Raw genomic sequence first — 288,358 nt, forward strand, 5'->3', positions numbered from 1 at the left:
TCGGGCAGGAGCGGGATTTGCCAGGTGGGAGTCATACGGGTTATGGGGTGTGTGTAACCTATGGCGGTGGTTAGGGGGATTTGCTGACAGTGGCTGCTGGGATTCAAGGAGGGAGGGGCGCATTACCCTGGGATGGGGGAGAGGTTGGCTGGGATGCAGGGAGGAGAGGGTGCGGTTGGTGCTCTTCTAGGTGCGGGAGGGGAGGACGCTGTAGTGGGGGCTCATCCTTGGCACCGCAGGAAGGATTTGGAGGGACCAAGGCGATGCGAAGGGAACCTCATTGAACGCAGCGCGGGAAACTGAGCCGCTCACGTCCTCGCCGCGGCTGCGCAGTGTGAGCACGTGGCTGCAGGGGGTGGGGTCGGGGCTGGGCGGGGCCGGGCGAGCGCGCGGCGTGCACGTGCCGGCGCCCCGTGAGGTGTGGTGCGGCCAACTGTTGCGGGGAGCCTCTAGTCCTGTCCTTTGCGGTCCCGGCCCCGCCATGCTGCGGAATCTCACCCTCGACCAGATCAGTGACTGGTTCACTCTCGGCAAGACGGTCGCTAACGTCGAGTTACTGGGCGGTGAGCCTCAGGCCGCCGTGCCTGCCCTCCGCCGCGGCTCCAGGCCCCCCGCGTGGGAGCCGCCCGCCGCCGGGTGAGTGTAGGAGCCGCCCGGGGACGGGACGGGAGCGGTGCTGCTGTGGTTTGACCCCGCCGCCGGGCCGGGATTATTCCCCTGCCACGGATCTGGAGTGGCCCGGCCCCACTGCCGCGGCTCTTTCCTTGGGCAGAGAGGTGGTGGGGAGCGGCCTGGGGATCAGCGCCCGCCAATAGATAACTTCCTCTGCCGTGGTACAGCAGACGGGGACCTCTGGCCCGCCTGAGGCTCCTGAGCGGGGAAGGGGAAGGGGATGGCCTGGCCTCGCTGTGGGGCTTGAACTGGGTGTGGGCTAGTGGTCGGGCAAAACTATCATGAGCCAAGACAGGCACAGATTTGAGAAACGTAGCCATGGGGTGGGAGCTCATGTAGAGTGAAGTTCTTGAGAGACCATTAATTACAAGAGTGAGGTTATCTTACCACTTTTTTTTGCCAGAAGATGTTAGTTCTCCACAGGCCACACGGTGGGTAGCAGGTTTGTTAGCACTCATAGAGTTTTTCAGCCATTCAGTATGCTCCTGTTTATCCAATACCGTGTTACTTGAGGTTATCCAAACCTCCTCCCTGTTGTCTGAATCCCTTCCTTTTCCCATATGTAGTTCATGTTGAGGGTGGGGGAACACGGACTGTAGGGGGCAAAGAAGGGATTCAGATAACAGGGAGATTTGGGTAATAGAGTAGGTACCCCGGCCAGGACTGTGAGGAGGAGGAGGATGAGCCTGCCTCCCTAGCTGTGGGGGATGCCAGCTAGCCTGCAACTCTGATGTCGTGGGAGTGAGTGAGCAGGGCTGTGACAGGCTTTCTGTGCTGCCACAGTGCTGGTCACACCTGATCCTTGAAGACTCCAGGTTCAAGGAAGGCTGTGGACTTGGCAGGGCAGAGTCCTGGCTCGCGGTTGGTCTCTGCTTCTCCAGAACTGCAGCCTTACCCCCACATTGTGCCTGCAATAATCGAGAGGGCAGGAGTGGCAGCAAAGGGAGCCCTCTGCAGCCTGCTGTTACAGGAGTGAATGAGCAGGGCCATGACAGTGGAGCTGCGGAAGGCTTGCTGCCACTCCTGTACTTATCCAAACTCCCAGTTACCTGAATAAAATCTCTGTCCCCCATGCTGTTCCAATAATTGGGAGTATACTATACTCATAAATCTTTGTGTCTAACTGTGAATACTGTGCTGTTGATCTCATATTGTTTGAGGCTAGCCTTCTTTGGAAGCCCATGTTAGTTATGTACTGCAGCAGAATGATGGTTTGACCACTAAGTGATAGATTTTTCAGCCTTGATACCCTGACCTAACAAGGAAGTAATTTTGAAACTCCTTTACCATTTTTAATTAGAAAATGGCAAAATAGAAAGATACCACTATTTAAGTGGACTCCCATAGCAAAGGTCTATTGCATGTGACCAAAATTTTCATCATATTAAAAAAATTAGTTTTGTTTTTTTTGAGCTACACCAGAGAATGTCAATTCTGGAATGCTTTGTATAGCATGTCCAAGTCCTGGAATTGTAAACATTCAATTACTTTTCACTTTCTCTTGCAGAGAGAGAGCTCAAAGTATAACTTCTTGGGCATTTGACAATGGGGGAAAAAAAAGTCCATCAAAAGGCTCAACAGGTTAATCCCCTCTCTTAGATCTCAGGAATCATAGGATATGCCCCTTTTGCTTCTTCCTACCAAAGTCTCCCTGTTCTCACACAGTCATCTCTCCCTGTGGAATTCCTGAGAATTGTAGGAAAGGAACTCTGCTTCTACAGACCTGAGTGTTGCATGATGTTGAGGCTAGAATGAGTGATCAGGAGGATGTTCACTCCCTTCCTTTGGACCTACTTGATATGCTCATTAGTTTCAGGAGGTTTTTTGTAGGGCTGCTGCCACTATGAGATGTAAGCTCATTCCCCCCCCCCCCCCCCCCCCGGGATATATCCACACAGCCTGTGGCAGTGAGTCTCAGAGCCTAGGTCGACAGACTTAAGCTTGTGCTGAGGTGCTACAAACAGTTGTGTAAACCTTGCAGCTCAGTCTCTAAAGCCCAAGTGCAGCTGTTCTAGTGCTTTAGCATGAGTCTGCATGTCTGACTTGCCTCTGGTTGTAGCCTAGATATACTCTCTGCGCCTTAGGATGCTTGTGAGGGTTCACTCTCGTTTCCCAGTGTTTGTCATAGAGTCTCCAATGAGTTACTAAATATTCTAAAGCTCAGAAGGTATGGGGAGGCCTGTTCCTATGTGTGTGGAAAACTATTCCATGTCTACAGTTATAGGCAGTTATAGGAGTATAAGCTCTTAGGAAAATGAGCTCTTGGTTAACTAAACTTTCAGAAAAAAAGAAAAATTTTTTTAGACTGTCTTGCAAAGCACTAAATGAAGACAGAAGATAGTGACCTTTATTGCATGAGTCTGTTTTCCAGTTAGTTTTTCGTACTTTGAATGTTCTTTGTATTTTCAAGCTTTTCAAAGTTTGAGTGTTTTAAAAATTCTAATGTGTTCTTGTTTTGTCTACTCAACCTTAACTTCATTGTAACCTTTATTTTTTAATCTGTAAATCTGTAAATGAATATTTCTCAAAGCTTCAGTTGTCCTTTCTCTACGTGTTGAGGAATTCTATTGAAGTGTCTTACTGGTATACTGTAGAAGGAGAATAAGCAGAGGAACTGTTTCTCCATAGTGCCTTTGTGAAAAGACACTTAGAATTGGAGCCAATTTTTCTTTTTTAATGGTGTGACAGACTAACAAAAGAAAAGAACATCTGGAGGAAGAAGCTTTTTGTGTAACAAAAGTGTGCAGAAATCTTCCTTCTGTGATGGTGGGAGTCAAATCTAGCCCTGTCACAATTGCAGCAAAAGTGGGTTTTTGCATCATGTTCATTGAATTTTCTGCTCTAATTGTGCCAGTTGAGGCCACAGTTACTACGTGTCAGTTGAGTCTAATACAACTTTATTATGATCCCATATTGATGGCTTGGGGCAACAACTAAAATTGAGACTTTTATGTCTGTTTTTTTAAATTTCAAATGCTCAAGTAATGTATAACTTCTGGAACAAGTTTTCAGACTCATTCACCACTACAGAAAGCTGATTCTGTAAGATACCAAAATCACAAAGTTATTCTGCAGCCCTGATTAAGAATTAACTTTTTCCAAGAAAAGCAAGGAGATGAAGTAAAACCATTTTTATTTTGAAATAAAAAGGTATCTCTAAGTCTTTTCAACGAGCCACTAAAGCTAGTTAAATATCCAGATCGTTTCTCTTCATTTGAGGAGCTTTGCAGTATTGCAACATATGCAGAAAACAGTTCAGAAAACTAACCATAAGCAGTACAGACAATGTTATAACTTTTGATTATTTTTACAAGTTCTTGTTGGACTTGTGAAATAGTTTTCATCATCAGAACTTCTCAGTTATATTGAATAAATTGATTACTGTTTTAAAGCATACCTCACACACTGTATATTGTTTCCTAAGAAGAATTTCAAAAAACTATGTAGACTACTGAACAGAAGTCCCTGCTAACATTTTGCACAGTGATCGGATTTTGAAATATGGAAAATGGCTATTGCTTGTTACAGTAGATGTTATAGGTACAGTACAAATAGGATAGTTTCAACATTTTTGGAAAGATCTACGGTTATATTTTTCATATCTTTATATTAAAAGGTGCCCTTAAACACAACATCCTTGGAATAGTAATGGTAAAAAGGCTAATGATTTTAATTAAAGTTTGTAAAATATATAGATACTATAATTAGGGATTTAAAATTCTGAGCTTGCAACAAAGGGGAGCATGCCATATTTCTTATTCCTATATGTTTTTACGTCTCTGAATTGGGATGATAAAAGGGAACTCGGATAACTGAAGAAAAATTTTAACTTGATGGATAGTAATGTGGAAGATTCCAGATTCGGTGAGAAAAAGTGGGAAACATGCTCTGTGTATTTTTGTCAACGTAACTTGAAACTGTGGGAATTTCATCTTTGTCCGATTTGTTAGAGCTGTAACCAGGCACTGTGAAATGTTCAGAGCAATTTGTATTCCATACATCTACCAGTTGGTCTTGTTGGTTTTCCTTCTCAGTTGTAGTTAGAAAATCTTTTAAAACTTGCTTGAATATGTAGACTATTTCCCATGGTAAGACATCATTTTCTGCCAAAACTTCACGAAATCTAGAAACAAAAAAAGAATTGAAATGTAATTTGTCAGTGCTGAAAACTATTCCAGAACACTTTTCCTCCTCTTCCTTTTTTTAGGGGAAAAAACTACTTTCTGGCCTCACTTGTTTCCTTTATTCCAAAAAAAGAAGAGAAAAATAAAAAAGCTCCTACAATGCATTTGGATGCAGTACAGCTGTTAAGATCGGTGGATACTATTTTTTTTTTTTTTTGTATTAAGCTGTCTTGGTAAATTGATTTAAACTGACTTTGCCCTCAAGTATTTTTTGGGCTTTAAAGGGATCATAGGTTTGTTCTATTCTTCCCACTCAGCCCAGGAAACTATATAAAAATATATCATTTGGGGAATTTACATATAAAATATCACGTAGAAAAAGTTAATTATTGGTGTGTGTTTTAACTAAATGTTGGGACATGCTTAATTACAATCCCTTTAAAATGTGAAGAGACTGGAGGCTTGTATATAAAATATTGTGTTAATACTCTAACTCAATTCTGTGGTCATCAGGTAAATGATGGGTGTCAGATGTCTAAGCATTATATTATCTCTCTGGTGCTTTGAAGATCATGCAATAAAAATATAGAAGACCTTTAGTCAGTGTACTGTGTTATGAAATTAAAGAGTTATTTCTAGAGAAGCTATAGGAAGCTATACAAATAAGTCTTCATTTAAATTCCTAATCATTGTTACTTTGGGGAAAAAAACACAACCAAATTTTAACAACTTTGAATTGGAATGTTGAACAAGAATAAGGAGAACTTAATTGTTGCCTAGAAAGTGACAATTACAGTAACAAGAAAGAAAAATTGTTACCTGCTAAGAACAGTTCCAGTTTGGCAAGGTTGAATTTGTGAACAAAGGACTTCAAGCTGCCTTTGTTCAGTAGCTGGGATTGTGGCTTGAGGATTTTGGTAGTTCTTCAGCCAGTTGTAATCCACACCATTTTTCTGGACTCTTTGTTCATTTTCAATCTCTTGTACTAATCTTTCACGCTCTTTCAGGTGCCATTTCAATTCCCTCAGCAGGGTCTTGGTCACTACTTCTGAGCCAGGATATTTGGCAGATTTGTAGGAATCATTTTTTGACCATTTCATCCAACCAAAAAGTGGCATTTTTTAGCTATGAGAAGATTGAACATTATAGTGCTTTGTATGGTAAACTGTAGTGTTTGTTTTCCATGAAAAAGATTAATGGAAAATTCAGAATGCTTTTTGTGGTGCGTTTGATATAGATGTGCATATGCTCAATGTTAAAATAGTTCTTTAATACACTTTAAGAAGTAACTGATCAAAGCCTCCAAACTCAAATTAAATATGACATGTTACCATTTTTACAAAGATGGAAAGAGACTGTTGTAGCAGTTTATCTCTTCGGTAGTTTTATCTGCACCATTAAATCATACTAAAATTTACTAGACTTTAAAACTGAATTGTCATCCTTAGTAGAAAATATCATTTGATAAATTGTTACCCTGAAATGCTTTTAATATATGATGATCAAAATGATAAACTTTCAGTTAAAGGAATTCCTAAGCAGTTGTTGTTCAATATTTAGAGATAGGTAGTGTGATTCTGCATTTGTCACTCTTTAAAATCCCATACCTGTATTTTATTTTAAATACATTTTTCTTATTTACTCATTAGCATCTGGAAAACTGTAACAGAAATTAAATTATATATTTTTGTTATACAGGTGTAACTTTTAGTCACATTTATTACAAAACAGTACACTAACTTGGGTAAAATAACATACTGTACCTTTGATGCACTTGTTTGTGAACCAGTTGTTGCGGTTGAGTTTGCTTGAATTGAGATCTCTTCTTATTCTAGCATACTCAGTTTCTGAGCTGTAGCCACTATTGAAAGAAAAAAAGTTTTCCCAATTTACTCACTTAAACTGTGCTTGGAAGAATAACTGTCTGGACTGAGCATGAGATTTCGATTCCTTCTGCTTTTAAGTTTAATTCATCTTGTAATGTAGAGAGAAATCCTGTTGACCTAGCATTGGCAACTAAGTATTTTCCACAGAGTCCATTAAGGTCTCCTACCTTTGAATTGAGTTCTGCCTATGGCAGCAATTTAAAAAAAGATGGCAGCGATTTCAGATGCTTTTTGCTAAATACATCCAAAGGTATTGTTGGTCGTCAGACGAATAACAATATCTGAAGCAACTACAGATGCGCTTCTAGCTAAAGTTAAGACTGTCGCATGATGTGATGATTGGCTGTGCATAGCTGTAGGTCAGAATTTGGTGCTGTATTTTTATACCTTTAGAGCGCTAAAAATAACTGTTCCTTTTATTGTCTGTCTAAACATTCAGGTCACTTAGTTGCTAAAGATTTTTCGTATTCTGTTAGTGTGGGGGAAATATATATGAGGCTGTTTCTTTACAGTTGTAAATGTGTAACAGTAATCATTTTCTGGTGAGATCTTGTGAAAGGTCTCTTAACTGAGCAGTGACAGTAAAAAGCAACTTACAAGGTAGTTGCTCAGAGATTTTTAGGCTATCATAATACTCTGTTTTCTGATGAATTTCATCTCATGGCATTAAAACTGTTTTTAGTTGTAGAGTTTAGCTGTTAGCATTTTTAATTATCATTTCAGATGTAGTTAAAGAAGCAACTTCGCACCACTACAGTACCCCATGGAAAATATATTAATCTAATTATAATGAATAAAGGGTTAGAACAATGGCGTAAATTAAACTCAGACTGAAGTAAAAACAGGATTTTAAGTCTTACCATAGACTTTTTTTTCTCCCTTAACTGAATGTGAATCTCTTGTTCTTTTTTCTTGTTGATTATATTGAAAATATCCACTTCAAGTTTCATTTTCAGGGATGATATTGTGCATGCTAAAGGTCGCTGAAGCAGCCATTTTCCGTTCCAGTTATCAGGTCTGTTCCTATTAATCTAAACAGCAGGCATGATATATAAAATGCCTTCTGTTCTTCTCTCTGTATTGTTTGTTTTAGTGACTCTCTCTTCTGCTGTAAGTATTGTTCTCTCCTGCTTTTACCTCTCCACTGTTTTGTTGAATTGTTGGAAGAACAGGGATTGTGTAAAACTGTTCCAAATGTCATGCAATATAAAGGATGACGTGTATGGCTGTTATTAAAGCTGATACTACTTAAACATTGGAAAAATTCAGATGTCAGCATTAATCATCTTCAACTGGAAGGTTTTCACATTGCATTGTATATGGTACTATGAAAAAGGAAAAGAGCTGGGCTTATAATGACAGAACTGTCGTCACAAATTTTCAGTTGAAATTAAAATGTTTCCTGCCACCTCTCTTCCAGTACAGTTAGTGTGTCACCACTTTTTTTTCGAAAAGTATATCAGATTGTATTGTATCAGAAAATAAACTGTTGTACAATACCTGGACAATATAAACTTTAAAAAGCAAGAAGGTGAATACTGGAAGATACATGACTTTAAAACAACAGTGAGCAGCAGTCTTTAAAGATATTGTATCTACAATGCTTTGCTTGTTACCTTAATGTATTTTGTGGGGATGTAAATTGAAAATGTTCTTTAACATTGCATTGACATAAAACAGTGAAACTCAGCATCCATACTATATATGCCTTCATATAAACTTCAAATCCCTATTCAGTGAGGCTTTGAATTAGGGATGATTCAAAGCAGATCAATAGTTAATCTAGTCTGATATCCAGTGGCCAATCCTGAATGCTTCCTCGGGAGGCATAATTCCCCCCACTTACTACAGTACCATTAGGTGGACATTTGTGCTTGGCCTCAGCTGGTAAATTGGCTTATACCCTGAAGTATTAAGGAATTTTATCCTAATTAGTAAATTAGAGAATAAATTCTTTTTAAAAATTATTACGTTGTTTGCCTCAATGATATCTTTCACGTAGTTCCATAGTTAAATTACACATGGCACAAAGTATTTCCTTCTTAACATTAAATTTGTGGCCATTTAATTGTGAGTGCTCGCTGGTTCTTATCTTATTGGCAATAGATGCATCTAACTGGCTTTTTCGAGATCATTATGTTAGCAATCTGTACTATCTCTCCTCACTCTTGTTTTTCCTTCCTCACTTAGTAGACCTAGGGAAAAATTTTCAAAAGCACTTAAATCACACTTTCAAAAGTAATTTAGGCACTTAGGTATCATTGACTTTAAGATTTAGGAGCCTAAGTCACTTCTGGAAATGGGACTTAAGTGCTTCTGAAAATTTTACCCGTAGTCCTTTAACCCCCGTCTCTTCACCCATCCCTGAATCAGTACATTTTAACCATTTTCATTATCCTTCTCTGAATCTTTCTTGGTCATTTTTAAGATACAATGACCAAAACTGTGTATAATACTTAGGTGAAACCATACCATCAGTTGATAAAATTCTGTATATTTTTCCTATCTCTTGCTCAGTACAGCACAATTTACTTTGGTGCTGCAGATTGAGCATGTGCCTTCAGTTAGTTTTCCACAATATTTTAGCTCTTTCCTGAGAGAAACTCATCAGTGTATAGAAAAATCTCAAATTGTAGTCTTACCTTGAAGTAAGTAGTAAAGTAGTCTTACCTTTCTTTTCTCTAGCTTCATCTGCCCGTTGTGTTGCCCAGTTATCTAGTTTGCTTAGGTTCTTCAGGAATTGATCACAATCCTTCCTATAAATTTACTAATTTAAGTTCTGTAATCAAATTGTTACCACACCATTCACCCCCTTTTCTAGATCGCAGTAAATGTATGGAAAACTATTTCTAGTATTTTACTTGGGGTGCCCCACTGTTATACATGCGGTGAATTGACTATGTACTTATCCATTCCTGCTTCTCCATTTTAATTAATAATAGCCCTTTCTGAACTTCAGTAGTAGCTCCTCCTGTTACGCAGATTAGGCCAGAAGGTAGCCAGTCACCTTTTGGACTCAATAGTCTTCTCTCCCATCTCCATTTCCTAGATTTCTTCTTGACTTGTTTAGCCGGGCAACTGTGTGTTTCTTTGGTCGCTCGCTCGCAGCAAGAAGTGCAAGTGCCAGAGTGAATTACTTTTTTGAATCTCTTCAAGCAGTTTTGATAAGATCCTTCATTATGAATGTGTTGATCAGAATTGGTCCCAGTACAGACCCCGGGGGCCATCACTATTTACCTCTCTCCATTCTGAAAACTGACCATTTGTTCCTACCCTTTGTCTCCTGTCTTTTAACCACTTACTGATCCATGAGAGGACCTTCCGTCTTATCCCATGACTGCTTACTTTGCTTAAGAGCCTTTGGTGAGGGACTGTATTAAAGGCTTTTTAAAAGTCCAAGTATGCTATATCCACTGGATCACCGTTATCGACATGCTTGTTGACCCCCACAGAAAATTCTAGTAGATTGTTGAGGCATGATTTCCCTCTTCAAAATCCATGTTGCCTCTTACCCCAACAAATCATGTTCTTTTGTGTGTCTGATAATTCTGTTCTTTGCTATAGTTTCAACCAGTTCGCCTGGTACTGAAGTTAGGCTTACCGGCCTATAATTGCCAGGATTGGCTCTTGAGCCTTTTTGAAAAATTGGCATCACATTAGCTATCCTCCAGTCATCTGGTACAGAAGCTGATTTAAATTATAGGTTATATACCACAGTTAGTAGTTCTGCAATTTCACATTTGAGTTCCTTCAGAACTCTTGGGTGAATGCCATCTGGTCCTGGTGACTTATTACTATTTAATTGACCAGTTTGTTCCAAAACCTTCTCTTAATGACACCTCAATCTGGGACAGTTGCTCAGGTTTGGGAATCTCCCTCACATCCTCAGCCTTGAAGACTGATTCAAAGAATTCATTTAGTTTCTCTGCAATGGTCTTACTGTCCTTGAGTAGTCGTTTAGCATTTTAATTGTCCAGTGGCCCCACTGATTGCTTAACAGGCTTCCTGCTTCTGGTGTACTTAAATTTTTTTTTTTTTTTGCTGTTACTTTTTGAGTCTTTGGCTAGCTGTTCTTGGCCTTCTTTTGGCTTTTCTTTTTTGGCCTTCCTAATTATATTTTTACACCTCACTTGCCAGAGTTTATGCTCTTTTCTATTTTCCTCAATAGGATTTGACTTCCAATTTTTAAAGGATGCGTTTTTGCCTCTAACCACTTCTTTTACTTTGGTGGCACTTTTTTGGTCCTCTGTGTTTTTTTTAATTTGAGGTATACATTTAATTTGAGTCTCAATTATAGTGTCTGCAGTGTTGGTAATGGACGCTTCAGTATTATAATCCGAGGCCTTTAGACACTAACCTTCATGTAGCTGTTTTGGAATTTAGCACAGTCTGCCAGGCCTACAAAGTTAGCATTCCTTCCCAGGGCTTGATTTAGGCTGAGTTACACTTAACTTAGAAGTCTGCTACTTTGTTCTCTAGGATCACTTTTTGTTTTATGAAAGTTTCTTGGCCTTATGCTTGTGAAGAAGACCTTGTAAAGATGAACAGTGTGTACCCACTATATAGATGTCTGCAGAGAGTCCGAAACGATAGCTTGAGAGGGGGAAACTGCTCTGTGCATCTCTATGATGGATTAATTTGTATGGTGAGTTACAGTAATTGAAATGTAAACATTTCAATGATTTGACCTATTAAAGCATGTAAGAAAGGAGAGGGACAATTATGGTATGAAGGGTTACACAACCTGCTGTGACAGCTCATTTTAGTATCCTGAGTGAGTAGTTCATGAGCGAATACTGTTGCTCTTCCAAATTGTCCTGTGGAACCAAAAGACCAGAGGAGAAAAGATGGAGCCCAGAGATCACAAAGGGGAAGCCAATTCCACAGAGCTCAGCAGGGTATCCCAAGATTCCGCTGATCACAAAGGTCATCCTTCCCTCCCAAACCTCTTTAAGTAGCAGGGGTGTTGCCTGCTATTGTGGTGAGTGTGTGGCTTTCTCCTTGGAGTTAGTGGCTGCTACTCTTTCTTTTGCTGTAGAGTTGGCAGGATACAGAAGGTCTCAAAGAACTATTGTTATAGTAAAAAGCTGTTACTTTTCAGACACTGAAACTAAATTGTTTTGTCTGAAACCAAAAGTTTTCTTTTCCATTCTTCAAAATATAAATATTGTGGTGGGGTTTGGTTTTTGGTGCTTATACTTCAACTGAAACGTGTAGTTGTGCCAATGGACTTTTTTTTGACTTGTAATTTCCTAAGAGGAGGAAAGTTAAGTAACTAGCATGAGAAACATCTGTGCAGTCATTTAATATTTTTAAATATAAAGCTTTTTATTTTGAGAAAATGGTATGTCTTTTAAATTTTGAAAAATCCATTGTTACAGAGCCTTAGGGAGTTCAGAGCATAAAACTCATTGACTCTTTTAAAAATCCTTACCTTAGTTTAGCTTTTATATTGTGTAACTCAGTGTTTGATGGCTACACTGCCCTAATTCAGAACAGTAATATTTCCACTAGTGGCTTCCTGTTGTAGTGCTACCATTTTCAGTTTTTTTTTATTTAGAATGTAAATATAAAGCCCTGAAGCTGAATTTCTAAAATCATTCTGCATGCCTTATAGGATTGAGTATTAGGACTTTTGACTGGCTGTACATTTTCTTTTAAGTTAGCATATCTTTGTAGTTAAGATTACAAACTCAAAGTATTGAATATCAACTGCCAGTAAAAGGAAAGACACTTTTATTGTGACCTTCAGCAAACCCTAGTTGAAGGTTATTCGCTGTTATAGCAAATGTTCAGTTATGTAAAGTGTCACATTATTTTAGCTTCAGAAAAGAGGCCATGAAACAGTCTGTGTGTATTATACTAAAATTTTAAAGTAGTAGTACTGCTCCCTATACAACAATTCCTTTGCAGCTTTAGGTTTCTGTCCTTTTTTCCTGAGGTTTGTGTGAAGAGGAGAAAAGAGGAAGCTATGCTACTGGGAGAGAAGCGGGAGAGCATTCTTGTACTGAATAGCAACAACTTAGTTCAGACCATTTCTTTTTTGATCTAGAAAGTGAATCACATTAGTTTTTAAGTATAACTCTTAGTCCCATACTAACAGCAGTGTTCTGGTGAATGAAATATGGAAATTAAAGTGGGAAAAATAAGTGTATCAGAAACATGACAGTTAAGTGTTTTTTGTAAACCTCATCCAAGAACACTTTGTTTGTGATCGTTCACTAACTATTCTGATTAAGCTTATGCATGGTATCCAATTTAAGGTGCATTCACATCTTTTTTAAGGTGAAATTAATGGCAAATCCAAGACTGGAACAGTTGCAGATTGTTTGTTTGGTTTTTTTTTCCTTCTCCACAAACAGAGTTGTATTAAGTGGAAAATTACAGTCTCTTGCTTCTTCCCCAGAAAGTATCTTCCTCCTTAAAAGGACACATCCTTAACAATTTTTGCTTGCCATTATGCTTAACATTCTCTTCATAGGTCAAGCACTTGTTGGGGGAATCAGTTATTTTTCAGGGAACGTCATTATGTATACATCTTTGTATTTAACAATTTTTAAAATACTAGCACCTAAAACGCACTATATTCAGTGTATATAAATATTTTAGTATGTTTCATTAAACAAGACATTTTCCTTTAGTTGGGCCTGGCATATTAATGTAATAGTGGCTGAGCTTTGTCATTTTTTCCATTGTGAAAACTGTTCAAAAGAGTCTGTTTTGTCTGATATTTCAAAAGAGTCTTCTAATTTAAAATTTACTGAGTGATTTCCTTTTGTTATGTTTGCCTGGTTGACCTATTGGAGGTCATTTTATAGCTTCAAGTAAAGGAAGACCTTTCTCTTGCTGAATTTATTTAAAGCAAGGCACCCTCAGTGCATTGAGAGCATTTACAGCTGAATGTGCCAACAATTTCTCGTGTTAAACTGTGTTTCCCTTCTAGTAATTCTTCTGAAATGACAGTTGTATTTTGTTCATTTGACATTAATTTTTTTTATATTGTTTGGATTTATAATACTACCACAAAGGTGTCTGTTCCAAACATGTGCCAATAAGTTATTTAAAAACAGTTGAAAACAGTGAAAAAAATAAAATCAGTACCAGCCCTGCAAAAATGACAGTATTTAAATCATATAGCAAAAGGTAAATGAGGAAAAGTATCCCACCTTCCGTAAATATTTCCCCTTAAACATCACCCAGGTGCCTTCATAGAGTACATCTTGCCAGCCAGACTTCTCTTTGGTTAAGTCTGCCTGCTGTTAGACTCCTGCAGTGGGCCCCTGACGGAGGCTCATGGAGTCCAGAATAAGGGGCTGTTTAATTGTGGTGTAGATGTTTAGGCTCCGTGTGCAGCTAGAGCTCTGGGAACTACCCACCCCACAGGGTCCTAGGGCCAAGGTTTCAGCCTGAATCTGAACATCTACAATGCAGTTGAACTGCCCAAGCCAGCTGGCACGGAGCAGCTGCAGGTATCTAACTGCAGTGTAGACATATCCTTTGAGGCCAAGGAAGCTCCAGCTCAGGCTCATCCACTGATCTAAAGTATTTCTAAAAATAGGCAGGTCACAGGCTATTTAGGGCTTCATTGGTATATACTAACATGTTATGTTCCAACCACAGACAGCCATGACAGATCATAGAGCATTTGTATTATAGGTGAGGGCATTAGTATTCCCTATAATTAAGGTTGCTTAACACTTCCTATGTAAGGCACTGTTTTCAATTGCGTATAACTAAGGCTACGATTGTGTCACGGAGGTCATGGAATCCATGGCTTCCATTGACCTCCATGACATTTTTTCCCCTGGGGCTGGAACTCCCAGCCAGCAGCCCTGCAACTCCCGGCCCTGGTGGGGGAACCCCCTGCAGCTGCCCTGGGGTGAGTGGTCCCACTGTTCTGCTTGGTTGTTCGGGCCAAGGAAATGTATAGACTAGATGATCGTACAACAAAGTGTTTCTGTGAGAACGTCATTGGAATATGGTTTGAACTAACAGTGGACTGAGATTAGCAATGGACTAAACAGAAGTAGCAGCGGGTGCAGAGTGCTTGCAGTAGTATTTAATTGCCAGAACATAGTTTTGATTTATGGGTTTGTGGTGGTGGGCTGGGGTAGACAAGAAACTGAAATGGTAGACTGGGAAGGGAGCAGAATGATTGAAACTGATGACAGACTAATTATTTTGTAGTCCAAGCAAGCCAAACAGCCATTATTAGAAAGGAATTATCACTAAAACTTTTTTTGCTGTGTAGATTTTGATGTATCACTCCAACAATAAGCCAAATTGTTCACTTTTAGTTATTCAAACTTTTAAATTCTTTACTGTACATCTGCTGCTCTTGTTTCGGAGGGGATCCAGAAGGCAGCTTGTTCATGCACGGGCTGAAACTGTGGAAAAGCAACATCACTTGCCCCATAACCTCAGCCGTGCAGAACACAATGCCATCCACAGCCTCAGAAACAACTCTGACATCATAATCAAAAAGGCTGACAAAGGAGGTGCTGTTGTCATCATGAATAGGTCAGAATATGAACAAGAGGCTGCTCAGCAGCTCTCCAACACCACTTTCTACAAGCCATTACCCTTTGATCCTACTGAGGGTTACCAAAAGAAACTACAGCATTTGCTCAAGAAACTCCCTGAAAAAGCACAAGAACAAATCCGCACAGACACGCTCCTGGAGCCCCGACCTGGGGGTACTCTATCTGCTACCCAAGATCCATAAACCTGGAAATCCTGGACGCCCCATCTTCTCAGGCATTGGCACCCTGACAGCAGGATTGTCTGGCTATGTAGACTCCCTCTTCGGGCCTTATGCTACCAGCACTCCCAGCTATCTTCGAGACACCACTGACTTCCTGAGGAAACTACAATCTATCGGTGATCTTCCTGACAACACCATCCTGGCCACTATGGATGTAGAAGCCCTCTACACCAACATTCCACACAAAGATGGACTACAAGCCGTCAGGAACAGTATCCCCGATAATGTCACGGCAAACCTGGTGGCTGAACTTTGTGACTTTGTCCTCACCCATAACTATTTCACATTTGGGGACAATGTATACCTTCAACTCAGCGGCACTGCTATGGGTACCCGCATGGCCCCACAGTATGCCAACATTTTTATGGCTGACTTAGAACAACGTTTCCTCAGCTCTCGTCCCCTAATGCCCCTACTCGCGCTACATTGATGACATCTTCATCATCTGGACCCATGGAAAAGAAGCCTTTGAGGAATTCCACCATGATTTCAACAATTTCCATCCCACCATCAACCTCAGCCCGGACCAGTCCACACAAGAGATCTACTTCCTGGACACTACAGTGCTAATTAGCGATGGTAACATAAACACCACCCTATACCGGAAACCTACTGACCGCTTTTCCTACCTACATGGCTCCAGCTTTCATCCAGACCACACCACACGATCCATTGTCTACAGCCAAGCTCTACGATACAACCGCACATTTGCTCCAACCCCTCAGACAGAGACAAACACCTACAAGATCTCTATCAAGCGTTCTTAGAACTACAGTATCCACCTGCTGAAGTGAAGAAACAGATTGACAGAGCCAGAAGAGTACCCAGAAGTCACCTACTACAGGACAGGCCCAACAAAGAAAGTAACAGAACGCCACTAACCATCACCTTCAGCCCCCAACTAAAACCTCTCCAACGCATTATTAAGGATCTACAACCTATCCTGAAGGACAACCCATCACTCTCACAGATCTTGGGAGACGGGCCAGTCCTTGCTTACAGACAGCCCCCCAACCTGAAGCAAATACTCACCAGCAACCACACACCACACAACAGAACCACTAACGCAGGAACCTATCCTTGCAAGAAAACCTGTTGCCAACTGTGCCCACATATCTATTCAGGGGGCACCATCATGGGGCCTAATCACATCAGCCACACTATCAGCGGCTCGTTCACCTGCACATCTACCAATGTGATATGTGCCAGCAATGCCCCTCTGCTATGTACATTGGCCAAACTGGACAGTCTCTATGTAAAAGAATATATGGACACAAACCAGAGGGAGAACACTTCAATCTCTTTGGTCACTCAATTACAAACCTAAAAGTGGCAATACTTCAACCAAAAAAAATGTCAAAAACAGACTCCAACAAGAGACTGCTGAATTGGAATTAATTTGCAAACTGGATACAATTAACTTAGGCTTGAATAGAGACTGGGAGTGGATGGGTCATTACACAGAGTAAAACTATTTCCCCATGTTTGTTCCCCCCCACTGTTCCTCACACGTTCTTGTCAACTGCTGGAAATGGCCACCTTGATTATCACTACAAAAGGTGTGTCACCCCTCCTCCCCCGTGCTCTCCTGCTGGTAATATCTCACCTTAAGTGATCACTCTCCTTACAGTGAGTATGGTAACACCCATGGTTTCATGTTCTCTATTGTGGAAGTATAACATTGTGTAAGGGGACATGCTGGATACATTGTATATGAGAGGGCATGCCAAAACATGTTACAAAGTATCTGAGGGAGTACACGTAGGGACAGTTAGCTTTTGAATGGAGAAGCAATTAAGATAGAGCCAGCACGTCTGAGAAGCAGGCATCAGAATGGAAGGTGTGAAGGGCAATTATTTAAGTTAACTGGAAGCTGTTAAAGGAGATTGTTAAGGGTGGCAGGTAATTGAAGATACGTGACTGGTCTCAGGATCTCAAAGGGTGGTGACTAAAATCTTTTTCTTCTTTTGTCTGTAACTTCTCTGTAACTTGTTCTCCAAAAAACTGTATAAATTAAAAGACACAAGCCCCACTCGGGGGGCTCACTTCTAAATGTATTAGCAGAGCAGCTTTGCTAATAAAACAGAGTGGTCTGATACATTGTGAGTCTGAGTCAAACTTTGACACTATGTATATAAATCTCCCCACTGTATTTTCCAATGAATGCATCTGATGAATTGAGCTGTAGCTCACGAAAGCTTATGCTAAAATAAATTTGTTAGTCTCTAAGGTGCCACAAGTACTCCTTTTCTTCTTGTTCATATTGTTTGCTATGTGTTATGTAGAACAGAATACTTTATGAATTGGCAGGATGTAGAAGGTATATTCCTGATTCTTAGACATAACTAATATAACTTTTAGGATTTCAAGTGAGGCCATTGATCTAATGCTTGTTAATAGTGTTGTTCTACCTCCTCCCTGCAAAAACAAAACAAAACCCCCCCACCCTTTTTTTATCTCAAGGATAACAAACTTCGTTAAGGCTGCAAATATGATCATATTTTCTCATGTTACTATTCTACCTCCAGAAAATCATGCAAGATGGATATTAAAAAAGAATAATAGTGTTCTGTTTAATCCTTTCTTGGCAGAATTACCTGGGCTTTTTGTCCAAAAGAAATCTTAATTTCTATTTTGATGGGAAAATTAGGACTAAATGGTCAGCCCTCCTCCCCCCACCATTATTGGTCACTCGGGGGGTTAGAATTCAGAACGTAAAGATGTTCAGAAAATGTGGTGCCATAACCAGGATAGCATCTAAGTACCAGGGACAACATTGCTGCCTGGGTGGTGCATTCTGTAGGGTAGATCCTGCCATAGCATGATGTGGAGGCCCTGAAGTTATTGAGTAACCCTGTTGTCCCAGAGATTTGTTTACCCTTTTCCTTGAGGCTAGAAAGGATACATTAACTTGTTTTCATTTCTTTTTCAGGGTACATTACAAAGAGAACGCTGGAGCTGAATATATTGAAAAGTACAGAAAACTGGAGGCGCAAGAACTGGACAAATGTGACAGCGTTCACTTTGGACCAGGTGAACAGTGAATGTTTTTTTTTAACATTAGGATCAGGAGTGGGCAAAGAGCAAAGAGCTTAAACTGTGTGGTCTGTTTGTGACATATTATGTCTGCATTTGTTGTATTTTGTTTAAGGATGGACTGGTATTAACAAGTGAACAGTTGACTTACGTGTATAAGTGGGTTGTGTGCAGATGCAAGTGCACAGATACAGTGCGCTTTAATAAGGTTATATATATTTAATTTAGGATTGCAATATATGCATATATTTGTGTGAGAAGGTTTTTCCATGTATACTTAAAGAGATGGTTTGTGGTAATATTTTGGGCCTAGTAAGCCCCCAATTGTAAGTCCAACTGTTGGAAAGTGGACTAAATATAAAATATTCCAATCATCTGTAACAAATGTTGATGGAAAAAGCTACAAATGGAAGATGGACTGAATTAGTCCAAACAAAAAGGCCTACTGATATAACTCGAGCACTGTGTTGAGATGTCATGCCTGGTAAACAAAAGGCGTGTGGGACTGGAAACTAATGGCCCAAAGTTGGTGGGTTGTAAATTAAGCCTAATTGGTAGATAAAATGAGAGAATGGGCTCTTGTCCCTATCACTTTTCTTTGTGGCTTTTTTTGGGGAGAGACTCAAGTAGGCTGGCTGGGAGACTGGTGGACTGGAAAGAGTGAGCTTCACCATAATGGCTGCCACTTCCACTGTGGCCTGGGACCTTGGGATTCACCATCAGACCGTTGGGCCTTCTCTAACCTGAGCCTGAGGGATGTACAGGCCAGAGAGAGGGACCCAGATGACATTGCCACCTCCACTGGCTTTGGCTAAATCCTGAACACTGCCTGGAATGTGAGGCTTTGTCCACCCCCTGCCATGCTTCCCTCACCCACCGTATTTCTTCTTTTGTATCTTTTTGCCATCTCTTTTTAAATTAAAGAGTCTGGCATAGCGAGACAAGACTGTATCCTTTGCAACACTGGTGAAAGCCTCATGACCAAAGAAGCAGCTAAAGCAATCCCCTAAATAGCCCTGATACTGGTAAAAATTTGTGAGGTTTTGAAGTGGTTGATGAGACTGGGCTGTGTTTCTCTAGCAGTGAGGTTGCAAATAGGAATCAGCACCAGAGACAAAAGCTGCATTTTCTATCTTTGCTGTTCTTTGCTCTTCCCTTTTATGTGTTTTTTTTTTTTTTCCCCCTAGGAAGCATGGTCTGGAGCTGTTAAAGTCCAGTTCTCTCAACTGACTTTTCTTCTTCCACTCTGCCCCCCAAAAGGACAGTTATTACCCTCTTTAATACTATCGGAAAAACTGTCCAAGGATTTTTTCCTTTTGAAAACTCTATAGCTAAAGTGAAAATGAATAAGGAATATTGTTAAAATGAAAGTCTTAATTAATACTTACATTTCAAATACTAACTGTTTTTCCTTTTTCTGTATCTTTAATAAAAGTTTTTTAAAAATGTAATGGTATGCTTGCCATAGGACTAAGCATGTCGAGGTCTCTGTGCTCAAAACCTTAATCAGGACTGTTTAGAGTTGTACAATGACTGCGTCTCATTAGTACCTTTGACTTGCTTGGCTCATTTAATCAATCAAAATTAATACAATGGGGCGTCTTACAAGTTACTAATATCGAAATTAACTCTTTATTCTGTATTGTTCCAGTTACCAATCCAATTGATTGTTGTTTCTCTTGGCCTCTTTTCCTGCACTGCTGTCATCCGCTTCAATTTATTTCTATGTATGTGTGTCTCCCCCTTCAAAATGCCCTTAGTAGAGGGAAATTTGACTGCACCACTTTCCCAGCAGTTCTGATAGGAGTGTGAAACTGACTAGGATTTCAAGATAGCTCAGCTTCAAACAGTTACCATGCTACTTAACCTCAGAATAAGTTAATGCAGGACAGCCCTTTTTTTGATAAAGATACAGTGTATGCCCTAGTCTTCTCATCTCTTTCAGTGACTAGGTGAGAGGGCATCAAGTTGGCCCCAGTATGTGAAGTTTCATAAAAGAAATTAGCTAAATAGTCCTTTAATTGCAGAATGCCTAGTTATGCCATTATATATTAATAGTGATTATAGACAAATATTTGTCATTTGTACACCTTTTCCCTTGCTAACACAAGATTTCTACCTAAAGTATATTTTCTAGTGGTTTCACCAATTTATTTTTAAAAGAGATTGGTGCTTGCAATACTTTTCATGAAAGAAATAGGAAGTTTATATATTCCAGCTGAGAAATCTTTTCTGATATTCTGCCTGCTAAATTTATCTTTTCCTAATATTCTTCCATTTCTCCTATTTCTGTTTTCTTGGTCTGCCCTAAAACTTCTCCTTCATGTTTATACCCTCAATATACTATAAATAGTTACATCCCTCCTTTAACTTATCACTTACTGAAACAGCATTTATTAATTATCCCACTGAATATAAATAAAAACACAGAATAGCATATGGATGCTCTCCAGTTATTTCTCTCTTGTCTTTTCGTACTGTTCCACTTTGTCATGGTGTGGGAGCTCAGTTCATGCAGATTCCTGTGTTGCAGTCAATCTCTTCTGATCAGTGTTCTGCCCCCAGCTGTATGGTATAAATTGCGGGGAAACTAAGCAGACTGGATAGTGATGGAACTAGAAGACGGCCTGTGGCATTCTGCGACCACGTGGCAAAAACCTAGCAAGACTTTCTGTATCACAAAACATTCAAGACATTTGAAATATATGGCTGCCACCACTTCTTCCAAATAAGCAGATTCAAGATTCCTATGGCTGGATAGTGTTAAAAAGGAAAACGGCGTCTGAGTTTGAGAAATGTGAGATTAATACCTCAATCATAAATGTTTTTTTTAAAGGCCAAACAAAGCACCTATCTTAAAATAAAATTTACGGATAGTAAAATGTTAACGACTGCCGATTTTAGGAGGGCTAAGACTCAGTTATAATTAACAGTTGTTTTTGTGGCACTTGTTTTACTTGATTTAGGGATATGGGAATCATCCTAGTGAATTAGACTGGTGGAGTGGTCCATCTAGTTCAGCATAGTGATCCAGAGGGAAGGTTCATGAAACCTTGCCATAGGCATTTAAGGAATAACCTCTCCAGAGCAGAAGCTTCTTCCTAACCACAATTAGTTACTGGCTGGTGTGCACCTAAAGCATGAGGGTTTATATCCCTTTCAAAGCTTGTTTTTTGTTGTTGTAATGTGGAATGTTCTTGTTATCCATATAAGTGGCTAGTCTCTTTTTTGACTCCTGCTAAGCAGTAGGGCTCAATGATAACTTGTTGCAGTTGTAGCTAACTGCATTGCATTTGTAAAGAGAGATCACTTTCTTCTTGGTTTAAATTTGCTGCTTTTCAATTTTATTGAATGTCCCTGTACCTTCATATTGCAAGAGAGGGTAGCTAGGAATGTCCAAACTATCTTTTCTGTATGGAGAGCGAAGGCGACTGAGTAAGTCCATTTACAATCTTGACCCATGCCAGACACTATATAATAGAATACAGGTCATATGGCAAGTTCAAGCAGGTTGTGAAGTACAACAGGAGGAAAATACCTTTTTGCCAGTGATAGTGAGAGCTAATGCAGAGTCAAATAGCCACTCTCTTTTGCCTCGGAGCTATATACAGCTCCACAGTGTTAAGGAAAAGTTAGCACATGTGACTCCATTTTGGTTTGGGGCCCACCATTGTCTAAAAACAAGCACATCATGCACCAGGAGGCGTGTTCCTTAGATACTGCTTTCCTGTGAAAATCCTCCTCCTTGTCTCCAGCCTGCCTTGACTCCCAGTATCTGTTTTTTTTTTTGTCAGTCCCTAACTCCCTGTCTCCTGGCCTTTGATGTGAGGCCTCCCATCCTGATAATAAAAGTTACTGATGCATGGCTTTAGGACCATGCTGTGTAATTAACATACTGGTTTAGCACGAGGAATGCACCAAGCAGGGATAGATGATAGATAAGAAAAGGATTTGTTTATTGGCTAATGTTTCCGATGCACGAGGGCAACTGGCTAGCAGGAGGGCACCACGCTCGAGCGTAATAAACTTAGTGTTTTTTGGGAACTCTGCAGTTGTGGACTTTGTTTATGTGCCTCAGCCTAGATTCGAACTGTGCGTGTCCTGTCAGGTGTAATTCGCAGCATTTGTGTGCGTGTCCTGTCAGGTGTAATTCGCAGCATCAGTATTATCAATAAAAGATTCCACTCCAAAGCCCCCGCCCACGATAGGGGATACTGCTGTGAAGTCACATACAGAGGAGCACCCATAGGGACAATATTTGAAAAAAGAGGAGGAAGTTACTCATCTTGTGCAGTGATGATAGTTCTTTGAGATGTGTGTCCTTATGGGTGCTCCATGACCCGCCCTCCTCCCCTCTACTTCAGAGTTCTCAGTCAGACGCCAGACTCCTTGCTGCTTGGTACCAGGACTACAGTACTGAGCATGTCCTGGTTGCCAGAATCATTAGCGGCATTGGGACATTCACCTCCAGCTTTCTTATCTGCCCCACCCTATTCCAGTGAGGAGTCAGACAGTGACCAAGACGACAACCTCTCTCTGGCCTCACACCATGCCTTATCATTACAACAATCAGGATTTTCCCGACTACACTCACACGCCCATCTCCAACCCTCCTGCTATGGCCATCTGTGGGTGCTGCCACCCATGCTCTTTCCTTAGCACCAGTCGCTGTATTGGGACCCATGGGCAGCCTGTAGACACCATGCTTCTCGAGCATCTAGTGTCTCCTACACAGAGAGAGAGAGTGTCTACTAGGCAATCTCCTACAGTCACTGTGTCCAGAGCCCCAGAATTTCAGGAGGAAACTTTTGAGTAGCAGGTGGCCAGACTAGAAGAGGAGACTACACCACTGGCAAATATCTTTTCCTCCTCACTGGATGAGGTGGTGATGCTCTCACCACAATCACTGGCCGATGGTGTTAAGTTTTTTCAAGATTTCACTAAGAGGGTTGCTGAGAGACTGCAAATTGCCCTCAAAGAGGTGAAAGACATCCACCACGAATTGCTGGACACTTTTCACACCACCTCCTCCTCTTCAAGAATTGCCCATCCAGTCAATGAGGTGCTTTTAGATCCTGCCAAGTTATATGGCAGACACCAGCCTCTATTGTGCCAACAGGTAAAAGGGCATACGAGAAGTACTATGTGTCCCTGTCCCCACCCCCACCCCCCAAAAGAGGCAGACTTTCTTTTTATGCACCTTCAGCTTAACTGTATTTCATGGATGCTGTTAATTCACGAAGAAAGCAGCACTATGCTAAATCAACCCTTTATGACAGAGACTAGAAAAGGCTGGACTTATATGGGAGGAAAGCATATTTCCCGGCAACTCTGCAGTTCAGGTTTTCAAACTACCAAGCCTTAATGGCAAAGTATGACCATGATTTATAGAAAACTCAGCACCTTTATTGACCACTTGCCAGAAGCACAACAAGAACAATATCAAGCCATTACCTATGAGCCATCACCAGCTGATAGTAAGAACAGTGCTGCAGACTACACTGGACGCCTTGGATACAATAACCCTCTCAGTTTCGACGGTGGTGGTAATGAGGCTGCCTTCGTGATTACACCTCTCAGGGCTGCCGAAGGAAGTGCAGACAATGGTTGAGGACCTCCCTTTCGAGGGTTTCAGACTCTTTGCTGACAAGATTGATGCATCACTTCACACTTAAAAGGATTCCAGAACCACTCTGCACTCTCTAGGAATTTACGTACTAGGACAGAAAAGAAAATTTAGTTCACAACCATCTCACAGATCCTGACCACCCCGGTCACCCCCACCGGTGATACTGTGAGCCACAATGAAAAAGACATATGATGCAAAGCAGAAGCAGTCAGCCTGTCACTCTTGAACGTCTCAGCCCCCGATCTCAAAATACCAATTCTGATGCCTTGGTTGAGGCCCCTAGCAACCACTTGCTGCAGCATACAGACCTTCCACATCCCTTCAGATGTCACCTAGCTCTCGTTCTCTGGAATTGGGAAAACATCACTTCCAACAAATGGGTCATGGATATAATTTCTAAGGGTTACTCTGTCCACTTTACCACCCTTCCCCTTGTCCCTCTTTAGGGACTTTTCTCATAAGAGAGTGTTACATCAGGAAATAGACCACCTGCTATGCCTAGGGGCCACAGAACCAGTCCCTGTTCACCTCAGAGGCAAAGGCTTTTATTCCAGATATTTTCTGATTCCCAAGAGAAAAGGAGGTGGGAGACCCATATTAGATCAAAGAGCACTAAACACCCATGTGAAGGCGCAAAGATTCAAGATTATCACACTAGCAGCAATTATTCCATCTCCAGAGAGATTGGTTTTCAGCCCTTGACCTACAGGATGCCTACTTCGACATCTCCATCCTACTGTCTCAAAGAAAATTCCTCTGATTTACCTTTGGCTTGGACCATTACCAGTACAGAATGCTTCCATTTGGCTTTTGTTCGCACCCAGAATATTCTCCAAGGTCCTCTTGTTGTAGTGGCACATCTATGAACGTTAGGTATAGTTATTTACCCATATCTGGACGATTCCTTTGAAGACACCCAATGAGCCACCCAAAGAACTATGCACATATTTGCACAACTGAGACTGCAACTCAATGCCCAGAAATCATCTTTGACTCCAGTATAGCTTTTGGAGTTTTTAGGGACCAACTCGATGTAGTGCAAGCGAGAGCGTTCCTTCCACTGCATAGATTCAACACCCTGACCAGTCTCATAGAGACCTTTCAAGCCATCCCACAAACACCAGCCAGAAATTGCCTTCAGCTTCTTGGGCACATCGCGGTGTGGACATTTGTGATATCTCATGCCTGATTACTCATGAGGTGTCTACAGACATGGCTCAGATCTGTTTACACTCTAAACAACAACAAGCTAAATAAGCCACTGTCAATACCCTCCAGGGTCATACACATCCTGGAATGATGGAAAGACCCATCCAATGTCTGTTCAGGGATCCCCTATCAGCACTGATTCGAACAATAGATGCCTCTCTGATAGGCTGGGGAACCCACCTAAACAACTGCAAACTTCAAGACAAATGGCCCCTATGGAAACTGTTCTCCATATCGACCTTTGGGAATTAAGAGCCGTCAGAAATACCTTCGAACATTTTCTCGCATTCCTCAGGGATACTTACACAAAAATCATGATGAACAACATAGCATGCATGTTTTACATAAATCACGAAGGGGGCCCCAGATCACCCTCCCTTTGCACGGAAGCACTAAAACTCTGGAATTGGTGCATCCACCACAATGTGCTCATATCAGCCACTTTACCTGGCAGGAGTATAAAAATATAACAGCAGACAGTCTCGACCGAAATTTCTCACACGACCACGAATGGAAAATGAATCCAACAGAGCTCCACAACCTATTCTGTTGATGGGGAACTCCAGCAATAAACCTGTTTGCTACTTATCAGAACAAGAAATGTCTCTGCTACTGCTCCAGAGCTGGACTGGGGAAAACAGTCGCAAGGAGATGCTTTCCTTCTTCAATGGGGCAGAGAGCTGCTGTGTGCCTTTCCTCCATTCCCTCTGATATTGAAGGTCCTATTAAAAATAAGGCAGGAAAAAGCAAAAGTTATATTTATTTCCCCCCCCCAGCCAAGATAAGTGTGGTACCTATATCTGAGACAGCTAACAATGTATCCTATTCCTCTTCAACCCCTTCCTCAGCTACTCTCCCAAAATGACAGACAGATCCATCACCCCAACAGAGGCACTGTGGTAGGGAAGGAACTGAGAGCAGTTTGCCTGTGCAGCATTAGATAGCCTCGAGGCAGTGCATGAGAGAGGGAGGGTGTATGTTTGGCTGAATGGACACTGCTATGTAAAATCTCCAATCGGGTGCAGATACACCTACAGTGGAGCACCCATAGGCACACACATCTTGGAGAACCATCGTTAATGAAAAAGGTGAGTAACTTCTTCTGGTAAACATTTTGTACAGAGAGAAACCTGAAGCAAATTACACAATTATATAGTTCCTGGAGTATCTTGGATTCAGGACAAACAAAAACCCATGGTGCCAGGAAAGTCAGTCATAGGATTGATCATCAGCCTTGGCCTATTAGGTACAAGGTCCCACATCTGCACAACATCACAGAAGATGAAGATGACCATAATGGAAAACAAGTGGTGTCACAGAAACAAAAATCCAATTCTTATTGAAGCCTGTTGGGAATTCTGATCTCATGGACGGCTCCCACAACTGGTGAATGCAGAGAACTTTTTTTTTTTTTTTTTAGGGATCTTCCTGATTTAGTTCAATGGACATGGGCACCAGAAAGAGAGTGCAGTGTCCACCAGCTGGAACAAAATAAGTCGAGCCTCAGAGAACTGCTCCTTCCATGGATTACAGATCTATTCTGGTTGCAGTTGTTAATGTGTCTGATAGAGTTTTCATCACAACCTTGGAAGAACATGATCAGCAGAGATCCTATAAATCCGTTTGCCTTGGAAAAACGTGGAATTTGCATTTTTACAGACCATCTTTAGTTTTTATATTTTTGAAAAAACATCATATATTAACTAAATTTTATAGAAAGTACCACTATCACTTATCCAATGCACGCAACTTCCCCCTCTTTGTGGTTGATTTTTTTTGAATTTTTTAAAATGTACATAGCTAACCATATTCTAATAAACTGATTCTGGCGTATAGAAGTTACTCAACAGCATATAGGGGTTTATGTTTTAATGCATTTGAAATTACACGTTAGCCTCCAGATGTGAGTAATTAAAGTTATGAAAAGATGCTGAAACTTCAAAAAATACCCCTGAAGACCGTGTCACTGAGTTTGGCAAGGACAAATTTCACGTTGATGGTAATGTGCTGTGCTGTTCTGTACTCTATGTAGCAAGACTGTAGATTGTTAGAAGGCAGACAGTTGTAGAACACATGGAAAGCACTAAACATAAACTGAATGAAAAGAAACAAAAACAAGAGGGTGAAACAACAGGGCTATCGACAGCAATACAGGAATAATGCACTGTGACTGGATCGTTCCAGCATTTTTGTGCATTTACACCCCCCCCCATTTTCTGAAAATATAGAATACAGACATATACCAAATATTTCTAAGAAATACAAATAGCAATAATTGCAATTATATTTTATTATAATGATTGGTGGAGCTGGAAAACTAAGATCCCTGATGATCAGCACTACCTTAGAGAGAAATTCTCCTCCCATGGGCAGATCAAAGTTTCCTGTCTATGTTTACTGCCCACAGAAGTGGAGATGAACACTTATGTCATAAATATAAAGGGAAGGGTAACAACCTTCCTGTATACAGTACTATAAAATCCCTCCTGGCCAGAGGCACAATATCCTTTTACCTGTAAAGGGTTAAGAAGCTCAGGTAACCTGGCTGGCACCTGACCAAAAGGACCAATAAGGGGACAAGATACTTTCAAATCTGTGGGGGGGAAGGCTTTTGTCTGTCTGTTCTGTGTGCTTGCAGGAGAGAGATCAAGAAAGCAAGCAGTCCAACGCCATTAGAATTAGTAACTACTAGCAAGGAAATGTGTTAGTTTACTTTTGTTTTGGCTTGTGATTTTCTCTGTGCTGAGGGGAAGGTGTATTCCTGGTTTTCTTTTTTGTAACTTTAAAGTTTTTGCCCAGAGGGAAATCCTCTGTGTTTTAAATCTGATTGCCCTGTGAGATTAGCTTCCCTTCTAATTTTACAGAGGTGCTTCTTTCTTTCTAATAAAGTTCTGTTTCTTTTAAGAGCCTGACTGATTTCTCTGTTGTCCTAAGACCCAGTGGTTTGGGTCTGTGATCACTTTGTAACCAATTGGTTAGGATATTATTCCCAAGCCTCCCCAGGAAAGGGGGTGTAAGGGCTTGGGGGGATATTTTGGGGGAATAGGAACTCCAAGTGGTCCTTTCCCTGCTTCTTTGTTAAATCAGTTGGTGGTGGCAGCGTACCCTCCAAGGGCAAAGAGTTTGTGCCTTGGGGAAGTTTTACCCTAAGCTGGTAGAAATAAGCTTAGGGGGTCTTTCATGCGGGTCCCCACATCTGTACCCTAGAGTTCAGAGTGGGGAGGGAACCCTGACAACTTGTATGGCAGAAGTAAAATTAACAAAGTGGCTCCTGCACCAAGAAATATCTTGCTCATCATGAGTCAGTTTGGGCTGGTTTGTGACTGCTTTGTGACTGCTTTGTATCTGGAAACAGTAAAGTGCTCTGTAACTTCCCTGTGCTTCAGGATCCAGGATATGAGGTCGTGAATGACCTCTCGCAAAGCTGGGCAAGGCCCCTGTTATGTCTTTCCACTTTTCCACTGCTCCCCAGATCAGGAATAAGAATGGCAATAATACTGTTTTATGCCTTTCTGGCTGAAGATGGCTCTCAAGCTTGTTTGACCTCACACTGGATCTTTGGATGTGTCTATTTCACAGATGAGGTCTGCTATTGCAAGACCAACCCTCCATCTGGGACCAGACAGGTTTAAAATGAATACATGACTGAAAGAAAAGTTAACAAATAAAGTTTATTCTTGTGGCTGGAGCAAAGTCCATAGTTTAAGTACCTTGTTAAATCAGTGTAACACAGCTTTAAGTTCCCCTATGAGGACTTGATCTTTTTACTTGGACATTGTATTACATCCAAAATCAACTCCGTAATATTATTGTCTCAGCATGATCACAAAAAAAGGTTTTGTACAAATGCCATCATTAAATGCTTTTCAGGACATCAGCCTTATTCCAGCCCTTCAAGATCATAGAGCCCAAACTTGAAACCTCATTCTGCTCCTTACAGCTCTATCCGGATTGAACCCTAGCAGAAAGTGTTATACTTCCTATCAATTATAGAGGTCTTCCCAATGTAACTCAAATAAAAAACCTCATCTGATTGGAAACTCGGAATTTTCTCTAATGAGATCTGATATTGTACTTTAATTCAGACAGGTAAACCTCACAATTGTCATAGTATTCATTCCCTAAGTAAATTCAAGAAATATTTTTCCATCAGTTAAGCATCAAAGTTAAGTCCTTAGGAGCACTGAAAATGTTTAGGCAGAGCAGTCATGTCTCCTGTATTCTGAGCTGCTGCCCACTGGCTGTTAATACAGAAGATTCACCAAATTCTGCGTATTTGTTGTCCATTCTTAGCCAGTATTAACCTCTACCAAAGAAAGAAAATTTCTCCAATCGCCAGTGCCCAAGCAAAGTTGAGGAGATACTAGAGTGTACTGATAGCACCACCTTTTATTACGGTTGCCCAATACTTCACATTATAAGACTTGATTTTCAGTTGCTTATACCTTTTGCCAAACTCTAACCGTTTGAGCTGAAATTTTCAGACAGGTGTCTGCCTCAGCCTGAAGTACTTTTTATTTGTTTGTTTGTTAAATTTCAGCCAAAATATTTGTTTCCAAGAACGAGGCTCGGGAAATACAGTGTGTTGCCCAATTTTTTTTAAAAATCTGACAACCTCTTTTTATAAATGCTTAAGTACCCCCATGTTTTTGGAGGAGGGACTGTGTGTCACGGATGTGCCTTTGACCAGTCCCTTTAAAATCTGGACAAATTTGGTCAAGTTATAAGTCTTTGAAAAATTGCTGTTGACACATAGTCAGTAGAGACTTGCTAGAGCTTAATAATTAAAACCTCAGAAGATTTCATCCTCGCTGTCTCTCACTGCTCCTAGTGCTGACCAGGCTGCATGTGTTCCATCCACATAGACCAATTGAGCTAACGTGGCTAAGAAGGACTTTTCCTTCAATGGCTGCTCTGAGCTGCTTTGGATCAGGGTGGGGCCAGGCACTGGAACTGAGAGCACAGAGCGTGTCTCTCTCTCGTTGTCTGTGTGCCCTCCCCTCGCCTTCTCCTCTTTCTCCCACCCCCGCTTGCACCCATGCAGCATGGAAGTGGAAGCTATCGGATTCCAAGGCAGAAGGAACTAAGAAAGATGGAAAGAGGTAGATTGGGACAAGAAATCTGGTGAGATTCGGGCTGGAGGGCGTGGGGGAGAGAAATTGTGACTGAGAATTGGGGATGGGGTGGGGACTGGGACTAGAATCTGATGAGGGAAATGGTGGGGATGGGACTAGAAGCCAATTGGCTGGGGAGTGGAAGCATTGGGATAGGATGAGCGAGACTGTCTGGAAAGGAAAATGACTAGGAACAGATGGTGTGGGAAATGGGGATTTGGGAGAGAAGAGACTAATTTGTCATGGTAATGGGGTGCTGAGGGAGAACTGGGGAGCTCTGGAAAAAGAAACTGGGACAAGGACCTGCGGGGGCTGATATTGGATAAGGAATCAGGGACAGGACACAGGAAGCCAGTTGGAATGGGAGGAAACAGATTGGATGACGAGCTGGGACTGTCTGGGGAAGGGAAGGGGAGAGATGTGGAGATGGGGATGACTGGGAGAGTGGGTATGGAGGGTGAATATGAGATTTGTTGGAGCCGAGGGCTGTGACTAGAAGCTTGAGTAGTGAAGACTGGGTAGGCAAGAAGACTGAGACAGGAGCAGGTTGGAGGCAGTGGTGTCAAAGGGATTGAGATTGGGGGAAATGAGCAGAAGTCTGTGCCCAATAGGGCAGAGGTTCTCAACCTTTTTTCTTTCTGAGGCTCCTCCAACATGCTATAAAAACTCCATGGCCCACCTGTGCCACAATCATAGGCGCCGACTCCGTGGGTGCTCTGGGGCTGGAGCACCCATGGGGAAAAATTAGGTGGGTGCTGTGCACCCACTGGCAGCTCCCCACTCCGCCCCAGCTCAACTCTGCCTCCGCTCCGCCGCCGCCTCCCCTGAGCGCGCCACTGCGTCCTTCTCTCCGCCCCCCCCCCCAGTGCTTGCCCTGCCAAACAGCTATTTCATGTGGCAAATGCTGGGGGGGGGGGGGGAGGAGGAACACAGCGCTCTTGGGGAAGAGGCGGGGCAGGGCTTTGGGGAGGGGTCCAGTAGGGGTGGGGAGGGTCCTGTGGCCACAATAACTAGTTTTCTGCATATAAAAGCCAGGGCTGGTGTTAGGGGGTAGCAAGCATGGCAAATGCCTGGGGCCCCATGCCACAGGGCCCCCCACAAAGCTACATTGCTCAGGCTTCAGCTTCAGCCCTGGGTGGTGGGGCTCAGAGACCTGAGCTTCAGCCCAATGGGGCTTTGGCTTTCTGCCCTGGGCCCCAGTGAGTCTAATGCTGGCCCTGCTTAAAGGCCCCCCTGAAACCTGCTCGAGGCCCCTTAAGGGGCCCCAGCCCCCGGGTTGAGAACTACTGCACTAGGGCACACCCCCTTCCAGGGCAAGGAATGGAATCCAAGTTTCCTAATTCTCAACATTCCTCTTCTGTCAGCAATCTGTGAAACCCATTTCGCAAGCTGTCAGCTTCTTCTGGTGCTGATGCACATAGAGGATGACAACCTGCTATTAAAAAGAAAAGAAGTACTTGTGGCACGTTAGAGACTAACAAATTTATTAGAGCATAAGCTTTCGTGAGCTACAGCTCACTTCATCAGATGCATGCAGTGGAAAATATTGTGGGGAGATTTATATACACAAAGAACATGAAACAATGGGTGTTGCCATACACACTGTAACGAGAGTGACAGTGACTTGTTTATACTGCTCTATGTATTGTACACTAAAATGTAATCACAACATTTATATTCCAATTGATTTATTTTATAATTATATGGTAAAGACGAGAAAGTAAGCAATTTTTCAGTAATAGTGTGCTGTCTCACTTTTTTATATGTCTGATTTTGTAAGCAAGTAGTTTAAGTGAGGTGAAACTTGTGCATACGCAAGATAAATCATAATTCTGAAAGGGGTATGATAGTCTGGAAAGGTTGGGAACTACTGATTTAAAGGTTCCAGCCTGCTGATAAACCATGTGGATGTTATTGTGGTGCCACCTGATGGATTTTTCTATCCTTTTCAGTTTACTCTGTTAAAAATCTAGGAAATTAAATGTGCAAAGCTACGATGAAAGAACATTATTAAGTTTAGAAAGGCAAGCATTTTAAAAGTTAAATGCTCGAATGAGGGTTGCCTGTGCAATCTTAATTCTGCCCCCTTGAGAGTATGCGTTATAATGCAGTCTGTTAATTTTGTGGTCCCATGCTATCATAATGAATCATAAGGTTTCACAGGCAACCTTAATTCTGGAATTTTCCAACTGCTGAATTTATTGACTTTGGAACCTTTTTAAAACTTTTTTGTTCGTAATTTATATATGCTCTAACTTATTCTGGATGTCCACCTTTAAAGGATAATCCTGTTTTATACCCTGGAAATACTGCCATTAAATCCTATTGTAAGGGATGTATGGACCTTAGCACAAAGAAGAATAGAGAAATTTATCAGTTTGTACCTGAAAGTTTCCTATCTTCAAATCAGAGTCTAGAAATCTGGCCCATTCCAGAGACAGTGGATCCTACAGACTGGAGAAGGGACTTTACATCCAAGATTTGGGTTTATTATCGTTATGAGATTTCCCATATTCTGCAGTAGGAGAAATTATTGTGCTTTTAATGTGTATTAAAAGTATTAGTGTATTTAATGCTCTCTGTGATTTAGGAAAGTAGACTTGAATTGTCTTGGCTATAGAAGTTACCTCAATTGGAAGGAAATTCTTTGGGTGGGTTATTCCCTGGCTGCCAATGACTGACTGGTCTGCTTCTGCAAGTAGCTAAAGTGTGTAAATTGATCTGTGGACCTTATGACTTGAAGGGAAACTTGATACATTTTCCTGTTGTGTGTAATCATTAAGAAATTTGAAATGTTATCCCTCAAGGTTAATTTGATCTTCCTGTTGCTCAATATATATGTGTAGTCTTATGGTTATTAAAGCCATTACTAGTATTGGCTCTGGCTATATTGAAGATCTGTTTGTTGAGATTGGGGTTAGCACAGTTATCTGTCAATACTGCACCTACCACTTATAACAGGGATTCTCAAACTGGGGGTCGGGACCCCTCAGGGGGTTACAAGGTTACTACATGGGGGGGTTGCGAGCTGTCCGCCTTCACCCCAAACCCTGTTTTGCCTCCAGCATTTATAATGGTGTTAAATATATTTAAAAAGTGTTTGTAATTTATAAGGGGGGTTGCACTCAGAGGCTTGCTATGTGAAAGGGGTCACCAGTACAAAAGTTTGAGAACCACTGACTTATAAGGATTCTGCCATTGTGTCTAAATTTGCAATATATTGTGCGTTTGCTATGTTAAGCCCTAGAGTGTAGAACTCATGCCATCTTTTTCCATCCCTTCCCACTCTTAAGGAGTACCATAAAGCTTCTTTTAAAAACTTGTCCTTAAAGCTACCACCACATCTATATTTATTACCTTTTCCTTTAATTCCCTTCTTTACTTTTGGAATTGGACTTTCGTGCTTGTGTCCTTTATATTTTTAACAGGGTGCTGTTATTTTGTTTTTCAGTACTGAGTGTAATAAAATTATTACATAGAAATATCTTAAATAGCTTAAAAGCAACATTATTTTAGGAACAATGGTTTAAATACACTGATGCCATAAGCATTTCCCTAACAGCTTGAGACTTCTTCCAGTGTTGGTCAAATCATGCAGAGCTACTGACGTCTCAGTAGTGACATCTTTGAATGTGCCAGAAGGCAGCCAGTTATCCTTTGCATCATGTTGTTGTGACAGAATGCTACATGTGAGTTTTCCTGGGGAATATATTTAGAATCCTGTCCAAAAAGTCTTTTAGAAAAGGACAATGTTAATATTCTTTAAGGACTCTTGTTTTGATACTAACTTCTGTCTTGTCCATATTTTGTTGATGCCAGCTGAACGAGTACATAGCAATTATCTGGACCTATTGATCTCATGTATTATGTAGAGTCTAGGCTTCTCTGTATCCTTTCCACATTATGGGAAGGATTGTTTGTGGAGAGTTCCTATTGACAGTCAAAACTATTCTAGAAGTGCCTAACAAAAACTCTCAGTGCTGCTTCTTGTATAATTGTCTTGTTTAGCTCTGAATTCTGATATGTTCGATGTTACCAGTATAATAATAGATATGTTACAAATGCATAGAAAGAGATTTATTTATAATCTCTTCTATAATAAAACATCTATAATATCAGAGTTTATAATCTAATCTGTGTTCTGTGAAAACATTCATAGTCATTATTCCTCAGAAAAGCAACGAAACTGGGAAAGTTATTCTTTGCCTGTTCATATAAGTGAATTTTATGACTTAGAGCAGTGGTCCCCAACCTTTCTTCTGGGAATAGCATATTGCTATTCCCAGAAGACTGTGGCGGGCGCCAGACACCCCACCGCAGAAATGCCTCTGCCAAAAAGTGGCAACAGGCGGAAGCATCGCTGCCGAAATGTCGCTGAGAAACGGCAATGCTTTGGGTGCAGTGCGTTGGGAACCCCTGACTTAGAGTGAAATCCTGACCCTTCTGAAGTCAATGGGAGCTCTACCCTTGACTTCAGTAAGGCTGGGTTTTCACCCATAATATCTAATTGCACTTCCATAAAAGTATTTACCTACAGAGCAGGTGTTCTTGGGTTTTTTCCACCTGTTCTGAAGCTAGCATTTACTCTGTCTTTTACTCTACATGTGCCTTGGTGACGTGCGCATCAAAAGATTTTATGTTCTTCCATATTTCCCCATAGTAACTGTGCCCATAAGTGGATTTGGAAATTCTCTTAGCTAGGTGTTCCGGCCATGAGACTGTAGAATTTACTTAAGAGAAAAGTTAATGATCAGATGTTAGATGAAGAAGACAGTGTTTAATATCAGAGTTTCATATCCAAATATGACTTTAGCTTGTAGTTCAGGGAAAAGGATTTCATTGAGAGGATGGGTGGATGAAAGGAAACAAATGATGCAAGAGTGTAATTGAGGGTCTTTCCATTTATCCAGCTGTTGGGAAGAGCTGGATAAATTGGTAGTTGCTCTGAAGACCTGGATATGATTCCTAGGAACTGGGATGGAAGTAATAATAGTTGTGAGGACTGTGCAGGATCTTTGGTTCTCTGGGGTAAAGAGGAAAGAAAAAAAGGTTTATGCAGAGAGTAGTTTCAATAGCATGTAAGATTGGAGAGTAGTGTGTGAGCATGATACTAGTGCATAGAAACAATGAGGTAAGCAAATGCTTTCTAGAATAACTACCAAAGAACCCCAACAGTTGCATATATGGAGAAAAGATCCCTTCAGTTTGTTAGAAGAATTACCTAATACATTTCTGAGTATTAATAAGCAAGTACATGACCTAAACATTGATTTTGTACATCTGGTGGAATTCTGTGCCAAAAAATTAAAAATTCTCCACACAATATTTGAAAATTCTGCATATTTTATTTGTGAAAATAACACAATGTAATCATTCCAGTTTCAATTATTTTGGTAATTTTATTTCAAAATATGTGTCAGCAAGTATGTCTATAACAATACACACCAAAAAAAAATTCTGGTAATTTTTTTTTTTTAAACAAAGGGATTCCTTACTAGGCATATTAATGCAGAACATTGAGTAATTCATTTAAATTTAAATACAGAACTGTATTTCCTGTCAGAAGTAGTGCAAAGGCTTGGGGGAGTCGTGGTAATGGAGGAGCTGAGGGAGGGGAAGGAGTGAACCTGGAGGGTGTTGGGCGTGGGTGGGAGAAGATTGTTTTTTTGGGGGGGTAGGTGGGACTGTTTAGGGGTTGGGAAGCCTCCCCAATGCAGACCCTGGCTGACCCCAACCCCTCCTATTCAGTCAGGCACATCTGCCCCTGTCTCCGCCCTCCCCATCCCCATGGGTCTCTGCAGCCTCCCTCCCCCATACACAGGCTGAACGTTGTCACCCCATTAGTTTCTGAGCCCATGCCCCAGTCTGTCGCCCCCCACTAGCCATTCTGAGCTCCAGTCTGTGACCCACCAGCCACCCTGTGTCCTTAGCTCTGTCCAAACCTGGCTTCACAGGCAGGGTGCTGTGATGAACTTCTACTCCTGGGGGAATTCTGCAGCACTGGGCAGAGAATCCCCCCGGCCCCCTGAAAATACGTTCTGCCCCAGAACTTCAGTACTGCTTGGGCAAAATGTATGTTATGCTTGAAAATACAGAATTAGGCGGGACAGAAGAATTCTGCACATCCGCAGATGTGAAGAATTCCCCCCAGGAGTAATGTAGGGTCCTTTGAAGAGTGTGCTTTTCAGATACAGTGAATGTATTCACTAGCTCACGTTTCTGTTGTTGTAACTACAGGAACTTGACTTTGATCCTTTCTTTCTTTCCAGCTACTCCAACACCAGTTCCATGTGAATCCCATGATGTGACTTGTATACCAGTAACTAATTATAAATACCCTGATTTGCCCATAACCAGATGTAAGGAAGAGGTAAACTATAGTTATTGAATTAATTGAACTTCTGCTGTTAATGGACTAAAACTGCAAATCTACACTGATAGTATATTTCAGAAGGAAAATTTTGCTATTAAATTCATCCCAGATTAAATGTATGATTTCATTGAAAGGCTCTGTTTGTGGTACAAGGCCAATTTTTGCTATACTTTTTCATAATCGAAACATTTAAGTTACTGTTTCTAACTAGACATTATTCGCATGTATATATGTGCACATCACAGTTTGTTACTTTAAATGAGTTTTTAGAAAAATCTTGGAAGAAAATAGGGAAACTGTTAAATACTATTTGAAATTCTATACTGAAATATGTTATGGTCTTATGAGCATTCTTTAAAAAATTTAATTTCAGATAGTTTCTTTGATAGAAAGCAGTTCAGTTGTAATTGTACATGGAGCAACTGGTAGTGGTAAAAGTACGCAACTTCCACAGTATATTTTGGATTACTACACTCAGCGCTCTACCTACTGCAACATTGTTGTTACCCAGCCTCGAAAAATTGGTGCCAGCAGCATTGCAAGATGGATTAGCAGGGAGCGATCCTGGGCATTAGGTGGATTTGTAGGCTATCAGGTATGCTAATGTTTCAAACTGTATAAAGTGCATGATTTGGAAATTCGGGGGGGAGGGATTCTTTTTCTGACTTCCTTTAGCATGTTGGTTATATCATAAGTAACCCAGGAGCAGTGTAAATGGCTTTTAAAGCAGAACTATGGCAGAACTGGAGGTTCTTAGCTAGAGTTGGTTATTAAAATCAAAACAATTTTCACTTTTTTTAAAGTTGCACAATTTAAATTATCAACCAGCAAATGCAAAAGTTAGACTCCAACAGACATTTTAAATTGTCCACATTGTGTAGTTATTACATTTTATGGCATAAATTTTGCAACATAAATAGTTTGATAACTATTGTTCAGGTACTCCCTAGCTGTGATTTCTTGTCATGATCCAAATCTGATGAGTTTTTGCTATCACCTGTCACAATTTTTTGGGGCCATGGCAAGAAACTGTGGCTTGTGGATATGGATGGGGGAGGGAGGGTGCCACCTGGTACATGATGAGTTAGTGCTTCTTCCCTTCCCCATGCACTTGCTGCTCTAGTGAAGAGCTGGCAAAGCCCTGCAAACAGCAGGGCTGTGGGACCAAGATAGCGGCACCTCACCACCTTGAAGTGGTGTTTCTCTGGGGCAGAGCATGGCTCAGGAAGGAGTAAGAAGTGTGAGAGAGGCAGGAGGATGAAGCAAAGGGTTTTTTTCCCCTCCTTCTTTCCTTTCCCATTGCTTGTTCTTTCTGTGTCTCAGCAGCTGTTCTGTTTCCATGATTATTTTTTTGGTTTCGCTCGGTACCTCAAGAAAATATGGAAATCATGTGGCCTTCCTCTAAGTATTTCTTCATTTAATCCTATTTTTCTTGAGAAATAGCGTTTTCTTTCCTCTTTGTAAAATAAAGGTTCTGTCCTTGCTGTCTCCTTTTTATCTACAACTCGCTCTGCAATCCCTTTTCCTATTAATCCTCTGACCACAGTCTCGTAATCCTCTTTAAAAGGGAATATTTTAGATCAGAGGCTCTGGCCTGAAGAAGTTGGGTGCCACAGTGAAGAGCACTACTAAAAACCTGAAAGTAGATGCTGAGCACGTTGTTGATGCTTAACAAATAACAAACTAGCTTTTGTCTCCTAACCCCATCCTCCATTTTTTCTGCTTCAGCACCCTGGTTTTAGACTCACTCGGTTCTTTTGGAAACTCACCTCCTATTGCAAAGTCTTGGCTTTCATAGCTCTTTTTCTTCTGTACTTATGAATCTTTCACTGGGTGTGTCCTTTTCCTGTTGTTCTGTAACTTTATTCAGTGGGATCTATATTTGGTCTTTCTGTTCCTTTGAACTCTTTAGGTAACGTCATCCATCTGCTTGGCTTTACCCTGTTTGTGTTAATAACTTTAGACCTACCTTTTCCTGTCTGTCCAAACTTGCAACTGATTGTCTCATACATCTCTTTGTGGATGTCTTGGTACCAACAACTTCTCAACCTGTCATAAGTTTAACTTCTTTTTCCTCCTAAATCCACCCTTCCCCATACTTTCTCAATTATTGGAGCAGCTCCGTCATCCATTCTGCTCCACTTGGTTACAACCTTGGTGTCACTGTCAACTCCTTCCCCACTCAAATATTGTCACTAAATCCTATGATTTCTTACCCCCTACAATCTCCAAAATGTCCATTCTCACTTATAGAAGTTTGATGTTCTAACAGCAGTTTGAGAGCAGAAAATTCTGGGCCTGTGAGGTTGGGCATGGAAAGGCAGAGCTGACAGGAAAGAGCAGAGCTTCATTAGATTTTGCTTTGTGAAAGTTTTCAAGCATGTACTGTGCTCATTTTCAGTCTACATTTCTCTCTCCCCACCAATCATGCAAAAGTGCTGTAGTCCTCACTGAAGATTGTCCATGTAAAGTTTTGGATTTAAGCTGATTTTGCTGTAGCCTTTGTCAGAAAATGTGGGTAGATTCTCCGGTCAGAAGGGACCACGGTGATCCTCTAGTCTGACCTCATATATGCAAGCTTTATACCTTCCTCAGAATAATTCCTAGAGCATATCTTTTAGAAAAACATACATTAGGAGTCTTTACAGTGGAAAAAGAAAAGGAGTACTTGTGGCACCTTAGAGACTAACCAATTTATTTGAGCATGAGCTTTCGTGAGCTACAGCTCATGCTCAAATAAATTGGTTTGTCTCTAAGGTGCTACAAGTACTCCTTTTCTTTTTGCGAATACAGACTAACACGGCTGTTACTCTGAAACCTAAAGTGGAAAAGTTTGTTTTCACATAACTGCAAAAAAACTGAAGTAATTTTGCTCAATTTTAGAAAGAAATAAAGAGAAACACACCTTCAGGCAGGGAGCAAGTATGGGAAACTTCCACTCCCAAAAGTGGAAATTCTAAATATTTATGTAAAACTGATCTTATAATTGAAAACTGTTTTATAACTTTAAGAAAAGCGGACGCCATTTCCTCCCAGTTATAATTTGGTAGAACCAAATACAACATTCCAGTTTTTTATTTTTAGATGGGATCCTTTACCTACTGTGCTGAGTGCAGAGTAGCAGCCGTGTTAGTCTGTATCCGCAAAAAGAAAAGGAGGACTTGTGGCACCTTAGAAACTAACATTGATTTGAGCATAAGAAGTGAGCTGTAGCTCACGAAAGCTTATGCTCAAATCAATTTGTTAGTCTCTAAGGTGCCACAAGTCCTCCTTTTCTTTCTACTATGCTGAGACTCTGAACTAAAAATTATAGAATTGCTAGTTGGCTCACTATGGGAGGAAAAGGCTTAAAGGTATAAAATGGTTGCATGTGTCCTATTGTCTTCAGGATATTTTTCATGTATATTTTTTACTAAGATTTGTGTGGGCTGAGCACAACCCAAAGAAATAGAAAATAAGAAGCATGATTTTGCACTGGAAAATTGTAGTTGAGGCCTGTTAGCACCCAAAATAGTTAAGGTTACAAAACTTTTTAAATGATTAAAAACCCTCCTTTTAACCTAAATGTCCAGAACTTTCATCTCTTTGGGATTACCCAACCCCTGTTTGGTCTCTTCCTGAAGATGGTGTCCTCCTCACTCCCTGCCTGGTTCATTTTTTGTTTAGTTTTGCGCAGAACACCTTTGGCCATTTTGAACGAAGATGAGAGCAGCAAAATTTTTTTCTCCCACTTTAAATATCTCCTAAATAACAGTTTTTCAGGTTGGGGCTACAGCAAGAACAGCTGACGTTTCAAACTACCCTCAAATGGCCTTGGTTACATACATTTATGTTTGTGGTTCTGAGATTTGCCAAGGAGATTCTGTTCCATTCCACCTTCATTAATTGGTTGTGGGCTCTAAAGTTATGATGTATGGGAAAGACACGTCATTAATTGCTTTCCCAAGTTTAAATGGGCCCTCATAACTGATTTATACTGCATTTCAATCTGCGGTGCTTCAGATATACCTATTCATGGGAAGCATCTCACATCTGTGCTTTTTACTTAGAATTTTGAACTGTCCAATAGCATGTCATGTATGAAACATATTTGGAGTAATGAAATATTTTCCCCCATGTTTTAGGTTGGGCTAGAGAAAGTTGCAACAAAGGACACAAGATTAATTTACGTGACAACTGGAGTGCTCCTTCAGAAAATAGTTGGTGCCAAAAGCCTTGCAGAGTTTACACACATCTTCATAGATGAAGTAAGTTGAAGATAAAATTAACCTCAATTTGAAGGAAAAGCTCATGCTGCTTTTATCATTATTACTCTGATTTAAATAATTAAATTAAGTTGTGAAGAACCCTTTGACACATTTATGAAGAACCTTATATGATTGTTCTGGGAGTATCATGGCTAAGTTCTAGAATTTCTGACTTGATTCAGGTCCAGAGTGATCCTCTGCATAGGGAAGTTAAAGGCTTGAGGAAATGTTTTGAACTGAAATGTTTCTGAGGTGGCATCTAACTCTTCAGACTTCAGTCATTTGAAGAGATGTGGGAAATCTACTAGGAGAATTTCTGCTGAGGGGCTCTTTGCTAGCCAGGCATCTGTTTGCTGATGTGGAGGGGATTACCTTGTGATTGTCGTTGCCTTACACAAGGATCCGTGGTCTTCAAAGACCTCAGTACAGCACTAAAAGATGTATTGGAGAAAAAAATATGGCCCTCCTACGGCCAGGAGTACGAGCAAGAAAGAACCGTTAGACTTGCTTTGTAGTTCTCTGCATTTTATTAGATCTGGTAAAACAAGGTACCCTTTTTGTTCCTGGTTTATTCACTGATAAGAGTTTTCTCTATTGCTGTCCTGAAACAGTTTGAATAGATGCTTCCAGTCTACTCTCTCAAGAATGCCATTCATTATTTTGGGTCCTTTTTGTAATGTCCCTTTTTATCCTCCTCTATTCTAAGGTAAACAGACCTGAACACTTTTATACAGCCAAATGCAAGTTCCTGTGTCTAGAAACAAATAATGTAGGTCACATTTACAAGGTACAGGACTGATACTTTTGTTTGCTTTGCAGTGACACTGAAAATGACTTAGGGTCATTGTACATAATAGATTGAACAGGAACAGTCGGAGTGCGATGTTGTAGCCAAGAGGGTGAATATGATTCTTGAGTGTATAGGCAGGGGAATGTCAAGTAGGAATAGGGAGATGGTTTTAACTTATGTATACAACATAAGCAAGACTATTACTGGAATAATATCCAATGTTGATGTCCAGTTTTCAAAAAGGATGTTGTAAAAATGGAAAGCATTCAGAAAGGAATGATTTGAGGTCTGGAAAAAATGCCATTATAGTTAGAGACTTAAGGTGCATCCAGGAGAAGGTGTGATGGGGCCCTCATGCCTGGAGTGCCTCTTACTGGTCCAGTGCAGCTCTGCAATTACACATCAGCCTCAATTTCACTTAGTGAAAAGTCCAGTGAAGCTTATGTATGTTGAATAGAGCCCCTTCAGGGTTCTGGTTTTCTTAAACCAAAGGCAGAACATTATACAAATAGACCTACATTCCAGCATCTTTAGCTGGAGGGAGAAGGGACTAACTTAACCTTAGTCCATCTACTCCACCTATGTCCAAGTCCCTTACCAATAGTGCCTTCTTGACCTGGTACCCTTTTCAGGAGTCAGGGCCTGTTGTCGTTAGCTCAAGAAGGGTCTCTCCACTTGGGTCAAGGTCCCCACAGGAGTCAAATTGTGACAACCCTTCCTCAGAACGGTATATAATTCCTCTCATCGGGGGCTTGTGCTATTACTTGATGAAGTCCTTCCAGGTTTTGCTGAGATTTGGCATTCATAGTTCCTCCCTTTCTGAGCCTCTCCCACCTAGGAGTATTCTTCTTTTGTTTCCTTTCCCAGTGAGCTTCCTCATCAGCTTCCCCAAGGATCCCTCCACTTGCAGAGTTTCTCTTCCTGCATTTTGGAGACAGGACTTCTCCCCAGGAGCCTCTGTTCTCTCGCCAGACCCCTTTGGGGGTGGGGGTAGCTTTGTTTTATCATGCATGGGTGCTCCCTGCCTCCCAGTTACTCAGTGAGTTACTCAGTGACTTAACTAGTCCCAGGTGAACCTGTGTTGCCTCTTTCCCCCTTGTGGAGCCTGTCATTGGTAGGCAGAGCCCCTGACACCTTCAGAGGGCCATGTACATGACTAGATCACAGTGTGCAAGTACCTATGTGGGAAAGATTTCTGATAATAGATGGCTCTTTAATCTAGCAGAAAAAGGCATAATGAGATCCTGTGGTTGGAAGCTGAAGCTTGATAAACTGAGACGAGAAATAAGGTGCCTTTTTTTTAACAGAGTAATTAACTTTTGGAAAAGTTTGCCTAGGAATATGGTAAGTTTTTCATCAGTCAAAGTCTTTAAATCAAGACTGGATATCTTTGTAATATACATGCTGTAGTTCAAACTGAAGTTAATGAGTTTGATGCAGAAATATTTGGTTAGGTTCTATGTCCTCTGTTATGTGGGTGATCAGACTAATGTATAAACGGTCCCTTCTGACTTCAAAATTTATTAATCTCTTCAGTCTCTCTTCAGATGAGTCCTGTCTATGCCCCTCATCTTCTAGCTACTTATTTGAGTCTCCACTTTTAGTTCTACTGCATCCTTTGAGGTAGGATGACCAGAACAGAACACAGGATTCTCGGTGAGGGTGTACCACTGATTATATAATGGCAATTTTAATATCATTTTTCTATCCCATTCCTTATGCATCCTAAAATTTTGCTTGTTTTGTCTTTGCTGCTGTACTTTGAGGAACTGTCAGTAGTCTTTATTGAACTGTCAGTAGTGATGCCCAGATCTCTTTCCTCAGTTTATACAGTACTCTTTATATGTACTCTACCTCCAAGGGTAGTCTGATGCCAGCCCTTTTTGACTGTAATAATGCAGGTATTACTGTTTGACCTAGTGGCTAATGCTGATTATTAGCTATCTACGTTTATGCCTCAAAGTTAATTGTTTATAAAAATCTTTAACAGGAATTTTCAGATTGTCAAAACTGCTGTGCTGTGTTATAAGGCATGTTAACTTTGGTGATTTACAGGTGCTTAAAAAGACACACTTTCTACCACGGAAATCTTAGTCTAAATTAGAAAAATGTAGAATGTGACATTAACCAGTAAAAGAGGTTAGGAAAAGGAGGAATGGGGGTTAAAACAAATATACCTGAGTTACATTATATATTATTTCTTTTTCTAGGTACACGAACGTACTGAAGAAATGGATTTTCTGCTATTGGTAGTCCGTAAACTATTGCGTACAAATTCACGATTTGTGAAGGCAAGTTTGAATTGCTTTCCACTCTTCTTTTCTAGAATAACATTCTCAAGATCAGCTTTACTCGTTTGCATTCTGCACTGAGTATAGTTTTTGAACAGCTGATATGAAAATAGTGACTCACTTTGTTAAAATATTATAGAGTACCTCAGTCCTAGTAAATAAGTAGGCTAATGGGCATTCTTCTTTGACCAGTATAATGTATTCTGAGATTTTTTTCTTAATGTTAGGATGAATTAATTTCTAAAACGTGCTTAAGGCTACAGAAAATAGAAGATGAATATTTGACTGGAATGAAATATTGGATGTTGAGGGCAGTGCTTCCGCTTGGATAAATGTGATATTTTTAGACACACATGCATTTGTTATGCATATTTTCTTTAATGGAGCAAAATTCTTGAGGAAAATAGCAGAACTACAAATACTATATTACCGTATATGTACAAATCTGCTAATACAACATTATGGTTGAAATTTTCTGTGCACATACTAAGAAATAAATTTTAGTTTTCTCCTTTGTGCAAATGCAGTGTGTAAAGTCTTAGTGTGGAAATGTTCAACCAGGTCTCTGCTGTTTAAGTCTTACTTAAATTGCACGGTGGGCTGAGGTAATGAGACAGATCATAGGGTAATTTTGCCAGCCTAAAACATGTAAGTGCAGCTCACTGTTTGTTCTAGAAAATTTGGGTCCATGGTTGATGTATCAATGCTCCTAATGATTTTACAGCTCTGGCTCTATAGCTCCTGTGGTATGGTATGCCACTTAAGTAGTGTGGAGCTGCAGAGGCACTATAGTCGGAGAACATTTGTTACTAGTAAGTAGCAATCATATCTGTGTATGGTCTGGTCTTTATAAACGAAGAGATTTAATATCTAGAAGGGAAATAAAGATTAATTCTGAGTTATTATACTGGGAGGAGTTACAAACACCTAGTAGAACAGAGAAATATTGCGAAGGGGCCCTGGGAGATTAGAATTATAGGCTGAAAGTAACAATGAGACTCAGTTTGGAAAAATGCAAATTAAGACAGTTGGGAAAAATAATATAGGATAAGTTCAGCGAGAGTAGATGTCTCAAAAGTTCAAATGGTGAAGTAGGAATAATACAGGATGGCAAATCATGAGTTTGAAATGAGAGTTGGAAACAAAATCAGCTCAGTTTTGAGCTGCAGAGGCATCATGTCACAAAGCAGGAGATATAGTTACTCTGTATAGCTTTGGGAGACAGAAATTGCAATACTGCACTCACCATCAGCGTTATGCTAAAAGAAGGATATTGTCAAATTGAAAGGAGGTTGGGGAATTGCAGCAAACGTGTGTGTGTGAGAGAGAGAGAGAATATAGCTTGACTAAGCAACTAGTGGGGATGTGGGGAAACTAGTCTATGGCAGTGGTATACAGCCTTTGATCCAGGGTCATTTATGCCCTTCAGGGCAACTATTAAAAAGTTTGTTTGATCATGAAATAAAAATATACTCCTTGAGATGCACTCTGTGGGTTTTAAACAGAAGTGTATAAATCAACCTTGAGGCTAGAGAGCACCAGCTCCTCAACTGGCTGCCACTGCATTGCAACCCCAGAAAAATTGGTGATATGAGCTGGCAGCTCGCTGAGCAGCTGCCGTACCATTCCTGCTTCAGAGCTCCCAGGCTGGCCGCCTACTGCATCACAGTGGGAGGGGAATAGTTCTGTTACTCTGTTTCTGTTCTGGGCTACAGGAGCCCTCATAGTGAACTTGACTGATCCTGGCCAAGTGTAGGGGAGTATCTAGCAAAAGATGACTTCCATCCACTATAGTTGCTCAGGGCATCCCAGGAGAGGGAGGAAAAAGAAGCTGAGAACTAACAGCCATTTGCAGTTCCCTGATTCTCTGAGCTCACAGGTTGTTCCAACCTGAGCTAGCAAACTCATGCCATCTGTATGCCAGCTAAGGATAGCTACAGGAATGTGCATTCCAGTCACTCGTTTGGCTTACCCTCAATAAGCTTTGTCCTTCACGGGGAGGAATGTATCTCAGCTGATTATGCTGGCTGTATGCCTGTTGATGACTTCCATGCCAGGGAAATTGCCAGCAGGTGACTTGTGGGTGACTTCTGCATCTTTTGTGCTGCTAAGCAGAACAGGATAGAACATCTGACCCTAAGTATTGATTCCATGGCCCCTTGTCGTCTTGAAATACGTTCAAGCCTTAGTGTATGTCTTTACTAGCAATGTTAAAGCCCTGCTGCGGCAGCACTTTAACATGGCTGTGTAGTTGCAGTGTAAGCACTGGGAGAAAGCTCTCCCAGCACCATAAGAACAAACAAAAAAAACTCCACCCTCACGAGGGGAGTAGCTCCCAGCTAGTACCTTGTCTACCCTGCCACTTTACAGCACTGAAACTTGCACTGCTCAGGGAGGTGTTTTTGCACACCCCTGAGCAAGAAAGTTGCAGCACTTAAAGTGGCAGTGTAGACAAGGTTAGGCAGAAACAGTCCACAAATATTCTGAAGGGTGCAAAAACCAAGAGGAGAGGAATTTAGTGTGATACCAGTAAGGAGTAGAAATTGAGAGGAAACTTAGGCCTTCACTTAAAAAGTTGATCAAGCTGTGGTGCTCAGGGATGTGAAAAATCTACACCTCTGTGTGACATATTATGCCAGCATAATCCCCACCACTGTTGTTCAGGAAGGCAAAGTTTCTACAGGGACAGAAAACCCCGTGCCATCGCTGTTGTTTGCGCCTATGCTATGGAGTTACAGTGTCATAGCTATGCCAGTGTAGCACCCATAGTGTAGAACTTGGCCTTAAAATGATCTAGATATTTTAAAAAATATGTAAGGCAGATGTTAAACTAGGGTATAATTTTCCAAAGAGAGTGATAAGTCCCATCACTTGAGATGCTTAAAACTAGATATTGGTAAATGAATCATAGGGAGTAGTCTTGCCCTTCTGGGGCGGAAGTCTAGGTGACTTGTGTCCCTTGCATTTAAATTTCCCTTTGAATTCACAAAATATCTGCTATAAGCTTTTCTTCTGTTAAGAATTGTGTAGGAATCATAAGCTAAAGAAGAATTAAATATTCAGTTAGGTTTTCATTCATAGCAACAACTTTGTTTACTCTTTTGAATCTTAGTGTGACGTGATGTGGATTACTGCTAATATTTAACTAAATTATACAAATTCCTTTTAACAGGTAATCTTGATGTCTGCTACAATCAACTGTAAAGAATTTGCTGACTACTTTGTGGTTCCAATTCGTAACAAACTGAATCCAGCCTACGTGTTTGAGGTGGAAGGCAAGCCCTATGCCATTGAAGAATACTATCTTAATGATTTGAGGCACATTAGTCACATCAGGGTACAGTGAACAATATTCTGTTTCCTTTGGTGTAACAAGATACCATTTGGGATGGGCTCTTCAAAATAGGATGCCTTTACGTTCTAGATAAATTATTAAACTGGTTCTGAAAGTCTAGATACTAATTACAGTATTGCGGTGTTACAGGAATCTATACATTCTACCCAGCAACAGACTTTGCCAGTGAATTAATGCCTCCACCATTCAGGAAGCAGAATGAGAAGACCTGTGAATTAGCATGTAACCCCGTCTCCACCCACTTTTTGTTCTTTGCTTCCTGCATTCTGGGTGCATGCAATAGTGGGTACCTCAGTCCTTACGCTCCTCTAAATCTGCCGCCTTCTTCCCCTTACAGCACAAAAAAGGTGAAGGTTTTTGTTCAGCAGTGCACTTTTTCTCTAGAGGGTCTCCCTCAGTCTTATGTTATGCTCTGCCTCTGTAGTTACTATGGGTCTGAGCTTCACCACCACCCCTCCAGTCTGGTTTGCATCATAATGAAGGCACCTTTCATTTTTAGGAACATGTACCCACATTTCTCATAGCCTCAGCATCGTTGTGCTGGAGTCTTAGATGATTCTTTTGGACTTGCAGTCCCAGTAAACACTGCTATTCCACGCATCCTAGTCTGGTGTGACAACCAGACTGGGTAATTTGCATTCCCCAGTTTCCTGCCTCCCTCATCACTCCCACCTGCATCTATTTATCTTAGTTCATACTGCACCCATCAACTTAGTACCCAAACTCCTTCCACCTAAAATCAATAGCAATGGTGCAATTCCTAGTGGGGTTTCTGTAGTTTGTGTCTCCTATTTTGGGGGGTAAAAACTCTGGGCTTTTTTGGTTGGTTGATTTGTTTGTTAAAGGGTTTTTTTGGTGGGGTGGGAGAGAGAACATTTAGGTAGTTAGGGGTGTCAATTTGAGAGGGAACCTCTCTATTCCTTCCTTCCCCAGTTTGATTTCTTTAGGCAAGGAAAACTCTACAGGACTTTGGAGACTTTGGGCCTTCACTTCCATGTTTTCTAGTAAATGTGTCAGCATTTGAGATCTACAAAAGCTGACTCATTCATCTCCAGCAAGAAGGCCCAACCAACCAACCAGCTTCTGGAAGCAAGTTGATCCCAGATTTTTGAAAGAAGCTTTCAGAAACAATTTTGGCTTGTTTGGCGGGTGGCCCCATCACTCCTGGTTCTATGACCTCTGGAGCATCACCTTATACCGTGCTTTACTGCTGTCACAAAGTCTGGTTGTTTTCTGTAACCCAGAATTCTTGGGCTTGACTGCCTGATGTTCTGCAGAGATGGAATTTTAACTTAAGTTTCTTAGGAAGTTGCTAGGTGCCCAACCTGGAGTCAAACATACAATCAGTTTCAACTGAATACTCATTGATTAAGGCAACTTCACCTTCTGGGTGCTATAGAGAAGGAGATGAACAGTCATTCTCTCCTCCAGAATCACCTCAAGCTTGAAGTTGGGACTCAAGGTGAACTACCTGCAATGTATAAGAACATAGGAATTGCTGTATTTGGTCAGACCTGAGATTCATCTGGTCCAGTATCTTGTCTGACAGTGGCCAGTACCAGATGCTTTAGAGGAAAATGTAAGAACCCCACTGTAGGCAGATTTTTGGTAATTCCCCCACCTCCCCCACTTCCTTCCATATTAGTGTCTCATCCTAACCTCTGATAGGTAGAGATGGGTTTAAACCTTGAAGATTGAGGTTTAATATCCCTTACAAAATATTTGTTGTTACTACTGTGATAACTCTGGGTTTTCTTGATATCCATATAAATTTCCAATCCTCCTTTGAATGTTGCTAAATTGTTGGCCTCAGTGACTTCCTGTGGCAATGAGTTGCAGAATCCAATGGCACATTGCGTGAAAAATTATTTCGTTTTATCAGTCTTGTGCTCTCCATGACATCACCAGCCTGTTAGCCACTCAAGCACTCTCTTCTGAGGTATGCCAGCCTTACTTTGCTTTGCAGATTAACAGTAGGTGCACCCTAGTCTCCAAGTATCTCTGAAGCATTCAGCCCCTTATCCACTGAACACAATCAGTGTCCATGCCAGATTGTATGACTGAACTCATGATCAGCACCTTGCTTAATGTCTCAGCATTTAGATATATTTATAGTGAAAACAAGAATAAGTTTATCATCAGAGATTCAAGGTTCAAGTGATTAGTGAGTAAAAATATTGGAAACCAATGGTTACATATAAAATAAAGTCATAACAGTCATGCTTTCTAGAGACTAAACTTAAATAAGTTTCTCACCCCCTAAGTCCTCTGGAGTGTTTCAATCAAGGTTGGCTGAGATCCCATTTTCATGAATGTGAGCACTCTGCTCATTTATTTCTAAGTGTGGGATAAGAGGGTGTCTTCTTTGCCTTCTACTTATATGTCCAAAGCTCACTGTTTCTACTTAGAAATTATAACTACCCATCCTTGTTTTTCCTGTGTGCTGGTTCCCTGTTGACTTAACATCTTTTTGATATCTTTGTGTGTAAATGGGCGTCCGTTGTGTTAGCTTCTGACAGAAAACCTATTTTTCATCTCTGCTGATGACTCACGCCTTGATGCAAACTCTTAAGAACAAATTTTCAGTATGAGTCCATAAAGCCTCACATGCTATCCGTACATAACCTCTCACAATATCAATGGCCATTGTGACCCCAGCTTTCGTTTCAGACCTCACATGACATTCTTTGATGAACCAGAATATACCTATCGGAATGAGCGATTTCAGAAACCCCCTTGCCAGCTGGTATTAAGGGGTTCTCAAATCATAGTTCTTGAGTTTGAGAGGGGGAGAGAGAGAGAACAGACACTCTCAGTGTACCTTCTCTCCTTTTATCATGTTCTCTCTTATTAGTCTCCTTTGTAAGGTAAGAACTCTCTAGATTTTGAATCTCTCAGTGAGTTTTCCCTTGCGCTTGGTCATTCTCGTTGTTCTGTTCTGATCGCCCTTCCCCAAACCCCGCTGTAATTCTGTAATATCCTTTTTGAGGAGAGGTGCTAGTACTGTACACAGTATTTCAAATGTGGCTGAACTATTGATTCATATAAAAGGCATAATTTATCCATATTGTTCAGTATTCTGTTCCTTAGCATCTTGTGTACCTGTGGCAGGGTGGATTAATTTTAAATCAGTGATTTAAATCACCAAGTGGAAATGTCATTGATTTTAATCAACTTTTCCATTTGTACTTCAGTTATTCTCTAAAGAAAGGTATATTCTCATTGGTTGATAACCATTAAAGCATGTTGATTTACAACTAAAAAGAGTTTTTACATTAGATTGGTACATCTTTGTGCTGCCTAGGTGGGTTCACTATAACTATATACATTTATTTAAGCAATTATATAGCATAACTTTCAGATTCTTATTAATTGTAGATTTTTAGTATGTTTAGAAAATGGGGAATGATATTGCTTATTAGATAATTAGCTCATGACTTGTCAAGCTGCATTAGGATGGTAACTAAAATTTAATTAAAAACACAAAACATATAGCATTTTATTTTTATTAAACAAAACAAACCCTTAATACAGTACATGACCTACTGTGCCATATTTAGAAAGCTTGACCTCAAAAGTTAGATGTTTTTCTCCTGATTCTTTCTTTATATAGAAAAGCAGCCTTTAACTCAAAGGTTTTGAGAGATGGCCAAGGAGTCATCCTATTTATATTTATTTAAATATCAATTTTAAGAGATTATAATAAATTTTAGGACTTAACATATTTTGTATTAAATTCAGATTTAATTTCAAACAGGTTTATTTTTAAATGGAAAATTTTTTGTAATTTAAATAAAATAATTTTTCAAAAAAATCCTCAATTTTTATCCACCATTAACTGTGGCAAAAATCAGACAGTGAGCAGAGGTCTTCATTGAGCTGTTACAATGGTGCCACAGTTGATACAGGTGTACAAGTATCTTAAATTTTTCCCTGCAGTGTGCATTACTTCGCATTTATCGACACTGAATTTCATTTGCCACCATGTTGCCCATTCACCTGCCTTTGTTAGGTGTGTTTGTCGTTTCTCAATCCTTTCTGGTCCTGACTAACCCTAATAACTTTGTCAGATGGAATTTTTACTACTTCACTACTCATTCCCTCTTTCAGATAATTAACAGATTGACACAGGAACCAGTGTGGAATCTTGCAGCACCCACTGTTAATCTTTTGACAGGATGAAAATTGACTGTTTAATCCTACCCTTTTGCTTTCTGTCCCCTGTTGAGTTTTTGATTCATGACAAAACTTTGCGTCTCACCCAGTTGAATAACTAGCTTTGGGTAGTCTCTTCTGTGGAATTTTTTGAAAAGTCTTTCGGGAGTCTGAATAAGTTGTTAATCAGTTCTCCTTTATCCGCTACTTTATTGACATTGTTCAAAAAATTCTAAGATTAGTGAAATGTCATTTCCTTTGTGGAAACTGCTGGTTTGGACCATATCACTCACATCATGACCTAAAATATTTTGTTCTTTGCTTAAATTATCATTTTAACCAGTTTGCCAGGTACAGGTGTACAATTCCTCAGAATGGTCCTAGAGACCCCTTAAAATGTTGGGACTACTGTACGTTTGCTGCCATCCAGTCCTTTAGAACAGAGGCTTAATTTACATGTTATTGTAATAAGAGCATATTATTATCAGCTCGCCTCTGTTACGTATACTCCTTCAGAACCCTTAAATGTGTATACTATCTGAGCCTGGGGATGTACTGATTTGTAAATTATCAGTTTGCTGTGCCACCTCTTCTTCTGGTGCCTCCAATCTCTGATGGTATCTCTTCTTTTGTTACCAGAAAAGAGCAGGTTCAGGATAGTGTCTCCTCAGCATCCTTGGCGGTAAAGACTGTTGCAAAGAAATCCCGTAGCTTTTCAACAATGACCTTATTTTTCTTCTTCTCTCCATTTTTAAACTCTGGTTATCTAACAGACCTATTGATCCTTTCACAGACTTTCTGCTTCTGATGTACTCTTCTATTTTTACATCGTTAGCTATTTGCTGTTAAATTTTGAGTCTTTTAATTTCCTTATTGCCTGCTGTACCCCAACTCAGGGAAGGGACATTGGTTGCCAGGCAGGTGAAGAGACTATTTTACTCCCTTCTGAAAAGAAAAGGACACAGACCTTTGACTTTTCAGTTGAGTGTTGTTAGTTTTGAAAGTGCCTATAGATCTCCCTCTCAAATCCATCGAAGTATTCCTGAAATTGTTTTCTATCACAGTGACGTACTTAGTTGCCATCAACTGCTCTTCCAAGATACAGAGAATTGAGTTTCTTACCCTGCACCTCTGGTGCATTCAGCCTTTTTTTTTTTTTTTTTTTGCCTTCCTTACTGTCCTGTGCTTCATCTTTCTGTAGCTTTTGTTTGGCTAAAGTTTCAGAAATGGTAAATAGTTCATTTTGAGAGCTGTAGTGAAAGCACAGCCAACAATAAAATCACTATTATCTCATGAGAATGTTGTGTGTTCAAAATGATGGAACCTCATCCTTGCATCGTAAGCATTGCTTCCCTTTCGGCTTAAAGGATTAAGAGGTGCCTCTTGTGTTTGTGAAGTGACTTGGTGATCATCACGTATTTATATCTGCCACTAGCAGCTGGTCATGTCTCTGGCTAGTTGGTTCTGCAAGCTCCACTGTAGGTAAATCCTTCTGTAGTAATTCTGCATTCTCTATGTCCTGCCTGTAATGGTTGTTGCTGAATGGGATGGGAAAAGGAAGGAAGATTACTTACTGATCTTGTTTGTTGTAATAGTTTCTTCTTTCATCTTTCTTGTCTCCCATCAGAGATTGTTGCTTGAAATATTTTCTTCTAAGTTTTTATCTATTTTCCTGCTTTGGAAGCTGAGAAAATGGGTGGACTAGGGTTTATGTACCACCTATGATGGATTTTTTTGCTTCCTGCTTTCTAATTGGTGGAGTCGTCATGCTGTCTCCAAAGCATTTTGCTGGGCAGGATGTGAGAAGAGAAGACTAATGAAAACAAGTACCTGAGAGTAATCGCATCATTTGAAAGACAGATCGTTTTTTACAGTATGCTCGGAATAAAGATGACTTAATTGTCACACTCACCGCCATCTGGGTTTGAATGAGCATAGTTGCAATGAGACACAATTTGAAACTAATCCATATTAGATGTGCAAGAGTAACTTTTCCTTCTATGTATTGCTGCCACAGTGAACAAAACAATATATTCTAGTAAAAGCAATTATGGCAAGTTAACTAGAAGCTCAATGCTATATTATGCCATGGCTTCTGTTAGTCTGCAGAAGAGAAGAATGAGGGGGGATTTGATAGCTGCCTTCAACAACCTGAGAGGTAGTTCCAGGGAGGATGGTTCTAGACTATTCTCAGTGGTGGAAGAGGACAGGACAAGGAGTAATGGTCTCAAGTTGCAGGGGGGGAGGTTTAGGTTGGATATTAGGAAAAACTTTTTCACTAGGAGGGTGGTGAAACACTGGAATGTGTTGCCTAGGGAGGTGGTGGAATCTCCTTCCTTAGAAGTTTTTAAGGTCAGGCTTGACAAAGCCCTGGCTGGGATGATTTAATTGGGTATAGGTCCTGCTTTTGAGCAGGGGGTTGGACTAGATGACCTCCTGAGGTCCCTTCCAACCCTGATATTCTATGATTCTATGATTCCGTATCTTGTAAGAGGATATGAGACATCCACATTTACAGATAATTCCTTACTTTGGATCAGATTGTGGCCCATCCTGCATGCACGTACCATGGATAGCAGCAAAGAAGGGAGAGCAAGCCTCATGGAGCCCTGTGTCACCAACTCCAGGCATGCAGGGAAGAGGAGGGTGGTGGGCAAGAGTCTTGGCTTCCACTCCTGACATGCTGGCCCACACAGCGATGGTGGTTCACAAGGCTGGTGGAGAGTACTTTCCACCTAGAGCAGGGAGAGACTGGAAGTCTGCTGCTGAGGCTGCATAGCACTTTATTCACAGCATTTGTGACAAAACCACAACTGACCCATTTCAGAATTTTCTGTGTACTGAACACATTTGTAATTTGATCTAGAGCAGTTCTTGCTTTCAATGGGGTTTTAGAAGGAAGACTGATCTGAGGTCATTTTAGACATGTAACTATATGGAGTACCTATATGAAATGAACCTACTCACATAGAACAGCAAATTTGCTGAGAAAGGACTTAGGCTGTATAAGCTTTAATTTAGATGGAGTCCCCTTGTTGTTTGGCTGTCTCATTAAATATTCATGAAGAGTATGTGTTTAGGCATTAGCATGAATGGCCCCTAAAAATGTGCAGTAATATACTAGAGTATAAAGGTTTCAGAGTAGCAGCCGTGTTAGTCTGTATCCGCAAAAAGAAAAGGAGGACTTGTGGCACCTTAGAGACTAACCAATTTATTTGAGCATAAGAAGTGAGCTGTAGCTCATGAAACCTTTCGTGAGCTACAGCTCATTTCATCGGATGCATGCAGTGGCAAATACAGTAGGGAGATTTTATATACACAGAGAACATGAAACAATGGGTGTTACCATATACACTGTAACAAGCGTGATCAAGTAAGGTGAGCTATTACGAGCAGGAGAGCGGGGGGTGGGGATGGGTGGAAACCTTTTGTAGTGATAATCAAGGTGGGCCATTTCCAGCAGTTGACAAGAACGCGTGAGGAACAGTGGGGTGGGGGGGAAATAAACATGGGGAAATAGTTTTACTTTATGTAATGACACATCCACTCCCAGTCTTTATTCAAGCCTAAGTTAATTGTATCCAGTGTGCAAATTAATTCCAATTCAGCAGTTTCTGGTTGGAGTCTGTTTTTGAAGTTTTTTTGTTAAAGAATTGCCACTTTTAGGTCTGTAATCAAGTGACCAAAGAGATTGAAGTATTTTCCAACTAGTTTTTGAATGTTATAATGCTTGCCCTCTGATTTGTGTCCATTTATTTTTTTACGTAGAGACTGTCCAGTTTGGCCAATGTACATGGCAGAGGGGCATTGCTGGCACACAATGGCATACATTACATTGGTAGATGTGCAGGTGAATGAGCCTCTGATAGTGTGGCTGATGTGATTAGGCCCCATGATGGTGTCCCCTGAATAGATATGTGGACACAGTTGGCAACGGGCTTTGTTGCAAGGATAGGTTCCTGGGTTAGTGGTTCTGTTGGGTGGTTGCTGGTGAGTATTTGCTTCAGGTTGGGGGGCTGTCTGTAAGCAAGGACTGGCCTGTCTCCCAAGATCTGTGAGGGTGATGGGTCATCCTTTAGGATAGGTTGTAGATCCTTGATGATGCATTGGAGAGGTTTTAGTTGGGGGCTGAAGGTGATGGCTAGTGGCGTTCTGTTGTTTTGTTTGTTGGGCCTGTCCTGTAGTAGGTGACTTCTGGGTACTCTTCTGGCTTTGTCAATCTGTTTCTTCTCTTCAGCAGGTGGGTATTGTAGTGGTAAGAACACTTGATAGAGATCTTGTAGGTGTTTGCCTCTGTCTGAGGGGTTGGAGCTAATGCAGTTGTATCGAAGAGCTTGGCTGTAGACAATGGATCGTGTGGTTTGGTCTGGATGAAAGCTGGAGGCATGCAGGTAAGCATAGCTGTCAGTAGGTTTCTGGTATAGGGTGGTGTTTATGACCATTGCTTAGCACCGTAGTATCCAGGAAGTGGATCTCTTGTGTGGACTGGTCCAGGCTGAGGTTGATGGTGGGATGGAAATTGTTGAAATCATGGTGGAATTCCTCAAGGGTTTCTTTTCCATGAGTCCAGATGATGAAGATGTCATTGATGTAGCGCAAGTAGAGTAGGGGCATTCGGGGATGAGAGCTGAGTTCTAAGTCAACCATAAAAATGTTGGCATACTGTGGAGCCATGCGGGTACCCATAGCAGTGCCGCTGAGTTGAAGGTATACATTGTCCCCAAATGTGAAATAGTTATGGGTGAGGACAAAGTTACAAAGTTCAGCCACCAGGTTTGCTGTGACATTATTGGGGATACTATTCCTGACGGCTTGTAGTCCATCTTTTTGTGGAATGTTGGTGTAGAGGGCTTCTACAGCCATAGTGGTTAGGATGGTGTTTTCAGGAAGATCACCGATGGACATTGATAGTACATGAGTGAATTATATACAGATAACTGAACCTCCTTTCTAAAATGTGGGCTCAGATACTAGAACAGCCATAAATGTATCTATTCAGGAAATAGAGGCTTTTTATTTCAAATTTATAACTCCTTAAAGAGGTATTGAAGCCACGAAGATTCAACTGGCAGCTTAATAAAAAGTAACATTCATTTGACACTCCCCTCCCCCTCCCCCAGCAATATTAATTTATGGCAAGATCTGTTGATTTGTAACAGATTTTTATTCTGGGGAAGGTGGTTTTTTGCTGCTTTATGGTCTTGCACAGATCCCATAATGTAACTTGGGAAATGACAGGTTAATTATTCGTACAGATCTTATCCAAGCAGATCTGTGGTGTGTGGTGTTTTTTTTTTTTTTTTTAAAAAGAAGGGATTGTAGTGCAAGAGGAAAAATCTGAATAGAATTTACCAAAATTTTTGCCTCCTGATTATTTAAAGGAGTTTCAATAGTTCTCAAGTGATGCAAATTGGGTTGTGTCAAGCAAAGGGTGAGGGCTTTATTATGTTGTTGTGACATCAGAGTTTAAGGCCAGATTATTTAGTCTGACCTCATGTACATCAGAGGCCACCAATACCACCCAGCACCCAAATGCTAAACCAACAACTGAAATTAGACCAAAGCATTACAGCCCTCAGGAGATTAAAGTATAATGTACTACATGCAGAGAATAGAAGGGAAGGTAGTACACCAGTGCCTCAGGCTCCTGAATTAATAAGAAATTGATTGAGATGTACCCAGATGAGCTAAGCAAGTGACTGTGCTTCATTCAGCAGAAGGTGGAGAAACCCCAAGGTCATTGCTAATCTGCCCTGGGGGAAATATGCCTTTCTGACTTCACCATGGTGGTCAGACCCTGAGCATCTGAGCAAGAAGCAGGCAGCCAGCCAGCCAAACACCTGAGAGAGAGAATGCTCTGTACCACCTCAGAATCCTGGCCCACCACATCCAGTGTCCCCCTTATAGCTGTGGACATCTCTGATGCTTCAGAGGAAGGAGATAAATAAACCCCAACCCAGAATGCATTGGGGAAGGGGGGAATTCCTTTCCTGATCCCTGCAGGTAACTTGGTGAAACTCTGAAGCATGAGCTTTTAGGAACATAAGACATGAACTGGAAGAGACCCCCAGGTGCTGAGCCCTGCCCCCACTACCAGAAGCAACTTCATTATACAGTCCCACTCATTCTCAAGCTCCGTTAAAAAGGGATTAAGTTGTTTGTCCCCACAATGCCTATTGGGAGTCTGTTTCAGAACTTCACTACTCTGATGGTTAGAAACCTTATTCTGATTTCCAGCCTAAATTTACTCATGACCAGTTTATACCCATTTGTTCATGTGCCAGCATTGTCCTTGAGCTTAAATTACTCTTCACCCATGCCCGGTATTTATCCCTGATGTATTTAGAGAGAGCAATCCTATCGCTTCTTAGCCTTTGTTTTGCTAGGCTAAATAAGCCAAGATTTTAGTCTCCTCTCATGAGATAGGCTCTCTATTCCTCTGGTCATCCTAGTAGATCTTCTGTGTCCTAGTTCCAGTTTGATTTCATCTTTTTTGAACATGGGTGACCACAATTGTACACAGTATTCCGGATGAGGTCTAACCAGTGCCTTGTACCATGGAATTAATACTCTATCTCTACTGGAAATGTCTTATTTAATACATCTTAGAATTGCATTTGCCTTTTTCGCAGCCACCTCACATTGGTGGCTCATAGTCATCTTGTGATCAACCAACAAATCAGGTCTCTTTCTTCCTCTGTCACTTTAAACTGATGAACCCTCCAGCTTATAGCAGAAAAGGTGTTGATATGGGAGGAGGATAATTAACCATACAAATTTATTAAACATTTCTGATAAGCAGAATCAAGTGCCACAAACCTTAGTAGTCACTTGTCCTTCCATATCCATCTGCAGCCCAGTGTGTGTTTTTTCTAACCTGTTGCATCATTCATAATTAGATTTTAAGTTCCTACAGGCATGGTACATCTCATTTGCTTTGGAATGGTGTTAGCACACATCGTCGCCATCATCACAAATCCCGAAGGGATGTAGTCGCCTTGCAGATCAAGTGCCAGCCAGATCAATCTGTAGCAAGGTCCTTAAGGTGGTCTGGCTGGTGGTTCCGTTTATGTCCATCTTTGGCAATCTTATTACGCCACTGAAGTTTTTGGTGGCAATGCGATCACCAGCCATGTAGTGGCATTCCTTGAGAAACACTTTATATTGTATTCACCTTCCTATTAATGTCCATTCCCACAAAGCCTATGAAACTGAACCAGTTCTGATGGAGGCAGTTGCTGGGTTCAGCTGTGAACATTCTCCATTACTGATTTTGTCCTGCTACTTAATATAGAGCAATTGAGTCGAAAACATCCACTTGGTGTTCTTCTGCTTTCCTCATCACCTGTTTCACTAGTATACCAAGTTGGTATAATTCTTATTTTGTAGATCCACAGGTTCATAGCAAGCTAGATGTCATTACACCTCCGTGGAGGCCACTGAAGGGCCTGAAACATGGCAGCATCCACTGCTGTACAAGTGCCCACACCTTTTGAGCATCCTTAAGCCTTGCCTATGGCACCTAAAAGGTATTTGGCAGTTGCCACTTGCTCAGTATCCTGTTCAAAGAAGTGCAACCAGCTCGGTATTAAATCTGAAGTTGAAGGTTGCTTGATGGTAATGGCTTGGGACTTAGTTTTATCTTGATTACTAAACAGACCATTGCACTGTGCTTCTTGCCTGTCCAGATCAGCCATCAATATCAGTGATTCACCAAACCGAGCCAACAAGACAATGTTATTGGCATATGCAAGATCTTAAAGCAGAGTGTGGTCAGCTCAGCGCCACCAACAACTGCATCCTCAAACTTACCCATCAGCTACAGTGCTCATATTGAACAACTATGGTGACAAAACACAGCCTTCTTGAGCTCATTTGGAAATAGGAAACCATGCTATGGATCAGCTATTGAATGGAACACAGCTGACCTCTTTTGTCAATGATACTGTCTTCTCAGGGACACTGTGTCACCTCATCAGACCCTGGAACTTGCTCAATGCACTGAATCAAAGGCCTGATGGAACTCTCTAAAAGTGCTTTGTGAGGTTTATTTAATTAATCCATCTTCTCAAAAAGCTGTCTTAAGGTAAAGATCTGTGAAATGAGATCTAAAGCTGCAGTGAATATCCCAGTCTTTGCCATGAAGTGCATCATTGATTTGAGACATTAACACAAAAGCCAAGAGCTTCTCTGGGACTGACAAAAGCTTAGTACCTCTGTAGTTGCTACATTTGGGCTTATCAGCCTTTTCAAACAGAGGCAGAATAACAAATTCCTTCCAGTCGTTGAGGATTATATTTGTGGCCCAGATGGCTTGGAAGAATCGATGTAGCAATGGTAGAACAATACTGTCACCTTTGTTAATCAGCTTAGGGGTAAAGTTACAAACCCCTGGTGCCTTCACAGACTTCAGTTTATGGAGTGCGATCCACTTGGTTGAAGGAAGGTATCTGCTGGAACTTCCTGCCCCATTTCAAATGGAAGAGGGACTGCAAGTAACAGACAATTGAGGAGTGTTTTTTGAAATGATCTTCCCATCTGTGCAACTGATCTTGTAGACTCTGGCTGATGCTGCCATCCCAATTCTTTACTGGACAAGCTGGTGCTGTCTCTGCTCGCAAACACGTCAGCATTGAATAAGGGCTGCAGAGATTGTGCCTGGTGGCAGCATATTCTAAACTGGCTTCTTGAGTCGACCCCCAGGATTCCATATCTTTTCTTACACAATGACTTGATGACATTCCAAAGTCTAATCCATTTGGCCTTTGCTTTTTGCTCTTGACAAACGTGTCTTTAAACACTTGAATTGTAGCCTTGCTTCTTTTCTTATCCCAAACTGCAATGGGTGTCTCTGTCCTCCTTGATCCATATATATTTGAAGAGCTGTGGCTCAGGACTGAGCTGGCAGCAGTCAGCACTTATGACTTCAATTACAGTAATGCTGTTCCTCATCAGATGACAGAGGAAGTGAGGCTTAAGTCTCTAATGCTTCGGCAGTTTTAAGCCGTTCAAATGGAAAGCTGTCTGAGAGCTCAGCTCTAATAAGAGCTTTTGATTGAATTGGACTAATTAGCTGGCTGTCATAGAAGTGGAAGGCGCACTTTTGTCAGCAGAAGCTGATGTTTGGTGTCAAGTTCAGCACCTCTGCAAACTCAGACATCCATGACTATTGACTGCCAGTAATTTGTTAACAAGGACATGATCAATAACAATCCTAGTGAAGCCCTCTGGGCTGTACCAGGTCTGCCTGTGAATCTTTGAGTGACAGAAAAGCGATGATATTGGACACACATTGAGATTATTCTGAGTGCTGCATTGTGATACAAGGCTTTGTTGAAACATTTGTAAGGAAACTTATACTTGAGTGTCCTGTTTAATGTGATTGCATTAATTTATAGTGGCATGGTGTGAGATGAGAATAGAAAACATAAGTTAACAAGCTATTTGGGATAAAATGGAAAACCTGTTTCTGGACCTCAGTACAGTGATGGCCTAGACCGGGGTGGCCAAACTTACTGACCCTCTGAGCCACATATGGCAGTCTTCAGAAGTTCGAGAGCTGGGGTGTGCATGCTGGAGTTTGGGGTTTCTGCCCTGGGGGAGGCACCTGCCAGGGCTCAGGGCTGAAGCCCCACTCCTACAGAAGCCCCTACCCCCGACCCTGCTGCAAGGCAGGGGTCCCAAGCCCCTCCCCCCACCCCCAAGTCTGGTAGGTAGAGAATGGAGGGGGTACGTGGAGAGCTCTGCGAGCTGCACTTTAACTGTACAAGAGCCACATGCGGCTCGCGAGCCATAGTTTGGCCACCCCTGGGTTGGACCTTACTACAGGCATAGCCATTCTAAAAATAACTAGGATGTGGAAACTGTCAACCAGACTTGATTAACTGAAGCTATTCATATAATGCCCATCGAGTGACACACACTGCAGAAAATTGACGAATTAATAAAACTATAATATATCTGTTTCGTTACAGTTTCTACCATATCAAAGGATAAAGCCTATAGAAAAAAGAAAGGACCAGACAGTTTGTAAGAGAGTTAAAAGAAAGATTTAATTGACTAAATTAGTCAGATGTTTTTCTCCTGAGCATAGTGACTACCAAAGAAACTAATAGATTCCTGCAGCCATCAAAGTTCCAATGCATCAGAAAAAGCCTGCAAGAAATGTATTATAACAATGTCCTGTCAGCATTCATATATTTAGCAGTGACATGTTGGCTCAGATGGACAGCATGGAAGAGATTATGTAATTTCTGATGTCTTTGAAAGATTCTTGATGATAGGTGGCAACAAAAAGATAACTGGGAAGTTCACAGAGAAGTCTGTCTATCAAGTTGCATTTATCAAAATTGTGGCAATTTATAGGTCAGTTACTACACATTTCAATCCAAAGATCGTGAACAGGGGGCAGCTACTTAAGATAGATAATTTTTTTTAAAGCATTTTGATTACTCCCCATATCGCACATGGCCTTTCATCTTTAATTCTCCCGACTTTGTTTATTTCTTACTGTTCTGCTCTTTTTTCCTCTTGGCTACAGCCATTCTTTGCTTAGTAGGGAGGAACAAACATAATGGTACAGGCAGTTGTATTTGTACCTTAGGGCTACTCAAAAGCACACACAAAACCTCTTGGTTTTTATACGAGCAAGATTAAAATAGGAAAGGAATTGTGAAGTTGTAGTTAACTGGCCTCATTGCACAGCTTTTTGAGAAATACAGGCTTGGAAATTACCTTTAGGTTATAGGTGGCAATGTTTATTAAGAGGGTGGGCAAAGGAAAGGCTTATGGAGAGAAGAGAACTGGAAGCTTTGATAGACAAATAAAAATGCAAGTGTATGTTTTGAGACATCAACATGATGTACTGTAACATTAGTACTGCCATACCACAACAGAAGTCCATCTATTACATTATTGTACTTCTGACAGTGACAAGTACCAGATACTAAAGAGAAGTTGCCAGTTGCTCTTGAAAATCCCATCCATAGGTGCCTAAATTTGGAGTTAGGAGCCTTAGGCTCCTGTTTTTGCAAATTTTGGTCTGAGTGTATAAAATGTGCAGTAATTTTCTTAATGGATTGAAAGCCTAAATAACATTAAAGCAATTCTCTTTTGAAGTTACACAATTTATGATTTTAATAAATACAACTTTAGCTCCTGATGCTACACTTCACGTTAGTCCTATGAGTAACTTCATTTATCAGCACAGCACTTATAATTTAATTCATTATAAGTTTTAATCTGAAATTGCAGTAACATAAATCTTCAAATTAATTTTACAAAGCCTCAACTTGATTTAAAATCAATAATTTAAAAAAATAGGATGACTTAAATCACATCCTTGATTTAAATCAGTCCACATTGGTTTCCTAAAACCCCCATCTGTTACTTGTTTGCGTATGCCCTGAAATATGAGGCTTTATATTTCTTTGTTTTAAAAAAAAAAAACCAACCTCTAATGTAACAGTGGCTGTTCCTATTATCTGGATAAATGTCTAATCCTTTTTTGAATCCAGTTAAGCTCATTGTTTGAATGATACTTTGACAATGAGTTCCACAGATTGGTGTGTGTGTGTGTGTGTGTGTGTGTGTGTTTTAAAAAATGATATATACATATACTTATTTCCTTTAATCAAATTCTGTGTAAACATCTTTTCAAATTCATTAAATGTTCCCTTGTTCTTGTATCCTGGGAGGGTGAATAAGCGGGCCCAGTTGACCATCTTTATATTGTTCAGTATTTTGAGTACCTCTATCCTGTCCCTGCTTATAATAGCTCTTATGCTTTGGATAGGTGTATGCTCTTGGATCTGATGTATACATCATCTTCTTCTATCACTTTTCTTCTGGAGGAGAAAGGGAAGTCACTTCTTCATAATATGTGCTTGTGTTTCCCAGTTGTGAGAGGTCATACAGAGGTGATGCTGGTCATTCATGACTGTAGGAAAGCATAAGTCATGATTTAGTTTAATTTCCTGAGGGAAGTATTTTTCCATTCTGTTGGCATGTTCAAGTATTTTATAAATTTGTTAGCTGTTTACTGTGTATTTAACTGGACTGTTATTTTATTGATCATATGTGCTTGCATATCAGCTTCAGGAGATTGATAAACTGCAGGGTGTGATGGGGAAAAAGAAGAAAGGAATTGATGTAAGCACAAACTTCTAAAGGTTAACTTACAGCCCTCCTGGAACATTTGGAATATTAATATATTCAAGATGCTGAATTACAGTTCCATTCTTATGTATAGTAACAGTCTCTCCAAAGTTTGACTCTGCAAGGACTTTTGTTCCTGGGTATTAGGTCATTGGTACTAGGCCAGTGGAACTCCTTCTGCTCGCAAAGATTTTTTTACCTTAGATGGCAGTGGGCAATAAATAAGCCAGTGCCTGTGCAGAGCATAAACACTACTGCGACATTCTGTACCTCATGGGAACACCCGACACCCCCATATTCATCCTTATAATATGATTGTGTGGTATCTAATGCAAAGTTTGTCATGTTGGGTATCTTTGGAAGGCTCATGATGTACTGAGCATTGTTGTTATGGTAAAGTTATAGGCTGTAATTTCATGTCTACAGTTATGAGGCTGAAAATGTGTCCTCATGGCTTAAAGCAAGCCCAGGCAAAAACTTTTCAAGAGCAGAGGGGCAGTTCACACCTCATCAGGGCATGTATGGAACAAACCCAGCCAAGCCTCGCAGGAACAAAGGACACTCGCTTAGGCAACAACGAAGGATCTGTTGGACTCTCGAATGAGTCACCCCCCTTCCTTTGGTCAGTTTGGGACTGTGATGAGGTAATGCTCACCTGACTCTGAAGGGGGGAGGCAAAGCCAAGAGGGAAGAAAGAACATGATAAAAGGGAGGGACACTTGCCATGCTCTTCTTCTCTTCCACCTCCATTTACAGAGGTCACCACGCAGTGACTGAAGTGCTGATCAAAGGGGAGAGCCTGGCTGAAGGGCAACCAGCCAGCCTGTGGTGAGAAACATCTAAGTTTTGTAAGGGTACTGAAAGTGTTAAGATCAGCTTAGAATGCGTTTTGCTTTTATTTCATTTGACTATATCCAACTTATCGTGCTTTGACTTATAATCACTTAAAATCTATCTTTGTAGTTCATAAATCTGTTTGTTTATTGTACCTTAGCAGTGTGTTTGATTTGAAGCATGTCGGAGACTCCCCTTGGGATAACAAGCCTGGTGCATATCAATTTCTTTGTTAAACTGATTAATTCATATAAGCTTGCAGTGTCCAACGGGCATAACTGGATACTGCAAGACGGAGGTTCCTAGGGTTGTGTCTGGGACAGGAAATATTGGCTAGTGTAATTTGGTTGCACTATCTAGGGAGCAGCTTACAAGCCAGAGGCTGTGTGTGAACAGCCCGGGGTGGGGGTTCTCACAGCAGAGCAGGGTAAGGCTGGCTCCCAGAGTCCAGGATGGGAGTGACCTAGCAGATCACCGGTCCGGATAACACCAGAGGGGAACGTCACAGTCCAAAGATTGACTCTGCGAGGACTTTTGTTCCTGGGTGTTAGGTCATTGGTACTAGGCCAGTGGAACTCCTCGCAAAGATTTTTTTACCTTAGATGGCAGTGGGCAATAAATAAGCCAGGGCCCATGCAGAGCATAAACACTATCCTCTAAATGTTCCAGGCAGTTCCTTTTTAAACAGGGCAAGCGTTCCCTATCAGTTCACTTCTGTGTTTCCCAGATCCCTCCTCATGATCTAAGGCTACTTCTACATTTGGAACTAGGGTTGTGATTCCTGGCTCATGTAGTCATGCTTACTCTAGCTCTTGTTGAACTAGTGTAGCCATGATAACACAGGCAGTGGTAAGTGGTGGCATGGGCTAGCTGGCCTGAATACAAACCCACCTGGACCCCATGGACACATACTTGATTAAACTAGCCTGTGCAGATGCTCTCTCCTCCCTGTGCTGCTCCAGCTTTACTACCACCTTTAGCATGCTATGTCTACAAGAGCTGGAAATCTCACCCCTTACTTGAAGTGTAGACATGTAGTCTTCATGCCACATCAGTGGCACATAGTGGCTTCTTTCAATCTTGTACTGTTAAGATTTTTCGTTTGTTTGTTTTTTACTGTTTTGAGATGTTAGCGGGAGTGTTGCAGTGCATTTTGTAAGCAGCTGGACACTACAAAGCGTGCACTGCCACCCGCCTTTGTTCTTCCTTGTTTCTAATGAGTAACTTTTAAGAATTAGCATGTTTCCTTTGAAAAATGTTGTGTACATTATTTGCAATGGAAGTTTTGTCACTTGAAGGTTTGTGTGAGAAACTGTATTTGGCAAAAGTAAAATAATGAAGACCCTTCTTACTACTTTTTATGGGGGTGACTCTTGTGTGTGTTGGATTGAATTTCTGGAATCCAGATACAAGTGAAGTGTATATATCAAAATCAGGTCTGTTTTTTGATGGGTTACTTCAAAAAGCTATGTTAGTACTTATGGATTTTATTCTTTGTCACATTGTTACCTTTTTATGGGCTGTGCGGCAGTCTTGTCATGTTGAGGAATAGCAAAGGGAGCTATAGTAGCTCTAACAAAGTGAAAAGAGAAATTTGAAAGATGTTCAATCAGAGATAATTCAAAAGGCATTATCTTAGACTCAAGCAGCCAGGGGAGAGCAAGTCCTCACTGAACATAAAGTACACTAAGAAAGGTACAACTTCACACCAAAGCCCTTGAAATTAAATTGATTTAAAAAAAAAATCACTATACCCCCTACATTTCAAGAAGCTAATTAAACATCAATGGAAAAGTTAAATTATTCAAGTCCTAGTTACAGCATTCACATCAAGTGAACTTGTTGAATAATAGAAAGTTCATACGGCATTTGCTTGTGTCCTGATGTAATTGTTCAGTCTGAATTTTTTTTTAATAATCCTAGTTTTATGGCAGTAGAAGTGAAGTAGAATGTGGACAAGTGATAAATATATTCTTACTCTATTCTCTACACTCAGACTATCCAAGTTTTGTTTATATGCTCACCAAATATTCCTCCGTCTCTCAACTTCCACTGCCAGTTTCTTAAGACTCTCCAGCAGTGCCTTGTTACTGTATTTTGGCTTCACTTAACATTAGCTTTTTCTCTAACTTATCCCACCATTGCTGTAACTGGTCTTTCTCTCCCAGTGGCAGCCACAGTGGGTGTGCTTATGCAGACAGGGTTTCATGATGGATACTGCATTTTAATCAGCGTCACGTAATCCAGGTTTAGAGGATGCAATGCTTAAAATGCCAGTTCCTTGTCTTCTCTAGCATTCCCACTGATACTACTATTGGAATAGCTGAACTGGTGGTAACAACAAGCAGAGAAGTTCAAGCATAGATGAGGCTGTAATTCAGGATATGTGTGGTTTGCAGTCAGGAGATGCAGTTGCAGCTCCTGTAGGGATACCTGACCTACATTTTATCTGGCTAGATCACTGCTAACTTGAGTGACAATAGCAGTTATCCATGGCAGCAGGGACAGAAGCGCATGAACCAGCCTCCTGAATATAACCCTACTCAGGACCCTGGATACATACTTGAATGGCTAGCTGCTGCCATTGCTACACTGTTGTTACTTACTTGAGTTAGCTGTGATGTAGTTGATCAGTAGTTCTCAAACTTCATTGCACTGTGACCCCCTTTTGACAACAAAAATTACTACACAACCCTGGCATGGGGGACTGAAGCCTGAGCCTGAACCCTGACTTCAGCCCAAGGCGAGGGGACTGAACCCCAAGCCCCAGCTTTAGCCCTGGGGGGCTTGGGCTTCGACTTCATCCCTGGGCCCTAGCAAGTTTACCGCCAGCCTTGATGACCCCATTAAAGTGGGGTCACGACTCACATTGGGGTCCTGACCCACAGTTTGAGAACTGTTAAGCTAGATCAAAACTGGCTTGGGAATGCCTACAAGCTCATGTGCCAAAGCACACTGTTCTCTCTCTCCACTGACCAGACCTAGTCAGTTTTGTTTATACGCTCAGGAAATATTCCTCTTCACTATTCAACTTCCTTTGACAGCTGCTTAACACTCTTAGCAGTGCTTTGTCACTATGGGTGTGCCTACATAGGCTGCACATGTTCATAATGACAAAGCACTGCTTGAGAGTGTTAAGCAGCTGGTAAAGGAAGTTGAATAGTGAGGAACATTTGCTGACCAAATAAACAAAACTGGATGGGTCTGGTAACTGGAGAGAGAATACAGTGTGCCTTGGAGCATAAGTTTCAGGGGACACAAAGTTCATAAGAAGGAAGAGACTGTGCAAAAGAGACACTCAAACCTCCCATTTTTTTCAGGGATGTGTTAAGTGACTTTGACAATGTGAAAAGTTGGACAAATGTCTAATGAAGCATTTCAATCAGAAAAGCCATGAGTGAGCCAGACAGAGATGGTTGTGGAGGCTCAAGATTGAGTGAATGTGCTTTGAAAGCAGAGTCCTGGGGCAAATTGCACTACTAGGCTAGGATGTATGATTGCATGTGGCCAGTGAAAAAGCTGAGAGTACAGAATTTAGGGGTAGTTCACTGTAAAAATGATAAACAAAAGAAATATTATTTTTCAATTCACCTCATACAAGTACTGTAGTGCAATCTTTGTCGTGAAAGTGCAACTTACAAATGTAGATTTTTTTTTGTTACATACCTGCACTCAAAAACAAAATAATGTAAAAGTTTAGAGCCTACAAGTCCACCCAGTCCTACTTCTTGTTCAGCCAAAACTGCTAAGACAAACAAGTTCGTTTACATTTACAGGAGATAATGCTGCCCGCTTCTTATTTACAATGTCACCAGAAAGTGAGAACAGACGTTCACTTGGCACTTTTGTAACTGGCATTGCAAGGTATTTATGTGCCAGGTATGCTAAACATTCGTATGCCCCTTCATGCTTCGGCCACCATTCCAGAGGACATGCTTCCATGCTGATGATACTCATTAAAAAAATAACGCATTAATTAAATTTGTGACTGAACTCTCTGGGTGAACATTCTGCCATATATTTCATGTTATAGCAGTCTCGGATGATGACGCAGCACATGTTGTTCATTTTAAGAACACTTTCACTGCAGATTTGACAAAATGCAAAGAAGGTACCAATGTGAGATATCTAAAGATAGCGACAGCACTTGACTCAAGGTTAAGAATCTGATGTGCCTTCCAAAATCTGAGAGGGACGAGGTGTGGAGCATGCTTTCAGATGTCTTAAAAGAGCAACACTTGGATGCAGAAACTACAGAACCTCAACCACCAAAAAAGAAAATCAATCTTTTGCTGGTGGCATCTGACTCACGATGATGAAAATGAACATGCATTGGTCCACACTGCTTTGGATTGTTATCGAGCAGAAGCCATCATCATCATGGACTCATGTCCTCTGGGATGGTGGTTGAAGCATGAAGGGACATGTGAATCTTCAGCAAATCTGGCACATAAATATCTTCCAATGCAGGTACCGTGCGAATGCCTGTTCTCACTTTCAGGTGATGTAAACAAGAAACAGGCAGCATTATCTCCTACAAATGTAAACAGACTTGTTTGTCTGAGCGATTGGCTGAACATGAAGTAGGACTGAGTGGACTTGTAGGCTCTAAAGTTTTACATTGTTTTATTTTTGAATGCAATTTTTTTTACATAGTTCTACATTTGTAGGTTCAACTTTCATGATAGAGATTGTATTACAGTACTTGTAATGGGGGAATTGAAAAATACTATTTTTTTTGTTTTTTTACAGTGCAAATATTTGTAATAAAAAATAAATCTAAAGTACATTTTGTACTCTGTGTTGTAACTGAGATCAACAGATTTGAAAATGTAGAAAACATCCAAAAATATTTAAATAAATGGTAATTTATTATTGTTTAACAGTGATTAATTGTCATGAATTTTTTTAATCGCTTGACAGCCCTACTTATTTCACAACACCAAAACATGATAGCTGCTTAGGATACATATTTTAAAAAAACAGCTTCCTTTGATCCTTTTTAAAAGATGAGAAGTATTGGATGGATAAGGGACAGAGAGATAAAGAAGGAAACTGATTATAGTAATAGGATCATATGGAGACTCAGTTCTGGCATATATATTTTTACAGATATGAGATGGAACTTCAGCTTTTTGGTATCTTTTTAAATTATCCTAGTTCTTGCAGATCAGTGGTTTTCAATCTTTTTTTCATTTGCGGACATCAAAAAAATTTCAAATGGAGGTGCAGACCCCTTTGGAAATCTTAAACATAGTCTGAGGACCCTCTGTGGACCACAGGTTGTAAACGATTGTTGTAGATGGTAGTACAGAAGCAAGGTTAAAAGTGGATTTAAATAAGGAGAGGAGGGAGTGTGGCTTGGCATTCAGGTTTTAGGAGGCATGCCACATGTAGGAGTATCCGTGATGAAATGAGCAGACATGGAAGAGCAAGGAAAGCACTCAGTGACCTTATGGAGGTGGAGCCAACATAGGTTTGGTTTGAGGTGATGATCTCTTGAGTAGCTAACACAAATCTGAGTCTACTTACCTGCTGATTCTTAATTACCACTTGAACAGGTCTTTCAGAGGCCTCTGCAATTAACTTGTAAAAAATCAACACTCTTAGATTGTTTTGAGATAACTAATTTATAGTCTGACCTTTGCAGCAGACTGCAGCAAAAAAGGGGGGAGATTAAAAAAAAGTCCTGATCACTAATACTCCTGTAAAAAGAAATATAGCTTTAAGTGCTAGATGGTGCCAGCACAACATAACACAGTCCTGTATTGCTCATGTGGAACTGCACTTCCTATGGGAATTCTGAGAGGGATTCTTCCTCTCCTCGTATGAGGGTGAATCAATGCATTTCATCATCCTTTTGGATCCTTCAGTCTTATCTGTCATGACCTGCAGACTTTGCTGGAAGCTGGGAGTTGATCGTCCTTATCCTATGTAGATAACTGTTACAGGGAACATCTTGGTATTTTTTTAAAAATAGATGTACCCCAGAAATAATGTATTAAATAAGATGAGTTGTGGGGGCCAAAAGTTCATCCCTCTGAGTAGACTAATTTCCTTGTAAAGCTTCAGATTGACGTTAGTGTCTTCTCTATTGGAATGGTTTTAATAAATTCAAGAAAACTTGAAAGAATTCAAGTCAGGTGCTAGTTTAATTTTGGACTGTGAAAATGATTGGCAATCTACTCACAATATTTAGGCTTGAAAGCGTTAGTGTTAAATGTCAATATGTTAACATCAAGTTTTTTTCCTCTCCCTCTAGCTTTCTCCTCAAATCTTTGATGAACCTGTGATCGCTAAAGAAATGTATGAAGTTGCAATCTCTCTGATTCAATTGTTTGATGAGTTGGAAATGAAGGAAAGTGGGTAAGATATACTCCGGGTCTGTTTGTGAAGAACTTGTGACTCAGTTGAAATGAAACTCGAATTAGGGAATATGATTCTTTGCAGTACCTCTATTAGAATTCTGACATGGCTTTAATTTTTTTGCACTTTTCTTCCTTTTGTCTTGAATGGTGATTTATTGGCTTGATTTCTGCTCAGATTAATTGTATTTAGACTCCTTCTAGCTTTTATTGAATTTCTTGAATTTTTAAAAATACTCTCCAGGGCACAATGTGTAAGTGACCATTAAAGCTGTGTCAGTTAAAAACTTTATAGACTTTTTGCTGCAGGCTGGAATTGAATGTTATTTATATCAGGGCTTTGGAGCGGAGCCCGGAGCTGGAGCGTGGAGCAGCTCCAGAGCAGTGGAGCTGCAGGTTTTTGCCTGGAGCTGGAGCACAGCTCCAAAGCCCTGCTTTATATGAAACAAAGAACCAGAACTCGGATTTGTTTTATTAACAAAGGAATGAAGGAAAGTGTAATACATAAGAACCAATGAAGGCTGATGTCTTTTCTTGTTTGTATTTTTTAGACTTTCATGCTTATGTACATATTAGGTTAGAATGTAGAACAGATTAAGGCGATTTCATTTGTCTTGCTCTATAGCATTTTGTAAATTGGTATTCAGTATCTGCAAGAATGTGGTAAAAAAAAATCTAGAACTCAGACTAGTGCTGAATAGCAACTTAAAGCTACACTTTTCTGTCATGCTTTGTTCTGATTTTTTTTACACTAATTTATAAATATATATTGAAGAAATAACTTCACTTTTTAGACTGAAAGCTTTTTTTAATGTTTTGTGAGCTTTTGACGTTTTGGAAAAAACTCATGAAACTTAAACTTTCAGATTGCACTATAAAATGTAAATTTTGATGGGGATATTAATGTGATAAGTATGTGCTCATTTATCACTTTCATTATGAGGAATTTTTGATCTTTCTCCTTTTTTTTCCTGAAGAACTGAATACTTCCTATAGTGCTGCTTTGTTGGAATATTTTAGAATACTAGGCAAAAGTACTATATAAAACGTTCTCATTACCAATATTAATATATTATTGTAGTTTTTAATTTCAGAAAGGGGCACTGCTCATAATAGGAAGAGACATTAGTACATTCCAGTGAAAATGAACATTTCTGGTATTGATATCATTAAAATATTTGTTATATGTACAGTAAGGGAATAGTGATTTTTCATGCTACATTTACAAAATATTTTATAATAGTATGAAGTTACTGCTACCAAGTGTAAGATTTTTGTATTACATTAAACTGATTTGTGGCCTCTGGTCTCTGTCACACACAGGCTTACGCAGAGTGATGTCTCTAGCCGTTCATGTCATGGCTTAGCTTATTAGTGCTTATGAAAGGAATCTGTTTGTTTGCTATTGTAAAACTAACTTATTCAGTTATAGCTCATCATAAAGAGCTTTGCAATTTTCCTTCCCATTACATGCCACTTACAATAGGAAAAGATTTTGTTAGAGCTATCTAACATAGCATATTTTTAAAGTAAGGATAGAGTTTATGCTTCACAAATTTTAACAAAATGAAGTTAATACTGTATTAATTCTCAAGTAGTGATACTCAGAGAGAGTTTTTTATATAACACAATTTTGTAAGGGAAACGGGAGTACTTTTACATGTGACATAGTTCTAAAGGCCACGGAGCAGATTTGCTTTCAGTATTTATCGACATGTTTTATGGAAAATATAGCTTTAGGTAATGTTTTGTATCGTGTCTCTTCAATGAACTTAAATAGCACAGCTTATAGGAAAAGTGCACTTTTGTTACTCTTACAAGATAAATATAATAGGGTGAGGTTAGTAAAGTGTGAAATTAATTAAAATATATTTTTAATATTAGGGAGAACAAAAATTTGGGCCTTGTGTCAGAGCGTGGCAGTGTGTTGGTGTTTCTGCCAGGTGGGTACTGACATTTTTTCGCTGTGGTTTCGCTGAGGGGATGAAGCTTGTTAGCGGGTATTGAAATGACAGCTTTTTTTCTCTGACATCGCTCCTCTTCTAATTGATAACGTAAGCATCAGAACATACATCAGTCTTCCATTTTACCCCCCCAACCCTATATGAATATGGCAGCAAATAAAAAGTGACCTTCATTGTAAAATACTGTATTCTAACCTTAGCATTTTCAAATAAAGTTACCAACTCCCTCCCCCTCACAAATTTTCAGCTACTGGGTTAAATGTTGAATCATACCATATTTGAAATTCTGCATTCAGTTTCTCCATTCTATATAATTACACAGCTCCTTCATATGACAGTATGGTCAGTAGTGCCTCATATCCAGCCTTCATCTAGATCCTTGAAGTAGGAGTTAAACTTTTTTTTTTTTTTTCTGTATGTTGCTTAGCTCATTTTAAGCATTCAATAAAAAATGTGTAAGGGACCACACAGCATTTCATGTATGAACAAGAGGCTGTATTGTTTTTTTGAAGAACCAATTTAAGTTGAAAAAACTTAAACTTGCTAATTAACCTTTCCAAAAGTACAAATCTAGTTGTGTAACTACTACCAAACAAAAGCCACGTGTCAAGTAATTCGTGTAGGGCTGTCAAACAATTAAAAAACATTAATTGCGATTAATCACTAGATGAAAAAAATAATTGCGATTAAAACTGCGATTAATCACACTGTAAAACAATAATAGAATACCATTCATTTAAATATTTTTGGATGTTTTCTACATTTTCAAATATATTTATTTCAGTTATGACACAGAATACAAAGTGTACCGTGCTCACTTAATATTATTTTTTACTAATATTTTCACTCTAACAAATAAATATTTTTCAGTTCACCTCATACAAGTACTGTCGTGCAATTTATTTATCAAGAAAGTGCAACTTGCAAATGTGAAAAATTTTTTTTACATAACTGCACTCAAAAATAAAACTTGTGTAAAACTTTAGAGCCTACAAGTCCACTCAGTCCTACTTCTTGTTCAGCCAATCCATAAGACAAACACGTTTGTTTACATTTGCAGGAGATAATGTTGCCTGCTTCTTATTTACAATGTCACCTGAAAGTGAGACCAGGCATTTGCATGGCACTGTTGTAGCCTGTGTTGCAAGGCATTTACGTGCCAGATATAGAATCATAGAATATCAGGGTTGGAAGGGACCCCAGAAGGTCATCTAGTCCAACCCCCTGCTCAAAGCAGGACCAATTCCCAGTTAAATCATCCCAGCCAGGGCTTTGTCAAGCCTGACCTTAAAAATATCTAAGGAAGGAGATTCTACCACCTCCCTAGGTAACGCATTCCAGTGTTTCACCACCCTCTTAGTGAAAAAGTTTTTCCTAATATCCAATCTAAACCTTCCCCACTGCAACTTGAGACCATTACTCCTCGTTCTGTCATCTGCTACCATTGAGAACAGTCTAGAGCCATCCTCTTTGGAACCCCCTTTCAGGTAGTTGAAAGCAGCTATCAAATCCCCCCTCATTCTTCTCTTCTGCAGGCTAAACAATCCCAGCTCCCTCAGCCTCTCCTCATAACTCATGTGTTCCAGTCCCCTAATCATTTTTGTTGCCCTTCGCTGGACTCTCTCCAATTTATCCACATCCTTTTTGTAGTGTGGGGCCCAAAACTGGACACAGTACTCCAGATGAGGCCTCACCAATGTCAAATAGAGGGGAACGATCACGTCCCTCGATCTGCTCGCTATGCCCCTACTTATACATCCCAAAATGCCATTGGCCTTCTTGGCAACAAGGGCACACTGCTGACTCATATCCAGCTTCTCGTCCACTGTCACCCCTAGGTCCTTTTCCGCAGAACTGCTGCCTAGCCATTCGGTCCCTAGTCTGTAGCTGTGCATTGGGTTCTTCCGTCCTAAGTGCAGGACCCTGCACTTATCCTTATTGAACCTCATCAGATTTCTTTTGGCCCAATCTTCCAATTTGTCTAGGTCTTTCTGTATCCTATCCCTCCCCTCCAGCATATCTACCACTCCTCCCAGTTTAGTATCATCCGCAAATTTGCTGAGAGTGCAATCCACACCATCCTCCAGATCATTTATGAAGATATTGAACAAAACCGGCCCCAGGACCGACCCTTGGGGCACTCCACTTGATACCGGCTGCCAACTAGATATGGAGCCATTGATCACTACCCGTTGAGCCCGACAATGTAGCCAGCTTTCTACCCACCTTGTAGTGCATTCATCCAGCCCATACTTCCTTAACTTGCTGACAAGAATACTGTGGGAGACCGTGTCAAAAGCTTTGCTAAAGTCTAGAAACAATACATCCACTGCTTTCCCTTCATCCACAGAACCAGTAATCTCATCATAAAAGGCGATTAGATTAGTCAGGCATGACCTTCCCTTGGTGAATCCATGCTGGCTGTTCCTGATCACTTTCCTCTCATGCAAGTGCTTCAGGATTGATTCTTTGAGGACCTGCTCCATGATTTTTCCAGGGACTGAAGTGAGGCTGACTGGCCTGTAGTTCGCAGGATCCTCCTTCATCCCTTTTTTAAAGATTGGCACTACATTAGCCTTTTTCCAGTCATCCGGGACTTCCCCGGTTCGCCACGAGTTTTCAAAGATAATGGCCAATGGCTCTGCAATCACAGGCGCCAATTCCTTCAGCACTCTCTGATGCAACTCGTCCGGCCCCATGGACTTGTGCACGTCCAGCTTTTCTAAATAGTCCCTAACCACCTCTATCTCCACAGAGGGCTGGCCATCTCTTCCCCATTTTGTGATGCCCAGCGCAGCAGTCTGGGAGCTGACCTTGCTAAACATTTGTATGCCCCTTCATGCTTCAGTCACCATTCCAGAGAACATGCTTCCATGCTGATGACGGGTTCTGATCGATAATGTTTCAGAGCAGTGTGGAGTGATGCATGTTCATTTTCATAATCTGAGTCAGATGCCACCAACAAAGTTGATTTTCCTTCTTGGTAGTTTGGGTTCTGTAGTTTCCATATCGGAGTGTTGCTCTTTTAACACTTCTGAAAGCATGCTCCAGACCTCGTCCCTCTCAGATTTTGGAAGGCACTTCAGATTCTTAAACCTTGCGTTGAATGTTGTAGCTACATCTTTAGAAATCTTACACTGGTACCTTCTTTGTGTTTTGTCAAATCTGCAGTCATCTGATACTACCATAACGTGAAATATATGGCAGAATGTTTGTAAAACTACAGAGCAGAATATATACAATTCTCCCCCAAGGAGTTCAGTCACAAATTTAATTAACACGTTATTTTCTTGATGAATGTCATCAGCATGGAAGCATGTCCTCTGGAACAGTCTCTTTTTAATCTCTCCTCATATGGAAGCTGTTCCATACCCCTAATCATTTTTGTTGCCTTTGTACCTTTTTCAGTTCCAATATATCTTTTCTGAGAAGGGGCAACCAGAACTGTACAGAGTTTTTAAGGTGTGGGTGTACCATGGATTTATATATAGGCATTATGATATTTTCTGTCTTATTATTTATCCCTTCCCTAATGGTTCCTACATTCTGTTAGCTTTATGACTGCCGCTGCACACTGAGCAGATGTTTTCAGAGAGCTAGCCATGATGACTCCAAGACCTGCTTCTTTAGTGGTAACAGCTCATTTAGATCCCATCATTTTGTATTTATAGTTGGGATTAAGTTTTCCAATGTGCATTATTTTGCATTTATCAACACTGAATTTCATCTGCCATTTTGTTGCCCAGTCACCCAGTTCTGTGAGATTAAAAGATTGAAATAATTGGGTTTTAATCTGGAGAAGAGAAGACTGAGGGGGGGACATACGTTTTCAAGTACATAAAAGGTTGTTACAAGGAGGAGGGAGAAAAATTGTTCTCGTTAACCTCTGAGGATAGGACAAGAAGCAATGGGCTTAAATTGCAGCAAGGAAGGGTTAGGGTGGACATTAGGAAAACCTTCCTAACTGTCAGGGTATTTAATCACTAGAATAAATTGCCTTGGGAGGTTGTGGAATCTCTGTCATTGTCTAACCTGCTCTTAAAAATCTCCAATCACCTGTTGGGGATGGTCTAGATAATATTTAGTCCTTTTTTGCACGCAGGGGACTGGACTAGAAGACTCTCAAGGTCCCTTCCAGTCCTATGATTCTATCCCCTTTAATAAATCCTTCCTAAGGGATGTCTCTGTCCAAACCATGTGCTCCTCCTCACCTGTCCTCTTTCCCCCAACCCTTAGTTTAAAAACTCCTCTGTGACTTTTTTAGTCTTATATTCCAGGCATTTGGTTCCATTTTAGTTTAGGTGGTGTCCAGTCTTCTTGTATAGGCTCCTCTTTTTCCAAAAGATTCCCCTGTTCCTAATAAACCAATGTCTCATCCATGCATTGAGACCCCGCAGTTCTGCCTGTGTAACTGGAAGCATTTCAAAGAATGCTACCATGGAGGTCCTGGACTTTAATTTCTTACATAGAAGTCTAAATTTGCCCTACAGGACCTCTCTCCTGCTTTTCCCTACAATATTGGTACCTATATGTACCATGACCACCAGCTCCTCCCCAGCACTGTACGTAAGTTTTTCTAGATGTGTCAAGAGGTCCTCAACCTTTGCACTCAGCAGACAATTCACCATGCGGTTCTCCTGGTCATCATAAACCCAATTATCTGTATTTCTAATAATCAAATCTTCCATTACTATTACCTGTCTCTTCCTAATAACAGGTTCCCTCCCCCAGAGAGGTATCCTGAGTGCAAGAGGATACTCTGATGTCATCTGGAAGGAGGGTCCCAACTATGGGATTTTTTCCTTCTGCTCCAGCTTGATATTCTCCTTCCTCGAGACTTTCATCCTCCTCAACAGCACAGAGGTTGTCAGACTGGGGGAGGGACCACTCTGCTATGTCCTAGAAAGTCTTGTCTGCTTATCTCTGTCTTCCTTAGCCCCTTCAGTTTAGCCACTCTGGTTTCAAGAGCCAATACTCGATTCCTGAGGGCCATGAGCTGGTTGCACTGAATATGCACGCATGCCACCTGCCCACAAGGCAGGTAATCATACATGCTGCATTCAGTGCAATAAATTAGGTAGCCATCCCCCAGCTGCTGGACCCCCCCGCCTGTATGATGTTTACTCTTGCAGAGGTATTGTTTGTACTTTGGGTATGTTTTTGGGGGTTGGGGGATATTGGCCTAAGTATAACGAATGTTTATTTGGTGTATCTGGATGTGTGCTCCCTCACAAAACTCCCCTGTTCACTTGCTCCTCTGGTTGCTTTCGAGCTGGCTTTTAAAATCCCTGTTCTCCCTGGGTTAGCCCCAGCTCCTTGTCAAGGGAGTCTAAAGAAATTAGGGATTAAAGGATGGCAGGCTAGAGTCTTGCTGGGACTTGTCCTCTGTCTTGCCTAGCAGGCTGGTAGGATCAGCATGCAGACCACCAAGGAGACCACACTATAAACTTCAGGGAAGCAGAGACTCGTCAGGGAAGCAGGCACATAACAAACTCACCCAAAGGTCATGTAGTCCCTCCTCCTCCACGTGAAGAACTCCCTTGCAAAACTCCTGTCTGATCACTAGCTCCTGTTTATTCGCTAGCTCCTGTTCACTAACAATCTAGTGGACTTCTTGAGCCGACGATCTGTCACAAGTGATCACTGTGGAGGTCTATTATCAACCCAGTATTTCATTTGTGAGGAATTCTCTTAATAGACTTGTTCACCACCAAAGTGGCCCAGAGGTTCATTACAGGACACTTTCATCCTACCATGGAATCAAGGCCTTGTGTAGACTTTGCTACCAATTCTCCTGATTTCCAGAGGAGACAGGACAGAGCCACACTAACCCTAAGAACTCCTTACTGGCCAAGACAATTCTGGCTAATACACATCTCCAGATGGCTGTTCAGCGTCTCGTTCCACTTCCAGACTGTCTGGATATAATAATGCAGAAACAAAATTAGGTACTGCACCCAGCCGTGAAATCACTGCATCTGACAGACTTGGATGTTGGCTTGTTGAGTGCTCATGCCAGGTCCAAGAAATCCTTATGTAAACACAGGCCTTCCCAAAAAGGACTTTGTCAAAAAGAGCACTTTTCAGTCTGGGCAGGCCAACATGCTTGTGACCCAGTACAGGCTCCTATACCAAAGATGCATGTCTACTTCCTGCATTTGAGACACTCTGAGCTTTCGTTCAGTTCCATAAAGATCTCCATGATCTTGCCATGATCTCTGCCTGCTATCCACCTGTTCAGTCCTGCTCAATCTCCTCGCATCCCACAATATCAAGATTCCTGAAGGCATTGTTATATATATACATACTGGTCAGAGAATCCTCCTCATGCATGGGATCTCAACATCATTCTTGTGAACCTTATGGTATCTTCTTTTGATCCACTTTTGAAATACAGTGTACCCTGCTGTAACATCTTCTGGAAGGGCCAGCAAACTCAAACTTATGTCTGACGCCCTTCCAAACCCTTCTCAGTTTTACCTCTTTTGTCCCAAGTGGTTATTCAAATTCAGTGTGTTGTGGGTCATTCCAGTTACAAAATGAAATTGATGATGGAGTTAAGTATTCCTTTGGTGCAATCTTGTTTATTTACAAAGAATGTACAAAATCTTGTTTCCTTGAATACAAGAGGAACTAAACAGGAGACTGTTCCTTTGTTTGGTTTTACAAGTCCATCTTTTCAGTCAGCTCACTATACCCAAAAAGCTTTCTTTTAGCTTTCTCTCAGGGCCACGTTACTAGCCTTCTGCTCTGTCTGCTTTGCTTTCTCTTGCTGGTGCTTCAGTTTCTGCTGTGTCTGTCTTATATGCTTTTCTGGTCAAACAATACCCAGCAAAGCCTTCTGCGCACATAGTTCTAGTTTCTGGGTGGGCTTACATACCCCTTTTTTGCAGCCCCAACCCAAGACAGAGGATCCTGTTTCCTACAGCGGTCCTAAGTGAAGGATGTCAGGCACACCTATCATACTCAACGACATACCACACAATCCATAATAAAATTCTTCAAAGATAACATCATGTTCAGATTTCATCTGATGCTTATCCCTAAAGTAGTCATGGAATTCCATTTGAATCAGTCTATTAACTCATCTGTCTTCTTCCCTAAACCCTCTTAGGAGAGAAAAAGCTCCACACACAGGATGTTTTGAGGGACTGAGCATACTATATTGAAAGAGGAGAGCCTTTCAGACTGCCTTTGCAGCTCTTCATGGCCATTTCTGGTGCTTCGAAAGTCATCTCTCAAAGGATATCAAAACGGATTATGCAGTGCTTAACAATCTGCTACCAAATGGCTGATTATACCTCTCCAATCCAATGTTAATGCTCACTCAACTATAGCAGAAACCTACCCATATCTGAAAACTGTAAGGCAGCCACATGGAATAACTCTCTGACTGTTGTTAAATGCAGTGCTCTTGACCTAGCTGCAAGATCAGATGCCAGGTTTGGGGGAGCAATATTACAATCTCTGTTCAGTTAGGTCAGTCAGAACTCCTGAATTTCACTTGCCAGATGCAGTGCTGCTTGTCGGTCAGCTAGAGTGGGATTCACACTGAGAAGAGAGAACGGTTACTTACCTTTACAGGAACTGTGGTTCTTCAAGATGTCGTCAGTGTGGGTCCCACAACTCGGCCTGTATCCCCACTTTTTTGGAGTTCTCTGTATCTGTACTCTGAATTAGTGAGGGACTGGGGAGGGGTGGTTGGGGCCACTCTGCCCTTTACCCCTCAGATGAGATTGCAGGTAAGAGAGAAAGGAGGGTCGTGTGGTTATGGCAGTTGAATGTCACCCTGGATAACTGGATTGTATCGCTGCCTCTGCCATAGAGTTCCTGTTCTAATACCTCATTGTATGGGCACCCAACTTGCAGGGTTGGCAATTTTCCAGGAAAAACTAGTTTAGGAGAGGATGCTGGTAAATACTGAACCTGTTTTAAACTGGGAAAAATAATTGAATCAGTGTCCAGCAAGCACAGAACAAATTTTGGGTACATCCATTCAAAACCAAGGTATAGGCTCAGTGTATTCACTACATGAAAGTTGGTCATTTGCTCCAGAACGCTGCATGGCTAAGTGCACCTGGACTGGTGGTAGGCAACTCTGTATGCTTCTGACTGCTTAATCAATGCTTCAAGCCCACAACTTTGCATTATTGTTGTTTTCATGTAATCAGATGTTCTTGACTTTTGTTTATATAATGTTGAAAATTGAAATGAGTCAAGACATGTATTACTTCTTGGAGAAAATACCAAACTAAAAATGTATACAGACATTCCAATGTTCAGTATTATAATTACATATATTAACGTTACGCCCACTGCGGTCTTACTTTTTATTTGTACAACCCTAAATTATTCTCTGAATCTACTTCATTATATAACCATAATTTGAATATGTAACTAAAATTCACTGTAATGTGGTTTGCATTAATAAAATGGTTTTTAAAATAGAAAATGCCTTAAATTGGAACTAACTGGTTTTTCGTGAGGTGGTAAAAACCACCTCTGGTGAATACTATGCCATTCTTGCTGACTTAAGACACCTAGGGCTTGATTTGCTGAAATGCTGAGGAGTCTCAACTGAAGCAAATGGGAGCTGTGCTTGAATAAAGTGGTATAAGTGCTAAGAACTTTGAAAAATCAGAGCCTGGGCATATCTGTTTGGGTACCCCAAATTAGTGGGCACTTGACAGTTTTGGACTTTATCTCTCGTCTTTAGTTCCTTATCTGTAAAACGAGGCTACCTCCCTACGTCACAGGGGCTATGACAATGAATTTATCTCTAAGTCTGTGAAGCACTCAGTCACTATAGCTATGAGGGTCAAAGAAAAGACCATATGGAAACTAATCAGTATTCAGTGTAGGGTTTGGATGATGTGGTATGAATAAGGAATGGAGTCGAACATTGAATGGTGAGGATAAAAAGAAATACCGAATAGCTACCTATTCAGTGAGCACTGTTTCTCCTATGCAGTATACAAGTCAGAGGTCCTGTGGAAAAATATTATGTGATCATCCAATTAAAGATGGCAGTACAATAGGCAACATGTAATTCTGGCACGTCCTAGAATTTCAATGATTGACTTTACAACTTTAATTTTCTTTAAATATAGCTTTCTCATGGGGGAAAAAATATAACGGGTAGTGTCAGGCAACTTTAATTATGGGGTAGTACTGCCAGTCCCACATATAGTAAGTGTAGGTGTGTGTTTGTCATTTTATTTGGAATGTAATTTTATACTCACTTTTCATTGCCTGTTTTCTATTTAACCTCTCTGTTGTAATTGTATATGAAAAGGGATAAAGAAATAGAAGAAGAATTAGGAATTAAGCAGAAATGAGAATCCATTTGAGAATAAAATAATTAATTTCTTTGGTTTTGAGTTAGCATCAAAATGTTTATTTTAACTCAGCTGTTTATTTCCCCCCTAGGTTTGGCTGAAATGAATTACATGCATGAGCTTCTCACAAGCATGATTCACAAAAGGTAAGTTAAAATGAGTAACACACAGTAAAATATTTTCGTATGTACAGTTCTATTTTAATTTAATTAAATTCCTGTTGAGTATTTTAATATTAATCCTTCAGCTATGTGAGTTGTATTCCCAAAAGGGACCCCTGGGGTAATTATGCCCCTGACTATTGTGAATTACTGTATAGGTATTACAGTGATGCATTTCCTCTAGGTTGCAAGTATATCTGCTCCATTCAAGTGTGACTTTAGAAGAACAGAATAATGTGTTTTTGACTCCAGTTCCTGGTTACAGAAAGGTAAGCAAGTATTGAAACATGGCTTAATTTTTATAAAAGAAGTGGATAGTTTTGGCCATAGGCAACGTTACCTTCTCACGCTAAGATGGTGGAATTATTACTAATATTTGAAATTATTAATATTCATATGGGAAACCACCAAACACTAATTTAAGCATAAATTCCTTTCTTAATTCCAAAGGCCAAATGGAATTTATACGAATGCTCTAGACATGCATAAAAAGCCTAAATAATAAGCAATTCACTACAACCAAACAGTAACAAAAGCATTTGATTGAGATACTTACAGATGGACTAAACCCAGGGGTGCTTAGACCCAAGTTGGTCCGCTCCAAAATGGTCAAGCAGGTATTAGCAATGAACTGCTTTAAGAGTTTACTTTTTATATCCTTCAACAAACAAGTAATGTCCTTGCCAATCATTGACTTGAGCTAAAAAGCAACTTGAGACAATTCACCCTTATTTCTGGTCTTAATCCAGATAATATTTACAGCCTCCTTTCTTCCCAAGGCCTTTCCTTTCTTATCTTCTCCCCCACTCTTTGCTTATCAGCAGAACAGTGGGAAGGTTGGGGATTGTTTCTTTTAAGACAATTTTTCTTTGTCTTGTTACTGCAACTCTTTGTTTTATTAGTTACTTTGAAAACCATGACAGGTTTCAGAGTAACAGCCGTGTTAGTCTGTATTCGCAAAAAGAATAGGAGTACTTGTGGCAACTTAGAGACTAACCAATTTATTTGAGCATGAGCTTTCGTGAGCTACAGCTCACTTGCATGCATCCGATGAAGTGAGCTGTAGCTCACGAAAGCTCATGCTCAAATAAATTGGTTAGTCTCTAAGGTGCCACAAGTACTCCTTTTCTTTTTGAGAACCATGCATCCTTACCACACTACAAGTAATACTAATTCTCATGGTCTTCTTTTATTTGCTGATTGGGGCCTTCTTTACAACACTTACTTAGCCAAATGTAAGTCAACTTTAATTCTTTAATTTTATTCTTCTCCTACAACTGTATAAAGACAATCCAGCTTTTTCAAGTTCGAAACTGATCACTTTTCTGGTAGGTCAGAAAAGCTTTCTTCAGTTAATTTACAGCTGTGGCTGTTATCACTGTCCACAGCTTAAAAAAAAGGACGGGCTATAATAGACTTGATGAAGTTATAATTAAACAAATTATTGTATATTGTTCCTGCAAAGTGAATTGCAGATGTGGATTCCTGCTCCTGGGTGTCGGTAGTTCTCCATGCTGGATCATGCCCTATGTTTGTTAGCGTCTTGATTTCTAGTGCTGTTAGATTATTGAAGTGTTACAGTTAAAAACTTAAAATATATATGTACTATGAAGTTACGACAACCATTTCCAAATATTTTTTTACTATAGCACTTTTTGTTTTATTTTTAAGCACTAGAAAAATAAAATCAAAGTGTTGTGACACCTTTTGTTGTCTAGACACAATACTGAAGAAAATCGCTTTGGAAAATGGCAGAGGGCACAAAACACAAATAGCATATTTCTATTTCATTCACAGTTTTTCCTCCCCACCAAGGAAAGTTATATAAATACATATATTAATATAGATCAGTGAACTTTTCTTTGCATATTTTTTTTCTTTTTGGACTTGAACTAGATTATTCTGTCTACAAATATGGCTGAGAGCTCTGTAACAGTTCCAGATGTAAAATATGGTGAGTATCCTATATTTGAATTAGGAATATGTGTATCCTATATGTACTTCACTTGCATTTCCCTACTTCGGTGCCTCCCATCCCCAATCGAAAAAGGCCTTTATCACTGTCTTTACTGTATAATAACTTTGACCGTGAGAATTCCACCCCCTTCCACTCTCCCAGCAGCAGAGATTCTCTTACAGACTTTCTCTAAAGGTAACAAGAAAAAGAGAGAAAAAATTAAGATTGACCTACTCTGCTGTATGAGAGTTAGGTAGTGATGGTGGTTGTTAAACGTGTCTGACACTTGAAATAGTTTTGCTGCTTGTGGATGTTGTTGTGACAGAGCTAAAAACAATTGGTATGTCTTTAAGGCATAGTAACTTAAGTAACCCTGTTAGAGGAATCTTTGTCCTGTGGAAAAATGCTTACATGTGGTGGATAGCAACATTAGACATGAACCATTTAAGCTATGTGAAGTTACACATTTATGATTGTTGATAGGTGCTCGTGTTGACCTGAAAGTCTCAAAGAGGACTCTCTGTCCCCCATAGATCTGAAAGAAGCATATCTTCATATCACATGTTAGCAGCTCACAGGTATATCTTCACTGTGCTTCAGAGTAGCAGCCGTGTTCGTCTGTATCCGCAAAAAGAAAAGGAGGACTTGTGGCACCTTAGAGACTAACCAATTTATTTGAGCATAAGCTGTTGTGAGCTACTGCTCACTCCTTACCCTTGGACTAGCAGCCAGCCCAGAGTATCCAGACACATTGTGGTAGGGTTGGTAGTAGCTCTGAGGTAGGAAAGGAAATACGTATTCTGATCAGAGCTCGCTCGGTAGATAAAGTATAGCAGACTATTTGGAGAATAACAAAATTTCTGGATTCATACAGACTTGTTATTAACAAAGATCAAAGCCATCTCCTGGCATCCCAAGCTGTCCTTCATCTATGGGGGTAAAGATTGACATAGGCTCCCACAAGGTGTTTCTTTGGATAGCTGAAACCAAGGAAAAGTATAACTGAGTGAGGTGGTTTACAGTTCATTATCTACATAGGTATCTTTCAGTCGGCAAGGACCTTACAGTGCATCCTACTGTCCTTCCGCCATCATCCTACACAGAATGTAAAAGTTACTTGGGCAGTATGTTAGTCCCTTGGTGGATGATTGAGATGGGATAACAAAAGAGGAAGGGGACAAGGAGCCAGTGATATTGGGAAAATGTGTGGGAGCTGATTGATGACTGGAGGCTGTGGGGTAGAGGGTGGAGAGAGGGAGAACTGAAACTGGCTGGGCAAGGAGAATGGGGACAAGGAGTCAGGGCGGGAATGTGACTGGGAGTGGTGGAGGAAGACTGGGACTCGGACAGGGAGCCTTGAGGCAGAGACTAGGACTGGCCAGGCGAGGAGACTGGGACAAGAAGCCTGAGGAGTGGTGACTGGGACTGGGTTGGCAAGATCAATGGGACTGGGACAAGGAACTACAGGTGAGGGAAAGGCAAGACTGGGACAAGGACAGATTTGAGGGGATGGGTATGAAGGAGTGAAGCGTCAGGGGAGGGGATTCCGAAAGGAATAGCCATACGGTTATGTGCCAGGGAGACCACCCTCCCCTTTACAGCCTGGAATGGAACCTAAGATTCCTGAGTCTCACCATTCCTCTGCTGTCATCAAAGATTTGTGAAATCCACTGTCAAAATGTTTAATCTTCCTCTGGTGCTGGTCCACACACAGGATGACAGCCTACTATTGCTATTAGTTACTCCATTAGTTCAAGTAACAGTGATCTGTGCAGTGGATCTAAAGCTACCAGGTCTGCTGATGACCAGTATGGGGTGTCAAAATTCATAGTTCTGTAGATTCTAAGGCCAGAAAGGACCATTGTGATAATATAGTCAGACCTTATGTATAACTCAGGCCATGGAAGTCTCCCCAAAGTAATATGATGCCACATGGTGGAATTTGTTTTTTTCAATTTGCTCTTTTAAAAACCTAGGACCTGATATTTTTCAGAGTACTTAGAATAATATAGCAGTTTACATATTAAAGTTCAACTCCTGTTGATGTACATTGCAGCTGTGAGTCCTCAGCATTTCTACAAATCAGACTCCTGGGTCTCAAGTCAGTCACCAGAAAATGAGGAACACACAGTTTAGCGACCATCTGTGGAAAGTTTGGTTTTGGTGACTTGCTTAGCATCACATAGGAACTCGGTGGAAGAGACAGAAATAGAATCCTGTTCTTCGAGTAGTATGCCTCTGGGTGATCCACTGTGGGTGTATCTGTGCCTCTAATCAAAGATTTTAGGTAGCAGTGTCCATTCAGCCTGCACTTATGCTGTCCTTCCCTCCTGGTCTGCCTCCAGGCTATCTACCGCAGCTCAGTCGAATCCTCCTCAGTTCCTTCTCCACCGCCTTTGGCCTTGAAGGGAGTGAGAGTTGTCCCTTCCTTATCTGCGTCATTAGCATAAGTAGTAGTAGTTTTTGGTTCTTTTGTTCTTCTTAATAGTGAGTGTTTCATTATCCTGTTGGGTTAAAAAAAAAAAAAAAGAAAAAAAGCTTCTGTTTACCTTTTCCATTTTTAGGAAAGCCCTCCCTTTCTTCCCTTGGGGTGTTTAGAAGACATCAGGAGCTGTGGAAGCTCCCTAAAAGTGAGGAGGACACCAGTGCCCGAATCATGGACCTGGCCCTCTGTGCTACCCCTTCCCCTCTGCCCTCACGCCGTCCTTTTCCCTCAAGATCCTACCCCGCCATTTGCTCTTCTCCGCCTCTTCCCCCCATTACTTGCCTTTACATCTAGTAAAAAGTGGTGGGGGCATGGCCCCCTAGACGCCCCCCTGGAAGAAATTCTAACTTCTTTCAGTTTAAAAAAAGGAAGAAGAAGAAAGACGAGAAAACATCTCTTCTGCATTCTTCACTGCTGGAGGGTAATTGTCCCCCCACCCCCCAGGGGCATGTGCAGCTCTCCAGGCTTCAAGAGATGCCTCTCCTGCAAGGAGTCGATTCCAGACACACCCTGTGTCCAGTGCCTGGTGGAGTCCCATATCCCTCAGAAGTGTTCCCGCTACCAGCAGCTAAAGCCGAGGTCTTGTAAAAACTGGAAGCTGAATTTAAAACTCCTCCTAATGAGAAGGCACTTCAGCTGCCATGGGACTCTGCTGACCCCAGATCATCCCCCAGAATCTTCAACTTCAAAGGGGGTAGAGTTGGCAAAAAACCACAGCAGATTTCCCCTATAAAGGCTCAAGGAAAAAGGGCTCCAAGCCCTCAAATCGAGTTGTTGGCCAGCCAGAGGGGTTCTGCAGTGTGATCTGCCACCTTGGTACTGGCAACTCCGAAGCATGGTACCCAGAAGGGGGTCTCCACTGTGAGTTCTGCTGCACCACCTAGAAATATCAGGGGCTCAGGCTCTCAGGCAGCGGTACCACCCCCTAACGAGAGAGACAATTACCATACTGTCTTTAAAAGAGCGGCACCGAGTAAACCTTCAGTACTGTGTGTGACAAAGCTCCCATCTATGGAGCACTCTGTATGTTTACAAACGTTGGTACTGACCGTGTACCACAGACACTCTGCAGCAGCATCGTATGAGCTAACAGTGCTGCAAGAGTTTGGTACTCTAGTGACCTGACAGTTAGGAAAAACTGCAGTCCCCATTACTCTCTACCAGGGCCCTGGTTATGAGCACATCCTGGTCGCTGGAATCACTCTCGATACTAGGCTACGTAACGCACAAACCCTGGTCAGAGCCATCCTTACCCACTGACAAGTCTGACAGTGACCAGGAGGATCTCATTTCCCTGGCCTCTCACCATCACAGCACAAGGGACCTCCTCAGTTCCATCGAGCTGACCCGCAATCATGGTATGGGCCTCCTTGGGGACCTCCCCCCCGATGGCTGTACGGATCCTATTGAAGGTGCTGACTTGCCAATGTACTGGGGGGTGGGGTGGAGTGTGCTCGACTGCTGGCTCTGCCCCAGGCCCTACCCCTTCCTCCAGGCCCCTCCCCTCCCCCAAAGCATCATGCCCTTGCTCCTCCCACTCCCTTCAGAAGCCTCCTGCACACCATGAAACAGCTGATCACAGTGGGCGGGAGGCGCAGGGAGGGAGGGGAGAGGCATCAATTGGTGGGGCCGGTGGTGGGCGGCAAACATTTGGTGGGGGAGCTGAGGGGGGGGGGCTGCTGGTGGGTGCTCAGCACCCACCATTTTTCTCTGTGGGTGCTCCAGCCCCAGAGCACCCATGGACTCAACACCTATGGATCCTGTACTTCGCGGGAATCTGGGGTGTCTCAGAGAGAGTCTGTCAGATGGTCTCCTACAATGTCACTGTCCAGAGCCCCTGAGCCAGGGGTGGAAGAACAGGAGGAAGGGCTCGAAGGGAAAGCTACCCCTCCAGCAAGCTTCTTATTTTCACTGGGCGAGGCTGTGACGCCCCTCCTCCATTACTAGCTGATTTTAAGAACTTTTGGGATCTTACCAAGAGGGTAGTGGATGAGCTGCAAATTCCCCTGCAGAAGGTAACAGATACACATCACAAGCTGGTGGATATTCTCCACACTGCCTTCTCATTATATCTTATATCTTACAAGTGATTTACTTATTTTGTTCACATTGTTAGTGCTGTATTTTTAAAAGAATTTTAGGAGATAAAACAGAAGTATTAGGATAGAATATCCAAATGCAGAAATGGCTGTATGTATATTATCCAGTGCGCACTAAGATTCTGTTGTAATTCAAAGTAAACACTGGAATTCTAGTTTGGAATGCTACTGTAGACATTCAGACTATTCCAAGTGTAATTGTGTATATGTAGAGCTTTAGCCCACTTTCTTTCAATTAATTGCGTTTTTTTTCCATTTAAGATTATCCTTTATGGCTACAGAAAATCAACCAATATTTGTTTTATTGCAGAAATTTGTCCTCAGTGCAATACTTGAATTACTGTGTGTGTTTGTTTGTTTATGTATTTTTGTTTTAAATTGCAGTCATCGATTTCTGTTTGACTAGAACTCTGGTTTGCGATGAAGACACTAATTATCAGAGCCTGAGACTTTGCTGGGCTTCTAAGACTAGTTGTAATCAGAGGAAAGGTAAGGCATCAATAGTCTTATGTTAAGAAGCTTCAGAGAAACTTGTTAGGTATGGCATAGGAGTTTTGCCTTGGCTTTTAGCAGCATTAATATTAAGTGAAAAGGCCATTTCACATAATCTTTGCTCTGTGTGTAGGTCTGTTGTAGCTTTTGGGTTATTTGATTTGTCACTGTTCCAGAATATTCAAATGTGATTTCGTAAATATGTTGATACATACTGCCCTGTACTGTTTTTATTTTTATTTCTTTTCATATGGTAACTTACATAACATCCTAAAACTTGGGAGGATTGCTTATTATACTTTTAGAATAATATAGCTTTAAATGGTACTTGGTTTTAAATGCAGAATTCTGTTTTTTAAAGTGAGGTATTTACTTCTTCCTTAACTCATACACTGTGCTCTCTGAATAAATTTAAAATGACTGCCTTGCTTTTTTTAGCAAAATTTATTTGCATCAGAAGTGTGATCCTATCTATTATTAAAACAGGACACAGAGTTCCTCAAGTTAAATATTGCCAAACTTACTTTAAATGTGTATTTCCATACTGATCCTGGAAAATGAATACATTCTTGAAAATGAAGGCTACAGCATGGATAACATTCAAAATATTCTGCTCAGATGCTACAATAAAGCCCCAGGGCCTTGGATTTATGTGATATAGTTACATGCATTTTGCACTGTCCCTCTGCTTTGCCTGCCAGTCCTGTTCCTGTACACAGGAATGGCAATGAAATGTTCTAGAATGCTGCTCTGCTTGCAAAATAGCAGGCTTGCTGAATGGAAGAACAGTACTCCATGTTCCAGCCAACCAAAACCACAGTTGTAGCTTGGTGTAATTTTCAGCATGACAATCTTGATCCTGTCAGTTCCACATATAATGGAAAAATCAGAAGTTATAGTTGTTAAAAAATCAGAAACTGTAAGTACTGTGTCACCTTTTTTTGTGTTAAATTTTTCACTATTGCTTTTAAGAAGCTTTAGATGGCGTAGGGATTAAAAGTGCCTAAACTAGCACTCCCAGCAGCGGAGCTGCACTAGTACTGGTGGTGGTGCAGTTGTGGAAGAATTCTCAAAAATATGCAGATGTAGACAAGACTTAGATACTTAATTGCAGCCTGCAGAAATAAAATATACAGGGACATTGTCATGTAGTTTAGGCATTACATTTGGGTTTTAGGTCTTACAGTTAACTAAATCAGATATCAATAGGAATGCTTATATTAAATAATAATTAAAAAAGATAACTTTGAACCATTCTCCCTCCCCTCAAGCTTTCAGCAAACCTCTCTGTGAGCATATTGCATGATTGGTAATATACTGGTCAGGAGAAGGTAGCAAGATAAGGATTAGTCCTAGTGCTCCTCTCTGGATCTTGCAGATTTCCAAGAGAAAAGCCATGCTGGCAATTAAAGTTGTTGCAATCACAGCTAATTTATCCTTTATGCTCTAGGAAGTGGAGAATCAGTGGTAGCAAGGCTCACGAGATCCATGTTGCCAGGAGTATGAGGTTTAGATATATCAACAGAGGAGGCCAGCTCCCTGCATGATAGCCTCTGATCTGTTCAAATGTGCTTTTATTTCTCAAATGAGCCATAAACTCCATTTGGCATTTGCAGACCAGATCCTCTATCCCAGTGCAAGGTCAGAACCCTTTTCCTTTCAAAGGGGAAAATGAAATGAAGTTCTAAATTTCTAGCAGAATTTTTTTTCTTACAGGATTTTTTTTTTTTCATGGGAGGATGATCAAATTCTAAGGTGAAATTTTCAGAAGTGCTCAGGTGACTAAGGAGCCTAACTCCCATTTTCAGAAGTGATTTAGGAGCCTAAGTCTCACTGAAATACTTCGTCATTTCCTGTTCTGTGTGTGTATAAATGTGGAAACTTAACATGCTGCATAGGCTTTTTTCAAATGATGTTCACTCTGTTTGTATTATATGAAATCTATGAATTATCAGTGTACTATGTGCTGTACAATAGAGGAAGTGTGCCTAAGAAGTCCCAGCTCCAAAGAGCTTAGACTAAGGTGCTGATCCTGCAGTGAGCTTTGCAGGTTACTCACTGCAGGATCAGGACTTGTGCACATTTTGCCACAAAGTGATATAATATGAAGCCAGATATTCCTATACAAAACAAACAGATGTACTCAGTACCGCTCATACACTTCAGGGGTTAGGTGGGTATTTATAGCAACCATAGTATTTGAGTCTGCCACACACTCTTTAATATATTTATCCTGGCAACACCCTGGTGAGCAGGGAAGCACGTTTTTTCCCATTTTATGGATAGGTGCTGAGGCCAGAGACTAAGTGATTTTCCCATCTTCCACGAGTCTGTGACAGAGCAAGAAATTCAGTCCAAATCTCCCAAGTTTCAGGCTAGCATACTAACCGCTAGTTGTCCTTACTTCCATCTTCCAGATCCTGACTTTGGATCTCATAGGGTTCATTCTGCAGTTGCTGCATAAGATGGGGAAGGGGAATTAGACTTTAGATGGGATTTTCAGTTTGAATTTTCTTATTTGAGTTTTACTCAAGTCTGTTACCTTTGCTACATTGTCTTGTTGTGAAATATTTGGAGTGTGTGTGAATGAATCTTTTTTAATTTTTAGTATAACATGTTTAAGTCTGAGATTGTCAGTTTACAAATCATTGCCAAAGCATGCCTTAATCTGCTGTATTATTTAAAGGCCGTGCTGGACGTGTTTCCAAAGGGTACTGTTATAGGCTTGTACACAAGGACTTCTGGACAAACTATATACCGGAAAATGCAATACCTGAGATGCTGGTAAGAATTATTTTCAAATGTAATTTTTGTAATATGATTTTATCTGTGTTTAGTGATGCAAGTGGTAAGTGTGGCTACATTGTTGTTAAAGATAATGTATAATTATGAAAGTTATTGACATGTTCAGAGAGTGTAAAAATGGTTGATATTTTGGAGTAATTTGACTAATATTTAGTAATATAGAACGAAGCTGGTAAAATAATACTTTCAGGTTACTTCTACTGGAAAAATAGACATAATGTGTTAACCATTTTCTCTTTGTAGAGGAAGACATATCCGGTCAATAAAACTACATTATCTTGAATGGTTTGGTAGCCTGCTAAAAGTAGAATCTATCCGTAACTCTGGGAAATATGGTTCAGTTATCGAATAGACTTATTTGGCGGTCTATATCTAAAATGTGGCTTTTATAAAAGGAAACATTCCATATAGCAAGTTAAGTGAGTTAACTTCTGCCATTTGTGGAAAGATAATATTTACAAATTTATTTTTCCTTTCAGCGTTGCCCATTAGGAAGTACAGTCTTAAAGGTTAAATTGCTTGATATGGGGGAGCCAAGAGCCTTATTGGCAACAGCTCTATCTCCACCCAGTATAGGTGACATTGAGCGCACCATTCTTCAACTTAAAGAGGTAGGCACTGTGACGGGTCTCCTCCCCCCCACCCCGGGGTGCCGCTTGGGACTGAGGTACCACTGAGCACCCTGACCCACCAGCCTGGGCTCCCACTCACCCTGTAATGCTGTGACAAGCTGCAGACATGCTCCCAGTTTCACACTTTCTTCAGCACACAGGTAGGGACACATCCAGCTGTAATAACATGAAAACAGGCTTTCTGACCAGCCTACATGGGAAGGCTATTTAGCTAGGGCACTTACTAGCTTCCAAGGTGTGCACCCCCCTCTGAAGAGTAAACCCCAAATTATACTGTCTTGCACTGCAAGGGAACTGTACAGCACAAGCTTGTGAAATTTGCTCCCCTCCCTCAGTGTGGAGGACAATATGCAACAACTCCTCCCCCCCGCTCCCGGGTTATGATTTCCACACACCGGTTTTAGACCAAGCAAAAATAAACATATTAACTACAAAAGAGAGGTTTTAAGTGATTATAAGGGATTGCAAACTGATCAAAGTAGATTACCTAGCAAATTAAAAAAACACAATCTAAGCTTAATATACTAAAGAAATTGGATATGAGTAGCAAATTCTCACTCTAAATGATGATTTGAGCAGTTCACAGAGATTCTTGAGGGCAAGCCGCACCAGGTATTCCTTTCACAGACTAGAAATCCCTCTAGCCTGGCTTCAGCCCTTCTCCCCCAGTTCAGTCCTTGTTTCTCAGGCATTTCCAGCAGTTTTCTTGGGTGGGGAGTCAGTGAAGAACAAACCTGATGTCACTCCCCTGCCTTCAATAGCTTCTGCATATGGTGGGAACCCTTTGTCTCCAATTTTTTGGTTCCCTGCCTTTCAGTGGAAAAACACTGGTATTCTGTGATGGAGTCCAGTACCAGGTGACTAGGTCACATACCTCTGTAGAGCCATAGCAGCCATGGGTCAGAGACTGTTTTACCATCCTCAGGAAAACTTCCCAGGCAGGCTCTGTGGTGGGAGATAAGCATCTTCTAAGACCTATTGTTTTCCCTGATGGCTCTTCCCAGGCAGCTATCTAGACTGATTGCTTTCTGTCTAGTGGGTGTTCCCCAGATGTAAACACATTTATAACAGATGCATAGACAATATTCCTAACTGCAGATACCAAAATGATACTTGCATACAAATAGGATAATCATGTTCAGTGAATCATAACCTTTTCAGTTATATCTCGTATGACCTATCTTGTATAAAATACATCATAGTTATGCCATAATTATATCATAATATTAGTATGAAGAATGTGGGGTGTAATGCCACAGGCACTTCTCCTAATTGTTTTGCTGAAGCCCAGATAGTCTAAATATACTGTAAATAGTCTGAACTTGTGTCTAATAAGACATTTAAAGAGGTACTGACTCCTCATGGAAAACTGAAAAAAAGCAAAAACAAAAAAAAACTAAACCTATCAGTTTAGAAACACTTTCTTTTCCCCTCATTGGGGGACATCACTCCCCTTTTTAACATAATTTCTGCAACCATCAATTTTAATGTTGCTACAACAGGATTACGGCTTCATTTAGGAGTAGGCACAGATGACTATTTGGGAAATAATCCTGTTTGTAGACAAGCATCCTTAGTAAGAAAGTATGAAAGAAATAGTAACGAAGCCATGTGCTGTAAGAATTGTTTATAAATAAAAGCCAAAGTTCTGTCCACCTCTTCCATTCTCGGAGAATGGTTCTGATATTGCGCAACTCTGCACAGAGTTTGTGCTTGCTGATTGTAAACACTGTGGGAGCATTAGTGACATTAAACATATCCTCCTTTCCCCCAAATGTAGGAGTAACAGTTTAAAAGTAGTGTAGTTCATTGGCATCTTCAATCTCTACCACACACGTTTTAGCTGCAAAAAAGTGGGCTTTTTAAATTTTGGTTTAAGCTTCCCAACCTTTTTTCTCCGCCAAGCACCTATAGTGGTTTCTGCTACTAATTTCAATTCTTGTTCTAGGCCAGATTTTTTTTTTTTTTTTGATGCAAAGGTCTTTGATGTCGGGAAAGTTGAGTCGTGCTATTAACCATATGATTAATTTTTATAAAGATGGGAGCACTTGCAATTAGTGCACTTCCTGAAGAAGAAAATCCTTATGATGGTGAGCTAACCTTCTTAGGAAGAGTATTGGCACAATTGCCTGTGGACCAGCAGCTCGGAAAGCTAATAGTTCTTGGCCATGTCTTTGGATGTTTAGAAGAATGCCTTATTATAGGTAGGTGAGGGAACAAAAAACATTTAAGAACCATCATCATAAAACTACATCCGGATGTGTTGCAGCTCTTGATTTCCATCTATTTTTGTTACAGCTGCAGCACTTTCTTTGAAGAACTTTTTTGCAATGCCTTTCAGGCAGCATCTTGATGGATACAGGTATTTTATTTTCAAGATATTTAACTTCTTGTTTTTAAAACAAATACCTAGCCAGCCATGCTGCTTCTCCAGGGAGTCTTGGGATTTTGTCTTCTAGACTTTGCGGAGAGGGTGCCGGGAGTTTGATCTCTTCTTGTCGATCACAATGCTGAGAACATATTACTTTGCCTTTCTACTATAAGAATAAAGCTAGCCTGTACAGAAAACCAAGCTTTTTCAGGACCAGACTGAAACACTGGAATGGACTTCCATGTGAACTAAATTCCACCCCTCCGCTCTAAATGCAAGCCACACTTTATCCTATGCCTTCTCTAAGATAAATACATAGCTGTGTGCACATTCTTAAAAAAAAAAAAAAAACCTACTAAAACACTATACTACACACAGTTCATCCCGTGGGGTGACAATATGAGAGAGAACAAGCCACATGTGACAGTTGCTTAATGCACTGTTGGAGGGCACTGAGATACTACTGTGATGAGGGCAATATAAGAACCTTGCAGAATAGCCTTAAACTTATTCATTGTTTATCTTGTGATACCTTTCTGTTTGCATTCCCAGGAGCAAAATGAATTTTTCTGGAAATAGTAAGAGTGACTGCATTGCACTTGTGGATGCATTTAAGGTAATCATGTTTTCTAGTATTCTAATGAAAGGGCTGATCTTCCAATGAAATTTAGCAAACATAAAGATGTATTTACTTAGCCTTGTAGAAGCTCTACAGTGTTAACAGGGCTAATAATAGCTGCTTAAAATATAATCTGTACAATGTTAGTTTGAGCTACTTATTTCATTGTTAATATCCTCGTTAGATGGTTTCCAAAAGAAGTTTCTATCATAAGCCTTGTTTCTTCTTCAAGTATGTGTTAGTGTGGAACCCGCTGTAGGTGCACACTTGGCTCATGCACGTAACAGTGGCTTTTGAATAGCAGTTTCTGGTGGCACACCCTGTGATCCATCGTGCTCCCATGGGAGGGTATAAAAGGACAAATGACCCTCCCCCAGCTCGTTCTTACTGCCTGCGGCAGCAAGATGGAACTCAGTGAATATCCAATCCACTACTCTTTTCAGAGCTTCAAAACTCTGGGTTTTTTTTTTCACAGATCTTCTAAGAACTTCTTTTCCTCTTTGCAAATCCCAGAATTGTACATTTTAAAAAAAGAAAAGTATTTGGTACCCCTCCAATAACTAGGTGAGGTGCTTAGTGTAGTGGCATGGCGGACTCTAAACCATGAGGATTCAAACTCTGCCTTGTTACAGCTCCATGCTGTGGACTATCAGGTCCTGTTCACAAAGTATAACTTCCTCACTTAAGAAAGTCACCCGCTTCCTGTCCAGAATCCCACAGGAGAATAGGGAGGAACTAAAAGATACCATAAGAGGCCCAGATGGCCATGAAAATAGCATTTATGAGTGGCTATGGATGTGTCTGACATGGCCATGAGGTCAGTAGCCATGACTGTGATTGTTAGAAGGTCCTCATAGCTGCTAGCATCCTGAAAGAGGTGCAATCCACCCTAGAGGACCTGCCCTTTGAATGGATAGAGCTCTTTAGCAATAGAACTGATGAAGTGTTCCATTTGCTTAGTGACTCAAGGACTACATGGCAATCTGTGGGGATCTACAGACTGAATCCTCATCTAAAGTTTGTGATACAGCAGGGCCAGGGAGCAATGGGAGAGTGGTAGAGGGGAGCTATATAAGCCCTAGGCTATTTAAGGTGTGATTCCCTGTAGACTGGGGGAGGTTAATACAGGTAAATTTGAGCACCTGTAGCCAATTAAGGTCCTGTCAGGAACCTAATTAAAAAACCCTGCTTCAGGTGGACAGGGGGAGCAAGGAAAAAGAGAGGACTGGAGTTGAGATTTGTGTGGCTGAGAATTGAAAGACCAGAGAAGTGGAGGAAGGGAGATCCTGTCCCAACAGAACAGGGAGACTCCCTCCCCCAGTGTCAAGGACCGAGGGTAACCCTACCCAAAGGGGAAGAGAGTAAGAAACCCACAGCGTTTGAGAGTGGCGGGGGCTCAGAGTGAGAAGCAAACTCAGATCCTTTCCCCACTTCCCTCTTCAACCACCTTCCCGGGCCACTAATGGGGCCCTCAGCACCCCAAGAGCAGGGGCAAGGGATGGCGTCCTAGCCTCCCACCACCAAGAAAAGTGCAGAACCCGCCATACCAACAAAGTCCACTTTGTCACAAATACCAACCCCAGCAAAAGTAGAGGACACTCTCCTACTCACAGGATCAAAAGCCTGTGTACAGACTGAGAAAACAACTCCGGTACTCCAGGGGATGGCGGTCACAACTGCCATACTCTCAGAGGCAGTAGGTTTGATGGGGGTGTTGGTTGCCACATGAATGGCAGTCCAGATCCTGTTACCACATTTGCCTTTCCCCTTTTGAGTAGGCTTGGTCTACTATCATAGCTGACAAATGGGTGCTAGGCATCATCGCCCAAGGCTATCTCATCTGTATCCACTCCTTACGCTTTACCCACCCTTCTTCCCCATCCCTCTTCAGGGTTCACCCAGCTAGGCCTGTTGGTGAACGCCGTGAAAAATAGTCTCTTATCCAATCACACAAGATTGAGTTCATAGGGGCCGTGATAGATTCCAGGTCGGTCAGAGCATAGCCTCAGGATGGGTTCCTGTTGTTGAAGTCACCGTTACTAGAGAGAAAATCAAACCCAACTACAATAGTGTGGACTTGCCTTAGGTTGCTCGGCCATAGGTTAGTGTTCACATATATGGTGCTGGTTGACAGATTTCACCTGCTTGCCCTACAACTTTGGCTTAGATCTGTTTGTTCTCCAGCAAGATAGCAAATGAACAGAGGTCTTAGTGCCACCTCATGTCATAATGGAACTGAGGTGGTGACACTGGCCAAAGAGCTGATGCATAAATGGGTATCTCAAGTAGGGGGAGAGAGTTTATTTTACCTCTGGATTTGACACTGGTGCAACTGCAGCGGGAATACTGTGTCCAGTTCTAGAACCCAAAATATTCAAGGAGGATGATGTTAAGGGTTTGTAGAAGAGACACAAGAATGATTAAAGGATTAGAAAAGATGCCTTAGTAATAGACTCAAGAGCACAATCTGTTTAGTTGAACAAAAAGGAGGTTAAGGGATGATTTGATTATAGTCTATAAGTACCTACACGGGGAACGAATATTTAATAATGGGCTCTTCAGTGAAGCAGAGAAAGGTGTAACACAGTTCAGATGGCTGGAAGTCAAAGCTAGACAAATTCATAATGGAAATAAGGTGCAAATTTTTAACGATGAGAGTACTTAATCATTGAAATAATTCATCAAGGGTTGGTGGATTCTCCATCACTAGGAATTTTTAAATCAAGATTGGATGTTTTCCTAAAAGATATGCTCAATCTTCTAGGGATTATTTTGGGGAAATTCTCTGGCTTGTGTGATCAGGAAATTAGACTAGATGATCACAATTGTCTCTTCTGACCTTAGAATCTATTATTATATGTGGTAGCTAGTATCATTCCTTGTATGTTCTTGGGTTCTGTTCTTACTTTCTCTCCCCAACAATGGCGTTAATCCTGGATGTGTCAGGGACAGCCTAGGGAGCCCAGCTGAACCACCTACAGATACAAGGGACCTCTAACTCAGAAGGGACTTCACATAAATGTCTTGGAACAGAAAGTCATCAGGCTAGCCTGTGTGGCATTCTTACCTGTTCTACAGAATTCCACAGTGCAGATGCAGGCAGCCAGTGAATCCAATAAGTACTACATATATAAGCAAAAAGGCACCCACTGATCACCACTCTCCATCAAGCTCTGGACGTGGTGCCAACAATACAAGATAACCCTCCTGGCTCTTCATCTTGTGGGAGTCAGCAACAACCTGGCAGACTTCCTGAGCAGACAATCCATTATCAGTCACAAGTGGTTGCTGTAGAGGTCTGTCATAGAACTAATATTCCATCATTTTGAGGGCGCATGTCCCACTGGTAGACCTGTTTGCTACCAAGGATAACCTGAAATGTCAGAACTTTTGCCCCAGAGGGGATGTGAGCACAGGATCATTACCAGACCTCCTCCTTCTGCAGTGGAATTAAGCCCAAGTATATGGCTTCTCACCAAGTCCCCCTTCCCTATGGTGGTGTCCAAAATCACAAGACAGAGCCATGATCATCCTCATAGCTCCCTGTTGTCCAAGTCCAATTTTGGCTGGCAAACCTGCTACAGATGTTCATTCAACCACATTTCCAGGTCCTAGACTGCCTAGATCTGATTTCACACTACAACTGCCAGATACTCCATCCAGACCCAAGGTCACTGAATCTGACAGGATGGCTGTTTGGTTAAATACCAGCATGGACCAAGACTGCTCCCTGCAGGTCCAAGAGATCCTGATACAGAGCAAGAAGATGTCTACCAGAAAGACTTAATCCTCAAAATGAAAGAGGTTCTTAGTTTGGGCAGCTCAGTACAGCCAGAGCCCTTGATACCAAAGATCCTTGACTACTGGTTGGATTTCAAATACTCTGGCCTTTTGTTCCACTCCATTAACGTCTGCCTTGCAACAATCTCTGTTTGCCATCCACCTGTGCTGTCATGCTTGGTCTTCTCCCGCCTGATGGTAAAAATGTTCTCAAGGGCTTACTGTATACTTATCCACCAGTCAGAGAGCTGCCTACTGCGTGGGACCTCAGTATCATTCTCCTGAGGCTCACTGAGCCTCCCTTTAGAACTTCTTTTGGAATGCTCCTTACATCATCTCATCCTGAAGACAGTCCTTCTAGTTGCCATCACTTTGGCTGGGAGATAGTGAGCTTCAAGCACTTAAGGCTGAATCTCTCTCTGACATTCCATATGAGCAAAGTGGTGCTGAAACCTCACTCTTAAATTCATTCCCAAGATGGTCTGAGTTCTATGAGAATCATTCAGTCTCCCTGTCTTCTTTCCTGAATCCCCATTCTATACCAGAAGAGAAGAAATTGCATTTTGCATGTTTCCAGAGCCTTGCTTTATTAGATTGATAGAGCAAAACCGTTCAGACTATCTTCCCCAATAGATACTACTAATCAGATGACTTCAATCTCGTGTGCGAGGCGCATGCATTTCTACAGTGGGATCCACACAGACAGCTTCTTGAAGAACCACAGTTACTATATGGTAAATAACTGTTCTTTTCATTGTCTTGAACTTCCTAATATTCTTTTGAGCTTAATTTTCCATAGTTGTCACGCCAAATGATTATTTTAAGAACAAAAGAATGGCCATACTTGGTCAGATCAGTGGTCCATCTAGCCCAATATCCTGTTTTCCAACAGTGGCCAAAGCCAGATGCTTCAGAGGGAATGAACAAACAGGGCAGTTATCAAGTGGTCCATCCCCTGTCGTTCAGTGTCAACATCTGGCAGTCAGATTTAGGGATACCCAGAGCATGTGCTATTCTAATGGTTTCAGTACGCTCGGGTGGTCTCAGGAATTCCCCAAGCACGTGGCATCCCCATCCGATAAGTGATTGACACACACAGTTCAAACACACAATGCATTTTATTAACACACAAATCCCTACTGCAGTAAGCTAAAAGCACCTCAAATTGCAATTTCATACAGTCCACGGTGATGCTGAATGAGCAGTGTCCCGGTTCTGATGATCAGTCATTTCGAGGTCATTGGATGTTGTCTTCTCTCGTCTCATCTCGTCTCTTTCCTCTTATGCTTTTGGCTTATTTTATACTCTGAATTTGACAGCACACCAGTATTGTGGTTAAGCCCTTGCTGCTGCACTCAGTGTCATAGAATCTTGGCCCTGGTCTACAGGGGAGAGAGGGTGGATCGATCTAAGTTACACAATTTCAGCTACGTGAATAACATAGCTGAAGTCGACATACTTAGATCGACTTACCTTGGTGTCTCCTCCACGGTGAGTCAACTGCTGCTGCTCCCTCATTGACTCTGCCTGTGCCTCTCATGGCACTGGAGTACAGGAGTCGACGGGAGAGTGCTTGGTGATCAATTTATTACGTCTAGACTAGATGCGATAAATTGTTCCCCGCTGAATCGATCACTGCCGATCCGGCAGGTAGTGAAGACATTGTAGAAGGGTAGGACTGGAAGGGACCTTGAGAGGCCTTCTAGTCCAGTCTCCTCCATTCAAGGCAGGACTAAGTATTATTTAGACTATCTCTGACAGGTGATTGGAGATTTTTTTAAGAGCAAGTTAGACAATGACAGAGATTCCACAACCTCCCTAGACAATTTATTCCAGTGCTTAACTATTCTGACAGGAAGTTTTTCTTAATGTCCAGCCTAAACCACCCATTGCTTCTTGAACTATCTTCAGAGGTTAGAGGACAATTTTTCTCCATTTTCCTTGTAACAACATTTTATGTACTTGAAAACTGTTATGTCCCCTCTGTCTTATCTTCTCCAGACTAAACAAACACAGTGTTTTCAATCTTCTCTCACAGGTCATGTTTTCTAGACCTTTAATAATTTTTGTTGCTCTTCTCTGGACTTTCTCCAATTTGTCCATAACTTTCCTGAAATGTGGTGCTCAGAACTGGATACAGTACTCCAGTTGAGGCCTAATCAGTGCGGAGTAGAGCGGAAGAATTCCTTCTTGTGTCTTGATTACAACACTCCTGCTAATGACAGGTTTCAGAGTAACAGTCATATTAGTCTGTATTTGCAAAAAGAAAAGGAGTACTTGTGGCACCTTAGAGACTAACCAATTTATTTGAGCATAAGCTTTCGTGAGCTACAGCTCACTTCATCGGACGCAAACTGTGGAAACTGCAGAAGACATTATATACACAGAGACCATGAAACAATACCTCCTCCCACCCCACTCTCCTGCTGGTAATAGCTTATCTAAAGTGATCAAGCTTATGCTCTAATAAATTGGTTAGTCTCTAAGGTGCCACAAGTACTCCTTTTCTTCTTTCTGTGTATATAATGTCTTCTGCAGTTTCCACAGTATGCGTCCGATGAAGTGAGCTGTAGCTCACGAAAGCTTATGCTCAAATAAATTGGTTAGTCTCTAAGGTGCTACAAGTACTCTTTTTCTTTTTACTCCTGCTAATACATCCCAGAATGATATTTGCTTTTGTTTGCAACAGTGTTATGCTGTTGACTCATATTTAGCTTGTGATCCACTATGACCCCCAGATTATTTTCGACAGTACTCTTTCCTAGGCAGTCATTTCCCGTTTTGTATATGTGCAACTGTTTGTTCCTTCCTAAGTGGAGTACTTTGGATTTGTCCTTATTGAATTTCATCCTATTTACTTCAGACCATTTCTCCAGTTCGTCCAGATCATTTTGAATTATATTCCTATCCACCAAAACACTTGCAACCCCTTGCAACTTGGTATTGTCCACAAACTTTGTAAGTGTACTCTGTATGCCAATATCTAAATCATTGATGAAGATATTGAACAGAACCAGACCCAGGACCAGTCCCTACAGGACCCCACTTGATATGCCCTTCCAGCTTGACTGTTGAATCGCTGCTGTCGTGACATGCCACCTACATTCATTTGTTGTGATAGGCAATGCAATATGTTCTTGAGAACTAAAAAAGCTATTCATTATTTTAGGCATGGCAAGCCTGCAGACGAAGAGGAGAACTGAGGCATCCCAAGGTTAGTTAATGTTTTTTCCATCTACGGTAGAAGACTGGCACTGAAGGGTTGTATTTTCAGCACAGGAAGGAAGCCTCAAAGTAGTCTGTACATTAATCTTCAGCTTCACGTACTTGTAAATGGGAAGTAAAGGCTGAGTAATTTGTCAGTAGTTAGAGGGTACAATGTTCATTCAGAAACATGAATAGTGAGTTGCATTATATTTCACTATAAACTTTCAGTCTGTGTTGCAAATGATCCTGACTTTGCTCCCAATCCAGCATTAATAGGCTGTGCCTCTCTCTTAGCTGGTATCAGAGATGGTCCTGATTCATGACTCTAGGGCTTGATCATGCTGTGTCTGGTGGTGTAAATGTAGTGACTGTCCACAGTCAGCAGGTTTTGCATCCGCCATAGTAGTAGTATATAGCCCACTTTTTGACTCCTGTCTTGATTCTCTCCCCTCCCCCCCTGCCCCTTTTTCCCATTTGGTCATCCTTTTCAGTTGTGCTCCTTTCTCTACCATAATGAAAGTACAGAGTAAAATGCACATTCCAAGTGGAAGAAATACACCATGTTTAGGAAGCTTTTTTTCAGTAATGCTGGTGAGCTCTGCCAAAACTGCTCCCAGCCCATGGACAGCCATGTTGCATTGAAAGGAGCTCCAAGTTCATCAAACATACTTGGCCTCTCCCGCACCTCAGATAAGCTGCCGTTCCACCATCAGGGTACCTAACAAAGCAAGACACCTAGAATCAGGTGTGTGTCATGAGCTCCCTTCCAAAATCGAATGGGACAAGCTCCCTAAAGACAAGAAATCCAGCACCCCCCCACTCACCTTCTTAAAAAACCCTGGGGAATCCTCCTAGCCCAGTGGTTCTCAAACTTTTTTTTTTTCGCGGACCACTTGAACATTGCTGAGGGTCTCGGCGGACCACTTAATGATCTTTCCAAATGTTGTTTGTACTGTTAGCTAACTATTGTAAAGTACTTTGGATAAATGCACTATATAAAAATAAAAAACCTTAATAATTAACATTTTTTGTTCTACAAATAAAAGCACACAACTCATATTTTAATACCAGTAGTCTTACCTTTCTGATGCAATGGATGTGCCCTCTCTCCCCTGTGGCGGCAGCCTCCGAGCTGGGGCTGGGAAGGAAGCGGGTGTTTCCCTCTCTCCCCTGCTGTGGAAGCCCCCAAGCTGAGGCTGGGAAGGAGGGACGTCTCTCCCCTGGCAGCCGCAGCCCTGAAGCTGAGGAAAGTTGCCTCTTTCTCAGGCCACCGCAGAACTGCATGTCCCAAATTCCCCCCACGCCCTCTTCTCACCCCACTTCCCCTTACATGTGCATCTTCTCCAGGGTCCACGCGCCTAATTAGTGGAGCCACGCTTGTGCAGCTCTACGAATTAGGTGGGTGGCCCTTCTTTCTCTCGTGGGTGGCTGCCCAGGCGTGCACCTTAGAGGGAACTATCTGCGAACCACCTGAATGGAGCTTGTGGACCACTGTTGGTCCACAGACCACAGTTGGAGAACCTCTGTCCTTGCCTGTTCACCATAAAGGTTCACTTCCCGGGAAATGTTCTTCCCAAGAGATGGAGTTGATGGCTTTATCCCATAAATAGCTTATAAAGTTTAAACAGAAAAAATCAGGGAATCACCCCCCACCCCAAAAAAAAAAAAAAGGCTGTCCAAAAGATGCTTCACTCTTTATTCATTCTCCAGCTCTGGAGGAAGGGAAACTTGCAGAGTCAGAACTGGGAGGGAAAGAGACCAAGAAACAAAATTCTTTCTGCTACATATGTTTGAAATAATAGCCAGGAGAGATGTAGAAACAATTGAAATTCATCTTGATAAAGGAGAATCAAACCCAAGTTAAAGATCATTTCCTTCTTTCTAAAGTCGAAGCTAGCTCCACCATTCCATTACACTCTTCCTTCAAGGAAGTCATGAGGGAAGATTGATGGATACCAGATAAAGGAAAAAAAGACTTGAGGCAAACTCTTGAAGTGGTTCTGAACCCAAGAACCTAAAGATACCTTTCACTACCTGTTGAAAAACAACTCCTTTATTGCCCCCATGGCAAGTGTCCGTGATACCCACAGAGGTAACTTTTTTCCCCCATTAATGACCTCATCAAAAAACACAGAGCACGATGTGTTCAGATTGAGTCCATTTTGGCTTCTCTCGATACCCTTCTGATTGTTACATACATCATGAGTACCAGTGTACATTTACTGAAGCTCCCTTGAGTAGCCAGGACAAATTATCCACAGGACCTATCTGTCTGATGTCTGCTAAAACTGTGCATCCAGAAAAAGTGAAACCCTGTTTTCCAGGGCAATGTGGAGGTCATGTGGAAGGTTTGGACTGGTAAGTTTATTTAAGGTATTTATATGGCCCCAATTGCTGTGGTATACGAGTGCCATAGTTATGATGTTTCTAATTGATATCTAGCGTCTTTACACCTTTGAAAATACATGACTGATGAGCAAATGGGTATGTAGATGGTGTGGCCTAATTCTACAGCTTCCTGTTGTGAATCAGGACTGCTTATCCAATATCTACACAGAGAGCGTCAGAGCCCATTAGTGGTAGATTGAGGAAGAAGTTGGGAACCAGTGTGGAAATAAACAGGTAACAAATATTCCCTGTTTGCATTATATCTCTAATTTTCTCTGTGTCCTTCAGGAAGAACTTGACTGGGGTCGATCAAATTATATTCAGATCAAGAGAATCAGAGAGGTGAGTTGAAATGAGCAACAGTGTTTGATATTTATCAAGTATGTCACTTTCCTAATTTTCTAAATATATTAGGACACTGGATGAATCTGCTGCTCTTTAAAAACAATAATTAAGAATTAAGATATTATACTTACACTTTTTTTGGTATATCTTTGCAAGAAGACACTGCATTTAAAGTGAAGTAAAACTGAAAAGTATTTAAAGGTCCTCAAGTATATATATCTTAACCTCTTTCCCCAAGATTTATTTGTTATATAGGTACTTGAAGTACACTGGCTGGAGTTGGAGTCTTGTGGATACTCCTTTTTCAATGCAATATAATGTTATGCTCTATAGTTAGATCAATTTAAAAACAGTTATTAGGACAAATGTAACAAACACAGCTGTATCATGAGAATTAAAATGGGTAAGTTATATGGTATTTTGTTACTAAAGTTACTACAGTGGATAATGGAAACTGCTTATCACAGAAGTGCTTCAAGCTTAATGTGGCATGCTGAGTGAAAAATAATTAGAACTCCTGAATAACCTTGATTAGCCGAACATGCCTTTGCCCACTTACAGTTGCTAGTAGCAAGGTTCCTAATTAGGCAACTGCTTTGTTCTCTTTCACTCATACGCACATTCTCTCACACAGTCCAACCATGGTTCCATCACAGCATGCTCCTAGCATGAGTACTGTTTGAGTGCAGCATGCAAAGTGCACTTCTGAAATAATATTGGGTTCTAAAACACATAAAAAGAGAAAGCTCCCATTGTAAGCCATCCCATGAGGAATAGTGGTGAATGTTAAATGAAAGTACACTTATTTAGTTTGCGTATCTGTCACACTTCGCTATAAACTACTGAATTACAACATCTTACTAAAATTAGTTTCAAAAAATAAAGCTCACTGACAAAAATACCTGCAAATTAACCAAGAAAAAAGTAGAGATTTTTACATAATGAAAAAGGAAGTTTAAGCAAAAAAAGGCCTAGGCAATATATAGTAATATATAACATGTTAGGAGATTAAGATTGCAAAATTAAGCACACAATAGTTCAGACATGGTTGCCTGTGCAACCTTTAAATTGGTCTTATTATACATATATTGTATGATAGTCTCTAATTACATGACCAAATACTATTTTTTCCACAGAACTCTTGTCTCATTCAGCATATAGGATGGATGGTGCTCAGTGAATGAGTTCAATATTTTTTTATCCTCTTTCAATGAGTGGCCCCAGGTCTTAGTGCACATACTATCCAAATCCTGCCCTGAATGCAGAATTAACTTCTTCATAGGCTTTTCTAGGACACTCATCACCACAACATCCCAGTGCTTCAAAATCATCATTAACTTTACAACATCGCTTTGAAGAGAGGTGATGTCATCCATCCCCATTTAACAGCTGGGGAACTGAGGCACAGAGATTAAGGACAAAATTGTCAAGTGTGCTTTAAATTTGGGTGTGTATATTGAGATGCCTAGACCTTGATTTTTCAGACTACTTACCATTTTTCTGGCACTTTGTATGCTCAGCTCACAGCACCCATTGAGTTCGGTTGCAGCTGTGAGTGTTGAACACTTATCCAGATTTTGGCTCAGATGTAACCGGTTAAACACCCAGAAAGTAAGAAGTGCAGAGTTAGTGGCTTCCTGTGGAAGAAACTGGTTTTTGTGAGTTGCTGAGGGTCACATGGGAACTTTGTGACAGAGGCAGGGATACAATCCAGTTCTCTAAGGCTACAGTCACCTGTCTTAACCACAAGACTGTTTTTTCCCTTTCTGCTGTCCCCTGCTTTCTTCAGCAAACCAGGTTAGGGTCCTACAGGCAGCAGCCTCGTTCCCTGCACAACCCCAGTTTGTTCCCAGGGCACAGTCCATCCTATGCAATGAATGAGGCCAGGGTCCTGTGGTGAAACATAGTTTTTAATTACATGTTTACATACTGTCATAATGCACACATACAAAGGGGGTGAGATTAAGGTTGCATTGATGACCTTTCTGGCATTTCCTAATTTTGAGTACTTAACTTTGCAACCTCAGCTTTCCTTTTACTTTGTTTTTTGGATGTCGTTTCCTAGGTTTTTTAAAAAAAGCAAACAGAAAAAAGACGTTTCACTGCGAGGAGCTATACTGACACCCCAACTCTCACATTTGAGTAATTAACAGGGTTGGACTTTTATAGCCACACCACAAACTTCCATCGTGTGACCTAACTGAATAAGTGGTGGTATTAAGACTATTATTTTCTATATGGATCAGCAACTAAAGGTTGATGACAGAGTTTGCCAGTACATTTCACAGCTATTTTTAGGTACCAGAGGAATGTGAGACTCTGGAATTCTGGATTAAGTTTCAGGTTCTGGAGGGGAGTTCCTTCTGGTCATTATTGAACTGTTCCTACTCCCCTTTACTCCTATTTTTTCCCCGGCACCTGCTCTATTCTCCCCCCCTCCCTTCTTCCCAACTCTTGTCTCTGTCCCCCTCTATTTGAGTCAAGATGCTTCCTCTGCATCCTCTATGCTACCTGGGTACCAGCATAGGGAGCACTGAGAGCACAGAAGAGTCCTTGCTTTCAGTTCCAATGTCTGGTGCTGCAGCAACTCCCAGCAAGTTGGAGGAATGAGTGAAAGTCCTGCTCAGGTGCTGCAACATAAGTGATGATGGAATCTTCAGAGAATTTTTCTGGCTTGTGCAAATGGTGATTTTTCAAAGGCTATGTGAGTGGATTTTCACCTACCAGTATTCAAGTTCCTGTTCCAAAGCAGGAGGTACGAGAGAGTCTCATTAAAATGACTGTAGGATTTTTTTTTTATTAAGAATTGGTCAAAATACATTTCCCCCAAAACCTTGTTTCTGGCAGTGGCTGAACTATTTTCGTTGAATTTTTGAAGAAAAAAACGTCAGGCAGACACACACTTGCACAGCATGGAAAGTTTCAGCCTGACTACTTATAAATTTGCTAAAGTCAGTGTTTGAAAACAGGGCCGTAGAGTGCAAATGGTAGGCAACCTTAACTATAAGTAATGCTGCCAGTCCCACCTATAATGGAGATGTCATCTGGGTGACTCTGTATTTAATGGTAGAAATTGCAGAAATACTGAACAAAAAATAAGGATCCACCTGGGTAAAGTTGTGTGAAAGGGGAAGTGTGTTTTTAAAGAACCAACAGGATTGGAAATGTTACTAAACACTTTAGAAAATTTTAATTATATAATGGACACATTACCAAGAGGAAGGTATTACAATATGTGATGAGATGACAACAGATTATCTTCAGTTGAAGAACAGGAAGAGCTTGTGTCTTGCACAGGGTTGCCTTCTAGGAAAGATGGTTTAATGTCATCCTTTTGGCAGACTGCATATGAGCCCTAGAGAAGTTCATGTTGACATAATGGTGAACAAGTCCAGTCTGCCCAGCCATCTCAGCGTCCTCCCACAGAGTGCTACCATTCCTCCAAAAAGTAAACTGGCTAACTTTTCAAATTGCAACTTTTAACTGTCCTATCTAGGAATGTGGGCTTATCAAGGCAGCCATCTTGATTGGGCTTCTGAGCAGGGTGGTTGTCCAAGAAAAAAAACACAGGAGTATCAGTTTCCTAGAACTTCATGCTGTGTGATGGGCACTGTTGATTCAGAAGGAATGCCTGATTGGCTACTATATTATAGTCCTGCTGGACAGCATTTCCACAGTTGCTTCCTTCAGAAAGCAATTGGGTGGGGAAGACGTTAGGTGTGCATTGTTGCACAAGTAAGACATGCCTCTTATTTGGTGGACCCAAGCTCACTTAGAGTTGCAGGGGCTACAGGAAAGTGATGAGCACTCATTTAGCTTCATAGAAAGCTTAACAGAACGTACTCTGCTAAATGCTGAAAGTTTGCTCACTGTTATAGCTACAGAGCCAAGCTATCCCTTAAGGCAAAGCTAGATGGGGTTCTTGGCTGAGTTCAGGATGCTGTGTGTTTGATCACTGCCACAGCTCCCTGAAGATGCAAACCTCTGTGTTGGCAAGTGTCCTGGATAACAGAAGGAAATGCAGGCTGACTTCTCACCATTGCATACAACATTTTCTTCAAAGAGCACAAAAACCTTCATGTCAAAGGTTATTTCAGCTCTTCTTCCTCTATTTCTGTGCTTAATGCATGATGTACTTTTCGGCAAGGGAATTTTGCATTATAGAGGGCTCTCTTGGAGGATGGATCTTGAGCTGTTAATTGAGAAAATGCAACTCCAATTTTTTACCTCTGGGGTCAGTCAGTCAAATCTCTTATTAGGGGTTTGCTGGACAGCCTTTCTAGGAGTAGAGATATTAAGATATTAAGCGGTGTGAAGAAATATTTCTTTCATAGAATAGTGTTGATAAATTGTATAGTCAATTGCTTGACCACAATTTAGTTCGTTCTGAAATATACTCAAGAGCCCAAATAACCAGTGTCAGTCAGGTTCAGTAATATGGTACTGGAAAAAATTCTATACGATTCCAGTCTCCAAAGAACAGTCCCATGCAGCTATGTTCCTTCCTTATCTTTGTTTTGAATGCTAGCTTTCCAGGTACTGGTCCCAGAAGTTACACCCCTATCTGGTACTAAGACATAGAATGAAATGTATCTTGATTTTGTCAAGTTTCCTATCTGCTTGTGCCAGATGCTTGCTTCAGCAAATGCAAAGTGTTATGGGATACGTAGTATAAGTGAACAAGATTATGATATAGGCCAGTTTAGGTTATATCACTGTTAGAATATTTGTGCTTAATGCTATTGGTGCTTAGTGCATGCATGTGTGTGTGTGTGTAAATATATATAGCAGATAATACATATTATTAATGTGCTAGCCAGCGTATATTAACAATAATATATTGTATGAAATTGATGCCTTTGGTTCCTACAAAAATGGATAGGAGCTTCCCCATTTTGATTGACAATTTCTATTGTAGGTTTATATATTTCTTATTTTTGTTTGTAAATGGCTTTAATCTGTTTAGTCTTATTTAGAATTAAAATTTCAGGTGGCTGAATTGTTTGAAGAGCTGAAGAATCGAATAAAATCATTCAACATGTATATTAATACTCCACCTGTTATGGATCAGGAGTATATATACAAACAGCGCTTCATTTTGCAGGTAGGAGGATTAATATATATAGCTGATTTCTTGATTTTTCTTTTGGAGTGGCAATACTTTAATTTACAGTACAGTAGTTTATACTTACTAGCATCGCCTCGGTTGCCAGCAAAAAGTTATCTGGTAGTTGCTAATAAGCAGAAGTCAGGTTTGTGAGGCTGCAGCCAGGGAAGGAAGCACTGGGAGGCTGCAGCCAGGGGAAGGAAGCACTAGTTGCAGCTCTGCAAACCTGCCTGCAGGGAGGGGAGCACCTGAGGTGTGGGGCAGGGTTGCAGCCTAGATGCTGGGGCTTTCTGTGGGAAGTGGGGACAATGGGACCCACAAAGCCGCATGCCTGTACCTCTCCCTGCGCTTCCTTCCCTGCGTGTGGTCCCACCGCAGGGCACAGTGTGTTAGGTGTAAGGAGATGCGTGGTGCAGCTCTGGCAGTCGGGCTGCAGCCCCGCTCCCTGCTACTGCTCTTACCACAGCTCTGCCCTCCCAGGCCAGAGCCCCTTATCTCCTGTTTGGTCCATGTGTGTAGGCAGGTTTCTTGGGCTGCAGCCCCAGAAGGAAGGGAGGAGGAAGGTGATCTCTGACTGCATGCAAGTTTTGCAGGGCTGCAGCCAGAGAAGGCATGTCCCAGCACTACTTCCCTAGCTGCAGCCTTGCAAACCTGCCTGCAGGAGGTCTCTGCACATCCCGTTGCTTCCTTCTGTGGCTGCAGACTCACAAACCTGCCTGCCAGTGGTGCCTTTCTTCCAAAAAAGTTTATTCCTGAGGGAATTCTGTAGCAAAAAAAGTAAAAATTATGCGCACAATATTTTAAAATTCTGCAAATTTTATTTGTCAAATAAATGTGGCTCCAACATGGCAGTGGGGAGCACAGGCCACTGGCTGCACTGAGGTGGGAGATAACTTGGAAGCCCCCACCTACCTGGGAACAGGGACTTGGCTGTGAGGCTGCACCTGACCCTGACACAATGCAAGAGCCAGGCCTGCCCCAGAAACACCCCTGGGCTCTGCACCAGGCACACCAGGTCTGGGTGGACAGGCTCAGCCCGGCAGGATCCAAGTGTGGAGGGGCTTAGTGTGAGGTGAGAGGTTTCGTGTGCACGTGGCTCAGTGGGGGAGCTGGATACACAGCTCATTGGGGGGTTCCGGGTGCAGTGGCAGTGGGACTCTGCAGGGGATCCAGGTGAAGATGGTTGGGGCTCAGCACGGGGGGGGTCTGCGTGTGGGGAAATGGGGCTCAGCACAGGGGTGGAGAGTTTAGTGAGGGGCTCCAGGTGCTGGGGGAGTAGGGCTTGATAGGGTGAGGGGTCCAGGTGCCATGGGGTGGGGGTCTGGGTGTGGGGAATTCGTTGGGATAGGGCCTGTTTTATGGGGGAGCTGCAGCTACTGCCAAGGGAATGCTGCATGCCGTCCTCCCACTTCCCCCCATGATTTCCCTATCTCATTTTCTTCCCCATCTCATCTCCCTCGCCTACTGCCCCATGCCCCGTCCTCCTCCCCTCACTCACACATTCCCCTCCCCCTGCTGTAGTCCACCTCATCTTCCTTCCCCACTGCCTCTTCTCCTCACCACCCTTCCCTTATTTCCCCAGCCCCATTGCGGGCACTCACTGTTGCACAGAAAACAGGAAGGCTCCCAGCACCCAAAAGGTAGCTCTACTGGCACTAGGACCCAGGAGGCAGCTTCAGCTGTAGAGTCAGCGGAGCCTAGGTGCATTCTCCTTCAGCTGGGCAGCAATGCGCTTGCAGAAATGAAGTGGGAGGAGTGGCACATAACCCTGTGTTCCTCCTCCATGCCTCACCTCTCTTCGGGGGGGGCAATCCCCCCTCAAATATTGTGCCCACGGTCACCCTCCCACCCCACCCCACCACGTGGCTTCCCTTTGCTTCCCTGACATTTTCTGTGGGGAAGCACAGGAATTCGGGGGGGGGGGCAATTTCTGCTCGTGCGCAGTCCCACAGAATTCCCCCATAAGTAAAAGTTGCTAATAATCACCATGCCATTGCTTATATCCTAATCCTGTCAATGTTGATATTAATGGGATGGGATTGGTTCTTAGCTACAAATTGTCATTAACTGGAAGTTGCTAATATCAGGATTGCTATTAAACAATCTATTGTATTTGTTTTTAGACTCTTTGGAGCAAGCTTTTTACACTTAAGTACAAACGAGTGCCCATCATATGTTTCAATTTAATTTTTCTCCCTTTAGTTTTATATCCCAGTTCATGTGGGATCATCAAAAGTTTTTTGGTTTGTTAGTGTAGACAATAGAGCTACAATTCATGTTACTGTTATTTATGGATCAGTGGATCTGTGGCTATCCCTTCACTTCTGACAGTTTATCAAAATAAAACCAAACCTGATATGTCATTTTGCTGTGGCTGTCCAAATTAGTCATAAAAATAAACTAGTTTGGAAGGACACTCTGGGGGTAGAGAATAAAAATAAAAAATTTAGCAAACTAAACAGTCCAGGAGTGAGCTGCATTATTCCTGTGTGGAATGCCACATTTGGACCTTCATTGGCTGTGTAGTTAGTAAAAAAATTGGATCACTTCCAAATTTTGTGCAGGTAACCTCTTAAGTTCTCTGTCAAGTGAAATTGCCTCTGGGCTGATAGAGAGTGAGCTTATTTTCAGATAGGTATTGGTGATGTGAAAGACAACCCATTATTGAGTCTTCAGTGAAATTTTAATTCAGGTCTGTGCCATCAAACACGTTGAGGTCTAATGTGAATATTGTTAGTGCAAAGTGAGTGACTCTTATGTGCTCTGTAGAATCCTATTCACGTAGCTTGACTGTGAAAATCAAGAATATTTTCTGTGATGATTGAGACACGGGGCATTACCCACAATGCCAGTGGATTTGCATAATTTGAACAGATCATATGTACTTATATAAATACTAAAAATTGTTCTAGAGGGGAGTCCCTTTTTATGAAATCATTCTTTAGGAATCTATGCCTTGTAATTTTAAACTGAAATGTTATATTTTACAGTTGTTCCCTTAGAGAGGGGATAGCCACACACACAGCTTTCATTAATGAAATTGTTCTGCAATTGCATTGAAAGGCAAATATGTCCCATTGAGAGGAACTAAATACAATGTGTTGCATTTTAGCAAAATATTGGCTTTATTTCAGGTTGTAATGGCTGGTGCTTTCTACCCAAACTATTTTACTTTTGGACAATGTGATGAAGAAATTGCTGTGAAGGAACTGGCTGGCAGAGATTCTAAAACCATTGTAATGGTATGTTAAGGCAATGAGTAATCTACTGTGTATTTCAGTTATGTGAGATTTCAGTGTTGAGGGTGGTATTTTGCAGTTTCGTTCTCTCTTTCAACAGAAGAGGAATAAGAAAAGGAGTACTTGTGGCACCTTAGAGACTAACCAATTTATTTGAGCATAAGCTTTCGTGAGCTACAGCTCACTTCATCGGATGCATTCAAATAAATTGGTTAGTCTCTAAGGTGCCACAAGTACTCCTTTTCCTTTTGCGAATACAGACTAACACGGCTGCTACTCTGAAACCAGTCTTGAATATGTTGAGCATTACTTTGGAGGAAGCAGAGCATCATTAATCACAAATTCTTGGAACTTTGGGGTACCTATTTTTTTAAAATAAATTGTTTGATACAAGATCTACCTTTATTCAAAATAACTTCAGAATTTTGATGGCATTTACTAAAGTTATAAATATTACATCTTTTGAATATTAGAGAAGACAAATACTTCAAGGCTCTGGTTAAATGTATAATCCATTAAAATTTTTAAAACTGCAAATATTAACTTTATTTTTTGTGACAGTTGAAGAACATTCCTCCCTATGGTTTCCTATACTATAAACAGCTGCAGTCACTCTTTAGGCAGTGTGGTCAAGTAAAATCCATTGCATATGATGGAACAAAGTAAGTAAAAATGTATTATTTTACATATCATAATTATGAAGTAATGAGTGGAGACTAATTTAAAAATCATGTCACTGCTTTTGTTACCCTGTGATCTGTCTGCAACATTTAGTGATCTCTCCTGTGATGTGATCTGTATAAGTAGTTGAGGAGATATGTACATTGAAAATCAAATGTTGGACAGAGAGAGAGAAGCAGGCTTGAGACTGAGTATGTTTGTTTATCAACTAGTAGTAGAGAAACCAGTCTTTTTACCCACCGTCGTCATTTTCTTCTTTTGTGTAACAGTAGCCCCCTAAAAAGGCTGCCAGTGTTTGAGAACCTTGGTAACATTGCTTTTCTCTGCCTTCTTCAGATTTCAACACCTTCATGATTAATTCTGTCGTATCTTTCCAAAATTCTTCCTGTTTATATTGCTATGTCTGCATTTACACAATAATCTTGAGCATGCTAGAATAATTTAATTATAGCCATAATTATATGTAAAAAAGTTCTAAAGGTACATAGGGACAGATTGAGCAGTGGCTGTGAGACTATAAACATTTTTGCATTTCTCTTACCTGCTCAGAAGTGGGCCAGGAGAAGAACTGATCCACTTTTTCCTCAAATAAAGTACGCACTGCAGGGGTTTGTTTGTTTTTTTGAAACAGAGCCTTTGTGGAGTTCTCTCGTAATCCAGCAGAGCGGTTTAAAATTCTTCCAGCAGTGTATATGGCACTTAAAATGTTCCAGTTAAGAAGTCTGCTTGAACTCAGTGTTCATCCTCCAGAAATGATTGAAGGAAAAATGGAGGGAGTGACATTTACAGGATTGAGGCACACAAGGTATTGCATTATGGAGAGAAACTAGTCTCTTTATGGTCTTAGGTTGGAACAAGGCCTCTGTTTTATTTTAAGATCAAGTGTGAACTGCCTCTGTCATAACCAAAACTAAACCAGTCCACTTCAGATATCAAAGACATAATCTTATGCCAGGGCAGAATTATTCTGGAGGGTTTAGATGACTTGGACAGTGTGTTAAATAAAGAAATTGTAAAATCACTAACTGAACACTTTTTTGGGGCGGGCCTACTTATAACTCAAAAATGGCTTGGTCTGGGAACCTCAGATTTGTATTTCTTCTTAGCGGGACTGGTGTGTTTGAAAAGTTTTGGGGGTATTCTGTTGGTTAAAAGCAGTCTGAATGCATATTCAAAACCTGCAGAGTTCTTACCCATCTGCCTTGCCATATGGCGTTAATATGTTGTGAGCATCAGGTAGACATATGTGTATAGTGGTAGTTGAGGGGGTACTTGAAGACCAAAGGGGAGGAGTAGCAGCACATTGGGGACATTAGGGAAACCCATCTTTTGGTGGCTGGAGATGCAGTGTAGGCAGAAGTGGTGTCCACCCCGTGTTGCTTGCAAGCTCTGTTAGTGTCCTTCCACCTCTTGAAACCTCCACAGGGACTTGGGACACTGAGCTGACACTAATCATTCTTAAGTAGAAATGAACAAACCTTGATAAAATGTTTGGGCAAACACCTTTTATTCTCCTATGGAGAATCCATCAGACTGAAAGTGTAGACCACTTGAGTAGGCCATGTCCAGTGGTCCAGGGAAAAGGTTCTGCTGGAAGAATCTGTTAACAGTGGCTTGCCCTGGGTACTCGACCCCTATTCTTAGACACAACTTGCTGAAACATCCCTCTGCCAAATGTTCCTGTTCAGCTGCAACTCTGAAATTAGTCCGTAAGCTTTGGATATGATATTTCAAAATGTTAAAATGGCTGAAGGCAGAATTATGGCCTTACGTTCAGAGTGCATACACCCGCAGCTCCCATTGATGATACGGACTTTTCAACAAAGCTTATGTAGACCATAAGATTATTCATAAGATCCATATGAATATTAATTATTAAAGCACCTTAAGAAGCATAGGCAGCCCATTTACATCTGAGGATTAATATTGAATTTCTTAACTCTTGTCAATTACTAGCAACTTCTATGCTCTTAAAGAGAGAATATTTTGGAATTTATCCTTAGTGTAATCAACCTAAATATTTTTTTTCATAACTTAACCTTAAAAGAGACGCCATAGTGGAAAACTCAGTTATTAAATCTAGGCTTTTGTGAATTTTATAAGAATTTGGTAGGGCAGCTGCTACTTTGCATGTATCATTATTTGTTATGCCACAGCAGGCACATAAAACATAATTTCTCAATGGTCTGTTGGATTTTCATAGCGCTCCCCCATTCTACCTTTATTTATTTTAAGCACGGACCATACTGTAATATATGCATTTTAGGGCTCATATCTTTCTTGCTAGGTATAAATGCCTCAACTTTGTTTTAGACCTAGATAGAAAGTGACTCAGGTTCATTTTTATTCAACTGAACTTTAAATTCTCACTTCAGAAAAATCCCAGAACATAGTGCTTGAAGGATTATATTGTATTCAATTATGTTTTTTAGAGTAAATGTGGACTTTCAGAAGCAGACCGTAGAGCCTATGCAAACCTCGTTTGGTGCTCTAGAACAGTCACAGACAATTGCAAGCCTTCCCTTGTCCATCTGTGTCACAGAGGTAGGAAAGTTCTGTCACTAAAATGCTGACCATACCTCAGAAATCTTTTAAAGATTCCTCTATACAAACACAACTAAAAACTGGAAATAGTGGAGGAAGGGTTTGAAGCTTTTTTTCATGGAATAGGATCATTTGGGGAAATAAGCAACTTCTCTAAAATTTAAAACATTTGTACGTAAATAATAATCTCGCTATGGTAAGGCATGGGCTGTCCCTTGTTTGTTTGTACAGCCACTTTAGCACATTTTGGGAGCGAGTGGAAACAAACAGTAAGTGGAAGTGAAATTTAAAAAGCAAATACATTTTAACTAGATATAACTCTTCAATCAATTTTTACATAACCTTAAATTGTCCTTTGTGTGATTGTCCATGTGCCCATTCTACTGATGGTGCACATGCACCTCGTGTTACAGATCACTGTCTGTCATAAATATAAAGGGAAGGGTAAACACCTTTAATCCCTCCTGGCCAGAGGAAAAACCCTTTCACCTGTAAAGGGTTAAGAAGCTAGGATAACCTCGCTGGCACCTGACCAAAATGACCAATGAGGAGACAAGATACTTTCAAAGCTGGAGGGCGGGAGAAACAAAGGTTCTCTCTGTCTCTGTTGCTTTTGCCGGGACCAGAGCAGGAATGCAGATCAGAACTCCTGTAAAGAGTTAATAAGCAGTCTAGTTAGATATGCGTTAGATTCTGTTTTTTGTTTAAATGGCTGATAAAATAAGTTGTGCTGAATGGAATATATATTCCTGTTTTTGTGTCTTTGTGTAACTTAAGGTTTTGCCTAGGGGGATTCTCTGTGTTTTGAATCTGATTACCCTGTAAGGTATTTACCATCCTGATTTTACAGAGGTGATTCTTTTATTTTTTCTTCAATTAAAATTCTTCTTTTAAGAACCCGATTGCTTTTTCATTGTTCTTAAGATCCAAGCGTTTGGGTCTGTGTTCACCTATGCAAATTGGTGAGGATTTTTTATCAAGCCTTCCCCAGGAAAGTGGGTATTGTGTTTGGGAGGATTTTGCGGGGGAAAGACGTTTCCAAGCGGGCTCTTTCCCTGTTATATATTTGTCAGACACTTGGTGGCAGCAATAAAGTCCAGGGGCAAAAGGTAAAATAGTGTGTACCTTGGGGAAGTTTTAACCTAGGCTGGTAAAAATAAGCTTAGGGGGTTTTTCATGCAGGTCCCCACATCTGTACCCTGGAGTTCAGAGTGGGGAAGGAACCTTGACAGTGTCTTTTTAGCCATCGGTGCCTGTAGGGCATGTGTGTGCTCTCCAGTCGTTATCCTGTGCTGTGATGGCATATAAGGGCAGGGCATGCCCGCCACCATTCAGCTCCTCTCACCACTTCATGGCTTGACTGGCAACCTTCTTGATCGCCTTAGCTACCCAACTACAAATACAGTGTTATTTGTTAGTTGAATAGTTATTAGTTTGTTTGCCTGTTTCAACTTTTATTAAAAAGAAAAGGAGTACTTGCGGCACCTTAGAGACAAACAAATTTATTTGAGCATAAGCTTTTGTGAGCTACAGCTCACTTCGTTGGATGCATGCAGTGGAAAGTACAGTAGGGGGATTTAATATACACAGAGAACATAAAACCATGGGTGTTACCATACACGCTGTAACGAGAGTGATCAGGTAAGGTGAGCTATTACCAGCAGGAGAGAAAGTAAACCTTTTGTAGTGATAATCAAGGTGGGCCATTTCCAGCACTTTACAAGAACATGTGAGGAGAGGAACAGTAGGGGGGGGAAATAAACATGGGGAAATAGTTTTACTTTGTGTAATGACACATCCACTCCCAGTCTTTATTCAAGCCTAATTTAATGGTGTCCAGTTTGCAAATTAATTCCAATTCAGCAGTCTCTCGTTGGAGTCTGGTTTTGAAGTCTTTTTGTTGAAGAATTGCGACTTTTAGGTCTGTAATTGAGTGAAAAAAGATTGAAGTGTTCTCCGACTGGTTTTTGAATGTTATAATTCTTGACGTCTGATTTGTGTCCATTTATTCTTTTATGTAGAGACTGTCTGGTTTGGCCAGTGTACATGGCAGAGGGGCATTGCTGGCACATGGTGGCATATATCACATTGGTAGATGTGCAGGTGAACGAGCCTCTGATAGTGGCTGATGTGATTAGGCCCTATGTTGGTGTCCCCTGAATAGATATGTGGACACAATCGGCAACGGGCTTTGTTGCAAGGATAGGTTTCTGGGTTAGTGTTTTTGTTGTGTGCTGTGTGGTTGCAAACTGGACACCATTAAATTAGGCTTGAATAAAGACTGGGAGTGGATGTGTCATTACACAAAGTAAAACTATTTCCCCATGTTTATTCCCCTCCCGCTCCACCCACTGTTCCTCACACATTCTTGTCAACTGCTGGAAATGGCCCACCTTGATTATCGCTACAAAAGGTTTTTTTTCTCTCCTGCTGGTAATAGCTCACCTTACCTGATCACTCTCTTTACAGTGTGTATGGTAACACCCATGGTTTCATGTTCTCTGTATATATAAAATCCCCCTACTGTATTTTCCACTGCATGCATCCCATGAAGTGAGCTGTAGCTCACGAAAGCTTATGCTCAAATAAATTTGTTAGTGTCTAAGGTGCCACAAGTACTCCTTTTCTTTTTGCGGATACAGACTAACATGGCTGCTACTCTGAAACCAACTTTTATTAGTTATTCACTGTGGCGTTGTTGAGCTCACCTAGGTTTAAACATTGCCCATCATGTGAAAGAGCTATTCCAGTTTCAAATGGAGACTCAAAGTCTCTCTTGTCTGGGAGAGATGCACATTCCCAGTAAACATGTGAATTGTAAGTCTTTCAGCTCCACAACTAGGAAGGACAGGGAGGCCTGACTTCATGTCTTCCTAATGATCAAACAAATGAGACCAGTTTCCGAGCTAAGCTGTCAAATACACCCTGTATGTGAGCCTTCGGAATCTAAGAGTGGCAATACGGGCTTGTGACTTTGAGAGCTGCAACCTGAACATTCGTTCCCGACTGCAACAGTTAAGTGAACCCCAGACTGCATGGGGTTATAAGCCCCAGAGATAGGTCACCCATCAGGGATTCCTCTAAGAGAAAAACCTCCGCACGGGGATTTTGCAGCTCAGAAGAGCTCTTGCTGAAACTCGGCGCTGAGCTGCTTCCATGCCACAACCCAGCACTTTTGCAGCCCAGTGTCTCTCACTCTTCTGCTACATATGGGCGATTCCCCTTCTATCTGCAGTTTCTGGAGGCAGTTCAAAGCTGTAGCACAACCTGACCTAGCTATGCCCCTTTTTCCGGCCTGCTGCCAGAAATTCTGCCTTTGTGACACCTGTCCGTAATGGTTCTCTTTGCTTCTCGCCTTTCCTTTCTAATTTTTTTTCATTTTCAGGCAGTAGTGAGCAGCCTTCTTTGTTCTCTCCACCACCTGGACCGGGTATTTAGTAGCCTGTGTCTGAACCCACCAAGAGTCTCCGCTACAGTGCCTCTCTGCTGAGTTCCTCTGCCCCCTTTTAGGGAATGGCAGAGTAGTAACTCAAGCACTAGGCTGAGCCTAGAAAGTGCTCCATTTGCAAGGCAGCTTTAATAGGCTTTATAGTGTGAAAATCATGTCCTCCTTGTTCTCAGCCAACTGACCCTAGCATTGCTGGGGAATGGAACTTCTGAGTCGGACAAGCATATTGGAACCACCCATCCACCAATAAACTGATACTCCACCATAGAAAAATCTGACCAGGAAACCCAGAGTAGGTCAGGAAGAGACCCTAAGGATGAGGAGGACTTCATTCAGCTGGCCCAGGTGGTAAATCCTGGGGCAATTCAGGACCACAAGGACAGGACCCTAACAGGGTTCCCAGTCCCCCCCCCCCCAAGTCCTGACATGGGTCCTAAGTACTCTGTGAGCCCTGCTTCTCTCCTCAATCACTCTCCACCCCCGTCTTCTCTCCTCCCCAGGTATTGGATTCTGTGCTGTTCTCCAAGTACCTCTACTCCTAGCTCTACTGTTCTGGCTTTGCCTGCTCTTCAGCTGGAACCTGGGCTCAGCTCTGGCTCCCCAAGTTACTGGTGTCTGGCTACAAGGAACAGTGCAGGGAATGTGCACTGTAGTCCATTAACTCTCCTTTGTCTGGAAAGCTGGAGAGCAAGAGGCAGGTCTCAGCTGGGCAAGAAGACAGGGAAAAGAACGTTGGGTAGCCTACCAGTAGGACTCAGACTGGGGATCAACATGATCTCAACAGTGGTCCATGAAGTTAATTGTAGCATTTTGAATAGACTCAGTGCGGGTAAGGTGGGTGTCAGGAAGACCCCAAAGAGAAGGAAGTTGAAGTAATCAAGATGGGAGATAAGGCTCTGGACTAGTATGTGGATTTTTTCAATTGTGTCCAAGAGGTTTTGTCTTGAAGATATTATGAAGATTTGGACATGGCCTGCATGCACTTTTAAAAAGTGAACATTTTAATATCTTTTCAGAAATGCAACTAGATTTCCCAGTTGGGGAAAGTGGGAAGTTTCATTACCTTTAAATACCAAAATTATTTTTAAAAATTTTAATATTTTGTAATTGAACAGTACAACCATCAGAATCCTGCTTCTTTTTGGAGAGACCAACTTAGAGGGCTGATAGAGAGTGATTGATTTCAGTTTGTTTTACTACTGACAGATAATTCCTTTGTTTAATAAATCAGTTTTAAATACAAAACGAAAGAGTGGGTGGGTGAGATTCTGTGGCCTGTGTTGTGCAGGAGGTCGGACTAAATGATCATAATGGTCCCTTCTGACCTTAGTATCTATGAATCTATTACAAAAAAAATTGTCAAATAAATGTGCATCATCCACCATTTTCTAATGTAACAATGTAAAAATTAAGAATCTGAATAAATGTATGTAAAGCTGTATAATTCCTTAAATGTGTATGGATATAATGTATTTTCCTGGTTAACAAAAGTAAGTACCAAATTTAGTGTCAAGGCTATATTTAGTTGCAAACCAACACATCTTAAGTGCTCCCTAACCAATGAGAATTAACCTCTCTTTAGGAAAATAACTAAGAGTACAAATACAAAAGAAGATTAAAACTGAACATTTAAATCAGTCTGTTATGCCATCATGCCTGATCTTCACCTCTTGTTATGTCAGATTTTACACCAATGTTCATATGATAATACGTCTCTTATTTACAGTATCTGGTGCAATATGGATGTGAAAGTTACGCTTCATCATTTAAGAAATACACCAGGTGTTTGAAAACTACTACCATAAATTCTTTTCAGGATTAGGAATGCTTTATTGTATTTTTCCTGGTATGCTGTGTAACACTAAAAAAATGTGATCAAGCATTGTAAGAATAAAAATCATATGAAATCAGATTTTAATATAAAAAGATGACTTAAAAATTCAAAATATTTTAGCAAGTTGTATCCTGGTGTTTTTAGGTGGTGGAAGTTGGACACTTCTGGGGTTACCGAACAGATGAAAAAAATATGATTGTTCTCAAAAGGCTTACTACTGAGATTAACCACCTGGACCTGATGCCTCTACCAGTGTGTCCGTATCCTGATTTAGTTTGTCTGGCACAGTTTACTGATTTTGAAAGCAAAAGATACTATAGAGCCCAGATCTTATGTGTTTCTGGAGATTCTGCTGAGGTATAGTAATATGTTATGTTATATTGAATGGTAAGAAGTAATTGAATTAACGATCTTGTAGCTTCATATTTTTAATGAAATACTTTTGTGACAATTACAAACATCTTTATAAAGAAAGCAAATGTATAAAAGCAAACCTTAGCCAAAGTGACCCAGGAGCAAATGAATGATAGGTCAGAACACAACAGGGAAATTGTCACTTTGTGATATTGAAGAAGAATTTTGACAGGAGAGAAAAGTGGGTGGTGTAGTAATGTGTGCTGAAGTAGAAGGCTTCAATGAAAGTAGTAGCAAATGAAAAACTTAAAACGGGCTCCAACTACAAGATCTATAGTTTGGAGGAATACTTCAAATAATGAAATTTTAAGTCAGCTTGATGAATCAGTGTCAGCATGTAACGACTGAGAAGGTAAATGTGTTCATCAGTGTGACCAAAAATCACAAGTTGATGGACTCACGTGTTCTCAACTGTATGTAAAAGGATGGCCAGTGTATAGTCCTTGTCAATTGGCTTCGGAGGGCTTGTCTTCACTACTGGGGAGATTGATGCTGCTGCAACTGATGCAATGAGTGTCGATTTAGCGGGTCTAGTGAAGACTCACTAAATCGATAACAGAGCGCTCTCCAGTACTCCAGCTCCCTGAGAAGAGTGAGGTAAGTTGACCAGAGAGCGTCTCCTGTTGATGCAGCGCAGTGAAGACACCATGGCAAGTCGACCTAAGCTACATCAACACCAGCTACATTATTCACGTAGCTGGAGTAGCATAACTTAGATCGACTTACCCCGGTAATGAAGACAAGCCCTCAGAACAGTTGCATGCTACCTCTCTGTGGTGCCCAAAGGTTCCCCTTCCAAGAGCCTTGATTGCACTGTGGCAGTGACCCCTCACCACTGGCTTCCTTGAAGCTAGGTGCCCAGCTACAGCTAACCACTTCTACTTGTGGTAAAGCTTGTTTGAGGTCTGAATCAGGCCTGCAGGTAGGTTGGGTTCGTCCAGATTTCTTGGTCAAGGCATAGTCGACGTCCAGACTCCAGAGAAATAATTTTAAAAAACTCAGTAATGATGATGTTTAAGATTCTGGGGTCCATTCAGAAGCAATTGGCGATCTGGATTTGGCCCACAGTCCACCAACTGACTACCCCTGATGTAGGTGTAGCCAAAGGCATAGGCTGCCTGGGCTTTGTTCTAAAGCCATCAGCTCTCATCATAGATGTAGTGCCCCTCAAATGCAGACACAATTTCATTGAAAGCTAGCAATCCTTTCTTGACTTTGCTGTTCCATTCTTGGCAAGGACCACCTGTGACAGTCTTAAGATGTGTATGAGTATGATTTTAATAGCTTCATGTGAGCACCACTTCTGATTGCATAATCAGTTGATGAAATCTGATCTGATTCTGTACATACATGCCTTACAGAAGTCAAGTAAATCTCCAAATCCTTGGAATCTTTTTGCCATCCCTGTCAGCAAGTGGACAGGCAAAGCAGCTGATCAGATAGTTCAGACAGGCTTGTCTGTTCCACTGATATTTATTTTGCTTTGGATGGCAGGGGGTGAGTGTAATCCGTGGCTGTCACCCACCCCGACATGCCAATCTGTGCAGTAGCTATCTGCCAATCCAGAGACCACAAGTAGTTGACTTCCTCCTCTGCTGATTTGAGGTAAGATTATGCAAATTTCAGTCTAAGCCACCAGCCCCTAGTCCATAATTGGTATGGGCCAAGAACTGTTGCCTTGGAGAAAAGTTTGCCTAATGCTGTCTCTAATTAGCAGTTTTTTGGTTGATTGGATGTGTAACCTAGGAGAAGATGGAATAATAGACGAGACAAAACTGACCTGTTTGTTTTTGACACATTCTGCCTCCAGGAACCCATTATTCAAGATTCTGTAGTTTCTATAAGTATTTGTCTTTTAATTGGTTATGTAGTGTGTTGTGCTACTGAACTGATTGTGTCTGTGTAGCTGATGTGTAACTATTAAAGAATTGTTATATACTGCAGTAGGTCCATTGTGTGCTTGCTGCCTTACATCTGCTAAACTAGCACTTTCTTTGGTGCTTTGAAATCTCCACTGATTTTATATTTTCATTCCTTTCTTTGTCATCAAGGTTTTCTTTGTCGATTACGGCAGTAGATCAAGAGTGTTTTTAAATCACCTAAAGGAAATTCCAAACTATCTTCGAGAGCTTCCTTTTCAGGTAATGATAAATAGTGTTTGCTTCTTTTTAATGAATGTATTAATATTTTAGGCCAACAAGCTTAAGATTTTTTTAAACCTCAACAAATCTTTCCCAAATAATAAAGATCCATGACTGGCTACCATATTTTGCTAATCTGATGTATGTGAAAGCCTTTATCACTAGTCATACATAAGGTATGTTTGGAAGCCTAACTGTTTTCCACCAAGAGAAGACCTGTTTAATAAGTAATCTTGTTTCATGTAACTGTAAACAGTGGTGCCTAGCTTGTGGTTGGAATCATGTGTAGTCCTCAAGGGTTATTGTGTGAACAATGTTCGTATTTGATTATTAACGGTGATTAGCTCCCGCACCATGAAGCGCAGCCCCTGCCAGCACCACTCCACACCTGCCCGAGGCTTGCAGTTTGGGGGGGCAATGCTGGCCCTGTTCCCCCAGACTACTCCAGGCTAAAAAGTGGGGGGCCATGGCCCCCTGATTTTGGAGCCATTGGTGTAGATGTATGCACAGTGACAGTATAATGGGATTTGTAGCAGTAGTTTTATGGCACCCTTAAGCACTCTCTGTAAAATAATGAATTTAATATTGTTAATGGGGGAAGTGTCACGCATGTGATGGTTTATCATTTTGATTGTTACTGACCCAAATTGTTTTGGTAAAAAAATCAAAATGTGTCTGTCACTTCTGGAGCTCATCATGCATTCTTTAATATGTTATTTTAGGCTTTAGAGTTCAAGATGTGCAAGATGCGCCCCTCTGCGAAATCTCTTGTATGTGGAGAACAGTGGAGTTATGGTGCTAGCCAAAGATTTGCTTCATTAGTAAATGACTGTGCTCTTATAGTGAAGGTGTATTCAGTTGTGCACAGTGTTCTGCGTGTGGATGTTTACCGTTACTCCGGAATTAAAGAAGTGAACATTCGAGACATGCTCATTGAAGAGGGCTATGCTGAGCTAGCAGAAGAATCCTATGAATCAAAAGTATGCATTAAATAAAAAGCAATGTTTTGCCATGCCTCTTTAGTTTCTTATGCTAATTTATTTAATCTCCTCTTATGACCTGATACATTGGGCTGAGATTTTGACAGCTATGTAAGTTAAGCAGGGTTGACTCTGGTTAGTACTTAAATGAGAGTATAATAAAACATGCATGTGTATGTAAGCCTCTGGTTAATATAATTGGTCTTTGAGATAGTTTACATGTACTAAAGTAATCATAGTGTGGGGAGACAGGGACCTGAACTAACTGTTTTTGAGACTCTTCCAAACCGATGCTTCCCAGTGAAGGGTGTAATGCTTTAATTAGGTGACTGTCTTGTATTAAGTACTGCTAAGTGCTTTATGATTCAGTGGAAGGTGTTAAGGCAAATCACTGTTTTTGAATTCAAACTTGTGTTTGTTCACACAAATTTGTATACATTTTTTTTTGCATGAACTGTTTTGTTTTAGTTTTTAAAAGTTTGAACATTTCTCAATTTGTTCTAACTCTTTTCTATTTTTCATTTAGCAAAGCAATGAACTCAAAGAATTATATTCAAAACAAGTAGAAAATGAGGAGAATGCATCTGTAACTCCAAAAAAAACAAAAAAGGAAGAAAAACGCCTCATTGAAATGTTGTTAAATCACTTTTCTGCCAATAAATTTGGTGCACCAAATTGTAAGGTAACTTCAGAAATGGTTTCATTTCTATATGAAACTATAAAAACATGATCTGTCTATGCCCGAGATTGAAAGCGATTTTTCCAACAAGATTTGATTTTCTGCCTTGAAACAATATTAACTTCAGATTCAGCTATGAATAAAGATAACATAAATTTTTAGGGTTCTTGGAGATAGATTTGTGAACCAGTAAGAGACCAGGATTAAATATTGTCTGAATTAACAGTTTTTAGGATCTTAAGACCTCTGTAGTATTGAGTGACTTCAGCTTGTGGTACAGCATGTGAAAAGCAATTTTATCCTCAACATTTTATTTTTAATGGAAATGGGTACTTCCCTCATTTCTCCCTGTTTATATCAGTTTTTAATTCTTAAAAATACATGACAAAGGAATTCAAAATTTACGCCAGGTTTGTGTGCAGAATAGTAAGACTGTGGGAGGCAGGCACTACAGATGCTTTAAAATTTACTTTTAAAATTCTGTGCATCTCCTGTGTTAACCAAGGAGACTCCAGAGTTAATCATTCAGGTGAATCCAAAATTAACAATTAATTCTTCTTTGAGTATATGCCCTTATGGGTGCTCTGCCATAGGATGGACGTGCGTCCATGCACTTTCAACTGGAGAATGCGAAGCAGTGTTCGCAGGCCTGCACGTGTACAGAGCAGCACCTCCTGACCCCAAACAAAGGCATATAAGGAGGAGTGGACCCATTCCACTCAGTTCCTTTTCAACCACCTGTGGCTAAAGACCAGCAATTCTGTCTCTGTTGATTCTCAGCTTCTCACTTTCCTTGTATACCATTTATTCTTTATTCCCCGCCCCCATTGTCTTAGTTTTAGTTTTATACACTTGTGTTTAGAAGGGGGACTACCCTCTCCCTGTCTCTCCTTCAATCCGCTACCACTCTGGATTATGCTGAAAACTCTGGGATTTCAGTCCTGCCAGACCTGCCACAGGTCTTTTCCCCATAGTGGCAGGCATTCGAACTGTCTCTCCTGCCTTGGAGACACCCATGTTCTGTCTAAGTGTAAAGTCTGTATGGGATTTAAAGGCAGGTCTCAGAAAGAGAGGCAAGATTGAAGCTCCTAATGAAGTGTTCACTAGTCCCAGTAGGATCTGCTTCCCTGCTGTGTGTTAGCCTAAACATCCCAGGCTGCTCTGTTGGCAGCAGTACCTTCAGAGACTAGGACTTCTAAGAAGAAGAACCTTCTTTCTCCTTCCAGAGAGCCTGAGAGGGAGGGGTAGGTCACCCCATAAATGCCATAAAGACCTCACATCCCTCAAAGGCTACAGCTCAGGTATAGTCTGAGCACAGTACCAAGCCACTGGTGCTGCACAAGAAGCAAGTGTGTGGACAAGTCTAAGACAACACAGGGAACAGTTTACCTCATTACCAAACCAACACATCAAGGCACTGAGATATGCAGAGGCCTCCTGTCGTGGCACCATCATCTCCCTTACACCAGGGCTCTGAGGTAGAGAAGCTCCTCTTCAAGCCTCACCAGTACTGCAGCCACTGTTTCGGCAGTACTAGGTCCTGGCATCAGTTCAGTCTTCTGGACACCAGAGCTTTCCAGCTCCCTCCAGATTACTTTCCCTGGAGGACCTGTTTATATTGGAGGTAGCAGAGTCTCCCCTGCTACAGTCCTATACCAAGGTCAATTTCCCAATATCGCTCAGATGGATTGAACTTGATAAGACTTCCAGCCTTCAGTACTGGCACTTTTGTCTGAGGTTCCCCCCCTACAGCCCAGGGGATGATTTTTCTTCAGACTCTCTGAGGTCTCAATATAGGGTTCTTTTTCAGCATGTTACCACCACACCCTGTGAGACAGTATTCTGAAGCTTTTTCAGACCCCACCAGACATCCTAAAGCTAGGGGATAGGACTGTCTCTGGGGACCCTTCTTTTATCCCCCCTGGATTCCCCTCAGTGAACAATTTTATAGGGTTTCAAGCAGAAAGAGCGCCCAATACCTGCCAGTATGGCATCATTCACAGGCACCAAGTGAACAACCTACAGTGCCACAGGATTGCCTTTCAGTGCCTTATGCCCTCTCGGCACTGGGGAACACAGACGAGAAGCAGGATCCCCAGATGAGGGCAAGTTTCTTCTATCAGCCAAGTCCTCTTCATTCCCAGATGAGATGGTAAAGCACCCACCAGCTTCTTACACTGTCCACTTTCAGGCCTTGCAAGACCCTGTGAAATGCATGATGGAATTCCTCCGGATCCCATTAGAGGTGGTCCATGAGTCTCAACACTCCTTGGTGGACATTTTAAAATCTCATCTGTTGATGAAATATCTCCTCCCAATAAATGTGACTCAGTTATCACCGGCTCACAGAGTCTGGCAAACATCTGCCATTATCCAGCTCACCTGACAGTGGGAAATTAAAAAGTACTATATGCCAGCCAAGGGAATGGAGAATTTCTTTTCTCACCTCACCCAACTCCCTAGGGGTGGACATGGCTAACAAAAGGAATAGACAGGCCCAGTCCAGACTCTCTCCTAATAAAGAGTCCAAATGTTTAGACCACCTGGGTAAGAAAAGCTACTCCTTAGCAGCTCTCCAACCTTGTGCGACAAATATGTTGGCAAAATATTATTTCAGTATATATTCCAAGTTCACTCATTTTATTGAACATCTGCCATAGGACAAGAGAACAATTTCAGGCCCTCATTTCAGAGAGTCAGTTGAGAGCCAGAACCTCCCTCCAAGCTGCTCTAGATGCTCCAGATACAGCTTCTACATGCCTAACCATGATCATGGTTATGTGGAGAGCATCTTGGCTCCAGTCTTCCAGTCTCTCAAGAAAAGTGCAGATTATTGTTGAAGACCTTCTCTTTGAAGGGCCCAGGCTTTTCAGCTCTATATGAGTCTTCCCTCTCCACTCTGAAGGACTCGAGAGCTACCTTACAGTCACCAGGAGTTTACGTTCCTACAACCAAGAGACAGTTTAGTTGGTTGCAAATATCACAACAGCCTAGGCTGTTCCAGTACAACCCACAGTAGGCCTTTCCCCGATTTTGAGACTTTCAGAGGAGGAGATCAAGACCTCAGGAAAGGGGACCACCCCCTCCTACAGAAACATCTCCTCTACTGTCCAGCAAGGGTATGTGGTGTGGTCCTGTCCTTCCTCACCTCTGTCCCACAGGAGGACTACCAGGCCCACCAAGACCTCCTAAAAAGGGTGGCAGCGAGCCTCCGCCTCCAGGCTGAGGAGATGGAAGAGCCCTCAGACGGTTCCTGTTCAATGTGCTGTCCCCTTCAGCAACGGGCAGGGTGGCCTTGTCACTCCATGAAGGGGTGGCAAGAATTTCAAATGCCCTGTGGCAAACACCAGCCTCGTTGGCTCCCACCTCTAAAAAGGCGGAGCGCAAGTACTTTGTACTCACGAAGGGACACAAATATCTGCATACCCACCCGGCGCCCAACTCCTTGGTGGTCAAGTCGGTCAAGCACAGGGAGCGGCGGGGCAACCAGCCCCGACACCCAAGAACAAAGACTCTCGGAGGCTGGATACTTTCGGGAGAAAAGTTTATTTGTCGTCAAGCTTTCAGCTACAAGTAGCAAGCCATCAGGGTCTTCTGGGTCACTACGAGTTTAACCTCTGGGAATCCCTCCCCAAGTTTTGAGGACTCCCTGCGGAAGCACAATAAGAAGGAGTTTAAGGTGCTTGTGGAGGAAGGGGCGGTGGCCTCAAGGGCATCCCTGCAGGCCGCTTCGGATGCAGTGGCCCCGGCCACGTGGTCCAGGGCCTCAGTGGTGTCCATGAGATGGGCGTCACGGCTTCCGCTCTCTGGACTCTCCAGCGAAGCACAGTCATCCATGCAGGATCTCCCTTTCGATGGGAAGGCTCTGTTTGCTGAGGAAACAGACACAAGGCTGCATGGCATAAAAGACTCCCTCGCGACCTTCCAGATCTTGGGCCTCTATGTCCCTTCTCTGACAAAACCCAAGTTCAAGCCGCAGCAGGTGGCTGCCCTCCCGAAGTATGAGGTCGCCCACAGAAAGCAGTGAGGCTATAGAAAGCGCCCGCATCGGCAATCCCGGCCTGCCCCCAAGCCTGGGTCTTCTAAGGTCAAGCAGGCCGGCAAAAAGCGTTTTTGACGGGATGCTCCGGGATACCCCACCAGTTCTCAGTAGGGACCTACCGCCAATAAAGCTCCCTTTCTCCAATCTGTTGTGTGCTTTCCTCCTGAATGGTCATGGCTCACCTTGGACCGATGGGTCCTCAACACCATCTCCCGAGGTTATACCCTTCAGTTTACCTCCTCCCTGCCCAACCGCCCTTCCCCCCGTCCCTCCTGGGAACCCCTCTCACGAGGCTCTACTCGAGCAGGAGGTGGGGCGGCTCCTGGATCTAGGAGCTATAGAGGCGGTGCCCAAGGAGTTCCTGGGCAAGGGGTATTACTCCCGGTATTTCCTTATCCTGAAGGCCAAAGAGGGGCTCAGGCCCCTCATGGACCTGGGAGGCCTGAACCACTACATGGTGAAACTCAAGTTCCGCATGGTTTCCCTGGCCTCCATTATACCCTCCCTGGATCCCGGGGACTGGTACGCTGCCCTTGATCTATAGGACGCGTACTTCCACATCCACATATTCGAGGGGCACAGACGCTTCCTCCGTTTCGTGATGGGGCAGTCGCTACCAATTCATGGTCCTACCATTTGGTCTGTCCACTGCCCCCGGGGTCTTTACAAAGTGTATGGTGGTGGTAGTGGCCTACCTCAGACACCAGGGGGTCCAAATATCCCCATATCTGGACGACTGGCTAGTCAAAGGCACCTCCCGGTCGCAGGTGACAGATTATGTGGTGCTTCTCCTCTCCACATGTACTGCCCTGGGCCTGTTGATAAACCACGCCAAGTCCACGTTAGTCCCGGTCCAATGCATAGAGTTTATCGGGGCGCTACTAGACGCAACATTGGCCAGGGCCTCTCTCCCACCAGACAGGTTCGAGACCCTGAAAGTGCTCATCGACTCGGTCACAAGGTTCCTGGTGACGACAGCCAGGGCTTGCCTGCAACTGCTGGGTCACATGTCTGCATGCACATATGTGTCCGTCACGCCAGACTCAGAATGAGGCCCCTCCAGCTCTGGCTGTCCTCGCAGTTCTCCCAGGCCATAGACGGAATGGACAAAGTCCTTACCGTGCCGAACTCGGTGATCACCTCCCTGCGGTGGTGGTCCGCCCCAAACAACATGCTCCAAGGGGTCCCGTTCAGGGACAGGGCCCCGTCATTGGAGCTGGTGTCCAACGTGTCGGACCTGGGTTGGGCCCATGTGGGGAACTTTCAGACCCAAGGCCTGTGGTCTCTACAAGACCTACCCTTTCATATAAACGTCAAGGAACTCAGGGCAGGGCGACTGGCATGTATGGCCTTCGCTCGCACCTGGAGGGCAAGATAATCAGGGTCCTCGCGGACAACACGGCCTCGATGTTCTATATCAACAGGCAAGGTGGGGCCTGATCCTCTGCCCTCCGCCATGAAGCCCTCAGTCTGTGGGACTTCTGTATAGCCCACGACATCTACCTAAAAGCCTTTCACCTGCCGGGTGCCTGGAATGTGAGGGTGGATTGCTTGAACAGGAATTTTTCCTCTCAGCACGAGTGGTCTCTACCACCGGAAGTGGCTCACCTGCTCTTCTGAAGGGGGGTACTCCCCAGCTGGAGCTATTTGCGACCTGGCAGAACCGACGATGCCCCCAGTTCTGCTCTGGGGGGGCTGAGGAGAGCCGCTGTGTCCGATGCCTTTACCCTGTCCTGGTCAGGCCAGCTCCTTTACGCCTTCCCCCCGTTCCCTCTGATCAGCAGGGTCCTGGAGAAAATAAAGATGGATAAAGCCAGGGTCGTCCTCGTTGCCCCGGCGTGGCCCAGGCAGCACTGGTACGGGACCCTCTCGGGGTTGGCGGTAGCTCCGCCATGGCAGTTGCCGCTCCACCCGGACCTGCTCTCTCAGGACCAGGGCTGCCTCCTCCATCCCAATCTAGCAATGCTTCACCTCACGGCATGGCTGCCCAGTGGCTAGGTGGCAAGGACAGGACATGCTCGGAACAGGTTCAGCGCATCCGCCTCGAAAGTAGACGGCCTTCCACTCACTGCTCCTATGTGGCGAAGTGGTCTCGGTTTTCGAGGTGGGCGGCAGGCCAGGGTGTTTCCCCAACGGCCGCCCCGATCCAGCTTATCCTTGATTACCTCCTCCACCTGAGGGCCCAGGGACTGGTGCCCTCATCAGTCAGGGTACACTTGGTGGCCATATCGGCCTTTCATTCCCCGATGCAAGGGCACACGGTGTTTTCCCATGCTATGACTGGCCGGTTTCTAAAGGGTTTGGATCATCTCTACCCATATTCCAAGCCCCTGGTTCCACAGTGGGACCTAAACCTGGTGCTGGCTCGTCTTATGGAAGCCCCGTTTGAACAACTGGCCACGTGTTCCTGGTCTCACCTCTCATGGAAGGTGGCCTCCTGGTAGCTATCACGTTGGCCAGGAGGGTCGGAGCTCAGGGCCCTAACCTCCGAAACGCCATATATGTTTTTTCATAAGGACAAGGTCCAGCTCCACCCACACCCCGCATTCCTCCCGAAGGTGGTCTCCGCCTACCACATGGGTCGGGACGTTTTTCTGCCAGTCCTCTGCCCCAAGCCTCATGCGACTAGTGAGGAACGCCGTCTCCACATGTTTGACTTGAGGTGTGCTCTGGCTTTCTACCTTGAGCGGACCAAGCCATTCAGAAAGTCTTTGCAACTGTTCATTGCCTTGGCTGAGTGCGCGAAGGATCAGGTGATTTCCACTCAGCAGCTTTCTAAGCAGATCACTTCGTGCATCCGTTCCCGTTATGAGCTGGCAATGATTCCCCTGCCGCCCATTGTGAGGGCACGCTTGACTCGGGTGCGGGCCTCATCGGTTGCTTTCGTGGCCCACGTCCCCATCCAGGACATTTGTAGGGCCACCACGTGGTCTTCAGTTCACACGTTCACCTTGTGCTATGCGATCGTCTCCCAGGCCAGGTATGATGCTGGGTTCGGCGGGGCGGTATTCCGTCCCGAGAACTTGTGAACTCCTACCCACCTCCAACAGATAAAACTTGGAATCACCTATTGTGGAATACACATGAGCAATCACTCGAAGAAGAAGAGACAGTTACCTTTTCCGTAACTGGTGTTCTTCGAGATGGGTTGCTCATGTCTATTCCACATCCCACCCTTCTTCCCCTCTGTTGGAGTTGTCTGGCAAGAAGGAACTGAGGGTGAGGGGAGCGCAGCACTCCTTATACCGCGCCAGGCGGGGTCATGGGGGGGGGGCGCTCCCGCCACGGGTACTGGTAGGGGAAAAACTTCCGGCACCGGTGCACGTGGCAAGCACACACACCTATTGTGGAATAGACATGAGCAACACATCTTGAAGAACACCAGTTACAGAAAAGCTAACTGTCTTTTCTTTAACTCTACTCCTAGGGGAATCTCTTTAGTTGTTGTGTGTATTGTTGACCTAGTTGTTGGCTGGTATTTTGCAATAAGTTACCAAAATAATTGAAAGTGGAGTGATTATATTGTGTTATTTTGACAAATAAAATATGCAGGATTTTGCAGAATTTTAAGTTAGTATGCAAAATTTTAAATTTTTTGGCACAGAATTCCCCCAGGAGTACCTAATCCACAGAGTTATTAATGCTGTGGAACTGGTGCATTTTCTGTCAAATAGAAATCCCTGCTATCTGTCTTCCAAACCAACAGAAGGCTATTGCAGACTTCCTGAGCGAATGCTTCCTTCAGGTCCATGAATGGAAGTTCAACTGTCTCCCATGACATCTGTCAGGCTTGGGGAGCCCCAGAAGTAGATCTCATTGCCACCCCAAACAATGTGAAATGTTGTCTTTTTCTGTTGCAAGGGAGGATATGGTTTCAACGCTATTGGGTGGTGCCCTCAGAACACCAAAGCCAAATATTTTATATTGCTTACCCACTTCTACCTGTGATTCTCAAGACTTCATTTACACTGCATCAGGAAAGAGCAAGGGTTATCCTCATAGTGCCATCCTGACCAAGATAAGTGTGGTAATAGAACTAGCTCCACCTCTCCATGGCAACACTTCTTCAACTTCCTCTTAGGAAGGATCTCCTGTCACGGAACTTGGGAACCCTGACCCCTCCCTACCTCTCATCTTTGAGCATGGTTCTTAGCTGGTTATTGAGCATGAAATTAACCTGTTTGCGTTAGGTCCAGTCAGTTCTCCTATCTAGCAGGAAACCTTGTACTCACAAAACTTACCTTCAGAAGTGGAAACTTGTCCACTCTTGATGTTCTCTTCATTCTCCCCAAGCCTCAGAGGTTTCACTCTCCAAAATCGTGGACTATCTGTTGGATTTAGACAAAAGGTTAGTCAATGAGCTCAGTCAGAGTACATCTGGCCGCTATAACAGCCATCAAAGTCTTCTCAGTCTTCGCCCACCCTAGTATAACTAGAGTCCTCAAGGGCTTATACATCTTGTTTTCTTCCACCCATACGGAACCAGGCCCTCCAATGGGACCTCGGTTTGGTTCTCAGTGCTCTGAAGAAATCTCCATTTGAAACCATGGCTACTTATTCTTTTGTCCATATCTCCCTCAAGACTCCGTTCCTCATAGCCTTCACTTCAGCTAGATGAATGGGAGAGCTTGGTACTGTTGTGGCTGACCCCCATATACCACCAGTTCTACTGCATCCCTATCCTTGCTTCCTCCTAAAGATTTCTTGGGAATACCACATAAGTCAAGAGATTTGCCTGCCAACGTTCTACCCAAAACTTCATACCTCCGAGGAGACAGCGTACATACACGAGATTTCAGAAGGGCCCTTGCCTTCTACCTTGACAGGACTAAGACCTTACAGGCCACTCCTAGGTTATTTGTATCATTTGCAGAAAGGATGAAGGATCAACTTATTTTCACTCAAAGACTGTCCAAATGGGATTTTGGTTGTGTCTTAACCTGCTGTGGATCAGCTGGGATGCACCACCCTCATGCTGTTGGCACATTCCACTAGAGCTCAGTCCACATTTAGAGCTCTTTTGAAGGAGAACAGAAATTTGTAGGATTGCAATATGATCTTCCATTCATACCTTTGTCAAGCATTACATTTTCTTCCAAGATGATACTACTTTGGTGACTCAGACCTCCAAACCATCTTGGACTTACCTCCTCCGCACCCACCTCCCTCATTGAGTTACTGCTTGGGAGTTTCCTACCATGCAGCACCAACAGGGACACATACTTGAAGAAGAAGGAAAGGTTACTTACCTTACAGTAACTTGAGTTCTTCAGGAAGTCTTGTTCCAATGGGTGCTCCACCTCCCGCCCTCCTTCCCCTGAGCTGTGGAGGCTCTGCTTTGTAGTGAGAAGGAACTGAGGAGCGGCAGGTCTGCACCTCCTTACATGCCCTTGTTTGGAGGCACGAGGTGCTCTTCTATGCAGACACAGGCCCATGGACACCGCTATGCATTCTCCAGTCGAGAGAGCGTGGGCACACGCGCATCCTAAAGCAAATGCTGTGGTTCTGCACATTTATTTCTGATAACTTGAATGTAAATACATATGGAAAATAGGTTCTGCCCTTGGTTTCCTACTAAGTAGATGAATATAGATCTGGTGATGCAAAGTTACTGCAGCACACAAAGTGCTGTTGGTGATGCAGTAGATGGCCCAGGCAAACTCAAAACTGTTAATTTGGTTGCATCTCATAAGAAAGCATAGCCATAACTAAACAGTGAGTATTGATCATTATGTAAAAGTGTCATGTACTGTACTCTGATTTTGAGTTAATCCTCACTTTTATTTTTATTTATGTGTGTGTGTGTGTATGTGTGTATGTATGTATATGTATATGTATATGTGTATATATATATATATATAAAAAAATTTCAAATCTGGAGTCAGAAGTTAGACCCCTGATTTATATTTCAGTCTTCCCAACACCCACATACATGTTCAGTTCACACAAATGAGTGGCCCCATAGAACTCAATGGGACTACTTTCATGCAAAAAGTTAAGCATGTGCGTAGTGTCTACAAGATTGGGAACCTAGACACTTAAATACAGATGGCCTTATTTTCAGAGGTGGTATAGAACTCCAGCTCCTACTGAAGTTACTGAGAAACTGTGATTGCTCAGCTCCTGTGAAAAGAGTAATTTTTATTTAGGTGCCTAGATATAAATTTAGGAACTTAACTTTATGCATCCAGGTTTGAAAACATTGGATGTTAGTATATGCTCAATAAAGTATTAAAATAATATATTATTTTTTATTTATTTTCATCTAAAAACTAAAACTTACTTGAATTGTCTTGTTTCAAAGGCAACACTTCATGGCCCCTTCAATCCTTATGAGTTGAAGTGTCACAGCATGACCCAAATTTCCAGATTCAGGTATGATAAAGCTTTTGTTGTGAATGGCAGGCAAACCATAGGTCATTGTATTGATATAAAAGTTACTGGAATACACATTTTCACATCTTTAATTTTTTTATTAATTCACTGTTATGCTTAAATACTATGAAACTCTGTAGAAGTAAAAAAAACAAACATACATAATGTTAAAAGTTCTGAGAAGAATGGGAGAGTTTATTGACGCAGTTCTAATGTGCACAGAAATTGTATTTAATATCTAGAATACAAGGCTGGGAGCCTGGATTCGTTCAAAACTTGACTCATTAACTAGAGTGAGTTTGATTGACTTTGCACACTTATGGCAGATTCATATCTTTAAAAGGATTTGTAGATACACATTTCTACTGACTTTTCTTTCTTATTGCCAGTTAATATATTTTGTCATTTTTTCCTAGATGTATCTGGATAGAAAGGGAAAGTATAAACTCTGTAATTATCAACAATACTCCTGAGGATCCATTTCAGAAAATGTTGGTTGCTGCTTCTGTATCAGTAAATGCAACTGGTAATTCTAAATATATACATGTGTTCCTTATTTTTCTCCCTTTCTTTTCTTTAACTACTTAGCATTGTCCATATGAATAGCCATAGAACTAAATTTTATCTGTCCCTGAAATTCTGTCTACCAACTGCTTAGAGGTTGGTTGTGCTGTCAAGGCCTTCTGTTAATTATCAATTTTTATTCTTTTTTGTAATAGGAACTACAATGTTGTTAAGAGAAACATCTCTGATTCCTCCTATTCCTGGGCTACCAGCACTCCTCAGTATGTTATTTGCTCCTGTTATAGAACTCAGGTATATATGCATTTTTTAAGTGGAATAGAAGAATGGTGTGTTCTCTACCATCTTTCTACACTTCTCTTGTTTCTTCCATCCCTTACAGGCAGTTGCATATTATATTGCTAAGTTGACAATATTGGATGTATATATGAATTTGGGATTCCAGAGTTTGCCTTCGTGAAAACTTGTATAAGTTCCTGAGATGTTGCTGCAACTCTTAGAGGAGAAGGAGCAGTACCAGTCTTAGATCTGCCTGGGCAACGGGAGTTTTGTGTGTTTTAGGGGCTGTTGAGGGACTAAGTTGCTATTAAATTTATTAGTTTCACCTGTGTCAGTGTGATGGGGTGTACAAACCCCACACTGAGCAACAAGTGGTTAAGTGATTATTTTGGGCCCAGCCAGCCCTGCCCCCCCCCCCACCTGCAGCAAATGCTCCTTCTGTTGGAGGAATTAGAAGACAGGGAAACAGCTCATTTGGGGGCAGACCTGGAATAGAGCAGACCTGCACCCCACAGTTTCAGCAGCACAGAGCAGAGAGAAGGCTGATGTCCCAGACCCAACTGCCCCAAAGGAGCCCTTCAGGAGGGAAAGGAGGACCCACCCCAGAAGCAGTCAGAGGGGGATGTAGACCCTCGACATCGGTAATCTCCTTTTATTTTCTTGATTTGGACTCACCCAGCAAGGGAAAGCCTTGGACTAAGCTGACCAGGGTGGAGATAGGAAGTGGCCCAGGGATGACAGCCTTAAGCAGCCTCGGTTGCCAGACCACTGGTAGCCTAAAGGATCCTGCGTCAGAGCCTGATGGAGTAGGAGGGCCCGGGCTTTGTTACCAACAACCCCCCTGCCAGTCATGGGTTGCAGCCTTGACCCCTAGGTCATGCTTCCCAGCCAAACCACAAGTGAGGGCCATTACAGTCAGGGATACCTAGAGCCATGGATAGAACCTCTTTTAAAAAAAATTATATAAAATCAAATAAATAAAATTAGAAACCATTAGGAAAGGGATCGTTAATAAAACAGAAAATATAATTTCACTACATAAATCCATGGTATACCCACATGGCGTGCCGTTCTGCTTGTCCCATCTCAAAAAAAATCTATTAGAATTGGAAAAAGTGCAGAGGAGGGCAACGAAAATGATTAGGAATATGGAACAGCTTCCAAATGAGGAGAGATTAAAAAGACTGAGACTGTTCAGTTTAGAAAGAAAGATGATGAGGGGGTTGGGATATGATAGAGGTCGAAAAATCATGAATGGTATGAAGAAAGTGAATGGGGAAATGTTATTTACCCCTTCACATAGCGAAAGAACTAGGAGTCACCTGATGAAGTTAGTAGACAGCATGTTTAAAACAAACATGAGGAAGTACTTCTTCACACAATGCCCAGTCAACCTGTGGAACTCATTGCCATGGGATAATGGGCAGGCAAAGCATATAACTGGGTTTTAAAAAAAGAATTAGATAAATTCATGGAGTTTAGGGCTCAATGCCTATTAGCCAAAGTGGTCAGGGATGCAAACCCATGCTCTGGGTGTCCCTAAGTTTCCAGCTGGCCAAAGCTGGGACTGGACTTTCAGCTACCTGAAAGGGGGTTCCAAAGAGGATGGCTCTAGACTGTTCTCAGTGGTAGCAGATGACAGAACAAGGAGTAATGGTCTTAAGTTGCAGTGGGGGAGATTTAGGTTGGATATTAGGAAAAACTTTTTCACTAGGAGGGTGGTGAAACACTGGAATGCGTTACCTAGGGAGGTGGTGGAATCTCCTTCCTTTGAGGTTTTTAAGGTCAGGCTTGACAAATCCCTGGCTGGGATGATTTAGTTGGTGTTGGTCCTGCTTTGAGCAGGGGGTTGGACTAGATGACCTCCTGAGGTCCCTTTCAACCCTGATATTCTATGATTCTATGGACGATGGGAATGGACCGTTTGAAATTGCCTTGTTCTGTTCATTCCCTTCTGAAGGATGTGGCATTGTTCACTGTCAGAAGATAGAACACTGGGCTAGATGGACCATTGGTCTGATCCAATATTGCTGTGCTTACATTCTTGTGTTCTTAAATAGCACAAGATCAGATCCTAGGCTGACAAAGCGTTTGTGCTGGATAGCACTTTCAGAGCCTATCAGTGTCTTGCTGCTCTCCTGGTCAAACCCATCTTGGAAGAAGCCAGAGAAAGTTGGAAGCCTTTAAAGATAAAAAATTCATGAATTAGAAATTGGAGGAAATAAAAAATCATTTGATTCTATATATAGATTTGAGCTGAAATGTATAATGAAAACCTAATAACCACAGGTTGCACGGCATGGGTTATAAGCCTTAAGCCACAAACTGGGGTCAGTGCAGGTCACTATTTCAACACAAGGGATGCTGGGATTCCCTAAACTAAGTTCTGGTCTGTATATGTTCAATACTCTTTAAGTATTGAGCAGCTGCTAGTCACAGCTTTGCCATTTTTAAACTAGTTATGCAGGGAAAATGTGAACACTATTTTGTTGTGATACTGCATCAGCATGTCAATACATTGTCCCAGCATCACGATGTAATGTCATGACAGGGTGTTGCATGAGCCATAAAAATTGTTCTGGGATCCTTACAAATCCCACAAGCTAGGCTGTACCAGAAACTTGGGTTTTCTTTGGCAATACAAATGTTTGTTCCTATGAGGGTGTGATTGCCGCTTGTGTAGACACACCTGAGCTAGCTTTAATCTAGTTAGCTCAGGGTTTGAAGCGATGAAGCCCAGAGTTCCAGCCATGCTTGTACAGCCAGTATTCTGCAGCAGCTTCACTGCTCTGTTACCCAAGTTATCTAGATTAAATTAACTTGTGTACCTCTTCTTGAGTAGCAATCAAAACCAGCAATTGCAGTATAGATATAATCTGAGCATCTATCTTCATATTAATGTGGGATGTAAATTAGATTCTTGGTGTTCCAGATGAAGTTGCTTTGTTTTTTTCAATTTCATCTTTCCAAAATTCCAGTTCAAGTTTTCATTTTGTTTAGGGTTGATAAAAGTGGAAGGAGTTTTACTGGTGTTCTTTGTGGTTTGGGGTGGAATCAGAGTCTTGGAACCCCACTGCTTCCAGAACATGACATGGAGCTGGCATTTGATGTGCAGTTTGGCGTGGATGACATAGTAGAGGTAAAACATGCATATGGATTATTTTCGTTGTAGTAGTGCATGTCTGAAATCTAGCAGATGTCAGAAATTGTTAGCTCTTGCAATTGTATTACTTGAAGTCTAGCAACCTTTGGCAGAATTTTAAAGTTGTCTAATTTTTTTAGTGAAATTGCCTGTTTATAACCTTGAACTGATCTTGTGTGTCAGAAACTAAGTTTAAAAACCCTGAGGTGGTTTCATTAAACTTTATTGAACAAAGTCAAATATTGAATACAGTACATTATTATCTTTGTAGACAGTTGTATATTATTAAGCCAGTAACGAAGCAAATACAATTCTGTGCTTCTCAACTCCTATGCAAGATGGGTTTTTTGTTTTTCTGTGTGATATTTAAACCTTTTAATTATATTTTTGGTATAAAATAATGCCATTTAATCATAAAATCCATTTAGTCATAAAATATTAGACATTCTTATATAAAATTATATACGTAGCTTTTCTCAGATGTCTTTGCTAATGTTGATATAAAAATGAACTTTCAGTGTTAACTAAACCATTCTAGAAAGACAGACATACACACACACACATCCCTAATCTGAATTTAAACTGGAAATGTTCTTTGGGCTGCTCATTATCATTTATCATTGAAATATTCACAGATAAACATCCTAAGAACGGCCATTAACAAACTGGTTTGTGATGGCCCAAATGGCCCAAGGTATTTTGGGCAAGAGAGAATTGCACAGCTGCAAGAGAATGCTCGTGAGAAACTTTTAGGGTAAGACTACTTTTCTTGGTGAGAATTTTGTTTTCTTAGTTTATAGCAAAGCAGAATCCACATTTGTTTTCACGCTTTTGTCTGGTACTAGCCATCTTGATTTACTTTGCTTGTTTCTAAAGCAGTAAATTCACTAGTTTGAGCTTTTGCTTTCAAAATATTAATTATTTTCAGCATTTTAATATAGGCTTTAGACTTACTGTTTCCATTATTTATAATTTTACTGGTACTGTAACACTAGGTCAACAGGAAAGCCTAACAGTTAATAGAATCATAAAAACTAAAGAGCAAAACCTGTTCCTCAGGATATAGTTCCCTGTTCTAGAGACTGACTGACAGGAACTCACATGGCTTCAGAACCTAGAGAGTTTCTTCCTCTCCCCCTGTGATGGAATCTCTTGGAGACTTTTGCTTCCAGATTACATTTGAGGTGTACACACTGCTGTCTCTCCCTCATCAAATCTGTGCCAAGAGGAGGTGTTAGCAGAGATAATTGCTAGAATTCTCCTTCCTTACCCTACCTTGTTGCATCTGTCCCAAGAGAAAATAATATAGTTACTGAGGCCACCTGCCTCTTTCCAGCAATCCTTCCTTGATTCTTATGACCAAATCAAAGGAACTGATACCAATATAGTGCAGAGTACTTGGGGTATCTAGCATAAGTGCAGCTTGCAGTTTATCTGTCTCCTAAAGCTTTCTACGGAGCCAGCCCCAGTATGAAGAGTCACTATGGCAATTCTCTAAAGTATGTAGCTGCTAAGTGTCCTTGAAGCTTTGAGCAAGCCTGTCTGTTTCTGTGAATGTAGGGTAGTCATCTTTGTGCTATATCTAAACCTTTAATAAACCTTTTAATCTCTGTATACACCTGTGTGATGAAACTGATCCAAATGCAATTGTTTACAACGGCCATCCAGCAACCCTCTTTTGCAGTCATGCACTAACTATCACACAAGATTTCCAATGGTACCTTCATACCTAGGAAAGATGCTAGGCTGTTTGCCAGAAGGAAATACCTCCCCGAAGCAACAAATTGAGGTGGGGGCAATTTCATGATGCAGCTTCATGTCAAGATGGAGGAGAAGCTTTAAGTGGAGTTCCCCAGTGCAAAATGCAATAGGGAAACAGTGGTTGCTGTCGCATAGAATATAGAGAGAATTGATATGGGCAGTTTCTGTGACTCCCTTCTTTGATGTACTTGCTCAATTCAAATATATGATTTGCCACTGGTTACTGTCTCAACTTCTTTCATGTATGTGAGCACTAACTTGTCCACCCCAACTTTAAATCCACTCCACACATCTTGAGTGAAGTAGATTAGTAAATAACGGAAGTCAGGTTTTAGAATCATAGAAGACTAGGGTTGGAAGAGACCTCGGGAGATCATCTAGTCCAACCCCCTGCTCAAGGCAGGACCAATACCAACTAAATCATCCCAGCCAGGGCTTTGTCAAGCCGGGCCTTAAAAACCTCTAAGGATGGAGATTCCACCACCTCCCTCGGTAACCCGTTCCAGTGCTTTGCCACCCTCCTAGTGAAATAGTGTTTCCTTTATCCAACCTAGACCTCCCCCATTGCAACTTGAAACCGTTGCTCCTTGTTCTGTCATCTGCCACCACAGAACAGCCAAGCTCCATCCTCTTTGGAACCCCACTTCAGGTAGTTGAAGGCTGCTATCAAATCCACCCTCACTCTTCTCTTCTGCAGACTAAACAAGCCCAGTTCCCTTCAGCCTCTCCTCGTAAGTCATGTGCCCTAGCCCCCTAATCATTTTTGTTGCCCTCCGCTGGACACGCTCCAATTTGTCCACATCCTTTCTGTAGTGCAGGGCCCAAAACTGGATGCAATACTCCAGATGTGGCCTCACCAGTGTCGAATAGAGGGGAATAATTACTTCCTCAATCTGCTGGTAATGCTCCTACTAATGCAGCCCAATATACCATTAGCCTCCTTGGCAACAAGGGCACACTGTTGACTCATATCCAGCTTCTCATCCACTGTAATCCCTAGATCCTTTTCTGCAGAACTGCTACTTAATCAGTCGGTCCCCAGCCTGTAGCAGTGCATGGGATTCTTCCATCCTAAGTGCAGGACTCTCCACTTGACCTTGTTGGACCTCATCAGATTTCTTTTGGCCCCAATCTTCCAATTTGTCTAGGTCACTCTGTACCCTATCCCTACCCTCAAGCATATCTACCTCTTCCCCCAGCTTATTGTCATCTGTGAACTCGCTGAGGGTGCAATCCATCCCATCATCCAGATCATTAATAAAGATGTTGAACAAAACCGACCCCCTGGGGCACTCCGCTTGATACTGGCTGCCAACTAGACATCGAGCTGGTGATCACTACCCGTTGAGCCTGACAATCTAGCCAGCTTTCTATCCACCTTGTAGTCCATTCATCCAATCCATACCTTTTTAACTTGATGGCAAGAATATTGTGGGAGACCGTATCAAAAGCTTTACTAAAGTCAAGATATATCACATCCACTGCTTTCCCCATATCCACAGGCTCTGGAGGGCCATGTAGCAAGAATTCTTTAGGGCATCAGCACTTTTCAGAGACTGAAAAGAGGCTGGAGTAGCCAACTGTAAGGATTTGTGCAACGGACCTGTCAGTCAATTGATTGGGACACAGAGTTCAGTGTTTATACTGGAAGTGTGTTTGTCTTAGGCAGCATCCAGCACCTGTCACTGTCTTCTGGTGAAGCTAAGCAGCCACTGTTGTCTGTGACATGGCAGCCCTTAGTGTCCTGTCCCACAGTGCTTTTGTGTCTCAAGCCAAACAGCTAAGATACAGCTTCATAATTGTTGCACTTCTGAGGCATATTGTACAGGTGCACTTCCTGGCAGGCGCACCAGGCAGAGACTTTACAGGGCAACCTCCTATTTTGAGACCTGCAGAACAGTTGGCAAAATTCCAGAGGCTAGAAAGAAGTGTTCTTGGAAGAATTTGACACACGTGCCAATGTAAGAGTAAACTTGAGTGACTTGAGTTATGCAGCAAATTGCTGCTTTGGGGTTACATAGCTAAGAAATGTACCTTCTTGAGTTTATACCATATTAGCTAGGACTCAAGCAAACAAAGACATAATCTGTGCTTTTAATGCAGTTATACCTACACATCTGGTATATCTTCAGAAGCACAGAGCATGGTGTTTTTAATCATACTGGCAAAAGTCATGAAAATTACTGGCTTAATCACAAAATCTACTTGCCTCCACTTACCGTAGTAAAAGGCAGGTGGAAGGAAACAACAATTTACTGACCTGTCAAAATTTTTCCCCATGGGAATGAGTAAGAACCATTTTGTAAGGCTGTATTTACAGACAAAACCAAGTAAAATCTCATTTTGGTGCTAAATTTACTCTGCCTTGACCAATATAAAGAATAAATAGAATATAATTGAGTCTTTACCAATCTCTTTCCTCTTTAAAATGTGATTTCAATCTGAAAAAATGACTGAAAATGGCACCTTCTTCCTCAACAGATTTTCTCCCAGTATTCAGAGTCCTATCTAATAATTTTAATAATTGTAATAATTGTATTACTTTCAGAAATGCAGAGTACCTCACAATGAAACCAAAAGCTGCTCTAAAAATCAGTCTAAGTTGCTATTGGATTTTACTCCTGTTAATACTGCAAAGCTGAATACAGCTAAGAGAAATGAAACTGGATTCTGTTCATTCTCATTCATCAGAATAATGATTTATGAAGTTATAACTGCAAGACTAATCATTTGAAAACAGTCCAGTTATATAGATGTAGAGGGCAGAACTTGGCCTGCAGAGGGATGAATCCAGCTGGACTGTTGGGTTTACAAGGCTAGCATTTACAAAAATACTGTCTTTTTAAACGGAGCATATTTGATACGGACTTTGAGACTAGAACACTTTAACCCACAATCCCTTTTTAGAATAGAATCATAGAATATCTAGGTTGGAAGGGACCTCAGGAAGTCACCTAGTCCAACACCCTGCTCAAAGCACGACTAATCCCAATTTTTGCCCCCTATCCCTAAATGGCCCCCTCAAGGATTGAACTCACAACCCTGGGTTTGGCAGGCCAATGCTCAAACTGCTGAGCTATCCGTCCCAGGTCTTGCACTTAAATTTATTGCTTATCCCCACAGCTCTTCTTTGTTAGCTCTAAACCTCTACAAACTTGTGTCTGCCTCCATTCACATAGCTGTCACTTTTCCATTCGCTGTCTTCCTTCATTCTGTCTCTTTCCCTTATTTCCACCCTCTTCGTGCCTGCTTTTGCCTACCCCAAAACCTTTGAAATGCCAGTCTGTGATTTTTCCCAGTATTTACAAAACTTAAAAAAAAAAATTAATAGGACAAGTCATGATATTCAGTAGTACTGATTAATACATGCCTGAGGTTCATTAGTTAGTGATTCATTTAAAATATTCTTATACCATGTAAAGAAAAATCTGTCCAAATAAAAATAACTTCGTTAAAAGGACCAGAATCTAAAATATTACCCTACAAGACAAAAATGCTGAAGTTCTTTGATAAAAATTAATAGTCTTGTCCCATACTTCCTTCATCTCTGTAGAAAATTGTTCTGATGATAAATCTCTTGCCATACAAGAAATAGTGTTAAGATCCAAAAGCTTAGTTATCCTGGTCTTAAGATTTGTGGATCATAGTTAGGGCCCTACCAAATTCATGGCCATGAAAAATGCATCACAGGCAATGAAATCTGGTCTTTTGTGTGCTTTTACCCTATGTTTTCCAGATTTCGTGGGGGGAGATCAGAGTTTCTCAAATTGGGGGTCCTGCCCAAAAGGGAGTTGCGGGGGGGAGGGTCTTAAGGTTATTTTAGGGGGTTGAAGTATTGCCACCCTTACTTCTGCACTGCCTTCAGAGCTCGGCAGCTGGAGAGCAGCGACTGTTGGCTGGGCACCCAACTCTGAAGGCAGCACCCTACCAGCAGCAGCGCAGACGTAAAGGTGGCAATACCATACCATGTCATACTTACTTCTGTGCTGCTGCCTTCAGAGCTGGGTGGCCGGTCAAGACCCCTACAGTGACAACACTGTGAAAGTTTTTAGATTAAAATAGCTGAAATCATGAAATTATTGATTTTTAAAACCCTGGGTCTGTGAAATTGACCAAAATGGACCGTGAATTTTGTAGGGCTCTAAACACAGTATCCAGAAACAGAATTTCAGAAGTAAATTTACATCTTACTTCCCTCTCACCCCCCAAGTATCAGAAGCTGAGCATACTCTGATTTTGAAGGAAGAGACCATCTGCTAGAATACTGTTGCATTGTTTATCTTATTTTTCTCCCTATATAAAATCTTTCTCCTCCTGTGTTTCAGTTGTTTTCTCATATTTTTTTGTTTAATGCACTGAAAAAAATGCCTTGCTGAAAAGACACTACATGCATAAAACTATTCAGGCTAAGTCTTTCATGGTTTCCCCTTTACAGTTTTTTTAAATTAACTGTATTTACAAGATGTCACCACTACTTAACAGTAAAATGTGTATTTGAAAAACACATCTAGACAGAATTAATTAAAATGCATCATTGTTGTACTTCACACAGCTTGAGGAAATAACTGGGGCATATAGACAATCTATAATAATTGAGTTGTTACGGAAAACAAAATGATCTAAAAATAGCCAGACTAGATCCAAATGAATAAGCGTACATAAATGTATGGAATCAATGACATTTGCAAATTGTAGCACTTTGTCAAATAGACAACTTATACCAAATATTTTTTCTCTCCGAATACAGTTTTAAAACAGTTTCGCTAGGGCATGACTTTATTGGTGACTTCTCACACTGGAGAGATATAGTATGAGATAAATGAACAAATTAGGCTAACATGAAAATGTTAGGTTTCAGAGTGGTAGCCGTGTTAATCTGTATCAGCAAAAAGAATGAGGAGTCCTTGTAGCACCTTAGAGACTAACAAATGTATTTGAGCATAAGCTTTTGTGGGCTAAAACCCACTTCATTGGATGCATGCAGTGGAAAATACTGTAGGGTGATAGATAGATAGATATACACACACAGACACAGAGAGAACATGAAAAAATGGATGTTGCCATACACACTAGAACGAGAGTTATATTAAGAGAGAGATCAATTTAGGTGAGCTGTTATCAGTAGGAGAAAAAACCTTCACCTTAATTGATCACTCTCATTATAGTGTATATGGCAACACCCATGGTGTGTTTTTCATGTGTGTTTTTCATGGTATGTGTGTGTGTATCTATACCTTCCTACTGTATCTTCCACTGCATGCATCCGATGAAGTGGGTTTTAGCCCACGAAAGCTTATGCTCAGATAAATTCGTTAGTCTCTAAGGTGCCACAAGGACTCCTCATTCTTTTTACTGATACAGACTAACAAATTTATCTGAGCATACGCTTTCGTGGGCTAAAACCCACTTCATCGGATACATGCAGTGGAAAATACAGTCGAAAGATATAGATAGGCACGCACACACACACACACCCCCCATGAAAAAATGGGTGTTGTCATACACACTATGAGAGCGATCAATTAAGGCAAAGGTTTTTTTTTCTCCTGCTGATAACAGCTCACCTTAATTGATCTCTCTCTTAATATAACTCTTGTTATAGTGTGTATGGCAACACGCATTTTTTCATGTTCTGTGTGTGTGTTTGTATATCTAGCTATCTATCTCCTGTATTTTCCATTGCATGCATCCAATGAAGTGGGTTTTAGCCCACGAAAGCTTATGCTCAAATACATTTGTTAGTGTCTAAGGTGCCACAAGTACTCCTCATTGTTTTTGATGAAAATGTTAACATTTCATCCAGCACAGTAATGTAATAAATTTTCAAATATTTCATTAGGTGTTTAAGAAACCCAATGGTATATAGTTAACTTTAAAGATATTTTTATGAAATTTCAGTTTAATCTGCAAAACAAAACCTCGACAAGTAATTGCTTCCAAGTGGTATGGGAAACCATATGATTGGAATCAGGTAAGGTTACAATTTTCTAAAAAACTAAGCAAATGGGAATGCGTTATTACAATATTCCTTCATATCTGGAGACTTACATTAGGTTCGGATCTGATGGTCACAATTAAGATGGTTTTTGTCTGTGTATTCCTTTGATGTGTGTTAACCTTATGAGCAGAGATGATCTGGATAACAGTACAAATATTGTTGGTTTGGATTTGATGTGCATAGACAGATCCATACACTCCATCTGGCTCTTGTAATGATTCCTGTTTAATTTTTTGACCCCCAATATTCATTATTTCCAAACAAAACTCTTCAGAAATTTGCCGTGAAGGATGGTTTCTGGCAGGGAGTTGTCATTTATTGATTGCTGCTCAGTAGGATAAAAATTTTATTACTGTCTGAATATTTTTCCCCTTTAGATATTAACCTTTTGGTATTTCCCATCAAATAGCATAAAACTAAACAAAAGGAAAGGAAAGTTGGTGACTGGTGTATTTGTTACTTGAGTAGGATAAAAATTTTATTACTGTCTGAATATTTTTCCCCTTTAGATATTAACCTTTTGGTATTTCCCATCAAATAGCATAAAACTAAACAAAAGGAAAGGAAAGTTGGTGACTGGTGTATTTGTTACTTGTTTTGGAATTGTTAGCTCACCACAGTATATGCTGGATTTTATTGCTGGCCATTGTTGTATAACAGGATTTCCTTTTTATACTTTCAGGAAACCTGCTGGTTTTAGGGTCACATAGGGAGGTAGTAGTCTGGAGATTTCAAAGGGTTTCCTGCAGCTCAGAAGTAGGGTTTTTGTTTGGAGTAAGCCCTAGTCTGCCCTGCTAGTCTGTTAGAAATCGTTCCTGACTTCCTCAGTGGGTCTACCCATGCAACCAGATTCCCACCACATTTGGTTCATGGCCAGCTTAGTGGTCAGTGAACCAGCAGGAACAAGGCAGGCCAGTGGGTATCATGTGTCTTTGGGGTGGAGGGAGCTGGGTGCTTTTCTGAGATGGGTAAGTGAGGGGTTTAGGTCTCTTCTTGAAAGGAAAGTCTGAGAAGATGGGATGAGCACAGAGGGCAAATATGCTCATCCTCTTCACAGTTCACTGTGAGGAGTGTTTATTTTCTTTTAATTTTGCTGTAAGGTTGTCCTATACTGATGTTATAGGAGTGTAAATGGACAGAAAATATCTGTCCTCTGCAGCTCTAGTACAGAGTATGCATGTTGCTACCTTTTATACCTTGCATAAGCAGAAGTAGTGCTTGCTACTCATTTTTCAAATTTCAGTAGCTGTCCTCAGTGTCAAAATATGCTATTATGCCATCTCTCTCTCTCAGGGAAAACTCCACTTAATATTTTTTTAGATGCTCTTAAACCCCACAGTGCTGAGTTACCTTTAACAGACATACATTCTCCTTTCCCTTCTAAACTGTCTAAGGAGCTGAAAAAAACCTATGACTGATCCTTATTTCATGGTGTATATGGGATATAAGCAGTGCTAAAGCAGTGCTCTATACTGATTCCTCTCACAGTATGCACATGTACATGAGTGTTCATTTTGACCTGATAATTCAAAGAACAGCAACTCACAGTTTTTATTTTTTTTTACTGCAGTACGAAGAATAGCATGCCATAATTATATAGGGCAATGAACATGCTAGTATAACCTTTTGTTCATCTACATTGTTTTTAATTTTTCTTAAAAGCAATTTGTTGTGTAAGCCATATAGCAACATGTCAAGGTGTATTTGAATTCTGAGGGTCCAGGTCATCTTATTTTATATAATTACAAAATGCTTATATTATTAGTTATCCACTTGATAAGTAAAGCCTGTGGATCTGAAATGGAGAATTCTGACACAGGCATCCCATGATGTGAGTTTGGGTTTTTATGGTAATATTTATCTAATTTTTCAGCATGCCATACACAATTTGAGAAGTTCCTATGATTTGGAACAATCAAAAAGTTATTTGAAAACAAGATAGTGGGGGGAAAAATCTTGTGTTTGCAGAGTAAGAACGTATGAACTTACATCTTTCTACCATTGTAATTTTGCTTCTTTTCATCAGGTGGATTCAAAACTGATCATCGACCAGTCTGAAAGGGAGAATGAAAGAGGAAAGAACACTTTTCTTTACCAGCTACATAAGCTGGTTGTGTTAAATACTTAAATATTTCTATAAATCCTTAAAAGAAAGAGAGGTTAAAGCCAGTTTTTAGTTTAATTTTACTGCTGTTTTCTGTATGATCCTTAAAGGTTGGCTCCACATTCCTCTGATCCTAAAGACGAAGGTAGTATTCAGTTTGGAGTGTCCTAGTGGGTGTATTAATAAGATTAAAAAAATACATTATGGCCTTTTCTCCCAAAGATTAAGAATGAAGGTACACACATACAGAAAATACCTTTCATAGAACAGATTTGTTTAGAGCAAGAGGCTCCTTTTCTTTTAATAATGTTTCTGAGACAACTTTTCAAAAAGCACCCAATAAACCAAAGGGGAGAAAATAGATACAGTCTGAGTTGTTTAGCTCTTTCACTGAAGTATACAACAGTGAAAGATGAATACGATTTTTTGTCTTTGAGATAAAATATATTGAGTTGCATGTTGAATTTTATGTTTTGTTTGTTTGTTACTGGTGTTTGAATAATAAATCTTTAAATCTTTAAAGCAAATTTGCTAATTTGTATAATTAAAAAGTTAATTGACACTGGTATTTTAGTTATGTACTGGTGACTTCAAGGCATATTTGTGTACAGATTTAGCTATAGTATATAATTAAAGCTCTCATGCTGGATATAATCACTTGCACGGTACACTTTTGACACAAAACATAAGTCATAAGTACATATTTTTTCATAGGTGGAGGGAAAATCTTTTTGAACCTCTGATTCACTGTTCCTCCACTCTTTTTTCCTGTCCCCTAAAACACAAGGTCTTTACTGCTCAAAATATGAGGCTGCTAGCTTCAGAATAAAACACACAATTGGAAATAAGGTATGGTGTCTTTCCCCTTCCTCTTCATAAACCTGGTTAATAAAAATTGAATTTAATGACTGTTGGTGTGCCACTAGATTCATAATATACCACAGGTATTTTTAAAGTAGTTTAATTGTGTTAAAGCAGTAGCTGGTTGTGCCAATCACTGTAAATAAGCTAGCAGCTCGGAGAAACAAAGCTAAAGTGAAGAAATCTTAAAAGAACAGTAATTTTAGTGATACTGTGAGTCAAGGGAAACATCCATATAATAGACAATTGCAATGACCTAGTGTAACCATCACTTTCCTTTGCTCCCCTTTCAAGGGCATTTTAAAAAAAAAAGTTGACAAAATTCTGAAACCAGCTGTGTTTAATAACACTAACTTGCATTTCTTGCTGGATGGCTCAGACCACAGCACTTCTGCGCACAGTGTGCTGATTAAAAGTATATTACATCTAGTAATCACAATTAGAGATTATTGAAGTGTCAGCAGGGGAATGAGAAAGGATACATCTACCTGTACCACACTTTGTGATGTTACTGGTGAGAGCTTCTGCAGGACATAGTACTCTATAATGTCAGAAATTTTGGATATAAATAGTAAGATACTTTTGATTCTTATTAACAGTGAAGTTGAGATTTTGAAACTGGCTAAAGGACATTCAGTAGGATTTGTGTGCCTTATTCACTTAGGCTCTCAAAATATCCCAGCCTGAGTCTAATGGAATGATTATCTTCAAATACATGTACTGTTTTGGAATGTCACTAGAGACTTGTTTAGTAGACTTTTACATGATCAGCCGTGCCAATACTACTCAGATATTTCTGTCTTCAGGCCCAATTCAGTACTCTGGCGGAAGGTTTTCTTCCCACTAACTTCAGTAGCTCATGTGCAAGCTCTTTCGCTTACTATGGTCAAGAGGAATTGAATCTGGACTTGCACTCTTATCTCACGACCAGTATACCTGAAGTTCAAAAACGAGGAATGTTTTGCCAGTCTCGTACAAAGGAACTAGGACCCAGAGTGAGCTGCCTGCAAGATATCTTCGGAGAACCAGAATTGTAAGAGAATTTTCCTTCCTTTGCGTGCTGGTCCCTTTAGGTATTCATTGTGGATGTGCAAGTGTTCTGAGTGCCTGGGACTGGAAATTCTTCAATAGCAGTGTCCGTTGGTCCATCCCTGCACCTTCTCGTGCTCCCAACCAAGGAGATAAAGGTGGCATGGACTGACCACCTCTTCAGTTTCTTTTCTGTCATTTGCAGCCTAGGATGGAACCTCCTGCGTCTATTTCCTCTCTTCAGTATTCTGCTACATCAAATTTGTAAATATTGTAAAAAGTTTACAGTTTAGTTTTTAGTGCTAGTTAGTTAGTTGGTGGGAGAGTTTGGGGGTGGAGAGAACCCCCCCAATTCAGGCACTTATTTTACCCAAAGTTCCAGGTTTTAAGCCTTGCCTGGTCTGCCTTCATTCTTCCTGGTGACCAACCCACATGAGACCTGCTTATATTGCCTCAGGGAAGTATACATTCCCTTGAGATGCAGCATCTGCCGTGCTTTCCCTGCACATACCAGGCAATCTCATGAATTCAGGCTCCAGAGGTACTTCATGGAGTGCCCTATGAACCCTATTCACATCCTGAATCCTCCTGCTTCCCTTCCACCCATCTAGAGCACCCAGACAGCACCCCACCGGCATCCATTACCAGTGGTTTGGAGTCTTCCACCAAACACAGGGACTCCTTAAATTGGAAATGCAAGGAAGACCAGGACAAACACCCACACAAGAAGAGTGACAAATCTCCACATAAATCCTCTAAAAAGAAACCCGCTTCGCACCTTCCTCCAGCACTGCTGAGATGCCACATCTTAGAATGGTGCATCTGGAACTTGCAAGGAAAAGAGGGCATCAATGGTACCAGGAGCTCCCAGTGTTGTGAAGCCACACACTGAAAGGTCAGTAACAATGCCTGTGTCACCTAAGGCCAGAAGGGATCCGTCCATGCACAGATCCTTCACCTCTAAGATGGCATAAATGGCCAGGCCAAGCCTGAGACACCTGGCAGTTCACTTCTGGTGGGACCTTGATACAATCTCCTAGAGGACCTAGCTATCTATGCAGACCCGGAGTCCCCAATTTTCTTGTAGCCTGTCCTGTTGTGGGAAGTGTCCCCATGGTAGTACCAGGGCCCAGCCAGAAACTGGAGGCTCAACCTCAATCTCTGTGCTACCCACCTACTTCCAATCATCCAGGATCAGATCTCACAGAACCACTAGCCCTGATATTGGAGCACAAAGAATCCATTTTCATTAGCTGAGAACTAGCTAGTATCGACAGGTTTGAGTAGCAGCCATGTTAGTCTGTATTCGCAAAAAGAAAAGAAGTACTTGTGGCACTTAGAGACTAACCAATTTATTTGAGCATAAGCTTTCGTGCGCTACAGCTCACTTCATCGAATGTAGCTCACGAAAGCTTATGCTCAAATAAATTGGTTAGTCTCTAAGGTGCCACAAGTACTCCTTTTCTTTTTGCTAGTATCGACAGTCCCTCCTGCTACCTGGTGAATAACTGTCAGTCCAGAAGGGGCTTCCAGATCCATTATCTTGCTCTAACGTCCTTGTCAACAGCAGTTCTGGTCCAAGGACCAATGGTGTCCACATATGTACTCCTACAATCCATCTCATCAACCCTGTTGAAACCCCTGGGACCCATAGAATCATAGAATATCAGGGTTGGAAGGGACCTCAGGAGGTCATCTAGTCCAACCCCCTGCTCAAAGCAGGACCAATCCCCCACTAAATCATCCCAGCCAGGGCTTTGTCAAGCCTGACCTTAAAAACCTCAAAGGAAGGAGATTCCACCACCTCCCTAGGTAACCCATTCCAGTGCTTCACCACCCTCCTAGTGAAAACGTTTTTCCTAATATCCAAACTAAACCTCCTCCACTGCAACTTGAGACCATTACTCCTTGTTCTGTCATCTGGTACCACTGAGAACAGTCTAGATCCATCCTCTTTGGAACCCCCTTTCAGGTAGTTGAAAGAAGCTATCAAATCCCCCCTCATTCTTCTCTTCTACAGACTAAACAATCCCAGTTCCCTCAGCTTCTCTTCATAAGTCATGTGTTCCAGTCTCCTAATCATTTTTGTTGCCCTCCGCTGGATGCTTTCCAATTTATCCACATCCTTCTTGTAGCGTTGGGCCCAAAACTGACACAGTACTCCAGATGAGGCCTCACCAATGTCGAATAGAGGGGAACGATCACGTCCCTCGATCTGCTGGCAATGCCCCTACTTCAGCTCCTCTGTGATCCCAAGAGTATTTACGAAAGTACTTGTGGTGGCAGCCGCATACCTTTGCGGACAAGGAAGACTGATATCTCCTTACCTGGATGATTGGCTGCTCATGGGTCAGTCTTGCCAGGAGGTACGAGCAACAGTCACCACTGCACTTCAACTCTTTCATTCCAAAGGACTCCAAGTCAATTTAGACAAGCCCACTCTGACACCCACACACATTATATAATTCATTGGGACGGACCTGAACTCAGTAACAGCACGGGCCTACATACTTCAGGTCAGATTCTGTAAGTGTCCTCATTTAATTCTGGAAATGGACCTTTAGACTTGTGGAGATCTAGTTGGTGTTATCAGACATTTGATGTGCTGGTGGGGTTGTGGGGCCACAGGGATCTGTTCCTATGGAAAGAATAAGGTGAGGGCTTTTGAATTAGTAGTGGGTTGGGTTTAGGGAGTGAGAGAGTTTCAGGTTGAAGTAGAAGACCTGTTTAGGATACCCCCTTTTTAGGCTATTGATGGTGGTCACTCTTACCTTCCCTGTAAGGTTAGAGTTTGTCATGGTTCGTAAGGGATTAGAAGTAGAGGTGAATGCATGTTTCATGGGGGAGTGTGTTCCCACTGAACTGAGTGGAGACTAGGAAACATTCTTCCCTTAACCTTAGTGGCAGATATAGGTGGGGAGAGTTGTGCTTAAAACCTCCTTGAGGATCAGAGCTTTATGCATAGAGAAGTTTACTTCAACCACTGAGTTTGAGTGAATAAAACCTGTGGGCTGGAAAGACAATTAGCGTTGGGAGGAGTTCATTTGACTTCGGGCTGTCAGGTGGATTTAGGATTTATTGCCAAGATGGACTTTTTAGTTCGACTTGGTCCTGCAATTGCCACTTTAAAGAGGCCAAGAAGATGTGTTGGGGATATGGCTGCACACCATAGGCAGTCAGCAAGACCCTACGATGAGGTAAGATGCTGACCCTAACCACCTCTTTAAGTGATTAAAAATTTAAGTGCTTAATGGACCTTGCTATCAGCTGGCTTCTTTCTGCTCTGCCAACATTTTAGGCAGGAGAATAGGAAGAGTTCCTGTACCCCTACCCAGAGACTTAAAAGACTTCTAAAGTCTTCCCAGAGGAACTGGCCTAACTTCCCTATGTTGTAAAAATTGTTTACAGTGGTGTTGTTTTAATGTGCATCTCTTCTCATGTCTTGGCTAAGTTGACATTTTGAAATGTAGGTAAGTTTAAAATAAATTTGTAAAGTTTGTAAATTGACTGCATGATGACAACAGACTTGAGTACACGTGAAAACAAGTGCAATTTATTTGTGATCAACTCAAAACAGTGAAAGTCACCTCACTTCTTCTCTTGTAGTGCTTGAGCCATAGATAGTAATAATGAGATTTAGGATATTTAAATTCCAGAATATGATGGGCTAAAAATAATTAAGAAGTTATATGAAAACTGAATGCCAAGGAAATCTTAAAATAATGTGAGTTGATCCAGATTTTCATGAAAAAGATACCCAGAGGAAAGAAATGATATTTTGCTTCTCTCTAGTTAAAAGGGGATTGAAGTTTTGGCTTGTAATGGGAAACAAGATTCCACCCTAACTGTGGAGAAGCATATGTCTCCCTAATTTAAATATTTTTCTCTTTGTTATATTCACACCTTCACTTAGCGCTGACACTTTTTTCATTGCCAACAGATAATCTGCATTACTTACGTTAGTGTTCTTTTTGAGTGAATCTGAACAAATGGAAAAATATGAAGGGATAGCTGCATAGAGTTTAAGGCCATAAGAGACCAACAAATCATCTTGTTTGATATATGACAGGCTATTAAATTTCACCCAGTTACCTCTGCATTGAGCTCAAAAACTTGTGTTCCAGTAATGGATATTTACCAAAAAGGCATCTAGTCTTGATTTGAAGATATCAACAGATGGAGAATCCATCCCTTCCCTTGGTAGTTTGTTCCAATGAATAATCACCCTTACTGTTTTAAAAAAAAATAAAAAAAAGTTTAATTTCTCATTTGAATTTGTCTGGCTTCAGCTTCCAGCTGTTGGTTCTTGTTCTTTCTAGATTAAAGAGCCCATTACTACCTGGTATAGTCTCTCCAGGAAGGTACTTAAACACTGTAATCAAGTCACTTCTCAATCTTGATAAGATAAACAGTTTGAGCTCTCAAGTCTATCACTATAAAGCATTTTTTCCAGCCCTCACATCATTTTTATAGGTTTCAGAGTAAGTGAGCTGTAGCTCACGAAAGCTCATGCTCAAATAAATTGGTTAGTCTCTAAGGTGCCACAAGTACTCCTTATCATTTTTATAGCTCTTTTGCTCCCTCTCCAATTTTTCAACACCTTTTTAAAAATGTGAACATTAGAACTGGACATGGTATTCCATTATCATTAGAAAGACTTGTAATAATACTTGAACTGGATAGATAGTCTCATGGGGAAGGGCATTATAGTACGAGCAGTTTATGATCTGAAAAGATATATCTAGGGTGCTGAAGGTAACTTGGCAATTGGACACCACCAGTAGAGTTCTAGAGTGGTGATATAATAACTGTGTGGTCATTAGTTGGCAAATAGAAATATCCTCCTTCTCCATTAATTAAATTAATTGTCTTTTAATTTGAACGAACTCCTGTAGGCTTCATTAGGATTTTGTTTTCTACATGATTACAAGAAATATTTATTAAACCTGGCAGATTTTTACTATAAGAGTTCAAAGTTCACCAAGTAGAATTTATGCAAGTTGTTTCTTATAAACCAGAAATATTCCTAACTATAAGTAATTAATTCATACTTATGAAGTGGTGTTGTATTATGCAGCTGCACCCTATCCTCCACTGGTATTAAAAACCATTCTATTCTTTTTCACCAACATTGCTTTAATCAGTAATCTTTCTAGTGGAAAATAGGGCTGGCTTTCTAAAATATTATTTTATAGAAATAATAAGTAAAAAAATATATCAGGCAAGTGTAAAGGGCATAAAAGGATGATTTGTAAAGCTTTTAATCCCGCCTAAGGAAATGGTGGCATTTTAACCAAATAGTGTTTTATGTACATCTTATCGAGGGAACTGGAGGTACTAAGACAAATAAGTAATAAATTAGTATGCTAATCTTGGCATTGTCAAACTAACCCTTTCCCAGAAAAGTAATAGAGTGTAATAGGCGGGTTTTTTCCCCTAGTTATGCACTCTGCACAGGGTGCACGCTTATTTATTTTGTGCAACCTTGCATTAGCAAAACATATACTGGTGACATTGCTCATTCATGTCTCTAACATGGGTTTTAGCAGTATTTCTCTCTTCCTTTTAATTGTACAGCATATGGCAGCATATTTCCTCACAGGTTTAAGTAACTGTTATATTATGTCTACCATATTTTTTTTATACAGTCTGAATTTAAGTTGGTGCTGCTGCTTTTAAAACTTGGAATGGTGTATGCACAGGTTATATTTGAGACTCTCTGACTGATATCTTCACTCAGACATCCCAGCACTTCCTTCCTTGGCTGCAGCCTTGCAAACCCGCCCTTCCACTTTATTAGCAACTGCTGAATAATGTCAACTTTTTGCTGGCAACCAAGGGATTGCTAATAAGCAGAATCTACTGTATATGCAAAAGGAAAGGAAATACACAATTTTTGTTAATGTGACTTTTGAAAGCCACATTTGAAAACTGTAGAAATAATATTTACAATTTTATAATGTCTTTCATCTCAGGATCTCCTAGTTTATGTACTTCATACTGTCAGTAAAACTTAATGCTGGCACAACTGTTTTTGTATTCTCTGTAGCTGCTTATTATCAGGGAGGCTAGAAATCTGTTTGTCACAGAAAAATGCAAAATTAGCATTTTTGCAGAGAATCTTTGTTTTTACATTTTGTGGGGAAAAAATATATTATCTATTAACTAAATTTTACTGAAAGTATCAGTGTCACTTATTCAAAGTGTGCAACCCCTCCCTCTTGTGGTTGATCTTTGAATGTGCTTTAAATTTACATAGCTTAACATACTCCAATAAACTGCTTCCGGCATGTAGAGGTTACTCAACGGGGCATAGGGGTTCATGTTTTAATGCACCTCCAATTTCATTTCAGCCTCCAAACGCAAGTAATTTAAAGTAATGAAAAGATGCCGAAAACTTTAAAAATCGCCCCTAAAGACACTGTCACTGAGTTTGGTAAGGACAGATTTCATGTGCTGTTCTGTACTGTATGCAGCAAGGCTGTAGATTAAGTTTGAAGACAGGCAGTTGTAGAACACATGGAAAGTGCTAAACATAAACTGAATGAAAAGAAACAAAAACAAGAGGCTGAAACAGCAGAGCCATTGACAACAGTAAAGAAACAGTGCACTGTGACTGGAGCATTCCAGTGTTTTACAACTGTTAATATATCAATAAAACATTATGTTCAACTGATACCTATAAATATTGTGGCTAGGAAAACTAAAGTTTAGCATTTCATTTTAATCGCAGAAAAATGTGGATTTTTATGGTTTTTTATTAGAGTTTTGTTTTTTATCACAGAAAACTAGGATCCCTGCTAATCATACGCAATATGTGCTTATATATATATTGCAGTGAGTAAAAGGAGTTCTTTCTTGGGATCTCGGTCATGTAGGAGTGATTTCAGAAGGTGATATGTTACCAGAAGCAGATTTGGCTAAGCTCTCATATATGTGGGCAAAAGCATCTTAGTTTTCTATCCATAGAGATTCTATGGTACTGTTTAATTCATTTAAGACTTTTACTATATTTGACTCTGCTTTCTCTCACATATATTACCACTCCCCCACCAGCGCGACCTGCTCCATCATTCCGATGTATTTTGTACCCTGGTATAACCACAGCAATGGATTATCATCATTCCACCAAGTTTCTGTGAGGAAAGTTACCATTCAACACAAAAAAGAAAACCACACCATAAAAACTACCAAGCATTTGGGGCCATGGAAATCAGATGTTAGGGAATAATAATAAATGTTAAATATTGTAGTTAGTGGTTTTCATTGGTGGGTCTCAAAGCGCTTTCCAAAGATGAATAAACATTTCTGTTTTACAGATGGGAAACTGAAGCACAGAGTGATTAAGTGAATTGCAAGTCCACTAGTAGAGCTAGGGATAGATCCTAGGTCTTGGGATTCCTGGCCAGTGTCCTATTGGAAAGACAGATAAACATTCAGATGCATTCACAATTCATTCAGTCAATTAAATCAGTGCCACTTTCATGTTGTCTACTGCTTTACAGGAGAGAAATCTCTTATGGACCACTCCTGCTCCAAAGTTACTAATCTCTTACTACATGGTTCTCAAAATACTTAATTTTGCAGATCAACAGAAAGGAGTCACATTTAATGACATTCACTGATGTTTGTTGGGCATTCAGATACTGCATTGTTCAGAGTTACAAACAACCTTCATTCTGAAGGTGTTTGTAACTTTGAGGTTCTACTGTACAACCATTACAATTAGATACAACAGACATTAACAGGTTTGCTTATTTTTGTCCTATTTATTTTAATCTATTTCTATAGTAATATATTTTCTTCAAATACAGGCTATGCATGAGTTATCAAACAGATTTGACTGGAAAGTTTGAAGGGCTAGTAAGAAAGTTATTTTTGCGTGACGGGGACACAAACATTAAATACAAATCAACATATATTGGTAATTTATAATAACCTGTAAATCAAAATATTGTAAACAATTTTCTCAATTGTGGGGGAAATACATATCTTTAGTCTCCAGAGCAAACATGGCAAATTTCAGGCCAAAGAAAATTTGCTAGCCAATATATATAGGGGCTGGGGTTAAAATAAGACCTATAGTATTTTAATGTTAATTATGGAATGGATAGTCTCTCCATGAGAAATTTCAGTGATGAATGTATACTGTGCCAAACTTAAAATATTTGTGTTCTGTTCTCATATTGGGAATATTTAGTAGGTCTTTTCCTTGCTAATATAAGCGTGCTTGTATATATGCATATGTACACCCTTTGAAATAAACACAGCTGTTGACTGATTGGGCATTCATATAAAGGCAGTTTTTTTACTTCTGCTCAGTATTTCTAGGTATCTGGGGTAATGGATGTGCCACTTTTTCTCTGTGGAGAAACTCTTAAAGGATTTGGGACTAGTGGATGCACCAATTAATGTATCAGCATCTTTTTTTTTTTTTTTTTTATGCTGTATCTATCTAGGTGTCCCACTGCTTTTGGGTGCCCAAGGGTGATGCTGATGTTTCAGATTGCTACTTGATTCATCCATCAATCAACATGCCTCGAAGCACAGTTATGTCATTTGTAATGGTCACCTTGCACTATGAACTCAGCTGACACCACCGATTTATTTCAGATAAGCTATTGAGCAACTATTAGATGTTAATGATGTTTGATCATTGCTTTCAAGATGATGACCTTAAAGTGTGTATCATTGTGTTACCAGTCTCCTGAACCATCCAGCCTCTTGCTGTCTTCAGTACTGGGCTACTTGTTATTTCTTTCCTTAATAATCTGGAAAATTAACACCAAGATAAAAATCTGTTGTTAGTTGCCAGCTGTGTGGGTGTATTCTTTCTGTGTGCTGTCCCACCTCTGCGCAGATAGCTGACACAGCAGACCTCGATGGAACTCCCCTCAAAGATCTCAGACCTGTTTCCGTAGCAAAGGCTTCCAACCAGGTTTATTGTCAACAAAGCACAGTCCTAGCATTCTGTAGACTTCTACAGGACCACTAACACATGTATGCCCATTACAATGGACCAGGTCAGTTCAATTCCCACCTCGGCTGGACAAAAGACACCCCCTCTGAGTCACCTGTTTAGATACATCTATACAAACAAGTTACATATTGCTCCTCTAACCTGGTTACTTAGCATCCTATACCTTATCAGTTGCTTTTGTCTGCATCCAAATGGATTGCAGGTGTGCCCTTGCTTGCTACAGTTAACTGTTTTGGGGCAACTTGTGTTAATGCGTCAATTTTAGGTGTTAAATTGCTCATTCTCAGTTTTTCACTTTGAAATTCTTTTTTAATTTGATTGCCTACTTACTTGTCCATATATGGTAGACTGAGGTGTAGTTGGTCAGTCTGTTTATAAAGCACTTTTTTCTTTTCTTGATGCTTGGGGGATTAGTCCCTATGTAATTAGTTTTTCTGCAGAACTAACTTTTCTGCAGAAAAGGCCCTGGGGATTACAGTGGATGAGTAGCTGGATATGAGTCAGCAGTCTACCAAGCACTTCTTAGGAATGTTTGTGTTTTTGCAGTACCAGCCCTGTTGTTGCCAGGTTTTGTGAACTTACCAGTAGGCATGTTTTGTAACAGGACTTCTGCCCACAGCCTGACTTTGCATCAGCAGGGCGTGACTGCTTTAATTCAGGCCATAGTCCTCTTATATCAGGCCTTGTGTCTCAGGCTCTCTCTTTCTACTACTTTCTCCCATTTTCTCTCTTTTTATGGAGAGGATGGTATACCCATCATTCTGGAAAAGCATAATGCATGGACTGAAGATCACCCAGGGGGCTAAACACTGTTACGTGGTCACCTTATTTTATTATCCACACATTCATGCCCCATCTGTCCCTTGGTTTGCACATTCCTCATATGACTGGTGGGCATATTTTCCAATTCATTTTTTTTATCCCCTATGGGGGCCTGGGAATGTTAGGTCTGGGACTTTGATTGAGGAATGGCCTTTGAATGAGATGGGGGCCCCCCACTACAGAAAGGATGTGGACAAATTGGAGTGTGTCCAGCGGAGGGCAATGGCAATTATTAAGGGGCTGGGGCATATGACTTAGAAGGAGAGGCTGTGGGAACTGGGTTTGTTTAGTCTGCAGAAGAGAAGAGTGAAGGGAGATTTGATAGCAGCCCTCAACTACCTGAAGGGGGGTTCCAAAGAGGATGGAGCTTTGCTGTTCTCAGTGGTGGCAGATGATAAAACAAGGAGCAATGGTCTCAAGGTGCAGTGGGGGAGGTCTAGGTTAGATATTAGGAAACACTGTTTCAGTAGGAGGGTGGTGAAGCACTGGAATGGGTTACCTAGGGAGATGGTAGAATCTCCATCCTTAGAGGTTTTTAAGTCCTGGCTTGACAAAGCCCTGGCTGGGATGATTTAGTTGGTCTTGGTCCTGCTTTGAGCAGGTGGTTGGACTGGATGACCTCCTGTGTTCTCTTCCAACCCTAATCTTCTAAGTTTCTAATGATATCTTCTGGAGTCTTCGGGGTGTGGTATCTTCTGATGTCTTCAGTCTGTGGGATGCAACTTTAAACATGATTGCAAATCTGATACACAGATTGATTTAGTTTCTTTACAATGTAATAGGGATCACATATTTTATAATTCAAGCTGTGCTTTTGCAATTGTTGTGTACGCATTTATTTTCACTTGAGGTGCATTACTGTATTTTCAGCACTTATCTGGTGCATTACTTTTGCTGGCACTCTTCACAAAGGTGTATTTCAGGTAAAGCTGAGCAAAGTTTATTGGACAAATAGTTTATTCACTAAAAATTGAAATTTTGGATGGACCAAAACTTTGTGAATTTGGGTTGAATTTGGCAAACCTTTTTTACCAATTTTTTTTAAAGTAAAAATGTTTTGAAAATTTTGATCAATTTATTTAAAAAACAAAAGTGTAAAAGCACTCAAATAAAATGAAATTAAATAACTCGAAAAAAGTTCATTTGGGGTCCAAAAAAACCACCATTTAGTTTGACCCAGAATGTATTCTTCTTTTGGCAAGAAAAATCAAGAAATTTCTGTTTTGGGTCGACCCAAAACAATTTTTTTTTCTGAATTCTTTGGTTCAGCCACCACATTGAAAAATCAATTATTTGCCCAGCTGTAGTGAGGAGCATCTCTTACGGGGAATAAAATCACCCCTTTGACCATAAAAGCCAAATACAGTGAATGATCAACTTTGACACATTTCATTGTGGATATTTTCATAGTTCATGCATGCAGCCATCACCATAGCATTGTTCTCCCTGTGGGATATGTAATCACATCAAAAATAGGTACCCTTTTTAGCAGTGAGCACAGAAACCAAACTGACTTCTTACAGCTGAAGCTGGACCCCACTTTTGAAAGCCAATATTTTTCAAACTTGGGTGGTTAAAGGTTAGGCACCTAAATCCATATTTAGACCGCTAAAGAAAAGTGGCCTAACTTTCCATACACGCAACACCTACAAATAAATTGCCAAAGTGGCATCTTTCAGAAATTATACATTTATTTTTATTAGTTGCAAGTATTTCAAATGGGATGAGCAGTTTTACAAAACAAGTTGCAGTAGAACAGATTTTCATCTACATTTTCTTTCGTAGGAACTGCTCCTTCTGTTGCTTATCACGATTAACTTTGAGTGTGACAATTCAAAAAGTCTGGCTGAAGGCCCTTTTAATCTTTATTAGGAAAAGCTCTTATCCAAAATCATATCTGAAATCCTACTATTATTATTTTTAGAGAAAGATCTGAGTAGGAACTGTATTGACTGAGATATAATTACTTGATGGCTGGTTTTTTTGCTTTTCACATCATAGAATATCAGGGTTGGAAGGGACCCCTGAAGGTCATCTAGTCCAACCCCCTGCTCGAAGCAGGACCAATTCCCAGTTAAATCATCCCAGCCAGGGCTTTGTCAAGCCTGACCTTAAAAACCTCTAAGGAAGGAGATTCTACCACCTCCCTAGGTAACGCATTCCAGTGTTTCACCACCCTCTTAGTGAAAAAGTTTTTCCTAATATCCAATCTAAACCTCCCCCACTGCAACTTGACACCATTACTCCTCGTTCTGTCATCTGCTACCATTGAGAACAGTCTAGAGCCATCCTCTTTGGAACCCCCTTTCAGGTAGTTGAAAGCAGCTATCAAATCCCCCCTCATTCTTCTCTTCTGCAGGCTAAACAATCCCAGCTCCCTCAGCCTCTCCTCATAACTCACGTGTTCCAGTCCCCTAATCATTTTTGTTGCCCTTCGCTGGACTCTCTCCAATTTATCCACATCCTTCTTGTAGTGTGGGGCCCAAAACTGGACACAGTACTCCAGATGAGGCCTCACCAATGTCAAATAGAGGGGAACGATCACGTCCCTCGATCTGCTCGCTATGCCCCTTCTTATACATCCCAAAATGCCATTGGCCTTCTTGGCAACAAGGGCACACTGCTGACTCATATCCAGCTTCTCGTCCACTGTCACCCCTAGGTCCTTTTCCGCAGAGCTGCTGCCTAGCCATTCGGTCCCTAGTCTGTAGCGGTGCATTGGATTCTTCCATCCTAAGTGCAGGACCCTGCACTTATCCTTATTGAACCTCATCAGATTTCTTTTGGCCCAATCCTCCAATTGGTCTAGGTCCTTCTGTATCCTATCCCTCCCCTCCAGCGTATCTACCACTCCTCCCAGTTTAGTATCATCCGCAAATTTGCTGAGAGTGCAATCCACACCATCCTCCAGATCATTTATGAAGATATTGAACAAAACCGGCCCCAGGACCGACCCTTGGGGCACTCCACTTGATACCGGCTGCCAACTAGATATGGAGCCATTGATCACTACCCGTTGAGCCCGACAATCTAGCCAGCTTTCTACCCACCTTATAGTGCATTCATCCAGCCCATACTTCCTTAACTTGCTGACAAGAATACTGTGGGAGACTGTGTCAAAAGCTTTGCTAAAGTCAAGAAACAATACATCCACTGCTTTCCCTTCATCCACAGAACCAGTAATCTCATCATAAAAGGCGATTAGATTAGTCAGGCATGACCTTCCCTTGGTGAATCCATGCTGGCTGTTCCTGATCACCTTCCTCTCATGCAAGTGCTTCAGGATTGATTCTTTGAGGACCTGCTCCATGATTTTTCCAGGGACTGAGGTGAGGCTGACTGGCCTGTAGTTCCCAGGATCCTCCTCCTTCCCTTTTTTAAAGATTGGCACTACATTAGCCTTTTTCCAGTCATCCGGGACTTCCCCGGTTCGCCACGAGTTTTCAAAGATAATGGCCAATGGCTCTGCAATCACAGCCGCCAATTCCTTCAGCACTCTCGGATGCAACTCGTCCGGCCCCATGGACTTGTGCACATCCAGCTTTTCTAAATAGTCCCTAACCACCTCTATCTCCACAGAGGGCTGGCCATCTCTTCCCCATTTTGTGATGCCCAGCGCAGCAGTCTGGGAGCTGACCTTGTTAGTGAAGACAGAGGCAAAAAAAGCATTGAGTACATTAGCTTTTTCCACATCCTCTGTCACTAGGTTGCCTCCCTCATTCATTAAGGGGCCCACACTTTCCTTGGCTTTCTTCTTGTTGCCAACATACCTGAAGAAACTCTTCTTGTTACTCTTGACATCTCTCGCTAGCTGCAGCTCCAGGTGCGATTTGGCCCTCCTGATTTCATTCCTACATGCCCGAGCAATATTTTTATACTCTTCCCTGGTCATATGTCCAACCTTACACTTCTTGTAAGCTTCTTTTTTATGTTTAAGATCCGCTAGGATTTCACTATTAAGCCAGGCTGGTCGCCTGCCATATTTACTATTCTTTCGACTCATCGGGATGGTTTGTCCCTGTAACCTCAACAGGGATTCCTTGAAATACAGCCAGCTCTCCTGGACTCCTTTCCCCTTCAAGTTAGTCCCCCAGGGGATCCTGGCCATCCGTTCCCTGAGGGAGTCGAAGTCTGCTTTCCTGAAGTCCAGGGTCCGTATCCTGCTGCTTACCTTTCTTCCCTGCGTCAGGATCCTGAACTCAACCAACTCATGGTCACTGCCTCCCAGATTCCCATCCACTTTTGCTTCCCCCACTAATTCTACCTGGTTTGTGAGCAGCAGGTCAAGAAAAGCGTCCCCCCCCCCAGTTGGCTCCTCTAGCACTTGCGCCAGGAAATTGTCCCCTACGCTTTCCAAAAACTTCCTGGATTGTCTATGCACCGCTGTATTGCTCTCCCAGCAGATATCAGGAAAATTAAAGTCACCCATGAGAATCAGGGCATGCGATCTAGTAGCGTCCGTGAGTTGCCGGAAGAAAGCCTCATCTACCTCATCCCCCTGGTCCGGTGGTCTATAGCAGACTCCCACCACTACATCACTCTTGTTGCACACACTTCTAAACTTAATCCAGAGACACTCAGGTTTTTCTACAGTTTCGTACCGGAGCTCTGAGCAGTCATACTGCTCCCTTACATACAGTGCTACTCCCCCACCTTTTCTGCCCTGCCTGTCCTTCCTGAACAGTTTATAACCATCCATGACAGTACTCCAGTCATGTGAGTTATCCCACCAAGTCTCTGTTATTCCAATCACGTCATAGTTCCTTGACATCACCAGGACCTCCAGGTCTCCCTGCTTGTTTCCAAGGCTTTGTGCATTCGTATATAAGCACTTGAGATAACCTGTTGATCGCCCCTCATTCCCAGTATGAGGCAGGAGCCCTCCCCTCACAGACATTCCTGCCTGTGCTTCCTCCCGGTATCCCGCTTTTCCACTTACCTCAGGGCTTTGGTCTCCTTCCCCCGGTGAACCCAGTTTAAAGCCCTCCTCACTAGGTTAGCCAGCCTGCTGGCAAAGATGCTCTTCCCTCTCTTCGTAAGATGGAGCCCGTCTCTGCCCAGCACTCCTCCTTCATGGAACACCATCCCATGGTCAAAGAATCCAAAGCCTTCTCTCCGACACCACCTGCGTAGCCATTCGTTGACTTCCACGATTCGACGGTCCCTACCCAGGCCTTTTCCTTCCACGGGGAGGATGGACAAGAACACCACTTGCGCCTCCAACTCCTTTATCCTTCTTCCCAGAGCCACGTAGTCCACAGTGATCCGCTTAAGGTCATTCTTGGCAGTATCATTGGTGCCCACGTGGAGAAGCAGGAAGGGGTAGCGATCCGAGCGCTTGATGAGTCTCGGCAGTCTCTCCGTCACATCGCGAATCTTAGCCCCCGGCAAGCAGCAGGCTTCTCGGTTACATCTTACTGCTCACCTTCACCATTTCCTTTACATTGTGCCAAGCTGTAAAATGATTATAAAATATTTATATGCTTCTAGAGGTTGGCCTCCTGAATTGGAAATAACATTTCATATTAATTTATTTTTATTCTTTAAATTTAAGCCCAAATTAGGATTTTACAGGATGAACTGGCTTTTTAAGGGATCTGAGCTTAGTCTCACCTTTGCCAGGTTTAGCCAGAGTTAGTATAAGAAAGATGTAAATACAAAAACAACAAGGAGACTGTTGGCATCTTAAAGACTAACAGATTTATTTGGGCATAAGCTTTCATGGGTAAAAAAACACTTCTTCAGATGCATGGTGTGAAAATTACAGATACAGGTATAAATATACTGGTACGTGAAGAGAAGGGAGTTATCTTACAAGTGGAGAATCAGTGATGACAAGGCTAATTCAATCAGGGTGGATGTAATTCACTCCCAACAATAGATGAGGAGGTGTCAATTCCAGGAGAGGCAAAGCTGCTTCTGTAATGAGCCAGCCACTCCGAGTCCCTATTCACTAACACATGTATGCCCATTACAATGGACCAGGTCAGTTCAATTCCCACCTCGGCTGGACAAAAGACACCCCCTCTGAGTCACCTGTTTAGATACATCTATACAAACAAGTTACATATTGCTCCTCTAACCTGGTTACTTAGCATCCTATACCTTATCAGTTGCTTTTGTCTGCATCCAAATGGATTGCAGGTGTGCCCTTGCTTGCTACAGTTAACTGTTTTGGGGCAACTTGTGTTAATGCGTCAATTTTAGGTGTTAAATTGCTCATTCTCAGTTTTTCACTTTGAAATTCTTTTTTAATTTGATTGCCTACTTACTTGTCCATATATGGTAGACTGAGGTGTAGTTGGTCAGTCTGTTTATAAAGCACTTTTTTCTTTTCTTGATGCTTGGGGGATTAGTCCCTATGTAATTAGTTTTTCTGCAGAACTAACTTTTCTGCAGAAAAGGCCCTGGGGATTACAGTGGATGAGTAGCTGGATATGAGTCAGCAGTCTACCAAGCACTTCTTAGGAATGTTTGTGTTTTTGCAGTACCAGCCCTGTTGTTGCCAGGTTTTGTGAACTTACCAGTAGGCATGTTTTGTAACAGGACTTCCGCCCACAGCCTGACTTTGCATCAGCAGGGCGTGACTGCTTTAATTCAGGCCATAGTCCTCTTATATCAGGCCTTGTGTCTCAGGCTCTCTCTTTCTACTACTTTCTCCCATTTTCTCTCTTTTTATGGAGAGGATGGTATACCCATCATTCTGGAAAAGCATAATGCATGGACTGAAGATCACCCAGGGGGCTAAACACTGTTACGTGGTCACCTTATTTTATTATCCACACATTCATGCCCCATCTGTCCCTTGGTTTGCACATTCCTCATATGACTGGTGGGCATATTTTCCAATTCATTTTTTTTATCCCCTATGGGGGCCTGGGAATGTTAGGTCTGGGACTTTGATTGAGGAATGGCCTTTGAATGAGATGGGGGCCCCCCACTACAGAAAGGATGTGGACAAATTGGAGTGTGTCCAGCGGAGGGCAATGGCAATTATTAAGGGGCTGGGGCATATGACTTAGAAGGAGAGGCTGTGGGAACTGGGTTTGTTTAGTCTGCAGAAGAGAAGAGTGAAGGGAGATTTGATAGCAGCCCTCAACTACCTGAAGGGGGGTTCCAAAGAGGATGGAGCTTTGCTGTTCTCAGTGGTGGCAGATGATGAAACAAGGAGCAATGGTCTCAAGGTGCAGTGGGGGAGGTCTAGGTTAGATATTAGGAAACACTGTTTCAGTAGGAGGGATATTTTCATAGTTCATGAATGCAGCCATCACCATAGCATTGTTCTCCCTGTGGGATATGTAATCACATCAAAAATAGGTACCCTTTTTAGCAGTGAGCACAGAAACCAAACTGACTTCTTACAGCTTGTCATAAATATAAAGGGAAGGGTAAACCCCTTTGAAATCCCTCCTGGCCAGGGGAAAGCTCCTCTCACCTGTAAAGGGTTAAGAAGCTAAAGGTAACCTCGCTGGCACCTGACCAAAATGACCAATGAGGAGACAAGATACTTTCAAAAGTTGGGAGGAGGGAGAGAAACAAAGGGTCTGGGTCTGTCTGCATGCTGCTCTTGCCAGGGACAGAACAGGAATGGAGTCTTAGAACTTTTAGTAAGTAATCTAGCTAGGTATGTGTTAGATTATGATTTCTTTAAATGGCTGAGAAAAGAATTGTGCTGAATAGAATAACTATTTCTGTCTGTGTATCTTTTTTGTAACTTAAGGTTTTGCCTAGAGGGGTTCTCTATGTTTTTGAATCTAATTACCCTGTAAGATATCTACCATCCTGATTTTACCGGGGGGATTTTTTATTTCTATTTACTTCTATTTTTTATTAAAAGTCTTCTTGTAAAAAACTGAATGCTTTTTCATTGTTCTCAGATCCAAGGGTTTGGGTCTGTGGTCACCTATGCAAATTGGTGAGGCTTTTTATCTAACATTTCCCAGGAAAGGGGGGGTGCAAGTGTTGGGAGGGTTGTTCTTAAGATCCAAGGGTCTGGGTCCATAGTCACCTAGGCAAATTGGTGAGGCTTTTTACCAAACCTTGTCCAGAAAGTGGGGTGCAAGGTTTTGGGAAGTATTTTGGGGGGAAGGATGCATCCAAACAGCTCTTCCCCAGTAACCAGTATTAGTTTGGTGGTGGTAGCGGCCAGTCCAAGGACAACGGGTGTAATATTTTGTACCTTGGGGAAGTTTTGACCTAAGCTGGTAAAGATAAGCTTAGGAGGTTTTTCATGCAGGTCCCCACATCTGTACCCTAGAGTTCAGAGTGGGGGAGGAACCTTGACACAGCTGAAGCTGGACCCCACTTTTGAAAGCCAATATTTTTCAAACTTGGGTGGTTAAAGGTTAGGCACCTAAATCCATATTTAGACCGCTAAAGAAAAGTGGCCTAACTTTCCATACATGCAACACCTACAAATTGCCAAAGTGGCATCTTTCAGAAATTATACATTTATTTTTATTAGTTGCAAGTATTTCAAATGGGATGAGCAGTTTTACAAAACAAGTTGCAGTAGAACAGATTTTCATCTACATTTTCTTTCGTAGGAACTGCTCCTTCTGTTGCTTATCACGATTAACTTTGAGTGTGACAATTCAAAAAGTCTGGCTGAAGGCCCTTTTAATCTTTATTAGGAAAAGCTCTTATCCAAAATCATATCTGAAATCCTACTATTATTATTTTTAGAGAAAGATCTGAGTAGGAACTGTATTGACTGAGATATAATTACTTGATGGCTGGTTTTTTTGCTTTTCACATCTTACTGCTTACCTTCACCATTTCCTTTACATTGTGCCAAGCTGTAAAATGATTATAAAATATTTATATGCTTCTAGAGGTTGGCCTCCTGAGTTGGAAATAACATTTCATATTAATTTATTTTTATTCTTTAAATTTAAGCCCAAATTAGGATTTTACAGGGTGAACTGGCTTTTTAAGGGATCTGAGCTTAGTCTCACCTTTGCCAGGTTTAGCCAGAGTTAGTATAAGAAAGATGTAAATACAAAAACAACAACGAGACCGTTGGCATCTTAAAGACTAACAGATTTATTTGGGCATAAGCTTTCATGGGTAAAAAAACACTTCTTCAGATGCATGGTGTGAAAATTACAGATACAGGTATAAATATACTGGTATGTGAAGAGAAGGGAGTTATCTTACAAGTGGAGAATCAGTGATGACAAGGCCAATTCAATCAGGGTGGATGTAATTCACTCCCAACAATAGATGAGGAGGTGTCAATTCCAGGAGAGGCAAAGCTGCTTCAGTAATGAGCCAGCCACTCCCAGTCCCTATTCAAGCCCAAATTAATGGTGTTAAATTTGCAAATGAATTGTAGCTCTACAATTTCTCTTTAAAGTCTGTTTTTGAAGGGTTTTTTTTTTTGCATGATGGCTACTTTTAAATCTGTTATTGAATGTCCAGGGAGATAGAAGTGTTCTCCTACTGGCTTTTGTAGATTACCATTCCTGATGTCTGATTTGTGTCCATTTATTCTTTTAGGTAGAGACTGTCCAGTTTGGCCAATGTACATGGCAGAGGGGCATTGCTGGCACATGATGGCATATATCACATTAGTCAGTGTGCAGCTGAATGAGCCCCTGATGGTGTGGCTGATGTGGTTGGGTCCTATGATGGTGTTGCTAGAGTAGATAGGGGCAGTGTTTTCCCAGGAATTGAAATTAGGGGCCGATGAGGGCTGAGACCATGAGGACAAAGGTGGGCTATATGGCACCATAGTAAAAACTGAAAAATGTTTCACGACAATTTTATTAGTTTTAACTCATGTTTAAAACCATCACAAAAATTAAAGTTGGCTACTCAAGCCTACTATGAAGCACTACATCTACATCAGTCTTGGTTTCTTGTTGTAATTTTGCACTCTTTGGTGTCGTCTTGTGTGTCCGTTACTTCCAGTCCTTCATGATATGCTCATTATCAGGCAGAAAGCGACTTCTTTCAGAACACAAAATTCTATTCAATGAGGAAAAAATATGCTGAACTGTAGCAAGAGATGAATTCCTACTTTCATCCCAGGAAACATAGCACAAAGATTGGGTCGAACCACTAGTAATGATAAAGAAGATGAAGTTAAATCTTCATTTGTTCATCGTATGATATTCCACTCTGTGTTCAAAATTCTCTATTCTGCCCTGATCGTATAGCAGCCCCGTTGCTGGTAGTGCCTCACTTCACTCAACTGCCGGTATTTTAAAAGACAGGCATCTGTAAAAGCTACGTGGAGGTTAAATAGAATCCAGAAATCTCTATTGTAGATTTGTAAGAATCAAGTCTTTGTACTTTTTCAGCTGGCTTAACAAACACTTCTTGTCCTCTTCACTTATGGAGTCAATATAAGTACCTTTATTAGATAGCTTGTGGACTGAAGTCTTTGCTTCTTCTAGTATATTTTCAATGGATATCTCTGATTGATCCAAGGATAGCTTCTATTTCTGGACAAAAATCTACTACTGTTGTAGCAGATGCCTGGATTACATTGTGTAATGACCCAAGTGGTTTCAACAGTAGACTTACAAGAGAGAGAATGGCGATAGTCTTCTCTGAACTTAGTAACAAAAGTAGTCTACCAGCTGCACTACTTAGATCTGTCCTATATTTGTGGATACTTTCTAAAGCCAGTAATAACAGTTGCAGTAACTTTAAGACAACTGCCAAGAATCACTCATGAGAAAGCCAGCAGGTTTTCCCAGGTTGGACTCATTTGAACTTCAATCCTAGTGTATCTTCTATTTGTTTCCAAAATGTTCAGTCCTTTTGGACTCTTGCTGAACAAAGAGTATAAAAAAGCCATTAAATTTGTGGCTTTTATATGTCTTTTGAAGATTCTGCAGCTTGTACTAGTGCTAGCTGGAGTAGATGGCCTCTACAGTGTGTGTAGGAAAGATTAAGGTTACACTTTTCTCTGAGCAAAGCTTGTACTCCACTGTGTCTTCCAGAGAAGTTTGTAGCTCCGTCAAATGTACAAGCAGCCATCTTTGGGGTTCAGTTTACAAGCATTTAACTCTTCTAAGATGTCACAGATGCAGCTGATGTGTCTTCTATAACCTGAACATCTAGAATGCATCTACTGGCCTACCACGGACATCAAGATAACATACTAATGACTTGATGCCTATTTGCATTGTTGCATTTGTCGGCCATGTATGCACATAGTTTGAATATAGTGAGAGAATTCTTCACTTTTTCAACTCCTTAGTCTTTCACTGTTGCACCACATTTTTCAAGAGAGTCAGCTGAGTTTTTTGCAGAAAGATAGTGAGCATTTGCCAGTCTTGTTCAGAACCAGTGTCCAACTTTAGGATTAACAAGTGACAATGCACTTAACATAGGCCTCTAGTTTGTAGTGTGTGGTATCTCTTGCTTAAATAGAAAGTATGATGCAATAGCCATGTTGGTTCACATAAACTGAGTTGTGTCTCCAGCATTCTTAACAGCCTAATTAATTTCTTCTAAAATTGGCTTTGACAGTGACTGGTTTATAAGGCTTATGCTCAAATAAATTTGTTAGTCTCCTAGGTGCCACAAGTACTACTTTTCTTTTTGCGGATACAGACTAACACAGCTGCTACTCTGAAAACTATAATGAGAGTGATCGGTTAGGGTGAGTTATTATCAGCAGGAGAGAGAAGACCTTTTGTAGTGATGATCGGGATGGCCCATTTCCAAAAGTTGACAAGGGGGTGTGAGTAACAGTAGGGGGGGAATACTTATTTCCCCATGCTTACTTTTCCCCCTACTGTTACTCACACCTTCTTGTCCACTGTTGGAAATGGGCCATCCTGATTATCACTACAAAAGGTTTTTTTTCTCCTGCTGATAATAGCTGACCTTAACTGATCACTCTCATTATAGTTGGTATGGCAACACCCATTTTTTCATGTTCTCTGTGTGTGTGTGTGTGTGTGTGTGTGTGTGTGTATATATATATATATATATCTATATATCTTCCTACTGTATTTTCCACTGCATGCATCCGATGAAGTGGGTTTTAGCCCACAAAATCTTATGCTCAAATAAATTGGTTAATCTCTAAGGTGCCACAAGTACTCCTCTTCTTTTTGCGGATACAGACTAACACGGCTGCTACTCTGAAACCTGGCTTATAAGGCTTTCTGCATGTTGAGGCAGTCCAGAGGATTCGTGTTTTGCAGCCTTTTCATGTAGGTTGTCAGTGTGGCTTAGCTGATCAGTCTGGCAAACCAAGCTCCTCCACTTTTACTATATAAATCCATGACATGCCCACATCGTAAGTACTGTGTGTAGTTCTGGTCACCCTATCTCAAAAAAGATATATTGGAATTGGAAAAGGTACAGAGAAGGGCCACAAAAATGATTAAGGGTATGGAACAGATTCCATATAAGAAGAGAAGACTGGGCTTTTCAGCTTGGAAAAGGGATCATTAAGAGTGGATATAATAGTCTTATAAAATCTTGATTGGTGAGAAGAAAGTGAATAAGGAAGTGTTATTTATCCCTTCACTTAACACAAGAACCAGGGGTCACCCAATGAAATGAATAGGCAGTAAGTTTAAAACAAAAGGAAGTATTTCTTCACACAACACACAGTCACCCATGGAACTTTTTGCCAGGGATGTTGTGAAGGCCAAGACTATAATAGGGTTCAAAAAAGAATTAAATAAGATCATGGAGGATAGGTCCATCAATGGCTATTAGCCAGGATGGGCAGGGATGCAACATCATGATCTGAATGTCCCTAGCCTCTGTTCTCCAGAAGCTGGGAGTGGACAACAGGGGATGAGATGATTCCCTGTTCTGTTCATTCCCTCTGAAGCACCTGCAACAGTCACTGTCAGAAGACAGGATACTGGGATAGATGGACCATTGATCTGACCCAATATAGCCATTCTTACATAAAAATAATTATAATTAATAAAAAAGTTTAATATAGAAACTCCCCAAGATAATGACCTCTTGAGATAGCGATAATGTGAAATAATGATCTTGGCAAATAATGCATTTTTAAAATCTTGGCCTGCTTGGAAATATATATTTATATAAGTTTCCCAGTCACAAATATAGCTTCTGGAGAAAGGTCACTAAAACATAGTCCAATTAGGGTGACAAGAAAGCAAGTGTGAAAAATCGGGATGGGGGTGGGGAGTAATAGGAGCCTATATAAGAAAAAGACCCAAAAATCGGGACTGTCCCTATAAAATCGGGACATCTGGTCACTCTAAGTCCAATGCTCTGGCCGCTGTTGTTTGTTATGCCACCGTTCACTCTATTGCTCTGCCCCAATAGCCCTGCACTGTCCCCTTCTGCTGCCACCTGCCACTGTGACCTCTGTGAGTCGGTCTCTCGCGGTTCCACCCGACTCTTAGTGATTTCAGCTCTTCGGGGTGGGGAGAACCTTAGTGTTAGTGCAGACTGGGCCATCTCTTCCACAGAAACACTGACCCACAGCAGGTCTAAGCACTTAGACCTGATTATCAGATATTTCAGCTCTAGTGGTCAGTTAACAAACCGAAAGACTCTCTATGAAGCCTAATCAGCTCTGTCTTTAAACAGTGGAGAGGGGCAGGTCAAATAGTACTTGTGCCTCAAGCAGACCATCAAGCAAAACACCTGTCCCCACCCTCTCTCTTGATGCCCTCAATCAGCACAGGCTAAGGACAGTTCTTCTGCCCTTTGCTCATAGAATAAAACAACAACATTTCATTACCTCCCTGCATTCAAGTGATTTGTAACCCAACCCTAGCCAGAATCTATCACTTGGGCAACACAGCTCTGTTTGCTGGATACCTAGGTAGATCAGGTGTGAATGTAAATACAATCTGGTCCTAAAGCCTTTCCCCCAGTCCCCAGCTCATCACTAGCTGTCAGGGAGAGCTCACTTAGACTTTGCTTACAAATCATAATTTGAAATTATTAGGTTGGCCAACATCGCCGAAATGAATGCACTGACAGTCACAAAAAACAAAAGCTGTATAGGGAAGCTAGTCGGTGTTCATACTTTTCAAATCTATTATACTTTTTCAGATACATGTATTTTATCATATACTTGATATGCTTTTAAAGTGTGTATTAATGTTTCAATTCAAATTTCCAAACAATCACTAAAGTGGCAACACTGCATGTAACTAGTTCACAAAACTGGGGGAGGGGGTTGGGAAAATTCAGGCGGGGGTGTAGGGAAATCCCTGGATATGGGGACAGAGTAGGCAACGGGGTTTGTTACAGGGATTGGTTCCTGGGTTAGTGTTTCTGTGGTGTGGTGTGTCGTTGCTGGTGAGTATTTTCTTCAGGTTTGGGGGCTGTCCGTAACTGAGGGCTGGCCTGCCTCCCAAGGTCTGTGAGAGTGAAGGATCGTTTTCCAGGATAGATTGTAAATTGTTGATGATGTGCTGGAGAGGTTTTAGTTGGGGGCTGTATGTGATGGCCAGTGGTGGTCTGTTACTTTCCTTGTTGGGCCTGGCCCGTAGTAGGTGACTTCTGGGTACCCATCTCGCTCTGTCAATCTGTTTCCTCACTTCACCAGGTGAGTATTGTAGTTTTAAGAATGCTCGATAAAGATCTTGTAGGTGTTTGTCTCTGTCTGAGGGATTGGAGCAAATACAGTTGTATCTTAGGGCTTGGCTGTAGACAATGGATCATGTGATGTGTCCTTGATGGAAGCTGGAGGCATGTAGGTAAGAATAGTGATCCATAGGTTTCTGGTATAGGGTGGTGTTTGTGACCATCACTTATTTGCACTGTAGTGTCCAGGAAGTGGATCTTTTGTGTGGACTGGTCCAGGCTGAAGTTGATGGTGGGGTGGAAATTGTTGAAATCCAGGTGGAATTCTTCAAGGGCCTCCTTCCCTTGGGTCCATATGATGAAGAAGTCATCAGTGTAGTGCAAGTAGAGGAGGGGCGCTAGAGGATGAGAGCTGAGGAAGCGTTGTTCTAAGTCAGCCATAAAAATAGTGTCATACTGTTGGGCCATGCGGGTACCCATAGCAGTACCACTGACTTGAAGGTATAAGTTGTCCCCAAATCTGAAATGGTTGTGGGTGAGGACAGAGTTACAAAGCTCAGCCACCATGTGTGCCTTGGCCTCATCAGGGATACGGTTCCTGACAGCTTGTAGTCCATCCTCGTGTGGAATATTGGTATAAAGAGCTTCTACATCCCTGGTGGCCAGGATGGTGTTTTCAGGAAGATCATCAATGCATTGTAGTTTCCTCAGGAATTCCTCAGGTGTCTCGAAGATAGCTAGGAGTACTGGTACCGTAGGGTCTGAGGAGAGAGTCCAAATAGCCAGATAATAAGAGTGCCAAGAGCTGTAAGAGTGTCAATGCTTGAGATGATGGGGCGTCCAGGATTTCCAGGCTTATGGATCTTGGGTAGTAGATGGTGTCATTTCTTTTGGTACTCCTCAGTGGGATCGGAGGATAGTGGCCTGTAGAATGTGGTGTTGGAGAGTTGCCTGGCAGCTTCCTGTTCATAATCCGACTTGTTCATGATGACTACAGCACCTCCTTTGTCAGTCCCTTTGATTATAATGTCAGAGTTGTTTCTGAGGCTGTGGATGGCATTGTGTTCTGTAGAGCTGAGGTTATGGGGCAAGTGATGCAGTTTGTTCACAATTTCAGCCTGCACATGTCTGTGGAAGCACTCTATGTAGAAGTCCAGTCTGTCATTTTGACTATCAGGAGGAGTCCACACAGAATTTCCCACGCAAGACTTATGCCCAAATAAATCTGTTAATCTTTAAGGTGCCACCTGACTCCTCATTGTTTTTGTGGATACAGACTAACACAGCTACCCCTCTGGTGTAAATACATTCATTCTTGTTCTATTCTGACTTCTTAATTTGTAATCTAAGCCAACAAGAAATATGTTTCATTTTCAAAACATTTTTGAGTGTTCAGGTCATAAAAACTTACTTTATATTCTGTGCTGCACACTTACTTTCAATTTAGGTTATAATTTGTCAGAAACGCTTATGTCATAGGATGTGCTCGTCAAGAGATTTCCTCCATATCAGTTCCTTAGTCTTGACTAATCATGCAGAGGTGATATTTTAAGTATTATACAATTAAAAACAAAAACCAAGAACTGATGGTCCAAAAACCTTTGGATACACTAAGGGACGTTTTATGTGTTGTAGCTACCAAATTGGTGTTCTTTTTTTTTCTTTATAAATTAGTAAGGTGGCTGAACAAAAGGGTCTACTAGAATATTTATTTCACCACAAAATCATGTTCTCTCTTCTGTGTACTGTAGTAAACATCCTGGAGTTGATTTTTTTAAATTTACATACCTTGTAAAACAATGTATGTTGGAATGGGAATACCTATGGTTGACTTCTGTTCTAAGCAGCATTTCAGTTCCTCTGTTTACATGCCCTGAAAAGTTTTGGATTATAAGATTTTCTCCTCCATAGCCAGGAGGCAGAAAGGGAAGGAATATTTGTCTACTGATGATAGAGTATTGAGTCTAAGGAACAGCTAGAAATTCTCTGGAGTTTTCCTGAGTCAGAGGATGCACTTTGTATTTTTTGTATCATGAGCCCCAGTGTAACTATTCAGGTTTCTATTCAGGATATCAAAAGGCAGGAATTTGGGACATCTGTCCTGAGGATGCAGAGATCATTTATTTCCTGTATATTCTAACTCCTTAGCGTGAACATTTCATATAATTAAGAACATAAGAACAACCCTACTGGTTTAGATCAGTGGTCCATCTAGCCCAGTATCCTGTCTTCCAACAGTGGCCAGTGCCAGATGCTTCAGAGGGAATAAACAGAACAGGACAATTGTCGAGTGATCCATCACCTGTCATCCAGGCCCAGCATCTAGCAGTCAGACGCTTAGCCATCTTGGCCACTGATGGACTCATCCACCATGAACTTAATTAATTATTTTTTTAACCTAGTTATACTTTTGGCCTTCACAACATCCCCTGGCAACTAGCTCCACAGGTTGACTCTGTATTCTATATAAAGAAATACTTCCTTTTGTTTGTTTTAAACCTGCTGCCTATTAATGTCATTGGATGACCCCTGGTTCTTGTGTTATGTGAAGATGTAAATAATACTTATTCACTTTCTCCACACCATTAATGATTGTATAGACTTCTATCATATCTCCCCATTACTCAACTCTTTTCCAAGCTGAACAGTCAGTCTTCTAAATGTCTTCTCATATGGAAGCTGTCCCATGCCAATAATCATTTTTGTTGCTCTGTTCTGTACCTTTTCCAATTTCAATATATCTTTTTTTGAAATTGGGTGACCAGAATTGCATGCAGTATTTGAGATGTGGGCATACCATGTTTTTATATTGTAGCTTTTATTTTATTTTTTTTTATTTTATTTTATTGTTAATTATACTTTAGTGGGTGCAGCTGTGACGGCTAGTCTAAAGTTCAACAGTTATCTCTGTTTGGTTTGGATGTAGAGTGTATAGGAACACATGAAACCATAGGCAAATAACACACATTACAAGTGCATCTATCTAAGTTTTATTGAAGTTACCAACCAAGTTATAAATGTTACAGCATATACAATTTCTTAAAGATAAGTACAATATACCAGTTATACCTACAGACATGCTTACGTTTTCCTAGATGGTGTTTGTTGGTCCTTTTATGGATTGATCATCAATACAGGAGCGGTTCCTGCTGGAGTTTTCCATAGGAAGTTCAATTTTTCTGCTCTGGGCACCCTTTCTTATACTGTGAGTTTGTTTAATGTACATGCGCAAAATATAGGTATAAAGTGTTAACCCTCTCTGCTATTGGTCTGTGTCCCCTAGAAGCACAAGAGACCCAAATTCTATAGGCTGTGTAGGTTCTTGTTAATATTGACGTACCACCTTGTGGTTAAGGCAGGGGTGGCCAGCCTGAGAAGGAACCAGAATTTACCAATGTACATTGCCAAAGAGCCACAGTAATACGTCATCAGCCCTCCATCAGCTGCTCCCCCACCCACCGGCAGCCCTGCCGGTCAGTGCCTTCCCCTTCTCCCCATACCTCCTGATGAGCTGTTTTGTGGCGTGCAGGGATGGGAGAGAAGTGAGGGTACGGCAGGCTCAAGGGAGGAGTTGGGAAGGGGTGGAGTGGGGGGCAGGGCCTGTGGCAGAGCCAGGGGTTGAGCAGTGAGCACCCCCCGGCATATTGGAAAGTTGGCACCTGTAGCTCCAGCCTGGAGTTGGTGCCTATCCAAGGAGCTGCATATTAACTTCTGAAGAGCTGCATGTGGCTCTGGAGCTCCAGGTTGGCCACCCCTGGGTTAAGGCATGTGTTAGAGACTATATTTGTTGTTACAGCACTTCATAATTTAAATTCAGTCTTCCCAGCTATAGTTTTGAAATATTACCAGTTGGTACCTCTTTTCCCATAATCTTTCAGGTTATTTCTGTCACTGATTTACGCCATCATTTCTTGTTCCCAGGGCCTAAAATAGCTAAACTAAAGTCTTGCAGGCCTCAGCCCACATGTTCTTGTGTTTCATCTTGTCTTACTCATGTCTACTACCTAGTTCCTCTAAATACTAATCAGTCTTATACTTTCATAATCCTACAAATCAACTCTGATTAACATACAGTGGATATATGTAATATAACATATTGATTAATCATAACATCACACAATAAATGGATACTAAACTAAAATAATTGGCTACATTTCCCCCCTTGAAGGGTGAGTGTTAGCTCATCATCAAGCAATGATTAGATAATAGCCCTGTCACATACATATGACAGTAATGATTAATAAAATAGCACATAACAAATCTAATTGATATGTTTAAATCTTATGTGTAACTTAAATCTGCATCCTAAAGATTATATGTAACTTAACTCTATCTGCATGCCATTATTTTATATTATCAGGGATTGGTTCTTTCTCTAGGGACTCTTAACTAGTGGAGTAATTACTTCTCTGCATTGTGGTACATGGTTATAATAATATGAAGCTTCTGGAATTTATGTGGGCTTATACTCTGCATTTCTTCATAAGTATTAACATCCTCATACTCTTCTCTCATATTACTTCTGCCCGCTGCTGGTGCTGTGGCAGTTAACAAGGGAAAAGAAACAGGCTGAATCATATGTAGCAGAGAATTAACCCTTTTCGTATGTATTGCTCTAAGTTTTTCTCCCATGTGTCAGAGAGCAAGGATGGTGCACATAGTAAGGATACTCTGGCCAATAATCCATCCTTTTACTCCAATTCCCATTTTTTTAGGAGTACTGTTTTATGAACTTCCACTATCTAAAATTTTAACTATTGCTTGATTTGCTTTATCCATGTTGTTACTAATCTCAATTAAATGTGAATATTTTTTCTAGTAATTGTTTTAGCTGTAAGATTAGTGGTGGTATATATGCATGAAAAACTGGAGTACTTTGTTTAGTCAAGTCCTGATAATTAGGGTTACTCAGAATAACAGTTTCATTTTTAAAAATGAAACTATTGGCGATATTGTTGTGTGACCAATTGTTTTAGGCACTTGTGGTTTAAAACAAAAATGTGGATTTGTGACCATACATCTATGCTGACCATGATAGAAGTGTTTGTGATTGGTTACTACACAATACTGTCCTTTTCTGCATAGGCTATTTGTTCCATAGGAGATTTCCATTTAGTTAGTTGTACTGGACATGATATTTGTGCTGCATTCAATACTAGTGAATCTCGTTGGTACCTTTCTGGCTGACCACATAGTGGAGTTATTACCTTAAACACATTACACCTACAGATTCATTCATGCCCCTTATGAGAGCAACAAGCCATGTGTGGGACTTTCCCTGTTTGGGTATTGTGATGATACACTATTATCGAAGATACTTGCATTTGTTCCTTGTAAATATAATTTTTTAGGTGGCCTATGGACTGGACAGTAGCCAATTGGTCAAACACATCCTTATCTGGATTGAACACGGGTAGCGATGGAGTGAACGAAACATATAAGGTCTGTGGCATGTTTTAAATAACATGTATCATGATTTGGATGTGGTGTCACAGATTCCAAGTTTCTAATAGCCCCGAATGATATTTTCTTACATTTCATTTGGCATTCAACTTTCTCTCCTTTACACTTTTGAATATATTGTGGGCAATACCAATTCAAAATTTGCTGGTCTCTAATTAATTCTGGTACCTTTTTCAGTTATAAGAATTGAAAGGTATTCTCAATAAGGGTGTTTACCATATTCTCCATATGCTGAACAAATAATTTTTTCCCCAAGATAATGATTTCTGTTTTTATCATTATTATCGTTTAGCAATTGATTGATTTTTCTCTTGTGTTTTATTAAACAATTTAGTGATTTCATGCATATTATACACCATAAATTATTCCTCAGTTGATAAGCCATAAATTCCTTTTAACATTGGATTAATCACTTGAATAGCTTCTTCCTGGATTACATAAATTTTGATTCTTTCAACATTCACCTTATTTCAAATTGACAATCCTGTACCAAACAATCCTGTACTACTATTTAGAATTAGCAAAAGCATTAACATGCTTAGTTACTAATGCCTGCACATCAGCTTTCCCTTCTGCAGTGTTTTTTAGGGTATACATTCCTGGTATTATTACAGTTGAAACAATGTCACAAATGGAAATGACAACCAGTTGATTGTCTAATGCCTGTGCAGTAGTTGTGCATAGCAAGCGATTGGTCAAAGCTATAATGCGCCCATATTTCCTTAGAAAATTTATCCCCCATAAATCATAGGGTGGTGGGTTTTTTTTTTTTTCAAATTTGCTAGTGCAAATATGTGTCTTTATGTCCCCTATTTTTATCACCACTGGTTTTGATAACACAGTTGTGATCTGGTTACTTGCAAATGTTGCTAACACCCTGTGTTGTCCTGATGATAAAGGGGATAATTCTGGATTGTTATAATTGATTATGCTGATTGAGGGCTCCAGTATCAATAATAAATCGAAAATGGCGGCCCCTCATCATTGCTGATACTGTGGGGCTCCCATTTACATCTTTTCCTAAAGAGGCTACAACTCTGCATGTAGTCTTTTGGCGTCACACATTCTGTTCTTCTGAGTCTATATTTTCCTTCACTTCCTGGTTTTTATACTCCATGCGTGGAGTTGAAATCCAGGATGCCGGTTCGGTTGCTACTACAATGGCTTGAGGTGTGGTGTGTTGGCTGTCCAACATTATGGAATTAATTGGCTGCTTTATTTCTCACCCTTCACGCTTTTGAGAATCTAGTATTTCCCCTATTTGATGAAGTTCTTTAATAATCCTGTTCGTTTTAGGACTAGGGGGTCGATAGATAGGACTTCTCAGACGAGCGCGGTAACGAATCATGTCAGGCACTAATTGTTTTCTGCTTGTGGTTGGTGAAGATGGTAAAGAGCATGTCACTATCCCTTCATTCATGTTTCTAGGGTTATAGAATCTGGGATTTTGAATTTTGGGACATCGTGGTATGCCCCACCCCCCCCTTGGGTCAGATCTGATTTTAATATTATTATCTAACCCTTTCGGACCAGGTGATTGTGCCTCTGTCACAGTTTGTGGGCCTTCTACTTTGGAAACACGGTTTACCCAAGGCTCCTTGAACAGTTGCTATAGGAGGGTGAGTTCTCTTGGCACCTTTCTGTTGGGTTTGAATATAACTATAGGCTTTAGACAATATGTCCAACACTTCTGGAAGAGTGCTCCTGGGGTTGACATGCATCCTTACTTTACCCCGAACTGCTGGTAAAGAATAATTAACAAGCAAATTAATATATTGTGGTTCTGTTTCCTTTCCAGGCACTTCATTAGATATCCAAGCTGCAGAAAGTTTATTATGAAATTCACGTGGTGACTCGCCTTCCCATTGTTTCGTGTTAGCTATCAAAGTAACTCCTGCCTGGCCTGGGTGCATATTTCTTTCTAACAGCCGCAGAGTCCCTGAATGATTTTTCCCCTTCTCGAAATTCTGTTGGCAACATGTTCCATAAGGTGGCTCTGTTTACAGTTAACTGTAAAATCTTAACCAAATCCTCTTCATCTAACTGGAACAACTTCTCTGCTGTTTCTAAGGGTATGTCTACACTATGAAATTAGGTCGAATTTATAGAAGTTGTTTTTTTAGAAATCGGTTTTATATATTCGAGTGTGTGTGTCCTCACAGAAAATGCTGTAAGTGCATAAAGTGCATTAACTCGGCGATGTGCTTCCACAGTACCGAGGCTAGAGTCAACTTCCGGAGTGTTGCACTGTGGGTAGCTATCCCACAGTTCCTGTAGTCTCCGCTGCCCATTGGAATTCTGGGTTGAGATCCCAATGCCTGATGGGGCTAAAACATTGTCGCGGGTGGTTCTGGGTACATATCGTCAGGCCCCCGTTCCCTCCCTCTCTCTGTCAAAGCAAGGGCAGACAATCGTTTCACGCCTTTTTTCCTGAGTTACCTGTGCAGACGCCATACCACGGCAAGCATGGAGCCCGCTCAGGTAACCATCACCGTATGTCTCCTGGGTGCTGGCAGACGTGGTACTACATTGCTACACAGCAGCATCAACCCATTGCCTTGTGGCAGCAGACGGTACAGTATGACTGGTAGCTGTCATCGTCATGTCCGAGGTGCTCCTGGCCACGTTGGCCAGCAGCGCCTGGGCAGACATGCGTGCAGGGACTAAATTTGGAGTGACTCGACCAGGTCATTCTCTTTAGTCCTGCAGTCAGTCCTATTGAACCATCTTATGGTGAGCAGGCAGGCAAAATGGATTGCTAGCAGTCCTATTGCATCATCTTCTGCCGGGCAGGCAAGAGATGAGGATGGCTAGCAGTCCTACTGCACCATCTTCTGCTGAGCAGCCATGAGATGTGGATGGCAGGCAGTCCTTCTGCACCGTCTGCTGCCAGCCAAAGATGTAAAAGATAGATGGAGTGAATCAAAACAAGAAATAGACCAGATTTGTTTTGTACTCATTTGCTTCCCTCCCCCCCCCGTCTAGGGGACTCATTCCTCTAGGTCACACTGCAGTCACTCACAGAGAGGGTGCAGCGAGGTAAATCTAGCCATGTATCAATCAGAGGCCAGGCTAACCTCCTTGTTCCAATAAGAACAATAACTTAGGTGCACCATTTCTTATTGGAACCCTCCGTCAAGTCCTGCCTGAAATACTCCTTGATGTAAAGCCACCCCCTTTGTTGATTTTAATTCCCTGAAGCCAACCCTGTAAGCCATGTCATCAGTCGCCCCTCCTTCCGTCAGAGCAACGGCAGACAATCGTTCCGCGCCTTTTTTCTGTGTGGACGCCATACCAAGGCAAGCATGGAGGCGGCTCAGCTCACTTGGGCAATTAGGAGCACATTAAACACCATACGCATTATCCAGCAGTATATGCAGCACCAGAACCTGGCAGAGCGATACCAGGCGAGGAGGCGACGTCAGCGCAGTCACGTGAGTGATCAGGACATGGACACAGATTTCTCTGAAAGCATGGGCCCTGCCAATGCATGCATCATAGTGCTAATGGGGCAGGTTCATGCTGTGGAACGCCGATTCTGGGCTCGGGAAACAAGCACAGACCTGTGGGACCGCATAGTGTTGCAGGTCTGGGACGATTCCCAGTGGCTGCGAAACTTTCGCATACGTAAGGGCACTTTCATGGACCTTTGTGACTTGCTTTCCCCTGCCCTGAAGCGCATGAATACCAAGATGAGAGCAGCCCCCACAGTTAAGAAGCGAGTGGCGATAGCCCTGTGGAAGCTTGCAACGCCAGACAGCTACCGGTCAGTTGGGAATCAATTTGGAGTGGGCAAATCTACTGTGGGGGCTGCTGTGATGCAAGTAGCCCACGCAATCAAAGATCTGCTGATATCAAGGGTAGTGACCCTGGGAAATGTGCAGGTCATAGTGGATGGCTTTGCTGCAATGGGATTCCCTAACTGTGGTGGGGCCATAGACGGAACCCATATCCCTATTTTGGCACCAGAGCACCAAGCCGGTGAGTACATAAACCGCAAGGGGTACTTTTCAATAGTGCTGCAAGCTCTGGTGGATCACAAGGGATGTTTCACCAACATCAACGTGGGATGGCCGGGAAAGGTATATGACGCTCGCATCTTCAGGAATTCTGATCTGTTTCAAAAGCTGCAGGAAGGGACTATATTCTATAGTCCCTTCCTGCAGCTTTTGAAACAGATCAGAAAATAACCAGAAATAGACCAGAAAATAACTGTTGGGGATGTTGAAATGCCTATACGTATCCTTGGGGACCTAGCCTACCCCTTACTGCCATGGCTTATGAAGCCGTACACAGGCAGCCTGGACAGTAGTCAGGAGCTGTTCAACTACAGGATGAGCAAGTGCAGAATGGTGGTAGAATGTGCATTTGGACGTTTAAAGGCGCGCTGGTGCAGTTTACTGACTCGCTTAGACCTCAGCGAAACCAATATTCCCACTGTTATTACTGCTTGCTGTGCGCTCCACAATATCTGTGAGAGTAAGGGGGAGACGTTTATGGCGGGGTGGGAGGTTGAGGCAAATCGCCTGGCTGCTGGTTACGTGCAGCCAGACACCAGGGTGGTTAGAAGAGCACAGGAGGGCGCGGTACGCATGAGAGAAGCTTTGAAAACCAGTTTCATGACTGGCCAGGCTACGGTGTGAAAGTTCTGTTTTTCTCCTTGATGAAACCCCCCGCCCCTTGGTTCACTCTACTTCTCTGTAAGCTAACCACCCTCCCCTCCTCCCTTCAATCACCGCTTGCAGAGGCAATAAAGTCATTGTTGCTTCACATTCATGCATTCTTTATTCATTCATCACACAAATAGGGGGATGACTACCAAGGTAGCCCAGGAGGGTTGGTGGAGGAGGGAAGGAAAATGCCACCCAGCACTTTAAAAGTTTACAACTTTAAAATTTATTGAATGCCAGCCTTCTGTTTTTTGGGCAATCCTCTGTGGCGGAGTGGCTGGTTGGCCGGTGGCCCCCCCCACCGCGTTCTTGGGTGTCTGGGTGTGGAGGCTATGGAACTTGGGGAGGAGGGCGGTTGGTTACAGAGGGGCTGCAGTGGCAGTCTGTGCTCCAGCTGCCTTTGCTGCAACTCAACATACACTGGAGCATACTGGTTTGATCCTCCAGCAGCCTCAGCATTGAATCCTGCCTCTTCTCATCATGCTGCCGCCACATTTGAGCTTCAGCCCTGTCTTCAGCCCGCCACTTACTCTCTTCAGCCCGCCACCTCTCCTCCCGGGCATTTTGTGCTTTCCTGCACTCTGACATTATTTGCCTCCACGCATTCATCTGTGCTCTGTCAGTGTGGGAGGACAGCATGAGCTCGGAGAACATTTCATCACGAGTGCATTTTTTTTTTCTTTCTAATCTTCACTAGCCTCTGGGAAGGAGAAGATCCTGTGATCATTGAAACACATGCAGCTGGTGGAGGAAAAAAAAAGGGACAGCGATATTTAAAAAGACACATTTTCTAAAACAGTGGCTACACTCTTTCAGGGTAAACCTTGCTGTTAACATTACATACATAGCACATGTGCTTTCGTTACAAGGTCGCATTTTGCCTCCCCCCACTGCATGGCTACCCCCTCAACCGTCCCCCTCCCTGTGGCTAACAGCGGGGAACATTTCTGTTTAGCCACAGGCAAACAGCCCAGCAGGAATGGGCTCCTCTGAGTGTCCCCTGAAGAAAAGCACCCTATTTCAACCAGGTGACCACGAATGATGTCTCACTCTCCTGAGGATAACACAGAGAGATAAAGAACGGATGTTGTTTGAACGTCAGCAAACATACACTGCAATGCTTTGTTGTACAATGATTCCCGAGTATGTGTTACTGGCCTGGAGTGGTAAAGTGTCCTACCATGGAGGACGCAATAAGGCTGCCCTCCCCAGAAACCTTTTGCAAAGGCTTTGGGAGTACATCCAGGAGAGCCACGAATGCCAGGGCAAGTTAATCCTTTCACATGCTTGCTTTTAAACCATGTATAGTATTTTAAAAGGTACACTCACCGGAGGTCCCTTCTCCGCCTGCCGGGTCCAGGAGGCAGCCTTGGGTGGGTTCGGGGGGTACTGGCTCCAGGTCCAGGGTGAGAAACAGTTCCTGGCTGTCGGGAAAACCGGTTTCTCCGCTTGCTTGCTGTGAGCTATCTACAACCTCCTCCTCATCATCATCTTCTTCTTCTTCGTCCCCAAAACCTGCTTCCATGTTGCCTCCATCTCCATTGAAGGAGTCAAACAACATGGCTGGGGTAGTGGTGGCTGAACCCCCTAAAATGGCATGCAGCTCATCATAGAAGCGGCATATTTGGGGCTCTGACCCAGAGTGGCCGTTCGCCTCTCTGGTTTTCCGGTAGGCTTGCCTCAGCTCCTTAAGTTTCACGCGGCACTGCTTCGGGTCCCTGTTATGGCCTCTGTTCTTCATGCCCTGGGAGATTTTGACAAAGGTTTTGGCATTTCGAAAACTGGAACGGAGTTCTGTTAGCACGGATTCCTCTCCCCATACAGCGATCAGATCCCGAACCTCACATTCAGTCCATGCTGGAGCTCTTTTGCGATTCTGGGACTCCATCATGGTCACCTCTGCTGATGAGCTCTGCATGGTCACCTGCAGCTTGCCACGCTGGCCAAACAGGAAATGAGATTCAAAAGTTCGCGGTTCTTTTCCTGTCTACCTGGTCAGTGCATCTGAGTTGAGAGTGCTGTCCAGAGCGGTCACAATGGAGCACTCTGGGATAGCTCCCGGAGGCCAATACCGCCGAATTGTGTCCACAGTACCCCAAATTTGACCTGGCAAGGCCGATTTAAGCGCTAATCCATTTGTCAGGGGTGGAGTAAGGAAATCGATTTTAAGAGCCCTTTAAGTCGAAATAAAGGGCTTCATCGTGTGGACAGGTGCAGGTTTACATCGATTTAACGCTGCTAAATTTGACCTAAAGTCCTAGTGTAGACCAGGGCTAAACGTGCTGCCTGGGCACCCACTGGATCTCCTTTTTTTCATTGGCCCTACCATTTTTGCAATGGCTTGTGAGGTTTTTACATTGGTCACCATGGCTATTGGAGAGACATGATTACTGGATTCTACTGGTGGTTCCACATTAGAAATCTATTCTTTCTCCTCTTTCACAGTTATACTAGGGAGTCTGGGTTCCTTTTCCTCTAAAGGGACAGGTATCTCCCAAGTTTGGTCAACTTTAACAGTAGACAATTTAGGTGTCGAGTTTTGCCATGACCCTTTACATTTTCTTTTGGCTAGGGTAGGTGCCTGTAACTTAGGAAGGTCTGGCACTAGCATGGGTTTCTATGGAGATTCTGGTTTTGGCTCTAAAGAGGCTTGAAGTGAGTATATCAGATTCAAAATGAATTATGCATGTCACTTGTCCTTTTCATTATTTCTTCTGGGTTAGTTTTACTTTGTGAGTAAGTCAATTATTTCCCCATGTTTATTTCCCCCCACTACTGTTCCTCACACATTCTTGTCAACTACTGGAAATGGCCCATCTTGATTATCACTATAAAAGGGTTTTTTTTCCCTCTCCTGCAGGTAATAGCTCACTTTAACTGATCACTCTCTTTATAGTGTGAATGGTAACACCCATTGTTTCATGTTCTCTGTGTATATAAAATCGTCCTACTGTATTTTCCACTGCATGCATCCGATGAAGTGGGCTATACCCCCCAAAAGCTTATGCTCAAATAAATTTGTTAGTCTCTAAGGTGCCACAAGTACTCCTGTTCTTTTTGCGGATACAGATTAACACGGCTGCTACTCTGAAACCTGTCATTACTCATCTTTGTCCCTCCTTTTCCTCACTCTCACAACACCTATGAATTGCTGTTTGTTCCATTTCGTTTTAAAACTCTAATATTTAATTTCTTATCAAAACTTCCATTACAGTTGTTTACTTAACAATGAGATGCTGTTCCAGGAAGAAGGACTGCTAAGCAGAGATGGGGCCCACCTATTGAGGAAGGGGAAGAGCATATTTGGATACAGACTGGCTAACCTAGTGAGAAGGACTTTAAAGTAGGTTCAAAAGGGGCAGGTGACCGAAGTCCACAGGTAACTGAAAAACATGGAGACCTGGGAGAAGGGCTGGAATTTGGGGGGAGCATGGGCTGGTATAGCACAGATAAGGAGGAGAGACAAGATGTGGGGGCAAGTGGGAATCAAATCAGTATCTTAGATGTCTGTATACTAATGTGAGAAATATGGGGAATAAGCAGGAAGAACTTGAAATGCTAGTAAATAAACACAACTGTGACATAGTTGGCAATACAGAGACTTGGTGAGATAATACGCATGACTGGAATATTGGTACAGAAGGGTACAGCTTGCTCAGGAAGGACAGGCAGGGAAAAAAGGGAGGAGGTGTTGCCTTATATAGTAAAACATATACACTTGGACTAAGATTGAGATGGAAATAGGAGAAAAGACTTGTTGGATCTAGAGTCCGTAGGAACACATGAAACCATAGGCAAATAACATATACAAGTACAAAAGCATCTATCTTCTAGTAGTTTTATTGAAGTTACCAACAAAGTTATAAAAGTTACAGCATATGCAATTCCTAAAAATAAGTACAATGTACCAGCTATGCCTACAGACTTACTCCTAGATAATGTTAGTCTTTTATGGATTGATCATCAATATGGGAGTGGTTTCTGATGGAGTTTCCCATAGGACACTCAATTTTCCTGCTCGAGGCACCCTTTCTTATAATGTGAGTCTGTCTATGCCTACATTCTGCACATGTACATGAAAGTGTTAACCCTTTCTTTCTTATTCGTCTGTGTCCTCTAGAAATGCAAGGGATCCCGAATTCTCTAGGTTGTGTAGGTTCTTGTCAATATTGATGTACTACCTTTATCTTATGGTTAAGACGTGTTAGAAACAATATTTGTTGTTATAGCACTTTATAATTTAAATTCCATCTTCCCAGCTATACTTTTGCAATATTACTAGTTGGTACCTCTTTTCCTGTAATCTTTCAGGTTATTTCTCTGTCATTGACTTATACCATCATTTCTTGTTTCCAAGCCCTAAAATAGCCAAGCTAAAGTCTTGCAGGCCTCAGCCCACAGGCTCTTGCATTTACGCTTGTCTTACTTATGTCTACTACCTTGTTCCTCTAAATACTCATCAATCTTATACTTCTATAATCCTACAAATCAACTCTGATTAACAAACAGTGAATATATGTAATATAACATATTGATTAATCTTAACATCACAGAATAAATGGATACTAAACTAAAATCAATGTCTACAATATAGTGGCATTATGATATCTACTGTCTTATTATCTATACCTTTCCTTATGGTTCCTAACATTGTTACCTTTTTTGACTGCTGCTACCATTGAGCAGATGTTTTCAGAGAACTGTCCACAATGACTTCAAGATCTCTTTCTTGAGTGGTAACAACTAATTTAGACCCCATCATTTTGCATGTATCATTGGGATTATGCTTTCCAATATGCATTACTTTGCATTTATCAACACTGAATTTCATCTGCAATTTTTGTTGCCCAGTCACTCAGTTTTATGAGATCCCTTTGTAACTCTTTGCACTCAGCTTTGGACTTACGTATCTTGAGCAATTTTGTACCATCTGCAGACTTTGCCACCTCACTGTTTACCCCCTTTTCCAGATCATTTATGGATATGTTGAACAGTACTGGTTCCACTATAGATTCTTGGAGGACCCTGCTATTTACCTCTCTCCATTCTGAAAATGGACCATTTATTCCTACCCTTCGCTTCTTGTCTTTAACCAGTTACTGATCCATGACAGAACCTTCCCCCTTATTCCATGACTCCTTATTTTGCTTAAGAGCCTTTGGTATGGGACCTTCTCAAAGGCTTTCTGAAAGTCCAAGTACGCTATATTTGTACAATATACACTATATCCACTGGATCACCCTTGGAGGGGCAGAGGGACTGGCATGGCTGGGAGCTGTGAGGGCTCCACCAACCTACAGGCTCTGAGTCGAACCCCCAAAAGGGCCTGTAGCCTGCCAAGAGGGCAGTGTGTGTGTTGTGAAGGTGGCTGCAGCCCCTGAGGGGCACCTAGCAAAGCAGGGCAGAGCAAGGGAGGTGGGCATGAGTCCTCCAGGGCAGGAGAGTGATGTGAGGCACCTGTGCACCAGAACACTGTTTATAGGAGGGGTGCTGAAAGCCTTTGAACAAACCTGTCAACACTGCACATGATGGAAGCCAGACATTCAGTTGCCCATGGCAAGCAGCAACACACAAACAGATAGACAGACAATAAACTCACCCCAAGGGTCATATAGTTACTTCCTCTCTCTTGGGGTACGTCTACAGTACAAAATTGTTTTGAAATTATTCTATTTGAATTTTTGGAAGCGATTTTATACATTCAGTCTTTTGTGTCCCCACTAAAGTGCATGAATTCGGCAGAGTGCCTCCACAGTACCGAGGCTAGCATCGAATGTCGGAGCAGCGCACTGTGGGTAGCCATCTCACAGTTCCCGCAGTCCCCGCCGCCCATTGGAATTCTGGGTTAAGCTCCCAGTGCATGATGGGGCTGTTTCTGGGTGTGTGTCATCAGTCACTCCTCCCTCCGTGAAAGCTATGGCAGACAATCGTTTAGTGCCTTTTTGGCGTGCAGACGCCATACAGCTTTCAGCAGATGGTGCAGTACAGTGCACAGCTTCTCTCCTGGTACTATGAATCCACCTTGCATTTCCTCTCATTTTTCTATGTAAGCTCTATATGTATCTACTCTTTCTCTTCCTCATCAACTGCTTCCACTGCCAATTCTGCTCGGCCATTGTGAACCGAGCAGCGCAGCTTCCGCCTCCAACTCTTCTCTCCCTCTCTTGCCGCACTACCAAGCTTCTCCATGGTATCTGTCCTGGGCTCCTCCCTCTGTGAAAGCTACAGAAGACAACCATTTCCCTCCTTTTTCTGGCTATTGTGAACCGAACAGCACCTCTTCTGCTGCCACTCTGCTTTCCTACATTTCACTCCCTTTTCCCAAGATTACCCATGCAGGCACCATAGTGTGACAAGCATGGAGCCCACTCAGATCTCTGCTGCAGGTTTGACCATTGTAAGTACCTCGTGCATTGTCCAGCGGTATGTGCAGTACCTGCAAAACCGGGCGAGGAAGCGACGACAGCGCGATTACTATACTGATGAGGACATGGATGCAGATGTTCCTAGAAGCACGGCATGTTGCGATTGGGAGAGCATGGTGGCATTGGGCCAGGTTTATGCCGTGGAATGCCAATTCTGGGCCCAGGAAACAAGCACAGACTGGTGGGACCACATAGCGTTGCAGGTATGGGATGATTCCCAGTGGCTATGAAACTTTCGTATGCGTAGGGCCACTTTCATGGAACTTTGTGACTTGCTGTCCCCTGCCCTGAAGCGCAAAGACACCAAAATGAGAGCAGCCCTCACAGTTGAGAAGCGAGTGGCCATAGTCCTGTGGAAGCTTGCAACGCCCAACAGCTACTGGTCAGTCGGGAATCGGTTTGGAGTGGGCAAATCTACTGTGGGGGCTGCTGTGCTGCAAGTAGCCAACTCAATCATTGACCAGCTGCTATCAAGGGTAGTGACTTTGGGAAACGTGCAGACCATTGTAAATGGCTTTAATGTGCTCGGGTTCCCTAACTGCATGGGGCGATAGACGGAACGCATATCCCTATTTTGGCCCCGGAACACTGAGGTGGCCAGTACGTAAACCGCAAGGGGTACTTTTCCATGGTGCGTCACAAGGGACGTTTCACCGACATCAACGTGGGATGGCCGAGAAAGGCGCATGACGCTTGCATCTTCAGGAACTCTGGTCTGTTTGTACAGCTGTCGGAAGGGATTTACTTCCCAGACCAGAAAATTACTGTTGGGAATGTTGAAATGTCGATAGTTATTCTCTGGGACCCAGCCTACCCCTTAATGCCATGGCTCATGAAGCCGTACACAGGACAGTAGTAAGGAGCAGTTCAACTATAGGCTGAGCAAGTGCAGAATGGTGGTAGAATGTGCTTTTGGATGTTTGAAAGTGCGCTGGTGCAGTTCACTGACTTGGTTAGATCTCAGCACAACCAATATTCCAATTGTAATTGCTGCTTGTTGTGTGCTCCATAATATCTGTGAGAGTCAGGGGGAGACGTTTATGGCAGGGTGGGAGGTTGAGGCAACTCGCCTGTCAATTTCGCACAGCAAGACAACAGGGTGATTAGAAGAGCGCAACAGGGTGCACTGCACATCAGAGAAGCTTTGAAAGCCAGTTTCATGACTGGCCAGGGTACGGTGAGACAGTTGTGTTTGTTTCTCTTGAAGTTACCCGCCCCCTATATATATGAAAGGAAATAAAATCACAATTGTTTAAAAACCATTCTTTATTATTTGTTGCACAACATATTGAGAGAAATCAGAAGGTAGACCGGCAGAGGGGGGTATTGGGGTTAGGGGGGTGGAGGAGGAGGGAAGGACCAGTCTACAAACCAAATCAAAATTTCGGATATGCCAGCTTTCTGCTGCTTGTGCAGTCCTCTGGGATTGAGTGTGTGGGTCCCTGTAGCCTCCCCTCGGCCCCGTGTTCTTGGGCGTCTGGGCGAGGAGGCTATGGAACTTGGGGAGGAGGGAGGGCGGTTATACAGGGACTGCAGGGACAGTCTGTGGTCTTGCTGTCTTTACCACATTAGATCCACCATACAGTGGAGCATGTCAGTTTGCTCCCTCATGAGCTTGACCTTAGCATTCTGCCTGCTCTCATCACACACGTTCCTCCTCTCTTCATGTTCATTTAACGCTTTACGGGACTCCGCAATTGTTTTTCTCCACACGTTCAGCTGGGCCCTATCTGTGCGGGAGGACTGCATGAGCTCAGCGAACATGTCATCCCGAATTCTTTTTTTCCGCCTTCTAATCTGGACCAGCCTCTGGGACGTTTCTCTTTTTGGAACATAGTTCTGCCATAACAGATTCGTCTCCCCCACATGCGAGGAGATCCAGTATTTCCCATTTGGACTATGCTGGAGCTCGTCTGCGAATTCGGGACTGCGTGGTCTCTTGTGATGGTGGACTGTGCTGATGGTCACCTGTGCTGATGGTGACCAAACAAGAAATGAAATTCAAAAGTTCCCAGGGCTTTTACTGCCTATCTGGCTAGTGCATCGGAGTTGAGAGTGTTGTCCAGAGAGGTCACAAAGGAACATTCTGGGATAGCTCCCGGAGGCCAATAGCATTGAATTGCGTCCACAGTACCTGTAACCCGGAACTGCAATCTTGATTTTTAGCACTGCTCCACTTGCCGAGGTGAAGTCCCGAAATCGGATTAAAGAGCCCTTTAAATTGAAAAAACCGGTTTGGTTGTGTGGACGGAATCAGTTTTATTTTGAATTAACTGGGCTAATTCTGAAATAACCGCATACTGTAGACCAGGCCTTGGAGAACTCCCTTGCAAAACCCCCGGTTGCTTCTCCTGTTAGCTAGCCAGAACAACCGATACTTGAGCATTTAAGTTATGATTTTCTGCAAGCATCTTGTGTGTGATTAAGTATCTCATAATATTCAATAAAAGTGGAGACAAGTTTGTAATGACCTAAGAATATAAGAATTTGCATCAATGTTGAAGTCTACACTCTACATTTATCCCAAGTGACACCAGGGGTGAAAGTAAGGCAGTACGGGCTGGTATGGCATACCGGTAAAAGGTGGCTGCCAGTACAGGTCCCTAGTGGCAGGGCCGCCGACGGGGGAGCGCAAAAGGGGCAGCGAAGTTAAAGCGCTGCTTTATCATCGCTGCCCCTTTTGGTCTCTTCCCCCCTCCCCCCCCGCCCCTCCCCCCCCCGCAAGGCTGCCAATGGGGTGGGGAGGCAAAAGGAGCAGCTGCCCTGGGGCTGGTGATTTAAAAGGGCCCAGGATTCTGGCTGCTGCTGCAGCAGCAGCAGCCGGAGCCCTGGGCCCTTTAAATTGTCGCTGGAGCCCTGGGTGGTGCGGGCCAAGCAGCGTGGAAGGGTTGGCTGGGGGACGCTGACCCCTCAGCCCCACCCCTTCCGGGGCGGCTGGAGCTGGAGCTGACCCCCGTACCAGTAAGTTTTAAATTTTACTTTCACCCCTGAGTGACGTACGTATGACCATTAGACTTTTTTGAAATAGCTGGGAAATGACTCTCTGAATGAAAATTTAACTTTTATGGAAATCACTGACCTCTGTGACATTCATACCCACTTCAATTTTCCTCGCAATAAGGAATTGGCTTTGATTTCCTGCAAATGACAAACTTCTTCTTGCATCATCCCAAGTTACACATCCCTGCATGCTTTAGAGCTTTTGGATGTGGCCTCTTCCACACCTATCATTTATTTTTGCAGAAAAAGCTACAAGAGATCACATTCCTACCCCATTTCCATTTTCCAAATTCTTCTTGAATATTTACCGGCTTTGACTTCTTCTAAGTGACAAAATATCTTTCAGGTCACCTCAAATGACATGTCTGTGTCATTAGATCATTCTGAAGATTCTGCAGTGAAGCCTATGACTGTTAAGACACCTTCTTGACATGTGTGATCCTAGTAAGTAAACAGAGAAATATCCACTTAGTTTAGTAATAATCTTTATTACTAGTCTTGTTGTAGGAAAAAGTTAGAACCTAGTTTATTTTTCAGATCCTGTGGTGATTTTTTCAAAGCTGGCAATTAAGTAAACTGAGCAATTCTGATATGGAAATTCTTGAGATAGTATTAAGAGCTTTTAGTCTCTTTATAATTAGATTTCTGCTGTAAATTGAAAGGAGTACTTGTGGCACCTTAGAGACTAACCAACTTGAGCATAAGCTTTCGTGAGCTACAGCTCACTCAAATATATTTGTTAGTCTCTAAGGTGCCACAAGTACTCCTTTTTGCAGATACAGACTAACATGGCTGCTACTCTGAAACCTGCTGTAAATTGACACTGTCCTCTAGTGTCTAAAAATGGAATAGCAAAGAAATTTCTACAATATGAAATATACAGTATTATGAAAAATGCAGAAAACAGCGTAGAGTTTCCTATTGTTTTAAATGCAGTCTAGATTTAGGAGAGCAATAAAGCACAGAATTTTACGGTCAATAATGGAAGCTGCTTTTACCCCGGTACTAATTTTCCAGATTTTAATACCCCACTATGTGTTTGCTAAAATGGCAGATAATTAACTCCAGAAGGCCTAAAAAAGGAGTTGGTTGAATAACTATAAAATCCAACATACTTCCTGAGCTTTCTCTGTTCATTTTTGGGTTATTTGCCAGGCTAGATTTTTCAAGTTCATCTCAATTAATTTTGGCAGATTTAATTTATCCAACTAATATTATGCTACTGAGGTAGATTGTAAATAGTATAATGTGGAAGGGGGAAGAAAGGTTTTTTTAAAGTACTCTTTGGAAGCTTTAACTTCTCCAGAGTCCTTTATTTGACACATTTTAATCTTTTTATGCATCTCCTCTCCTGAAGTAAAATTCTAATCAGTATTCAAAATTTCCGTTGTGCACGTTCGCAGTAGTCTATGTTGTAGCCTAATTCTATGCATCTTCAGATGTAACACATTAACCATATCACACTTCTCAGTCTTCTACAAGTAGTCAGCCAAATGCTCAGGCCTGGCCAATTTGTGCTTGATACAGATTTGTGTTTTTGGGGGGATGGGGGGTAGAGAATGCAAGTGTAGCTTGGTCCTCTGAAGACTACTCTGCAGCTGCCAGTAACCCCAAAGATCCCTTGGCAACTGGGACTCAGGTGGATGCAGCAGCATCCTGACCATGTCCCCTTTCCTCCAGCCACACCACCTACGTCTTGGACCAAGAGCCTGGGGCTTGTAGATATTTTATGTCAGCTTTGTGGTAACTGTTCCTTAGGAGGCTGAAATTGGACCCTTATTCCCAGTTCCTTATCTAAAGGCTATTTTTAGAAAATTGCTTTCTGCACAAAATGCTGCCACATGATACAACCCTACTTTCAATTTTGTAACTGTTCCAAGAATAAGCAACTAGCTTTGACTCCCTGAACATGACAAATGATTTTTGACAGTGCTTTATATAGAAATGAAGCTTAGGGTCATGGAGTGTCAGGTTCCAGCTATTTCAGAAAGGTCCAACAGAACTGATGTGTCACTTGGGATGGCCAGTGAGCTAGTGTGCAGTTTTACACATCCTTAAATGTCACTTATTCAAATTATGAGGCAATGACAGTGGGTGAGATGGGGTCTTGGTTGTGTGTCAAAAAAGTATATTAATAAATATATTAAAATTCACACATTTGTTTTTATTAACCTTCTAAATATTTAAATTTATATTAAAGAGGCTTTTAATAAGGACAAGGGAATGAGGAATTTGGTAAATGAAAATTTTTAAACACTATTTCAAGTTAATCGGGTTGCTTCCCCCCCAACCTCCTCGTTATTCCCTAGGATCCTGGTAACTCGGCATCTGCTACAAGGGTGCCAGTCCCAGAAGATGCCCACTGAACTGCCTTTTCTGCGGATGCTTGGGTGGCTGGCAGGATCAGCGTTCATACTCCCCGCTTCTCGCTGCTCCCCTGCCGGGCCGGTGTCTCCTCCGACAGGCTGTCAGAGGCCAAGCACACGGGCGGGGCGCGTTCCCAAGGCCGGGGCCGCTGCTCTTGGCTTGGCTGGTAGAGATCGCAGGGGCCGGCAGAGTCTCCTTGGGGACAACCGGCCCATGCGTTGGCTCCGCCCGCCGGTTGCGGGGGGCTGGGGCCCAGGGACCGAGGGGACCTTGTCACTGAACAGTTTCAGGTTGGAGGGGGTGCAATACCACCCCAGCCCCGATGTGTGGGTCTGTCTCCCCGAGAGTCCCGGGCAGGGCTGTGTGTGTGTGGGGGGGTGCAGTACCGCGCCCCCCTCACCCCCATTCCCGATGTGTGGGTCTGTCTCCCCGAGAGTCCCGGGCAGGGCTGTGTGTGTGTGTGTGTGGGGGGGTGCAGTACCGCGCCCCCCTTGCCCCCCATTCCCGATGTGTGGGTCTGTCTCCCCGAGAGTCCCGGGCAGGGCTGTGTGTGTGTGTGTGGGGGGGGTGCAGTACCGCGCCCCCCTCACCCCCATTCCCGATGTGTGGGTCTGTCTCCCCGAGAGTCCCGGGCAGGGCTGTGTGTGTGTGGGGGGGGGGGTGCAGTACCGCGCCCCCCTGCCCCCCATTCCCGATGTGTGGGTCTGTCTCCCCGAGAGTCCCGGGCAGGGCTGTGTGTGTGTGGGGGGGTGCAGTACCGCGCCCCCCTCACCCCCATTCCCGATGTGTGGGTCTGTCTCCCCGAGAGTCCCGGGCAGGGCTGTGTGTGTGTGTGTGGGGGGGTGCAGTACCGCGCCCCCCTGCCCCCCATTCCCGATGTGTGGGTCTGTCTCCCTGAGAGTCCCGGGCAGGGCTGTGTGTGTGTGTGTGGGGGGTGCAGTACCGCGCCCCCCTCACCCCCATTCCCGATGTGTGGGTCTGTCTCCCCGAGAGTCCCGGGCAGGGCTGTGTGTGTGGGGGGGGTGCAGTACCGCGCCCCCCTTGCCCCCCATTCCCAATGTGTGGGTCTGTCTCCCCGAGAGTCCCGGGCAGGGCTGTGTGTGTGTGTCGGGGGGGTGCAGTACCGCGCCCCCCTCACCCCCATTCCCGATGTGTGGGTCTGTCTCCCCGAGAGTCCCGGGCAGGGCTGTGTGTGTGTGTGGGGGGGGATGCAGTACCGCGCCCCCCTCACCCCCATTCCCGATGTGTGGGTCTGTCTCCCCGAGAGTCCTGGGCAGGGCTGTGTGTGTGTGGGGGGGGGTGCAGTACCGCGCCCCCCTGCCCCCCATTCCCGATGTGTGGGTCTGTCTCCCCGAGAGTCCCGGGCAGGGCTGTGTGTGTGTCGGGGGGGTGCAGTACCGCGCCCCCCTGCCCCCCATTCCCGATGTGTGGGTCTGTCTCCCCGAGAGTCCCGGGCAGGGCTGTGTGTGTGTCGGGGGGGTGCAGTACCGCGCCCCCCTCACCCCCATTCCCGATGTGTGGGTCTGTCTCCCCGAGAGTCCCGGGCAGGGCTGTGTGTGTGTGTGGGGGGGGATGCAGTACCGCGCCCCCCTTGCCCCCCATTCCCGATGTGTGGGTCTGTCTCCCCGAGAGTCCTGGGCAGGGCTGTGTGTGTGTGGGGGTGCAGTACCGCCCCAGCCCCAGTGTGTGGGTCTGTCTCCCCGAGAGTCCCGGGCAGGGCTGTGTGTGTGTCGGGGGGGTGCAGTACCGCGCCCCCCTCACCCCCATTCCCGATGTGTGGGTCTGTCTCCCCGAGAGTCCCGGGCAGGGCTGTGTGTGTGTCGGGGGGGTGCAGTACCGCGCCCCCCTGCCCCCCATTCCCGATGTGTGGGTCTGTCTCCCCGAGAGTCCTGGGCAGGGCTGTGTGTGTGGGGGGGTGCAGTACCGCCCCAGCCCCAGTGTGTGGGTCTGTCTCCCCGAGAGTCCTGGGCAGGGCTGGGCGGGGGGCAGAGCCTTCCCGCCCCAGGACCAGTGTAGAAGACCACTCGTCCTGCCCCCTTCCGGGCCCGGCGTTGGTACGTCTCTCCCCGCCCCCTTTCCTGGCAAGCCCCTTCGAGGCCCCGCCTGTGGGGCGGGCGATCCGGAAAGGGGCGGTGCCGGCAGGTCCCCGCAGGGCATCTAGGCGCGGGACGTGGTGGCCTCATTGTGGCTGGGATGGAGGCAGCGGCGCGGCCGGCTGCGGGGTTCCCCCTGGGCAGAGCCCTTTCCTGCACCCCGCGCCCGGCCTGCCTGCAGCGCTCGGGCTCCCTGGAGCTCGGGGGCGGCTGCAGGGCTCCGGTGCGGGTGCGGGTGCTGGTGATCAACACGGGCGGCACCATCGGGATGGTGGAGGAGAAAGAAGGTGAGGGGAGCGCCAGGCGGGGCAGAGGGGCTGGGAGGGCACCACCAACCCGCAGGCTCTGGGTCGAGCCCCCGAAGGGGCCCGCAGCCTGGGAAGAGGGCGGGGGTGTGTGTGGTGATGGTGGCTGCAGTCCCTGAGGGGCACCTAGCAAAGCAGCGCAGAAGGGGGGAAGTGGGCATGAGTCCTCCAGGGCAGGAGAGTGGTATGAGGCCCCTGCCTGGAGGGGTACCTGCCGCACCAGAACACTGTTTATAAGAGGGGTGCTGAAAGCCATTGAACAAATCTGTAAACACTGCACATGATGGAAGCCAGGTATTTAGTTGCTAGTATTACTTCAAGCTTGGGGTGCTGCTGCTTTCCTAGTTCCAGCACCCCTGGGGGTACCCACCTGTTGGGGTGACTGAGGGGTGGGCATGAATCCCTTGGGGTGCACAGCAAGGTGGGGGAGATTCGGTGTGAGCTCCTAAGTGGAATCCAGAAATAACTAGCACTTTTTTAAACCTAGGTAGGAGGCCCTAAATGGCTGTTTGATTCAGATATCACTAAAATGATGCTGGTATGCTGGGGAAAGCAATCTGAAAACATAGCCAGGACTCTATCTCTCCCTATCATTGAGGGTGTATCGGACGTGATCCACCCAGACCAGACCTACACCGTCCCGGGCCGCACCATATTTGACAACCTGTATCTGGTCCGGGACCTCTTGGAACTCGGGTGTAGGGATGGCCTGTCATTCGCCCTCCTGTCCCTGGATCAGGAGAAGGCGTTTGACAGGGTGGATCACGGGTATCTCCTGAGCAGTCTGCGAGCGTTTGGCTTCGGACCCCAGTTTGTGGGTTTTCTCCAGGTGCTGTACGCCTCCGCAGAGTGTCTGGTCTGGCTCAACTGGACCCTGACCGAATCGGTCAGCTTCGGGCAAGGAGTACGGCAGGGGTGCCCCCTCTCGGGTCAGCTGTACGCTCTGGCTATCGAGCCCTTCCTCTGTCTCCTTCTCAGGAGGTTGACGGGGTTGGCGCTACGGGAGCCAGAGCTGCAGTTTGTCCTGTTGGCATACGCCGACGATGTGCTCCTCGTGGTCCAGGACCTGGGCAACTTGGCGCGGATGGAGGCTTGCCAGGCCGTTTACTCGGCAGCCTCTTCCGCCCGGGTCAACTGGGTCAAGAGCTCTGGTTTGGTGGTAGGGGACTGGCGGCAGGCGAGTTCCCTCCCACCCGTGCTTCAGGACCCGGTGGAGTGCGGGTCCGCTGCTCTATCTCGGCATTTACCTTTCCGCCACGCATCCGTCTCCGCCGGAGAACTGGCAGGGTTTAGAGGGCAGGGTGGTAGAGCGGCTCCGGAGACGGACAGGGCTACTCCGGTGTCTCTCTTCCTGGATCCCAGTAAGATTGAGGGTGTATGTCCACAGCTGGTTACATCATCACTAATAGTCAGGACCAGAACTCATTAGGAATTTTCTGACAAAACAGGTTTTTGCTGGAAAATGCTAATTTTATCAAAACCTAAGTGGTGGTGTGAACAATTTGGTTTTAACCAACTTCCTCCGAAATGCAGGCAGGGTTCTGTCAGAAGCTGCCTGGTTTCCTGCCAGCTCACCTGGAATAACACTGAATAATAATCTTGTATCCACTGGCGTCAGGAGAACTGTCTTTCTGAATCTAGTGTCTTATAGCCCCCCTGACACCAATGAAAACAAACTTATTCAGTGTTAAAGGAATGCGGTTAAAAGAGAATTGTTTAGTCTGTTTTTGTGTTTTGTTCTGGCTAGTATAAATCATTAATGAATCACATTTTGCTTGATTAAACTTTAACTTTCTGTTTACACTCTTTACAGTGATACTGGTTTCATTCTGACTAAACAAAATTCTCAACCTGTCTCAACACATAACAGAAAATTTTCTGGTTCATCTCTTTCAGGATGTTCAGCTGTCTTTATAAGTAAAGTTTCTACAGTTGGCTTTAATACAAGCCTTCCTTTATATACCTTCATTTTATCTTGTTCTCCTTGAACTTTAGTCAGTGACTAGAAACTGCCATAAGTGTACTGTCTATTAATAACCCTGCATAAAAAAGCTTTTTAAAATGCTTTTATTCAAACATAAAGTAAACAAGCTTTATTCATGTATCTGAGGCAGGTGAATCATCACAGGATAAGACTAGGTCCTCCCACAGTAGCAGCTGGTTACATTTAAGGGAGCATGTAGCCCAATCATAGCACATCAGGTGTTGAACCCTATTCCCTCCCCCCAGCTCCCAGTTTCCCTACTTCTGCAATCAAACAAGGCACCACAATTGGTGCTTCTGAATTATTCTTCCCTCCTGAGGTGTGGCTTATTAACATAACAGTTTATCTTAAAGGTAGTAACTCCCAGCCTTCTGCTCCAATCCATTATGCTCTGCTTAAGTGTTTTGCTCCTGTTCCTCACTGCAGGTAGCTCCAGCCAAGCCTTTCCCTTTGGCTGGTTATGAAGAGTTTCATCCCCAGGCTTTTCTAACGCTGGGTCCTTTCTGGGTTTCCTGCAAGTCTCTCTACCTTTGTATTAGCTCTGGGCTATCACCATGTGATGCTTGGTCACCTGACACAACCACTGGCCCAAGCACAAACTCATCATGAGTGGTGGGGTGGATAACTATGCTCAGTTAAACTGTGGGGCTAAACTAGAGCTGGTTGGAAAATTTTTGATGAAAAAGAATTTCATTGGAATTTTTCACAAAATCAAGCTGGGTTTGACACACTTACGCCAAATCACAGGCAGGGTTCCATTGGTTCTCTGCCAATTCACCTAGTGAGCTACTGGGAAGCCCTGCCAGCTGGACAGCTTCAGGGTAGAGGATTTTAGGCTTTCAGGTTCCATGGTGGTAGGATAGCCCTGGGACTAGGGACACTGGGCTTCCAGGGTCCACAGCTCGGGGGCAACCCTTCCATGCCAGTGCCTTCAGGCTCCCTGTCATGGAACCAGGCAGTCTTGGAAGTCTTGGGAAACACAGCTCTAGCCAGGGGTCTCAGTCTAGGCCCGCAGCTCTGCAGCAGGGAGCCTGGAAACCCTCACGCTTGCAGAGCTGGGAGCCTGGAGGTACTGGGATAGATTCCAGGGCCCATGGCTCTGGAGCAGCCCCACCATTTGGACTGCCCTAGGGCCAGGAATCCCAGGGTATCCAGACTCCTGGGCCAGCTGGTGCCCCATACTGTTCGAGTCCTGAGCAGGCAGCCCTGAGGGACTGGAAATTCCTGGAGTCCCTGGCAGTCTGTATGATGGGGCTGCCCCAGATTCTGGGAGCTCTGACAGCCGCTGACCGAATTTGACATTAATAGTAGTAAAATTGAGAAGAATGTCAATTTCAGTGAGTCAGTCACTGGTCAGTGGAGTGTATGTTGTTTCAGAAATACCATGTGTTAGACTTTCCAATGTGTAATTGGTTTTGGTTTTCCTGTTCCCAAGAAATTTTGAAAAATTTGGTTTTGTTACAAATAGGAACAAAACCAAATTCTGAATCACAGAATCATAGAATATTAGGGTTGGAAGAGACCTCAGGAGGTCATCTAGTCCAACCCCCTGCTCAAAGCAGGACCAACACCAACTAAATCATCCCAGCCAAGGCTTTGTCAAGCCGGGCCTTAAAAACCTCTATAGATGGAGATTCCACCACCTCCCTAGGTAACCCATTCCAGTGCTTTGCCACCCTCCTAGTGAAATAGTGTTTCCTAATATCCAACCTAGACCTCCTCCCACAGCAACTTGAGACCATTGCTCCATGTTCTATCATCTGCCACCACTGAGAACAGCTGAACTCCATCCTCTTTGGAACCCCCTTTGAGGTAGTTGAAGGCTGCTATCAAATCCCCCCTCACTCTTCTCTTCTGCAGACTAAATAACCCCAGTTTCCACAGCCTCTCCTCATAAGTCATGTGCCCCAGCCCCCTAATAATTTTTGTTGCCCTCCGCTGGACTCTCTCCAATTTCTCCACATGCGTTCTGTAGTGGGGGAGGGACACCAAAACAGGACGCAATACTGCAGGTGTGGCCTCACCAGTGCTGAATAGAGGGGAATAATCACTTCCCTCAGTCTGCTGGCGATACTCCTACTAATACAGCCCAATATGCCATTGACCTTCTTGGCAATGAGGGCACACTGCTGACTCATATCCAGCTTCTCGTCCACTGTAATCCCCAGGTCCTTTTCTGCAGAACTGCTGCTTAGCTAGCCTGTGGCAGTGCATGGGATTCTTTCTTCCTAAGGGAAGTGTTAACATTTCTCACAAATCAAATATTATTGAGTTTTGGCCTTCTTTACTCAACTCCCCTTAAAGGACCAGCCCACTCTGTGACAAAGAGTTGCAGCTAGCAAGAGATGTTAAGAGTAACAAGAAGGGTTTCTTCAGGTATGTTAGCAACAAGAAGAAAGTCAAGGAAAGTGTGGGCCCCTTACTGAATGAGGGAGGCAACCTAGTGACAGAGGATATGGAAAAAGCTAATGTACTCAATGCTTTTTTTGCCTCTGTCTTCACGAACAAGGTCAGCTTCCAGACTATTGCACTGGGCAGCACAGCATGGGGGGGAGGTGACCAGCCCTTTGTGGAGAAAAAAGTGATTCGGGACTATTTAGAAAAGCTTAACGAGCACAAGTCCATGGGGCTGGATGCGCTGCATCCGAGAGTGCTAAAGGAGTTGGCGGATGTGATTGCAGAGCCATTGGCCATTATCTTTGAAAACTCATGGCGATTGGGGGAAGTCCCGGATGACTGGAAAAAGGCTAATGTAGTGCCCATCTTTAAAAAAGGGAAGAAGGAGGATCCTGGGAACTACAGGCCAGTCAGCCTCACCTCAGTCCCTGGAAAAATCATGGAGCAGGTCCTCAAGGAATCAATTCTGAAGCACTTAGAGGAGAGGAAAGTGATCAGGAACAGTCAGCATGGATTCACCAAGGGCAAGTCAAGCCTGACTAATCTAATTGCCTTCTATGACGAGATAACTGGCTCTGTGGATGAAGGGAAAGCGGTGGACGTGTTGTTCCTTGACGTTAGCAAAGCTTTTGACACAGTCTCCCACAGTATTCTTGCCAGCAAGTTAAAGAAGTATGGGCTGGATGAATGGACTATAAGGTGGGTAGAAAGTTGGCTAGATTGTCGGGCTCAACGGGTAGTGATCAATGGCTCCATGTCTAGTTGGCAGCCGGTATCAAGTGGAGTGTCCCAAGGGTTGGTTCTGGGGCCAGTTTTGTTCAATATCTTCATAAATAATCTGGAGGATGGTGTGGATTGCACCCTCAGCAAGTTTGCAGATGACATTAAACTGGGAGGAGAGGTAGATACGCTGGAGGGTAGGGATAGGATACAGAGGGCCCTAGACAAATTAGAGGATTGGGCCAAAAGAAATCTGAGGAGGTTCAACAAGGAGAAGTGCAGAGTCCTGCACTTAAGACAGAAGAATCCCATGCACCGCTACAGACTAGGGACCGAATGGCTCGGCAGCAGTTCGGCAGAAAAGGACCTAGGGGTTACAGTGGATGAGAAGCTGGATCTGAGTCAACAGTGTGCCCTTGTTGCCAAGAAGGCCAGTGGCATTTTGGGATGTATAAGTAGGGGCATTGCCAGCAGATCGAGGGATGTGATCGTTCCCCTCTATTCGACATTGGTGAGGCCTCATCTGGAGTACTGTGTCCAGTTTTGGGCCCCACACTACAAGAAGGATGTGGAAAAATTGGCAACAAAAATGATTAGGGGTCTAGAACACATGACTTATGAGGAGAGGCTGAGGGACCTGGGATTGTTTAGTCTGTAGAAGAGAAGAATGAGGGGGGATTTGATAGCTTCTTTCAACTTCCTGAAAGGGGATTCCGAAGAGGATGGATCTAGACTGTTCTCAGTGGTAGGAGATGACAGAACAAGGAGTAATGCTCTCAAGTTGCAGTGGGGGAGGTTTAGGTTGGATATTAGGAAAATCTTTTTCACTAGGACGGTAGTGAAACACTGGAATGCGTTACCTAGGGAGGTGGTGGAATCTCCTTCCTTAGATATTTTTAAGGTCAGGCTTGACAAAGCCCTGGCTGGGATGATTTAGTTGGGGATTTGGTCCTGCTTTGAGCAGGGGGTTGGACTAGATGACCTCCTGAGGTCCCTTCCAACCCTGATATTCTATGATTCTATGAAAGCATATTCTGGGAAGCCTATTTAGTTCCATTTAACGTAGTGAATCATGAATGCTTGGAGCTACATTATAAACCAGTGGTTTCCCCTTTTTTTCAGATTGAGGGCCAAACACAGTATTTCACAAAGATCAAGTTGCCACAGTCAATACTTTGGAGCAGATGCTCTATCCTGTTCCTCTTACTTTATGCCACTCATATGGCACAGCGGGAGGTGAAAGCATACATCAGTCCCTTGTTGGGGATTTTCTCAACATAGTTGTTCCCACTCCCAGTGGGCATAGAGTTGATATAGTCAGATCCTATGCCTTCCTCCCCACAGTCCCTAGTGTAGGAGACATATTAGAGATGGAGACAATGTGGGATGTCTGTCAGGAGCACACTATGCTCTAGCTTCTACAGCTGGTATATGGTCCCTAGGGGACTGTTGCCGACTGATGAAAGTTAGAGGAGCTCCTGGACTTTAATTGGGGCTGGAGCAGAGAATGAGGGATCTATGAGAAACTTGTTCTCTCAGCTTCTCCTCACTTTCCTCTCTTCTGGGTTGCCTGTGCTGTGTGTGTGTGGAGGGGGGTGTCTCTCTTTTGCTAGCTGCTATGCTAGGCTCAGGCAGAGCCATTTGAGTTCCTGTTCTTCTGGGGTTCATATAATTCAGCAGCTGAGCAGCCAGAGCTAATCTTTCTTCCCTTCTTTGTGATCATAGGTGCTGGAAATGGGGGTGCTGCAGCACCCCCTGGCTTGAAGTGGTTTTCATTATATACAGGGTTTATCATTTGGTTCAATGGCTCTCAGCACCCCCACTACACAAATTGTTCCAGCACCCCGGCTTGGCTCAGGGAATGCAATTTTGATTTAGAATTAGATATCAATTTTCTTAACCTAGATATGCTCGAAGGGCCCCCTTTTAGTGCTTCAAGGGCCACAGGGCAGAAACCACTGTGATAAACAAGTGTGTGGATGGTGGGGGGGGGGGTTGTTTCAATGCTAAGTGGGTCAGCTCTGATGCTTCTATAGAAGTAAGCCCAGCAAAAAGACAGTTACTTAAATTTGGTGCAAGCGCTTGCAGTGTCATTTGGGACATACTACAAAGATGAGTCATCCAGAGGTCCATTTAAAAGGAAGACAGATTAGCAAAGGACCTGAGAATATTAATGTGTCTCTGTTGTCAAGGTCCCACTACAGATATCTGGGGTAAATTGACCGCATGTCTGGATTTAGCTGGGTATCTGTGATATTAAAATCAGCAAATGGAAGCCCAAAACACTTGAAACTGTGAGCTGTGCTTCTAAGGTGGAATGATTCTATGCAACAGTACAGCAGAAGTGGCCATTTGTGATGAAGTTAGGAGCAGTATCTCCTTCACCGGAGGAGAGATTCTAATTGAACTAGTGAAATGTCTGAAATTCGAAAGCATGTTAAGTGTATTTTGTAAACCAAAGTATTCTGGCAATAGTCCAAACAAATCCAGTTAAATGCTGTTGCTGTCTTGTGAGAAAGTTGGCCAAGAAAAGGCCTGCTATTTAATTTAAGGCAAGCCAGGAAAGAGATTAGCAAGTGCCTAAAATGAGTCCTTCCATTAGTTTGGAAAGTGCACAAACCCCCAAGCTAAATGGGCATAGCTTGGCATTACCTAGTATGCACACAGTTTCTCTGCTCGTTTGGGTGTTTAAATAACAATAAAGGAGACTTTGGTATTGAATCTGAAAAACAGGGAAATTGTAGATGCTGGCTCAAATATGATTTTTAGGCCGGACAAACTGAAAGAGCTAGGAAGTGGAGAATCAAAGAAAATGAGTGAGCACTAAACTAACTGGCACTAACAATAGTCCAAAAACTGAGTTGTGAATTTGATTTCTGCAGTCTGAGAATGACTTCTGAGAAGTTGAAATAGGTTTACTCATGTTAAGTTTGAATTGAATTGGATAATAATGCCAATAAAGAGCATTAAATTTAATTAAAAAAATGTTTCAGATGAAATGTCTCATAAGCAGTAAGACATACGTTTTTTCTAAAGTTTTGGACAGACTTTGGACTTCAGGTTTGGGACTCTAGAATTATGATTTCTGTCCTGCCTAAAATTGGACTTCCATACCCAAGTTCATGGCTCAATTTGGGAAAAATCTAAATGCATGCAACTGAAAGTATCATGGGTCTCAGATCGCTAATAGCATCTGAAATTCCTATGTGACAGTCATTGGTGAAAGATACAGTACTTCCTAAAGACTTGGATAGTGGGATAAAAAAAATTCTATCACACTGTGGGTTTACCAGTCCCTTCCTATTCATCTCATCTAAACTCTTTGGCTACTATTTAAAGGTCTTGTCAGTTCAAGGCCAACTCTGCCAACTGCAGTCAATGGGAACTGCAGGGGCGGTGCCTGCGGGCAGCGGCATGCAGAGACCCCTCTGTGCTCCCCCCGCCTAGGAGCTGCTGCCGGGGGGGGGGGAGGGGTCGCTTTCGGGAGCTGCCTGAGGTAAGCACTGCACCCCAGCCCAGCCTCCACACCCAAACTCCGTCCCAGAGCCTGTGCCCCTTCCTGCACCCCAACCCCTGCCCCGGCCCAGAGCCTGCACCTTAACTCCCTCCCAGAGCCTGCCCCTCAACCCCTTTCCCCACCCCAGAGCCTGCCCCCGCACCCACTCCTTCACCCCAACCCCCAGCCCAGAACCTGCACCCAAACTCCCTCCCAGAGCTCAAACCTTCACCCCTCCCACACCCAAACTCCGTCCCAGAGCCTTAGGCAGGTGGGGAGGAGGGCGGACTTGGACCTGTTCTGGGCACCACCTAAAATTATACAAACCTGCCACCCTTGGAGCAAGGGCAGTGCGGGTGGACTTCCTTTTCTCCTCCCTTGCTTTTCCTTTCCCTCCACCCTTTTGGGGGAGCGAAAAGTGGCTGCTTTTCCCACTACCCCACTTCTGGCACTCGCCTCCCCAGAGCCAAGCTGCCTGGAACCGATGCAGAAGCTGGGCCAGTCTCGGCCAGTGTGTGTGTGGGGGGGTACAGTAGTGGGGGCTTGGCTGTAGGCTGCGGGGAGGGAGGGCTGAAGTTGCTGTGCCTAGGGGCGCATAAGGTGTGAATCCAGCCCTGATTATAGTATTTATTCTCCATCAAGATCTGGAATTAAAGGAAAATGGGGACAATCCAATCTCCTCCAACCCAGAAGGTTTTTATAGCTGGTCTGTTCAGAATGGACCTTGGATAACTATAACCTCTAGAGTGCAAGATACTAAATCTCCAAAATATAACAATTATAGGTAGAGAGGAAATTCTTCTTAGGAATTACTGAAGAAAATAAACTATGTTTTCATTTACAAGCTGTCAAGGTTCCTTCCCCACTCTGAACGCTAGGGTACAGATGTGGGGACTTGCATGAAAACCTCCTAAGTTTACTTTTACCAGCTTAGGTTAAAACTTCCCCAAGGTACAAACTATTTTACCTTTTGCCCTTGGACTTTCGCTGCCACCACCAAACGTCTAACACCAGTATTATTATTATTTATTATTATGAAAGAGTTCGTTTGGAAATGTCTTTCCCTCCAAAGTCCTCCCAAATCTTACCCCCTTTTTTCTGGATAAGGTTTGATAAAAATCCTCACCAATTTGCATAGGTGACCACAGACCCAAACCCTTGGATCTTAAGAACAATTAAAAAAGCATTCAGTTTCTTAAAAGAAGAATTTTAATAGAAGAAAAAGTACAAGGAATCACCTCTGTAAAATCAGGATGGTAAATACCTTACAGGGTAATTAGATTCAAAACATAGAGAATCCCTCTAGGCAAAACCTTAAGTTACAAAAAGACACAAAACAGGAATATCCATTCCATTCAGCACAGCTTATTTTCTCAGCCATTTAAACAAATAGAATCTAACGCATATCTAGCTAGATTACTTACTAATTTCTAAGACTCCATTCCTGGTCTGTCCCTGGCAAAATCATCACACAGACAGACAGAGAGGCTTTGTTTCTCCCTCCCCCCAGCTTTTGAAAGTAACTTGTCTCCTCATTGGTTATTTTGGTCAGGTGTCAGCGAGGTTGTCCTAGCTTCTTAACCCTTTACAGGTGAAAGGGTTTTTCCTTTGGCCAGGAGGGATTTTAAAGGTGTTTATCCTTCCCTTTATATTTATGACACAAGCCTTTATGTTGAGTGCCTCCTAGCGGCTGGGTGTGGTTCTGCAGTCCTTTTCTCGCTTCTGTTGTGTCTTCAGTGGCTTGGCCCCCTGGCCAAATCAAAAGTCAAATAACTAACAGTCTGTTTGCCCTCACTAGGGTCTTCAGCCCTAGCTCTGGGCTTTTTAAATTTGACCCTTTGTTTGGGCTCCAAAATAAGGCCTATCACTTCTTGGGGTTTATGCCACTTTACCTGGGGAGGAACCTGGGCCCACCCATTACTCCAGGTTCCAACCCAGGGACACTATACACAGCAGCCACATACTACTTATTCTAGTCCGTCACTGCTATTTCCCTGGGTCTCTTCCTACTCGGCCCTTTTAGCTTCACCTTATCTCAGGGTTAAAGTTCTTAGGTTCTCTCTCCCTGCAAACCAAGCTAAGCAAAATGCAGCCAGAAACCAACTCTGACTATCCTTCAAGCACCTGTGGCCAGAAAGGAGCCCCCTTTCTTGCCCCTCTGTTTCCAGCCAGGAACTAACCTGCTAAGGCTCTGCAACTCCTTTTATCTGAGTCTGCTGGGCTCTGACTGGCTGCTTTTGAGAGGCCTCTCTTGGCAAATCTGGAGTACCCATTTTCGCTGCTCCTTTTCTGTCAGTTCACTACTTCCTGGGGCACGGTGTAGGAGGACCGTGGGGCCTCCTGTAGGGAGCCACAAAGCCCAGGTGCACCCCATCACACTGCGACTAATCTGTTATCGCTTGTTACACAGATGGATGCTTTCCAGATTCCATCTGGAAGAAAAAAATGTGTTCATGTATCCGTGTCAAGCCAGGAAGACATTGCTGCAGATCATTGAAGCTAACAGTACAGAGCACGTGTGTGTGTTCTAGTGGAACACTGTCTCACTCGTGCTTTGTATAATGTTTTGTACTACAATATTTTACATTTACTGTCATTTAAAACATCTTCAATGTCAGTTTGTGGGGTTTGGGAGATGAGAAATCCGGGCCTGGTAATTGTCACCTGAGACTCAGACCCTAGATCTATACGGTCCTGACCATGTTAGTACAGTATAATCAATTTGGCTGCCCAGCACAGAAGGAGCCTGTTTAAAAATGTGGTTGAGACTAAGCTGTAGACTGGAGGTAAATTTTTCAAAATGCTTAAGTGACTTAGGAGTGCAAGTCCTATTTTCATGAGTGATTTAGGCACTTTGGAGACTAAGTATAATTGAAAGTCAATCGGATTTAAGCTCCTACGTCCCTTAGACATTTTAGAAAATATTACTAGGAAAATCTGTATTCTTCTGGGCCCTTGACATTTGGGAACCAAGGGAGGATTGAGGGGATTTTGAGTGGCAAGGAGAGTGTTGTGCGACACCTCATAGCTCCAGAGATGCATTGTTGTCATTTGCTGGTGCCCTTGACATTAACTACTGGAAGTCTGGTCCTCCCTTTCCGCCCCTAAACTGAATCTCTAGGAGGAAGGGGAAAGTATTTATTTTCCTCTGGCTCTGACAGTTAGGGTTGCTAGGTGTCTGGTTTTTGACCAGAACTCACGGTCGAAAAGGGACCCTGGTGGCTCCGGTCAGCTGGGCCGGATCATGGGCTGGGCCGTTAAAAGTCTGGTCAGTGGCGCAGCAGGGGCCTGGGGCTAAGGCAGGCTCCCCGCGGCTCCCGGAAGCAGCGGGCACGTTCCTGTGGCCCCTAGGCTTTGGGGCAGCCAGAGAGGCACTGTGCACAGCCCCCAGTGCTGTCTCCGCAGCTGCCATTGGCCAGGAACCATGACCAATGGGAGCTGCAGGGGGTGGCGCCTGTGGGCGCAAAGGCAGCGCAGACCCGCCTGGCTGCCCATGTGCCTAGAGGCTGCAGGGACCTGGCAGCCGCTTCCTCCGAGCTGTGGAAAGTGCTGCTGGGACTCACCCCACACACACTCCCCCGCAGCCCAGAGTCCCCTCCTGCACCCCAAACCACTCATCCCCTGCCCCACCCCCAGCCGGCGCCCTCACCCCCCTGCACCCCTGCCCCAGCCCAGAGCCCCCTCCTGCACCCCAAACCCCTCATCCCCAGAGCCTGCACCCCCAGCCGGAGCCCTTGCCCCCTCCCACACCCCAGCTCCCGCCCCAACCTGGTGAAAGTGAGTGAGAGTGTGGAAGAGCGAGCAATGAAGGGAGGGGGATGGAGTGAGTGGGGGTGGGGCCTCAGAGAAAGGGCAGGGCAGGGGTGTTTGGTTTTGACAAGGTTAAGGCTCTGAGTGGTGAAACAGACTGTTATCTAACCTCATCCCTTTAGACCAGGAAATGCAGTCAGGAGTTGAAGGTTTCTTATATATATGAAAAACATTTTAAACTTAAACTCAGACTGGGTTTAGACTTTGAAAGCTCCATCCACATTTAAAAATTGAGTTTCCATGTTTTAAGAGGCTGAGCATATCAGAGGTGCATATCTGAGAATAAAGACTAGGACTGTCTATAATGCAATACCCGCCTTGCCTACTGGACTACCGACTTTATCCTCCTCTGAGCAAAAGAGGAAGAAAACTTAAAATTAAAAGTTCCTAGGATGCATGGGGGTTTTCAGAACCCAACTCCTGCTTGTCTATTACAGGTAGCATAGCAAGAAAGTTGCCTTTGGAGAACAGTGGTGGGGGTGGAGAGAGCACACAGTGTTTTAAATGATTTCTGAAATGGCTTTGGCTCCATCTGAGTTCTTCATAATCTGTCAAGTTAGTTAAATTCCCAGTTGCACAAAAAGCTAATGGATGAATGTCATTGGTGGCTGAGGGTCTTATAATATGGATAAAGAATCAAAGTTTGATGTGTAGGAAGGAGGTAACATCATTATTTTTTTTACTAAATAAAGGGTTCTCTTGTTTTCCTGATCCTGGTACCTGTCAGGGAAATAATTACAGAGAATTTGTTTACAGATTTGTTGACAATCTCTAAACCTGCTGGTAACTGATTTAAAACTGATCTGGAAGAGTGCATTATAAGCAGGATGTTTTCTCCTTTCTGATCCTGTTAAGGTTTAAGTAATGATAGCAGTTACTTTTAATCTTTCTAACCATGTCTATTTAATATTGAGTGTTCATTTGGGAGTAGATATGCTTGGGTTAAATCTGTGCTGGCAAATATGCGAAATGTCAATGCAGGGGAGCAGAAGAAGCCAAAGAAAAATCAATGAGAGGGGAAACAGACAAATGAATGTTTCATCAGTAGTATTTTCCCCCTTTATTTTCTAGGACTTGCTCCTGAAGCTAATAAGTTAGTAAAGGCCCTGAAAAAAATGCCGATGCTGCATGATGAGGTATATGCGAAAGAAACCAAACTCTATGATTTCCACAGATTTCCTGATAACACCTTGGTGCTTCCGTAAGTAACTGAAAAAACATGTCTCCCCTACTCATATTGAGAAATTTTTGTAAAGTGTGCTGAAGTCTTAACATGAAGACTCCAATGTTGTTCTTGTGAAATTAGTTTAACATAATTTAAAATAACATAACTTATTTTATGAGTGCTAAACTGTTATGCCTTGCTGGGTCATCAATCATGACCTTTTTAATTGGTAGAAGGCAAAATAATACCTTCTTGATCAAATTGTTGAGACCGTCTAAAATAAGTAATTACAGGTATTTGGTAAATTCTGGGATTTCAAGTAGATAATCCTCTGGATATGAATGTTTTTTAACAGTCAAGTAGTTCTTAGGCTTTTTTGTGGCCAGAGGGGAATATCAAAAGAGAATGTGTGGAAAATAAAATCTGTTCAGGTACCTGTCTTAGCTAGTGGAGTTACCTTTCATCCATGTTCTAACAGCTGATGTGTTAAGACCACAAGATAAATCCCTGTAGGGTTAGCAAAAATATTTATATGACATTACTTTAACATCAGAATGCCAAACACATTAGTTAACCATAGTATGTACTTATTTTGATCTACATAGTGCCTAATACAATCTCTACTAGTTGCCAAACACAATTATGTTACAAAATAATTATCAAAACCTAATACACAATCAACCATCTCACAGTCAATGTATGTCATGAAGCTTAAAGCTTTTCCCCCAAATATACACATGGGTGCTTATTTGCCATGGTACTGTCACATACTGTATAGAGCACTATGTGAATTATCTCCAGTATATGTCTGAAGTAGCAGCAGCAGCTAATTATTGCAGCCTTGAACTGGCTTCATGCTTTAATTCTACAGTCCCTGATGCTGTGTAGAATCCCTAAAAGCCAATTGTCTCTTTCTGCCCCAAACTTATGGAACATCATGGTAATTAGATATGGGCTTTATAATTAATCTGCATGGCTTTTTAACTGTTGGGCAATGGTTAACAGGCTTATAGGTTTTATTTAGAGGACCATATGCTAATTTGATGTCTTTCCCAGCTGTGACGAATGACTCAATCCCTGTAAACATGTTACGTTACACATAGATTGCAGGAGTACATTTTACAAAATATTTGAAAAGTTAAATAGAATTATGGCTGTTTTGCTACAAGAAGTGGTGATTGAGATTGATTATGGAAAATCATCTCTTTAAGGGGAAAATTAGGAGGCACATAAACCAAGCAATAAAGTAAATTTTTTAGTTCAGGCCTCAATAAATTGAAGCACTTAAAACAAAGAAATTAGGACAAAGGAAAGTCCAAAGGAGACAATAAAAACATGAGTTTATGATATACTTGATCTTGTTAAATATTTTGGTTATTTTAAGAAAATATGTTTTCTTACTGATAGATGACTTTTTATTTGTGCTTATAATTGAATAATTTATTAAAGACATTGTTAAAGGAATTTAAAGGAATAGTGGAACTCTACTGATGTGTCCTTTTTGTGTCCTAAGTGCATTTCATGTGAAGTGTACAGATAGGGGAAATATATAAAGTTTAAAAAATATGTTTCAGGTGAAGGACTGTCAAATTGTCAAATAAAAATCTTTTTGGTTCTTTAATATTATTGATCACTGTTTCACGAAGTTTAGTGTGGCAAAATTTTGTTTGCCATTGTCCTTTTTATATTTCAGTGATCGCTTAGTGATATTTTAACTAGTCAATTGAGAAATATTATATGTTTTGGGGGAAGAAAATGGGAACATTTAGTGGACTTTGTAGATCAGTCTGATAACTCTAATGTAATGAAATGGAACATTCTGTTGACTCAAAGATTTGTTTTTGTGGAGCTATTTCCACCACTAGTAAAAGAATTGACTGACTGTACTATCATATGTCTCCTTCTTAAACAGCACTGGCTCAGAGGATCTCTTTTCACTACTGTTTCTTGACTTCCCTTCTAGTTGTTTTAAAACCTTGCTCTCACAGAGTGTTTGTTTTCATAATGGTTAATGTTAACAAGGCAAAATCCTGTATGAAACCTACATTTCTTAGTTACAGTATGTCAGTTATGTAAGATTGAAAACAGTAGAAAGTTTGTTTGAACATTCACACTATAAACTATTCAAATATGCAGAACCACTCTGCAATGATACCTATAAGATATTAACCAATTAATGATGGATTTATGGCAGCTGGGGATCATTGACTCCTGTTTTGGCATATTTCTACGGGTTTATAAATAGTGTATATAAGAAATGTATACATCTGATTTTTTCTTCTCTCCCACCATTTGTATGTTTCTTGTAAGCTGCTCAGAGCAGGGTCTTGTTATGTTTTTGTACAGCACCTAGCACATGGGGATCTGATCCTTATTGGAGCTTGAGAGTGCTACTGCACTATAAATGTTAATAATAAAAGGTTTTAAAAAACTAGATATGGTAACTCCCCTCTATTCCATAATAAGCATCAGACTGTAACAGTACTTTATAAGGATGTACTTAATACTTAATCCTCAGATTCATAGGTTTATAGATTTTAAGGCAGAAGGGACAATTAGTCTGACTTCCTTCATGACACAGGCAAAAGAACCTCACCTGGTAATTTCTGCATCGAGCTCATACTCCAAACGACCATTCATCTTAATCACATCTGTATTCCAAGGGAACCCTGGACCTACCTACTCAGAAGAGAAAATATCAAAAGCTGATTTGCCCTTCAAATATCTTTTATTTCAGCTAGCTTCTTGTGTGCCAGTAGCTTGCCATTTAGGAAGCTAGTTGAAATGGAAAATATTAACAGCGCACTGCAATGTTTTCAAATGTTTGGATATCTTGCCAGTTTAACCTTGTGACTGAATTTCCTTTAAGAGTTTTTACTAGAATGTACTCTCAACCTTAAATTCACCTTAACAAATTTCCCTGCTTACCTGCGTTTTGCTGTGAGAATCTCCTCTTAAAAAAATACACATGCGTCCGCGCACACACACACACATTCCTAATGAGGACCAGGGGAGAGAAAGGGTTCTTACATGATGGGTATTCCATCTTATTCCCTGAAGTTTGCAGTGAGCCATATCCCACTTTTGGGGGCTGATTAAGGTCTGAAGGAGAAGAGATTTGTTTCTGAAGCCTTATGAGGAAGTTGTGAGGGGAGCAAACGGTTGCGTTGCTCTCTCCTTTAACGTGGACCTTATAAAGGCCACAAGAGACCCATTCAGGGGAAGCTTAAGGGGGGAAGTACTTCAGCTGCTGTAAGTGCTCCAACCCCATGGCAAGCATTAGAAGGCTTTTCAAAGCTGACCAACTTCTCTGTGTACTCCACAGGCAATGGGCAGCTTGTGGAGCTGCTTGACCAGCCTTAGGAGTTACTTTAAAATGTTAACATGCATCCGACAAAGTGGGTATTCACCCACGAAAGCTTATGCTCCAATACGTCTATTAGTCTATAAGGTGCCACAGGACTCTTTGCCGCTTTTAAAATGTTAGTAACTTTCTGAAGTAGAGTTTAATAAACTAACTTTTAATCTTGGGCCCTAGAGCTTGGTAAGGTGAGTCCAATAAACTAGGTTTCGTTTTTCCCTGCCTTCCTACTTTTTGGCACTTTACAGCAAAAAGCAAAAGTTAGGATTTTGTAAACTCTTTATAGTTAGGAAAAAGAAAAGGAGTACTTGTGGCACCTTAGAGACTAACAAAATTATTAGAGCATAAGCTTTCGTGAGCTACAGCTCACTTCATCATCGGATGCATACAGTGGAAAATATAGTGGGGAGATTTTATATACACAGAGAACATGGAACAATGGGTGTTACCATACAGACTGTAACAAGAGTGGTCAGGAAAGGTGAGCTATTACGAGCAGGGTGGGGGGAACCTTTTGTAGTGATAATCAAGGTGGGCCATTTCCAGCACTTTACAAGAACAGTAGGAGGGGAAATAAATAAGGGGAAATAGTTTTACTTTGTGTAATGACACATCCACTCCCAGTCTTTATTCAAGCCTAAGTTAATTGTATCCAGTTTGCAAATTAATTCCAATTCAGCAGTCTCTCGTTGGAGTCTGTTTTTGAAGTTTTTTTGTTGAAGAATTGCCACTTTTAGGTCTGTAATTGAGTGACCAAAGAGATTGAAGTGTTCTCCGACTGGTTTTTGAATGTTATAATTCTTGATGTCTGATTTGTGTCCATTTATTCTTTTACGTAGAGACTGTCCAGTTTGGCCAATGTACATGGCAGAGGGGCATTGCTGGCACATGATGGCATATATCACATTGGTAGATGCGCAGGTGAATGAGCCTCTGATAGTGTGGCTGATGTGATTAAGCTCTATGATGGTGTCCCCTGAATAGATATGTGGACACAGTTGGCAGTGGGCTTTGTTGCAAGGATAGGTTGTATATGGTAACACCCACTGTTTTATGTTCTCTGGGTATATAAAATCTCCCCACTATATTTTCCACTGTATGCATCCGATGAAGTGAACTGTAGCTCACGAAAGCTTATGCCCTAATAAATTCGTTAGTCTCTAAGGTGCCACAAGTACTCCTTTTCTTTTTACGGATACAGACTAACACGGCTGCTACTCTGTCACCTTTCTATTTAGGGTGTTGTAATTCACAAGCTCATGGTTTGCTGCACCTCTACCTTGATAGAAGAATTCTACCATGTCCGCAGGCCTAACCTACCAAACTTGATGTCACTATTCCATTGCGTATTTTTACACATGTGAACAAAAACAGGCTTACCATGAATCATTCATTCAGTTAAAAGTTAAAAAATTATGAGCACACAATAGTTCATAGCCTAAAACTTTTTCATATTCTTGTCCTTTTCAGTCTATCTGAACAAAATAAAAGAATTGTCTACACAATTCTGGAACTTTCACCACTGCTTGATTCTTCTAACATGACGACAGATGATTGGGCTAAAATTGCCAGGAATATTGAGGTACTGTAATTGTGAGAAACCTTGATCATTTTTCAGGTGATATATTGCAGTTTAATTATTTTCACTTTCTGATAAAATAATTCACTTGTACTCTGCTCATATCATTTATACACTTATTAAAAGTACAGTACTATTCAGTATTTTACACAGCACACTAGATTGCTGATGACTTGTTCACTTTTGTGTGCTTATAAGAACTTGATGGAAAGATATATAATAAGTAATAGTTTTGCAAATAAGAGCCAGGAGAGAGATTATGCTTTGTGAAAATGTCAGATGTATTAGAAATGTTTGAGCATTTAGCTATCATTGAAATAATTTTATATAACTGATAGTTAGCTTATGCGATTTATTTTTACAAAATTATGTCAATTATAATTGAAAGAAAATAATGTATCTGAGGCTCTGTAGTAATAGTAGCATGGATGATTAGAACTGGGAAGAATGGATTAGTTTTTTTTTCCTGTCCCTTATCTTGGACACTGAAACTAGACTGCTTAGCTTCATTAGTCATTAGAACAATATTATTGTGGATGGATTTCTTACACTGGGAGAAATGTCTGTGTGCACAAAAATAACTGACATTTATGAAAACAAACTTATGAAATCCTTGAATTTTGTGTGGTTTAAGCAAAAATCATCCTCATCCCCCAGTCTAAATCAGTTGTGTGCTCTTAGGAAGCAGATCTGTTGTGACAAAACATTGGGAAACATGAACATGTAGTTGTTAATGTGCAATCGTTTAGGAAATTAGACGTGACTTCTTGTAAAATGAATCATTATGAATTTGGCTGTAGAAAACACTGTGCTCCCCTGGTTCTGTTCACCCTGTACGTGGGTGATGACATTTCAGCTGGGCTTGTGTATAGTGTATCTTTTTTTCCTCCGTCACTGGAGTAGCACCAAGGCAGCTCCACCAGCGCTAGCAACTCTGGAGCCCTACTGAAGACCAGCTGCCAGTGTTGTTTCCGCCATGTCTTCTGAGGTGTAGGTGACATCACGGGCTGGCCACTCCCATTCTTGCTACCACCACTGGAGCTGCACTGCTACTGCAGCCATGAGGGGAAACTTTCAGACACCATAAGTGTAGATTGAGCCAAGATGAACATATGCCGCCTTCAGCTCACATTGGAATGACCTCAGTGGTTTATGTTTGACTTTTTAAAAAAGTATTAATCTTTTAAAATATCAAATTGTTTATAAAGGCAGTTGCTCATGTAATCCACTGATGAATGTATGCTATAGGTCTCCCTCTATGCCTATGCCACAGAGGGTAGGAGTCTGTTATAGCCCCCAACCAGATAGTCTTGGCTTTTTAGCTCAAGATGTACCCCTCTCATGCTTTTAGTTTTGATGGTCCCTGATTCAGTCCTGTATGTCACACTGCAAAAAAAAATTAAACAAACATGCAGAGTTACAGCCAGCAGACTTTATATCAAAGAGCCACTTTTCTGCAAATGGGTGACTGTGAAGGATATTTGCACTCTGATTTTCACTTCTGCATGTTGGCCTCTCTCAACTGCAGTTCCAGTACAGAAGAGAGCACAACGCGACTGTATTTCTTAAAAATTGCTTGTTAGCTTTATTTTATTTTAGCTTCAGCTCACAACAAAATCTCCTTTTTCATATGAGCTTTCCTGCTTGCTTATTCTGTCAAGGAACTCTTTCCTCTCTGTTAATCTGTAGCTCTCATTTCAACTTTCCTGCTTAAGTGCATGCTACCACAAGGTGGAGAAACATAATTTATCTTGAACATTTACAGAGCATCATGGTGGCATGCTGATGACTTGTCAAAGAGACACGCTTTAGCTAAGAAATATGCATTTTGATTGTTTTCTATTGTTTTGGAGCATGAGAGAGAAATCAAGATACATCTTTTGATCAGTGTGCTACTCTTAGCTTCTGTATCATCCTATTGGAAAACTGCCTGGAAGGAGGTGGCTAGTGGTGGTGGATTTGATCTTAGTCTGTGGGGTACATCCTTAAATGATGTAAATCTGCATAGCTCCATTGAAGTCAATGGAACTACATCAGTTCATACCAGATAAGAATATGGTCCTTAAAGTGAAGCTAAATTAAATTTCCACCCATGTGTTAGTAACACTTAGCAGTAAAGTACAAATAAAATAGGACCCTTATAGTCTGGTTCCATGCTGAAAAATAACTCTGTAAAAAATTGTGGGGTTTCAGTTTTGTGAATCAATGATCTTCAGATCAAATCTCCTCAGGTTACAAGTTAAAAGATGGCTTGTTTTTTTCCTAATTGCCAGCCCTTCAAACTCAGAATTTAAGTCAAGCTATGTTCTTTCTGGCTGATATGTCATTCTTAATAAAGATTCTGCCACTGAAACATCAGTTAACTATATGTTGATGATGCACAGGCCAGAAGCAAATCCAGCTCGCTCTCCCGTAGCTCTTTTAGTACTACAGTGCTAATGAGAATATTAAATAAAAAAATTTGCTTTTGTAATGTAAGCAAATGAGACTCTGAAAAAACACCGGGAGCATATTGGTTGAGTAAGAAGAGACTCCTGATTATTTTTCTGACCATAACCACAGTTTAAGCTTGATTGTCTTGGGCAGTCTTATCATGACATACCACCACAGTATCATGTCAGAAGTTAAGTGCGGACTTTAGCATGTTGCAATTTGGCATCATAACATGGTGATTTGTCCCCAAAGAGATTTTTGAACCATTTTATTTCCTGCATGCTTAGCTTGCAGAACTGGGAATGGCCCCATCAAATTCTGAGTAGGTGGTAATAGTACTCATTTGAGTATCTGTAGGCAAGTACAGAGGTAGAAATCGGCATGTGGTAGAGGAGGTGATATTGTCGGATGAAATAGTAGTGCAAAACTTAAACTAATGCTTGCTTATTCTGGCAAGTAACATCATTAAAAGAAATATTCCATTTAATGAAAACAAACAAACATGCTCGTGCTGACTTCCATGCTGTTGCTGGCACATGCTCAACTGAAAATCAAAGGTAAAATAGTAGTTAAAAAAATGAAGAGAGCAGAATTACACTAGGAAATGTCTTGTATGAACAGCTCATTAAATAGGAATTTTGGCCTTCCTCTTCCCCCTTCTGAAATCTAGCAGATACCTTTATTCCAACGGAATCTGCTGTGAACTGTGTGCCTTTGTACTATTACAGCCCAGAATATTATGAGGCCTTCACATTCCTTATTTTTTAAATGTGTACATGTCTTGAATAGTTCACATTAACAATAGCAGAGGTCCTTTTTTGTGAGAGCTCTTTCAGTTTGTTACTTAGCCATGGACCTACAGTAGTGACAATTTCATGCTTGTTCATCTGCCTTTGTTAGAGAATGCAGATTCATAGAAACGTGACCAATGAAAAGTTAAACATCATACAATAGTTACTTCAGTGTTAACTTTTGAACGGAAGAGGGCACTCTTACACTGGCAAATTGCCTTTCTGCCGATTGGATTAAATGAGCTGTTTTTGGTGTAGTACGATTGTACTGGTTTGCCTAATCTGTTCTTGTAAATGGTATAATCTCCAGAGTAAAAACAGCTACAAGAAATCAGACTGTGCGACAGATTTGCATATGTTAACATTCCTGTTTAACGCCATTGCTAAACTTTTCTTAATTAGCAGCCTTCTGTTTTAAAAATGCTGCATTAATATGTATACATAGACTTTGACTCTTCCATAATTAGTTAGAAGAACTAGATTTTATGTTGATTGCCTTATTAACTCTTAATTATGTTAAACTGAAAACCTGGTCTTCTCTAGGAGGAAAGATATTTTATATATAAAATATAGTACTTTTAACATATAGCAGTTAAAATTGTCACCCTGCAGTAGTAGAAGTAAAGCAATATGTGTCTGATTTGTGTCAGCACAGCATTGTTCTAATTCTCCTTAATGTGAAAAAATGTCTTTTCATCTCCAGAAATACTATGAACAATACGATGGTTTTGTGATCCTTCATGGCACGGATACAATGGCATATACAGCTTCGGCTTTATCCTTCATGTGTGAGAACCTGGGTAAAACCATTGTTCTGACAGGATCTCAGGTAAACCTTAATTTTAGTCTGAGGTCAAAATTTTAAGCATTTTTGTTTTAGTGTGTCTGTGTGTAAATTGCATAGTATATTGATTAACGCTATATGCTTTAGACTTGCAGGGGCAGATTCTCAGCTGGTATGAACTGTCACTTGTCATTGATTTCAATAGAGCTATGGCAGTTCACACCAGCTGAGGATCTGCTCACAGGTTCTTTTTATTGTTCGTGTTTCTAGAAACATAAGAATTGCCATATTAAATCAGACTAGTAGTGGTTCTAGTCCAGTTGCCAACAGTGGCCAGTACTGGATGCTTCTGAGGAAGGTGCAACAAATCCTGTAGTGGGCTATTGTGTAATAACCTCTTTATACAGGAAACAGCTGCCTAAAACCAGGCTGTTAGTGGTTTTTTAAGCCCAGGAGCACGGAGGCTTATATCCCTTTATAAATTGTTATCCTGTCCTGGGGGGTCGTGTGTGGATTATTTTTGCATCTGAATGTAGCAATTGCCTTTCTCTTTGTTGGGGGGGCAGGCAATGAACTTCAATATTCTTTGTCCCCATTTTGAACCCTTTTATGATTGCCAGAACAGGATGCATGTGGTCCCTTGGCCACAGTGTGTCTAACATGTGACAGGAGTGGGATGGCTTATGCCCAACTTAGTTGGGCATGCTTCCTTTAATTTATTAATCTCCGTCAGCCCGGTGATTGGGTCTTACCACGTTGTGTCTGAGGCTGACTTTTTATGTTGCACCCGTGTGCATTTTACACCTGCTGTTTTGCCAGAATGGCCACTGCTGTTTGTTTAAACACAAAAGTGCAACTCTAGTCTTAAAGTGACTTGAAAAATGGCATTGTGAGATTTCATCTTTTATCTCCCAGTAACTTCCACATCAAATGTGGTCTGTTTGCAAATAAAAATAGCTCTGAAAAATGAACTTGAGATCTGAGGAACATTCATTTTCCCAAGTAATAAAGGCCCAGGTCATATTATGCTTTTATTGACACAACAGGTAAGCAGGCAGCAAGTTATGATTACCACTCCTGATTGACCAAGAATTATGCACATCCTATTATTTTGTTACCCTGTCTTCTCAATCTGCTTGTTTGTTTCATCCATCCATTATGTTATTTTTCTTTTTAGACTGTAAGCTCTTTGGGTCAGGGGTTATCCTTTCCTCTATGGTTGTACAGTGTCTAGCACAATTGGACCCCAGCCTGATTGGCATCTAGGCACTATCATAATTTAATTAAATAACAATAATTGTGTATTCCTCTTGTTTTCTCTGGTTTTGTACAGGAGAGGCAGTGTGGTCTAGTGTCTAAAACACTGGACTGGGACTCTGAAAACCTAGGTTTTATTCCCAGCTGTGCTACTAATCTACTAGGTGACCTTGGGCAAATCGTGTCATCTCTGTGCCTCAGTTTCTCCATCTGTAAAAAGAGGATAATGATACATACTTCCTTTATAAAGTGCTTTGAGAGATTCTGATGAAATGTGCTATATAAGATCTGAGTGTTATTATTTATTACATGATTGACTTTGTACTTGGGACTTAGTAAAGAATTTGGATGATAAAGAAGGAATAGAATGCAGGTCACTGTCTCTAAATTGTGCGGGGTCTGTAGGGCTAGCTATAGTGTTTCCTTTATAAAACAAAACATTAAGGGTTTTACTTTCATTTTTTGCTGTATTGTGTTCATGGTACATGAACCAGCAGCAGAGCATGCAATCTTAACTTTTGCATTGTTTAAAGGAGCTCAGATTCCTTTAAACATGGGGATGATTTTGCTAATAAAGATTTATTCTAAAAAAGGCTTAGAAGTTATCATCCTTTCAGTAATCACACTAGGTCTCTACATTTAGCCTTGTCCTATTCTGTCAATAACAAACTATCCGTTTACCTTTTATATCCAGCCAGGAAGGGTAGGGCAAATTATATCCTCAGATGATGCTCTGGGTAACACTGAATGAAGTGAGGCTGTTGCTCATCTTACTCTCTGTACACTTTTCTCCCACATGCTTCCTCATTGAAGAATTGAGTACACACATTTTTTGATATTGTTGCTAACCTGGCTTTCACTTCTGAAAGAAAATATGCAGTTGCTTAATAAGACCAGAATAATTTCTTTAATGAGATGTTTCTTTAAATATAGCTATTACAATAAGAGGAAAAATATGAAAAAGCCAATGATATATTTTATGAAAAAATTCTGTTTTACATTAAGAGGGAGCAATTCCACCATCTGCTTCTGTCTAAAATAGTTAGTTTGGATGAAGAAGTAAATCGTATTCACCGTAAATGATATAATGGGAGATTGCCTTGATTGTTAGCTTCTAAAATCATTCTGGGAGCTTCTAAACAAGGTTTGAAATCTAGAAGTCTCTGTTCATTGGCTGAGCCTCAGTCAGGGGGCGGGGCTATCAAGAAGGCCAGGGCTTTATAAAGCAGTGAGCAAGCGACCAAGGAGCTTTGTGAACAGGGACTGCTAACAGGGAGTTTCGAGAGGAAGTTGGAAAGGGGAATGGGAAGGGGGCAAGGTACACGTGCCATCTTTAAAACCTTTAAACTAAACTATAATCAAAACTTCTTGATTTAAACAAAAACCCTATCATTAACCTAGGTAACTGTAGGAGAAAATGCAGGCAGAAACCCAGCAGCAGAGTGGGGGCTATCCTGTTTATTGCGTTCAGTGTAGCATGTATTATTACCTGCCCTGTGGGCAGGTGGTGTATGTGTGCATTCGGTGCAAGGAGCTCCTGGCCCTCAGAGACCGTGTATGGGCTTTGGAGGCCAGGGTGGCAGAACTGGAGGAGCTAAGTGAGGCAGAGAGATATGCTGATGAGGCTTTCCAGGACAGTGTAGATTTGTCCCACCTCCAGTCAGACAGCCCCTGCGCCGTTAAGAAGGATGAAAGGTCCAGAGAAGGAGAGCAGTCAACGGGAACAGAGGGAAACCTTCCAATAGTTGGGACATCCTCTCTCACTGAGGTTACCTCTCTGGGGACGAGAACTCCAGTCATTAGGAAAAGACAGGTGTTAGTAATGGGAGATTTGATCATTAGAAACCTAGATAGCTGAGTTTGTGATGACTGGGAGAACCGTATGGTGATTTGCCTGCCTGGTGCGAAGGTTGCAGATCTCTCAAGGCATCTAGATAGACTTACGTGTAGTGCTCGGGAGGAGCCGGTGGTTGTGGTACATATAGGTACCAATGACGTAGGGAAGGGTAGGAGAGACATTCTGGAGGCCAAATTTAGGCTGCTAGGAAAGAGACTGAAATCCAGGACCTCTATGGTGGCATTCTCAGAAATGCTACCAGTTCCATGCGCAGGGCCAGGTCGGCAGGCAGAACTTCAGAGTCTCAAAGCGTGGATGAGACGACGGTGTAGAGAGGAGGGGTTTAGGTTTATTAGGAACTGGGGAAACTTTTGGGATGGGGGAGCCTATTCAGGAAGGATGGGCTCCACCTAAACCAAAGTGGATCCAGACTGCTGGACTTAACATTAAAAACTGCTCTGCAACCTTTTTAAACTAAGAGATGGGGGAAGCCGATTGCTGCAGAAGCTCACGTGGATCAGACAGAGACTTCTCTTAAAGGAGAGTCTATTGATAGAAAGAAAAGGAGTACTTGTGGCACCTTAGAGACTAACCAATTTATTTTAGCATAAGCTTTCGTGAGTTACTCTGAAACCTGCCTATTGATAGAGATTCTCTAGGTTTTAGTCAGGAGGAGGGGATGAAAGAGGATAAAGTATGGGCCAGATCAGATGAGAAACATTCACATAAAGAATCAACACATCAGAAAAGGGCAGAAAAATAAACAGTGACAAGTTTTTTAAGTGCTTGTACACAAATGCTAGAAGTCTAAATAATGAGATGGGTGAACTAGAGTGCCTCGTGTTAAAGGAGGCTATTGATATAATAGGCATCACAGAAACCTTGTGGAGTGAGGACAATCAATGGGACATAATCATTCCGGGGTACAAAATATATTGGAAGGACAGAACAGGTCGTGCCGGTGGGGGGGGGGGGGGGGGAGTGCCAGTGGCACTATATGTGAAAGAAAATGTAGAATCAAATGAAATAAAAATCTTAAGTGAATCCACATGTTCTATAGAATCTTTATGGATAGTAATTCCAGGCTCTAATAAGAATATAACAGTAGGGATCTATTATCGACCACCTGACCAGGACAGTGATAGTGACGATGAAATGCTAAGGTAGATTAGAGAGGCTATCAAAATAAAAAACTCAATAATAGTGGGGGATTTCAATTATCCCCATATTGACTGGGTACATGTCACCTCAGGACAAAATGCAGAGACAAAATTTCTCGATACTTTAAATGACTGCTTCTTGGAGCAGTTGGTACAGGAACCCACAAAGGGAGAGGCAACTCTCGATCTAGTCCTGAGTGGAGCGCAGGATCTGGTCCAAGAGGTAACTATAACCGGACCGCTTGGAAACAGTAACCATAATATCATAACATTTAACATTCCTGTGGTGGGCAGAACACCTCAACAGCCCAACACTGTGGCATTTAATTTCAGAAAGGGGAAATATGCAAAAATGAGGAGGTTACTTAAACAGAAATGAAAAGGTACAGTGACTAGAGTGAAATCCCTGCAAGCTGCATGGACACTTTTCAAAGACACCATAATAGAGGCTCAACTTAAATCTTCACCCCAAATTAAAAAACACAGTAAAAGAACTAAAAAAGTGGTGTTCCCCAAGGGTCAGTCCTAGGACCAATCCTATTTAACTTATTCATAAATGATCTGGAGGAAGGGGTAAACAGTGAGGTGGCAAAGTTTGCAGATGATACTAAACTGCTCAAGATAGTTAAAACCAAAGCAGACTATGAAGAACTTCAAAAAGATCTCACAAAACTAATTGATTGGATAACAAAATGGTAAATGAAATTTAATGTGGATAAATGTGAAGTAATGCACATTGGAAAAAATAACCCCAACTATACATACAATATGATGGGGTCTAATTTAGCTACAGCTAATCAGGAGAAAGATCTTGGAGTCATCGTGGATAGTTCTCTGAAGACGTCCACGCAGTGTGCAGCGGCAGTCAAAAAAGCAAATGGGATGTTAGGAATCATTAAAAAAGAGATAGCGAATAAGAGGGAGAATATCTTATTGTCCTTATATAAATCTGTGGTACACCCACATCTTGAATACTGCATACAGATGTGGTCCACTCATCTCGAAAAAGATATACTGGCATTAGAAAAGGTTCAGAAAAGGGCAACTAAAATAATTAGGGGTTTGGAACGGGTCCCATGTGAGAGGAGATTAAAGAGGCTAGGATTTTTCAGCTTGGAAAAGAGGAGACTAAGGGGGGATATGGTAGAGGTATATAAAATCATGAGTGGTGTGGAGAAAGTGAATAAGGAAAAGTTATTTACTTGTTCCCATAATATAAGAACTAGGAGCCACCAAGTGAAATTAATGGGTAGCAGGTTTAAAACAAATAAAAGGAAGTTCTTCTTCAATCAGCGCACAGTCAACGTATGGAACTCCTTGCCTGAGCAAGTTGTGAAGGCTAGGACTATAACAGGGTTTAAAAGAGAACTGGATAAATTCATGGAGGTTAAGTCCATTAATGGCTATTAGCCAGGATGGATAAGGAATGGTGTCCCTAGCCTCTGTTTGTCAGAGGGTGGAGATGGATGGCAGGAGAGAGATCACTAGATCATTATCTGTTAGGTTCACTCCCTCTGGGACACCTGGGATTGGCCACTGTCGGTAGCCAGGATACTGGGCTGGATGGACCTTTGGTCTGACCCAGTATGGCCATTCTTATGTTACATAAATTATTCATATATTTATACTGGATTTGCATTGCATGAACTGGAATCTCTTCTGCAGTTTATGTATAAGAAATGGGGTGTAATTTCACTCTCTTCTTTTTAGGTCCCCATATATGAATTGCGGAATGATGGTCGAGCCAACCTACTAGGGGCGCTGCTGATCGCTGGACAGTTTGTAATTCCTGAGGTCTGTTTCCCTAGCATCAGAATTTGTTTTCCTGAACCTAGTAAAACCAAATGTTTACACTTTTAAAATGTATCTGTTAACCAACAAGGACTGTGCAATGATATTTAAAGGAATCCTGTCAAGGTTAACAGACCCCTATCTGACACAGTGCACACGCTGTTGTCAGGCTTAACTTACCAGTATGTTCCTAATATATTGTATAGACTTGTCATGTCTCTGACATACTGGCTGCAGTAGACTTGAAATCAAAGATTTTCATTTGCACATTGTGCTTGGTACTGGAAACAAGTAGTAGAGTGGTGGTGGTGGAGGTGGGAATAGTTAAAATTGAAGAGAAGTTAAGTACTGGTGAAATGTAGAGAATTTCTGTCTCTGTGGAGACTGTAGTGCCAGTTATGTTAATAAAGGACTTCACACTCAGCAGCTGTGGAAGCTTCCCCACACTGCCTCACTAATATGCCTGAAATCTGACCAGCAGAACCCACCCATAAAGCTGAGAGAGAGAGTAGTACCATTTTCACCCTCTTTCAGTCTGTCTCTGTTCTGACACTGCCAGTTTCATGTGGGTTAAGACCAGCCGCTTACTGACTAAGATTTTCCAAAGTGACTAGTAATTTTCAGTGCTGTAATTTTTATGGAGTTCAGCTTGAGACACATTTGAAGGGGACTGACTTTTCACTAAGCATGGAGTTGCCTGATCCCTTATAGGCATCTTAAGTTGGGCAACCAAAAATGAATGTATCCAAAACCACTAGTCCTTTTGGAAAATCTTGACCATTTTCTGTAGGCCACCAAAAAGCCATTGGACTCTGATTTTCAGATGTTTATGACAGCTCTTTAAAAGTCCTCTCTTTTCTTTTCACCTACCTTCACTTAAAGATGACCAAAAAACCCCAAAGAAACAATCTTCACTGTCTTTCCTAGATTTTGCCTGCTCTTGTGAGGGAATTATGTAACTAGTTAACTTTTAACGAGTTAAGGAACAATCCATAAAGTGACAGTGCCACTTTTTAAAAAAAATTGTGTCAGAATTGTAAATCTGCCAACTTCTAAGTAATTCTCATTACTTTAAAGATTTAGAAAACATTTTAAAAGGGGCAGACAACAGTATCTGCTTATATCTTTAATTCCTGGCTTCTACACAGACATGTTTCTTTATTTTTCTTGTAGGTGTGCCTGTATTTTTATCATAAACTGTACAGGGGAAATAGGGTGACTAAGGTGGATGCTGGGAGTTTCAATGCCTTTTCCTCACCTAACCTGTCTCCACTTGCAAATGCTGAGGTTGATATTACAAGTAAGCAATTTCATCGTTTAAACCCTGTAATTTATGACGCATGCAAAAGCACACTGCCTTCCTCAAGAGCTGTTTCAGGATTTGATCAGTACTTACACAATTGAGACACACATTTACTTAAGTATGGATGTGATTTAAAAGCGTTGTGTTATGCCGTTTGTGTCTTGACACTGCTCCATGTGCCCTAGAAGCCGTTAAAATTATAGTTGTATAAGGTATAAGAATCAGCGATTAAACAGCAGGTAGATTTTGTACAGTACTCTATTATACACAGACATTGATTCTTACTAAATATCCAGATTCTTGGGAGGGAAGCATTTTGGGAATATGCCCTTCTGCCACGAAAATGCTTGGTCTGGGGATAAAATAAGTTAGGGAAAAATGAAAAAACAAAGTGGTTTAATCTCTTTAATGATTACACTGGATCCTGAAATAAGGCACCGCAGGTGGGGCAGCATCTGTACACTTTCTGACAGATCGTTCATGTCTGCACTTTGGTTCGTAGTCATTTGGTAAGGCGCTTTATTAGGTGCTCCAGAAACTAAGATCCTTTTAAATCAGAGGGACACTGTTAATGTTGTTAGGTCTAAAATTTGATCTTTCTTCCTAATTTATTTAGATGTTAGGCAATCTGGATGTGTGTTCCTGTTTTTTTGTTTGTTTGTTTGTTTTTGTTTTTTAATTATTAAAAAAAATACACAAGGATTTCAGTACCAGTATGCAAAGTTACTGTCGCAAATGATTGTATATATGTGATGGATGAAGTTCCTTTTTGGTGAAGAAACTTATTTAAAACGTCAAGGTGTCAAGGGGTTGCTACAAACCTTGACTAAGATATATGTCATACTCTGAAAATTATCTGTTAGTGCCAGTGTCCAGCTAATTTAAAAAATATACCTGGGGGGTAGAAGTGGTGCAGGGGATGGATGCACTAACCTTTCACTTCCTTCCCTCATTTCTGAGTTAAGTTTCAGGCTAGTCCCTAGTGGATGTCCACCTAACTTGAAAAACCCTTTCCTGTTAGTGTTGTTGAAAAGACTGGTACTGTGACCAAAACATTAGATTAGAATTTGGAAGATCTGAGTTCTATTCCTGGCTGTGCCACAGGATTTCTGTGTAACCTTAAGAGGTCTCTGTCCTCAGTTGAAAATGTAAGCTTATAATACTTCTCTACCTCAGAATGCTCTTGTAAGGATAATTCCATTAATGTTTGCACAGATACTATGATGATGAGCACTGTTAAAAAAAATCCTAACTTTAATATATTTTAATTTTTTTCAAATAATTGACAGTCCATTCAGCCACATTCCAAGATTGGAATAGTAGGTTTGTGTCTCTCAGAACTGAGGTACATCTTGTGAGATTCCCCACAATAATTGCCTTCAGAACATCTGGGAGATAAAGGGAATCTCTTTCTTACTATAGCTATTTAGTTAACATTAACTCAGGCAAATAAATGACGTGTGCAGTTAAGGAAAAAATACAGCTATTTAATGTATTAGGTTAACCAGAACACTTTCCTTCGTACTATTTCTGTATGCTAGGATGAGTTGTCTTGAATTTTTCTCTGAATTTTTATAAACTGGGACAAATGACATTATAAATATTCAGATTTCTGAATGATCAATAATGGAATCAAGCTTTATGTAAATTCCTTCTTGGGTTCAAATGATCTGCTTTATGAGTACCTGTTTTTGTAGTAGAAAAACGATAAAGCTATCAGTTACTTTTCCTGGCCATAATGTCCCATTAAATTTTAAGCAGAACTCCCCCATTGAAATCAATGGGGAGTTTTGCTTAAAAATTGATGGCATGAATTGCCCCATTATTACTATTTGTTTCAATTTATTGCACTGTTAGTGTAGTGTCACTTGTCCAAAGTGGAAGTGTCAGTACTGAATGATTGTTTCATTTTGGAAAAACATAGTTCACAGAATACAGACAGTAACTATAACCAGTGCAGCTTTACTCTGTCTAAAATAAATTGTTTGAAACATGGTTATTTTCCCTGAGTGCACTCTTAGAATCCTCATCAGAAGCTCTGGTGGAGAAAAGGAACCATTTGGGGCTTTTAAAAACAAAACAAACCAACCCAGCTATTTTTAACCTCTCAAATTGCTTGTGTACATTGTCTTCCTTCACTTTTTTCAGACAAATCCATTTCTTTTGCTGCTTCAGTATGCTGCCAATCTGCTCTCAGTTCCAGAAGGAGATATAGGCAGTCTACAGAGACTTTCCTCTGAGAATCCAGCTCCACAGGTCTACAAACTGGAAGACAGGCTGGGCTTGGAAGGTGTGAGAGACAGACTAGGCGGAGCTGATTATCTGTTTCCAGCAAGAGAATGGAAGGTGGGAGTATAATGAGACCAGAGCCCACTGTGACTGATTAATTGGTGCAGAAGGACGAGGTGGAGAGTTACTGCTGGCGGTTAGAGAGCTATGGTATGCTGTATCTGTCTCAGCACCAAAGAGTGAGGCAGAATAGAGAAGGATAGTCTGCACTCTGCATCTGCAGCAGCCTCTTCACCTCCAGTTGCTCCTCTCATTTATTTCCCCCCATTGGTCCATGCTCCAACTGATCAGTCCTTGTGGTTGGTTTCTGACCTCATCAATCCTCTTTTCCTTTAATGCCCCTGGTCAATATTTAGAAGTTTCCTGTGGCTTTGTCAGCACCTTCCTTCAGTCCCTCCCATTGTCCATCTCTGGACCCACTGGCTATATCAACTTCCCCAAAGTTTTGGCTCTGGTGAACTTGATTCTTGTAGGCAGCGGTGAAAAGATTCCAGAGTGCTGTTCATGTGAACAAGCCTCAGGAAGCTCCCATGAAATACTTACTTTAAGCTCCTGATGCAGCATAGGACAAAAAGCATTGGAATACATTGAAAATATATTTGTAATATTTTCAGTGATCAAGAATAGACCTTGACTCCAGTGGTGCCTTACAGATTTGAATGGGGCAGACAAAAAAGAAGCCCAGGCTAATTACTAACTACAGTGTATAAGGACACAGTCTCTGTGCATTTCATAACTTATTTCTCACTTCAGCTACTCTTTATTGCCTGAAAGTATCAAACTAAATTATGCTTCTTTATTCTACCTAGTTTTTCTCAGTCACACATGCATGTGGTTTATTAGCATAGGGATTCTGAGTGCTGAGGTTGTCATCATTGTGGTTTTGTTTGTTTGTTAAAGAAACATTGAAAGATTTATTCAGGAAAAATCAAGTACATAAAAAAATTGCTTGGATTTTGCAGATAGATACAACAGAGAGATACAAGAGAGAAAGTTGAGAGGATACACACTATCAAACTTAATAGCATCACTAATGTAAAAGAGAGAGGATGGTTCGTTATCATTGGCCAGGTTACTGTGTTTTGCTTGGCGGGATTAGGCAGTTCCGGTTGTATATAGTTAAAAGCCCAAGTCATTTATTTATTCATATTATCAAGGTAAATGCCAGCTCTGTACATTGAGATATTTTTTTCTTACAAATACAGACATGATTATTGTTGTAATGAATATTTAGTTGGGATAGACTCCTTTCAAAGGTGTGTATCAATTATGACAAATTATTGCCAGAAAAAGGCGGCTGTATTTTTAGTCTTGCTTTCCACCTTTAAGAACCATCCATAAGTTGGTTTGTGCTCTCCACCCATTGGCTGTCACCCTGAATTCTCGTGAACACTGGTGTAGCTTATATAATGGTACGACTTGCCTGTCACTTTGCAGAGAAGGGTGAGAAGAAAGTGCTGCTGTTTTACTGGAGCTTTCAATCATTAAAAGCTGTATTTCTTGTTTGATTTCATAACTTTGAGTTCAGTCACCACACCTTAGGGAGGTGTCACTTTTAAAGCTACTGTACTTCTATAATAAATGAGTTTAAACCTGTATTGTGGCTTTTGTGTATGTGTTGCCTAACAAAAGTTTGCTGCTTTCTAGAATGTGTTGTATTAGTTTGATTTCTTTCCCTCTGTCCTGATGTATGGTCTTGTCTTTATTAGATTAGACCGAAAGAGACAAGACTTTCACTATCTGATACTTCTGTAAAGGGAAAAGAGGTTTTCACTTACCTTCCAGGATCTATGACCCTGGAACCTTCCACATTCTTACTCCTTTCTATTCAGTAATTCTAAACCTTTCAAGTGAACAACATCCTCAGTACAGACATTGTGACATCCTATCTCGGATATCTCAGATATTACACCTTGTGGGATATAAAACACAAATTTAAAGTCTGCACAATATACTAAACCAACCTCTTCATATTTCTACTGGATTGTATGGTAACGGTGGTGTCATAGTCTGGTTTGTGCTGAGGCTTAACAGTGGAACAGAAGCTAGCCAGACTTCCGGGCACCACCCCTCTTCTGTCCCTCAACCTCTCCTCCAAAAACAGTTTAGCATACAGTTATGTATGAAGGTCAAAACTTTCAAACTTGGCTGCTTAAAATTAGACTCCTCAAAAAGTGGCCTGATTATTTCAGAAAGGTCTGAAGTCAAAGGGAATTGTGAATGCTTGGCACATTTGAAAGTCAGACCACATTTGTAGGTGTCTAATTTTTGGCACCCGATTTTGAAAACCTTTAAGGTTTACAACTTTTGTTTTTATATCTCATATGCTTTGGCCTGTTTGCCTTCCTGCCCCAGGCCATGTTGGACATTTAGTACACTAAAATATAATTACCTAACTTTTAAAATAGTATACATCCTCTTTAGGGGCTTGCCTGTTTCTGAGAAAGATGAGTAATGTGCTATCTTTGTTCCTAAAATAATCAGCTTTGTACTCAAATTTACATAATGCAGAGGAGTATGTATTCTACATCAGTTGAAAGCTTTTTTTTTACAAGCATAGCCCATCCAAGTCAGAACAGGTTGCTCGTTATCTGTTGCAATGTGCCAAAAGCTCAGTGAATAACTTCACTAGTTATTCAGTTCATCATATAGGATTCCATCAAGTATTATTCTGAACACAGAAAGGTAGAATTTCTCATACTTCATCCGCCTATCCATAAGCTTCCTTACTTCATATTGGCAGTTCTTAAGATTATTTTCATCAAACAATCCATACAACCTGATATAGCTGCAGAAGTTGTGGGATAGCGTGTTCATCCAACAGAATGACATAAATTGAGCCATTATATGGAAAATTTCTCCATTCCTTGGATGTTGTATATGGTAACACAAACAGTGCAAAAGAATTACTGAATGAGTTTGTGTACAGCTCTCTGCCTGATTTGAAATGGCTCAAAACAAGCCTTAGCTGGACATGGAAGGATTTTACACTTTTGTTTGTTTGAGAACTAATCCGGCTCAGTTGGACTGATTAGCTAGGAAGCCAGAGCAGAATGTATGAGTGGTGGTAATTGCAGGATGGAAAAATGTCATTTGTAAAGACAATTGCTACTCTTATCCCTGAAGTCATGATCTGCATTAAGCAGATCGACAAAACTCTTGGTGTGGGGAATAATGCTAACTAGAGGAAAGTTTTCTGGCTATATTAATTTATTTAAAATAGATATCTCTTCTGGGCTAAGTTACTTTCCTCCATTAATGCTGTAACATTTTGAACACAGAGCATTATTCAGTAGAGCGCATTTTCAGACATATGTTCAGAAAATATAAGGTAAACATTAGACCTATCCTGGTTATCTCAGCTTTAGTCTTCTTATCTTGGCACGGATCTCTAATGAGAGATGATTTAATCTTATTTTGGCAAAGTTAACCAGGATAGGTCTAATTCACTCGTAAGTACACTGATAGTTTCCAAAGTAGGTAACATACATTCTGAAGGATATCTCAGCAAAGTCTAATCTTTGACTGATATGGAAGAAAATAAGCTTTCATGTCCTTTAGGTGACACTGGCTTTGAGTGTAGATGAGACTGTTGGTTTTTTAAAAAAACCCTCGTTGCAGGGGAAAAAGAGAAGTGAGGATTCTTGGGCATCTTCGTAAATAACGCTGCTGCTCTTTCTCCTCCCACCTATGAGTATGATGAACAGGGCTTGAAAAATTTCTTTAACACCACTAGCCTGGACAGCCTACTGGCCTGGGTGAGTGAGATTACTACTGCTTCAGCCCTCAAGGCCCTACTCCAAGCCACACCTACCAATAACTTTGTCCCAGTAAATTCTTCCTTGCTAAATAGAGTCAAGGGGTTGGAATCAAACTATGGGAGACTGAGTGATGGGGATTTACAAGTCTAGTTAATGTTTCGGTACAGTTCGTCACAGGCACATATAAGAGTTTCCCTTGACAGAATCCCAGAAAGAAGCTTTTGTTTGGGATATGCGTTATAACAGCTTCCAGATGGCTTCTTTTGTTGCAGCTTCTTTTGTAAACCTTGTAGGCCACTTTTCCCCTGTTTTATTTAAACCCTAAGAGTACTTCAGCTATTCTGTATATGAAGAGGAAGCCATGCTGGATGCAGGAAGGGGAACAGTTGGAACGTTGTGGGAGACAGAATCTTAAACCAGTGTAAAATGGTATAAAAGTGAGGCGAATAAGTGAAGCTCGCTATTATCATCAAATACTGGCTTGCTGCAGTAGAGTTGATCCATCTTCAAAGGCTAGGTATCATGGTCTGTAGGGCTATTACGGTGGAATGCTTTTCGCTGCTGATTTAGGATCCTGCTTTGCAGCTGAAGTTTTATCAAACACAGTGTTTTTCAGATTATAGAAAGCATTTGCACGTTACATGATTGAACATATAGATGTGATTCATTTGAGCCATTAGGACTTGATTAACACTAAGCATCTGAGCATACATCCAGTGCCTTCTGTCTTTCTGCTATTAATTTTACTTTAGTCCATGGACCCTTCCTCTGCCCTGCTGCAGGAATTAAATTTTGTAGCTATACGTGCTCAGGTTGAATCTGCACATACATCCCACTGCTCTCTCTCATCCTCAGCAGAGTGGGGATCCATTTGCTCATGAGTGGCTGATTCTTTCACCGTCATGAATATCACTTTCAATCTGTTTCACAATGTATGAGTAAAAACATTTATCCATATAATCCCCTTGTTTGTTTTTTCTGTAAGCGCTGTGCTGAGACCCTTGTGACGTTTCTGCTATCTTACTTGCCAGGCATGGGATAGTGTTCATAATAACTTTATGCTTGTAGATGATATCAGATATGTATAGCCTGTCTTGATTGTTAGAAACCTGTCTTGTCCTAGCATCAATGAGGGGAAAATTGTTTTACTGGGATTTGGAAGGAGGCTTTTAAATATATTTTGGATATTCTTGAAAGCAGCTGTGACTATTGATTGCAAGAAATCGGGATAGTAGCTGAATGTTTTCAGGAGTGACTAATACCTTACAAGACACAGGACAAGTCTATAATAATATGTATCCTAATTTTTTATCTGTCCTTGCAGCCTAGAGGCTTCTCCATAAGTGAAAAGAAACAGCTTGTTTTCCATTGTGAGCTAAGTTTTACAGCATGGCCTGTGCTTTTCGTGAAATATGGTACTTGAAGCCATGGGTGGTTGTATGCCAGTGTACTACTGGTGGAATTCTGCACTACTGCACATGCGCAGAATTCATCGCCCCTGCAGATTTCTTTGTTTTCCCTCAGAAAATGACTTTCTGATGGGGAAGCAAAGGGAAGCCATAAGTGTAGTCATGAGACCCTCCCCAGCAGTATGTTTTGGGTGCCTAGGGCAGCCGGTGGAGAGGTAAATCACTGTGGGGCAGGGGGCGGGACTGGGGAAGACCCGGCTGGTGGCTCCTACCTGTGCTGGGTTCAACTCCTAGTCCCGGCTGGGCAGGGGAGGATGGGACTTCCTCTTCCCCTGCACGGCATCCAGGGCCAGGTCAGACCCACCCCCAGATTTCTCCCTAGGCTGCAAGAAGCTCTGCAAATTCCCTACCCATTGCTCCTCAGCTGCAGGGGGAAGGATCACTGTACAAGGAGCTGCTCCTCCATCCGCCCAACCCCCGTGCTTCTATACCGCACGCCCATACACAGACCCTCCTGCTGAGCCTCACCCCACCCACATCCAGACCCTCCTACCAAGCACCACTCCCCCTGCACCACCCCAAGGAGCCACCCGCACCTGGATCCCCACTCTATGGTGCCTCAACTAGCGGTGCACCTGGATCCCCACCCCCCAGCATCTGGACCCCCACACTGAACCCCCCACACCCAGACCCTCCTGCCAAACTCTATTCCCCCCCACACACATCCTGCCCAGCTGAGCCCCAACCACCTTCACCTGGACCCCCCTGCAGAGTCCTATTACTGTTGCACCCAGAACCCCCCAACAAGCCCCTGTGCATCCAGATCACTGCCTGCACCCAGATTGCCCCACACAGAACCCTCTCCACCCACACCTGGATCCCCCCACACTAAGCTCCTCCACACTTGGATCCTGCCGGGCTGAACCTGCCTGCCCACATCTGGTGCACCTGACACAGAAGAGCAGGGCCCTGGGGTGTTTCTAGGGCAGGCTTGGTCCTTGCACTGTGTCAGGGTTGGATGCAGCCTCACTGCTGAGCCATGTCCTGGGTGTGGGGGGAAGCTGCTGAGTGATCGCCTACCTCTGTGCAGCCAATGGTCTGTACTCCCCAATGCCATGGTGGAGCCTCAACATTTATTTGACAAAAAACATTTGCAGAATTTTAAAATATTATGCACAGAATTTTTGGCACAGAATTTTTAATTTTTTGGCGCAGAATGCTCTCAAGAGTATTGCCAAAGCCCCTTCTACAAGTTGTCAGTTATTGACATTTCTCTCTTGCATTGGAGTAGTAAACTTTTTGAAATCCATAATGCATGATTTGGCTTTTAATAATAGAACACAAACAGACTATTAAACAGCTGGCATCTGGCTTTAAATATATAATCACAGTTAACTGAATCCTTGCTATTTTATTTAATCATTAGTAACTACATTATAAGGTCTGGAGATGATTAGTGGCAACAGTAACAACATCTGTCTTTAATATGACATTCAGAATTCGTGTCACATCTTTCATATTTGAGAAGATGTATTATCAGCAGGACAGTGGGGTGGGAATAGGTATTGTTTCATATTCTCTGTGTATATATAAAGCCTGCTGCAGTTTCCACGATATGCATCTGAGGAAGTGAGCTGTAGCTCACGAAAGCTCATGCTCAAATAAATTGGTTAGTCTCTAAGGTGCCACAAGTCCTCCTTTTCTTTTTTCTGACTTAGAGTACTTGTTGGTATAATTCCAATTACAAAGTAATGAAGTCCTGATTAGAATGTGTGAAAAATACATGTTTCATTTACGTTAGACCTTCTTCATACCATTCTGTTGCCCCCAAACCTTCCGAGTATTCTAAACAGGTGAAGGTAGAGGGAGGGTAGTTTATAACAGGGGATAGTAATGATGGCATAGGTGTAAGTGTATTATTACTCAAGCACTTTGCACAATCACTGAATTAACTTTACATTTTCAGAAGATAGTATTAGAATGTATTGTCAACTTCTTTTAACAGCAGATCATGCTGTTCATTAGTAAGGACCAAACAGATACACTTGCATTTAACATTTCTTGTCTTAAATTAGTATTTTATAACCAAGCTGCTGTATTAAAAAAAATCTCTCCTGGGGGAGTAATAATGTGGAAACTTTGCTGCTGAATAATATTGATTTTTTGCTGGAGATCTAAATTATTTGGAATTTTTAAAATATAAATATTTTAAAATATAGCATGTTAAGGCCTGACCTAATGGTTCCTTTAGATGATGTTGAAATATAGGATCATAATAAACACAGTGAGTGAGATCAGCTATTTTTGCTACTCTTGATTATCACTTCACTTCTCCTTTTTAATTTTTTTTTGTATGAAGGTCATATTAATGAATTATAGTACAGACTTTAAAAATAAGGAAGTGTGAGGTACTACAAATACACTTGATATAATGTTGTGAAGTTTAATTAAATGAGCAGTGAGACTTCTCTTTCTTTATGGTGTTCTATTTCTCTTTACCAGTTAACTGGGAGACAGTGTGGAGAGCCAACACCACAAAGAAGTTTAAGGTCCACACTAACATGAACAGGAATGTTGGGCTGCTGCGAATCTTCCCAGGAATTAATGCTGCCACTGTAAGTATTTTGTTTTTAATTGTTGAAATGGTAGAGAGAGTATCCAAACTCATGGCTGCTTGGTCTAACAGAGCTGCAGTGACGCAATATCTGTTGTTATAGATGGAAAAACTGATAAGATCTTTTTGTAAAGGGAAATCATGCCTCACCAATCTACTAGAATTCTTTGAGGGGGGGCAACAAGCATGTGGAAAAGGGTGATCAAGGTCCCTCACCAAAGGCTCTTAAGCAAAGTAAGCTGTCATGGGATAAAAGGGAAGGTACTCTTGTGGATCAGTAAGTGGTTAAAAGATAGGAAACAAAGAGTAGGAATAAATGGCCAGTTTTCAGAATGGAGAGAGGTAAATAGTGGGGTCCCCGGGGATCTGTACTGGAACCAGTACTGTTCACATAATCATCAGTGATCTGGAAAAAGGGGTAAATAATGAGGTGGCAAAATTTGCAGATGATACAAAACTACTCAAGATAGTTAAGTCAAAAGCAGACTGTGAAGAGTTACAAAGGGCTGTCACAAACTGGGTGAATGGGCAAGAAAATGGCAGATGAATTTCAGTGTTGATAAATGCAAAGTAATGCTCATTGGAAAACGTAATCCAACTATACATATAAAATGAGGAGGTGTAAATTAGCTGTTATCACTCAAGAAAGAGATCTTGAAGTCTTGGATAGTTCTCCGAAAACATCCACTCAATGTGCAGCAGCAGTCAAAAAAGCTAACAATGTTGGGAATCATTAGTAAAAAAGGAATAGATAATAAGACAGAACATATCATATTGCTTCTGTATAAATCCGTGGTACGCCCACATCTTGAATACTGTGTGCAGTATTCACCCCATCTCAAAAAAAATATATTGGAATTGGAAAAGGTACAAAAAAGGACAACAAAAATGATTAGGGGTATGGAACAGTTTCCATATGAGGAGAGATTAATAAGACTGGGACTTTTCAGCTTGGAAAACATGACTAAGGGGGGATATGATAGAGGTCTATAAAGTCATGAGTGGTGTCGAGAAAGTAAATAAGAAAGTGTTATTTACTCCTTTTTCCAGAAGATGTTGTGACGGCCAAGACTATAATAGGGTTCAAAAAAGATCTAGATAAGTTCATGGAGGATAGGTCCATCTGTGGCTATTAGCCGGGATGGACAGGGATGGTGTCCTTAGCCTCTGTTTGCCAGAAGCTGGGAATGGGCAACAGGAGATGGATCACTTGATGATTACGTGTTCTGTTCATTCCCTCTGAAGCACCTGGTATTAGCCACTATCAGAAGACAGGATACTGGGTTAGATGGACCATTGGTCTGACTCAGTATGATTGTTCTTATGTTCTTAAGATTTTTAATTGTTTTGGAAACAGCCTTGAGCAATGTACCCTAAATGTGTTGATAAACATTCCTACTAGTAATATGACTGACCAGTCCTAGCATGGAAAACTATTTAGGAAGGTTTTAAAAGTACCTTTAACCTGAATCACATGGGCTTTGGAATTGATAATGTATCCCTTCCACGTGTTTGGAAGATGTATTTGACCTCTTGAGAAGCAAGTGCAAGCTAGAGTGACCAGAAGTGCCTATTTGCCATACAGTCAAGTGTATATGTATAATATACACTTTGCCAAAGGTATGCATGCATATACAATATGGGAAAATGGAGTGAGGAAATCATGCCCTTATCTACAATTCATGCTTCTTCCTGCAACTGGTTTAAGGGTTCAGGGCTCTGATCCTGTTCTATGATGTGCTAATGTGAACTCCTGCACCCCTGAGAACACCTGGAGCCCTATTGATAACAATGGGATTCCACAGAGGCCAATGCTAGGAGGTTGCTTTGCAGAATTGGGGTCTTACATGGTATGGGCTAGATTCACGAGAGGAAGTTAGGTGCCTAACTGCTATTTTAGGCACCTCCATTCAACATTTAGGTGCCACTGACATTCACAACCCCCCGTTCAGGTCCACCTAACCCTGTAGGTGCCTAAAGTCCTTAAAGCACCTAAGATCCCACCTTAAAGTTCTCTAGCTGCCTAAATGTCTGCTGACGGGCATACATAAAGCCACCTAAGTCCTGACGCCACTGAGCAGCTTTGTGCCTAACTCACCCCTGGGCCCTGGCAGGATTCACAAACTAGGCATTTCCCTGGCCTATCTTGCCCGTGGGGCCAAATCCAGTAGGTGTATAGAGAGGCCAACTAAAAGCACCTGACCAGATCAGGCCCTACACAAAATGTGGTGAAGTGGTGCCCCCCACCCTCCCTTATATACTCAATCGCCCAGTGGTTAGAGCACTCATCAAGGATGTGGGGCATGGGAGTTCAAATCCCTCCTCCTCCTGATCTTAGACCAGGGTCTTGAACCCAGGTCTTCCACATCTCAGATGAGTGCCCCAACACTTACTAGCCACGAGTCAGAGGGTATTTTGGGATAGGTCTGTCTCTCCTGTCTGAAGCTCTTTCACTTTGCATGAAATATGTAGGGCTTGTCTATACAGAAAGTTAGTGTGTGGCAAACTGAGGTGTAAATCTACAAGTGTTCTGATGTGCCGTGTGCAAACTGGCCATGTGGATCTTGGGGCTGCATACTAAAAATTCCATAGTGTATTTTGACCTACTGATGTGTCCACTAGGCAGAAGGGTGCCTAAAAGTAAGGGGTTGCAGAGTTCAGTATTGAAGCGCCTGTGTGTCTGTTTTTGAAGTTCCGCCAACCTGAGTTTTTATTTTTCTCATGGCCATTGTCAGCTTAAATTGCATCCAGTAGCTTAAGCAGAAATTCCTCAATTATACTAGTCTTTTTTTTTTTTTGGTGAATCTGAACAGATGGAAATGCAGTCAGGTGGTAGATTTGTAATAAAACTCCAACTGTATAGTTCGCCTCATAGGTGACTGTAATGTATTGCAAGTAGTTTATGTGGTCAACAAAGAAATATCTAAGTTGTCTAAAATAATTTCACTAGATGGCTACTTACATTGATGAGATACGTTAGCTGCGTAGTTACCAATTGGACCACAAAAAACTACTTCTCTCTCCCCTCGACCCTTCAATTAAATGAACTGTCTCTTGAATTTAAATTAATTCCTGCAGGCTTCATTATGATTTTGTTTTCTAATGTTTGGAAGGCATATGTACTAAACATGGTAGATTTTATCATTGTGGTTCAAATGTATCAAGTAAGAATTCTGTGAATACGTTGTTCCATTTATGAATATTTCTGTATTTACAAGTAATACATTTACGTTTATCAAATAGTGTTCTGTCATCATGCAATTGCATAGCTTATGTAAGAGAGATAAGATGGGTGAGGGTAATACCTTTTATTGGATCAATTTTTATTGGTGAAAGGGACCAGCTTTTGAGCTCACTCAGAGCTTGAAAGCTTGCATCTTTCCCCAGCAGAAGTTGATCCAAGAAAATATATTACCTTCACCCACCTTGTCTCTCTAATATCCTGGCACTGACATGGCTACACTACTGCAAAAACCTATGTAATATATTTAAGTAATAGCTTACCATCCTTTTCTCCCTAATGTCATTTTAATCAGCCCTTCCTGTAGAAAATTGCCATTATTTTAAAATATATGCCTCTGGGATTTTCATAGGAGTCTAAAGAAATTGTTTCCCAACTCCCATAGCCTTCTTTTTGAAAACCCCAGCCTTATTTTATAGAAATGATCATCACAAATGGCCAGTGTAGATGAAGGACTTTTATTTTGGGGGAGGGATAGCTCAGTGGTTTGAGCATTGGCCTGCTAAACCCAGGGTTGTGAGCTCAATCCTTGAGGGAGCCATTTAGGGATCTGGGGCAAAAATTGGGTATTAGTCCTGCTTTTGAGCAGGGGGTTGGACTAGATGATCTCCTGAGGTCCCTTCCAACCCTGATATTCTATGATTATTTGTAAGACTCTGATTCCTGCGTGAGACATAATGGCATTTTAACTAAACACTTCTTCATGCACCTCTTATTGAGGGAACTTGTTTGAAAGTATCATGTGATTATTAGTAATCATGACATCACAAGGGTGCCCTTGCCTTGGAAAGCCGTGTGTCAGAAGTGGTATGAAAATAGTTTTTCTAGTTGTGCAATTTGTATAGGCCGCACCCTTATTTATTAGTTGACAACTTCACAAGTGTAAAACATGCCCTTGTGATCGTGAGGTTTCATTTTTGCAATTCATTTCTGCGTAGGGGTTCGAAGAGAGTTCTTTTTCCCCCCTCTCTGCAATTAGTTCAGTATTCAACTACATATTTCCTCACTGGCTTGAGAAACTCTAATCAAATTAAGTGTTTACTCTGTAAATGTTTTTATATTGACTCCTGTTTTGTAGTGATTGACTTTAAAGCTTTGAATATGGTTAATATGTTTGTGCTACTGTATGGAACCTTGGTGGGGATACTGTCTATAAATGCTGTCAATCATGGTAGCAAGAAGTTTAATTCCTTTTTTTTAGCTCGTGAGTGCCATCCACTGCTTTTGAAAGATCTTTTGAAAAATATGTATGCGGGAGAAAGGGCTTGCTAATCAAATTATATAGCATTAAAGACATGGAGTTGTAATATTTTAACACCTTATTTTAAATAGGTGAAGGCATTTCTTCACGCTCCAATGGAGGGCATTGTACTTGAAACGTACGGAACTGGTAATGCACCAAATAATCGAGAAGATTTGCTAGAAGAACTAAGGAAAGCAACAGAACGAAAAGTAGTGATTCTTAATTGTACCCAGTGCTTACGCGGGAGTGTTGCTGCAGTCTATGCAACTGGACAGGTGAGGGAAATGCAGCAATTTCTGATTGCAATGTTATGTAAAAGAAAGTTTCACTGATGTGATTGGCTGTATGTTTAATGTGCTAGAAAACAAACATCTAGCTACAGGAAGATATTGTCTATAAAACAGCCATATTAGATTAGTTTTTAAATGGTTCAAGCTGATCTGCAAACAAGATTTTTAAAAAGCCCTTTATTCTAGACTGAATTCTGTAATTAGCTAGACCTGATCCCAGTTTACTGATTGATGGCTTCTGCTATGTGTGTGACACCCCAGCATCCATCTGCAAAATACTGTTGATGTCAATCCCAAAACTACTCCAGTGAGCGTGGAACTGGCTCACGGGGCAGACCAGTCAAGTAATGTCTTTTCAAGTTTGCAGTTACTTTAATAGTTACAAAATAAGGGCATTCAGTAAGGTGGCAAACTTCCGAAATATTCTAAACCTCATTGCTTACTTGACCCTCAAGACTCCCATTAGGCTATCTTCATGTGCCAATGAGTTCAGCAGTATAGTATGTACTGGGATGGCCCTCTGAATGGAGGCCAGTAGTCTGTGACTTCTGGAGATCTGAAAGCAGGTGTAGGCTAGTTTAAAGCAAATTTATATGCAGACACTGACATTCTTGGTATTCAGGGTATTCAGCATACTTTAAAAGAGTTTTCCTAAACTTATTTGCAATTCACAACCTTTTTGGTTAGTCAAAATATTGGTAGGACTAATGAGCCTCACAGACCCGACCAGTGTTCATAACCTGTGTGATAATTCTGAATTGTGGAAGGAAAGTTCATTTGTCTTGCTTAACTTTCCTCCTATTTCCTAGCCTATGCCTGCTTTCAGATCTCCATTGACTATTCAATGGCTAACCTTTTTAATAGTATGCCTTGTTTATAAATATCACTTCTTTGTACAGTTGGACTGAACTATTATTGTTTCTTATATATGGGATAGCTCAGTGGTTTGAGCATCGGCCTGCTAAACCCAGGGTTGTGAGTTCAATCCTTGAGGGGGCCATTTAGGGATCTGGGGCAAAAATTGGGGATTGGTCCTGCTTTGAGCAGGGGGTTGGACTAGATGACCTCCTGAGGTCCCTTCCAACCCTGAGATTCTATGAAATATTTTGATGCAGCTTTATTTATTTTTTGTTTCAACAACTTTTCTTAAACCTAATATATAACTGAGGAAAAAAGGAAACATAAATTGCGACATTACCCAGGGTACAATCTGGACTGTTGAACAGCTGTATCCCCTCAATTCTCCAAACAGGGTTTTACACCAGCCTTTTACACGGCTTTGCTGTGAGAGCAATCACTCCTGGTCTGCTCTCACACAGCCTCCAGCATGTAAATTACTCCGAGCTATACTATCTGAGTGCTATTGCCAGCCACTCTTGAATTACACTGTAGAGCAACACCAGCAAACTTCCAGTCCTAGACTGCCCCCAGAAATGTGCATCTTGGATTGCCCAGCCCTCTGCTGGACAATACAAACTCACATAAAGCCCGTAATTTTATTAATAGAAAATGATATGCTTAAATCCTGTTATCTCAAGTGAAGTGTCCCAAACACTTCAATCCAAGCACACCGGTTTAGATAAAACAAGTTTCTTAACTACAGAAAGATAGATTTTACATGATTACAAGTAATGAGGCATAACATTGATGTTTTGGGCTAACATCAATTGGGAATTTAGAGGGATTGCTTTGACCATCATGGAGCTCCCATACATTTTGGTTAATGCAAAAATATATGGAGAATGAAAAAAGCAATCGATAAACAACTGAATGTAAAAATGTTTAGAATGTAAAGTTTGTTCACTAAATAATCCCAAGATACCCGAAATGGCAAAATTTCATGAGAAAAAAATCTAATTTACTATATGACATTCTGCTTCAACAAAAATGTGTATGGGGTGGGGGGGAACAATTTTTTCCCTATATTTTGGCTGAAAAATTCTCCGTAAGTAGAGCACCTCTGCAAATGAGTTCTTGTGTTTGAGCCAAAGTGCTGTTTTCGTAATTTGACTCAAGTCATTAGCATTCCCCCTTCTTATTAAACCTTTATAGGGTTATTTAGTCACTTTCAGTCACTTGTTAATTCCTGGGTCCCAGCTTTTCAACGTGGTGCATGTATTATGTGGCTTCACCAACTTCCACTGATGGAGGCTATACCCTATTTATATTGGTATCTGTACAGGAGAACTTTGCCAACATGTACAGAGCCACGATGTGTTCTGGCTGAATTCTACATAATTTATTTAATGCTGGTTTTTCACTGCCGTTCCCTTTTCAGAGTAACAGCTCTGTGGAGGAAACATGTTGGCTGAGTTCTGGAAATTTACTATAATATTAATTTCTTTCAAAAAAGCTTATATTAAATTTTTTATATTTAAAAAAAAGGTAAAAAACATTTTGTCTGGCTGGTAATAATGTTACCTTCACTACATATGGCATTATCCTGTCATTTGTACATATTTTAGCTAGTCAGGTGATTTAGTGATTAAACAATCACAGTTCATCTCAAACTCTTTTAATTAACTGAATATCTGGACTCTGATCCACCTCCTCAGCACAGATTATAATTGAGGGGTCTATGTGGTGATAGGAAGTGGGGGAAATCACTTCCCCTCCTATCCAGACCATGAAAAAGCCTTAGCTGTTCTTTGGCTGAAAACACTGTGTAACTTTCCAGCACAGAAGGAAGTTTTAAATGGTACATAAAGATCTTAAGGAAACCTCATTTGTCTTCACTCCATGGTTGGTATGCTCTGTAAATGTACATACTGAAGGTAGGTCAATTTGGTTTTGCTTTTGCATTGGTTCAATCATTAGTTAATTGCTGAATTGTATAGGGAAAGCAATCTTTCTGTAGCAAGCGCTATTTGGTTTTTGCCAGAACTGTAATTATTCAGTCTAGTCTCATATCCTAAATCATACACAGGTAATGCAGCTTAGAATGGTCTGACAACACCCGCATTGGTAGCACACTGCAGTACTGAAATACATCCAGGGAAATACCACATAATAAATTGGTCAATATGTTTGTGGGAAAACAACATATTTGGCAAATTTAAAAACACCACTGATTTTAAAAATTAGTAACTACAGCTTTATAATAAGGGCTAATCTAACAACTGTTTACGTAGTTAATACACACCCATAACCTCTTCCTTTTCGGATAAAGAATTGGTCATTCTGGGTCTTTAGTAATCCCCTGTGCATCAATACTGTATAGAAGTGTTTCTGAATACTACACTAATTAAGTTAAAGTTTCTTTTCATTCACAGACCCTCACTGCTGTAGGAGTAATTCCAGGGGGTGATATGACACCGGAAGCAGCCCTAGCTAAACTCTCATACACATTGAGCAAAAGCCATCTTAGCTGGGAGGAGAAGAAGGAGGTAAATATTTCACTGTTAGTTTAGTAGACTTTTAATAGTGGTTGGTTTTTTAAATCAAATTTTTTAATGTTTACTGCACTGACTTCTGTCTAGTAAAATTATTTGACTTTTTATGTTAATTTTTGAGTATTTGCTTCCACTGTCTAATGTGAAGGCATCACACCCTCTTACTTTATGCAAAATAATGTTGTTATAGAACTATGAAAATAGGTAGATTTGAGGGGGGAAGAAAATCCTCAGACCTCTACATAGAGGTCAGTTGAAAACCAACACCGATATTTAAAACTTCTGCTTTTAAATTCAGCAGTGGATCTGTCCTGCAGCTTCAGCACAGACTCCAAATAAATAATGTACAAACTGAAACTGAGAATGGAGGTGAAATCCAGGCTCCATTGAAGTCAATGGAAATTTTGTCCCTGATTTCAGTGGAGCCTAGATTTCACCCAGGGTTTATATTTGAGTCTTCATGTAGTAACTGGTGCATCTTATTATGCTTGTCACTTTATTTGAAGTCTGTGAGTCTTGAGTGTCAATGTTAGATGTAATTTTGTTAAGATGAAAAGATTTGTATTGAGTATGTTCTTTAAGCACAGACCATTTCTCCGCGTCCCTGACTCTCAAGTGTTTATTAATTGACTATATATTTATAATTACTAGTTAATGACAGATTCTTTTTGGTTAATTAATGTCTTAGGTGTTGGGAAATAGAGAGAGTTAATATAACATATACAAATATATAGCCCTGTGTTAAACATTCTCTTTTCGGTGGTGGAATGCTAGCAACCGTATACACTAAAACTTTTGTTTTTATATGCAGCAAAGTCATAGTCCTGATGGAGTAAAGTTGTTATCCTGATTTTTTGGATGATATCAACATGAGTCATTCTCTAGATTTAACCTATCAAACTAATGATTTTCCACTCCGTTGGATGTGCTAGGTAAAACAAAACCTGATCAGTTGTGGAAAAAAATCTATTTCAAAATCAATACCTTCAAATAATGTCTGTAAAATAAGGTATTCTATAGGATTTTCATCTATGTGCATGGGGATGGAGGGTGGTGGCGTTTCCTTTCCTTCCAGCTTTAAATTTAAATAGTCTCCTTGTAAACTTTGTAAGAGATTTACTAGCTGTCTGAATATGAAATTTTAATATTTTTAGAATGGTCAGCCGTGTCTTTTTCTTACCACTATCTAATTTAATAGTTTTTTATTTTAAACATATTCTGTGTGTGTAACTTAACAAAACTTTGTCCTGGAAAGGAGGGGGTCTCCTTGCTGTGCGAGGAGCGACTGTGCACAACATACTTCATGCAGGAACACATTCAACAAAAGGTGTAGTAGAGAATATGGCTTATCGGTATCGCACCGCCCAAGAAGCAGTGGTAGACCATATGTGACCCCACAGCAATGAATGCATAATTTCTACTTTGCCTTTTTAAAAAATGTATTTTTTTAATGAAAGCTCTTCAGTGGTGTCTTTTAGCAGGCTGACCAATCTGAATTATGTCAGCCTGCCAAATCTGAAAATTTCTATGCACCATACATAACTTCCACTGATGTGCATGTGATGGGACTCTTCCAGCAGACAGTTACAATATTGTAAGTGTTTAGGGGTGGTTTTTTTTATAAAGGGCATGCCTAGACACAGGTAAATCTGGGGCACTCTTTCTTCCCACATCACACCTTGCTTTCTTGCAAACTTGCACAGTCCTGCTTCTTAAAATTCTAATTGAGACAACTTACTGCCTAATAGTTGTGGAAGCACCTTGACGAGAGAAAGCCAGCATATAAAATCATCAAAGTTGGAGAAACCAGTGGATTTGTTAATGTTCACGATGTTCAGATTTGTTCCCTCTTTCCTCAAGCTTTTATGGAACCTTATTTCTAGGTTTAGGAGTGTCTCTATATAGGAATGCTGGAACAATTTGTATAGTGGGGGTGCTAAGAGCCGTTGAACCATTCTGTAAACCCTGTCTATAATGGTATCCACTTCAAGCCAGAGAGTGCAGCAGCACCCCTAGTTCCAGCACCTAGGTCTCTGTTCTTCTCCAGTCTTGTTTCAGAGGCTGCTTCTGAGCAGGGAGTTTCTCATTGCTGCTTGATCCTGCAAATACTAAATACATGTTTAATGTTGAAACACTGAAATCAGTGGGGCTATGCGCATGCTTAAAGTTAAGCATGTGTCTAAGGGTTTACAGAATCAGGGCCAAAGGTCCTGGTTCAAAGCCTATTAAAATTGGTATGAATCTTTCCATTGATGAACCTTTCCATTGATTGGGCTTTTGATTAAGCGGTAAGTGTGCAGTCAGTGCAGGGCATACTAGTTAAACATTGCCTTGCTTCGTTACTCCAAAACACTGGACAAAGGCAGGATCTCAGAAGGCCCAGTGCTTTTCCTAAAGTCACCACTGGTCTCCTAGTTTTATTTTCTCATTCGGTCTTTTAACTTACTGTTCGTTTAAATAGGATGCTACTTACCATGCTGGGAAATCTTGACTACTTAAACCAAACTGTTCTCACACACACCCCCACCCCAAACATCTTGCTTCGCCTTCTGGATTTTCCAGTATGTTCTGACGTTTCTCTATCTTTTGGGTTATAAACTCTTTGGAATGATCACTGTTTTTACCTTTGTGTCTTCTCCAGTGCCACTTATACTGTGCTAAGCAAATAAATAATAGGCTATAGAAAATATTAAGCAATGTCAACTGTGTTCTTATTCTATGGGGCAAAACTAATTTTTACAGTAAATTGCACTCATTTGCATTTTCTGTAACTTTCTAGCTTAGGCTAGTAAAAATTAACATCATCAATCCTTTTTTCTCTTGCTTTTTACAATGATTTGATTGTTTGCTCATTTTTCAGATGCTGAGTGAGAATCTGAGAGGAGAAATGACTGTAGTACCCACGGGAGCCAAGATCTCTCTTACAGATAGCAAGTTTATTCAAGTTATTGCCAAATCTCTAAGTGTCAGCTGCAAGGAGGTACCTACTTTAAATATTTAAAGTCAACTCATGTACAGCAGAAAATTAACTTAAACAAGTATATCTTAAAGGTGAAATACAGTGCAACGTTGAAAATGAAACACAAATTTTCTTGCTAAGTGTCCCAGCTAACCAGGCCATGGGGGGGCATTTGGTACAACAATAAGTTAAACCTTGAATTTCTTTTCTATGTCTGTAAAATTCTCTTGATTACTCCTTGGTTCACTGATGATCTAGGCTATCACAAATACTACACAGGTCATTGTCATGCATGGTACTTATGGTGTGAAAGAAAATACTAAATTATTTTGAATTTTCTACATATTTTGACAGTATGGAACAATTCAAGCACAGAGGAAAAATACTGTAATTATAAACAAAATTATAAATGACTAGTACAATGGGAGGCATTCTGTGAGTAGCTATTAATGCGGAGTCAATATTGGTCACCGTTGATTGCACAACAAATGTTCTATGGAGAACATTGCAAGACATAATTATTATGGTCTTCTCTTGGCTTGTTTTCAGGGAAGGTTTAATTTAATTTAATACCTACTCTACAGTGCATGGGGATAGGAGAGAAGGAAAAAGGGTGTGGGACTGGGGTCACATAGAGTGAGTTAAGCATAAAAGAAGTTGAAGACTAGGTTTAGAAGGTTACAAGCTCTCCTGCTCATTGAACTCATGGAATTGGCAAAAAGAACAGGAGGACTTGTGGCACCTTAGAGACTAAAAAATTTATTAGAGCATAAGCTTTCGTGGGCTACAAGAGTTTTAAAACAAACAAAAATAACCCCCCACTTATAGCAGGGACAGTGTGTTCCAGATTTTCTGGGGTCATTCTATTAGCGTCAGCGGAACTGGTTGCTGCTGTTCTTTGAATTTTAGGTCACTAAGCTCTTTATCATGCTTTATGAGATAAGATCTCGCTAATGACCCATTGAGGAGGCTTGGAATGACCCCAAATAAGACGCCAGGGCTTGGGTAAATACAGTTTTTGTACTGCTTTAACTTTATCATTTAGAAACTGTATAGTTAAATCAGTACAAACCTCTAATGTGGACACAATTATACCAGTATAAAGGTGCCTTATAGTGCTATAGCTTATAACTCTGAATGCTAGGGGTTTGTACAAACTTAACTATTTTGATTAAAAAAAAAACACACCACTACTCAAAATAATTAATTTGGAACAAAAACTGCGCATAGATCAAATCTAAGGAAGGGTACAAAGTAAAGCTATTGGACTCTTTGGCTCTTTCCTCTTTACGAAGTTGGTGTCTCCTAATAAAGTGTCTCTTGATAGTCCTATCAGAGATGAGTCAGAACCTTATTGACCACACTCATTTTAACATATGGCTTAGAGTGAAGTAGGAATGGTATGAAACTAGCAGGGGTGAGGTACATATTGAAAATATTTCTCTCTCTCTCTCTCATGTTTAGGTAGTATACAGGAAGATCAAAAGTATCTTCATGCTGCATTTTTTTGTTGGCTTTTGTGAATCATAGATTCAACTTGTGCTCTCAGAGGCTGAGATCAGAGAGAAATTTTGATAGAAAAGTATTAGCCCTGTGCTGTACCTCTGGGAGATGCTGCATTTTGCTCCTATTTTGATTTTAGGACTGGGAGCTGAGACAGCATCCTTATTAATCTGCAGGTCAAATGAGTGAATCTGCAGACATTGGGAAATAGCTTGCTGGTTCTGTTTGACCTGGATAACAGCTGGTAGGCTGATAAATGCTTTGTTGTGGAACAGCCACACCATTTCTAATCTCACGCACCTCAGGTCAATAAATACATCTTTGGTGCAGTTGGACTGGATCAACACAGAGGTCTGTAAGGGGAGAATACATATATTACTTGCTTTTGGTAAACCCTGACCCAGCTGGTCAGACAAGGAGCTTAAGGACCCAAATGCCTGGTCCACCAGGGCTAAATGCAGCCTCAGGACTTGAAGCAGAAAGTTGACCATGTTAACTCAGTGCATGTGGGTGAAGGTATCTACCTGTAAGCCATGCCACTGAGCACAGTAGTACAATAATAGGTTAAATTTGGGAAAGGAGAGCCCTAAGAGACAACAGTGTGTTCCAGTACATATAAGGGTCTAGCATAATGTGTGTTAATGTTGAAGGCCTTGGTGGGTGCCTACCGAGTGTTGAGTGCACCAGAAGTTTCTTGATGCTCAATCCTTGTTACGAGTAGAGTTGGGCAAAGTTTTTTACAACACATTGTGTTTTTTGCTGAAAACTACATTTCGGGGGGCCTGAAACAATTTGCCAAATTCAGGTCAAATTTAATGAATACTTCCGGTTGGAAAAAAAAGCTTTTTAATTTCAAATTTGGCCAATAAGAAAGGTGAAGAACAGCCAAATCAAAACAAAAAACTAAAGGGGGAAAAAAAGAACAAAAAGCAAAATTTGTTTTGAGTCGACCAAAATGTTTCGGTTGATACAAAACGATTTTTTATTTTTTTTATTAGACGAAAAAATGTTTTAGTGAATTGAACCAGATTTTTTATCTGATTTTTTTTTCTGGTTTGGCCCGAAAAATTCATTATTTGCACAGCTCAAATAGTGACTTATTGCTTAGTAACATAGATCTAATTTTTGGAGTTTATGCAGCATATTCTTCCACTATGAAAAGCATTTCCAAGAAGAATGATTATTAAAAAAACAAAAAAAAGCCAGAGCAAAAGCAAGTGTTGCTGCCCTAGGTTCAAAACATGAGCAGAAACTTCTCAACATAGTATATATTAGCAAATGGTGTTCTATGTATACTTTAAAATGGAGTTCAGTATTGTTCTCATAGAATGTTCATTGGTTTAAAATCTCAAAAATGACCAGTGATTCTGGGATTGTTTCTATGTTTAGGTGCACCGTTTGAGACACCTTATAGGGGTCTTACTTTCAAAGGGTATGTCTACACTACGAAATTAGGTCGAATTTATAGAAATCGTTTTTATATATTCGAGTGTGTGTGTCCCCACAGAAAATGCTCTAAGTGCATTAAGTGCATTAACTCGGCGGAGTGCTTTCACAGTTGCGAGGCAAGCATCGACTTCCGGAGCGTTGCACTGCGGGTAGCTATCCCACAGTTCCCGCAGTCTCTGCTGCCCATTGGAATTCTGGGTTGAGATCCCAATGCCTGATGGGGCTAAAACATGGTCGCAGGTGGTTCTGGGTACATATCGTCAGGCCCCCGTTCCCTCCCTCCCTCCATCAAAGCAGCAGCAGACAACAATCGTTTTGCGCCTTTTTAATTGAGTTACCTGTGCAGACGCCATACCACGGCAAGCATGGAGGCCGCTCAAGTAACTGTCACTGTATGTCTCCTGGGTGCTGGCAGACGTGGTACTGCATTGCTAAACAGCAGCAGCAACCCCTTGCCTTGTGGCAGCAGACGGTACAATAGGACTGGTAGCCGTCATCGTCATGACCGAGGTACTCTTGGCCATGTTGGCCAGGAGCACCTGGGCAGACATGGGTGCAGGGACTACATTAGAAGTGACTTGACCAGGTCATTCTCTTTAGTCCTGCAGTCAGTCCCATTGAACCATCTTATGGTGAGCAGGCAGGCGATACGGATTGCTAGCAGTCCTATTGTACCATCTTCTGCTGGGCAGGCAAGAGATGAGGATGGCTAGCAGGCCTATTGTACCATCTTCTGCCGAGCAGCCATGAGATGTGGATGGCTTGCAGTCTTTCTGCACCATCTGCTGCCAGCCAAAGATGTAAAAGATAGATGGAGTGGATCAAAACAAGAAATAGATCAGATTTGTAAGCCAACCCTGTAAGCCATGTCATCAGTCGCCCCTCCCTCCGTCAGAGCAACAGCAGACAATCGTTCCGCGCCTTTTTTCTGTGCGGACGCCATACCAAGGCAAGCATGGAGGCCGCTCAGCCCACTTTGGCAATTAGGAGCACATTAAACACCACATGCATTATCCAGCAGTATATGCAGCACCAGAACCTGGCAGAGCGATACCGGGCGAGGAGGTGACGTCAGCGCAGTCACGTGAGTGATCAGGACATGGACACAGATTTCTCTGAAAGCATGGGCCCTGCCAATGCATGCATCATGGTGCTAATGGGGCAGGTTCATGCGGTGGAATGCCGATTCTGGGCTCGGGAAACAAGCACAGACCTGTGGGACCGCATAGTGTTGCAGGTCTGGGACGATTCCCAGTGGCTGCGAAACTTTCGCATACGTAAGCGCACTTTTATGGAACTTTGTGAGTTGCTTTCCCCTGCCCTGAAGCGCATGAATACCAAGATGAGAGCAGCCCTCACAGTTGAGAAGTGAGTGGCGATAGCCCTGTGGAAGCTTGCAACGCCAGACAGCTACCAGTCAGTTGGGAATCAATTTGGAGTGGGCAAATCTACTGTTGGGGCTGCTGTGATGCAAGTAGCCCACACAATCAAAGATCTGCTGATATCAAGGGTAGTGACCCTGGGAAATGTGCAGGTCATAGTGGATGGCTTTGCTGCAATGGGATTCCCTAACTGTGGTGGGGCCATAGACGGAACCCATATCCCTATCTTGGCACCAGAGCACCAAGCCGGCAAGTACATAAACCGCAAGGGGTACTTTTCAGTAGTGCTGCAAGCTCTGGTGGATCACAAGGGACGTTTCACCAACATCAATGTGGGATGGCCGGGAAAGGTACATGACGCTCGCATCTTCAGGAACTCTGGTCTGTTTCAAAAGCTGCAGGAAGGGACTTTATTCCCAGACCAGAAAATAACTGTTGGGGATGTTGAAATGCCTGTAGTTATCCTTGGGGACCCAGCCTACCCCTTACTGCCATGGCTCATGAAGCCGTACATAGGCAGCCTGGACAGTAGTCAGGAGCTGTTCAACTACAGGCTGAGCAAGTGCAGAATGGTGGTAGAATGTGCATTTGGACGTTTAAAGGCGCGCTGGTGCAGTTTGCTGACTCGCTTAAACCTCAGCGAAACCAATATTCCCACTGTTATTACTGCTTGCTGTGCGCTCCACAATATCTGTGAGAGTAAGGGGGAGACGTTTATGGCAGGGTGGGAGGTTGAGGCAAATCGCCTGGCTGCTGGTTACGTGCAGCCAGACACCAGGGTGGTTAGAAGAGCACAGGAGGGCGCGGTATGCATGAGAGAAGCTTTGAAAACCAGTTTCATGACTGGCCAGGCTATGGTGTAAAAGTTCTGTTTGTTTCTCCTTGATGAAACCCCCCGCCCCTTGGTTCACTCTACTTCCCTGTAAGCTAACCACCCTCCCCTCCTCCCTTCTATCACCGCTTGCAGAGGCAATAAAGTCATTGTTGCTTCACATTCATGCATTCTTTATTCATTCATCACACAAATAGGGGGATGACTACCAAGGTAGCCCAGGAGGGGTGGTGGAGTAGGGAAGGAAAATGCCACCCAGCACTTTAAAAGTTTACAACTTTAAAATTTATTGAATGCCAGCCTTCTGTTCTTTGGGCAATCCTCTATGGTGGAGTGGCTGGTTGGCCGGAGGCCCCCCCACCGCGTTCTTGGGCGTCTGGGTGAGGAGGCTATGGAACTTGGGGAGGAGGGTGGTTGGTTATACAGGGACTGTAGCAGCAGTCTGTGCTCCAGCTGCCTTTGCTGTAGCTCAACCATACACTGGAGCATATTGGTTTGATTCTCCAGCAGCCTCAGCATTGAATCCTGCTTCCTCTCATCACGCTGCTGCCACTTTTCAGCTTCAGCCCGCCACCTCTCCTCCCGGTCATTTTGTGCTTTCCTGCACTCTGACATTATTTGCCTCCACACATTCGTCTGTGCTCTGTCAGTGTGGGAGGACAGCATGAGCTCAGAGAACATTTCATCATGAGTGCGTTTTTTTTTTGTTTCTAATCTTCACTAGCCTCTGGGAATGTGATCATTGAAACACATGCAGGTGGTGGAGAAAAAAAAAGCGACAGTGGTATTTAAAAAGACACATTTTATAAAACAATGGCTACACTCTTTCATGGTAAACCTTGCTGTTAACATTACATACATAGCACATGTGCTTTCGTTACAAGGTCGCATTTTGCCTTCCCCCACCGTGTGGCTACCTCCTCAACCCTCCCCTCTCCCCCTGGCTAACAGCGGGGAACATTTCTGTTCAGTCACAGGCAAACAGCCCAGCAGGAACGGGCACCTCTGAGTGTCCCCTGAAGAAAAGCACCCTATTTCAACCAGGTGACCATGAATGATATCTCACTCTCCTGAGGATAACACAGAGAGATAAAGAACGGATGTTGTTTGAACGCCAGCAAACATACACTGCAATGCTTTGTTGTACAATGATTCCCGAGTACGTGCTACTGGCCTGGAGTGGTAAAGTGTCCTACCATGAAGGACGCAATAAGGCTGCCCTCCCCAGAAACCTTTTGCAAAGGCTTTGGGAGTACATCCAGGAGAGCCGCGAATGCCAGGGCAAATTAATCCTTTCACATGCTTGCTTTTAAACCATGTATAGTATTTTAAAAGGTACACTCACCGGAGGTCCCTTCTCTGCCTGCCGAGTCCAGGAGGCAGCCTTGGGTGGGTTCAGGGGGTACTGGCTCCAGGTCCAGGGTTAGAAACAGTTCCTGGCTGTCGGGAAAACCGGTTTCTCCGCTTGCTTGCTGTGAGCTATCTACAACCTCCTCCTCCTCCTCATCTTCTTCGTCCCCAAAACCTGCTTCCGTATTGCCTCCATCTCCATTGAAGGAGTCAAACAACACGGCTGGGGTATTGGTGGCTGAACCCCCTAAAATGGCATGCAGCTCATCATAGAAGCGGCATGTTTGGGGCTCTGACCCGGAGCGGCTGTTCGCCTCTCTGGTTTTCTGGCAGGCTTGCCTCAGCTCCTTAAGTTTCACGCGGCACTGCTTCGGGTCCCTGTTATGGCCTCTGTCCTTCATGCCCTGGGAGATTTTGACAAAGGTTTTGGCATTTCGAAAACTGGAACGGAGTTCTGATAGCATGGATTCCTCTCCCCATACAGCGATCTGATCCCGTATCTCCCATTCAGTCCATGCTGGAGCTCTTTTAGCGATTCTGGGACTCCATCATGGTCACCTCTGCTGATGAGCTCTGCATGGTCACCTGCAGCTTGCCATGCTAGCCAAACAGGAAATGAGATTCAGAAGTTCGCAGTTCTTTTCCTGTCTACCTGGCCAGTGCATCTGAGTTGATAGTGCTGTCCAGAGCGGTCACAATGGAGCACTCTGGGATAGCTCCTGGAGGCGAATACCGCCGAATTGTGTCCACAGTACCCCAAATTCGAGCCGGCAAGGCCGATTTAAGCGCTAATCTACTTGTCAGGGGTGGAGTAAGGAAATCGATTTTAAGAGCCCTTTAAGTCTAAAAAAAGGGCTTCATCATGTGGACGGGTGCAGGTTTACATCGATTTAACGCTGCTAAATTCGACCTAAAGTCCTAGTGTAGACCAGGGCAAAGCCTGGGTGATCTTTTGAAACTCATACCCCTTTTTAAATTGTCTCAGGTTTGGTTCCCAAAAATGGAGACACCCATAGTTGTTAGTCCCTTTTGAAAATGAAGGCCTTGATCTCTTTTTAATCAGCCTGAGTTTTCTATGAGCCTTATGATGGTGGATCCGTGGTATGTCCATCATATTTATATATTTTACCCTTCAGTCTGACCAGCTACCACAAAAAGACAAAATATTGTAAATTTCTATGTGAATCAATCAGAACAGGCCTCAAAATTTAAGAATCTTTAACAAATGTGGTTCAAAAAGGTCACACCTTATCGATATTAGGATGTGCCATATTTTGCAGGATCCTACTTAGCTATGGGGCTTGTAAATACTGAAAAAGGTTGTTTAAACAAAGGTTGTTTAGTAAATAGCTGTTAGAATCAGCACAGTCAGATGAGAACTCAGAAGTGTCCTAACTGCATATTGACTTTAGGAAACTGATATCTGTAGTTAGTAAGGAAGTGGTAAGTTTGATAATAATACAATTTTCAGGCATTTAATTTATTATTATTGATCACTTCTTTATTATTTTGGTTTTTATTTGAAGTGGGAGATAGTTTGATAATTAATTTTAAAACATTAAAGATGGCTGCCTTGGGGCTTTTTCATTTCCATTTGAACTAGAAGAACCGGCGTTCATTGTTCAGGAAAAAAGACTTTTAAAAATATGTTATTCCAGTTGCATATTGTTTATTGGCCAAATCTGGGACCAAAAATTTTCCAAAAAACTAATATTAGTTTGAGATGAGCACATCTTGATAATATGAGGGAGTTTTGCTATGTAGAATTCACGTAAAGACAGGGATGTCATTTGAGGGATCTGAAAAAACTAATTAGCATGTGGGTCTGAAATAGCATAGTTTAGAAATCCTCTTTATTTAATTCTAGTATAACTAGGAAATGAGAGAGGTCCAAGTAACTATGGAAACAGGTTTCAGAGTGGTAGCCGTGTTAAAGTATACATGTAACTTCTTTTCCCTCAAAGAATATGAACAAGATTGTTTTTACTAACTGGTATCCTCAATTATTATATTTGTATTATTAGATCTACAAGTAAACGTGGGTGCAATATTGTTCTTCTGATGTAGGTGTCAGTAGTTCTAAGGACACAAATAGTAAATAAAAAGATATGTATGATACTAAAACTTTTAAATTTTATTTTGTGTTTCTCAGGAGCTAGAAGCCATTAGAGATGCATTAATTCCTTCTTTGGCCTGTGCTGCAGCTAAAACAGGTGACATAGATGCACTAAAAGCCATAGGAGAAATGGTAAAAAAAATTAAACTCTTTACAAATCTTTTATTTATAGCTTAATACAAAATGCATTTGTAAGAGACTGGAAGCAAGCAATATGTCTGTATAATAGAGTATGATAGTAACACTACAATCAAGGTGAGATGACAAGCATTTATTAATAGGTACTTCAGTCTAGTCTTTTCAAAAATGCTTTATTTCATGTGACATCTTTCAGGCTTGTTCTCAGCCTGTCACTTGTGACTTTGTGAACTAAGATAAATATGCAAATGCATTCTACCTTCCCCTTAACTATTCATTTCCATACTTTTAAATGCTTAGGGTTCTTTTTAACTGCAACTTTCCTTTTATATCCATAGTACCCACCTTTATGTAGAGTTTAAACATGGTTTTGTCAATTTCCTTTTCTTAAAACAACAAAACAAAATACTGGGCTAAAGCAGAATTTAGCTCCCCATTTCCCCAGTAGTCCACTCTCTCCCTGCAATGTGGAGCTTAGGAGCTCTACCACATTGCTGGCATTTCCTATCTTGTTCTGGCCTGTTCACATTTTGAGCTCTCCAGATAACACCACCCCACAGAGTTCTAAGCTCCTACTGCCATTCCTGGACCACTCTGATTCCCCAGTTTCCTGGCTCACGCTGCCATACAGCACTTAGGACTGATCCTAAAAAAAAAATTAGTTTCCCTATGCAGAGTTAATAAAACCTGAAATTCAACCCTAACTGTGCGCTGGCTGCTAAGTGATTCTGTGTTCACGGTAATTTGTAATTGACCATACAGCAAGCAGCTTAATCTGTTTTCTTTGTACTTTGCAGAAAAATTAATTGCACTATTAAACAATAATAGAATATAATTTATTTAAATATTTTGGATGTTTTCTACACTTTCAAATATACTGATTTCAATTACAACACAGAATGCAAAGTGTACAGTGCTCATTTTAGATTTATTTTTGATTACAAGTATTTGCACTGTATAAAAACAAAAGAAATAGTATTTTTCAGTTCACCTAATACAGGTACTGTAATGCAATCTCTTTATTATGAAAGTTGAACCTACAAATGTAGAATTATGTACAAAAAAAACTGCATTCAAAAATAAAACAATGTAAAATTTAAGAGCCTGCAAGTCCACTCAGTCCTACTTCTTGTTCAGCCAATTGCTCAGACAAACAAGTTTGTTTACATTTGCAGAAGATAATGCTGCCTGCTTCTTGTTTACAATGTCACCTGAAAATGAGAACAGGCGTTCTCATGGCACTGTTGCAGCCGGCATCGCAAGATATTTACGTGCCAGATGCACTAAAAATTCATATGTCCCTTCATGTTTCGGCCACCATTCCAGAGGACATGCATCCATGCTGATGATGGGTTCTGCTCGATAAGAATCCACAGCAGTGTGGACCGACATATGTTCATTTTCATTATCTGAGTTAGATGCCACTAGCAGAAGGCTGATTTTCTTTTTTGGTGGTTTGGGTTCTGTAGTTTCTGCATCGGACTGTTGTTCTTTTAAGACTTCTGAAAGCATGCTCTACACCTCGTCCCTCTCAGGTTTTGGAAGGCACTTCAGATTCTTAAACTTTGGGTCAAGTGCTGTAGCTATCTTTAGAAATCTCACATTGGTACCTTCTTTGTGTTTTGTCAGATCTGCAGTGAAGGTGTTCTTAAAATGAACAACATGTTCTGGGTCATCATTCGAGACTGGTATAACATGAAATATGTGGCAGAATGCAGGTAAAATAGAACAGGGGACATACAATTCTCCCCCAAGGAGTTCAGTCACAAATTTAATTAATGCATTACTTTTTTAACGAGTGTCATCAGCATGGAAGCATATCCTCTGGAAAGGTGTCCAAAGCATGAAGGGGCCCACAAATGTTTAGCATATCTGGCACGTAAATACCTTGCGATGCCGGCTACAAAAGTGCCATGCAAATGCCTGTTCTCAGTTTCTGGTGACATCGTAAATAAGAAGTGGGCAGCATTATCTCCCACTTGTTTGTCTTAGTGATTGGCTGAAGAAGAAATAGGACTGAGTGGACTTGTAGGCTCTGAAGTTTTACATCGTTTTGTTTTTGACTGCAGTTATGTAACAAAAAAAAATCTACATTTGTAAGTTGCACTTTCACGACAAAGAGATTGCACTACAGTACTTGTATGAGGTGAATTGAAGAAGACTATTTCTTTTGTTTATCATTTTTACAGTGCAAATATTTGTAATAAACAATATGCACTTTGATTTTAATTACAACATAGAATACTATATGAAAATGCTGAAAAACATCCAAAATCTTTAATACATTTCAATTGGTATTCTATTGTTGAACAGTGCGATTAAAATTGTGATTAACCGCGATTAATTTTTTTTGAGTTAATTGCATGAGTTAACTGCGATTAATTAGCAGCCCTAGCAATAATTCTTCCTTGCTGTTTTTAAATATGCAAGCTCTTTCTGGTTGTATTTAACATATGAATGCATATTTATGTGTGTGTCTGTATGAGCGGTGCACATTCTTAGATTTGAATATTCATTCTTTATGATGTGTAGTCAGGCATCTGGTAGGTATGGTCAGGCATCATGGTAGGTGTAGTTTGGCATCTGGACCTGTACTTTTCCATCCACAGGCTGTTCAAAGTATTGGAACTGGAGAATTCACCAAAGAATTTCTTAATGTGGTAGGGTATCTTTAGCCACTTGTGAAGGTTCCAGAGCAGGAGGAGGTGCCAAGGATGATCTTGATATACAAAACTACTGTTTGGTTTCAGAGTAGCAGCCATGTTAGTCTGTATCCACAAAAAGAAAAGGAGTACTTGTGGCACCTTAGAGACTAACAAATTTATTTGAGCATAAGCTTTCGTGAGCTACAGCTCACTTCATCAGATGCATGCAGTGGAAAATATTGTGGGGAGATTTATATACATAGAGCACATGAAACAATGGGTGTTACCATACACACTGTAACGAGAGTGATCAGGTAAGGTGAGCTATTACCGGGGGGGGGGGGGGACGGACCTTTTGTAGTGATAATCAAGGTGGGCCATTTCCAGCAGTTGACAAGAACATCTGAGGAACAGTGGCGGGGAGGGGGGAATAAACATAGGGAAATAGTTTTACTTTGTGTAATGACCCATCCATTCCCAGTCTTTATTCAAGCCTAATTTAATTGTATCCAGTTTGCAAATTAATTCCAATTCAGCAGTGTCTTGTTGGAGTCTGGTTTTGAAGTTTTTTTGTTGAAGAATTGCAACTTTTAGGTCTGTAATCGAGTGACCGAAGAGATTGAAGTGTTCTCCGACTGGTTTTTGAATGTTTCATTATATCCATAGGTCTATGAATCTCAAAGTAGATACGTCTACCAGTGACTACTGGACAGCATTATGAACTTGACTAACTAATTAGTTTCACATAAGCTTTTGAGAAACTGTCTCATGTTTAATGATTTTTGGTCATTGGATTCAAACTGTAATATTGGAGTACGTATCATTATGTGATTTGAGACCCTATACCAACCAGCCTCAAGTGTACTATCATTAGCAGTTGTTGTGTATATGTTGCAGGGTGGAAACTTGAGCTGTGAAGATTATGATGGTCGAACTCCACTTCATATTGCATCAAGTGAAGGAAATTTACAACTAGTTGAGTATTTACTGAAGTATGGAGCAACTGTTTATGCTAAAGACATGTTTGGTGCTACCCCACTGAAGTATGCAGTCAAATTCAGGTATTAAAAAAATACATTTTATACAAAGATCTATGAGAGAGCTAACCCATCTCATTTCAAATTTATGTCACTTTCAATTAGTGGGTTTTGTCAGCAATCTGCAATAGTGAAAAGCGGTGATCAATTCTTTGACAGCAAATTCTGTAGTTTTAAAGGATGTGTAAATGGTTTGGATATTTAGGACATTGTAGCTGAAGAAAACAGCCTTGCTGATGCCAAATCCCAGAGCTAAGTAAATCAAGATTGTTTTTTTATCCCTGCCCCCTACTCCAACACTCCATTATTTGTGGTGAGATTTCTTTATAAAAGAAAAATTTGACTTATTGTTAATTTTATTTTTGCAGAAGGGAGAGTTCAGGAACTAGAGCAATAGGGAAGAGGGGGCTGTCTCTTTGTACCTTCCTTTCCTCGTCAGGAACAGAGGGTTTTAAAATAGAACAAGCTACTCCAGTAGGCTGAAGGGTTTTGTACCCATCCTTTGTTTCTGGGTCACCATTTCTCTGATTTCTCTCCCACAAACTCCACACATTTATCAGCAGAGGCATGCACAATAAGCATGTGCTGGCTGCCTCCCTCAGTGATTCTCTCTCCGTGTTGGCAATGACACCAATAATCCTTGAAGTTGGTCTCCTAGGTGGTGGTGGTCTGTGGGCCAGTCATTCTGCTGGTCTTTATCCTATTGTGTAGGTTCATAGTGCCACCGTTTATCAGAATGTAAAAAGATGTCAATTACTGTAGCTGAAATTAAGGCTTGTAGTTTGGAGATTTACATCCTTATTTGTCCTTCCACCCGTTTGAAGCTACAGATTGACTCTGTCTCTCACTTGCCTATGCTTTCCCTGTTTATTCACCCTATCCTTTAGGCCCTTATTATGTGTTTACAGTTTGTGAACACCATTTGTCTGTATTTTTGAGGGACAGTGCCCATTTTATATTTAACAAAATATTTATCCTTTTTCACTCTGTGCCTCCAAAAGGTCCCTCAAGTCCAGTGTGTGTCCTGGTCTTTCTCTACAAATGTCTCTATTATAGCTTTCAAATGTTGGCAGGTTCACCTGTCTGTGAGGGCTGGATCTGGCTCCCTGTGGAGTCTGACTGTTCTGTTTATCTAACAACTGAAGAAATCTCTGCAAAAAGACATAAAGCTTTCCTCCTCTACAGGAGCTCGGAAGCTGACTTAGCACTGATCCCAGTTTCTGCTAACCCAGGACCCTCAAAGCTCTGGATGGCTGCACATTGTGCTACTGCTAGACCATTGCGTGCCCCCTACATCTTTATAGTTGTCACTGTCATTATCTTAGAATTATCCAAGCCTTTTTGACCTAAGAAATATTTATAAAAGTCATAACCCCCTCTCCCCCCCCACAACAACAAGAACTAGCTAAAAGCAAATCAAACAAACTTGCAGTTGAACAGAGGTGCCCCTAGTCCAGTGTGAGAAAGCCCTGCATCACTATTAGATGTTCCTGCAAATCAGATACCTGCATTTATTTTACCACACCCAACTACTGCCTGAGGAATTTCACATGAGTTTGTTGTTTGGATTCCTTTTCATTGCCACTCCTATATTTGACTCCTACGATGCCTCTTTAAACCTGTACACCCATTCTGAAATGAGGAGTGGTAAAAGGAAAATGAATCCTAACTATTTTTAGTTTTTGTTGTTTGTGCCCTTATCAGAATGAGAGGAAAAGCTAAATAAATATGCCATTTTATTGTCTGTAACAGTAGCTTCAGGCCTGTAGTGCTAAGATACTAAACTTTATACTGAAGCTGAAGTGGCTCTGGACATGAGAAATCTTGCAGCGCTAATTTACCTCTGATGTAGATAGGGATGTATGGAATCAAATATATGCTAAAAAAGTGTGATTACTACAAAATATATTTGAATTACATTAATAAAACAAATGCCTGTTGAAAGTGAAGAGAAACAATATTGATGTTAAACTTTTGCATTTTATATTAAGTATCAAAAGGGGGGGAAATGGCTGTTTTAAAAATTAATATTAATAAGTATTCTGTGCTTTATATCATGGTCAGACTTGCAAAATATAAAATTGTGCTTTTTGAAACAATCTAAGAATTTGCCTTAACTTCACAGAACTTTGCACTGATTGATTCCATGTTCTGGAGATTAATATTTTAGGTGAATTGGAATAGAATCACTGATTTATTCTGTTTAGTGTCTACTCCTCTCAAAAGCTTTGTTTTAACGTGTGTGTCACTTCTCTCAGTGATTTGGGGTTTTTTAGCTAATCATGCAAATCAGAAAAATGACCAGTGATTTCTCTCTTCCCTTATCATTAGTATGAATGGTCACGATTTGTGTTTCTGTCAAAAAGCATCTTAATGGAGCACTGTCAACCTGTAGGCAAACAAAATGGCCTATGTCAACAGTGGTCTCATGTTTAATCTCTTAAAGCTTTCCTTAATTTTTAAAAAATTAACTCGATATTTTCATTGCTGTTAAAATTAGAGTTCTTTTAAAAACTATAGTAATCTACTGCATGTCCATCTTCTGTCCCATAATACATGTACTCATCCTCTTTATTACTGTGTGTATACACATTCTCTTCATTATAGGGCACTTCACACAATATCTCACACCCAGGAGATAATGTAGGTCAGTTGTTTGGACCTATCAAAGTTAGCAACATCCCTTTAACTGCCATTTTCCCAGTGCCTTAATGGAGTGTTCATTTTCAAAACTGTAAAATAAATACTTTTATAAAGTAAACTTTTCTAAGCATGAAACAGATGTCTCAAATCAAAATTTCATATATTTTATTTATTATAACCTTTTCCTTCTACTTTAAACTTAAGGACTAAAATGGCTGCAAAGAAAAAGTTGTATACAGTATGTGTTGCACACTGCTGTCAGAACATCAGAGATTATTGTTGGTAAAGTCACTTCCCACATAAACATGCATTGTAATACTTGAAATCTGCAAGGTCATGGTTCCATTATTTTTGTACCTCTGGGATAGAGGGAGAATCTACACTTCACACTGACTCTTTAAAATCACATTGTAGTCTGTCTGATATTATACAGTGCTTCAGAGTTTGAAAATCATAGTGGTTCAACATTGTGAAAGTTGAATGAGAAAAACTGAGCCAATCCTGTCATAGCCATCATAGCTGCTAGAGAAGCAAGGATCAAAAAGAATGAAGCTAATCACGTTTAAACATATGTTGTACCTGCATTTCTTTAAATGGCTGGTGGAAAGTACAGCCCAAGGTCCTGAGCCTCGTACACATGGGCTTAATTTTGTGCACTCACAGTACATAAACTGATGTTCAGAAGTCCTTGCAGAATCCGTGTCTTAGTTACTTTTCTAAGGATCATGAAATAACTCTGATAACTCAGATTACCACCTGTGGTGAATATCGACTTTTCACTGGTGACCATGGTATGTACTGGTTTTTAGGGATCCCAAAAGATTGAGGGCCAGATCATTCTTCTTGATTTTAGCTGTAGAGAAGGAGACGACAGGTGAAAAGAACCCATGCAAATGGCCAAAAATTTGTCAGAGGAAGGGAAATTTGAGCCCAAGTAGCAGGAGCCCGTTTATGGCTTTTCGGGAGCTACTCTCTGCTGGCAAATGTGTGAGAGAAATACCCGCACAACTGAATTCTGACCATCAGCACAGATTCCCAGCCTGCACCTTCACACCTCCACATGGAAGGAGAAGCGTGGTTTTGTGGTCCAGACATGATTGTAATGCAAGGAGAGCCTCGTTCCTGAGTTGTGTTACCAGTTAGAATAAAGAAAAGGAGTACTTGTGGCACCTTAGAGACTAACCAATTTATTTGAGCATGAGCTTTCGTGAGCTACAGCTCACTTCATCGGATGCATACCGTGGAAACTGCAGCAGACATTATATACACACAGAGATCATGAAACAATACCTCCTCCCACCCCACTGTCCTGCTGGTAATAGCTTATCTAAAGTGATCATCAAGTTGGGCCATTTCCAGCACAAATCCAGGTTTTCTCACCCTCCACCCCCCCACACACAAACTCACTCTCCTGCTGGTAATAGCCCATCTAAAGTTAGAGTAAGGAGCCACGGGGACTAGCGGAGAAGGTCAGGCCCTCCATAGGGGCCCTGAGATTGGAAGGATTTCTATATGGATCTAAGGTCATCTGTGGGGCAGGAGGGCTGCACCTCCTACCACCTCTAAAGATCTTCAGACTCCATCTACTAGACGAGAAGCTGTTGCAGTGGAAACAGTTGGCTCAAGACCATTGAGGTTTCCACTTAATTTCAGTTTATTTTAAAAAAAAATAAAACACACTTGCCCACACACACTTTTCTCCTCCTCCCACCCCTATGCACTCTGTTCAGTATATTTATTTATTTTGCTGCCAAAAAAATGCCACAATGGAGCAATGGTCTTTTTAGGAGTGTTAGAAATGCTGAGTACTCCAGGACAGACCACTACCAAGGAAACAGATACAGACACTGTTTGCATGTAGTCCTGTACAAAATACAAGTTTGTGAGTAAATGTAAAAGCTTTTCTGCTATAATCTGTTATCAGTTTCATTTTTCAAATGAGTACTGAACTGCTTGATATGTCTTGGTTAAATCATACTCTTATGAGTTGTATCGTGTAAAGAAAAGTAAATACAGCACTAGTTCCTACTTGCTGTCTCCAGGAGACTCTTACTGACAACCAGCCATGTCTCAAGGGACTCTTCTGATGAAATATTTAAGATAACTAAACCAACTTACAAGATGTGCAGTTGCAGTAACTGATCATGCTTACTTTGCTGCAGAGAAACAAAGAAATGAAGATTTTCAGTTTCACTCTGAGCAAAAAACTGGCCGCATGATATAAATGCTAAAATTCCATTGAGTAACTGAAAGAATTTAATTTTTGAAAAGGCAAATTTTTGAAAACCTTGTCATAAATTTGTTACCAGAATAGCTTATAAGGAAATGCAGATCTTATATCAAAGTAAAAATTTTATATTTTAATTGGGCTTCATCGTGATAAGCTTTAAAGTAACTTCTCTTTGTCAAGATGAAGATTCCAGAACACAAACTGTTTGACCTACTGTCCAGTTCTAAAATAGGAAGGTATTATAATCTTCAAGAAGAATAAGAAATGTAGAATAAACTGAATATACATTTGAACTTATTTTTTTATTTGTTGTTGAATTAATATTGAGTGACTGATTTGTTCCTAAGGTTTTGAATCCAGCCGTAGATTGTTGATTTGGTTAATGAGCAGCCTTGTATTTTTCACTTTCAAATGTTCCTATAGTCCCCTCCAAACAAAGTCACAACAGATGTGGTTATACTTGAAATAGACATTCTGGAGCAGTTATATTTTGGGTGTGGGTTAAATTCTGCCTTTGAGTTTGGGAATTAGGCAGCACAATAAATTAACATCTTTTGGTCTCTTGAGATCTGGATCCAAATCCTACAGGGCATTAGGTCAAGTTCTCCCACTATCATATTTTGGTTGATTGTTTTTCCACAGCTTGATATAGTGCCTCTTTATTATTACCCTTTTGGGTAATATAGAGTCTATTGTCAAATTTTGCATGCATCCCACAGCATTGTAGTCCAAACAACAAAGTTTTAAGGGGCCATTGCAGTGGCCTCAGCAGAACTATTTCTGAGTTCTGTGGCTGAGGAATCGGAGCCAGGCTGGTCACGTAGATCCTATGATACCTATCAGGCAGAAGAATGTACTCACGGGAGAGGGCCAGCCAAAACATGATCATGGGTGGACTAGTAGGCCATGAAGAAGACTGTATCCAGTTGGGAATAAACTTAGCAGCAGAAGGGTATTTTGTGGGAGATTCTCCCAAAGGTCAAATAAGAATCTAAATGTGTGGGTGCTTATATCATCCGTGAAGTCATAGGAACTTTGGCATCTCTCATTTTAACTCGCAAGGTTTCATTGCTAACATTTAAAAACAACAGAGATCTTACCTTGGAGAGAACCAAAACGCCTGCCCAAATCTATCCCGTTATGTGGAAAATACACACAGAAATACTGTTACTCTGTGAATGCCTTCATTGTCTATCTGCATTTCAGTTCATGAATTAACAAGAGCTAGAAATGGGGACAGTCATGGGGACAAATAAATATAGAATCATATTTGAAAGATATTTATGTTCCTGTCTCTTTGTTTTGGATTCAGTAAGTGAAAACGTAGCATTTTTGTAAATTCAGTGTGCCAAGGTAGTTAAATGATGTGATAAGCCTTTGCCTCTTCTTTGCCCTACATCAGTGCAGAGGAAACTGGGTGGGGTTTAGTGGCCTGTGATGTGCAGGAGGTTAGAGATTATCTGTTGGTCTCTCTTGGCTTTAAACTCAGGCTCCTTGAATGGAGAACATACTCGTCAGTCTCTTTGTTTTGTTTTGTTTTTGGAACATACAAATCTGAAAAATGGTATTTATGGAATACTTGTTTTGATCTGTAGATGTTTTCTCTCCAGGATATTTAATTGTTAAAAATAACTTTTTTCTTTTTATCAATTTTTTCATAAAGGCACGTAGAAGTGATTCAGTTACTGCGCGAAACTGGAGCTCACCTTTCCAGCCAGGAGCTAGAGAACATAGGAACCGAACTTTGCAGGTAAAGATGACATAAGTTTGGATACTGCGCTGTAGCGTGGTCCAAGTGTCAGGAGCACAGCTAGCTCCCAGCCTAATAGCTAGGCAACACAGCGAGCTCCGCTGGGATCAATGAGCCTTCTCCAAATGTTTGCGTTCCTGATGGGGCGGGGGAGCCAGCAGCCCGCTGCTTGATCCTTGCAGCAACAGTAGCACAGCAACTGCTGAACTCGTACCAGGCCCACAGCCGTTCCTGCCCTGCCGTGGCTTCCACCTCTTGCTCCAACCCTTGTTCCTGCTGTTTGACTCGTGTCCGCTTCAGTCTAGTCCTTGCCTCCCTGCCCTTTTCTGACTCAAACTCTGATCTATGGCTCGCCTTCTCGATTGTGAATTTGGCTTACCCTTTGGCTTGATGTTCCCAATCCTGATTCTGGTTCTGACCTTTTGGCTTGGCTCCTCAATCTTGACTCTGGCTTCATCCTTGGATTGGCACCTGACTCCTGGATCTATGCTCGCCATTACTCTGGTCTGCTGCCACAACCACCAGGTAAGGTCCTGCTGCACCCACTAGGTAGGCCACCCATGCCCCGGCATCTTACACCAAGTCAGCTGTGCTAATATGCAGCAGTTATAGTTACATCATCATCCGGTTATCTCTATTTTCAAGGGTAAATGATTGAGTTGTTAATATGCCCAGGACTTACTTTGAAATGGGAAACAAATGGGGGGCTTATTATTGAAGCAAACCAATGTGGCTGATTATAAATTACCGGAGTGATACAATAATACGTTAGCGCAAACTAGGAATCCACACGGGGGAGTTACAGCACAGCACTTTGGTGTGCACTACAGTTCGCACCTCCATAGTCGGAACTGTGGTGCAGTGTAGCAAGGCCCTAAGTGAGGAATTCTTGGGTTGTAATCTTGATTCTGACACTGCTGTGGCCTTGGGTATCTTTATCTCAGTGCCACAGTTACTCTGTCTGTAAAACAGTGATTTTTGATAGTGACCTGTTTCAATGAGTGATGTGAGAATTGTTTCTCAAATACTTTCAAGATGGAAAGCACTATATAAATAATTATTATATATGCCAGGGACCATTGGGTACCTGGCATATATTATTTTGGGGCTAGAATTAATAACTAAAATGCAAGTAAAGGGACCAAATTAACCATTGACTGTGTGACACACCTGAAGGAGTATAGCAGAACTCCACAAGTGAAAGGGAGAGCTTTATGGAAAATGTGTAAATGGATTTGAAGCAAATCTGTCCCTCTTCCTGATACATTTTTATACATTTTATTACTATTGGGTTGTAGGGAACTTGTGTTTTTAGTATCTGGATCTTGAGATTAGAGCAACAAGGACAATTTATACTGAAACTATGGAGTGGTTTTATTAAAAAAGAATAAATACCTGTATTATGGAGGAATGGCTTCAACCTTAACTGTAGAGCGAGAATAGCATCTGTCACAAGAAGAATAACAAGAAAATCCAATAAATATGGGTTCAGACCTGCAAATTGGTGGGAACTCTAGCCCCAGTTCACCATATCACTTAAGTACATGCTTAACATTAAGCAGATACATAGTTCCATTGACGTCAACACTTTCCATACACTGCTTTTCCATACTAATTTTTCATTAATAAAAAATTGCAGTATTTCATCAACTTAAAAGAAAATCATATGGCTTTTTTTCAGAGATGCTGGTGACTTGACCACCTGCAGTTCCCTCTGAAAATTGTCTCAGTAGATTCTACAATTCTTAAAGTAACAGGCCTTCCCTTCTTTCTTCCTCATTCCCCCAACAATAAATTAAATACTAGTCTCCTCACCCAGACAGAATACTGAACAAAATACATTGTACCACATCTTCAAGGACTACAGCTCGGCTACCCCCACAGAAAATATGGATTCCACAGTTGAGGGCCTTCTACTAATTACACCTTGCTACCAGCTTTTGGACATGTAAATATAGGGACTCTTAGGTGGAGTTCCTCAACTGTTATGACAATATGCAGGAGAGAGACTCTCTGGCACATAGCCTGCATCCAAACCATATAGAGCCATATTACATATTTCCCAGAGCATTGCAAGCGAAGGAAACAATGGAAAGACTTTTCAAATTAAGAGTTTACTAACTCTGAGCCACCTGTCAGAAGTGTTAGGGGAGCGGCTCAAAAAATTACATTCTTTCACAAATAAATTGACCCGATACATAGCCCCCTCTACCCTCTGCATTTAAGCAGAACCTGCTTAACTGGCTAGCCTGATAGTAGTACTAGAAAAATGAGAGCATGCGGCTTTAAACAAAAAGTGAATGTGATGCAATTTGTGGTCGTACATTCAGGGAATATTGTGTACGCTGGATCTGTATTGTGTACATTGCGTGATCTCTTGTATTTTGAATGAAGTGGTAATGAAACCCTGAGGCTTTTGAGGTATTTTAAATTGGTTTTTAATGGTATTAAGCTAACAGAGGACAAAAAAACCCATTTGTTTTAAAGATCTCTCCTGTGCAGAGAGTGGAATATACATATGTGGAGAGGAGAATGCGTGGGTTTTGTGCATGGAATGATTGCATGGATTTCCTTGTCTTGAGACTTTCCACCACACAAAATGAACGAAGCATGAAACAGCTCTTTCACAGCCACTCCACACACAAGAATAGTGGCCTCACACCTATGGGGAACCCAGGACTACTGCATCAGCGTAAATCCTGTGGCCATGCCCCTTGCATTGGCCTACAAAGAGCTGATGTGGAGTCCGGTTCCACAATGCACATGGTATTGAGAGAGACACTGAACTTTGACTTATCAGCAGGGCACTTCTGCACAAGGGAACCACTTGACTTATACTGCTCTGAAAGGTCTTTGGTGTCCCTTTGCAGAGAGTTGAATTTCCTCCAGAGTGTATGAGCCAAAATGCTAAAGTGTTTGTAGTTAATATTGTCTTGTTGCAGGTATTCTGTCCTTCCAAGGTGTCAGGAATACTCACTTTGGGATATGACAGCTCTTAGATGATTTGAGCAAAACTCAGTGATTTATTCTTCCATGCTATTCAATTTCACGTTATCCTCCACCCCTGCACCATCTTCCTAGGGAGTTTTCTCGTACTAGGCATTGGCATATTGGTGAGGCTGTTGCATGCATTCAACCTGGTTAGAGTTGCCTTTGGAACAAATAGGTGTTTTATTGACTTCTCCTTCTGTCTAATTTAAGTGACCGGCACCATGGCAATATGCCCAGCCCCCAGGGTGTGGAGAGCGAAAGCTGGTTGGTTCCTAAGTAGCATTCAAGCACTGGTTTAGCTAATTTTAGCATTGTGTCAGGAGTCATCTTGTATTGTTTTCTACCTGAATTAAGATCCAAAAGCCAGTTTTTCTCACTGCTTCTCTATTGTCAAAATAATTTGGCTTTATTCTGTACTCATTCATCTCCATGGCCAGTACTTTTGCTGTTCTAACGCTAACCCCTTAATTTCCTTGTCTTTAGACATAAAATGATTTAGGATTTAGAAGTGTTCAGTTTAGTACATTTGGTCATCGGTTGATAACTGTAAAATGTCAGTTGAAATTCTTTGTAGTGCATCTAGTGTTGGAACTGTACTTGCAAACAAAACACTATCACGTTATCCAGTCTTTTAGCTGCCTCTTTTAAGGGTTAATTCATCCTGTTGTTTTTAGAAAGTGAGATGAGGAATTTGCATTTTTAAGACGTTTAGTTCTTTGATCTCACGTTTCCAATTTGTCAAGATGAGAACTAAGTTTTCTTACCTGTCGTCCCTTAGAATCTTCCAAATCTGTTTTCCTACTGCAGGGTCATTGTTGTCTTTATGCAAAACAAAACTGTGACAACTCCCAAGACATATAATGGTGACTCCCCAAATTTGTTCAGAAAGCTGCTCTGCTAGATCCAGTTTAGCCTCAAATTTGATTTATACTGGCTGGGTTTTTGACTGTCAATTAAGTGAATGTCACCTCTTCTGAACATCTGTGCTCAACAAGGCTGAAATAAGGGCCGGCGAGCAAGCAAATGAGTTCACTCACTCATATCCTCATATGTTAAAATATCAGTTTATGAAATCCAAGGATGTTCTTTTTCAAACCTGTTATCAGGATAACATACCTTTTTAAGTCTGATCCCAGATGTTGGGATAAATTATAGTTCGGAAGGTAATAGGACCATGCTTCTATTATCTGGTTAACTTTCTGAAGAAATAAAATATGAAGCAGGCTTTTATAATCTTAATCTCCCATCTCTCCTTGCAGTTACGAAAAATGAATAAAAAGGCCTGGGGACACTGGATAATATGAACGGTATCCTTGAGTACACCGTAGACAGAATTATTTTAGTCCCTCACAGAATCACTACCTTGCTTATCAAGAATCTTCACCAACAGAGAAACATAATTTCTTTACTGCCTGGGTGGTGCTGCAGCTACAAATATCTCACCATTTCCCAGTGGCTTTAGTTACACCTTGAACAAGCAGGATCCCCACATGGAACTGTGTATAAGAGCCCCTGAGAAAGATCAGGTCCTGAGCTCACCATGAAAAAAGAACTCAGCCTCCCCACCCTTTGCAAAATCCCACAGATGAGTCATCAATACCTCATGTTTCAGAGTAGCAGCCGTGTTAGTCTGTATTCGCAAAAAGAAAAGGAGGACTTGTGGCACCTTAGAGACTAACCAATTTATTTGAGCATGAGCTCAATACCTCATGGTAAACACTATCAGTAGCCGCTATGAAACTTGTACTTTCTTCTAAGCCAGTTAAAATGTTACCAACTTTTTATACATCTTTTGCTGTCACTGCAGTGCGTATTTTGAAGGTCATGAAGCACTCGTAACAGTTTTTATGCTTGTAATCTAGTGCTACCTGCACATACTAGCTAATATTATTACATTTATCACTTTTCTGCTATCTTGACTCTTCTACAGTCAAGTCATTTTGCCCATAATGGAAATTCCTGTATTATGTAACTGTTCTATAGTCATCCTTCCCAAATGTTAAAAATCCAGTGATTGGTAGTTTCATCTATGCTTCCTGCAGACTATATGGTAAGCCAAGTGGCACAAGAGCTTAGCAGTGTGGTGTTTTTCACACTCAACCAGTGCTGAAGAGTTATCTGTTTTGGAGGGTGGGATTTCCTTTTTTTAAACAAAAATATATGAAGCCTTGAACGTTTGAAACTGGGCTGGCATTAAAATATGTTCTGCACCAGACACACTCCCATTTTTCTATAGAGCCAGGCCCTTCCTTCCCGTGCTTTTCTGCATGTGTGCAAGAAAGAAGCTCCTGTCTTGCAAACCTCAGGATCACTTCAAAAGCTTCTTGGGTTATGTCTACACTGCATTTGGGAGCAAGCCTTCCAGCTCGAGTCCAAAGACTTGTGCTAGCATGGTAAAAATAGCTCCATAGATGGTACTTTGATGTTGCAACTTGGGCTGGAGCTTGGGCTCTCGTGGCCGGAGTGGAGTTGGCAGTCTGAGCCCAAATGTGAAAGCACTGTCTGTTCATCTAGCATGAGCCCCACTAGCACAAATCTGTGGACCTGGCCAGAAGTGGTGTAGACATGCCCATGCAAGACAAGCAGGAAGGTAGCTCTTCTGTTGTAAACTAGGGGAGTCTGTAGTAGGAGGGGTTCTCTCTTGTGCTCCTTTCAAGGCATGCCAGTGGCTCCCCTCTGGAGCGGCTCTCCTCTGTTGCCAACCTGTTAGGTGCACAGGAGGCTTCTGGCTGTGGGTAGGAGACCCTGCAAACCTCGGAAGGTACATAGCAGTGGAGTTCCTGTTGTGCAGACCTAAAGAGATTTCCTTTTCAGCACACCTCTGAAATTGGATTAAAGTTATTTAGAATCAACATAATGTCTGAGAGATGCAAGATGACCAAGCTACTTGCATTCTTCAAGCATATCAAATTGACTGACCCTTTAAAATTTAAAATTTAATTTAAAAATCAATTTAAAAATCTCACCTAGGTCTTTACCAAAACCATTCCTCTGAGGCAGTAAACCTCAAAGGATACCCCTATTTAGCTTTTGATATCCTGGAGGAAAAATGTAAATTGGCTGTGAATTAATCAACAGAATAGAATAAAGTTCACATATAGTGACAGATGTGAAAACAAATAATAAACATTTATCTCACTGGTTTTGCTCTTGGTTAGGATACAGTGGTACTAAATTATCTGTGTGTTCATTACCCCTTTGAGCAATTGTGACTTGATAACCTGGCATTCTTAGTTTTGTTGGTAAAGACTCCCATCTATGATGATGTCAGCAGATTTGAACAAATCCAGACACAGAGATTTCATGTGTTCCACTACGGTCTTGAGGGTCAGCACCTTTTATTTGGCCTTGAATTAAAGCCAAACCCCAAAATGTTTTTTTCACTTCAAATTCTGTCATCCCACATCCCTTATTTAAAATAAGCATCTGAATTGTGGATGTGCAGTCAGTCACCAAACTGAAACAGAGGAATTTCTTTGCTACATCCTTAGGCGAAATGCAGGGTAATCAGCTAAGTCTGGTTTATTTTTGGCTGGACAGTTATTCAGCAATAGTTTGAATTAGCAAACTTCTGAGGATGTGATTTTTTTAAAATTTGCAACAGCCATTCATTGTTACAAGAAATCCTGATCAGTGAAGAGTATTATTTTTGTTTGTTTGTTACTGACTTAGAAGCTTCATGGTTTCAACCTCTGTGGCAATTTTAACTCAGATTGCCCTTTCTGAACAAGAGCTTTGGGGTGGGCAGCATGCAAGTAACGAAAGCAATTTTGTTTGTGGTGCTTACTGTGATACTGTCTGAATTACCTGGGTTTGTTTGGTAACACGGTGTTTTTTAATGTGCTCTTCTTTGGGCATAGTGATTTTTTTGCTTTGCGCGATAGGTGAATGATAGACCCCTTTTTGGCAGCCCAGCACTTTCCTGTCCAGACTTTGAGAAGCTCTTGATTCTCATCGTCTGGCTTTGATTTTTATAGCCAGAGAATCTCACGGTGCCTATAGCAAAAGATGAATCTTCTGAAACAAATAAACTTTAACTTGTTGAGTAGCCACTGCTGTGAGCTATTCATTTCCCTATTTTTCTAATACTCCTGTTGTCTTGTGCAATTTATAAGGGCTCTTCCCTTTCAACTCACTTTTAAACTCCCCACTTTGGTCTGTTGTCAGTGGGAAATAACCTTTTTGCAACATTGCTTTCCATTATGACAGGTTTCAGAGTAACAGCCGTGTTAGTCTGTATTCGCAAAAAGAAAAGGAGTACTTGTGGCACCTTAGAGACTAACCAATTTATTTGAACATAAGCTTTTGTGAGCTACAGCTCACTTCATCGGATGCAGCTGTAGTTAGTGCTTCCTCAACATTTCTTCTCTTACGTATGCCAGCCTGCTCCCACTATTAAATTTCTCATACAAAACAAAGACCCTAACTCCTCTCCATCTGTCCCCTACCCCTTCACTCCATCTCAACAGCCAAAGGCACAGCCTTTCTCTTCTTCCCACCCTCTCAGGCTGCTGCAAGCAAAGACCTTAAAAAAGCTTTCTTCTCACTCACCCTCAGGCTGCTGCAGTTAGAGGCTTCCACTCCCCTTTAAAGATTTTTTTTAAGTACCTGAAAATATTTATCAACAGTTGAGAAGTGGCCTCAGACTAGCAGGGAGTAACAACTTTTGCAGACTTGACTGCAGAATGACCCTTCTACAAGCAGTCCTGGCTGCCTGCTGCTGATATCTCACATGCCTTTGCTGCATGTGACTCCTCCCTTACCCCCTCAAGTCTGCTGAGCCAGTCTACCACACTCAGGAGCCTTTCACCTTCCTCCTTATCCTTTGCCTGCTGTCCTCTGTACTCTTTTTCCTTCAGAGAGAGAGCGACATTCAGACCAGCAGGTCATATGCCACAGACGAAACAAACAGGCCTTTTCCATCCCTCATTTCAATGAGATCCAACCTCACTGGAGAATCACCTGGCTGTTTCTGTTCAGATATTCAGCAAGTCATCAATATTAACGTTTAAGGGCCTTACGGCTCCAGAGCTAACAGCCTCGTGAGATGGCTGGGGGTAGCCCCAGTCCTTAAAGTGCATCAGGTTGCAGATCTGGGAAACAACCTTTCTAAGAAGCCAGCCAAGTTGCTGAGGGGTACACATTTTTAGTACTGTCTGGGGAGGGGAGCCCCGCTGATTGGTTGCTTTCCCCAGGGCTACTGCAGCAAGCAGGCAGAGCTCTCCACTCCATCCCCAAGCAACCTGCACCATTCTCGCAGGGGATGGGGAGGAAGTAGAAAGAGTCCAGCTGCTCATGACAGCTCTGCTCTCCTGCCAGTAATGGGACAGCTCCTCTGCTCCTTCCATCCCTGCATCCTGGGAAAGCAGAGAGGGGACCCCAGTGCAGCTCCCCCAAGGCTTTGGGGGTGTGGTGAAGAACCCCTAGAGCTGGAGGAGGAGCAGAGGTAAGGCTGAAAGGGGTAGGATTGATATGTGGATTGAAGGGCGGGATTGATTTGGGGTCAGAAATAATTGCTGGGGGATACAGGCAGATGGCGGAGTGATGGTGAGACCCACCCACTTTTTTCAGACTACGTCCTGCTGTTCTGTTGTTTCAGCCTGTCTGCAGGTGACATTGCATTGGGGCACATCCAGGAGTTTTTCACACCACAAGGGCTAGAAACACTTTTTTTAATTGAAAGATTAAGTTCTGCAGATACTAGTCGGGCTGCCAGCAGGCCTGCAAGAAACTGCCTGCTGTTGTCACACCAAAGATTTAAAATCCACTTTTGTCTTGATTCACTTTGATACAGTATAATGTTTGTCATCTAGAAATGGTGGGCATAGACCACCCTTAGCAGACTTTTCTTCTCGTTGTGTGTAAAATGGCTGTTTATTGGCATGGAGTTTTATAAATTGCCCTTAATTTAAGATCCAAATACTGTAGCACCATTGCAATTATCCAAATGGCACCACAGAAACATAATGCTGTCCTGACCGCTGATCATGACTATTAACATTCATGCTAGAGGCAATATTGTATCAGGTATGTTTATACAACTTTTGGAGTTTGTTTTTTAAGTGCAATATTTTGTTAGCATGTCTGCTGTCACTCTCTTTATAGTAAAACTATTATTGAAAATGCAAAACTCTGCAACTCAAATGTGGGATAGGCCCCCCCCATCCCTCTTAGACTCCATTTCACAGGATATATATTGTGTTGTGAAATATGAAACTCCGTATCTTTTTTCCCCTTTGGTCATAGTCACACCCACTGGGTGAAACTAGCCTGTTGTAAGTTGCTTATAATACAGCCCTGTTAAGTTAAGGAACTGATTCATCAAGCCGTGTTGCTGGCTCAGCTGTTGAAAGCTTTTGTAAACTTCTCCCTCGCTTACTTGTACCCCCCCCCCCCAATCCTGGCAGTCATGCTAAGATTGTTGTTGGTTTAGTGTTCACATTCGTTTCGCTGATAGTTAAGAGAACACAGTATGACAGTGAGCTGCCCTTACAGATTTAGAAAAAGTAAACTATTCTTAATTGTTCTTTTTCCAGCCTCGCTGCTAACGGCGATGTGGAAGGGTTGTATGCCTGGCATCTAGCTGGCGCAAGCCTGGAACAAGCTGGTTACGACGGCAGAACTCCCTTACAAATAGTAAGTGTGGCTTTTGCCGTACTGCATGTGGAGCTCCGCGAAGCGTGTGTGTTACGGCACGGCTGTTCTGACACGTAGGTTGGGCAAATTAAATGCCACTTTGGTTCCGACAATTTTGATGAAAAAAAAAAGTCTTTGCTTCAGATTTATGACAGGTCCAGAACTCTTGTCAAGCAATAAGTCATTCTCCCAACTCCCCACAAGTAATTAGACATTTCAGTCAGGCTTTAAGTCGTTTTGCATGCGTGTGTACGTGCACACGCGACAGGGCAATACTCTTTACATTTCTGTTTACAGGCAGAAGCTACAGGCCATGTGGAGCTCCTAGACTTTCTTAATCAACTGAAGATAAAGATGGTAATGGTTCTTCTGAAAGTTCTTGGTTGCTGAAATGAGCTTTGGTTGTCTTCTGTTGTTGTTGTAGGATGGTTTTGTAGTTAAGGCCCTGGACTGGGCTTGGAGAATTCTGAGTCCAGTTCCTGGCTTTGCCACAAACTTCTCTGTGACCTTGAGCAAGACCTTTAACCTCTCTGTGCCTCAGTTCCCCATTTATAAAATGGGGATATAATCTAAATAGACTCTTTGGGGTAGGGACTGTGTCTATACAGCACCTAGTGCTATGGGATCATGAATTTCATCTAAGTGTTACTGTAATGCAAAAGATAGATAATTTACAAAGTAAAGGATGCATTAGTGAGTTTCTTCTCCACAGGTCTGACAACCGTTGGTACATGGATTTAAATTTACTTAAGTAAACCCAAATCAGGAATACTTCTAGTTAGAATCAAAGCAGACAGACAAACTACAACTATGCAAATACTTCAGAGTTTACATATTTCATTCAAAAGGAAAATGTTGCGTTTTTGTAATGTGTGCAAATAGATTACGCTTATAGCAACCAAGAAAATACACTGAGTGAATTAAACATTCCCCAAAACAAGTATCTTGATACTTAAACCAACAAGTTCCTTTCATGTAACTGTATGGATCTGTTTTCATTTTATGTGACTTAAGGAGTCTTTAGACAGAGGATGAGTTTAATTAGCTAAACAATCTAATAACAGCACTAGAGAAAACAGCATCTTTAGGAAATATGTATCGCACCTTCACCAGAAACTTAAAGAACAGAGTGACACTTCAGCTCTTTTTGCAACTGTTTTTTGGGGTATGTCTACACTGCAATTAAAAACTCGCGGCTGGCCTGTGCCAGCTGACTTGGGCTTGCATGGCTTGGGCTTTGGGGCTGTTTCATTGCAGTGTAGACTTCCAGACATTTCCATGTCAAGATTAAAAGGCAAGATGGGCTCATTTGCCAGAGCAACAACTTGGGATCACTTCGTATCATCCCACTCCTTTCTCATCTCATCCCTGGCACGTTTTGATGGCTTATTCATCTGTCTTGTCTGTATTAGATTGTAAATTCCTCTGAGTAGTACCCTTGCCTCATATGGATACCTATGGCACTATATAAATGATAACACACACTCTGGCTCACTGGCTTGAGGACAGACTGTATTGTAGTTAGCCAGCACTGAAAACAAGTGGCGCAGATCTTCAGCTAGACTGAATACACCAATGACAATTTAGCCAGCAGAGCATTTGCCCCCGGCTATCCTAACTCAGGATTTTGTTCCTAATAATGTAATTTAGACCATCTGAATTTAAAAAAAAAAAGAGAGAGAGAGACCTGACTAAGCACATGTTAGGAATTAATGACCATTGACAATAGAAGACTTGAGTTTAAAAGGCCTTACAGATTCACCCTGCCATTGTAGATTCTGAATCAGGACAGTAAGAGAGATCAGGAATTTCAGAGACTGACTGAATTCTAAATTCTTTACACTGAATGTCAAAATTAACAGTATTGACATATATCTTCTCCAGCCAACAGTCAAATAAAACTGGGAGAACAGTCAACCAAATCTTAAATGATGCATGGATGTTTCGAGAAGATTCACCACTCAGCTTGCCAATATAACTGGAGGAATTTTAAACACTTACATTTTTTTTCAAAAAATTCTACTCTGATGCAATCATCTCACGTTGGAGATTAGATATCTCTCTTTTCCAGTGTACTGGAAAATCTAAGATATTGGAAAGGTTAAAAAAAACCAAAACCCTCAGGATGTTTAAACACTTTGGGCTGGATTTTCCACTGCTATGCACCTTGGGTAGTCATTTACACCTGTATAAAGTGGATGTAAAACTCTCCCATTGGTGTATGTGAGTGGGGAATTCTCATTGGTAGCATTCTATACCCACTACTCACTGATTTAGTGTTTCAGTAAAATTCAAAGATTTGTGGTGCCTTTACATTCACCTCAATTGAAATCAATACTTATTTTTAAATAAAATTTGATATCAGACTGAGAAGCATGTCACTTTAAATCTGTAACTTTCATATGGGCCAGCTCTTGATTTTTATTTTTTTTTTAATCTTCCCTACCTATAGGAAAGACAATCTGAAGGCATTCCTGAGTGTTGGATTAGAGTTTACTCTAATGTAAGCTCTTCTTGGAAAGGCTTCAGGCAAATTTGAAGTGGTCCACACTGCGTGTCTTAAAGCTAACTGTTTCTTTATATGATTTCTCCATAGGTTATGGAAACATTTCTGGAAAAAAGCCAGTTTTGAACAATTAAACAATACTGGGCAATAATTTTTTTTATTTAAAAAAGAAGAAGAATTAAAAAAGGAAGGTGGAGATGATCGCAGTTGCTACTAGAGTATATTGGGAACCTAGAATTAATTTAGAAATAGATTTACTTTTTTCTTATCTTTTAAGATTATTTTCTTATGGCTGATATTTTAACTTTCTTTTAAAAAATGAAAACCTGTTACACTAGCTTGTCACATCTTAGTTCAGGTCCTTTTTCAGTGCCAAGTGTCTGAGCATATAGCTGTAAACAAATGAGACTGGAATGTCATGATAGTGTGTCTCACTGTATAAATATTTTATTTTATTTTTTCTATAACTAGCATGCTGAATTTTTTATTTTCTATAATTGGGACACTGAGTTTTTATCTAGTAAATCTATGGGGGAAATGCTGCATGCAACCTGCACCATTTCTCTTATGGTGAATTTATATTTTGGGGGTGGAGTTCAAAGTTGATTATATATCCATGGATTTACATTAATAAAATCTCTGGAAATAAATGTTTTGTTTCACTTCACTGGTTTCTTGCAATAGTTTAGATTATGTCAGTAATAATAATTACAACAACTGTGTGTGTGTGTCAGCACAAATAATTGCATCAATCAAGAGCATCCGCCTGCAGTTCTGTGCTAATATTCACCGATGTGTCACTTTAAATTGCACTTTTTAAATGTATTATAAGGCTGACACCTTAAACACAGGGCTTGTTTGCAGTGTGACACAGTGCAGACTACACGCTTCAGAATTGTGTGCCAAAAGGTTGCTAACTGCTCCGGGTGGGTGCTGCAGGTGTGTTCTAAAAGGTACCCAGTTCACATTAACATGAACTATAGTAAGAGACACTTTGATGCACTCTGCAATTCGAATCCCCATAGTTTGCACGGTGGCACAGTGTAGACGTAGCCACGTTCATTGATGGGACTCTCTAACTGAACTGAGTTTCTGTAACCATGATTTTACCTACCTTCTGAACAGGACATAATCAGAAAAGCTATGTTTGACATCAGATTGTATCTTGAGTGGCTAAAGAATTAATAGATTTCTGGTTAAAGCAATAATGCTTCTAGGTATGAAAACCTAGAACTTGCAAATATAGAGAATACTTAAGGCAGATGCACAGATATGGGATACAACTTTTGATTTACAACTATGATTTCTGATTTTATGACTGCCTCAAACAAATGGCACCTTTGCTGAAGCAAGGAGGAGTTCCTCCCCCTTTCCATAGCCACCCTTTCCATGCAGCCAATGCTCCATTGATCCTTTCTGAGCCCTTTAGCATTGGAAGCCTTCCCAGGCCAAGTTACAGACCAGATTCCCCCAGGAATATGGAGTGAACACTATGCACATGATTGGAGGAAACCCCACTTTCTCTGCCAAACACAACTGTTCTCCTATGGAATATACTGTACACATATGATCCAATTTTCACACCTAGAAATACATGATCTTGTTTTATGCTAACATACATTTGGTGCATCCATTCACATTGGAGCATTCCTCTAGTCACAAAAAACATCTTAATGCATGTACAGAAATATTGTCTCTCATTACTACTGTATGAACCTAATCCAGTATGGGTATGATTGAACACTATTGGTGTATTAGGAACTTCTCTTACTAAGCTAACATCCTGATCCACTGCATTAATAAAATTTATTAAATGGCTAGCATTACATAGCAAGTAAATTATAGCTCTCACATTAATATGGATCAAGCTAATAAAATCCAAAGATAATGATTAAATAAACTTCAAAAGGAACAATGTCAAGATGTTTTAGGTGACAACATTATCATATCCTTGAACTGGTGAATTATAGGCGGACTTAACCATTTAAAAGCTATGTACATGTATTATCCTGATCATAGGGCACGAGAATAGCTTTATTTGCATAAGACCTAGACTGAGTGACATCTTAAGAATGGCAAACTTTCTAAAAATTGCTACACTGGAACAGGAAATCCCTCGCTCACAGTAATATGTCACTTGAAGATAAATTAAATTTGGGACTGAAATGGTGGAGTTTGGGAGGCGGGGAGGCCTTTAAACTGATTCTGGGAGACAAAATCAATTAATCCATGGCATCCATTCTTAGTGACACAGCAGAATTATTATTGCAATACACAGTACATAAGAGCACTTATTGGGAAACCCTCTAAGGACCGACATATGCTGTGGGTACCATTCTATCTTTAGAAAAGAACATTTAAAAAGCATATACGCTAAAGTAGAAAAACTGGTGATCACGTCTTTAAAGTGTACAATACAGCATATCTTTCTATGCCACACTTCCTGTACAAGCATCTTAAAGTGACTAAAAAAAAGTTCAAGCCTTCAGCATTAAAACTGGGAAAAAGGTACAGTAAGTTATTGACTTTTTCCTGCACATTTTTAAAACACTTGGGGCCAAGTTTTCAGTCATAGTGTAAGTGAATTCTACTCCATTGAAATCAGTGGTGTGTTCAGCATTCCTGGTTAAGTTTGGGCAAAAGTTTAGAAACGTGATATAGTAAGAAATGGGTTTATATCCAAGAACTTAATAAAACCTTAGAACTAGAATGCAATACTCAAGTCACGTACGTGGAATGAACACTTGCCTGCTATGGCTAGAAAAATTATAATAATGCTTTATAACTGAAGAGAAATATGTCAAAACCAACTAAAATACAATGGTAAGCCTTTAACTCTGATGTAATATGCTGTTCACATTCTGCGTAAAGTAGCAAGCAAGTTCCAGATAAATTGCATCTGGCAAAGTAAACGGTCTGGAAGATCTGCAGAGAATGAGCTTTTAAATTATGTAACTGAGGTATATTAAAAGCATGAAAGAAAGGCTAAGAATTTACCTGAGACAGTAAATAGTAGTAACCTTTTTATATGCTAAAGATGACTGTAAAGGATTCATGATGTAATTAAAATGGCAAGCAAAAGCTATCACGGGAAGGGAACAAGGCAGGGTTGTGAACCTTTGTAGCAGGCTATTGATATTCCCATTGAAGGGAACTGAAAAGGATGATGCTATAGTGGAACCTCAGAGTTACAAACACCTCGGGAATGAAGGTTGTTCGTAATTCTGAAATGTTCCTAACTCTGAACAAAGCATTAGGGTTGTTCTTTCAAAAGTTTACAACTGACTTAATACAGCTTTGAAACTTTACGATGCAAAAGAAAAATGCTGGTTTTAACCATCTTAATTTAAATGAAACAAACAAGCACAGAAAGTTTCCTTACCTTGTTAAATCTTTTTTTAATTTTCCCTTTATTTTTTTAGTAATTTACATTTAACACAGTACTGTACGGTACAGTATCTGCTTTTTGGGGTGAGGGTCTCTGCTGCCTGATTGCGTATTTCCAGTTCTAAATGAGGTGTGTTGTTGACCAGTCAGTTTGTAACTCTGGTGTTCATAACTCTCAGATTCTACTGTATTCAAAAAGTAGCAGGGACCACCTTAAATCAGCTGTGGTGTTTGCTCAGACTTTGGTTGAAAGTTACTTTAGAGTTAGATCCTAACTAAACCAAGAGTTGTTCTGTAGTCAGCTGAATGGGGAGAGGAGTAACCATGTGTCTCGTGAGTGTCACCATGATAATTATGCCTTTGAATCTTAGCACCCATGTGAAATATATATTGTACAAACAGTACAGCATAGGTCCTAGGACTCTGCCCTGTGGGACCTCAGAGTGCAGGCAAATCACTTTAAAACATATTGAGCTTCAATCACTGAAGCAGCAGTCCATGGAATTGGGGTTTTCCCAAGACCCAGTTTTACTTGGTTCCCCAAGAACTCTGTTCGACTCAAGGCTCACTGAGGTTCCTTTATCTGGCATACAGCAAAGTTACACTGAGCTGGTCAGACTCAAGCATAGCAGGTGGATATAGGGCGTATCACACGTCCAAAATTACACAGCAAAACTTTAACTTACATAGATTTTTACTAATGCTAGTAATGCATGCATTTTTAACTACACATTGCATTATATGCCTCATGATGGGCTTGGTTACTTTTCAGAAACCAATCCCTATACAGCATGATCTGTCCATGTGCTGTTCATGTATAACCTGACTTCTACATTCCAAGTTTATTTTGTGCACTGGTCATAGCACCAAGGTGTTCCTGCTTACCTTAGCTACCACAGACATCCTGACTCCAGCATACTACTGCTTGTTAAGCACCTATTTAAGCTTCCATTCACCTTCCCAATCATGCACACTAAGGGTATGTCTACACTACGGAATAAGGTCGAATTTATAGAAGTCGGTTTTTTAGAAATCGGTTTTATATATTCGAGTGTGTGTGTCCCCACAGAAAATGCTCTAAGTGCATTAAGTGCATTAACTCGGCGGAGTGCTTCCACAGTACCAAGGCTAGAGTCGACTTCTGGGGCGTTGCACTGTGGATAGCTATCCCCCAGTTCCTGCAGTCTCCGCTGCCCATTGGAATTCTGGGTTGAGATCCCAGTGCCTGATGGGGCTAAAACATTGTCGCGGGT

The 288,358-nt window shown here is 41.7% G+C and overlaps 3 protein-coding genes across 4 annotated transcripts; 2 read left to right on the forward strand and 1 right to left on the reverse strand.

The window, feature by feature from the left end:
• Positions 1-473: 473 nt before the first annotated feature.
• TDRD9 (tudor domain containing 9) lies at positions 474-151,378 on the forward strand. Its single transcript, XM_073349793.1, has 36 exons — positions 474-636; positions 18,379-18,479; positions 36,704-36,804; positions 37,181-37,402; positions 40,932-41,054; positions 44,055-44,135; positions 47,308-47,472; positions 70,898-71,001; positions 72,885-72,943; positions 82,394-82,448; positions 82,648-82,732; positions 84,360-84,417; positions 89,389-89,493; positions 92,183-92,280; positions 92,781-92,912; positions 94,972-95,137; positions 95,232-95,295; positions 95,857-95,920; positions 102,873-102,917; positions 105,587-105,640; positions 110,634-110,747; positions 113,885-113,992; positions 114,551-114,651; positions 115,302-115,475; positions 117,103-117,214; positions 122,641-122,853; positions 124,962-125,051; positions 125,774-126,031; positions 126,558-126,713; positions 137,057-137,127; positions 137,544-137,653; positions 137,847-137,943; positions 140,929-141,067; positions 141,706-141,824; positions 148,730-148,802; positions 150,856-151,378. Exons 1-36 carry the CDS (start codon positions 482-484, stop codon positions 150,955-150,957), a joined length of 4,074 nt encoding a protein of 1,357 aa, XP_073205894.1. The 5' UTR covers positions 474-481; the 3' UTR covers positions 150,958-151,378.
• Positions 4,462-5,914, reverse strand: RD3L (RD3 like). The gene is made up of 2 exons (XM_073349791.2): positions 5,616-5,914; positions 4,462-4,795 (listed from the first exon to the last, which is right to left on the reverse strand). Exons 1-2 carry the CDS (start codon positions 5,912-5,914, stop codon positions 4,498-4,500), a joined length of 597 nt encoding a protein of 198 aa, XP_073205892.1. The 3' UTR covers positions 4,462-4,497.
• Positions 151,379-201,193: 49,815 nt separating the features above from the next.
• On the forward strand, positions 201,194-284,368 carry ASPG (asparaginase). 2 transcript variants are annotated; one of them, XM_073349794.1, is made up of 17 exons: positions 201,194-201,426; positions 214,923-215,052; positions 219,848-219,959; positions 223,884-224,009; positions 229,929-230,012; positions 231,183-231,309; positions 241,274-241,386; positions 245,959-246,144; positions 249,432-249,545; positions 252,412-252,531; positions 261,179-261,274; positions 264,823-264,986; positions 271,499-271,585; positions 281,113-281,212; positions 281,510-281,569; positions 283,665-283,715; positions 283,809-284,368. In XM_073349794.1, exons 1-17 carry the CDS (start codon positions 201,240-201,242, stop codon positions 283,842-283,844), a joined length of 1,893 nt encoding a protein of 630 aa, XP_073205895.1. In that variant the 5' UTR covers positions 201,194-201,239; the 3' UTR covers positions 283,845-284,368. The 2 variants fall into 2 exon arrangements, with proteins under 2 accessions (XP_073205895.1, XP_073205897.1); XM_073349796.2 differs by lacking the exon at positions 283,665-283,715 and having other exon boundaries at positions 201,196-201,426.
• Positions 284,369-288,358: the final 3,990 nt, after the last annotated feature.

The sequence above is a fragment of the Lepidochelys kempii genome, chromosome 6 (genome assembly GCF_965140285.1).
Source record: "Lepidochelys kempii isolate rLepKem1 chromosome 6, rLepKem1.hap1, whole genome shotgun sequence".
Taxonomy (NCBI): domain Eukaryota; kingdom Metazoa; phylum Chordata; order Testudines; family Cheloniidae; genus Lepidochelys; species Lepidochelys kempii.

Bases quoted from the DNA above. Each gene is read 5' to 3' on its own strand.
- RD3L (XM_073349791.2), bottom strand. From the start codon at position 5,914: ATGCCACTTTTTGGTTGGATGAAATGGTCAAAAAATGATTCCTACAAA. The intron at 4,796-5,615 runs GTAACAATTTTT...TTTTGTTTCTAG, and splicing joins ACTGGAACTGTTCTTAGCAG to ATTTCGTGAAGTTTTGGCAG.
- TDRD9 (XM_073349793.1), top strand. From the start codon at position 482: ATGCTGCGGAATCTCACCCTCGACCAGATCAGTGACTGGTTCACTCTC. The intron at 637-18,378 runs GTGAGTGTAGGA...TTTCTTTTTCAG, and splicing joins TGGGAGCCGCCCGCCGCCGG to GGTACATTACAAAGAGAACG. The intron at 113,993-114,550 runs GTATGTTAAGGC...TTTTTGTGACAG, and splicing joins ATTCTAAAACCATTGTAATG to TTGAAGAACATTCCTCCCTA.
- ASPG (XM_073349794.1), top strand. From the start codon at position 201,240: ATGGAGGCAGCGGCGCGGCCGGCTGCGGGGTTCCCCCTGGGCAGAGCC. The intron at 224,010-229,928 runs GTAAACCTTAAT...TCTTCTTTTTAG, and splicing joins TTGTTCTGACAGGATCTCAG to GTCCCCATATATGAATTGCG. The intron at 231,310-241,273 runs GTAAGCAATTTC...TCTCTTTACCAG, and splicing joins TGCTGAGGTTGATATTACAA to TTAACTGGGAGACAGTGTGG.